Below are 288358 nucleotides of genomic sequence, written 5' to 3'. Positions count from 1 at the left end.
GAGATAGTGAAACCTTTTCTATTGTTGAGATTGAGTTAAATCATAACCTGTAATTTAGCAATGTTCCAACGTTATAGATTTTAGGGATTTATTCACAGTTGTGTCTGAGGCAGCTTTTGTTTCTCCGTTTGAATAAAAATAATTTTTTATATTTTTACAGGAGCTGAAGAAATATGGAGTCACCACGGTTGTTAGAGTTTGTGAGGCCACATACGATGCAACTCTGGTGGTGAAGGAGGGGATCCAGGTTCTGGTAAGTTTACACCTTTAACCTTTCAGACACTGTCGAGACTGGTTGATCTGTTAAACTATAGACCATAATTTGTTTTTTTCTGCTCTGTTGCCTTTCAGAACACTTGTACTACTTCTTAAAAATACTTTGTATTGCTGTGTAATCTTAGAAGTTCTATAAAACATGTCACAGGCATGTTACAGTCAGGATATTGTTCAGTTCTGTAGCTTTTTTTCTGTTATTAACCTATTAAATGTGTTAGATGTAAGACTTTCAATTCCTTAAATGAGAATTAAGTGCTTGTCATGTATATGTACAACTGATCACTTCAGACAAGACCTGAGTTACAATTAAATGAGTCATTATGGACGTTTTCAAGGCTCCAAGTGTTACAGGTTTAAGATATACATAAACAGCAGTTTGACTTAAGTCAGTTCAATATTTACAATTTCACTCGTTCTCTTCCTCCATTTTGTCTTGTCATTCTCTTCTGTATCTGTTGGCAGTGTGTTTAGAGGTACATTACTGTTACAATCCTGCTGTTGTTAGTTTGTGAGGCAGCTAGATTTAGAAGATCACATGAGAATCCTGTTCTGATTGGCTACATAACCTACCTGCATATCAGACCAAGAGACTGGTGGAAACGGTCTCGCCAGATCTCGACTGGTGGTGGTGGTGATCTCGACCCTGTCTTTACACATTGAGCAGCCCAGAGGGAACCATGTTAACCTTTTCATTCTCTCAACACTTGAACACACTAGGCCTGTTCCAACATATATTTGGATTACGGGTTCACCATTTTACTCTGAGTTCCATTTAAAGCTACAGTGAATGATCATTTCATTATCAGTTAACCTGCTAATAATGGTTAAAAAATGAGCCAAGACATTACCTGTGCACTTTCCAAAAACCTTTAAATATACTAAAATGTTTATTGAATTAGATAGAAATGGGATTTCTCTCTTCACTAATAAGTTTTTTGTTAATTATTGCAGTTCTGTTCATAGTGGATTTTTCCTTTGAAAAAGGCAGCTCAACAGTCCTGTTTTTACATGATGGCATAAAACCAAACATTTTGTCTCTTATTAAGTAAATATTTGATTAATTTCTCACCTGTTGTTAAAAAAAATCAACAGAACATCAAAATGAGACACTAGTGCAGGAAAAAAGCCACCAACAGCTCTCCCTTCCCCCTACAAAAACATTTTTCTTTCCCTGCAGCTCGCTCAGCCTTCACACTTCTTTTGTTTTGGTTTCCAAGAAACAGGGCCAATGACATCATTTCCCTCTTTCCCCCCTCTCCTCCTCCAGGATTGGCCGTTTGATGATGGAGCCCCTCCCTCCAACCAGATCGTCGATGATTGGCTGAACCTGCTGAAGCTGAAGTTCAGGGAGGAGCCCGGCTGCTGCATCGCTGTCCACTGTGTGGCAGGACTGGGGCGGTGAGCACATGAATGGATTATGTTCTTAACTCATGTCATATTTGACATGACTGTTAGTGCTGGGATGGAGATAAAATAAAACCATCTCTGGCTTCTAAAACTGGAAGGTTTACTGCTCACTTCTCTTTTACACCATTTTAAAGTTTAACTTAAAGCTTCTGTTCTATGAAAACATGTTGGTTAAAGACAGTTTAGAAAGTTACGACAGAGAATAGCTATGTATTTTATTGCTTTCCTTATATTAAACATCAAATTTCGCTCTGAGCTGCTGTAGTTGCACATCAGTGTTGCTTTTTTGTGATTTATTTCAATATATGTCCTTGAGCAAAAATCTAAGGGTCGGATTTCTAGAGCTACATTAAAAAAACCCTCATTCAAGAGAGCATGAATGTGTTTAGAACGAATGCTGCTGTGTGAATAAAGTCTGTCCTTCTACCTGACGCCCTCATTCTCTTTTCAGAGCTCCTGTTCTGGTTGCACTCGCCTTGATCGAATGTGGGATGAAATACGAAGATGCTGTCCAGTTCATTCGACAGTAAGTTCTTACGTCTACAAATAAAAAATCCATTGAGCAAGTGTGTTTAGTTGAAGGTTATGATTTGTTTGAGAAGCTAATAATGCCTCCTGTTGATGGTTTAAGTCACAGAGAATCAATGACGCTGATGCGATATACAACATGTAGGTTTTTCAGCGACCGTGATTAAAAATGAATGTGACTTGTCATGTTATGAGTAAACTAATGTTCCTTGAGTAGTTCCATTTATACTGTTAATATACATCACAAGTATTTACTGTGATCCAGTTAGAATCTGAATCAAACTCTACTCGACTCTTTTATGGGCTGTTTACCTTTGAAACAAACTGGATAAAAATCAGGAGGGATGAGTCATCACTGAGCACGCACTGAGATAAGAGAATGACTCACTGTATACACATGACTCATTGATGTGATGTTGTCATTACCTGAAACTTTAGTGTGCGGCTTTTTCATTAAAGCTGTCGATTTCCATTAAATTAAAAGATGGCTCAGATTTAATCTGGATTAGTGTATCTCAACACAATCTTAATTTCTGAAATGTGTGATGCTGACAAAGTCATCAAAGCAAATATTTCAATATCAATGAACAAATGATCAAGTTTTCCATGAAATGAAATATTCTAAATATTGTCTGATGCGATTAAGTAGAAGCTACTGCAGTATAGACAGTCAGGTTTGTATCATCTGTTAGTAGTTACACTATCAGAACAAAATCTGAGTCTGTGATAGTGATTAGTTCAAAACAATGCTATTGCACTTTGCTACTGAAGAATATTAATCAATTGTGAATTAAATGGGTCTGTGCTCTTCATGAGACAATTTGAACTGTCCCAAAAAGAACTGATAAGAATACTTATTGAAGTACTGAATCTATAAACAGTAACAGTAAGAGTAGCATCAATGACATCTTGACAATGTCCATACTTAATGATTAAGATAATGAATAGAAATATAGTAAAACAGATTTATTCTAATATTAATTCATAAGAGCACACTTTATTTAAACAAATACTAGAAAATATTGTGTTGTTGCTTTGTAATTATTTCTACACTGTTACTAAAGAGATGAACATACAGTAGAATCATAAATGACTAAGGGTTATACAGGAGTTTTCAAAAAGAAATGGAAATGTGTTAAACAATTCATTGATATATACATATTTATCTGTACTGAAAATAACCCCAGTAAACTATAAGCTTACCTTACATTATTTGTTTTTCAGGAAGCGTCGGGGAGCGTTCAACAGCAAGCAGCTGTTCTATCTGGAGAAATATCGTCCAAAGATGCGCCTGCGCTTCAAAGACTCCAACGGCCATCGCAATAACTGCTGCATCCAGTAGAGCCAAACCCTGAGCCACGCCAAGCCCACACAACGGAGGAGTTCAACCAAACCTTGCTAGCTCATCACCTGGCAGGCTGGTTTTCTTAGTCATTGTGTTGAAGTACTTTCCTTTGGAGAACCATGCTCTATAATTCTACTGTCCCCTTCCCTCTCCAGGTTCAAAGTGTCAAAAAAGGAAAAAGAGTCAAGTGAACTGGAGTCGTTGTTTTCTCTTCATGTGCCCGTTAAAAGAAAAAAATATAAAATTTAAAAAAAAAAAAAAAAAAAAAGAGGAAGGGCAGCGCTGAGTCGTGTATCATTGTAAAATGTTGGATTAATTGTTTTCTGCAAAACGCATCCCAAAGATTTTGATTGGCCAGTGCGTTTACATTGCCTGAGAATGTGCTTAAACAACATTTCTGATTTAACATTATCATGATGTACCCCGTTCAGTTTTCGGGTTCCGTTTCAAGACTGACTAGAAAGAGGTATGCCTGCCTTCAAATCAGATGGTTCTTCCATAAATGCCTTACAATCGAAGTGGAACAAAGGCAATCGAGGCGGGAGTCGACTCCCACCGGCATTTGGAAAAGGTGTTTCATTTTTCTACTCGGAACAAAAACAAATTGTTGCCTTTGTCTCGTGCAGGAAGTCTTACACATTTACGCCCTTTCAGTAACTATTTTTTAATATGAAATGCTTAATTGTTGCTATATTTGTCAATTGAAAGTCTAGGAACTCGTACTGTTTAATTTTCTCCATCACACCTTCTCTTTACTAATTAACTGCCATGTGCAAAATGTGATTTATTTTTATTTCTTGTTTTTACATTTTTTAGTTTTTTTTTTTTTTTTTCCCTTTTTTTGCTTCAAACTGGACTTCCAACGTCTGCGATATTTTGTATGCCTTTTTATTTGATGTCCGTAACTTAAGACTTGGATACTTGATGATTTTATGTATTTGAAAATGTGTACTATTATTATTAGGTTGGCTATTTATACTATCAATGGATGTGTGATTTAGTACCGTGAGCGACAAACTTGTACCTGTTCACCAACTTGTGAGAGTACATTAAAATGATACACTGAAAAACAAATGGTTATGAGTTTTTCTTCTTTATCTCTGGATGTTACTTTTTTCTAATTGTTCCTTACCTAATTATTTGTTATGATAAATACATATTGAACAACCAATACAAAATCCATATAGATTTGAATTCTTATGAATGAAAATCTACCACTTGGCTGTTTACAGTTTAATTAAAAGAAAACTCAGATGTGTCAAAGTTGTTCTGGCAATTTAATGGAGGAAAGTTTTAATTAGAATAATATTGAGAATAATCGAAGTTCTTACTAATTGTATAATCAATTATATAACTTGAAATGTGATTTTCTGATCAGTCAGTCTAATCTGGAAATGCTGCCACCTTGTGTTCATTAGTGAACATACAGCCTACATTACACTGACTACAGTATGACTCAATTATGATAATATGGATTAAGAGCTGTGATAGTTCTACAAAGATATAGAAGTCAGTAATTTTTGTGCTTTTTAAAACTGGCAATGAAGGTGTGACTTTGCAGCAATTAGTTAAAAGATCATTTGACTTAGTTACACAGTTAAGTAACATTTTCAGACATTTTTTTTCTTTTGCAAACATGTCAAATACTGTTGTTTCATGCTGTAAAATGCATAGCTTTGCTTGATTTTTGGGCCCGTATGTGAAATGTTTTGGGTCAGTGTTGGTTTGACACTGATTTACCAGAAAATCACCTTCATACAGTTCTGTTGTATTTAATCACACAACCTATGGCGTTCAATCTCACAGGATAAGAGTTTGGTTTGATTTAACATGGACAAACAAGGATCCAGTTGACAATGGTTCGTCCCAGAACAATAGAGCTTTAAACAACATGGATTTGATGGCATTAATTTAATGACATCTGAATCTCCACTAATCCTCGTGTTTACTGAAATACGTTGCAGATTCTGACAAACGTATTTATGAGACAAAATAGAATGGATAAAAAATACTCTTAAAAGACTTTGTGCACATATGACACCATTTAGAAAAATCTTTTTAACAGTATTGTCTATTCTACTGCAACAACTCTTATATGCATTTACATGTGTGTGTGTGTGTGTGTATATATATATATATATATATATATATACACACACACACACAAACTCATTTCATTACATACAATTTTACTTTTAGTTTTGTGGTTCTGTTTCTCTGTCAGCAAAATTCCACATAATTTGCTTTTATATTTATACACTTTTCACCCTTTGTAGCTGAGATAGGCTCCAAGCGACCCCCGTGACCCTAGTGAGGATAAAGCAGGTTCAGAAAATGTATGAATTTATACACTTTGTACAATGAATAATCCATAAATGATGTAAAAAATTTTAGATATGAAATTGTAATTTATTACTCACAAGAGTCACGTTACATTTTCTTAACAGCCTGACTTATATGTAACTACAAATTATTTGGGGCAAAAACTGGTTTGAATAAAAATGTATGTTTTTTTAACCTTTTCAAATTGAAATTTCTTCTACTTATATATATTCAAAGGACCATAACCTGAGATATCTTTGGCTTTTGTACTGCTGTTTTGGATTTTGCAGTGTGAATTGCAGCCGTACTGAACTATTCCGAAATATCTTGATTTAAGATAAGGTTTAATTGGATTGTTTTACATGTGGTGGTTCTCATTGATTTTATTAATTTTTTTTGTCTTGGTTGTTATTGTCCATACAAAACATGCAAGAGGTTATCAAAATGTGTTTATTTTCCTCCTTTGTACAACTTGAAGATGTCACGTTGTCTCAACCTTGAGATAATAAATAAGAAGTCATAAAAAGCTGCTAGAGAGGTTTTCACACAACGCCACCCTCCATTCACAAAATACAGTTGTCATGACAGAGAAATGATCAAATATATCCTACATTTAGAGGAAAAGACACAGGGGGATTTAAGTGGATAAACAACAAAGATACTCACAAACAGATGTACGTCATCCAGCATTATAATTTGCGTATTGACACATTTACATAAACATACAGAAAATGTTCAGACTTGCCTTGTATTGTTTTGGGGACTAGTAGGTCTGATCATAGTTTACATACAGCTGGGCCTTAATTTCATGGACTACTCCTTTAATTGTACAGTACAGACACGGCAAAACTGAGGTAAAAATGAAGCCTTTTGTGTGAAGGAGTTTCAAACTTTAATCCACCTTTTTGGTGGTTAATAGCCACAAAAATGGCTTAAAGAGACCTTTTTTTTGTTCCAAATGAACTGACATAAAAACAAACATACAAACCAAATGACCAAACCCAAATGGACAAATCTTCCACGAGAGCTGGTTTTATCCTCTAGTCTCTGTTTTCCTCCAGTTCAGCTCCGGCCCCTCCTCACATCTCATTGGGGCCCTTCATGCCGGAGTCCTTTGCTGAAACCGGTGACGCCACCATGGGCAGGACGCATTGTGACGACTCACAGTATCCGTTCAGTCCTGCAGGTCCGGGAGGTCCAGGAACACCAGAAACGCCAGGAACACCACGAGACCCCTTCATTCCATCACGACCATCTCTACCATAAGCTGGTCGTCCGGGTTCACCTGCAAAGAAAGAAAATAGGACCAGTGATCCTGTATCTCACCGACATGTTCTATCAAGAATCAATACCAAGTTGAATTTGTGAGGTTGTCAGGTTCTGCCGCTGTTAGAGTCCTGTGGTCTGGATGCAGGAGATCAAACTCCCAATAGAAGTGGGTGGTCCTTTCACTGGAGGAGAACTCAACTAATTAAATCAAAGTCCATATATGACTTCCTATCAGTGCTCAATAGGAACTATGGTGATAAAATTCATGGGAAGGAATGCTTCTAGGACCAAAAAAAAGTTTGTTCGAGGTGCTCTTTGGAAAAAAGGATTCATAAAGTAGACGACAAACTGGAAGAAAATTCCAAGGCAGTCTCTTTAAGCATTAAAATGCATTTATTACAATGGCATGGTCATATCTAGACCATAAAAAACACTTTGACGCATTTCGGCTTCAAGCCCTGTTTTGACTTCCTGATGAAGGCTTGAAGCTGAAACCCGTAGAAGTGTTTCTTAAGGTCTAGATATGACCATGCCATGGTAATAAAGGTATTTTAATGTTTGAAGAGACTGCCTTGGAGTTTTCTTCCAGTTTGTCAGTAACTGTATTGATATCTCTAACCATTTCCATGTTGTAAGTCATCAAAATAAAATATGGACCATCAAAATATGGATCATTATAAGTAAAAGCAAATTTTTAATATTTAAAAAATTGGTAAAAAATTTAAAAAAACTAAATTTCTCAAAGCTGTGAACAAACTTTGTAGACATTGTCCCAAGGAAGATACATATGAAATTTGAAATGAATCCAACCTGTAGTTTTGTTGGAAAAGAAATTAAAGAAGAAATTGCCAAAGAAGATGACGGACACAGCGCCTTCACAATAGCTCAAAGTCTATCGGTCTGTGAGCTACAAATAGTCAAACATCTCGGACTGTCAGCTGCTGCCTTTAGGAGGCCCCACAGAAAATCATCTGCTTCCGTCCGACCCTGGTTCCTGCATCTTCTGCCTCCATGTCCTCCTTCACCACGTCCATAAACCTCCTCTTTGTTCTTCCTCTTTGCCTCCTGTCTGGCAGCTCCATCATCATCGTTCTACAAATGTCTTCACTGACCCTTCTCTGGACATGTCCCAAACCATCCCATTCTGGACTCTGTCACTTTGTGCCCAAATGTCCAACCTCATCTGTCCCTGTGCTGTGTCCTTCTTAATCCTGTCCTTCCTCCTAAATGACATCTCTACATCTTCAGCTGTGCCTTCTGTCTTTTGGTCAGTGCAGCCTTGTCTAAAGTGTACAACATCACTGGTCTCACTTCTGTCCTCCACACCTTCCCTTTAGATTCACCAAAACAAAGCATGACCTTTGACATCCTTGTTGAGTGCGGAGGATCAAAACATGATGGAAATAAATGTGGCTCCAAACAGCATCACAGTAAATGCATGCTGTTATCCAAATAAGGTGGTCAAAAAAAGATTCAGATTTTAGAGATTCAGACTTTTTTTTTGGCTGGGCTGTGAATATTACCTGTCATTTTTATTTGGAAGATTTAGAGAACTCTCATAAATGTTACAGAAGATAAATTATAAACCTGGGGTGTCAAACATATGGCTCGCAGACCAAAACCAGCCCACCAAAGGGTCCAACCCAGCACATGGGATGAATTTATGAAATGCAAAAATTACATTGAAGATTTTAATAATCAAGGATGTTCAAATAATGTTAGCTCAGGTTCCACATCCAGACCAATGGGATCTCAAGTCAGTCAGAAAAATACCATCATAATAACCTAAAAATAATGACAACTCTAAATGTTTCTGTTTTTTTAGTGTAAAAAAGGAAAATTACATGAAAATGTTAACTAGCCTTTCACAAAGAAATGTGAAAACATGAACAAATATGAACAACATAACATGTCTTAAGAGAAGTAAGTGTAATTTTAACAATATTCTGCTTGTTTCTAAATGTTTTACACATTTGTAGATGAACTGTGATCTGTAAATTGTAATGTACATGTATAAATGATGAACTGAGGCATAATATTGTTAAAAATGAATTTATTTTCCTGAAGAAATTTCAAGTTGTTCGTGGTTTATCCTGTTATTCCAATTTCTTCTAAAGTATAGCTTTTAGATATAAACATTTTCATGATGAAATTTTACTTTTTTCACTCTAAAACATAGAGAAAGGTTTGGAATTGTGGTTATTTATAGATTATGTTATATTATGACCCACCTCAGATCATATTGGGTTGTTTGTGGCTCCTGAACTAAAATGAGTTTGACAGCCTTGTTTTTAACATATGTTTTGGCCAACAGAATGTGGAAGAGGATTATACTTATTTGGCTTCAACATAAAAAAAGGAAAGTCTCCTTTAAACTAACAGGCACTACAGTCTCTTTTGTTTTGTTTGTGCATGTGTACTTTTAAACAAAACACCTAAAAAATGTGTGTAAATGCAGATGTTTATTCTCACACAGTGGTAGTTCATGTACCTGGTAGACCTGGAGCTCCTGGTTCTCCTTTGGCTCCTCTCGCTGTGGCTCCTCGGTCCCCTCTGTCACCCTGGTCACCTGCAGAGATCACTCATACCATTACCACTACAATACATTTAATGGAACTTAGTATATTTAGCTCAAGTTGAAGTTCAGACTTTGCACCTTTTTTTCTACTCAGTCAGTGTACAGAGTAAATTCTCACAACTCTGACTATTTTTACCACCGCCAGGTTATGTTTTTGCCAGCGTTGGTTTGTCTGTCTGTCTGTTTGTCTGTCCATGAGCAAGATAACTCAAAAAGTTATAGACAGATTTGGATGAAATTTTCAGGAAATGTTTATACTGGCACAAGGAACAAATGATTAAATTTTGGTGGTGATTGGGGGTTGGGGGTGTGGGGGGCACGGGGGCCCACTGATCTGCCTTGGCGGAGGTCTGCGCTCTCTGAGTGCTTTTCTAGTCTTATGTGTTGTCTACTTTTTCTTTCAGTGATCCTCTTCATTCCTTGTTTAAATTTTTCATTTAAAGCGACACCAACCATAACATCAGTATATCATGTTGAAGCTGAAACAGTATTAACATAAAGCTGTAAATTCAGAAGAATAATAACACTGGTCTACAAGTTTTTTTTAGAAGTGATCTGCCTCAGAGATTAAATGTGCTAAATGTTACATATTTTAATAAGATTAACTGGAAAACAAATGACAAAAGTGCTGGGTTGCTGATGTTTTCAAGGTATATAATAAAGTGTTATTACACATACATATTGGTTTATGTACATACAACAGACTTATAAATCTTCCTCTGATAGAGCCTGTAAAGTGAATGTATTGTCATGTGCAGACAGTGTTTTGGAGTAGATCTGGTAGCTCTGAGACAAATATTCCCTCTGACTAAAACCCATTTTCTCATTAATTTTCGAATTTCACATTTTGACCCAAGACTGTATCTTGGAAACTGTGACCAACCAGCATTTTTGAATTGATTTTTCTTTATCAGTGAGTCTCACATGTGGTAAAATCTCACTACTTTTATTCTGGAAGCATTTTACTTGTAGACCAGTGTAACAGGAATGAAGATGAAAGATTAGAGTCTCAGTTGCAGGTTTCATTCTATATGGCTTTGCATTTCCATGTTACGTATTGCTCTGTCAATATGTAACTTCATTTATCAAGATTTGGTCCATAAATGATTGGTACAAAGTTACAGCGATGGGGAATCATCATAATCGACTGTAATTCACTACTTCCTACAGCAGTGTTTATCAGCCTTGGGGTCGGGACCCCATGTGGGGTCACCTGGAATTAAATGGGGTGGCCTGAAATTTCTAGTAATTGATTAAAAAATAAATAAATAAACGTACTAATAAAAAATATATGGTGAGTTGAGAGAGACAATCACAATCCATAAAGGACATGACAAACTGTGAAGCTGAAACTGAAGCACTGTGCTACTGTTTATCTTTCAAATGTTCATTGTGGTCAGTTTCAGATGCTGCAGCTCTTTCATAATTCATAGTTTGAGTTATTGTTTGTTCAGTATTAACTGTCAGCCTTGTAAATCCAAGCTGGACTGACTGTACATATTCTGACCAAGGAAAATAAAATTCTCACTTTGTGCAGTAATCTACACCTGGCTTTTCTGCCTCCGTCCATAATAATATTCATTATACAGACTAAATATCGTCTAAAATTAATGTTTATTTGCAACATAGTATAGCAAACTATTACATGATCGAAAAAAAATTAATTTTATTTAAAAAAATCTCTCCATTTTGAATGTCTGGGGTCGCCAGAAATGTATGAGGTTAAAATGGGGTCACAAACCAAAAAAGGTTGTGAACCACTGTCCTATAGTAAACTACTATACAACAAAGCATTACGAAAATGTAATATAAAAAGGATTTCATGAGTTGCTGTCTCTTTCTTTGTTGTTGGTAATTCCCTGGACAGTCTGGGATCCAGTCTAACAGCCATCTTGTCTTAATTATGCTTTTTTTTTTTTTTTTGTATTTAATTTTCAGTTAGACTAAGAAGCGTGCACAAGACCAGCAGGCACCAACAAAAAGCACAACAGACGAGGAAATCCAAAACAACTAAAAGCTGTCGTAGACATGTTAATCTCACCTTTAGGTCCTTTGCGGCCGATCAGCCCAGGAGGACCTTTAAGACCAGGCAGTCCTCTTGATCCGGCGTGTCCGGGGAAACCGTTCTCCCCGACAGGGCCCGGTGGTCCAGGTGGGCCGGGGGGTCCGGGGAGCCCTGAGATGCCTGACTCAGGTCTGCTCAGACTGGCTGCTAGTTGGGCCAGCTGCTCTGTGACACAGGAGGGTCAGGGTTTACTTTAACCCCCAAAAACCTACAACTAGTTATGTGGTCACTTCCAAACCGACTATTCTCTACATTTAACCTTTCCAAAGTGATGTATCATGATTTATTATAAAATTATCCTCTACATTTTGCAGTGAAAATCAGGTATTTTCCTATGTTTAATTCACTGATCATATAGATGTTCATAAAGGCTCAGATTAGGAGTCTGTCCTACTTGAAATTAGAAAAATTCTCAAAACCCACATGGATCTTAATCTGTTATCTCTTCTCCTTGGCTTACCAAATAAGTGTATTAGTAAAAAGCATAATAGAAATTGTATAATATATTTAACATTCCGTGCCCGAAAGAATATACTACTACACTGGACTTCTAATAAACCTCCTACTATTTCTGGATGGAGGAAGCTAATACTGGAGCACATTCCACTTGACTTTTTGACATGTTCGGCACATTCTATGATCGAAATATTGAACCACATTTGGAAACCCTTCTTGGACTATACTGAGGGAAATGTGTCTTCAATTCTGTCTCCAGCGTTCATCTGCTCTTAAATAAACTTCTATCATATTATATAGACATGAATGTGATGGGAATCTGTCTTTATGATGACTGTACATCTGTATTTTTGTTTTGACTGTGGTGCTGAGCTGTTTTGTTTTATTTTGTGTTCTTTTGAAAAGTGAAAATTTAATAAATATATTCTTTTAAAAAAGCTCAGAGTAAATTCAATGATTATTGTATCAAAATTCAGAAAACTGAACAAAAAGTGGAATCTTACAAAAAATCTATTATTAACTGATCATAACCCAAGTGTGTCCATCCATTGTCATTGATCCAACTCTATGAGTTTTACTGGTGAATCAATGTTGTAGAAGATGACAGTGTTTCCATGGTAACTACAGAGCCTCTGAACATCCAAATGGGTTGACAAAGATGACAAACTGTATTTTACCTGAATTATTTCAACATATTGATAGGATTAGTGGTTTAGAACCTATTAAATATTTTATATATGGGTACATGCTTTTGGTTATAGCGGCTGTTTAAGTGTTTAACGGTTAATGTTAATTAGTTCAGAGATGCTTCTGATAATTTAAGAGCATGAATATGAAAGTGTTACAGAATGTGTTACCTCATGTCAAATAATTTACTGTTTGAAATTGTTTTGATAATCTCATACATTCATAAATATTAGAAAGCAAGTATGACTGAAGCAAATTAAAATCAAATTAAATGAAAGTGGAATAGTGACAGTGAAAGTATTGTCTTATTGGTTTGTGGGTGAATTTTGTAATTAAAAAAAACATTCATCTAAAGTCTCTCTTTAATATAAAGACGCTTAAGGAGTCCCCAAAACGGTCTAAATGTATATTCATGTCTTTATCTACTACATTACAATGAAAAAACAACATAAATCATCTTGGAAAGGCTCCACCAGTACTGAAAAGCAGACGATACCTTGAAGAACAAAAGGTTTTTAAGTCTGTTTTTTAGAATTACTACTTAGAATTACTGGAGTTTAGAATGCAATTTAATTGTATTAAAAGCAACATCAAAAACCTCAAGCAAAAAGCAGATTTCTTAAAAAATTATGTTTCTAGGGCATCATCGATATGGAACAAACTCACTTAAAGAATACTGAATTAGCAACAAAATGAACACTTAAGATATTAAACTTCAATTGGATTGATGGTACTGACTGTCTGGATTATTGCTGTTATTGTATTATTGTGTCTGGAAAGTTAATCCTGATGTTAACCCATAAAGACCCAAACAGCTACGAGTAACCAAAACCGTCTACTGATCTACACTGTTTAATACCTGTTGATCCACTAATCCTATCAATACATGTAAATAACTGGTGTAAAATGCAGTTTGTCATCTTTTCATGGTCATCAGATATAAATGGACAGACAGATAGATAGATAGATAGATAGATAGATAGATAGATAGATAGATAGATAGATAGATAGATAGATAGATAGATAGATAGATAGATAGATAGATAGATAGATAGATAGATAGATAGATAGATAGATAGATAGATAGATAGATAGATACTTTATTGATCCTTTGCAAGAAATTATTTGGTTACGATAGCAGTAAAAACACACTGACCCAACCCCACAGACAACCAACAATGGAGATACGAGGTAAGAAGGGATAAAAAAAAGATATATAAAAGATATATAAAATATAATATGACCCATTTGGTTGTTCAGGGGCTTTGTAGTTACCATGGAAACACTGTCATCTTCAACAACATTGATTCACCAGTAAAACTTATGGAGTTGGATCAATGACAGTGGTTGTAGACTCTTGTTTTTACACTCAGTTATTAATATCTTTGCTGAAAAGTCACTTTTTCTTCAGTTTTATCTGTTTCTGATATAATAACCCTCAACTTTAATCTGAGCTTTTATGAACATCTACATAATCAGTCAATTAAATATTGGAAAATACTTGATTTTCACTTTAAAAAAAAAAAAAGCAAAATGCAGCAGAAAATATTATAATAAATGGTGATAAATCATTTAAGAAAAGCTAAAGATAGAGGGAAAAAAGCCCACAAAAGTAGCACTGAGTCTGTATGGGTTAATTATTTAGTAGGCTCCTTTGTGATATATATGCCTGTGTAAATGTACAGAATACAGAGATTTCTATCTATTGCTTCTTTAAATATCTACACGTTTACAGGATGTGTGGGACTAAATGTTATCTTAATAGGATAGGAGAGGTCAAAATGTGAATTGAATTTTTCCACAACAGTAAAAATCTTCATTTTAAGATTCAGATGCAGAATGTAATGTGAAGAAGTTTAGTTAACAAACACTTACCTTGCATTACTCTCATACAGACTTGTTTGATGTGTGTATCCGTTGGTGATTTCCCCTGCACAGACAAAGAATAATAGAAGTTAATGAGGTGTGTTCTTAAGGCAACACCAGAGGTTACTTTAATGTCCAAAACAGTCCTGAAGAGTTGCTTATTTGTAACATCCCTGTTAATGTAGTAGTAGTAGTAGTAGTAGTAGTAGTAGTAGTAGTGTAGTTTTATTTCGAGCACACAGAATCATCAGATAACACAGAACCATACAACATGGTCAAACAAAATTTTTCTGTGCTCGAAAAGGAGTGGGAAGAAGTATAACTTATTGACCCTCACCCCTTCTTACAAACTAATAAGTAAATTAAATCCGCTTCCTTTGCTTTGCTAACACACATTTTCCTCTGTATATCTTTACACTAACACAAAACATCCATACAAACCATTCACATACACTTTTTTGATCACCTCACAAACAATCAGATTTGCATAATCAACTGTTTTTAATATAAACTATAATATTTATACGAACTTTAAATATTTACTCCAAATATAATGATCAATAAATGTGATATCTTCTTATCATGATAATTAACAACAATAATATCTTATTTTATGCGTATAACTAGACATTCACTTATTCAGCTAATGTTCTATATTTTGTTATTACAGTGGATTTATACATCCTTTTAAATGCACAAATTGAAGAGGACACTTTGAAGTTTTGCCCCACATTATTCCACAGATGTACCCCTCTGACAGAGATACACTGCATTTTTATGTTTGTTCTACACTTCATTTTCTTGTAGATTTCAGTTCTCCTTAAATTATAGTTACTTTGCCTGGGCTCAAACATCTCCTTTAGACTGTAGGGGAGCATATGGTCATGGGCTTTATACATTATGATAAGAGTATTAAGGTCGTGTAGTTTTAGAGCATTTAAATTTTATAAATAGGGGATTTGATGAAGCTAAGCATGTCTAGATATGGTTTGTTTTGATCTACTTGTATTTCCTTATGGGACTCAGTTTTAGTCTGTTTTCAACAAAAAATAGAAGCGGACAATATGCTCAGGATTCATGGACAAAATACTCCACCGCTGGTCCTTGTGCGCCCGGCAGGCCTGGTACTCCCATGTCGCCTTGCATACCACGTGGTCCCGGCTGGCCCTCCTTGCCCTCTTTCCCTGACTGTCCTCGGCTTCCTTCAGATCCTTTATTTCCTGTCTCTCCTGGTGGGCCGGTCTGTACATACCAACAGCAAGGAGACATTAAAATGCAAGTAAATTTGATTGTAAACAAAAAAAAAAGGAGAAATCGAAACAGTTAGAGGTGGAAATGTTCACTCATTCGTTTATTTCATTTATTTATTTGTTTTTTCGTGTTTTTCTGTGCTTACACACCTGAACAACTTTGAAGATGACTCCATCATAAACACAGTCTGCTTGTATACATAATAAAACCGAAATGTCACTCGGGCCTTTTCGGAAATTTTGTCGCAAAGTGCATCGTGGGAATGATGACCAAGTGAAATAGATTCTACAAGAAAATGAGTCAGATCGCTCTTTATCCAGTCCACCAGGGTTTTAAAGAATGAGTATAGTCGGTGGATAGAGGTAAAGGTGACATTTGGGTTCAGCTCTCAGGAAGAGAAATTGCTGCTGCGTGGAATTCCCATTCCCACAATGCACTTTGCGACACAATTTCTGAAAAGGCCTGAGGGACGTTTCTGTTTGTTGTGTAACTGTGTTTATGATGGAGTCACCTTCAACGTTGTTCACTGTGAAGGAAGTGATTCAGGTGCATAAAGACTAATGGATTAGTGTTAATTAGGATATCACTGGGGTTTTACCAATCTGAAAAAAAGTTTGTGATGGAAATCATACACTGCTTTAACAGGACTTTTATTTACTTTTAATTACTAACCTATTAAACTTTATCCTTTCTATGATGCCACATAATGTGATTCTATATACAGCTGTGGAAAAAATTATTAGATAATCAAAAGTCATCAAAAACAATGGTTATGCAATCAAGTGCTAACTCCTGTGTGTATCATGTGACTAAAACAGACAGAAACAAAACATGGAATGTCTAAAATCACTGTTTTTGTCAGTACAATGCCATAAATATTGATGAAAGAACTGAAGTGATTTTGCTTATAATCAAGAAAACATGGAAAATGGATAGATATCAGCTCTGAAATTAAACTACTATGAGCTATTTTTGTTGTTATCATTATATTTGTCAAAAAAAAAAGTACCTTTAGTTATAAAATGAACAAGAAATTGAAGAAAACAAGGGTGGTCTAATATTTTTTTCCATAACTGTACATGCAAACATAGATGCATTATGTAACTCTTCATGTTATGATACAATGACAGCTGACAGCATGTAATAAATTGCAATAGGTTATGAAATTCCTGCGTTTTGTAATTTAGCATGAGTGAGTTTTTTCAGGTTTGATATAAAAACACTGATGACAAAAACTCAGTCAGTCACTTGGTAAAACTCATTTAGAGATTGTTTAGCGATGTGGTGAAACTAAATTCTAATATACAATAAACTGATAACATAGTAAATATTACATAAAATTAAAAAAATATAAAACATTGGGGCATTTCCTTTTAATTAAAGGTACAGAAAATGTCCAGAAAATGCATGAATTATCAGTAATGTATAGTATATATAAAATAAAGCATTGGTGGATATATTTAGCTGTAGTGGTGTTTATATATGCAGCAGGTATGTGTGAATCAGCTGACTGAAATAGGTGTAAATATAAAGTGCAGGTTAAGGAGCTAATGCTGTGTTTGTGTGAACGTACCGATCCTTTCTCTCCTTGTTCGCCCTCATCACCCTGAAAGGAAACACATATGTAAATGATAACGCATCGAAAAGAAAACAAATCAACAACAACTTCAGATTTCTGCTCATATACATCCTTAACATTATGTGGTATGAGTTCAGAGTCAGTAGAAGTGGATCACTCACCACGTCTCCTCTCTCTCCTGGAGTTCCCTCTGCACCTGGAGGTCCCTTTAATAAAGACACCAGACAGGGTTTTGGCACACAGTCAGCTACAAATCATCACTTTGTAATAATGTAATGTAATCTGTCTTTACCAACATAACATATGAGACATACCTGCTCTCCTTTTGGACCATCGAGACCGACTGCACCCTAAGAAATATTATCAGAATCATGAATTAAATGAACTTTGAACAGTTTATATTAAGGTGCACATATTTATCATTGTCTTGTTGATTATTTGTGTACTTATTAGTGGCATAACTGCTCTTTATTAGACATTATAAACACATTGTATGTCTTATTCTGCATGAGTCTATTCACAGCTTTTTTACCGCATTTTGCTAATAAGTACAGGAATTGTTGTACATTAATTAATCAGTCTGTAATGTTAGTAGTTAGGCCTTTAACACCTCACAACTAGACAAGGATTCATGAATTTAGGTCATTAATTAAAATATAAACACATCATTCATAAGCAGATATAAAGACATTTTCTATCATTGATTCAGGCTCATTATTTGGCAAGATAGTGTTAGTATTGCAGCACATATAGTCATTAAGTTAGTATTTTAACCCATTATTAATATTTAAGACATAAACCAATAAAAAGCATCACAATACACAACTTCAGTATCTACTGGGGGCATTGATAACCTAATATCTAAGTGTAAAGATAAGAGAGCTTATCTTATCTCATCTCATCTCATCTCATCTCATCTCATCTTATCTTATCTTATCTTATCTTATCTTATCTTATCTTATCTTATCATGCCAAATTAAATATTAAGATATTGTGGCATGTTGGAGGAGCAGCTGGAAGAAGTTTCCCAGCATGCATTGGGACAATGTAGTTTGGGATATTTTTATGTGTTTACAGTGTTCTGAGTGTAAAAGAAGTGTTGTTCTCGTTAGACAGCAGAGTTATGGTGTGTTTTACCCTGTTCATTAGTTGTTTTCTTGTGGAATGATTATTTTTATTGAGTTCATTTTCTTGCACCATGAGCTAATTTGCTCTTTTGTTTCATCAGATGCTGTTGTGGTTAGTATGTAGAACGAGCAAAATCCTCAATGCCTGAAACTATACCTGCATGCCAAAATATGCAAATGCTTATTGAATGATGTGTAAATTAAAAGTTTTCATTTATATTAGAAGTCTTGCCTCTTAAGCTTACGGTTTGATCGAATTGAATTGAACCTTACGGAGTTGAATTTAATCCCTGGTTTATTTACTGAGTTAAATTATCTCTGGTATAGCTTTATTCCGTTTTACTCTATTTGGTATGAATTTTCATTATTTCATAACTGATTTTATTCTATTGCTTCTTTTATTTATTTATTTTTTCTTCTTTGTTCAATTTATTGGTTTAATGTGTTTTTTTCATATTTTATTCTATTTTATCTGATTGATTGATTGATTGATTGATTGATATGTATAAAAGTTACTGATGGTGACAAAAGAAGCACGGGAACCAATGAATTCTGAGGTTAAAGATAACTGTAGGATCATCATTTGTCAATCAGCAGGTCACTGTTGTCCATTTTGTGTGTTAGAACAGCTCATTAATCAGTCACAAAGGTTTACAACCTATTAATAACCTTATTATAAACTGATAACTTCCTTCTACAAGTAGTTAAAGAAGGAAAAGTGTTGATTTAATAGTTGTAGAATATGGTTGTGCAGAATAAAACATAAATAAGTGCTTTAAAATACTAGCCACTAATGCTACTGACATGTATGATAATTAACAACAACGGTCAATATGTGTATTTACACCAAATATAATGTTACTGGATATTATTTTTATTTAAATGAACTGATTTCACTGTTTTTCTTGCACCCTACCCTGTCTCCTTTTTGGCCACGATAGCCGGCAGGTCCAGGAAGTCCTGGAAGTCCTGGGTCCCCTTTGCTTCCCTGTTAAAACACACACATTAAAAAAATAACCTGCTAAATACACACAGTTTAGGCACATGTGCACTTAACAGAGGATCGACTGTGTAGAGTGACTTCCCCCACCTGAACCTGACCACATCTACAGCAAAAAAGAAAAACATTTGCAGTTTAACATCGCCCTGCGGATGAAGTTGGACTCCCCAAAACCTCCTTAATACCCCCATCCACCCCCCCCCCACCCCTCAGATGTTTCTGGGTGTGTGTGGGCACTGATTTCATCCTCTGTGTGTTGACCGGTTTCAGGCATTCCTGGGGAACAGAAGGCTCTTTCAGGGCTTCTCAGCTTCTTTTCCTGCCCTGAATCCCCCCTGATCTGCAGAAACCCCCCTGGGCTTTCAGATTTCTGTAACAAGAGGCCATTCATGCTCTCTCACTGGTGGATTAGAGACTTAACTGCAGGGACAGACGTTCATAAAGACCTGCCACTCTCTAATAACAGCACGGTGAATGTCTGAGCAAGATAGGAGGTTTATCTTAGTGATTGATTCTGGTGTCGAATAATATGTTCAGGGCAGGAGAAAGTATTTATGAACACTGAGTGCCTGCTTTATATTTCAGGAGGTTTGTAGTAATTAATCAGGTTCAGGAGGTTATTGTGCTTTTAATTTTTGGACATTCTTTATATTTCCATTGTGTTTTTACAGTATTTTCATAATCCTATTATTCTTATAAGCAATAATTGCCCCTGACAAAACAATGGTTTACGGACTGTGAATGGATGGACCCAACAACCAATCATTTTCATCTAAATTAGTAATGACAAATTAAAGGAAAAACTTTACAGTAGTGGTCTCAATGTGTCACCTGTAGGACATGATGATCACTGAATGGTTTGATGAATATGATATGAATCAAATGCTAAGGTTTTCACAATCCCCAGATTTCAACCCAACGCAATGCAGGAAATTTTAGACCAATGTGTAAGACAATATCCATCATCAAAATACCCAATAAGGGAATATGGTTTTGAAGAAAGGTGTTCATCCCTTACTAAGACAGTTCAGTTGGTAACACTGTCCCCAGTCTGATAAATTTGAGTTGAATATATTTTAAAGTGTTATTGTGGACAGTTCATAAGCATTTAAGTTCATTTTCAACCCTAATAATGACACCTGAGCCATGACAAAACTCAAACACACTAAAAATGTGTCCCTGAATTGCAGCACAAATACATCACAAAGTGAATCATTTAAAGTTAAATGTAGTTTTAGAATGCGTTTAATTTCATGCTATATCTAACGTATATAATAACACTTTTAGACTTTTAAACACTTTTAAACAGCTACAGAAGGAAAAAAATTATGTTAAAAGGTGATGATGCAATACATAGCTCAAAATGTTAGATACAAATAGGAATAGCTTGACTTATATTTCCAACTTAAAGATCAGTCGACCTGCAGGACAATGGAGTCAAGCGCTACTGCATAAAAGACTGTGAAATACAATCATCATTTTCTGATTTTTTGTTATTTACAGTGGATATCCTCTCACATAAACACAACCACCCTTTTGCAAACCTCTGCAGATAAGTTATAACCATGATAGATAACTATGGAAACACTTTTCAGCTGAATATCACCTGATATTTCACTTTAGTTGGAATAAATGTTCTTTCCATGCTTGTATATGCTCAAAAGGCTAATCATAAACTGCTTTTTTTTGTTTTGTTTGGCTAAACCAAATCTAAAACTACTAAAAAAGTATAGACTCTTCACAGGAGGGAGAATCACTTTGCACATGTTCAAAAAGTTTTATTCTGATTAAAAGCTTTGAGGCCTGTAAACATACCATACATCTCATCAGGTCAGTTATAGTAAAAAGTATATAAAGAGTTCAGTTCTAATCAGAACAAGTGGTGCCAGGCACAGCAGACCCCGCCCCTCACATGTATTTCACCCATTATAAGTAAATGGGGAAAAAAAAAAATCATAAAAAATTTGAACTTTGACCTACCTTTCCCAAAATGTAATAACATCTATTATTGGTCACTTGCAATCTATAAACCCAATTTGGTGTGAATTCAACCAGTAGTTTTGCTGCTAAAGTGTTAATAAATAAAGAAACAAACAAACTGTACCAAACAATACCCCTTGCCTCCCCTACGAGGGGCGGGGTAATATTACATTTTGTTAAAAGACACTGTGTCCAATGCTATACCTGCATGGTGACATAGGGGGAACAGTTTATGGCTGAAGTGAGAGCAGTGAAGGATAACAGTATATAAGTCTTGATTTGCAAAAGTCATTGTCTCATTAATCCAAAGAGACTGGATTGGATACAGACAGATGTAGAAGTTTGTCACCCTGTAGCTGTGCCAGTGGGTTCCTTTAGGTCAGGGGTGTCAAACATAAGGCCCGCGGCCCAAACCGGCTCACCAAAGGGTCCAATCTGGCCCATGGTATGAATTTGTGAAATGTAAAAATATACGCATACTTAAGATATTAACAGTCAAGGATGTTAAAACCACTTTGGTTTAGGTTCCATATTACCAATATGATTTAAAGTGGGTGGGACCAGTAATACTATAATAATAACCTATAAATAATGACAACTCCAAATTTTTGTCTTTGTTTTGTTGTAAAAAAAAAAAACTAAAATTACATGGAAATGGCTACAATTACAAACTGTCCTTTCAGAAAAAATGTGAATAACCTGAACAACCTGAAATGTCTTTAGAAAAAGAAGTGGAATTTTACCAATATTCTGCCTGTTACTAAATGTTTTGTGTATTTGTATTTCCACTGTGATCTGTAAGTTGTAATGTACTGTACATGTGTAAATGATAAACTGAGGCAGAATATTGTTAAAATTGCACTCATTTTTCTTAAGGAATTGGCAGGTTTTTAAAGGATAGCTTGTTGATGTAAACATTTTCTTTAATGTAATTTTACTTTTTTTCACTATAAAACAGAGAGAAAAGTCTTGACTTGACATTATGTATTGGTTATTATGTTATTATTTTACTTTGCTTACCTGTTTTACTTTACTTAACTGTTTGAAATCAAATTGGGCTGAATGTGGCCCCTGAATATAATAAGTTTGACAGCCCTGGTCTAAGTGGAGGCTGATAACAAGCAAAACTAACACCATCTCTAACTAAATGTTAATGTAAACATTAGCCGTTCTGTGTGAAATATAGGTCTGCTTACATTCATTGACCAACATGTTGACTGAAACAGTTCTAATGGTTTTATTTCAGGTCTTACCCTTGGTCCTGGTGATCCTGGAGGTCCATCAGGTCCTCTCTCTCCTCTGTCACCCTGAAATGATAGAGTGAAATGCATTAAAGGCATAGAAGAATGTATCTTAACAGTTAACTATTTTAACTACGGTATCATCCATTATATGTACCTCAGCTAAAAAAGTTATCTGTTTGAATATATTTGATTTTCTAACAGATCTGGATCATTTCTCAGTTTGTACATATTTAATTGCTTTCTTTATTATAAAAACAGAAACATATTTATATCTCATTTTGCAGAACCTGCGCAGAAAGTATAACTGTAGGATTAACCATGAACAGAGAAATAAAAAAAATGCAGTGTTATGAGGAGAGCAGACATGAAAATGGGTTGAAAATGAGCTGATTTCAGAGACTTACTGGTCCTCCTCTGGGTCCAACTGGTCCAACCTCCCCCTGTTCTCCACGTTCACCCTAAAAGAAATACATCGCAGACCTTTATTTTTCTTCTCTACTAAAGAGGTCATTTGCTATCTCTGAAAACACTCCAGACTTGTTAAAAAAAAAAAAAAAAAAAAAAAAAAAGGATACTTTGAGGTTTTACAATTTTCAGTCCTTCATCCATTCATTCAATCAATCTGTATTTAAATTCAGAATATAATGAGTATAATAATTATCACTTTCAGAGTGATAAACAACATCCAGTTAATAGTTTCAGCTGAAACATGCTTCTATAAAATATTTAATTTAACTTTAAAGGACCTGCTTTCCTGGAGACCCCATCAGTCCTACAACTCCTGGATCACCTGTAGAACCCTGAAGAGCAAGAACAGAAGGCAAGGTTTAATGACAGCATTGTATTTAGTAAAAACATCACTTTATATTGTATTATGTTGAGTTTGACAAGTACCGTAGCACCACCATGTCCTTTTGGGCCAAAAGCTCCTGGCAAACCCTAAATTGTGAACATGGTGTTAAACATAAAACTCACAATGTATTGAATAATAGATCGATTGATGGATGTTTTCAGGTCAGAGGTCATACATACAGGAAGTCCTTGAGAGCCAGCGTCACCTGGGGCCCCACTTTTTCCTGGAAGACCCTAAAAAGCAGCAGGAAAACAATGAATTTGTCAGGACAACTTCTAGTTTTTTGGTTATTTAGGAGAAAAACCTGTTTGTGAAACACAGAATTACTTTAGTTTTATATTTCGCCTTACTTCAGTATTGTAGGATGTGCTATAATTTTGCTTATGGGTGTCAGGATGAGAACTCCACACTCATCCACATAAGTTTTAAAGTGTAGATGATTAAAATGCTTTGGTTTGGGTTAAAAATAAACGTCATGGATTGGTAAAATAAGCCCAGGTGTTTCTATTTCCTCCTGAGACCCAGGAAAGTAAAGGTTTGGGTTTTCTACTTTACATAGTTGCCTTGATTGGAAACAGCACGATGCAACATTTTTTTCAGATACATTTATTTATTTATTTATTTCATGGAATGTCATTTGCAATGAACAACATTTTCTTTCTTTTTTTTCTCAACATAAAGCAGTGAAACTCATATCCCCTACAAAGGACGAAAATGCATTGCTGGGTCTCCGGAGGATAAAACCCTAACCAATGATGGTCAGTGTCAAAAATTCACTATAAAAAGTGTCATACTGAAACGAACAATCGGGACTGCAGAGAAGATCATTGGTGCTAAACTGCCCACCATTCAGGACTTATACACATCCTAATTTGCACTATGTAAAAAACTCTGACTATTTGCACTACAATAATACATAAACATATATTTTTACAGACTGCATTCCTGCACATACCCACTCACTGTACAAAAACTCCAATATGCACTTTCTGTAGACATTACAATGTAAATCCCACTGTAAATAATATATACATAAACATAGATTTTTACAGACCATATCCCTGTACATATCTGCTCACTGTATAAAAACTCCAATTTGCACTTTCTGTACATATTACAGTGTAAAACCCACTGTCAATAATATATACATAAACATATATTTTTAATACACCAGATCCACACATTCACTCACTGTATAAAAACTCCAATATGCACTTTCTGTACATATTATAATGTAAAACCCTCTGTAAATCTCAACCCATTGTCATCTCTGTCTCTAGTGGACTGTTTGTCTATATTGTGTCTAGGTCCACATGTTGTCTGGGTTCATGTTGGAACTGTATGTCGTGAGCAATGTAAAAACCGAAGCCAAATTCCTTGTATGTGTTCACATACTTGGCCAATAAAACTGATTCTGATTCTGATTCTAATACATGTAATACTATAATATTGTAAATAAAGTAGGTTGTCATGTGAACATTTTATTCCAGTGAATGCACTGTGGAGGAATTTGTAAGGGGTCAGGTTCTGTTTATGGCAACAAATTCAGACTGAAAAAAAAAAAAACACTTATCAAATGCTACTCCTGTATCAAGCTTTTTTTGTGTGAAAGGGGGGTGGTTTTTACCTTGGATCCTGGCAACCCAGGAATTCCCTCACGACCATCTGGACCAGGAAGACCCTGTTAATGATAAAAGGTTAAAGACTATCACTTATGAGAGGCAAAAATATGAGTTCGTAGAAGTTTAGAGGTTTATGTGAATGAAAGCGAAACTCTGCGTTGGTAGATGAGCAATAAAAAGGTGGATAAGCAGCAGAAAAAATAAAAAATCCAAAAAGGTGTGAAGTTTAATTCGATGCTCACAGGTTCTCCTTTTGGTCCAGGTACTCCTCTGATTCCTTGAGGACCAACATCCCCCTACAAAGAAACACAAACATTTACGATGTTAAAATATAAGACATTAACTAAAGCACTGGAAGGAGAAATAAAGAATGTAAAGGCCAGATACAAAATAACGAACAGATAATGTACATTTTTATGAAGATTAAGTGATTTTATTTCATCTTATTTTTGATGTAACCATGGGTTCAGTGTTTTACCTGGACTCCCCTTGGCCCCGTTTCACCTATGGCTCCTCTTTGGCCTGGATCTCCCTGAAATGTATTTGTTGGATTTTATCAGTATTTTCAGTTCAGTAACAAAGTGAAGCCAGCAGAGAATAATTAACAAATACTCACTGGAGATCCCTGAATTCCTCGAGGACCAACATCACCAGGTTTTCCACGAGGTCCCTGTTGGGGATCAGAGAAATGTACATGTGTCATTTAAGTCTTCTATAGTTATATTGATCAATAAGAACAATCAGTTGAATTAAATATCCATTGTTTCCCTTTGAATCTCATATATTATATTGTATTATATTGACATAATACCTTAAATAATCAGAATTAAAGTTATTTGATTTATTTGAGTATTTTAAAGTCATGTAAGAGAAGTACGTCACAATTCTTTTTGGAGAATTCATTTATCATTTATTTATTTCTCATTACTTTGTACTTTCTGACTGCTTAATTACACTTTTATGATTTGTCGTGATGTATATTGGTCAACTGATGATTTTATCTATTTTGAGTTGTACATGGATACTCTACTAATGGGTCATTTATTGCAGTCCTCATTAAGTCACCAGGTGTTGGCAAACTGTCTTTCATTGTTGAAGACTATTACTGTGTCTTCATAAAAGAAGTAAAAGAAAATAATAGCATACAGAATGAGATCTGCAAAATATTTCTTTTATATGTTGTCTTACCCTGTCGCCTTTGGAGCCCATTATTCCTGGGAGGCCTCTTGGTCCACCTGGACCCTAAAATTACTCAGCGGACAGAGAAGAACACACAGACATGTCGCATGTTAATATGTTTGGCAGCGTTGGATCCATTTGTTGTAATTCTGAGAAAGAATTGTTCTGATGTAGTGTGAAGAAATGGTGAAATATTTTACTGGTAGTCCTTGAGCTCCGACTTCTCCCTGAAGTCCTTGGTCACCTTCCTCTCCCTGAAACAGAGAACAGCAAGTTTTTACATTTACATTTATGCATTTGGCAGATGCTTTTTTCCAAAGCGACTTACAGGGGAAAACCAATCAAATCAATCAATCAAATTTTATTTATATAGCGCCAAATCATAACAAAAGTTATCTCATGACACTTTACATATAGAGTTGGTCAAAGCCAATTTACAGAAACCCAACAGAAGAATTTTTATTTAATAATTAGCTTAGTTTTTATTTATGTCAGTATTGGATTTTGCACAAGCTGTTTAGGTAAATATATATGCAACTAAAGCATTAATTATCTCCCTATTTTCCATATATGATAAAGTTCTTTATCTCCTACCATCAACTCAAATAATGAAAGGATAAGATAATACCTTGTGACCTTGTCTTCCTGGCTCACCAGATTCACCTTTGACCCCTTTGTGGCCCTGCAGGGAAAGACAGAAAGTTCAAATAAGACTCAGTTAATTTCTGAGCAGCTCAAGAAAATATCAGATACATCATTTCATGGCACAGTCAGTGCAAGCACAAGTATTTAGAGCTTTAATGAAAAAAAATCCTGCTGAAGTAAAAGTACAGAAACAGTAGCAGCATGTTGTGGTTGTTTCTGCTTAAGGTGGAGCTACTTTAGATATAGTTTTATTAACTAATATGTAACTCTGAGGCTCCATCCCATGATTAATGGGAGAGGAAAGATGAAAAATGTCCTAGGTTTAGACTTTTTTTCATGTGTGATTTTTGCTGAAATATTGGATGATTTATTGAAATCGATCCATGCAGTAGGTTAAGATGAAGATCATAATTTGTTGGAGCAGCTAGTCACAGATGCCAGGTGACTACACAATGCTTTTTGTTTGATGTCAGAGGGAAAAAGGTTGGAAATGTGTACTATTTTAATAGGTTGTTCTGTCAAATCTTCATCTATGTACGGTGGCTGATAAGGGCCAAACATATTGCAATGGCCCAATGTGTCTCAGTTAGAGAAAACAGCTGCAAGTACAGAAACGATGCAAATTCACAAACTCAAACTCAAGTCTAAATGAGGTACAAAAAGAGGAATGTGGTGCAAATGAAAAAATGCTCCGCAAGACACAAAAACACATGCATTATCATCAAAAGCTCTGCAAATAGAGAAATGATTCAAACCAAGAAAACATCTGCAAACGAAAAACACTGCATAACCAGTCACTGCAACGGAAGTGTTCCAGACCTGCAGGGGGCGCTGTCAGCAGAACAGCTCAATGCAGAGACACACAGGATGGAGAGAGAGATGGAGAACAGCTGACTGACAGTGTTTCAGGGTTTGGAGCACTTCTGTTGTAGTGACTGGTTATGCAGCGCTTTTTGTTACCTCCGCCAGAAGGTATTGTGATCACTTTGCTTTGTGTGTTTGCGTATTTGTTTGTCTGTTAGCAAGATAACTCAAAAAGTTATGGATGGATTTTCAGGAAATTTTCAGGAAATGTTGATACTGGCACAAGGAAGAAATGATAAAATTTTGGTGGTGATGGGAGTGGGGGGGGGGGAGGATTTGTCTTGGTGGAGGTCTGCGCTCTCCGAGTGCTTTACTTGTTTGCAGATGTTTTCTTGGTTTGCATCATTTCTTTATTATTTATTTTTTTATTTGATGATTATGCATTTGTTTTTGTTTCTCGCAGTGCATTTTTTGATTTGCACCACATTCCTCTTTTTGTACCTCGTTTAGACTAGTGTTTGAGTTTGTGAATTTGCTTTGTTTCTGTACTTGCAGCTGTTTTGTCTTAACTGAGACGCATGGGGCCGTTGTAATGTGTTTGGCCCTTGTCAGCCACCGTACATAGATGAAGATTTGACAGAACAATCTATGTGATTCCTTAGGTCAGACAAATATAATGGTGCAAAAAGGACTGTATATTACATGTAATACAGTGTAAAACAGAAATACTCAAGTACAAGTGGTTCTGAAGCCCGGCATCAAAGTCATTAATAATCTAATTCTTATCAAGCAGGAAAAAAAAAATATGCTGTGAACATGTCACTTACTTTCATGCCAGGGAGTCCAGAATGTCCATGTAAACCAGAGGGGCAGGCGTTGGGACACTGGAAAACACAACAGCCTATTTGAGGTCATGGAAAAGCCCTGCCACCGGGGGGCGCCACTGACAGCAGCCCCTAACTCATGATCAGTGACAAACACAGATAAATGTCATGTTTTAATTCCCCTCTGACTATAAATATATACTATCTGCTGTGAAGCTGATGATTTGTAAAAAGCTACATTTTTCAGGGAATGAAATTCACTGAGATTGTGCAAGAATGATTTAGAATGTGTTCCTCTGACTGTTATTGTTCAGACTTTACTGAATTATGTGTTTTCAAGTCAGTATAGTGTATCAGTGCTCAGAGGTTGAATGAATGTTTACTATCCTTCTTTACTCTAAAATCGTTGTAAAGATTAGATGTTTAACTTGTATCCTAATCTTTTTCATATAATTTTGAGTATAATTTTTTTTAACATTTTTGCCTGTAACTATTAAATACTCTGGTGAATAATGAATGAAGGTCTGAAAATGTGTGTATAACAGATTTAGTTTACAGTGGCATTATTATAGTCTAAATGCAGCAGAGATTTTTCAGATTTTATTTAGTTATGTTTGACATGTGGTGTAATGTCTGATGCTGCCTGTAGGGGCGCTAATCCATCTGCACATTCTAATTATTTTGCAAATTCTTCTTCTGTGAGATCAAACTTACCAGGTCCTCGCCTTGGTAGACTCCCGGAGGTCCCTAAAAGAAAGTAATTAAACTTAAATCAACTCCAACTTGTTCAGTCTAAAGTGTGTGAGCTAAAACCATTTCAGTTGTTTCTCTGTTTTGTTCAAATAACTCCAGTGACTCCGTTTATCTGACTCATCACAGTGTTACTTCATCTCTCTGTGAGCTGACCCCTCATACACCCCCCCCTCAAGCACTATTTTAACCTTAATAAACACAAGCTGTGATATTTACCCGAGGCCCAGCAGGACCAGGAAGACCCACTTGACCCCTCTTGCCTCTTGCTCCCTGTGACAAAAGAGTTTTTATTAATATAGACAGGAAGAGCAGCTTCAACATATACAAACACATATTCACATGTCACATTTTACCCTGACATACATTTAATGTCTCACAAGAAACAATATATTTATTAGTGTACTCACAGGGGCACCAACTTTACCAAGTTCCCCCGGCAGCCCGTCTGTACCAGGAATACCCTGTTAGAAATGAAAACAAGTCTTTACCTTTATCATAATGCATTGTGTAGAAACCAAAGAATAACCAATGCATTGCAAATATTGCAACCACAGCCACTGTCAGCTTCTGTATTCTAATACTACTTTAATAATCTGCAGACAGAAAGTGTGGCCTTATCTTTTCAAGCTCCTCCCTTATGTGGCTTCTAAATAAATAACCCTCGCACTGCTCCTACACTTGGCTCCAAACAGAACTGAACATTAAAACCAGCCTCCTGTCTCAAAGTCAAACAAAAGCACAAAACCAACAAAGAATACTCCATCATAACCCACATGTATTCATGACTCGCACGTTGACCCCTGGGGATCCACAGGTTCTAGATGTGGTAGTTTTTATGCTGTTGTGTATTTGTGCATGCTGTACCGCATGTGTCCAACAGTCACCGCCAAAGCGTTCTGGGTATAGTAACATGATTGTAAGGCTGTTGTATTCCAAAATTACTAATATCTCCCAAAATATTGGTCCTATCAACTTGCCATTTTCACTAGTCTGTTCCTTGACCAAAAATACATAAGTATGCTAAACTGCAGCAGTCAACTCTTGCCGGATTTTATTGTTATTCTTGAGACACACACACACACACACACACACACAGAGGCCACTTGGCTTTTATAACATAGATGGTTTGTACTTTGTCAAACTGAACTCACCTAAAAATAAACATAAATATGAAGCATAAGTTTAGTCAGACGCAGCCACTATTCTTGAATCATAATCTGTTTATACAATTCTTAGTTATAGAAATCCACTGCATGGTACCGGCTCGACTCGACTCGATTCCACTTGGCTTGGCCTTTTTGTGTTTCCATTATGAAAATGGACCTGGAATCTGGTACCCGGTACTAGTGTTTTTGGTATCACCTCTGCCAAGGTTCCAAGCGATACTAAACTGCGACGTGTAACACTGCAGACCACTGATTGGTCAGACAGTCATCTCTATGACCCGCCGTTTTACAAAAAACAGATGCGGAAGTTGACAGTAAATATAGCGGTACATTAATCCTCATGATAACAGCCCAAAACTACACCATGGTTGGTCGAGGACATTCAGTCTTTGGTGGCCGACGTAAAAATTCAGACGAGACAACACGCAACGAGTGAGTTTATCAGCAACTCTGAACAGACAACACGGAAATAACGCACCACATCGCTACAACGTCCAGGTACTGTAAAGTCAGTAGTATCCTGTAATGGAAACAGTCTCCAGGAATACCGAGTCAAGCCGAGCCGAGTCAAGCTGGTTCCACGTAGTGGAAACGTGGCATTTGAGGTCACAACAATCTTGACCTTTGACCTTTGGCCACCAAATTCTTCTCAGTTCAGTCCAAAAAAATGTAATAGGATCATTACATTTGAGCTTGACCTTTGACCTGTACTCTTACTAATGTACTGCTTAAAATCTGTTACTATTAAAATCATGCATATAATGACAGAATAGCTTCACACCAGCTTGTTATCTTTTTACTGCCAGCACCTATTGGATACAGATCCAACTGGTGTGGTCAGTGCCCTGTGGTGTCACTGCTGGGTGTGGTTACAGATCACAGGTGGGCATTGAATCAACATTAATCAGTTTAGTAAATTATCTAATAACTAAATAAAAGTGCTTTGGCTGGAGTTAGAAAAGATCACAGTTTGATTTACATATTCATAAATATATTGTCAGTCATGTTTTTTCACAACTGGTTCCTCTGGAATTTTTCATAATGCTAAACTTCAAGCCAAAAGCTTTCATAGAACTATTGTAAATTGATTTAGTATTTAATTTGGTGGAAAGTAGACAAAACAAATCTCAACATATTTTGTCTATGATCATATATTGTTGTTTTTTCCAGTCCAAAATGAGTTAATATGTAAATTGAAAATTTAATTATTACATTGAAACAAAAGCAAAATGTAACTGGATTTGCAAATTACCTCCTTGTAAGATTAATTTCTCAGACACACAGTTACTTCATGGCTGCGACAAACAAACAGATATTGAATCATTTCATCCCAATTTCAGTGTCATCTTTGCAATAATACATAAATAATCTGTCAACATTAAGACACCCAGATCAAGAAGTTCATGAAGCAAGAGAAACACTTGCACTGGCAACAAACAGATTTATATTCATAAACTGGAAACACACTTGTCATAATTTGAGGGTTAAGTATCACATGATGTCCAGATGGAACATACTTTAATCATATAATTGTACATTGTTCACTCTGTTGAATGTGTAATTTCCTGCTGTGTAACAATATCAAACCTGAACTGTGATTTGTGTATAAATGACTCACATCAAGCCCATCAGGTCCGACACCCTGTGAGAAAGAGAAATCAGAGAAATAGCGACACTTAATCAAAATCAACTGAGGAAATACTGGAAAAAGTTGTTTGGTCTATGAAGACAGGCCTGAATTCATCACAAAGTCATTTAAGTCTGAAATGTATATACAGTTTAGAAAAAAGTGTGTAGTTTATAGTAACAGTGCAGCATAAACAACAAATAAAATATATGTGCATAAGAAAAAAAAAATCATGAAACATGTAAAAATATGTTCAATTATGTTTGAAATTATAATTATAATGATAAATATGGATAAAATATAGAATGCTTTCTTATTCTAAATAGCTGCTATACATGTCCAGATTATTTTTTTGCAGATTTATGACATCTGTAGCTCGAAGTGATCAGTTTAATAGTTATTACTGAATGATAAATAATGTTTGTAGTGAATATGAGATTTATATTTGCACTTACAGGCTCCCCAGGGGGTCCACGAGCACCAGGATCCCCCTGAAAAACAACAGTGTTAGTATATTTGTACAGTCATTACAGAAAACCCAAGATTTACTAATATTTAAAGACAAAGACAATATAAACCTACTTTTGGTCCCTGTGGGCCGACTGGACCTGGATCTCCAGGAGGTCCAACTGGTCCCTGAAGAAAACCAGCACAAAATATTCAAAATATCACCAGCACATGTAACAAAACAATGAAAACAAAAGAGCACTGTCGATGAAAAGAACAAATGTAGTAAACTCTTGAAAAGGATCAGAGGCTTTTGTTTCATTATGTTTTTATATTCACTTATGATTATTTGAGGATGAGTGGACATGTGTAGGTCCTTTACATTAAATTATATGTCTAATAATTATATTTGTTTAATCTAAGGGTTGACGTGAAGAGAAGGGAGAAAAAATCAACCTAAACTCCATTTTCTAGACTTTTGGTACCATTAATATCTTTCCAGTCAGAATTATTCTTACTTATATGTTTTGCTGCTATTGTTTTCAATAATTTTTCCATCATTAACATCATAAAGGTTAATTCCAGGAGTCTGACAAGAAAACATGACCAGACATGACAGAAACCAACCCAAAATTTAACTAGAATCTGAGTGCAAACAAAGTCATTTTAATAATCTGTGCTTGCACAAGACAACAACCACATAACAAAAGCAAATTTTCAAAAAAATAAAATAAAATAAAATAGATGTCATATGTTGTTATACCCTTTTAGATTAAAGAAATGAGGCTTCTGTCAAACATATCAAACTTACTTTAATATAATAAGATGACAACAGTCAGGCTTAATGCTTTTATCAAGATTTAATGTTAATTAGTTTGTCTTGAGGAAACAGGGTTGTGTTGATGTGATAATGGTTTATTTTTTATCATTACTTATAAAAAAACAAACAACAAAAAGTTGCTACCATACCACTAACAAAATAATTAACTAATGATCTTTTAGTATTTATTTATTTCTTTATTTTATTTATTAGGATCCCCATTAGCTGATGCAGGACATCAGCTACTCTTCCTGGGGTCCCATGATCTACAAATGTTGGTATTAAAAATGACTATCTTTGGTTTTGTTCCTTTTGGGGGTGAGGCCTTACCTTTTTAAACTCCTCCCCTCATGTGACTTCCACAGAAATAAAACTCACATTGCTCTGACACTTGGCAACAAACATAACTGAACTTTAAAGCCCACCTCGTGCAGATCAGTGATAGATAATTCATCTCTACCCACAGGTAATCTCAGTGGTTTCTAATTTACCAAACTGAATTCATCTTAAAACAAGTGATGCCAGGCACAACTAACCCCACCCCTCGCATGTATTGTAGCTTATTTTGGCATCAATCCAGCTGATGTCATCATGTCTATGTGTGTGCTGATGTCAGCATATCAGTTGCCTCTATATATGTGCCAAGTTTGAAGTAAATTCAAATAAAATTGATGTTTTAAAGACATTTGAAATGTTCACATTGTAAGTAAATGGGGAAAACAAGATTTTGAAAATTCATAAAAAATTGAAACTTTGACCTACTTTTCCCAAAATGTAATGACATCTATTCTGGGTCACTGGCAACATATAAACCCAATTTGGTATGAATTCAACCAATAGTCTTGCTCCTATAGACATTTGAAATTTCACCCATTATAAGTGAATGGGGGGGGGGGGGGGGGGGTTAAAATTCATAAAAAATTTTTTAACTTTGACCTACTTTTCCAGAATTGTCATCAGGTCTATTCTGGGTCACTGGCAATCTATAAACCCAATTTGGTATGAATGCAACCAATAGTTTTGCTGCTAAAGTGTCAACAAACAAACACTCAAACCAAACTAAAAAAATATAAAAGCAAACCATGAGGTCAGTCAGACACTTCCACTACTCCTGAATAGTAATTTATTTATGATGTTTTCTCAGTTCTTAGCAGTTATATCCAAAAATGTGTCTGTCAGGTCACTGCAATATAGAAATTGACCTTTGACCTTTGACCACCAATCTCTTCCCAGTTCATCCATGGGTCCAAATTAAAATACCATCGATGCATCTAAAAAAATCTGGATCCTAACATCAAGCAACAAAACCACAGATACAGTAAAAACCTTCTTCTCTCCTTATGTCATAAACTTGAGTTAGGGTCAAAAATGTATTTTGTGAGGTTACGTTGGGCTTGACCTTTGACCTTTACCCATCAAAGAATAAAGACTCTAGTTTTTGTTCCATCCTGTAGAGCCCTGAGGGACCTTATTTTGGGAGGAAACTATGTTTCAGTCAATAGTGAGAGACTTTTTGATTTACTGGTTGAATTGCGTCATCATTTACACATATGATGTTTTTCAGTTTAACAGATAATTTCACATGTCAACAAATTTGAAGTTTAAAATTTCAAGTTAAAATGTGTAACTAGACTTCACCTAAAAGTCTCAAAAGTGACAACTTCATAACTTTCTCTAACTCTTCAAGATTTGTTCAGAGTGTGAAGACGTCTTTACAGCTTCCATATGGTCAGATTTGGAGTGATTTCCACTTGTTTTAATACTTTTTCACCTCATTATTGAAGGATGTGGTGAAATGTGTCGAGGTAACGGTTGTTTTGGTGTTGTGCTGATCATGTGCATCTCATCTGATGAAAGATGCACTCCACTGAGCTACATATTTGTTTTCTATCTTTACCATAAATTGTGACTTTCTTGACGTGTGAAATGATCTTTTAAACTGACTAAACACCATATGTGTAAATAGTGTCATCACATTGTGTTATGAACATTATATTTCATTTCTGCATTTAGATCTTCCAAAATCTTACAGACTGGCCTTTTCAAATGATTGGCAGCTTCAGTCATGTGTTCTTTTCTCCTCAAATCATTTATTTTACACTCTCTTATCTTTCTGTCTTTTCCATGGGTCACATTTTACTTTTCTCATTTTTCCAAACCATGTTTATTGATACGGAGGCGGGGCTTAGGAAATAATTGTACAGTCCTGCTACCTCTGTACATATTAAATGTCTTCTTTCTTCTTTTACATCTTCTGGTCTGTTCCCTGCATCATCAAAACCACTGACAGCGAACACACTAGAGCCTTTCTGCACCACCTTTCCCAGCATACAGTTCTCTCCTGTCAGCCATCGCCGGGCAGCCGATCCCCCGCTTCATCCCACACAAAAAGAGCCCTGTTTCTGTCAGGAAGCTACCCGAGACTCTCCCCTTAAATAGCCAGATTGATTTATTTAAGAAACATTTTTTCTGGTCCACACTTCTGCACAGGGAGGCCAAGACAAACTGCTCACACAGCAGCAGATCTGGACATACAGATTTCCGAGATTCAATACATCCTCTAATTTTACCGTTTAGAGAATGACTCTTATCCACTGTGTCAAGTCGAAGTTTAACAGCTGCCTTTGTTATTTATACAGATTAAGAAACAGAGAAGGAAAAGTGTCTGCTTGTGGAACAGTAATATGTTCAGTTTCACTTACATCTGCACCTGGAAGACCTGCAGGCCCGTCGGCACCGTCTTTACCGTTGTCACCATCAGGGCCCTGGAAGCAGAAGGTTTAACTCAAACTTTGGTGGAAAGGCAACACTTTTTCATATGAAAGCAGGGTTTTAGTTCACTCACTGGCCCTCCGTCCACTGTGGAGTCCACTCCTCTGTCACCCTGAACACACAGGAATGATGGTTAAATAGTAAAATGACAGTCAACGTTCATTCACATGTAAGCACACAGTTTACTCATCTCATATTAGACCATTTTAATGTGACCACTTGCAGATTTCTTTTTTTTCTTTCTTTCTTTTTTTTTTTTTGACATAAAAGCACAGTCAAAATCATTTCCCTGGCAGCTCTGTCACAGAACATTGAAGAAACAGAAGAACTACAGTTCCAGGGAAGTGAAATACACTTGAATATGATCAATTTGTACAAAAATTCAAGCACCAGAAACAAAATGGTCACGCTTATGGGCATTTGCAGCTTATTTTTGTTTCTTTCTATCCACAGATTTCTGCACAAATTTATGAGAATACCACAGTTCTAAACTAAAAAATACTGAAAAGCTTTTCTACTTTAAAAGCAAAGTCACACAAGTCTTCAAACTGTAACTCTGCTGGTAAAAAAATTAGATTAAATGTAGTTAAGCAAGGATATTTCAGAGTCAAAAGGACTTCTTTGTTAAAGTAGCGGCTGCTGGACTCAGTCTGGTGTAAACCAGTGAAAGCCTGCTTCGCTGCTCACTGAGCTGATTAACCCAGAAATGAACTGAGCCAAGTTTATAAACTGAAAACTCACATCAATGCCGTCCACGCCAGGAACGCCGGCTGCTCCTTCGGGTCCCGGGGGGCCTCTGGGACCAACAGGGCCTCTCTGCAGACAAAAAGCACAAAACTCTGATTTCATTTCTTTTCTATTAATCTAACAGGTACCAAAGTCTTATACATGATTAAATATGCTTTTTTTTTATGTTGTTTTATTCTTCTACTCCACTTCATCTTAGAGGCAAATATTTAACTTTTTACTCCTCTGTTAGTTTGACAGCTTTAGTTACTTTTACAGTTTTTCATCTCCTTCCTGCCCGACACCATATCTCAGAATGCGTTGGATTGTAATGTTCGTGATGAACTGAAGGTTGAAGGGTTTCCTTAAACATTTTTCCTCTAGTGTTGCTTTTAATTTTTTAAATAAATCATCCTTTCAAGCTAAATAAACTCTTCAAGACCACCGTGCATTCACTGGAAAATGCATCATCACAAAGATGAAGACCGACCTGTTTTTCTGAGCTCATGAAATGTAGATTTTTAAGAGATGCATGGTTCTCATAGGACAACATCGCTACAAACATATATGATGATGGTCCTATAGAATTTACAGCAATAAAATGTATCTTAAAATGCATCAGTTAAATAAATCAAAAACATCATATGTTGAAGTAAAACACTGGAAGGTACCATTTTACTGTACGATGAGTTTTTCAAGTACATTTAGCTGATAACGTTGACATACTTTTATGTTAAATCAGGTGTCAAATGCAGAACTTTTTGTTGTATTTACCAGTGGTTTCACAGTGTGAGATTCTTGAATAAAGGGTCTTAATACTTTTCCCTCCACTGGCTGCTGCTGCTGTAAAGGCAGCTCACACAGAGTCACATTGTTTGGGTGATGTGAGGGGAAAGGTCATGAAACTAAACCTGGTTTCCCATTATAGTCCCATTATACCTCCTAAGTAAGTGCATGTGTTCAGATTATGGCTGCTGTCTGGATCTTATTGGTGTCATGTGTGCTTACTGGGATGAATAGACCCCAGTTTCAGGTTAATATTAAAACAAAAAAAACAAAAAAAAAAACAAAAAAAAAAACAAATATATATATATATATATATATATATATATATATATATATATATATATATATATATATATATATATATATATATATATATACGGTAGAAATAGCAATTTTTGAGTGTGCACTTTTATATATGTGTTAACAAAGCATATTATTACAGTTTAACACTTACACTTTCATATCTTATTTACTCATGTAATAATAAAGTGAAATATTTAAAAATATTATATGATGGAATGAAAGTAATAGGTTCTTCTATATTAAAGAGATTTTTTCTTTTTTAAAAAATACGCTTTTAAACAATAAAAATGCAAAGTTGTCAGGAGATAGATCATTTAATTACTCTGTCAAAGACAAGTTTTCACACAAATAAAAAAATGTTAAATTTGAGGTATTCGGTATAAACAATAAAGTTCAATTAATTCAACTCGTGGCTGGAACTACACAGAAACTCAGTTATATAAGAGAATAATTATAGAATACAGTATATTTTAATGTAAGGCACATGCATTATTGGTATGATGTAGTTATCTAGGTAGTCATATAGGCATGTAGGTCTTGATCTCGAGTTTTTGTCTCCATTAGAAGAGGTCAGGAGAGGAAACAAAGAGCTCTTCTGTCTCACCTGAGCAGAGCAAATCAACACGATTTGCAGTAAAAGCACCAGCAAAGACTCCCGATAGATCCTGGACGGAGCCATGGTCTTCCCAGGGCCGAGGAAGGCGCTAAAAGTCCTTTTTTCCCAGATTAGACGGGGCTCAAGGACGGTCCACCTGTTAGTCTCCCCCCTGACTGAAAGCCCTCGGCCTGCTGGAAGGGGACGATGTTAGAAAGTCCTGATTATTCATGAGACGCCGAGGCTCTGCAGGCTGACTGGAGGAGGAGAGGAAGAAAGAGGAGGAGGATTTTCTGCACAAACAGGGTGGGGGGTACCTGCCATTACGTTCATAAAGGAAAGAGTTAAACCTGTAAAAACAGTAGAAATCAAGCATAAAGACTACAGCAAACTACTACAGAATATACACAGCCTATACCGACACACATTTATACATTGTTTGTTTCTAAGTAAGTACACTAGTGGATGTTTTTCTTCATTAAACAAGTAATCAGATCTGACTTTTGGAAATTATGCCACAACCCCCCTTCCATGGAAATACTAAATATCTTTCCTGTTTTCTTTATTGTACTATATAATTTTACAAATGCACATTGCGTTATTGTACTGGGAATGCATGATTAAAATACCAAATGATCAAATGATGGACTGCCACAGAATAGTTAAATATTGGTCAAATGTAGAGGGGGGTTAATTCCAGACTTTTTCTTTTTCGTGTCTTTTGGGTCAGAATTGCTCTTTAGATTGTTTCACCAAGTAAGGTAAGGTAAGGTAAGGTAAGGTAAGGTAAGGTCAGGTACCTTAAAGGACATCTGGATAAACATTAAAGCAAAGGGCTCAAATAATAAAATACATACAAATTTGAAATATAACTATGACAAAGCTCAAAGTACACAAAATAAAGACTTAGGCTGTTAATATATATGTAAAGAAAAAGAGTGTACATGTTTTAGAGCTCAGTCTGCATGGCATGGAAATAGAAATGCTTTAACCTGCATTTAAAAAGTTCTACAGCTGATCAGAATATACAGCTCTGCAAAAATTATCACTTTCTTTGATTTGGTGTTTGAGTAAGATGAACATTTTGGTTTTATTCTCTAAACTACCAACAACATTTCTCCCAAATTCCAAATAAAAATATTATTATTTCGAGCATGTATTTGCAGAACATGACACATGGTCAAATTAAGAAAAAGATGCAGTGTTTTCAGACCTCAAATAATACAAAGAAAACCAGTTCATATTCATTTCTAAACAACACAAACTAATGTTATAACTTGGGAAAAGTTCAGACATTAAAATTTGTTGGAATAATCCTGATTTTCAAATGACAGCTGTCACGTGTCTTGGCTCTCCTCCATTGCTGGTGGATGACTTTATGCAGCTCCTGACATAGAAATTCAAGAAACTCAGCAATGTTTGTTGGCTTGTGACCATCCATTTTCCTCCAGAAGTTTTCAAAGTGGGTTCAGGTCTGGAGATTGGATTGGCCATGACAGGGTCTGCATCTGGTGGTCCGTCATCCACACCTTTATGGACCTAGCGGAGGCCAGGAGCATTGTCCTGATAGAAAAAACAGTCCTCAGAGTTTGGGAACATTGTCAGAGCAGAAGTCCAGTAGTTTTCAAGAATTATTTTTTGATTCCACTTACTTCTGTGGTACTAATAGCACTGTTTTGCATATTGCAAGAAGATAGTGGTGGACACAGTAGTGGTTTTTAAGCTTCTCCTTCTTAAATAAGACATGGATCAAGTGTTTAGTAGAATAAGGTGTGCTTGTGTTGGAATTCAGCAGACACAGGAATGGAATGGCTGTCATACATGTCATACATACATTCGGCTGGACCTCATTAACCATCCATAGACAAAAACACTGGTTTATGTTCATCTATAAAGCTCCCAAAATACTTCAGTAATCTTCTGTCTGTTAGCTCTAGTAGTTTCCATTTACGTTCCTCCAAGTGGTTGCTTTTGACTGTTCCCAAAATTCTGACAGACTTTGGAAAAACAGTATTCTCCTACCATGCACCATGGTCATGGAATAATCTCCAAAAAACTGTAAAACTACATGCATTCATTTCTATTCATGATTTTAAAAGTATCATGGAGAATGCAGTGAAGGAGGAATGTCATTGTTTCTCTTGATGCCATTATGGTTGAATAGTTGTTATTGTGTTTTATTGTTTATTTTGTGTCATGCATGTGTTTTATGTTGTTTGGACTTCCTGCTACTTTGGCCATGTCTCCCTTACAAAAGAGATTCCTTATCTCAGTGGGACTTCCTGGTTAAATAAAGGTAAAATAAATAAAAATAAAACAAAAATGCAGACATGCAGAGGAAATTGCAGTGGTTTCTTATTTTTTTTCCAGAGCTGTATTTGGAAAACCAGTGTTGATACTATAGTACCAGTACCATTGACTGTGAATAAATTTACACTCTAATCCAATAGGGGGCGACAATACGTCTTCCCTTAATAAACCACGAAGAAGAAGACGCCGGAAGTTTGTGACAGACGTAAAGAGGCGTCGTTTTTAAAGCTCGTTAACGGCTGTTGTCTTGGTACTGGGTCTGCCCCTGGAAACAATAATTCAGCAAAATTAACATCAAAGTATAAGGTTGTCGGAAAATTCCATCACTATGAATTTATTGTAACAGGTGACCGGACTGTGTACTGGTGAGAAACAAACCCGTTAAACATATTTTAACGCTGAACATTGTGTTTGTTTGCTGTTTGTTTGGATGCTAATTGTTAGCCTAGCATAGTTTCCGTGTACCAGACTATTGTGACGAATCTAGTATAAATGTTATCAAATTAGTTTTCGTGTAAGAAAATGTTTTTAACTTTTGATTTAGAAATTGTTTTTTGGTACTTTTATACTGTGAACTCGGTGTACAAAATGATAGTAACACAATTTGTGTTTTCCAAAGGATATTGTTTGTTTTTTACTTTATTTGATTGATATTTGCCTTATAAAAAGATGAATATATAAAGAATGCCAAGGGAGCAGAACACGTTCCTATAGATATCATTAATCATGTCCCAAAAATACACAGCTACATAAAATATAATCTTAGTTTTATAGTTTGAAAGATTGATATAAAGGTTTATTTGAGTTAGTTTTCTGTAGAAAACGTAGAAGTAAAATCAAGGTATAGCATTAATTTACTTAAGTAGAAGAACAATTTAAAAGCTAAAGAAAATGAAAACGGGGGGTTTATTAAATAGGAAAATGCATGAACCTATCTTGCCAAAGAATACATGAGTGAGAACAAAACCAAATAAGTACATATTCTGAAACCTTTTGGCAAACTCAGCAGTCCACAGACATCCAATGTGTTCGGGGAAAAAAGTATTTTCAACGTAGATGGATATTAAACTTGCCATATATTAGGACAGTCGATCTTTATTGACATCGTGACATTTCTGCAATGGGTCTTTTAGCAGCCTCCTAGACCTGAAGCTGGATGTATTATGGACAGCCTAGATTTTACTGAAGAGGAAATTCAGGAACAGTTGGAGATACTCGGCTACAAGAATATACCAAAACACAAACTACGAGAGTTTAAGCGAGGTAAAAGGTTTACTCAGCTTCATTTGACAAGCATTTGTCAGTGTGGAAATTACTTTGATGAATAAAGAACAGCAAGTGTTTCATCTTATTCTGTCTGCTGTCAGATCTGGATGATTTGATTCAACGCGGAGAATGGAAAAGCCTGTCCTCGTCAAATCAAGTAAACTCCCAGACAGCCACATCTCACCTGAGTCCTCCTGCCTACACCAAAGAGAAATGTTAGTGCAGTGCAGCATAAGTACATGTGGGTTTTTTTTTTTTTTTTTACCATTTATAGATAAGTGTATATTAACTAGTGAATGTGTCCTTTTCTTTACAGTGAGTCGGCACTGCTTCAGAAATGGTGACGGTTTTTTCTTACATGCACAAAATGGGGATCATGACACACGGGTAAGTGATGACACACTTTTCTTTTTTTTTCTTTTTTTTTTTCTTTTTACGCATTTGGCAGACGCTTTTTTCCAAAGCGACTTACAGGGGAAAACCAATTAAATCACTCAATCAATCAAATTTTATTTATATAGCGCCAGATCACAAAAAAGTGACTTTACGACAGTTCTCTCACTGTTGTGTTAAAAGTCATACACCTCAATATTGTGACAAAACAAGTTTTTAAGGTTGTTGGAACCTACCCATTCTGAAGATGTTAATATCTAGTTTTTATCACTAAAAACATCCTTTAAAAGAAGTGGTTTGAAATGCCTGTATAACTACAGACCCTGGTTAAGACTTTTTCTCTTTTGTTTTTGGGGCATCCTGTACATATATTGTTGCAGTGCAAAAAGGAACTGATTCAGTGTACAAAGCTTTTGATTTGCTCAGTGGCATAGAAAATATAGAAATTGTACTCCCAATGTCAGTGAGAAAGCACTCCTGCTTCTTCTAAAAACCTAAAGGCCCAGTTTCCCAGACATATTAATCCAACCCAAATCTAAACAAATTAAAAGCATGTGAGGCAAGCACTGAGGGATGGAACAGTTTTCTAGACAGAAACATGGAGGTAATACAAATAAAAGTATTTTTTGTTAGAGCCCCTTGGATCGTCAAGCTCTTTATTATTTATTTATTTTTTTTGCTAATTCCACATATTTTTACTAAATATTTTTGGTCATATAAACACACATAAGATTTATTTAATTTCTATTTAAATAGTAAAGTTGGAATCAGTAACTACAGCTGTTGAGTCACCATAAAAAAACTCTTTACAGAGTTGTAGAATATCAGACTAGATGAGATTGGTGCTTTATAGTTGTATCAGTGTGCATATTTGGACAAAAAGAGATGAACTCTATGTTTTTACAGGTACTTACCACCTGTCAGAACCGAGACTATGGGCGGCAGGGGGGATGCTGTGACTCGTACGCTCGGCACTCTGTGGCTTCAAGGCAGCAGCTGGCTCCAGGTGCTCCCAACATGCTGCAGGTGGAGCTGGACCCTGAGGATACGACACTTCACCCACCACAGACTGACAGCTTTATGTCAACCCCTGACAGCCAGGGGAGACACTTCATCAGGAGAAAAGTCCTGAGGTGACTTTTACAGCAAGACTTTCAGTGCTGTAGATGCTTGTTCACTCTGTCATTTATATTTGCATTTACTTGCCATTTGTAATTATTGTAAATACAATTTATGTCAAAAGAAAACTGAACAAAATATAAAAATGTGTATTAATTATTTGTCAGTGCCACAAAATAATGTGTCTTGTTACTGGAACAAATGAACTGGTGATTTATTTTCCGTGTTTTTGGTCATGAACAGGAAACATAATGGCGAGTCTCTTGTCTGCGATGAATCAATCTACAGCGAAGACTCAGGTAATATAACCAATTTCATCATGTGTCTTGACAGGTTTTTTGCTCAAAAAGTAATAATTGAGAGATCAATGAATAAAAATTGGTTTTAAAACATAAACAGATGGGGAGAGTATGTATTTAAAGGCATTAAATAGGAGGTACAGTAGAGTTTCAAATGTACAAACATAACTAGATTGAAACCAGAATTAAGATGCAGTATTATATGTGTAAGGCTTGAACCTATTGTGACAAAACAAAAAAGTTCCCTGCTATAACGTCTCTGAGCCTAGGGTTATAAATTCAAATATCTGTTGTTGTTAGTTTGTTTTTTTTCAACCAGCATATGGAAACTCTAAATTTGATTAATTTATCCTTGGGTATGTGAAGAAAAGTAGCAAAATCTCACTTTCATGAAGCCGAAACATGTTAAAATGAATGAATTAACTCATTTGTGTAGTTCCATACAAATTATTTTAAAAAAAGTTTTAAAAAAATGTTATGTCAACTTTTAGAAATTAACCCTCTCAAATAATTAATAAAATGTCACAATATAAAAACTAGGTCACTGACAGTTTTTGTTTTGCTAGTTGTGTTGAAAAATATGCAATCAATGACCCAAGTAAAATATTCTTTAAAAATCTCTATATTAGGATGAATGAAGTTAACCTGGCAGTAGAACAGAGTTCATGTCACCTCTAATAACATGAATGGAGTGAATACAGTGGAGTCAACTGAATGGAATAAACGCTGAAGCAAAGGCGTAATCCCATTTGCCGCCACCAAGTGGAGCTGTTTACACTGCACTAATGGGCTGTTAATCCTCTTAGCTCCCTCTATCCTTAAGCCATCTGCTCTCAGATCCCACTCTGCACACACCTGAACAGGACAGCAATTTACCACCATGTACAAAATGTACAGCGCTCAGTCGGACAAGGAGAGTGACGATGATAACAACTCACTCAACTCTTCTTTTTGGTCTGATGGTGAGCGTCAGGATGAGGAAGATGAAGAGGAGAGGGTGGAGATTCAGCAACCGGTCGATGAAGAAGAATCTAAACCTGCAGCAAAAGTAGAGGAATCCCTTCAGGAGGATTTAGGGGAGGAAAAGCCTGAGCTGAACAAACTGAACAATGTTACAGAAGAAAATCCAGAGGAGAGAACAACTGATGAGGATGACGACAATGATGACGACAGCGAAGGTGACAGTCAGAATGATGACAGTGATGATGAGGATCACGATGACGATCACGCTGATGATGATGATGAAGACGATGGTGTCAATGATGGCGACCCCAGTGATGGGGAAAGGTGCAGCAGCAGCTCTGGTAGTCCAGCTCCAAGTCTGATGACCTCTGGTTATGGCACCTACAGACCAGAGGAGCAGGAGGCCGGAGACTACAGAGACAACCACACCATTACAGAGTTTGACCAGGACAGTCAGGGAGACCTTTCTGAGGTGAGAGACGACGACGATGATCGGTCACTTTGCAGCTTCGGTGGGTTTGATATTGAACCCACACATGATCTGGACTATGAGTCCGCTCAGCCGTTACAAGACGACAAACTCACCGATGAAGTGGTTTGTTATGAAGATCCACATGAAGAGGTCAACTTCACCAACATGAAGGTGGAACAAGTGAAAAGTGAGGATTCTGAGGAGAAATATGAGGATTTGACAGATACAAAATCAGAAGAACATCACCACCATGTTACTGCAGCTGAAGACAGACTGTTGGATGGAGATCCTTTGGGTAGTGGAAGTGACTATAAACTGAATGAAGAATATGAAACGCCTGAAGCAGAGGAGCAGCAGTTTGAAGAGGAAGACAATTTAGAGGAAGGGGGATCTAAAAGGGAAGATGATCTGGAGAAAGCAGAGTTTGAAGAGGAAAGTAGTGTGGAAAAAATGGAATCGAAAGAGGAAAATAATTTAAAGAAAGTGGAGTCTGAGGGTGAAGATGATTCTTCAAGCAACAAGGACATAAAGTTCATTGACTCCAAAGTGGATCTGAGCTGGTCCACGTACAGGATGTTGGAGGAGTGGGAAGGAAACCTCAGACCAAGGATGGGTAAATACTGCCCTGTTCTGCATCAGTACAAGAACACCGGATAGATTTTAACGCGTGCTGCATTATTGTCGAATTATTTTGACAATTCACCCATTAATCTTTTCTCCCATAAAATTGTAAGAAATAATGGTTAGAATTTCCCACGGTTCAAGATGATTTAGTGACAGAAATCATGGTCTCTGCTCCAACAACCCAAAGATCATCTGTTTATTCTAAAACAGGAAAAGTGTTGAGTCACATTTGAGGAGCTGCATGGTGGAAAAAGAGCTCAAATTAGTTTCAAAATAATATCAACTTATATCTGAAGTTAACTTTTTATATCTGATTAAAATGAGTCTTAAGATTAGAGTGAACCTCAGAGATCTGAATTTGCTATTATCAGCAGATCATTCAGAAATGTTTCATCGCATTCTGGACAATTTTCCATCACCATGTTTTACCTACAACTTTATTTTCTCTAAATCCTTGTTTTCCCTGTGAAATTCAGTCACTAAATACTCCGTAGTTTTTTTGTTTGGATTTTTTTTTTTTTTTATTTAGAAGCTTAACAATATTGTTCATGTAGACCTTATGGATTTCAACAATTGTATTTAATCACAGTTGTTTGTATGTTCTTGCATTTTTCCAAGCTGTGCCAAACATATATGTATATTGTGTTTGTATTAATGAGACCATGGTACCAACAGGAAAACTTTGGCTTTTTCAGTTATTTAACTCCGACCAGAGTTAAAACTAATGGTAATGTTTGTTTTTTGCTACTAATTCTGATTCATCCCAGTTTCAGTCTGGTGACCTCTCTGCTGGATGTGGTTTGTCCTCAGATGCTGCGAGTCGTCTGGAGGAGCGTCTGGCTGACCTGCATTTGTCTCCGTCTGCTCAACATGACTCCGAGAACGAAGACGTAACGAGTCGCAGCGACACCCAGAGCTCCGAGGCCGAGGGGATGTCTCTGACAGCCTTCGAATCCTACATCAGAACCATGGTAGGTCCCGACGAACCTCAGGATGAGCCGTTTAGTTTGTTCAAGCTGCAGATTTGTTGATTTGGAACTGAATCGTTTATTTAATTTGGACAGACTCGAACTCGAAGCGACGGAGACATCAGACCAAAACCCAAATCTTGTAAGTCAACAGCATCTCATTACAACCAGCTACGTTCTATCATCCTGATGTTTTATCCTGTTTCGATGTTATTAACCTGTGTTTCAGTTATCCGGCCAGTGCTGAGTCAGCCGATCATCAAAAAGACAGATCCAGTGGCAAAGTAAGAAAGAACCCCAGTCCTCAGTTGTACCGTGTGCTTTTCATCCTGCTCTTTAAATTAATCCAGGTCGTCTCTGCAGGTACTTCCAGTATAAACAGCTCTGGGAAATGTTCAAACTTCCAGGAGAAAAAGACAGGAGAGATCTTCGCTGGGAAATACGGGTATGAAAACTACATTGATTGAAAAATAAAACTTAATTCTGATTTTATCTTTTCATTTGTCATAAAGTTGTACGTTTTCCTTGTTCTTCTGCCACCAGATACATAATTTAACCACCGCCACTTTCTGTACAGCCTGGTTTTACTGTGTATATGTGACGTTTTCCATATTTTGATCTTGCAATGGTTTCAGTTCTATTTTTATTCATTTTATTGATTTATGAGACTCAATTTCCCACATTGTTGTGATGCAAATGGGTCATCTCTAGTCCTTCATGTGCTTCTACATCTCGATCTTAATCCATTATACAGGGTTCATATGGGTACTTGAAATCCTTGAAAATGCTTGAATTTCACTGTTGTTTTCAAGGTTTGAAAAGTGCTTGAATTTTAGTTTAAGTGCTTGCAATTCTGACACTGTGATGTGATTTATGTATTTATTTTTTGCCCTGTGAGGCAATCTTGTTGTGATATAGGGCTCTACAGATACAACTGAATTGAATTATTTTTAATATCAACTCTGCCAGGTTAGATGGCAAGGCAAAGCTACTTACAGAGAGGTGATACATTTTTTAAAATAAAACTCAAAAGAAAATTGGCAGGTGATCTCAGGTCGACTCCAGGTACATTTGTATCTTAATCCCAGGCTCTGTGTGAGTGTGGCTGAAGAACGCCAAGTGGCTTCCCTTTTCTTGGATAAAACTTTGTTCTCCTTTAATTCCTAAGCTTTTTGCTATTATGAAACAAAATTTTAGATGTTTATAGTATAATACAATGTACATCACTATGATAAAAAGTGAAAAAAATGAGTATATGTATTCCGGTAGTTATGTATTTTACCCCTGTGATAAGATGCTGTGCTGGAAAAATTTGAAAATGACCCTTAAAAGTGCTTGAAATTTACCTTGAAAAATGTGTACAAACCCTGATTGTAGGTAAAATGTAATTATTCAATTATCTACTATGAAACAGCAATGTCTCAAATGAAACACTGGTGCTCCAATGGTTATTTACTGCATCTTTTTTCTGGTTTCTTTCTTAAACAGGAACGACTTGCATACCAGCCTCCACCGGTAAGTGTTCTTTTCAAACAAGGAAATATTTATCTGCTCTGTGTAAATCCTGTTTGTTTAGAACCTTGAATGCACTGTGAACATTTTTATTTCTTCATGCAGTTGAAGCTGCAGGAGACTTTTGTCACCAATTTTTCATCAGATCTGTAAAACCCCAGTCATATCCTCAGTATCACAAATCCATAAGTCTTTCTGTGGTTACTCACCTGAATCACTTCCCTCACGGTGAACAATTTGGAAACGTACTCCACCATAAACAAACCCTTTGTTTACAAACAGAGCCGGTAGGTAACTCATCTTCAGAATTTTGTCGCGAAGTGCATTGTGGGAAGCGGAGGTTCGCGCAGCTGCAAACAAACACGGCATGGAAATGGCTGGAGCTCCAATTCCCTCCAGCCATTTCCACATTGTGTTTGTTGCAACCATATGATATCATATGGTTGTGCTGCCGCTGCCAGGCGGCTGCACGAACCTCTGCTTCCCACAATGCATGTCACGACAAAATCCGAAAATGCCCAAATTACCTCCTGGTTCTGTTTGTAAACAAATGGTTTGTTTATGGTGGATGGCACTCAGAAATTGTTCACCATGAGGGAAGAGATTCAGGTGAGTAATCACAGAAAGACTTATGGATTCGTGATACGGAGGATATGATTGAGGTTTTACAGAACTGATGAAAAATTGGTGACGAAAGTCTCCTGCAGCTTTAAACAAACTCGTACAGTAACACAAACCAGTTGGAGATGTCCAAAAGTAAAGCAGTGAAAATCCTACAGAAGTCCACTCGAACAAATCCAAACTGTCACTTTAACCTTTAGGTATCATCTTTTTTTCATGAATAAATGTTGCACTACGTCCACAAAGTGGACGTAGTGCAACAACACTCCCACCTTCAGTAATAAGTGTGGCCAGCAAATATGTAAAGCTTATACGTTTAACTTCAGTGCTAATGTTTCTTTCTTTTGTCTGTTGCAGCCGAAACCTCGCAGAGTTTTCGTACCGAACACCTACACTGTGCCGACGGAGAAAAAACGTTCAGCGCTCCGGTGGGAGATCAGGAACGATTTGGCCAATGGCCTCCTTCCACACAAGTACAGCTACCGATTTTAGGCCTTAACGTTTACAAATGCCTTTTAGACTATTTGAACCAGACTTTTACTTTTTTAAATCATTGTCACTATTTATTAATGATATTTTTTTGTTAAACATAATAAACGTAATGAAAACATTTGGCTCTTCAGTCAGTGCATATGTTACAGGTCGGAGTAGGGCAGTTTAAATGGGTACAGAGGTGTGTAGCGCTTGTCGTGCCAAAGCAGCTTCTCTTCCAGAAACTGGACCGTTTCCATAGTGAGGACGAGGGCCTCATGTTTCAGCATACTATGGACGTTCAGACCTGATGGAGAAAACATTAGTGTCAAATGGACTGTGGTTCAAAAACAGTGGCTTCTACTCATCCTTAAACACAGTGAAATCAATAATTCAGAGCCAGTCAGTGTCTGTAACTACTGGTTTCTACTGACCAGCAAATATATGGAGTAACAAATGTGCAGAATGTTTTCTAAATTAATTGTTTGGCCTAAAAAAAAAAAAAACAGTCTTACCAAAAGCCATAAAACCAAAAATTCATTCATTATTTGAACCTGCTTCATCCTCACTATTGGTGCGGGGAAAACTAAAAATATTACAATAAAAAAAATGTAGGAGCAGATGAAATAAAGTCAGTATTAAATTCTAAGTCAAATCTATCAAATATTTGAAAGAACACAATATTAACATACCACAGTTGTTGCTATGAAGTGAAATTATTTACAGTAATGTGTAAAGTTTCTGTTACTATAAAATCATCTCCTGACTGTAGAGCTGGATATGAACTCACCGATGGCTGGAATGATGTTCACTGTCTTCATATCTGCTGTGGCCTGAAGGATGTTTTCAGGAAGCTCTTCACCTCTGAAAGCAACAAAGGGCAGAAATAAAAACATGAGTAGACACAATGAATTGTATTGTTTTCAGAGACAGTGACCTGGCTGATAACTTACACATGGACTATTAACACAGACTGTCCCCAGTGTCTGTGTCGGATCAGGTCCAGCAGGTACTGAGGGTCTGGGGTGGGGATGTTCAGGGAGTCCACGATGTGCAGGTAGTCCTGCAGAAGCAAAGCAGCTCAGTGAGTTTAAACATAACATTCTGCACACTAATACCCCTCGGACAGAGTAGACGCGTGGACAGATAGTTGACAAAACGATTACAATACCCCTTTAGCCAGTCGGCTGAGGGGTAAAAATGATAAAAACTAAAAGAATGAGTCAAGTTAAATATTTATGTTTCTTTTTACTTTCCAACAAAAAAATGATTCTTGTTTTTATATTTTTCTACAGTAAGACCAGAAATATTATCCTACAAACTAAATAATTCACTGAGAGCACCTCCTGTCCTAGTACTTTCAAACATTCCATTTTAAATGTATTATGTTTATTCTATTGTTTTTCTTGGTATTTTTTATTTCAGTTTTTAATTGTACAGCTGTTTTATGTCTTTAATCTATTCTTGTATTTTATTCTTTTATTATGTTTTTTTCCCCTGTAAGTAGCTTTGGAAAAAAGCATCTGCCAAATGCATAAATGTGAATTATGGTTTTTAACTTCATTTTCTTGAACTGAAGGGCATGTGAATTTTCCTAAGGAATTAAAAAAAGTTCAGTAGAATCTGTTTTTAACCAGTTTTTGATAAATTTTAGATCATTGTTAAGGCATTAATAAATGCTCTCTGATGTGGTTTAGAATTACCCTACACGTTTCTCAGGTGTTCACCAGTAAGTGTGAACAATAAATGAAACACATCAAATTGAAATCATTTTGACAGATACTGCAATTGTGCACAAGTCAGTGTTGGTGTATAAGGTCATTTTTATAGTGATGTGATTTTTACTGTCATCTGTAACAAATAAGCAGCTGTTCCCTACATCTGGAGAATGTGATTTGTGGGTGAGGTCACTATGAACCATATCTGTATATAAAGATGGACACCACATCCTTTTCCTCCCACTGTGTAATTTGACGGTAATGGAATTGCAGTGTTTCCTGTGTAACACAATTTATTACAGTGACCCACCACACTGACTTAAACACAAATACCTTTGAGAACATTTATTGGACACGCATTTTGACTTCATTTTGGTCAAAGTGAGTGAATACTGTGGAAAGGACAGGATTTGTGACCTATACTGCATTCAGCCACCAGGGGGCGATCAGGAGGATTTGGCTTCACATTTCAAGGGTTCTTTGTATGTGTTTATGGGGTTGGCCAAGCGGTAAGGGATGGACAGCCTTACTACATTTTTGTTTGCCCTTTCACAACTATTTATGGTAGAAAGATGAATGATCCCTCATTTTGCAGGGAATAATCAGCACTTTTAGATGTGCTATTGAACAAAATATTTTTAACTAATTTTTTGGCTTAAAAATAGTAAAAACCCCTTGGTAACTGATGGACAGAAAATTAACATCTGTTTTGACCAGTTTATAAAACCTGCCTTAAAGTGTGGTTTCAACTTTCATAAAACTGTAAAATCTTTACCGCTGGTCCTGTAGGGTGTCTGTCTATTTTGCAAAACAGTAAACAGTTTGTATTTTTTCAATATATAAGGGCATAAAATAGCAAGAGTTTTGCTAAGTGTTTTTGAAACGGATGGACAAAGGAGAATAATTACAAGTTTCGATACCTTATTAAGCATATTTATTAGTATATACATTGCATATAATATCTACAAAGTCAAATACTTTAATAAATTAATACATTTTAATGTATATTTATCTCAGTTTATTAGATATTTGTAACCTGTGTAAAAAGAGTAGCAAAAGGTTTTTAAATTGACCTTTCAGCTTATCAGAAGTATAAAATAGGTCCAATAAAACATTTTTCTAAAGAATAAAACTCGTGATGGACACTAGAAGTAATGTACTTTCAAAATATAAGTCTTCAAATGGTGATTTTAAATTCATTTTTTTAATCTAGATGTTAACCTTCCCTCGGCCATCCTCTACGGTCTGTGGCGTGAAGAATGAAACCTGTTGTAGCTGCTCCAACCATTCCTGTTGCTGATACCGGCCATTCCCACACCCAATTCTAATGTAAGCAACAAAAACACAATCTACAGGCATCTACCAAAATTAACTGAAAAAATTAATTGGCAATAGTCTAAGTTACATCAAAATGATTATCTTTCAAATTTTTTTTTTTGGGGGGGGGGGGGGGGGGGGCGATTTTTGTTGTTTCTGTTTTAAAGCTACAGTAGAGGAGTCAGACAAGGAGTGTAAGTTAAGAAAATACTTCATTTGTTACTTTAGGACAGATTTTTAAAAAACGCAGACTTGACCTGTATCTTTTCATTCCTCATTTCCAGTTACCTGCGTCATCTTGGAGCTCAGTGCCACTTTGAGTCCTTGAACGCGAACTTTCATGGGCAGCATGTAGTAATAACTAGTGGGTCCTCTTGGTCCGTGAGACACCCCACCTGAAACACATCACCTGTCACGAATTCTGCCAATCATTACACATGAACTCATCATGGCTAACTGAGTTTTGGTTTTTCCTTGCTGCTGAAAAGTGTTTGGGCACTTGTAAAAAGCTACGAAATGAGTGTTTTATGATGATGGCCGCCTTTACCTCCTCTCCATATGGGTGATCTGATGCTTCCATGGCGAGCTCTTCCACCTCCTTTCTGATTCCATGGCTTCCTGCCTCCACCTTTGACCTCTGACCTGACCTTTGTGTGGGCGTGGCTCTGAAAAAAAAAAAAAAAAAACATCCGGAAGGAACCATTAGTTTAAAAGATAAAACTGAGTTTATGTTTATTCTTTTACATTTTGTCACATTTATAACTGTATTATTATTTATCATTTTATCAGAAACATGTACTTACTATTCTTTTGAAATTCCTCTGCCATATTTCAACTTGATGGAGAATATCCAACCTGAGAGGAGACAGAACAGTGTAAACCGGGATTCATACAGTTTTCAACAAACCTTTAAGGTGAAATTCTGTTAAAAATCTAGTTTGACCTCGGCTGCACCGCAAACACGTCTGGGTGGAGCTGAGCCACGCCCACTGGCTCACTGTCCTGCCGCTCCAGAGTCTCCACCCACGTCTGGATGGGGCTCAGGTGAGCAGGAATCGCAGCGTCACATGTCCGGAGGACAGGTAAGGAGCAATCTGCAGAAGGAGGCGGACGCTCTGCAGGGAAAAAAAAATCAAAATCTATCAACAACAGGCTTCTCTGGTACGAAGGAGTCATGTCTGATGACAGACTCAGATTATCTGTGCAGAAAAGACTTGAGTTTGGTGTTGAAGGGTTAGTTCACAGCCTTATTCACCTGAACAGTGGGGTCACACTGAAGGTATTAACACGTCTGATGTCATACCATCTACACAGTACAACATATTTTCTGTTCTTCAGGCTGTGCTTTTTCACACTCAATTAGTATAAAATCATGGATAAATCACTTACAAACCAAAACTCAACTTTAATCTGAAAGAGTTTACATGAGTATTTTAGGAACAACGTAGGAGATATTTAATCATAAAAGCTGAAAGCAGCTGCACATTCTGGAGAAAAAAAGTCAAATCAACACTGAAAACGTAAAACTTTTACCTTAGAAAATGATAAGAAAATATACATTAAACACTATTACAGGCAGCATTTAAATATCTAATGATAGGAATACATCCTTGTAAGTAATATGTTTTTTTTATTAATATACCTTATGTTTTGATATCACTTATTATTTATTATTATCAATATGACAAGAAATAGAACAGAAATAAGTGTGCAGAAATATTGTTGATTAAGACTTTTATCAATACTCAATATGCTTATTAAATGAGGGCTTTCAACAGAAGACTATCTCAAGAATACATTCTTCTCTGTGACCATTATTTACAGTCGACATCAGACCTTATGTAGATCTACTCATGTGCAGTTAAAAAGTTAGATGCACGTACTTGTTCTGGATGGATCCACCAGGTTGGTCGGTAACAGTAGGTTGGATGGTACAGCGCTCTCACCAGCAAATGAAGAGGCGAACTGTGGACAAGACATGGGCTTATTTTGACTGAGAACAACACATTTTCTACAAAAAATAATGTAGTGTAATAATCAGAGCTTCACTGTGACCATAGTTTTTGTCTAAATCTGAGTTTTGTACAAATTGTCAAAGGAACCCTCATAACTTGAAACACCTTTGCCAATGCTTTATCAGTTATCTTTACAATTTTGGAACATTTATGAAAACCTCACCAAAATAGCAATTTCCAGACCCCATGAATGAGTGTAAAACATTCCTAAAAATGTGTAAGATAAGGGCAGCAACTGATTATATTATTATCATTAGTTAAATAAAATACATTATTAAATATTTACTGATTAATTGCTTGAAAACCTGCTCGATCACCAACACTTCTTACTTAAAAACAATCATAAATTATCACGTGAGACTAAAGTTAAATTTATATGTTTGGTGATCATAAACAGGATGAACAAATTCAAATGGTTGTAGATTTAGGAGTACTTGACACAACATTTTAATATGGGTTATAATGGACTGTAAACGTGCTGGTCAAATTTTACACAAAATTACTTTAAAAAAAAAAAAAAGAGAGAGAGAGAGAGAGATGAACTCACTAAGTAGTTGAGTAGAGTGAGAAAGTAGTTCAAATCACCAAATTTTATTTTATCATTTTAATAGGCCTATTTGTTTTGTAAAACGTTTCTGGAAATTACATGATATGGTTATGAATATTAAAGGAGGAAAACTGACACATCTGAAATAGTTTTGATGATTAAAAATGAAAAATAATAAATGTTCTCTTTAAATATTGGCCTATTTATCAAACATGTATTTGGTAAACTGTATATTCCTGGTGGACTTTTATGTTGCTGGTTAATCTTTGAATGACATGGTGTTGTGTGCAGTAACAGTCGAATATAAGCGTTTATGCACTTCATCATCACCACCTTCGTCACAGACATCTTTAAGTACAAATATCTGTCACATAAACTCCTGTTATTCTAAGGCTCACTGTTGCAAAAGCTTGTTAAAAAATAACAGTGCATTGTTTCTCCGAACAGTTGACTGGAGGCTACAGGCGCAGGTTAAACTCACCCTTTTAACGGTTCCTCTGCCGAAAACTACTAAAGAAAAACGAAGCATCTCGGGATTTTCTTGTCTTGAATGTCCCGTCAAATCATTTTAAATAAACAAAACATACAAGATAGAAGCCTGTTTCTATCCGTCAGTTCTGCGGCTTGAAAGGTCGTGGCTCTTCTTCTGTGCCGTATGTTGGCGCTGTTTGATGACGTCACAGAACGCGCCGGTGCTACTTGGCGGTGGTTGTGGTGTATTACAGTTTATAAGTCATATTAATTTATTTTATTACCTCCGTTATGTTTTCATCGGGGTTTGTTTGTCTGTTAGCAAGATAACTCAAATAGTTATGGACGGATTTTGATTAAATTTTCAGGAAATGTTGATACTGGCACAAGGAACAAATGATTACATTTTGGTAGTGATGGGGGAGACAGATCTGCCTTGGCGGAGGTCTGCGTTCTCCAAGTACTTTTCTAGGTTATTATGGTTTATGATCGGTATCTTTTAAAATGATTGTTTTATTACAAATTTCTTTTTTACCTAATTTGAAAAACTGAAAAAGAAAATAACATCATAGGGAGACTGTATGATTTGGACAAATATTCTCTTAATATGGAAATGTAAACTTGACTGATGTAAAAAGCCTGTAGCCCTCTACACAGGCTAAATAAAGCTGCAAAATACAAATAAAGATACATATTTGTACAGTAATTTGAATTTTAATAAAATAACAACTTACATGTATGGGATCCATTACGGACAGGCTGTATGGTCAACTGCAAAAAAGTCTGTTTGTTTATATTTGTAAGCATATCAGTGGTGAAAACATACAGGAGAAACCCTGAATGGAGTGAAAAATGTAAATATCTAAATGTAAATTCTTTATTAAACTCAACTGGATACATCCTCAGTGAAAAAATACCATTATTTTTGAAAATTAGTATAAAAACATGATAACTTCACACTGTGTTTCAGAATGTGACAAATTTTTGGGCCAGAGCCGGGGTGCCTCTGTAGAAGATCCGTTTCACGGAGCCGTACCACTTTTGGCCCGATGTGCGTTTGGACACTGGGCCAGATCCGCCAAACGGTTTCAGGCCGACTTGGTCAGCGGTTCTGTTCCAGATCCGTCCCAGTGTCTCTTTGCTATCTGGGTGTAGTGTAGTAGTGTCCAGTAATCTTCAATCTACAGTTTTCTACCTTGACCTGTGTGTAAAACCTGAATGTGGGGCTAATGGGTACAATGAAACAAGTGGTGCTTCAATTGTAATATACAAAATCATAATATCTTTATTTCAAACAATATCATGCAGTGAAAACAGTTATATTTACAAAAAGTGCAAAAGCATATTACATTGTATTGTAGGTGTGCATATTTACAGGGTTATAGGGTTGTCTTTACGTACAAAAAGTCCTTTAGCAATGCAAAACTTCAATAAAAAATACAAAACAACAACAACAATACCTTAATATACAATCGAATAGGTATTAATAAATAAACCAGTTTAAAAAGGCAGTTTAAGAGACAATTAGTTCTTGGTATTGAAACATAAATGGTTTGAATCCTAGATAAGGCTGGAGAAAAAGAAGGTTGACCCTTTAAGATCTGGAACTGGAACTTCAAGATCCACATCTCCTGGATGAAAGTCGAGCCTCCCAAGTGTGTTAGATTTGCGGTTTGGCAGTTTTTGACTCTCTGCTTGGTTGGGAAAAACAGTGACGTAGTATCCATCTGGACTCCGAGGTGTTCTGTGTTTTGAGTCCAGAGTAGCACTACCAGCTGGGATGGCTTTGGTGTGTTTGGAGTCTCTCACGTCAATATTAACACCTGATGTGGAGATTTCCTGTTTATGTGAAGCATGGAGGTCTAGTTTGGAACCTCTGGCTTTGAGCACATGATCCTTTCCTGTGAAATCATCGATGTTGAGATCTGAACGGGTGAAATCAATGTCAGTATTCAACATCGGATAGCTGGACCTCATTCTGGCTTTTGGTTGTTTTCTATCAGTGTGACGAATATGGATATCATCGACATTCAAATCAGGCATTCTCACGCTTGCACCTGGCATTTCTGATCTGCGAGTCTTACGAGATGGTGCTTTGAGGTATGGTGAAGGATCATCAACATCAAGATCTGGAGATTTTACATGCAGCTGTGGATTCTGGACAGTAGCTTTGGGCATGGTGAGGTTAACGTTTGGAGATCTAACCTTTGGATCTGTGATAATCCCACTTACTTCTGGAGGTTTCATATTCAGTTTTGCATTTGGAGGAGAAATGTCCAGATTTCTCGGAGATACACCAAAGTCAATGTCAGAACCTGCCGTAGTTACATCTGGTTCTCCAAACTGAGGCAGTTTGAAAGATGGTAGTTTGAATTTTCTGTCTGCCAAATCCAGATCAGCCTGAGGTTTCTGGATCTTTCCAGAGGGGGCATTAATATCAAAGTCTGGACCTTTAATTCCCCCTTCCACTTGAGGGGCTGTTAAGTTCATGTTGCGGTGTCCTATGTCTCCCTTTATTCCAAGATCTGGACATTTTGCCTTCAAGTCTACCTTTGGGCCTTTGAGATTTGCATCAGGCAAATCTATATTTGGCAAACTTAGATCTGGGCCTTTCAGTTTAGGCCCTGACAGATTCATGTCTGGTGTTTTGACCTTTGGCCCAGAGAAACCTAAATCGGGCATTTTAAACTTTGGTCCATCAATATCTACATTTGGCATACTTGCATCAAGCCCTTCAACACTGGGGCCTTTTGGCATCTTAATTTTGGGCATTTTCAATTTAGCATCAGGAGAACCTATGTTAACATCTGGAGTGTTGACATCTAATTTGGGAGCCCTAAGGTCCATGTTTGGTATGTCTGCCTTAGGACCTTTAAGACTCAAATCTGGAGTTTTGAGGTCTGAATTTATGCGCAAATTTGGTCCTTTTGGGAATTTGGCATCAAAATCTGGTGAATCCATGTCAAAGTTTGGGGCTTTTAACTTTGGACCAGAAAACCCAATGTCAGGCACTTTTACATTTGGCTTTTTAAGTTTTACAGATGGGCTGCCAAAACCAACATCTGGCATCTCAAAGTCAGTTTTGGCCCCTTTGAGGTTGACATTAGGGGCATTGATGTCAATATCTGGGCCATCAAAATCAGCATCAATTTCAGGTCCTTTTAGGCCTGGAAGGTTAAATTTAGGCATTTTCAATTTGGGCATTTTAAACTTTGCTTTAGGTGACCCGAAGTTGACATCTGGAGTGTCAACGTCTAATTTTGGAGCTTTAATGTCCATATTTGGTAAGTCCAAGTCAGGGGTGTCTATTCCACCTTTCATCTTTGGAGCCTTCAGATTGAAATCTGGTGATTTCAGATCTGCATTTACATCCATGTTGGGTCCTTTTGGCAGTGTACCTGACAGATTCAATTTAGGCATTTTCACTTTTCCTGAGGGAGCTTTAACATCCCAGTCTGGAGTCTGAAGCTCTGGCATCTTAAGTTTGCCTGAAGGCATGTCTACATTGAAATCTGGAGAATTGACATCCAGTTTGGGACTTTTTATGTCAATGTTAGGCATCTTAAGGTCTGGTGTTTTAATTCCACCACTGAAGTTGGGACCAGAAATATCAAAGTCTGGTGATTTGAGGTCCAACTTAGGGCCTTCTAATTTTGGTCCTGACAGCCCAAAACGTGGCAGATTCAAGTTTGGTGTTTTCAATTCTCCAGATGGTCCAGCTATATCAACATCTGGCATTTCTAAATCAGTGTTAGGGCCTTTGACTTTAACATTTGGTACATTTATATCAACATCTGGGCCATCCAGTTTTCCGTCAATCTCAGGACCTTTTAGGCTTGGGAAACTAAATTTAGGCATTTTCAATTTGGGCATTTTAAATTTAGTTTTGGGTGAGCCAATGTTGATATCTGGAGTGTTCACATCCAACTTAGGAGCTTTAATGTCCATATTTGGTAAGTCCAAGTCAGGGGTGTCTATTCCACCTTTCACCTTTGGAGCCTTCAGACTGAAATCTGGTGATTTCAGATCTGCAGTTACATCCATGTTGGGTCCTTTTGGCAGTGTACCTGACAGATTAAATTTAGGCATTTTCACTTTTCCTGAGGGAGCTTTAACATCCCAGTCTGGAGTCTGAAGTTCTGGCATCTTAAGTTTACCTGAAGGCATGTCTACATTGAAATCTGGAGAATTGACATCCAGTTTGGGACTTTTTATGTCAATGTTAGGCATCTTAAGGTTTGGTGTTTTAATTCCACCACCAACATTAGGACCAGAAATATCAAAGTCTGGTGATTTGAGGTCCAAGTTAGGCCCTTCCAACTTTGGTCCAGAAAGCCCCAAATCTGGCATTTCAAAACTTGCTTTAGGACCTTTAATATTGGGTAGATTCACATCCATGTCAGGACCATCTATGTTTCCATCTATTTCAGGTCCTTTTAGGCCTGGGAAGTTAAATTTAGGCATTTTCAATTTGGGCATTTTTAGTTTCATTTTGGGTGAGCCAATGTTGATATCTGGGGTGTTCCCATCCAACTTGGGACCTTTAATGTCCATATTTGGTAAGTCCAAGTCAGGGGTGTCTATTCCACCTTTCACCTTTGGAGCCTTCAGACTGAAATCTGGTGATTTCAGATCTGCATTTACATCCATGTTGGGTCCTTTTGGCAGTGTACCTGACAGATTAAATTTAGGCATTTTCACTTTTCCTGAGGGAGCTTTAACATCCCAGTCTGGAGTCTGAAGCTCTGGCATCTTAAGTTTGCCTGAAGGCATGTCTACATTGAAATCTGGAGAATTGACATCCAGTTTGGGACTTTTTATGTTAATGTTAGGCATCTTAAGGTTTGGTGTTTTAATTCCACCACCAACATTAGGACCAGAAATATCAAAGTCTGGTGATTTGAGGTCCAAGTTAGGCCCTTCCAACTTTGGTCCAGAAAGCCCCAAATCTGGCATTTCAAAACCTGCTTTAGGACCTTTAATATTGGGTAGATTCACATCCATGTCAGGACCATCTATGTTTCCATCTATTTCAGGTCCTTTTAGGCTTGGGAAACTAAATTTAGGCATTTTCAATTTGGGCATTTTCAGTTTCATTTTGGGTGAACCAATACTGGCATCCGGAGTGTCCACATTTAATTTTGGAGCTTTAATGTCCATATTTGGTAAGTCCAAGTCAGGGGTGTCTATTCCACCTTTCACCTTTGGAGCCTTCAGATTGAAATCTGGTGATTTCAGATCTGCATTTACATCCATGTTGGGTCCTTTTGGCAGTGTACCTGACAGATTAAATTTAGGCATTTTCACTTTTCCTGAGGGAGCTTTAACATCCCAGTCTGGAGTCTGAAGTTCTGGCATCTTAAGTTTACCTGAAGGCATGTCTACATTGAAATCTGGAGAATTGACATCCAGTTTGGGACTTTTTATGTCAATGTTAGGCATCTTAAGGTTTGGTGTTTTAATTCCACCACCAACATTAGGACCAGAAATATCAAAGTCTGGAGATTTGAGGTCCAAGTTAGGCCCTTCCAACTTTGGTCCAGAAAGCCCCAAATCTGGCATTTCAAAACCTGCTTTAGGACCTTTAATATTGGGTAGATTCACATCCATGTCAGGACCACCTATGTTTCCATCTATTTCAGGTCCTTTTAGGCTTGGGAAACCAAATTTAGGCATTTTCAATTTGGGCATTTTTAGTTTCATTTTGGGTGAGCCAATACTGACATCTGGAGTGTCCACATCTAATTTTGGAGCTTTAATGTCCATATTTGGTAAGTCCAAGTCAGGGGTGTCTATTCCACCTTTCACCTTTGGAGCCTTCAGATTGAAATCTGGTGATTTCAGATCTGCATTTACATCCATGTTGGGTCCTTTTGGCAGTGTACCTGACAGATTAAATTTAGGCATTTTCACTTTTCCTGAGGGAGTTTTAACATCCCAGTCTGGAGTCTGAAGTTCTGGCATCTTAAGTTTACCTGAAGGCATGTCTACATTGAAATCTGGAGAACTGACATCCAGTTTGGGACTTTTTATGTCAATGTTAGGCATCTTAAGGTTTGGTGTTTTAATTCCACCACCAACATTAGGACCAGAAATATCAAAGTCTGGTGATTTGAGGTCCAAGTTAGGACCTTCCAACTTTGGTCCAGAAAGCCCCAAATCTGGCATTTCAAAACTTGCTTTAGGACCTTTAATATTGGGTAGATTCACATCCATGTCTGGAACATCTATGTTTCCATCTATTTTAGGTCCTTTTAGGCTTGGGAGGTCAAATGTAGGCATTTTCAGTTTGGGCATTCTCATTTTGGCTTTAGGTGAATCAATACTGATATCTGGAGTGTCCACGTCTAATTTTGGAGCTTTAATGTCCATATTTGGTAAGTCTAAGTGAGGGGTGTCTATTCCACCTTTCACCTTTGGAGTCTTCAGATTGAAATCTGGTGATTTCAGATCTGCATTTACATCCATGTTGGGTCCTTTTGGCAGTGTACCTGATAGATTAAATTTAGGCATTTTCACTTTTCCTGAGGGAGCTTTAACATCCCAGTCTGGAGTCTGAAGCTCTGGCATCTTAAGTTTACCTGAAGGCATGTCTACATTGAAATCTGGAGAATTGACATCCAGTTTGGGACTTTTTATGTCAATGTTAGGCATCTTAAGGTTTGGTGTTTTAATTCCACCACCGACATTTGGACCAGAAATATCAAAGTCTGGCGATTTGAGGTCCAAGTTAGGGCCTTTTAATTTTGGTCCAGAAATCCCCAAATCTGGCATTTCAAAACCTGCTTTAGGACCTTTAATATTGGGTAGATTCACATCCACATCTGGACCTTCTAAGTTTCCATCTATTTCAGTTCCTTTTAGGCCTGGGAGGTCCAATGTAGGCATTTTAAATTTGGGCATTCTCATTTTGGTTTTAGGTGAACCAATGTTGACTTCTGGTGAGTTCACGTCTAACTTAGGACCTTTAAGACTTGGTAAATCCAAATCAAGGGTTCCATTCTTTAAATGTGGACTGTCAAGACTAAGATCTGGTGATGTAAACTCTGTGTCTAAATTCGGTCCCTTTGGCAGTGTTCCTGAAAGATTCAGTTTGGGCATGTTCAGTTTGCCTGAGGGTGCATCAATATGCATGCCAGGAGCATTCAAGTCCTCATCTGGTTTCTTAAGGGCATCATCAAAACTGGGAATTTTCAGTTTTGGCATTGTGAATCTTCCTTTGGGAGAATCAATGTTTAAATCTGGAGACTGGAGATCCACATTTGGCACTCTCACATCAGGAGCATCTGTACCTTTTATCCTTGGGGATTTCAATTTCAGTTCTGGTGTTTTTAGTCCTGCATTGATATCCACATCTTTTTTCTTTGGTAATGTGCCAAAGAGCTTAAATTTTGGCTTTTTAAGCTTACCAGAGGGAGCAGAATCAATCTCCACATTTCCAGAAGGGAAATTAATACCAGTATGTGGACTTTTAAGTGTTAGGTTTGGGTTTTTGAGATCAACCTCAGGCAAATTAACAGCTCCTTTCAGCTTGGGAGCTGATAAATTCAAGCCAGCATCAGGTCCTTCTATACCTCCATTCATATCCGGAACTTCGATGTCTGGCAAATCAAACTTGGGCATTTTGAACTTAGGGGCCTTGTATTGTCCAGATGGACCTTTAATGTCAAGTGGTGGAGCATCAGTGGCTAAACTGGGCCCTTTTAGGTTAGCTTTTGGTAGATTTACATCTGGTTCATGAATTTTACCTTTTAGTTTTGGTATTTTGACTGTCAAGTCAGGTGTTTTTAAATCAGGATCAGTTTTACCAGAGAGACTAATTTTGGGCATGGCAAGTTTACCAGCTGGGGTATCCACATCTAAATCTGGAGCTTTAAGACTGATTCGAGATTTCTTAAGTGGAACTTTGACTTTGTCTGAAGGCATGTTGATACCCGGGGCTTTTACATCAACACCTGGCATTTGTAGGTCTAAATCAGGTGATTCAAGATTCACATAACTAGAAGGATCATCTAAGTTTAGTGCTGGTTTTTTCAGTTTCTTAGAATACTTGAGACTTGTTTTACCAGAGGGAAGATCTGGAGCATCTACATCTGGTGTACTGACTTCAAGCTCTGGACCAGTCAAAGATGGTCCAGAGAGGCCCAAGTCTGGTATTTTGAAATTTGGCAGTTTGTTCACACCTTGAATATCCACTTTGGGAGCATCAATGTCAAAGGATGGTTGAGCAGATTTGCTCCCATTGAGGTTTATCCCCATGTCAGGAGTGGTAACATCTGAACCTTCTAAGTCCAGTCCTATTTCTGGTGTTTTCAAATCTCCATTGCTTTTCACTCCAATTTGAGGTCCTTCAAGATTTGGCTGTGATGGACTGTCCCCTCTTGGCAGTTGTACACCACCTCTGGTCCTAAAGTCTGCACCTTCTGGTAAAGCCCCAGAAATATTTACATCTGGTGCATTCAGCTGCGGACTTGTAGCATTAACACTGAGTCCAGGAATGTGAATTCCACTTTGATCTGTTCCACCCAGGCCAAGACCCATTGGTGGAAGGTTCAGATTGCTGCCATTTGCTAGTTCTCCAGCTGCTGCTTCTAGGGATGCTGCTGAATCTGCATTTATGTCAGTGCTTCTGGTTTTCAGAAGTCCAAAGTCAACGCCAAGTCGAGGCAACTCTGCGTCTGGTTTTAGGTTGACCTTGGCTGAACTTGCACTGCCTGTAACCTCCCCATTCAAACAGTCCTCAGCATCAAGTGAGCCATCCTTCATAAACTTCTTGATTTTAGTATTGTAGAGTTTATTGTAGGAATCTTTCAGCATCTGGAGAGATAAGACAAAACTTGGTGATTGGAATGTAAACGGAATATGATTTTCTGTGGCTGCAGGTGGAGGGTAGGGTTGGGCAATATGGACCAAGAATCACATCTAGTAATGGAGACATGTGTTAAATATCTTGATATTTGTCATGAAGTGGCCTAAATGTTCAGTTTTGTAGCCAAGGCCCCATGTCAGACGTCACAGTCCCTTTTATCAAGTCATCAAAATAAAATGAAAAAGACATTTTCTTCGCTGATTAATAAACAGCTACAGAACAGGTGGATTAGAAAAAAAATAAGAAAAACAATCTATATGGGATCATAGTGGTATAAAATAAATACACAAGAGCACTGTCCACATGTGTACTCTATTAAAGTTCCTTTTAAAACCCCCAAGCACCTGTGTAAATATACACAGTATTTTCCAGAGGGTGTTGCATCACAGGAAGTTTTCATCATTAATATTGCTAGGCTAGCAAGTAAGTCTGTGGTGATTCTTCACATGGTGATGGTGTCAGCACTAAAAGTTTTCACTAATTCCACTTCAACCTGAAGGAGTTTATGTAACATTTTTCTCCTGCCAAGGATCACCTCATGGCAATAACTCAGAAGCCGTCACTGCAAATATCAGACTGTACAGTAAGTCTGGTTTCACAATTGAAATTGCACAAAACTCAACATATTTTGTATTGTTTTGCATGTAATATGTATTAAGTTACAATGACAAATGTTAAAATATTTTCAGTCAAATATGGAACTGTGGAAACTGAGAAACAGGGAGAGAGCAGGATGTAAACACTGAGGGATTTATGGAAGAAACAGATTTGCTACATGAAACTTTATTTCTAGAAGCTGTATTGTTTGACTATTACTTCATTCAAAATAGAATGTTATACTTTCAGAAGTCCATATGCCCCCCCCCCCCAGCCCTAATGGAACATGACAATCAATGTGATGCAGATAGCAAAGTTAAAACAGACACTACTTTAACATAAAAATACTGTGATAAATAATCCATTTCCACTTGATAATATCTGTATTCCACCCACCATCTCTGGAGTCTTGCCCAACTGGTCCAAATTTCCAAGGCTCTTGCCCAGGTTGTTTTTGGTGAGGACCTGGATCCGATCATTAAACGGCTCCATCAGCTTCAGGACGTTTAACACCTCATCTTTCGAAAGCTGATCAAAATTAATTGCTGCCCCCAAAATTTCATCCCCTGAAAGACAGAGAGTAAAAACTGTAGAAATACTATTGACCTAGAGTTTGTGAGGATTTTTCCTGTTTGAAAGCATCAAAAACATGCAGAAGAAGGATCTATTGCGCTCTGAGGACCTTACCTTCCTTCAGTTCCTGATTAGCTGTGATGTCATCGATGCTGGATATGACGAGTCCTCCCTCTGCTGACTGCTCCAGGGTCAAGGCCTCCGACAGGCTCCTCCCCCTGCGATGTGACGGCTGCAAGCAAACACATCATGTTCATTCGCTCATTATTAAAAGAACATTTAAAAAGAAACATGGAGCAGTTCATCTTCAAAGAACATTTGAGAATTTATGAAAGAACTCAATCAGTCAGAGGTGTGTTTCATACCATGATGTTTGTGTTTCTGTCGCGCCTGCACTTACAAATCCTACAGGAAAGAATCATACGTTTAGATGATAGGTTCAACATTTACAACACATTCCAGTACATATCTGTGTCTTTCATGTTTAGAAACATGTCAAAGTTTTCTATACAAATAAGTAGGAATACTTTGTGTCACCTTATGAAAGTGATGCATGATGAGCTAAATAGAAAAAACTAATAAAAATGGTATTATCTTGACAAGTTTGACAACAAGACTGAGTGAGAACATTAGCTGCTTCAGTTTTTTTTAAAACTTTTTTAAAATGGAATTACGCATTTTAAAACATTTCCCTGTGGTCTACATAAACTGTAAATGCTATGCTTGGGTCTGAATTCTTCATTAATTCAACTCCACAGGTCCATCTTCAACCCTATTTCTGAGTAATGACGCCAGAAAGGTCGTTTTGGCCCTTTAAATGCAAATGAGCAACTTCAGGCCCCACCCCCTCCAGGTTGTTGGCTGTGCTGCTCTGTCCCGTTCAACCAGCAACTGAACATTTTAGGTAATCAGCTCGAAGTTTGGACATATTTTCAGTATGGACTACAACCGCTGCTGCTGACAAACAATTATGGGGTACTCAGAGAAATGTTCGTCTGAAGTCTTGACCTTATATGTGCAAATGTTGTGATGTAACTAGTTAAAGACGTAACAAATTAAGCAGGAATTAAAACAGGTTGTAGAAATCCACTACATCTTTGCCAAAATAAATATAAAGATAGCTTTGCAGCACCTGGAGGGTTCAAATTCAAACTTTACAAACTATTAGGGTCCAAATATATAAATAAATGAACCAAAGACTAATAAAAGTGGGTTTAGCAAAATATGATTATGACTAAAATATGATTTAACTTGTCAATCAAATCTGAGGCAAACTTAATCCCAAAAGTCACACAAAAAATGTGCATTTCCATAAAATGGTTTAGAAGAAATAAACTAGACTGCAGCTACAATATTCATGGTTCTAATCAACAAACTAGAAGGAAAAGAACATTCTGTTCTTTTTTGTCATCTAAAATTTCTGTGATTATTTTTTCATGGATGTAACAGAGGAATAATTCAGTGTCCTCACCGGACCAGACATGTTTTACACTTTATCTGAATATTTGGGAAGACGCAGCAAACAGCTGATCAGTCATGTGAGTTGGGTGTTTTCATTTCTTCAATAGGTACTTATTCTTTTGCACAAAACAGAAAAAAACACCTCAAAAGGCTTTATATAATTTAAAAAAAAAAAAATTTATTTTACTGTTTCCATAAATAGCCTCTAGTGTGAAACATCCAAATGTGTATCAAATACAGTCGCAGAAAAAATTATTAGCTCAAAAGTCATCAGAAACAATGGTTATGCAATCAAGTATTAACTCCTGTGTGTATCATGTGACTAAAACAGACAGAAAAGAAAACATGGAATGCCTAAAAGCATTGTTTTTGTCAGTGCAGTGCCATAGATATTGATGTAAGAACTGAAGTGATTCTGGTTATTAACAAGAAAACATGGAAAATGGATAGATATCAGCTCTGAAATTAAACTCTTATGAGCTATTTTTGTTGTTATCATGATATTTGTCCAAACAAATGTACCTTTAGTTGTACAAGGCATTAAAATGAACAAGAAATTAAAGAAAACAAGGAGTGGTCTAATTAATTTTTTCATTCTGTATATAGACAGTGTAAATAAAAAATAAAGAGGATAAAGCAGGAAAAACAACTTAAAATCATCCCAAATTATAAAATGAAGGAATAAAAAATGTACATTTGAGCAGCTGCACATAATAAATGACAGATACAAAATAAACTGCTGCTGCTATTAAGGACATAGACAGAAGAAACAAAAGGTTTACCGTCTTAGAAGAATCAGCATTTACAAGTTGTGTATTGAAAACATGTTTGATGAAAAAGAATTGTTAATAAATATTTTACTGTATGCTGCAATGCTCTTTTATATTCAACCATCAAATCTTATCATGAGGTAAATACGCTCAAACTCTCTTATCTGCACCAGCCCAGTGTTGGTCCCACAATATTTTATGGATAAGGAAAAATGTAAAAAAAAAAAAAAAAAAATTAAACCAAATAAATTTCAGGTAGAAGCATAAAAGCCTTTGTCTCAACATATGTAGATGGACAACAATACCCGGTGCCTGCATCTCTCAGGTATTTGAGTTATGGCCTCAGGACTTTGTGGTTGTTAATGGAAAAAAAGGAACAGGTTTATCGAGACAGCTGCGAACAAGTGTTCTGTTGTTGGGGCGTTTCCTTTTTTGTAAGTACACAAAGTCAAAGTATCCACACCCACTGCTTTCTAGTATCAAAATCCCAGCAGAGTTCTGGCCGATGTCCAACCAGAAACAACAGCATCATGTGATCTGATGAGCAAAGGCATCACCAGCGAACTGTGATTTTTACAATAAGAAGCAATTCAATTTAGGCAGAAAACTGAGCACCAGAATCTTGAATTCAGATGACTTGAAATAGGAAAATACTAAATATTTCATGTGTTCATACAATATGTTTGTGCCATCAGTAAATAAATCACAGAATAATATATTTTTCACCTTTAGCCATAAATTCAACATTAAACAGTAGGATGTTACAGTAAAATTAGAGAGAACACACAGCAAATTCAGAATATTATATACTGTATAATTTGGGTTGTTGAGACAGACTCTCATTTTAAGAATTTTTCTCCAGCAAAATATCAGTTTTCATCTAGACTGTTTTGTCGTTGTTAATGGTTACGTTTTTTATACATTAATGAAAGCAGTGCAGATATTTGTGTTTAAGCCTTATCTATTTAAAACGACAGGGTTCCAGACAATAACATACAATAATAAGGTAATGATAATAATAATGGATTATAATAATAATAATGGATTATATTTATATAGTGCTTTTTTGGTCACTTAAAGCACTTTACATTATTGACCCAGTATTCATTCGCTCTCACATTCCCTCTCTGGTGGTGGTAAACTACATCTGTATCCACAGCTGACAGGAGCGTGGCTGCCAATTTGCACCTCCGACCACCACCAGACGTCTTGATAAACCAAACAGTCATACACATTCACACACCAGTGTGAGTGACACTGGGGGCAAGGAGGATGAGGTGTCTTGCCCTAGGACACAACGGACTGACTAGGACAGAGTGGGAATTGAACTGTCAACCCTTCGGTTATTGGATGACCTGCTCTACCATCTGAGCCATGGCCACCTGTTTTTTATAAATGAATGAAAGCAGTGTAGATATTTGTGTTTAAGCCTTATCTATTTAAAACAACAGGGTTGCAGACAATAACATACAATTATAAGGTACAATATTTCACACTAGATAAAAATATAATAAAGATCGATTCATAAAATATCAAACTAATAAACAGGTATCCCTAACAATTCATCAGCCTTTATATGAATATCAACTTTAAATGCATCTAATCAGAAACAGCTCATAGATAATATCTGTATAATTTTGTAGCTGTTTCAATCTTAGTTAGTTTAAGTATGCACTGTTTCTAAGCATCAAATTTTCATGTGCAGATGTATGTAAGTGTCAGTGTAGAGTAAATGTTCTTTAAGGTTGGCTTTTAATCTCTTTGTACTGTTGTGCAATGACAAATAAATTCTGATTCAGATTTTTTCAGTACATTTTTCACTTGCTGGGTTTTATGTGAAATAATCTATGATGTAATACTGTGAATGGAAACAAAGAAGATAAATACAATTCAACACACAACACTTTTACTTTTACTTTTACTATTATGTGTGTCCGGAGTGAACAACAAAAATCTACCTGACATCTTCAAAACAAATCTCTCAAATAACAGCATAATTCTGATGCATGAGGTTTCATTGATACTACACTGTTCTCCAAATGACAGCTGAGTGATGCAAGCCACTTTACAGCTTAGACGGTTAAATATTAAACATTTTACAGATCGCAAAGTGCACATGCGTCCAGTTGTAAAAAGCAACATGTTCAGAGGAAGCAAAGTGGAGCAAGAAAAAAAAAATACTCTGTAGGTTTTCCAGTAAAAATGGAGGAGGACCAGTTTGGCTGGAAAAGAGGCCGCATGAATCTTATATATAGGATATATGATATTAAGGTGAAGAACAAACAAGTTACATATGTTTTACTCAGTGGTTTTTACACTTAGATCTATTTTTTTCATCTGTTGTACTATTTTTAAGTTGGTTTAATATCTTCAGATATACAACAGTGAAAAAAGTATGAGTATTTATAGGCTCCAGTCCCAGCATTTACTCTTATTATCTGATCCAAAAGCCTGAACAGGGATAAGGGCGTTTGACTTTGCTGCTCCATTTACTTGGAATCAGTTGCAAAAATGACCTGAAATTTAAGGAGCTGATCTCATTAGATTCCTTCAGAGTGGCTTAAATGACTCTGAGGCAGAAACATCTGGCTGTAGAGGTTCTGCCTCATTCATTTATACATCAACGTTAACAGTGTATGGAGAAAATTTGTTGACTTTTCTTATAATTCAGCTGTTTATTTCTATTGTTTTGTACATTGCATGTGGACCTGCATATGGCAACAACCCATATGAAGCTAAGTTTGGGGCCTCTTGCCCAAGATGCTGTTTTTTATGTCCTCCTGAGACCCAGCAATGCTTTTTTGTCCTCTGTAGTGGACAAGAGTTTCACAGCTGTACTTTTTAAAAAAAGAAAAAAAAGTCCACTGAAAAGGGACATTATATTTAAAAAAAAAAAAAAAAAAAAAAAAAGTATCTGACAGAACTGTTGCAACATGCTGTTTCCAATTAAGGCAATTATTTAATGTAAAATTGTGAAAATGTTTACTTATTGGGTCTCAGGAGGATATCCCTGCTGTAATACTGAGGAATAATAATAATAATGATAATAATAATAATAATAATAATAATAATAATAATAATAATAATAATAATAATAATAATAGGTAATGGATTAGATTTCTATATCGCTTTTCAAGGTACCCAAAGCACTTTACATTATTGTTATTATTATCTGTAGATATGATAAGCTTTATGAATCTTCTAATGTGAAATTTAATGTAGATCAATGAACAATAACCTAAAATATGTAACAAACACATTATGAACAAGTAACTAGTTTTTAGCTGTAAATGCTAATAATAGAATGAACACAGCAGCTGGGGTCTGACAGAAACCACTGCAGTGACAACACCTGAAACAGCAACTGTCACCCAAACCCCACCACCTTAAAGACCAGGCTAAGAAGCAGATAAGTAAATGACACCGACCTCGTCCATTCCACAGGCAGTTGGTGGTTTCAGGTCTCTGCTGGTGTGGAAGTCATTAGAGGGTTTGATCAGAGAATCCACTCCATGCTGTTTACTCTGAAGTTTGAGACTGATGACAAGGACCAAATACTTGACTTGAAGTAGACAAACAGGTTCCACCTTAAATGCCCCGCCTCCTTTACCTGTCAGCACACAAAAACACACACACACACATATATGCAGTCACGTCACACACCCTCATGCAAACACGCCTTGACAACCACACGCCTGCAGTTTGTATGTACACAAACACTGGCATGCAAGTGACACTGGACTCTGTGCTTTTGCTTTTCCTCATACTTCTGCTCGTCTGCAGCCGAAACCCAGACTGTTAGGAACCAGATCGGTGGAAACACACAAACCAAACACTCCCCGTGAACATGACAAGTGTGTTAACATGTGAAAAATGCTGGCCTGCACCAGGGGAGCGGCAGGCGTTCACTAACTGAGTCACTCCAACTGAACTCACAAAGACTGAGTCTGAAAATAAAGAAAAGACAGCATGTATGGCATCATTATATAATCTGACCTGAACGGAAGAGCAGTTGTTTCTGTTGTGACCAGTGAGGTTATGTAATCACAGCTGAGACAAAACAGCAACAATACGCACATGTAGACTAGACCAGGGATGTCAAACCCATTCTAGTTAGTTCCAATGTGACCTGAAGTGGATCTGACCAGTAAAATCCAAATAAAATAACCCGTAAATTATATCAACGCCAAACTTTTTTCTTTTAGTGTGAAAAAAGTAAAATTACATGAAAATGTCTAAATTTAAAATGATCCTTTCACAATTCAAAGTGAATATGATATGAACATGAAGGAGAAAAATACACAAGTACATTTTCCACAATGTTATGTCTCAGTTTATCATTTATACCAGTGTTTTTCAACCTTGGGGTCACCTGAAATATCTAGTATTTGATAAAAATACAAAAAATGACTAATAAAAAATATATGGTGAGTTGAGAGAGACAATCCTAATCCATAAAAGACATGACAAACTGTGAAGCTGAAACTGAAGCACTGTGGTACTGTTTATCTTTCAAATGTTCATTGTGGTCAGTTTCAGATGCTGCAGCTCTTTCATAATTCATAGTTTGAGTTCTTGTTTGTTCAGTATTAATTGTCAGCCTTGTAAATCCAAGCTGGACTGACTGTACATATCCTGACCAAGGAAAATAAAATTCTCACTTTGTGCAGTAATCTACACCTGGCTTTTCTGCCTCCGTCCATAATAATATATATTATATAGACTAAATGTCGTCTAAAATTAACATTAATTTGCAGCATAGTATAGCAAACTATTACATGATCAAAAACAAATTAATTTTAGCAAAAAAATGTCTCCATTTTGAATGTCTGGGGTCGCCAGAAATTTGTGATGTTAAAATGGGGTCAAGAGCCAAAAAAAGGTTGGAAACCACTGATTTACACATTACAACTTACAGATCACAGTGGATCTACAAATACACAAAACATTTAGTAACAGGATATTTGTTCAGTTTATTCATTTTTTTGTCCTAGTTTGGAAAAGTGAGTATTTTCATAATGCAATTTTACTTTTTCACATATAACCAAGGAGAAACTTTGGAGTTGTCATAATTACAGGTTATTAGGTCTTTACTTCACTGGTCTGACATTCTTGACAAATTCCTCCTGGGGGGCAGATTGGACCCTTTGGTGGGTCGGTTTTGGCCCATGAGCTGTATGTTTGACATCCCTGGCCTATACAATGTTTTTTTTTTTTTTCCAATAAAATGACTGAAAATGTAAAATAGCTGTTTGTAATACCTCCGGCTAAAACACAAAAAAACACATAATTTTCAAAAATTTCAAAGTGAGTAAGATCAGCATCATGGGTGCATAGTTCTTCTACAAGTTGTTTAATTTATAAAAAAAAGCAAGAAGCAGTGACAGTAGTACATAAAAAAAGATGATTTTCTCTTTTTCTGATTTTAACTGAAACAGTTCATGTGAATAATGTTCACTGTTGAATCTGAATCAACTCATGCTGCAGTTTTAACCAAAATGTGATTATTTATTGAAAATTGACTCACTAATTGACTTCTTTCCCTCATGGAATCAAGATTTAAAAGTTATTTTTAAACACTTTGACCCAATAAAAGTCTGAGAAAATATGTAAATAACATGTAACATGTAAATAAATTTGACAGCAAAGCTCCAAATTATAAAAAAACAGCAGAAGAGGATGAACACATGGAGCTGACAGTTTGAATCCTCCTCGTGACAAAATGTGAAGCCCTTAATTAGAAAAATATTCCCTTATTCAAAAAAGTCTCTTTCTCCATTACAAAATGCTCACAAAAATCCTTCTATTCTGATTAAAAACACAGACAATGAAAACACAAAGTTCAACGAGTAACACAAATTCAGAAGTAAAAAACTATTCAGGAACAAGTGACCATGAGAATTATCGACAAACTTCATCTCATTAAACAGAAAACAATTAAACAAGTACATTCAATTAAAAATACACATATTTGTAACCTGTAATGATTTCTGAACTGGTTTATTGCATTTAAATTAAAGGTTACCCTGACCCTAAATATTGGCTCAAACTTATTTTCCTTTCTCATTCTTTTATCTTGCTGCATGTGGTCATTAAAAATCTGAAATTATTCATCTATAAATCAGTGCTATCTTTGAGTTTCAGCCCTGACCTTGTAATTTCTTTAAAACAAGCAGAGGTAGATTAAGGTGTTTGCCTCATTTTGTCCAAATGCAAATGTTGAGAGTTTCTACAGAAATTGCATTTTTTTTGTACAAAACTGTACGAAGGAAATATGTTCTTCACAGTCAAAACAGAAACGATCATAGTGATACAATGAGTGACGTTTTCCACTGAACCATCATCTAAAGGGATAATAAATACCAGATCAGTATTAAAATCAGCAAGCAGAAAGAAACTGAGGTCTCTGTGTCATCACTTTAGAGTCCAAGGCAGCGCCCTTGAGCAAGGCACTCCCCGTCTCTTTGCTCCACATACGTACGTCTTCAAACGTGATGAATCTGTTGTGTTCAAGTGTGACAAAAGCAGCAGGAAATAAGATCAGAGATTTATGGAGCTCAGCCTCCTCAAGAGCCTTAAAATAATACTTAAAACATGTGTCCATCAATACTTATATACTTATCAATAATACTTATCAATACAGTTTAACAGTGATGAACAAGAAAGAGGATCCATATTTAGTAGGTTTTTCTATTTTACTTATTTAATCTTTGTTTTGCTGCCTTTTCTTGATGGATAATGAATTTTCTTCTGTAGATTAATGAAGTTTTTCTGAATATCTAGCATGATAAAGAAATTGGATTAATAAAGCAATTTGACAGTTCCAAAAAAAGACTTTTTTGTACATTTGTGCAAATTCATCAGTAAGGAATATTTTTAGTTTGATTCTAATATGACTGGACTCAAGCGAAGGATCAGCAGTGATTGCTGATGAGCCTCTTCCTCCAAAAAAGTGACAAAAGAAGTTGAAAATGATTAAAAGGAACTGCTTTACATCCAACATATTTGTGACATACATGCAAGTGCATTCCTCAAACCCAGATTTTACATCAAAAGATAAAATTCTGAGTGAACATCAACATGTGCAAATTCACAGAGAGCCAAAAGATCGAAACCTAAGGGAACTTTAATCTAAATAAACTCTGATTAAATAATAATGTCGGGAAAATGCATTTGATCCTGCATCATATAAACTTATGGTAAACTCCCATTTTCTCCACAACCTGCTGCTCGCGTCACAGTTTGAGCTTCGTTCAACTGATGCACAGTGACCTCAAAACATAAAATATCTTCAGATTTCCCATAATTCCCCCCTCCAGTGTCTTTAGGCATCTGTTTCTTCTCTGCCTCTAACCAGTCTGTGGAAGATGGAGTTGTCGGTTTGACAGAGAGAGGCTGGGGTGTCGAACTCCACCACCTTCCCAGCATGCATCACCAGCACCCGGTCACAGTCCATGATGGTGTTAATCCTGGAAAAATCAAAAGAGTCCACAGAAATATGAAGATAATAGTCAACGCTTTAATAATAATATAGTTCATTTGTATTGTATTTCACAAACACAAACCTAGTGTTTGAGTTTTATTACTATTATTAGTTCTGTTAGTATTTTATATATATATATATATATATCATTATTATTATTATTATTATTATTATTATTATTATTATTATTATTATTATTACACTATTATCCATTTCTACTAGTACTTTCTAATATTCTAATGTGCAAACGTCTGTTTTTCCACTACTGCTTTTGTAGTTATTGTCATTACTATTTTCTTTCCTTTTGTCCTAAATTATTTTTTATATGTGTACATTAGTTGTGCTGCTGCTGGAACCTTAATTCTCTGAGGGCTCTGTCCAAGGGATCAGTAAAGTTCAAACTAATCTAACCCATCCTAATCAAACCTAATCTAATCTAACCTACCCTAATTTAACCTAACCTAATCTAATCTAACCTACCCTAACCTAATCTAATACTCATTAAATACACCAATCTAATGAAGCTATGTATGGGAATAAAAAACAGGTATAAACTGTAAAAAATGATTAAATTGAGTGATAAAAACACAAAATGCCAAGAATGAAATGCAAACAGAGGATGACTTAAAATTAAAAATCAATACAAGTGCATTGTACTTTAATAATTAAAAATAAAAATAATGTAAAGGTTCACAAGAAAAAATATGTTTAAAAAAGAATTCCAAAACACATAAGCCTTCATATGTGCTTTTCTTAAACATTTGACCTGTGTGCGATGGTGAGGACCGTCTTATCCTGAAATGTTTCTCTGATGGTCTGCTGCAGCAGTTGGTCCGTCTTCTGATCCACACTGGCTGTGGCTTCGTCGATACATAAAATCTACAGGATGGAAAAAAAAACAGCTGACGTCAGTGCAGGTGCTTTAGAGCAGTAGGAAACACTGAGGGAGGTGCCTTTAAAAGCAGTTAAGATGACCAATAACCAGTTTACTTATTGTCAACATATCCAGGGGAGAGGAAAACCTACAGCACTAGTTTTTAACAAATCAGATCCAAAGTCTGATAAATGACACATAAAATAAGACAAATAAAAATAGTGATTTAATTCAGCATTTCTTAGTGCAGGTGTGTGTGTGTGTGACAGAGATAATGTTATGGTGTTTACTGTACTTCAGTGAGATCAGTATGACAGCTGTCCTCTTCTGTAATGTAGTTGTAGTGGGAACATCTAAATCTTACCGGGATACAGCAATGCTATTTTTTGATTGTTGGTTCGGTAGAGATTTTCTTTTTATTTGATTAGCTGGTGCATGCAGGTGTCATCTGAACCCACTTGATTCCTACCTGTTCCACTGTTTTAAAAAATAGTGGCACAATTTGGTGGGCGTTATCCTGGTAATTTCTCTGCGTGAGAAATACAAGGTGTGGTGTGTGAATGGGTTGAAATGCGTGTATCTCACGCCCAATGCGTGACACTTCAGAGCCCTGCTTTCTACAACCTGAATAGTGTAACAACTTTTGTGGCCTCCCTTGTTGTGACAAGTTGTAAGTCCAGGGAAGGGGTTGGGGGATGTTGGTCATTAAAATATGTGCTTTTAAATGTTTGTATTTCTTTGTGTGTACTTTTGGATTGTTTGCTCTGTTTTTAATTTTCAAAACGAGGACATATTGTAATAACGGACATTTTTCTGATTAATTCCTCAATAAAAAGATTGACAAAGAAAGTGCAAAAGACAGAGACAGAATTTTCCTTCAGGGATAATACAGTGAGTTAATCGTAACCTTAAACAAAAAATATTAGATAACCCGTAAAAAGTTAATAAATTAAAATAGACTCTAATAAATAACAGTGGTGATAATAAATGCATTACGTAGAAACAATAACCATAAAATTATTTTAAGAAAAAACAACAATAAAACCAGACTAGATGGTCAGATTCAGAGTTTGCATTTTCAGCTCTTCCACTACATGTTTTTGTCTTTCTTTCTGGAACAGATAAAGGACAGGAGCCTCGGTACTGGTTTGATAGTCTTACCTTGGCTTGAGTCAGCAGAGCTCTGGCCAGACAGAGCAGCTGTCTCTGACCCATGGAGAAGGTTTTTCCTCTCTCTCCCACCTCAGCATCCAGACCACCTGATGCACAAACACACAAAATCACACTGAAGTCATCACAGGCACACAATGAAAAAAACCTAATCACTGATTCTGGGATGAAGGTGTCTAGTGCTTTTCATCCTGAAAAACAGGACCAGTGGCCTTGTATCTCACCGGCATGTTCTATCAAGAATTAATAGGTATTTGAATGTGCCAGGTTGTCGGCTCTGCCACTACATTAGAGTCCTGTGGTGTTGATGCAGGAGATCAATCTCCCAATAGAAGTGGGTGGTACTTTCACTGAAGGAGAACTCAACTAATTAGATGAAAGTCCATATATGGCTTCCTATCAGTGCTCAATAGTAACTATATTGATATCTCTAACCATTTCCATGTTATAAGCCATCAAAATATGGAATATTATAAGTAAAGACAATTTTTTTATATTTCAGAAAGTCGTCAAAAATTCAAAAATCTAAATTTCTCAAAACTGTGAAGAAACTTTGCTGACATAGTCCCAAGGAAACTACATATAACTTTTGAAATGAACCCAACCAGTAGTTTTGTTAGAGAAGATGATTGAAGAAATTGCTAATGAAGATGACAACAGACACAGCGCCTTCACAATACCTCATTGGCCACTGAGCTAAAAATAGCAGAACCCACATTTCTTACTTTATTTCAAACATGCAAAGAAACAAAATAAAACAACAAAAAAAACCATTTAAATGAACAGAATCTGTCTTTCAGTACGAACAAGTCTGAATTTACATGGTCAAAAAGGAGTATAAACTTATTTAATCCCACCCCTCAAGTAGTTTTACATCTTTATCAATAATTACATTCATGAATCAAACAATAAGTTTACTTAATTTAACATTCAACCCACAACTAATACTAACACAACTAATACATAATATAGTATATTTACATGTGAACAGACTTTTACAACAAATATCTTGACAGTATGAACCAGTGATGAATGCAGCATCTACGTCTGTATATCTAGGGTCAATCCTTCACTTTTCCAGTGTTTATTGAGAGACAATTCAGCACCAAGAGCAAACCCATCTGATTTACTGTTGGTGAGAGGCAGAATTGAACTAAGTACTTTTACTCTAAACCTACAAATTTGAGGTACTTATACTTTACAAATCTCAATTTTCTGCAGCCTTTTATCTCCAAATAATACACTTTTTATGTCACTACGTTTGTCTGAACACTTTCACACAAACTGATTTTGTGATAAACGAAGGGATTATATTTTCCTTCTTTGGTTCAGTAAATTCTCCTGCATGGTTTTGTCATCTATATCAGGCTCAGGATGAATTTCATTATCCCATACAGGAAATTTGTTTTGGACTTTGCATTCACATTCGGAAACATACAAAAACAAAACACACTCAGTCATATCTCCTAGAGCATGGAATAATCAAATATACTTCAAACACCGAAAACAAGATTCTTCCAACAAGTAGTTTCCTGTGCCTGAGCAATTTTGTTCATGTTTTTACACGATCACAATTAGTGTTGAAATATTTATGATGTTGTAAATCCTGTTCCTAAGTGCACACCTTAAAATTTTATTTTATATGAAAAATAAAGATCAAACTCTGTATGAACTCACAAATTAAAACCCACAAAAATATTTGGACTGAAAGGGAACTTTTATAAAATAAATAAATAAATAAATAAACTCTTGGATTTGTGGAAAATGCATGGTCATAAACCTGAAAACTGGCTTTTTTTTTTAAACTCAAGGTTGACTTTTTAGTAATATGCTGTTCTCAGAGGATGAAGCTACAAACACATGATTTTTCAAATATGATGCTTTGCTGTGGATTAAATCACGAACAAAGTAGTTCTTCCACCTCTGCTGTAGGCTAATAAAACCATCAGATGGATCTAATCACTTTAATTTCAGGCATCTGACTAACAGGAACATTGTGTCACCTTTACTAATATCGTGAACAGTGAAGGGTGGAGTAAAGTTGCATAAATAGACTGTGAGTGTGAAGTGGTTTAATTCAAATAGACACACCTCAGCTTCAAAAGCATCAGTCTGCCAGTCCACTAAACCTGAACCACCACATCTGATAATGTCACTAATGACGACTTCATTACAGATTTTCAACATCTCTTTCTTAGGAGAAAACTGTCAAAATGATCACCAATGTATATTACATGAACTATAAGACAAGATTTACATTATTATTGTTGTTGTTGTGTTTTATTATGATGTTTCAATCTACCAAAAAATAAACAATCTGAGCATGCGTACAATAATTTAAATGCACACATCAGAAGTTGTGACTTGGCAAAAATACTTAACCTACACATTCTTAGCATCAGTGTGAAATTCCTAAAAAATATAGTCGGTTAATGTATGTCCTCATTTCAAAGAATGAGAAGCTATTCTTTCTGTTTACAAAAATGTCTTGTACCACTTTGAGATTACACATGAATCCACTGAAAGCACAGATGTCCCAGTTTTCCACCGGTACTTAAATGCAGCATGTATTTGTGGATCTGTGTGGAGTTAAGACTACGAAGTGTCCAAACTCTGCACAAATGGAGCCTGGTCTGTGCACATACAGTAATCTGCAAAAGTCTTAGGACACCTTAAGCTTTGTTGTTTTTTTCAGGGTTGAAATGTTCATACATTTTTATTTATCATTCTCTTTTCTTCAGCTACAACAAAAAAATATAGGGAATATGTGCAAAGCCTTAAAAGACACACAAAAAAAATTAACTAAATGGGTTCTAAAGGTTAAAGTCACTATTTAGTGTGACCTCTGACCCCATGACAAGAAACAGCACAAACAATTAGAACCATCTGACGCGTTGAATGGAACCTGGTATAAAACATCAGAAAATTAATGCCATAAAACTCATACTGTCTAAACAAAAGGGATAAAGACATGGTAAATGCAAAGGAAGGTCACACTGAATAGGACCACTGTGGTTTACAGAAGCTGTTTTTCCCCTGAAACTTCAGTTTTTCCTGCAGCACATCCTTACATATATACATAAATCCAGATTGGATCTAAATACAGAGACTGACAAATGTATGTGTGAACATTAGAACTGTAATAAACTAACAAACAGAATGTTGAACAAAAACTGATGCACAGGACTGTATATTTGCATTTTGAAAGTGAAAATGCTAAAAATCTTTTCTTTTTCTTATCATTACTGTAAATCTTGTTCTTCAGCTGCAGATCATGTATCTCACATAAGTGAGACACCCCCACCCCCCACCCCCGGTTTCTCACCCATCCTGTTGACCACAGAGCTCAGATGGCACTGGTCCAGGACTTCCAGCAGCTCCTGGTCTTGGTGTCGCCCACAGGGGTCCAGATTCTCCCTGATGGTCCCGCTGAACAGGAAAGGGTCCTGAGGAATAATTGCCAACCTGGACCTGCAGAGGGCACCGTCAGCATGGACACATTAGTGGCAGCTAGTTACTCAACCGACTCTTTTTTTTTTTTTTTTCTTTCTAAGCATCATGAGTTTTGTTTAGGAGCTGATGGTTTCCATTTACATTCCTGATTTGTTGCTCAAATGTAAAGCAAACTGCCACAAGAACCAAGACTTGAATCAGTACTGATCACTTTTAAATCAAAGTAAAGACCTTCAGTACAATTGCTTTTGTTTTCTGTCAGTTTATCTGATGGTGTACGTTATTGTTTTGAAAGCTGGTGCAGTACCAAAAAAGATAAAAAACAAAACTTGTTATGGAAATCCACAGAAGATGAGATGAGATCTTGGAAAAGTCAGTCAGCCTTGATGCTCTTCTCTACATTACTTTTTCTATAATTCACCTTTAGGAGCTGCCTAAAATGGCTTTGCTCATAATGCATCTTCACAACATATTTTCAATGTCTTCACATTATCAGACCAGAATTTAATTTTTATTTTTTTTTACTTTTTATGTTGTCATAAACTACTAATGTATGTATACTATAGACTAATATTTGTGTGTGTTCTTTGACTCTATTGCAGATAAAACACAAATAAAATATTTGTTTAAGCCATTGCAGCATTTACCTACAATAACTACATCCATAAGGTGTTACCAAATTAGCCAGAAAACGTGAATGGATGAAAAAAAATCTAAACTGTGACGAGAAATGTGAATGAAGAAAGGACAATCTCCTTCTGTAGCTTAATGACAATAGAATAAAATAAATAGAGATACAAGCCGCACATGTTTTGTTGCACAATTATCAGAGCATCAGAAGATCAGAATCCATAACTCTTAAACTGTGGTTGTTTGGTCGTGTCAGTTCAGAATCAGTCATCTGAGCATCTGAGCCCCTACCGGAGCTGAGCCAGGCCCACGGTGCTGATGTCCAACCCATCCAGGAGAATCTGACCCTGGTTCAGCTCCACCATACGAAACAAGGCCAGAAACAGGGTGGATTTCCCGGAGCCTGTGCGTCCCACGATGCCTACCTTCTCACCGGGCCGCACTACCAGACTCACCCCGTCCAGGGCGTTAGGGAGACTGGCCCTGTACGCCAAAACCACATCTCTGAACTCCAGCCAGCCCTGCTCGGGCCACACAGAGGACAGCTAATACCAAAACAGAGAGGACAGAGAGGAAACACATGTAAGTACAGAAAATACTTTGTAAACTTTGACAAAGGAACTAAACTAAAAAAAAATGCCTGAAAAAGTTGATTTTCAGAAATTGGACTTTTGGATCTTTGTATTAGGGCTCCATTATACTGAATAAACTCACAATGAAATATTTTTTTCTGCCAGAAAGTACACTGAGCAAAAATATAAATGCACCATGTACAATATCTGTGTAACACAAGACGCGCAACCCAAAATGAGCTTGTGACGTCTTATAATTGTAAAACATGGTTAATTCTCTTGATTTGTAAACAAACTTTGTGTCCATCGCTGTGAGTGAGCACTTGCTCAGTGATCTAGTGATTCCACCCACAACACAGCTGTGGCATGTCCAGATGCTGCTCAAACAGTGTTAACAGTGTTCAGACACTCCTTATACTGGGGATAATAGAAGGACACCTCAAAATGTCACATTTCCTCAGATGTCACCATGCCACAGATGTTGTAAATCATGCGAGAACGCTTCCAGATAACATCCCATACCTCCGTGCAGCCCTCAAAGAGGAGTGGAATAACATTCCACGGGCCACAATTGACAATATTGTCAACTTGATGAATAGATGATGTGTTGCTCTACGGGAAGCCAATGGTGGACACACAAGATATGGAGTTGGAATTTGTTTCAACCGACCCCCACCGTGTCCACATTTATGTCCCTGAATGCCAGATGCCAGTATCATGTTCTAATGGACAGTAATCTGTAACACACTGATCAAAAAAAAAATGTGTGCGATTTAATATATTGTGCAACACCTAATGCTATTAAAATGTAAAGGGTCACATGGTGCGTTTATATATTTGTTAAGTGTACAAGAATTTCTACCTGTTAACTTAACAGCTCTATTTAGAAACCATAAATATTGGTATAATTATTAGGGAGATTTTGTAGGAGAGTGCGTCAAGTGCAAAAGGCGCTAAGTCATGTTATATTACACAAATGTATGAACTGTGTATGTGGTTGTTTTGTATGAAGCAACAAAAAAAGTGGTAGCATAGTGTTTTTTACTTGATACACTTCCTGTGATATGGGTGTTGAATAAACATCACAATATTCATGCTGAATCACTACTGTGTGGCACTAAAATGTACAGCTAAATTAAACAATACTAATGTAATCTGTTCTCACTAAATATTATTTAATGGAAGTTTGGGTTTTTAGAATCAAGAATCAATTTGCATTAAAAATGTAAATGTAAAATCCACCAGATGGGTCGAAGCAGTGATAGCTCTGTGAGTGTTAAGGTTGGTCTGTTCTGTAGCTGGTCTGACCTGTGCGTTGTGGTGCTGAGGCTCAGTGGGCAGATCTGTCGAGTACTCCTCAGTTCGCTCCACGCTCACCAGCTGCATCTCTGTCTGAGTGAAGGTGAATATGAGGCCAGACAGCAGCATGGTGATGGAGAGAGCGTAGGACAGGGACAAACCCACCAGACCTGACAGGGACGACACGGACAAACATCATTTAACAGCTACAAACAGCATACAGAGGCAAACCTAGGTGGAAGGCTGGGCAATGACCATAAACTTAATGCACAGATTAAATCAAAGGTGAAGTCCAGCTTTTTTCAACTGAGACAGCAGCTAAAGTTAAACCATTTCTTTCTTTCTGTGTATCATTTTGAGGTTTTAACCCATGCTTTTATCACAACTGGTTTAGACTATTGCAATGCACTTTATGTTGGGCTTAGCCAGAAGTTATTTACTCGACTGTGGCTGCTCGACTTTTGCCAGAAAATAAGACACTATCACCCCAAATTCAGCGTCAATTCATTGGCACTGAGTTTGTTTCTGAATTTATTTTAAAATTCTTTTATTAGTTTTTAAATGCCTCAATGGCCTTGCCCTACAGTACCTGACTGACCTGCTCCAGACGTACAGATCAGTCATTTTTATTCATCCCAAAAACAAAGAGGAAGCTGAGAGGTGACAAGGCCTTTTCAGACGCTGCCCCAAACTGTGGAATGAAATACCTTTGCATATCAGACAGACCGACTCAATGTCTGTTTTTAAATGCTCCCTTAAAACATATTTTTTCTTTTAACTCAGTTTGAGAGGTTGGCTTTTATTGTTTCATTACTTTTGTTTTTAATAATTCTTTTCTGCATTTTATTTGTTCTTATGTTTGTGTACAGCACTTTGGCCAACTGTGTTGTTTTTAAAGTGCTTTATGAATAAAGTTGAGTTGAGTTACTACAGACAGTAAAACAGTTTAAGAAAGACCTAAAGTCAACGCACGCACCTGGATCGACAGAGTTAAACTGGTGCTGGATGACAGCGATCACCCCAAGCCCCGTCACTACGGCAACACCAATCAGCTGAAGGCGAATGTTCAGCCATTGACTGGCAGCGTTACTAAGAAACAGGCAGCGCTGGTTCTGCTCCAGTCGCCTGGCACTCTCCTCCTTGAACCTAAAAGTGAATAGAAAGTATTTCACAAACAAACATCTGTCACTTTTCTCATCAATTAATTATTTCAGTGATTTTTTTCTAAAATCTGAAATGTATCGATTTATGCAATGTTCTAGTGTCTTTCAACAACATCAGAGGCATTAATTAAAACATCTTTAGAGTTTGGAGAGTAGTTAACTTCTAACTTTTATAAAAGAAACCACTCATCCAGAAAACAATCTGCACATTAACACAGAATAATATGAATGATCAGCTGTAGCACAAAAAAAATACTGGTGCTTTTATATTTGTCTAACACTATTATAAGTAGAGTTTATATGATAACTGCAGGACTTTGGGGTTTAATTTACTGTAATATAAAAACACAAGTAAATTAAGATTTTTCATTGGATCAAAAAGTCATTTATAAATCTGAAGGACAAAAAATCTTGTTTGAGAATCTGAGAATTTAGCTGAGGCTGATAGTGTAATAATACAGAAAATAGGATTTTCAATTAAGAATAATAGGTTTTTGTTTAATTTGTACATATTTTTTTCTCTTTTCCCTCCTTTTGTTATCAGTATTTACCACCTTAATTTTTAATAGGAGCGGTAATAAGAGAATATCCCTAAAGCCTGGTGTGATTGCTTATTTAAGATTTGCTGGAAAAAAAACTGACTTTAACTGGAATATAAAGTATTATTTTTGACTTTGTATGCAATGTGAACACGTCACTCAGGCTTTTGGAAAACTATGATTGTAAACTTGTATTTTATGGAGAAAATTACTGTAACTGATTGAATTCAGCAAGTTGGAAAAAAACAGAAAAGGTGAAAATTTAAGAGTTTGGTTTCGACCAGCTCTATATGTGAAGTGTCATGAAATAACTTTTATGATTTGGCGCTATATAAAAACAATTTGACTGACTGACTGATTGAATGAAAATAATAGTTCACTGCAGAGATATTAAAGATGTCCGTCACCTGGTGGAGTTGCTACTGGCCCGGATGGTTCCCAGTCCGGTCAGTGTTTCAGAAAAGTGCGAGTAAACTGGTGACAGGGTGAGGCTGTACAGGCGCTTCAGTTCCCTGGAGGTGTGTCGGTAAAACTGCTGAATCCTGTAGTAGAGCACAGCCAGAGGAAGTAGGGGCACTAGGACCCAGGGCAGGCCATAACTGATCACCACCAGCATTCCCAGGAGGCCAAAAATGTTGGCCAGCAGGATGTTCAGGATGAACGGCAGGCTGTCGTCCACACTGTACAGGTCTGAGGAAAAACGGTTGAGGATCCGACCCAGTGGCGTGGTGTCGAAGAAACTCACTGTAGCCTAAGGAATAAACAGAAACAGAATCACAAACTTTATTATTATTAATCTAGTCTTTATTCAAACTAAACAAGAAGTCAAGGTTGGGATTAAATACATTTTTTGTTTTACAGCTGCTGACAAAGGCACATGTAAAGAATACGTGTGAAATCATTAATCCATAATTAATGACTGAAAAAAACACCACAGCAATGGATAATAAAACCAGCTGCTGATGATGGTTCTACTCTTTCCAGCACTGTTCAGAATTTCAGTGGTCAGTTTATCCATCAGAGGATTTTTAAAGCTGGCAGGGTGTTTTGTTTTTTAGGAACAGAAGAAGTCCAGTGGTTTGAGCAGTAAATATGTTGGTAATGCACTTTTAACCTGGTTTGCCAACTGCCTATCAATAAAAAGACTTTGTTCACATTGAATGAAAATATCTTTTGATGCTGAGATGAGTCATCAGACAGCAGCCTTTCTGACACCAGTCTGCTTCTCTAACCTTCAGCTGCTGCCAAACATGACAAATACTCTGCTCAGCTCAGATCCGACTGCTGGTCTAAGGAACCCACAGTTGTTTCAGGGCTCAGAGCTCAGATGACGCACCTTGAAGACCCGGTCCAGAAGTCTGTTGTGGATGATGGTGGCGGCGCAGATGGTCCCGTAGGCGAAGAGGAAGGCTCGGAGCGCGGTGAAGATAGTGTTGGCGACAGCAATGGAGCCGTACACCATCAGGTAAAACCTGACATCTGAACTCTTGTTGTTTAATGGAGATGTTTGCAGAGAGGACAGAGGAGACCTGGACAGAGAGTTTTCTTAACATTATAAAAAAGGATTAAAATTTCAAGGTTAAAATACTTTCTTCTGTTTTGATGTACTTCATTTCCATCACAACAGACTTCAAGTTATGCAGTGTGTCTCAATTTGAATTCATCCATACTTATTCAAATAGAGATGATGTGAAATTCATGCACCAACCAGATAAATACTTAGTATACTACAATTTGTGAAGCAAGTAATCTGACAAGAGACACAATGAGGGTTTCTGTCTTTTTCCTTTTTTGATTGAAATCGTTTTTATAACTTTCTTCACAGGCTGTTTTTTTTTTTAAAGATTTTTAGTTGTTTTTTTTTTTTTTTTAAGATTAAGGTCCTTTTTGTCAGTATACAGTACATGCACCACACACTGAAATTTAACTTCTTTTAACCCATCACTAGAACACACAGGAACACACCACAGACTAGGAGCAGCAAGCTTGCCATATCAGGAGCCCGGGAGCAAATGGGGGGGGGGGGGGTTAAGTACCTTACACATCAGCCAACAACTTTCTGCCAGTCTGTAGAATCAAACCACAAGTGGTCACAAACCAGTCACAAGCTGACCCTCCAGCCCTCTAGGCCACGGCTGCCCCCCAAAAAGTGTTGGAGTGGGATTTGATTTCACGATCTTGGAAACTATAGTAAGGGTGTGACTTATGCCCCATACTTAGACCACTGAACTAGACTTCAGGTAGTACAAGATGACAAATAGCACATCATAATATGCTACATCTTTATAGTTTAGTCTACCTCATTTGTAAAACCTGACAAGCTGTATATTTTAAAACATCAATATAACTATTTTATACAATAGTACAGAAATATTGCAGTTATTTAATATAGCATAATATATATAGTATTATTTTCAGAATAAAACAACCTGGACATTTTATTGCAGAACACATTTCTAGACTGTGCTGCATGTTTTTAGATTAGATTAGATTAGACAAGCAAACATTCACTTACACAAACTCAGTTCATGTGCAGATGAGTGATGTCTCTAATGAGTGTATTACACATCACTCTATACTTCACACTCACATGACAGGAAAAGAACTTTACAGTGTCTTCAACTAGGGTACAACTGTGCCATGAGAGTCCCAGTGAAGACACTGAGTAGATGTAGATCAAGTGCAGCAACAAATGTCATGTCACATATTAAATCATCTTGGATTCATAGGGAACTAATTTATATTCTTGCATTTTGCTTTTTGTACTGCATTTATTCTTTGTACTCTTTATGGCTTTTATACTCTGTAATGAAGTTTACTTCAAGTCTCTGGTTTTCATTGCCATCAGAATCAGTCAAACACTTTCCACACATTTTTACTGTGTTTACTTGTATTGTGAAAATGTCCTGTTCACTTTTTGTGACCATCAGCCTGAGTGTATCTTGTTATGCATCAATATACATTTCACTGATTCTTCCACTCACATCAATCCTCCAGGTGAGAAGAGAAGCAGGTGAGGTGAACTGAAGACACCTGATGAGGAACCGTTGGTGACAGAGGAGCCGTTGTTTTTAAGCTCTGAAACCCAGTGGGACAGCCACCAGTCGGACAGGTTCTTAGTGGCTGACAAAAATAAAATACACATACACTGCATAAATACATAAAAAATACAACTAATGCAACACTGAATGACCAGTTTTCTGTCTTTATAGAGCATGGACTCTATAATGTAATTTTTTTTCCAAAATGTTTTTTTTTTTAATTAAAATTTTACTGATAATATACAAAATAATATCAGCAACATAGCTTCTCTCTTACAATATACAAAACAATAAGTAATGTATTACAATGTACAATGAAAGTACAGTGAAGTAAAATATCAAGATTTCAATTATGGAATTATCTTGACAAAATGGACAGACAGACAAACAGACAGCTAGATAAAAAAACCCTCAATAATAATAAAGTTAAAAAATTATAAGAATAATAAAATAAAGTTAAATAAATAAATAATCCACAGGCCTGGTAACTACATGGTCTGTAAACATCAATGAAATCAATGAAAGATATCCATATATCTTCAAACTTTTGGTTTTTCGATTTCAGTAGACGTTATTCTTTTGAGAGGAAGGTTTTTTAACACCTGTCCCAATCAATGAGTCACATCTGGTCTTTGAGTCTTTTTTCCCCAGTAGTGCAATACTGAGGTTTTTGAATATTCTGTCTTTTTTGCTGAAATTGTGTTTTTCCAAATACAAACCAAACAGAAACAGTTTAGGATTCTTATCACGTATTTTTAGAATCAAAGTCCTTGTCACCACTTTTCTTCTGTTTTTGATGCTACTACTATAGTTCTATGATTTTTATTACCTCCGCCAAGGAGGTTATGTTTTTGCCAGGGTTTGTTTGTTTGTTTGTTTGTTTGTTTGTCTGTCCGTTAGTGTGCAACATAACTCAAAAAGTTATGGACAGATTTGGATGAAATTTTCAGGGTTTGTTGGAAATGGGATAAGGAAGAAATGATTCAATTTTGGTGGTGATCGGGGGTGGGGGGGCCCACGGGGGGGGCCACTGATCAGCCTTGGCGGAGGTCTGCGCTCTCCGAGTGCTTCTAGTTTATAAATGCTTTGAAAAAGAAAATTACCAAGAACAGAAGCCTTTCAAAGCTTATTTCAATCATTATATGGGCATGTGATTTGATGCTTATTGCGTTCTAAAGAATGTGTTCTTATCGTTGTAGCATTACACATGAGAATCTGAATATTTTCATTCAATGTGAACAAAGCCTTGATCATTTGGATTATAACCTATATCGTCAGTGGTCAATCCAAACCTTGCATGAGGAGCAGAGACATCAGGATGGAGGGAGCCAGCACTCGACCCACAGAAACCCAGTAGGTCTGGTAAACTTTCCACGCCAACCCACCCACTTGCTTCTGCTCTGCCCCCGAAGGGCCGCCATCCTCATTCACACACAGGTCAGTCAGTGATCCCTGCTCAGCCCCTTCCTCCAGCTCCACACCATCTGTTTAAAAACAACAAAATGTTTACACTTTACCCTGAAAAGTAAAAATAACTGATTTTAAAACACAATGTCTCACGGTTATTTGTGGACCTGCAGTTTCTAGGACTCAGTACAAAAGCTTCTTTGGTTTGATGTTTTGCCATATTTGACTTTATTATTAAGAAGACTGGGTGGATCGAAGGAAACAAGAAAGAAAAGTGACAAATGTCCCACTCTGCATTCTTTACAGGGGCCATTTATAGCATCAAATATTAAAAAAAAAACCTAAAATGATCATTAAGGTGTTCAGACTACAGAGCAATGGAATTCTGCCAAAGATGCCAATGTATTAGATTGTACAGATATGAACTGAATTTATTATTATTTAGACCAAACGTCTAAATAATAAGTGTCTATGAGATTTAGTTTGAAGAAGAAAACTTGATGATACCGTAACACAGATGTGTGTAAACAATCCTTTATTCAGTGACTGATACAGTCTGTGGATACACAGCACTGATTTGTTGATTTTGGCAGGCACCTAAGTGTGTTCTGGTACCAGACTTTCCACTGTTCTTGACAGTTTGGAATATCAGTATTTTATAGTCAAATCCATAGAGACTTCACCTTTCTCTCTCCTGTTGTCGTCATTCTTCCGTTTCTTTGGTGATACTTCAACCAAAGGAAGGATTTCTGCTGGTGTGCCTGTTAACCATACAATGACATCACAGTTACCCTACAAGAATATGGAAACATTCACAAAGCTTCACTGTGAGTGTAGAGTCCATCATCTAATTTCAGAAACACCGTGCAAGTATATGATCTCCTTTAATTTCTGTGTTATTGTTTGTACAGATGAATGTGGTGTCTGTGTTTAAAAACTTATCTGCTGATGAGATGATCGTATAAATAAAACCTGAAGTATTATTCAGAGATTTTATATCTTTGTAAATGTAGAATAACTGGGCACAGAGAATATAAATTCAAAACCAGTATGTGTATTTCTACCTGTTCTGATGATTGTCCCGTTCTCCATGAGCACAACCATGTCTGCTTTGTTCACAAACTCTATGCGGTGAGTGCAAAGGATTCTGGTCTTTTCCTTGAGGAGTTCCATAATGCATTTCTGCATGAGGTGTTCAGCCACGTCAGTATCAACAGCTGCCAGTGGGTCATCGAGGAGGTAGATGTCTTTATCCTGAGGTGATTTAGTCCGGAGGGAATAGAGAAGAGATGCTAGGTTAGAAATGCAAAACTGAATCATTATGCGTTTGGAAAAAGAGTCATAAATCTATGTTGCAGCACATTTGTCTATTGATTTGCGTTGTGAGGTTTTGTAGCACATTTTGCCACTTGATAACATTTTGTTATGTTGCAGTTCAATGAGCTTCCCCAGGCCTCCAAATGATTAACTGAAGTTGTTTTGGAGGCATGTGGTGGTGGGAATTATGGTAAAAACTAGTTACAAACTCAAAAATTGCTCATGAATGCCCCCTCATGTTGTATTTTCCACTGGAGAATTGGGAAAAAATTTAGATACACGAGCTGCCAAGTTGAAAATAATCTTGGAACTTTTAAACATGGTGGAGACCAACAAGGGATTAATCGCAAATGATAAACGATGCTTTTATTAACGTTCTGCTGCTGTTAGTTGTTGATTTTGCACATTTATAGCATACACAATTTGCAAAAAATTTTTTAAAAAATACAAAAGCAAACCAAAAAAATGTTGTAGCAGATGAATGAACTAGGGCTGTCAAAATGAACGTGTTAACGCAGATGAATCCATCATCATGATTAATCTGATTAAAAATGTTAATGCAATTAACCAATCTAAAGCACAGAATGACTCTGAACGTCTCTGCCAACGCATTTGGGGCAGTTTGTCCAAGTAGAGTTTGTATCACGCATGCAAAAATGGGCAGTTGATCTGGTAGTGACAGGCAGCAGAACCAACGCATAAAGATGGAAGACACTAAACAGCACGCTGGCCCCCTGGATCGAAATATGAGGACAAAAAAAGACTAAGATGGAACAGTTGTTTCAAGTTGTTTTGTTGAAACTGCTGAAGGTGTTTAATAAACACGTTAAGTGCATACATATTCTCTTTTTTGAGTCTGTTTGCTCATACAAAATTAAACATAATTAATATAGATTAAAAAATGAATAATATTTAATCGTGATTAATCAAAATTAATCTACAGCAACCCTGTGATTAATCTGATTAAAATTTTTTATCATTTGACAGCACTAGAATGAACACATCCAAAACTCTTTTATCCAAGTACCAGGTCACAATAAATTGTGTCAGCCATTTCCATTTCACTACAACAACAAAAGCACTTGGACACAATGCACTCATAATTTCAAATTCACCCGTGGAAAGGATCATCTTCCCGAAAGCACGTGAAGGCAGCATAAGACACTATGTTGTTTATTTCTTTAATGTCTAACCAATTTGTGTATGTCCACATTAACAAAAGTATAGAAAAGGATTTTTCTGCATATTGGTCTCAAACTCTGAGATTCTTTTATCCATGTTTGTCTGCTGATGTTGTTGCAGAAAGCGTACTGACCATGTAAACAGCTCTGGCCAGAGCGAGCCGAGCCTTCTGACCTCCACTCAGAGTCACTCCATTCTCTCCCACTTCTGTCTTATCACCATTTGGCAAAACCTGCAGATGAATTATGAATGTAATCAAATACACTGTACATAGCACATATCCTTCTGCTATTAACACAATTTTCTGTTGTTGTGCTAATTTAACATTTTCATCATCCCGAGATCAGCCTAGGAGAAAATTTCTCCAAGTACCCAAACCACAGGAAGAACAAAGTGAAATGTAGGTTATTTCACTAAACCTGGAAATTTTGATCTAAATATGTCCATCTGAAATAGAGGAACAGCAAAAGACACAACTCAGACATAGAGGTTGTGAAAAACTTACATTTAGATCATCTAGTAGAGCACAGGCTTCGATCACAGCCTGGTAGAAGGTGGGATCGTAGTCTTTGCCAAACAGGATGTTGTCCCGTACTGAAGCGTGTTGGATCCACGGCTCCTGAGAGGCCAGGCCAAAACCGGCTTCTCTGTCTGCAACAAACACAAGCCCACCCTGTCTGCAGAGGAGCAAGAGGAATTAGAACTAGTGTTTATGTGACTGTCATGATACCCAGATACAACACAAAACATCATTTTAAATGTTCATGACCTCCATGACCCTGTATCTCACTGGCATGTTCTATCAAGAATCAGTAAGTTGAATTTGTGAGGTTGTTAGGTTCTGTTCTGTGTTAAGAGTCCTGTGGTCTTGATGCAGGAGATCAATCTCCCAATAGAAGTGGGTGGAATTTTCACTGGAGGAGAACTCAGCTAATTCAATTAAAGTCCATAATTGACTTCCTATCAGTGATCAATAGTAACTATATTGATATCTGTAAAAAATATCTCTCAAAATATGGCCTATTATACATAAAGGCAAATTATTAATATAAAAAAATTCGTCAAAAATTAAAAAATCTAAATTTCTCAAAACTGTGAAGCTACATATAAAATGTGAAATGAATCCAGCCAGTAGTTTCATCAGAGAGCACATTTTTAAAAAAATTGCTAAAAACTATAAGAGGATAGAAACACTAACTATTCATGAAAGTAAGATTTACATTAGTCACAGTTTTTTGTTTTTTTTTTTATCAGTGAGGTGCAGTACCTGTTGAGTTCTCCGGTGAGAGCAGCCAGTAAAGAGCTCTTTCCACAGCCAACCTTCCCCACTACGACAACCAGGGAGCCCTGTTCAAACCCCAAATCCAGATTAAACTTCATGTTTTCAGTTACAGTAAAATGTGTCCGTGCATTACTTCACTACATCATTATGTACTGATAAATCTGGCTTTTATTCATCAGTCAGTTTATAAAATTCTCAGTGTCATGTTTGTAAACAAAACATCTAAATGTTTAGTGGCTTCTTAAATATCCTTAAGGCAGGGGTGTCAAACTCATTTTAGCTCAGGGGCCACATTCAACTAAATGTGATCTGTAGTGGGCTGAACCAGTAAAATAATAACATAATAATATAGAAATAATGTCAACTCCAAACTTTTCTCTTTATTTTAGAGTGAAAAAAGTAAAATTAAACAATGAAAATGTTTATATCTACATACTGTGCTTTCAAACAATGTGAATAACTTGAACAAACTAAAAGAATAAGTGTAATTTTAACAATATTATGCCTCAGTTTATCATTTCCACATGTTCATTATAACTTACAGATCGCAGTGGCTCTACAAGTAAACACAACATTTAATATCAGGCAGAATGTTGTTAAAATTGCTCTTACTTTTCTTAAGACGTTTCAGGTTGTTCATATTTGTTCAGATTATTCACATTTTTTGTGAAATTATACTTTTAGTGTAAATACATGAAAATATTTACATTTACAAAGAGACAAATTTGGAGTTGTGAGTATTTATAGGTTATTATGATAGCATTTTACTGGTCTGACCTACTTGAGATTGTATTGGTCTGAATGTGGAACCTGAACTAAAATGATCGTTAATATCTTCATATCTATTTTTGCATTTCACAAATTCATCCCAGGGGCCAGACTGGAACCTTTGACGGGTCAGATTTGGCCCCCGGGCCGCATGTTTGACACCTGTGCCTTAAGGTAATTAGTAAAAGCTAACTCAAAACATAATATTTAGACATTCACAGTATTGTCAAAAAAACTGTTTTATCCTATAAAGATCCAGTGCTACTTTTGTGGCGGTTCCCAAATGAATTTCTCTCTATATTTAACCTTTTTATTATTATTTATTACCATTGATTGTAATGCTATCTTCCTTATTTTGCATTTTTTCAGTGTAACTCATGTATTTTCCTGTATCTAATTCACTGATCATGTAGATGTTCATTAAAGATCAGAGTTACGGTGAAGGTTATTATATCAAAAAATAGAGAAAACTCAAGAAATAGTGATGTTTTCCAGCAAAGATATCAATAACTGAACATAAAAACAAGTGTGTCCATCCACTGTCATTGATCCAACTCCATGAATTTTACTGGTGAATCAAGGTTGTAGAAGATGACAGTGTTTCCACGGTAACTACGGAGCCTCTGAACATCCATATGGGTCATATCTGATGACCATGAAAAGATGACAAACTGCATTTTACACCAATTATTTACATGTATTGACAGGATTAGTGGATCAACAGGTACTAAATATTTTAGATCAGTAGATGGCTTTGGTCGGCGCTGGATGTTTGGGTCTTTATGGGTTAATAACTCAATTTTATGACTCTTTCATATATCCACTTACAAATCTAAATCTGTGAATTACATGATGTATGTGACACTACTGTTTATAATAATTAAACTCTAAATGTTCTGATCTCATTCTTGGTGTAACTTGTTAAAATAAAGGATAAAATACATTAATGATTAGATTAGATTAGATTAGATTAGATTAGATTAGATTAGATTAGACTTTATGATCACTTGGGCAAAGCCTTCAGAAAATTAAGAATCCAGTAACACCAAGTGTACACATATAATAAATATTGCAAGAAAAAGGTCATAATAACAATAAAAACAGTAGTGAAAAACTGGTGATTGCACATTAGGAAGTACTAGTAGAAATAATAACCAACAAATAAAGTAGTAATAATAAAGTAATAATAAATAACCGGGTTTATACCTTTGTTATGTGTAGATTCAGACTGTGGATGAGCAGACTGCCTCTGGCCTGTCCTCTTTCAGTTTCTCTGTCTTCGCATTGGTCGGGTCTCTGCCAGGAAAACGTTGCCTGGTTCAATAGGATGGATGTTTGACTGTCTTCAGGAGACACTGTGGATGGAGATCAGGGATGAATTCTATAAACCAAACATGTGACATAAACACAGCTCTCTTCACTTGAATGGAGAAAGTGTCTTGGCTTCTGTTTTTAACTTTTAAATGTGAATCATTAAAATATTTCATTATATTGTAAGTTTCTACTCATTTCATTATTTTATTGGAAACCAGTCATCCAGTAATCCATAACTATTCCCTTATTCCCAAAAGAGCCTAGTATGCAAACTTCAAAAGAGAGCTATAAGGAAAATAAACAGTGCAAGATATCTGGAATATACCAATAAACTATTCTTACTGCCACAGAAATTTAAATGAAGGGATCTGGTGGATTTAACAGAGCACAAGTATTATACAAAGAAATTAATTACTTCCAAGTAACATTCAGAAATTATTCACAGATAAAGAGGGTGGTTATGAGTACAGACAGAAACTAAATATGAAGCAACATTTTACTAGAACAAATCTCTAAAACATGTGCATTTCATATTGTGGAGCGGTTTTGTAGAACAGAATGGAACTAAATATAAACAGTGTGAAAACATCATACAATTTAAAATGATGTACAAATACCTTATTTTCCACACATATGCTAACAATGAATGGGAGTACAACAGTAATGTTATAATTTGTTCTCTTTTTCAATAATTTAATAACTGACCTATTCTTTTTTATGGACTGTATACATTAGTCATACAAATTTGGAGTCGAACAATATAAACTCGCCTTCTTCCTACTGCATTTCAGATATAAAGTGTTTAAGAGCCACAATAATATATAGTAGTATAGTTGTAAACTGTGTGACAAATTTTTTTTCTTTCCTTTTTTGGTTAACTTATTACCTTTAACATTCTGGAGTGTTTCACTTAAATTTGTAATTTAATTTTGCCTTTTGTTCACCTTTATATTTTATTCCTGCTTATGTTTGAAATGTCATGTCATTAAAACTGCATTATTGTGGTAAAATTAAATACCAACCCAAATCTCATCTGGAAATTCTGATAAAAAGTGGATAAAATAAACCTGAGACGATATGTTTAAAACCATCTGTAAACTAGCACCGTTACACATCATGTTGTCTTGTCTTCAGTCCTCAACTTTACATGTGTACAGAATCATCCAACCGTCAGCCTACCCAGGGCGTAGTAAGCCTGCAGATCCTGGTTGCTCAGTTTGAAGAAGCGCTGGATTCGTTCCAGAGACACTTTGGCCTCCAGGATGCCATTGAGGACCCAGGGGAAAGAATTAAGTGGGATAATCAACATTCCCACTAGAGCCAGTGTGGTGAAAACCTGCAGAGGAGGAGAATGAACTTAACTGAGTCATGACCCAAACTATGAAAACCAATCAACAGTTTGTTCTTAGGAGAGCTCCAGTGCTGTTCACAAGAGATGAAATGGCTACCTTGGCTGCAGTCAGCTGATGTCCCAGAAGCACATATGTGACGAAGGTGAGGATGGAGATGACCACAGGCAGAGCCGCCCAGGTGTACACGCACAGGGCATCCAGGTACTTGATGGCTTTGAGGTGGGACAGCTCTTGTTTTCGGGAGTGAGCGACCTTCTGAGTGAAGTGAGACTCCCAGTTGTAGAATTTGATGACGCGAATACCAAAGAGGATCTCTGTCATGAGCTGTGAGACAAGAGATACAGAGGGCGTCTGAATCTGAACAACTGACTTTGTACCAGTCTTTTAAATGTACACTTATTATCTGGAAGATTTCTGTTCATATAAAAAAAGGCATATTCAGTCTGTGTCGCATAGAACATTCCGTCAAGGCAAGAACATTTCAGTTATTACAATGACATTTGTGATCCACCCATCTATCCATTCACCCATCCATCCATTTACCCATCCGTCCATCCATCCACCCATCCACTCACCCACCTATCCATCCAATTACAGTACGCATCACTGACTAATCTGCCAGTCTTAAACAAAAAAAAAAAAAACATATCAAAATGTCCTAGGGACATTAAAAGTCATTTTTTCTCATCCCAAAGTCAAAACTACAAACATTTTATAGAAAGGACCACAAAATTAGGAAAAAAGCTCAAAGTTAAGGTAAAGGTACAGGAGGAAAAATCTAACTAAGTTCTGGACACTACACTTTCTAAGGAACACAAGTAGGTATCTGAAAAACATACAAGTGCAGTAAACATACTTTAAATTTCAAAAATGGATCAAAATTATCTCTGAAAAGTATATGTCCTTCTAGCAATGCTGTAAATAATCAATTAACCATTGGAAAATTTTACTCAAAATGTCTCACATTTGCTTCTAAAACATATAACAGTGTGCTGAAATATCTTTAGGACTGTCTATTGGAGTAAATGCAAAAAAAATATGTTCTCTGAAGAGGAATTTTCACTTTTTTTTCCCCAATCAGAAAATAATCTGTATATTAAATCGACAGTGAATATAACTGTTATTTGAATCCTGTTATCTACCACTAGTTCACACAGGTCTCACCTTTACACGGCTGTCCTTGTGCAGTAGCATCAGTTTGTTGTTGCTAAGGATACGGGAAGCAAGGAACTTGTTGAATGGCACCAGCAGCAGTGCCACACCCAGCCCTCCCAGGAAAGCCACGCCTACCTGCAGATAAAGCAGGTAAAGGGTGACAGAAAACCTGAAGGGCATGCTCCACAGCTCATGGAAACTGTTGAAGAAGTTGACCACGCGGTCGGTGTCCGTGCTCATCAGGTTCACCACTTCTCCCAGAGCGCAGCTGGACAGGCTGCAGCCGCTGACCCGCAGGGCTTTACTGTAGATGGCTGAGATAAGGGCGGCGCGTGCTGACAGCGACACCTTGGACACCTGGAAGAAGAGGTGTGACAAAACACTGATATATTTATACATCACAATATTATGTTCAGCAATACTGCATTGATTAACATGCAAAGATTTGTGTCTGACAGTTACATTATGTTTGTGTATTTATTTAATTATACTTTTGTATTTGGGATAATCCAATGAGATACAAGATTTTAAGACAAGACAAGACAAGACAAGACAAGACAAGACAAGACAAGACAAGATAAGATAAGATAAGATAAGATAAGATAAGATAAGATAAGATAAGATAAGATAAGATAAAATAAGATAAGATAAGATATTAGCACTAGAAGGTAAAAGCCTCAACAGTAAGAATGATTTTTACCAATAAAACAAGCGTGTTGTGCCTATTATTGCACCAATATTATCTTTGAACCAATATCTTCTATTACGATTCGATTACTTTCAGTCAATGAGCCTGTATACATGACCATAAAAATCCAGTAACTCAGAGTAATCAGATAATTGTAATAATCAGATCTGACGCGTTACATGCACTTCAGAAACCTGAATAATAAGCCCTGGTTTAGACATTTTAGTCCATTGTTGGATTTCTTTCAGAGAATGTACTACATAGTGATGGTAGACTCAAAATTTCTATTATTGTCTTGCGCTCATGTTTGACTACATCACCTCTGTTTTCTACGATTTAATTGTTTTTTAGATATGCGCAAATATAAAAGAATGACATAAATCAGATTAACCTGTATACATGCATGAAGACACTGGAGTATTGGGGAGAAATCCAGATGTGTTAATCCGATTTCTCATAATTAGGTAACTGATGTTATCTGTTACAATAGATCAGATTATGCTGTTTACATGATCACTTGAATAATCTGATAACTCCAGAAATTGGATGATGATTGGAATATTAGTGTGGATGTAAATAGGCTCAGTGATTAGATGGAGCAATCAGGCCACCATTTCAAAGCTAAACCTCTGACTGAAATTCAGCTTTAGACTGGTCACTTTGGAATTTATGGATGAATACGGACTGGGCAAGTCTTTTGTTTCTTGAAGCTGTTAAAATCAATTATTACGCATAAATTCTGCCAAATTGAATCCAAATACAAATGGAAAGTCAAAATCACCCTCTTTTAAAGTATAAAAATGGTGTTAACATGATTCAGATTGAACCAAAAAACAGGTCTGAAGTATTTAGGTTGCAAAATTTTTGGAATTTAATTAGTTGTAATAACATCTAAGCATAAAAACTGTGACAACAAACTGCTGTGATCGGCTAATGATCATTAGAGGATTTTGATTAGTGTACTCCTTTGGAAGGGGTTAGTCGAAAAGGATTGATAACCCTTGTTGTAAATCAGGACAATTTTTTCTAGTATTTGATTCAAAAAATAGAAACACACTATACGAGGGAGAGTCAAAAAGTTCTCACACAAATGTCAAAGACAAAGCCTGTGTCAAAGACAGTTCCAGCAATTCTACAAAGAAGGAATCTACCGACGGAAACATAGATTGCAAAAGAGTTTAGACTCTGAAGGTGCTTATGTAGAAAGATTATTTTATTTTGAGAAATAAACTTTTTATTCCCTTTGTCTAAGAACTTTTTATCTCTCCCTCGTATCTAGTCTTAACCCCTGAATCAAAGTTCTACCTGGAAGATGAAGATGTTCCTGAGGACAGCAGTGAGAAGGGTGGTGGCAAACAGTCCAAAGGCGCACCACGCCCCCCAACTGACAGGAGCCCCCTCCTCCTCCATAAAGTTCACCAGACTGCTGAGAAGGAGTGGACCCGCAAAGCTCAACAGGTTGACCGACACTTTCAACAGGCCGAGCATATAATACCATAACCCGAAGGCCTTGTGCAGGACCCTCAGGAGACCCACGTCCCCCTCCAGCTCCAGCATGTCTTCCTGATAGTGTGAGCTCCATGTGCCATTCAGGAGGTTTCTACTGACCGGCCTGGGCCACTGGTCCTCCCTGGTTCTGACCCCCGGTCCACCTCGACACGATTCCCAGCACTGGCTGAAGTACCGGCAGATGACACTAGTGCGCAGCTTCCAGGGAAGATGATAAACGTCACTTGGTTTGTCGAGCTCTCCTCGCTGCCCTCGTCTGAGCAGAGGAGTCAGCCACAGGTAGAAAAGACGAGAGACGCAGCCGCTGCCGTCTTCAGCCACCATCTCACCTGCAACATTATTATCAGTGGACAAAACTAATAAAATTAAAAATAAAAAAAACCATCATCTTTATCTACAATAAAAATAATGACTCACAGGTATCATAATACTTTCTAAGATCTGTGTGAAAAAACTTTACTCTTTAATCAACTTCTGGGACAAACCTTTTTCATACCTAAGCAGGTAAATAGTTCACCGCCTGGTCATTATTGAACCACCTTTACCTTTGATTACGATGCACATCGTGTGCCACCTTTTCTCTGAGTCTTATGCAATGTCGCTGAATTTATCTGTGTCATTTTTGGACAAATAATGTAGCTAAACCTAGACCTGACCAACTGAATGAACCCCAAATCATAACGCTGCCCCCACAGGCTTGTACTGTAGACACTAGGCATGATGGGTAATCACTTCATCCACCTCTTTCCTCACAGTGATAGACCATCACTCTGGAACAAGGTCAATGTGAACTCATCAGATCACATGACCTTTACCCATTAAAACACAACCCAATCTTTATGCTTTTATCAAACTGTATGGTTGTTTAAGAAATGAGAAGCTATTCACTGCATCGGTTAAAGGGTTAAGGAACTTTTTGTGACTGAAACACATTAATTGCTGCAGTAATTATCCAATGGAAAGCTGTTATGTATTTAGTTAAACACAGGTGGGGGCTCTTTTATACCAGGCTGTATTATATGTGAGGTAAGTTTAATGTATGAATAGGGTTATTGGAGGGGCAGACAGTAATCTACATTTTGCTAACAGGTAAATGAAAGGATAAGAGGTGTGGACTTAAACACATTAAGAGGTTGACTCTTAATAAATTAAAAGATAAATGAAAAAATGAATACACTGAAATCAAAAATGAAAGAGAAACAGAAATAACAAGAAAAATAAATAAACAAATCATGAATCCTTAATATCTGAAAACTGAATTCAAGATTTTGCAAACACGTGCAGACAATCTGTACTGAACTGAAACTGCAGTGTGTCAAATATAACTGATACTATAAATTAATATTACAGTAACTCTGCTTTTATTATATCATACGATATATCTTTTTTAATGGATAAAAAAAATGTGTCCTCCAATAGTTCACACCAGCAGGTGGCAACATTTAATGCATCTGTGTTCAGTCTGTTAATGTGTGGAATCAAGTCAGGAATGTCATTACTTTGAATATGACTGTAGATGTCAAAATTTGTAGAGCATATGTAGAAAAATCAAACATATGCTTGGCTAACCAAGCTGACCTTGGCCAGGGAACTGAGAATAAGCAGCCAAAATCTGGTGCCAAATGTTTACATACAGCATTTGTAAATATATCTACATTTTTATCTGCACAGGTTGTTGTTTTTGTGTGAACTGTGTGATGTTTGTTTGTGAATCAAACAAAGTACAACAAGTACCACAACACCACCACTGACAAGTACCACAACACCACAAATAAAAAGATGACCATGGAAACAAACAAAAATTAAGCAAAAACCTTAAGTATCAAACCAGTTTAAAAAGCTAAGTAAAACTGGACTGTATTTGAAAACAAAAAGTATAAATAATAAAAATGCAGAACTATGCGGACCTGTATCAGGCTGTGAGCTCCCTGGAATCAGTGAGGATCCATCCACAGCATTTACATACAAGGTGTACCCAGCATCACTGATACACGGAAATATAAATGCAAAAAGGTAAATTAGAAGAGGGAGGGTCCTAGCGGAGGCGAGCGCAAACCGTGTGACTTTGAGAGGCTCTGTAAGGTCCAAATATCCTTCAGTGTTACAGTAAACCATCAGGGTGATGACCAGGTTTGGGACAGACAGGAGAACCAGCAGCAGCAGCAGCAGAGGTCCTCTGGTCCTCCTGAACGCTGTCCTCTGCAACACAGCAATGGCGCTAAAGTGAACTATCCAGGCCAGAATGGCACAGCCGTCAGCCAGGACGTCCAGGTACATGTCAGCCTGCCGGAGGAGGCTCACCACGATGACATCTGCGGTGAAGAACAGCACTGCCAGCAGAGCCGACACCAGCCGGAGCGTCCAACCACAGGGAGGAGATGAGTGGAAGTGACTGAACCTGCAGAAGAGAAACAATGAGCAGCTGCAGCCAAGAAAGTGATAAGAGTATGATAAAGGCATGAAAAGCAAAAAAAATGCAAGACGTTAAGGCCCAATCCCAATTCATCCCTTGGCCCTCCCCCTTACCCCTGCCCCTTGGCCCTTGCACTTAGCACTACCCCTTGAAGTGGAGCTGCAAAGGGTAGGGGTTGAAACATTCTCCTATGAAATGAGACAACCCTTTGCGACCTGTTACATCATCGGCAGTCGTTGATACCGCTTTTAACAGATGCGAAAACTTTGTTTCCAAAAGTATTCACCATGCCGTCAGCAGCTGTTACCATCTCTGTTCCATGGGTTTGGTCATCTTTTTGTGTTGTCATTGTCGATCAAATGATTAAGTTGTTTACTAAGAAGATATGTACATTTGTGTGTTTCTTTCATCACACTGCTGCACTTTTTTGCTGTGTTCACCTCCATCTTGCCAATGATGGGATGAGAGATGGTTACAGTTACTGACAGCATGGTGAATTCTTTCAGAAACAAAGTTTTCGTATCTGTTAATAGTGGCATTGATGACTGATGATAACCCAACAGGTTGTGAAGGGTTGTCCCATTTCATAGGAGAATGTTTCAACCCCTACCCTTTGCAGCAGCATTTCAAGGGGTAGTGCCAAGTGCAAGGGCCAAAGGGTAGGGGTAAGGGTTAGGGCTAAGGGGTGAATCTGGGATTCAGCCTAAATGTACCAAACACTAATGAAAGTGAGTTTAGCAAAATATGACCCCTTTAAGAGTATGATTATCTGTGACCTACCTTGCCATGCCCAGGTAGCAGGCACTGAAAACAGCCATCCCAGCATGTGGTAGTGCTCCAAGTACGAGCTGGTTGAAACAGGGGCTGATCTGCCCATTCTGCCACACAGGAAACGGGTCCAGCTCATCTGTGTGACAGAGGCCAGTGACCAGCTCTGCTGGCCCAAAGTCCCTCATCACTCCACCTATTTTACTGCCATTCTTCTAGAAAAAAAAAGCATCAACAGGTTTAATTCATCTTATAACATCCATCTATTTTATCTGGCATTTCCACTCTTAATTTCCAGTGGTACTGACAGGAAAAACAGGGGACAGAGAGAGCTCATTTCTTAACATGTTCATTAGTTCTTAGTGCCCTCAACTCAAGATGAGCACTAAGTTCCAGCCTTACGTCTTTATTGAGAAAATAATTAATGCAATCTTATCTTAATTTGGTTGCTTTCTATTTGTTTCCCCTCTGTATTTAATATTTCTGCTGTCGTTTATTTGGGATTTTTTCCCCTACAATCTGGAAGATGGATGGCTCCTTTATTTCTCTCCTTGTGATTTTTCTGTCATTTTCCCCGTTTAAGGTTTTTGGGCAGTTTAACTTCTGGCACACTCAGGTACTTAGTAAAAGCTCAAACACACAAGGTTACAACTTAAACAACACCCTCAGAATATACAGTTTGTAAATACCAGTATTCAAGGTTTTCTTGTTAACCTCTGTCAAAAAAAGCACTGAAAAAAATCTATGCAACGTCAGACGTGACTGAAACAATGTAAACAAACGCAGCTAGCTAACTAGCTTATGTTGCGACAGTCCTGAAAACACAAACACTGAATCCTTAAAACACAGCTAAGATGTTCCAATGCCAGCTGCACTGAAGTGACATCACAAATTTAGTGAAATTAAGAGAAGCATCTCCAAAACTTACCGGCTTTGATGCAGCAAAGAGACGAGGCTGTCGAGCTTTGATGACGCACAAGACTTTCAAAATAAAAGTACAAACACAGGGACACGTATGTAAACTCGAAATGAAACTGCCTGGATTTTATTTATTTATCACTTGACCAGAGAGAGAGAGTCACATAGAACCGGAGTGCCCTTTCACATTCTGTCATCCATGAAAGTACAGCAAAATCATGATTATTTTCCATTAAAAAAAAAAAAAAAAAGTTTATATTTATACATTTTTTTATTCACTGGTACATGTCATCTCTGGCCAGGAGTGGGTTCATTGTTATTTTTGTAGTATCAGGAGAAAACAAAGAGAGACACTCAAAACTATGGTTAACCAATAAAGACACAAAGAGCAACAGGCGACCAAAATCATCTACTGATATAACATGTTTAACAAGCTCTGATCCACTAATTCTACCAAAACATGTAAATAATTGGTGTAAAATGCTGTTTTTCATCATTTCATGGTCATCACCAGATGTGACCCATAGGGACATTCAGAGGGTCTGTAATGAACATGAAAACACTTCATCTTCTACAACATCGATTCAACCGTAAAACCCATGGAGTTTGACAAATGAAAGTGGTCTTAGATGCTTAGTTTTGTGGTCCATTATTGATATCTTCATTTAAAAAGTCACTTTTTTCAGTTTTCTTTGTTTTTTAACATAATAACCCTCAACTTTAGTCTGAACTTCCATGAACATCTACATGACCAGTAAATTAAGCACAGGAAACTGCATGATTTTCACTGAAAAAACGAAAATAACTGAGGATAATATTATAATAAATGGTGATAGATCATTTAAGAAAGGTAAAATCTGAAGGGAAATTCATTTGGGAACTGCCATAAAAGTTGCACTGGGTCTTTAAGGGGTTAAAGGTAATATAAAGATTAAACAAATCAGTCCATGCATTCACCAAAGGTATGAGCAGTCTTCATTCAATTTCTAACACAAAAAGATTACATTGGTGAAAAACAGGATTTAACTTAAAAATCTGCACGTTCGTCTCAACTCTTACTGCTTTGATGCTTTAAGTAACTTGAGTAACATGGCAGCATTAAGTTAATTCAAAATAACATCTATGTAAATGTCTCTCATTTATACATTGAATTCATTTCTTAATTAATTAGCATTAGTACTGTCAACATAAAAACATTTTCTGAAACATACTGTATATGAATGTAATGTTCTATTGTATTGCAGCAAAATGAAAAAAAATGCTCTGAGTTAAATTCATCAAGAGTACAAGTAGTTAAAAATGAAATACACATTCGAAATGGTTTGACTTCTTTATTGAGGGGGGAGACTGTAGAAAAGGAGCAAACTATCTTTTAGCACCTTCATACAAGTTATAAAATTAATTGCTGGTTCTGTGGGTTCTCCTGATAAATACAATAACTGGGTGCAGAACATTAAATGACATCTGAGTTTTGGGGAAAGCGAAGCATTAAATTCACAGAAACCAAGTAATAGAGGAGTGCTATTTCAGAAAGGCTCATTATATTTAATTACCATGAAGATAAAATTTACAAATTTGGAACCTGGGAACTTCATCAGTGCACATGACATTAGCATGTAACATAAGTTAAAACACAAAATTAATTTTACAAATGTTGTTACCTGGAATTAGACAGAAAAAAACATCTTTAAATACTGGGTGCAGCTGTCTAAGGCATCTTTAATTCAATAGAAAAAAGATCTAGAAGTCTTATACAAAGCAAGAGTGAAGCTATACAATGTCACATTATATTTTATTACTTACACACTGTACAGAGTCCATTTCCTTCAGGGCTGACGAGGCCAACCACAGCACTAGGCAGCTTAACTTTTTTAATATCCTACATTTACTGTGTCTACCAGACACACACTGTATGTACATTTTCAGACATGAAATACAAACATAAATATGAGCAGGTTCTTTCATTTCACCCCAATGGCATCGTACGTCCTTAGACAGGTTCTTGAAAAATACACCAAATATTGGCCACCTAAGATAAACGTTATTTGTCCCTCCTGTGAAGCACTGTGAGGAAAACGATCTCAAAGTGCTTATAACAAAGCTCTCACCAGCCGTTAAAGAATTTTAAAAACCTTTTAAAACATGCCACAGTTAAAACCTTCAACATGGCATCTCCCAAATTTGACCAAATAAATCAGTGTACGTCTTCAGAGAGCAACAATATGATGATACTAAGAGCATTGACTGTACAACAGGCCTAATGTTAGTCATCTGAACAGCAAGAAAACCAAAACTTTCTCAAGTGTTTAATCGAAATTAAAGCCATCACAGAGCTGGAAAGATGAATGTTCAATGTAACTGATAAAAGGCCAGAGAAAGCTCTTTTTTGCATCTCATGACATTGATTGTCAAGTCAGGCCACAACTTACTAATCAGTGATATATACAGCAGTGCATAGGCTGCAAGCACCAAATTAAAACTCTAAAGAATAACAGTTACCCCGGAAACTAATCTTGTCTTCTGTTTGTTATCAAAATATTAATAGGGGTGGTTATTTTCTGAAATGGTGGGACTTAAAATACCACAACCAAAACACTTTCAACAGACTTGGGGTGAAAGAAAAAGTTCTCAAAACTGATTTGCCATTTCAGTTTTTCCAATTTTGTGATCAGAGAACAAGTAACCAAGAGTATAAACCAGATGAAACATTCAAAACTAACTCTAACCACAATGAATTTTACACTCATTATCACTTTTCAGTACCAAAGATCTGGTCTGGTCTGGTCAAGCGTACCTGTCATAGTATCCAAGAATAATAAATTCTGCAGAATCCCAAAAAGAGTCATGGGATGATTTATGAATAAGGTGCTCAACACCTCTTTTTACAGGTATTTCAGTGCATTTTATCCTAAGATGGATAAAATGCAATTGTTCCACTCCTAGTAACAGGAAAAAAATTTGGTTTTATCCACAAAGAAAACACTGTAATATGTCTGCCCACATTGGGTATAATCCTGACAAACCTGCACGGTTTAGAATATTCAACAAACTTAAACTTTCTCCATTTTTGACCAAGTTGCTTCTGGCGTCCCACAAAGTTCATCCTTGGGGCCTCTCTTATTTGCCAATGGCTCCTTGCACTTTTTGACATAAAGATCTGCTCTCTAATACTCTACTGTCATTGAACTTTATACATTAGAGACTTTGAGATCCAGTTTGAGTGTAACTGGTTTTAGATTCAAATTTTAAAGGATTTTCAGTTTCGTTTCCCACAGTATACCTAAGAAAAGGTATGTTTACATTTGACCACACTTTGCAGTATTCACACCACTGTACAAAAGGCTCAGATTTAAAGCTGTGGGAAGAAAAAAACAGAATGAGGGAATTAAAAAAAAAAAAAAGATTAGAATGTGTAAATGCACACCTTTCTTCTGCAGCTCTCTCTGTTCAGTCGAATTCAAGACTAAATATAATGACAGATGACCTGAGGCCATTTCATGTCACTAAAGAGAGCAGCAGTGTCGTGTCTGACAGAAATTAAAGCTCTCAATCACATGTTTAATTTCTTTCTCTGAACACATCTGTGATTGGACAAACTCAAGCAGAGTAGATTTTCTACTGCCTGCAAGAAGAGTATAGAGGAAGTGCAGAAGTCTTGTGTCCTGTCAGACCACATGAAATTTTATGGAAACTGAAAAGAGGCTTTGAGGCTTTGTAAGTTCTGGCCTCAAACCTCTTTAAGAAATTATATCACTTTATGGTTCTGCAGGCCACCTGGTTATTTTAAGGATTTTTGTTGCTGCTGATTTTAAAATGTTTTGTACCCTCTCTGAATCTGTACTGTAAGTCTGATTAATTCCACTTTGTAACGATTATATGGAAAATTATAATAAATAGTTTATTTTTTATTAACAATAAGTATAATCCTAAGCATATACACAGTTTTAAAAGAGCTGTAAACTTCTAAAGTTTTGCAAGGGGAGGTTTGTGTAATGGTCCCCGTCTTTTTGGGTAAACAGACTTTACAACAGCGGGGTTCATATGAAACACAAATAAAATTGCCATTTCAGTAAAAGTAAAAGAAAATTCCTTAAAAAATAAAATGAAATAAAAAAACTGCATTGAATTTTTTTTTTTCTTTATGAGGGATTTTTGATGGCCTATTTCTGGGAGCTCATGTTCCACAACAAAGAAGAAAAGTATGTGCAAGTAAAACCAATCAGGAGTTGGGAGAAAAAAAAAAAAATTCAAAAACATAAAGAGGAACATATGACTGTAGTCCTGCGGTACTGGGAGCTGGTGTCTGAATAATTCTGAATACGTTTCTTCCCAAGAGAAATTTATAAATAAGCAAACCAAGTCAAGTGTCTGAAGCCTCGCCAACTCAATTCGCTATTCGCTCAGTTCAAGCTGGCGATAGCCCCTGCTCAGACCAGATAAAAACAAAAAAATAAACTATTATTAATATATTTGTTGGATCAATTTGAAGCTGGTCAGGAAGGTTTTCTTTGTACATGACGCTACACAGTGTCCTAGAGGAGTGAGAGGGGACACAAGGCCTTTTTTTGGAGTATTTCCCATTATGGGACAAGTCAGACACTCCCTTCCTCTGCTCTTCTTCCTCAAACACAGTTCATGAGGGTTTGTCTGCATATACACTCAGTACACAGTCTGCTCACAGGTTCTTGGTGTTTATGTGAGTCTTGTAATGCTTCGTCAGGTGGTCGCTCCGCATGAAACGTTTTTGACACTGGCTGCACTCGAACCGTTTGTCTCCTGTGGGAGAAAAAAAACAAATATTTTACATCATACAGTGAGGAAAAAGGCGTGGGATAGCAAAACTTTAAGACCGCAGGGAGGTGAGTTATGTCAGGTGCTTGTATTTCCTGTTCTTCATTTTTTACTGATACTGAGGTTTCCCCCTCAGATACACTTGAGCCATCTATTCTTCGTCAAGTTACACTGCCGTTCACGGTGCCCCTATAGAGCTTTCAGTCCACACAAACCTCCTTAAACAGCAAATTCTTTTACTTCCAACACTCAACCATTCTGGTTCTTTCAGTAAAATTGCTACCACAGAGTGAAAATACTCCAGTACTAAGGATCTAAGTTTTTCGTATGGCAGTATTAGGGCTGCACGATTCTGGCAAAAATGTGAATCACGATTTTTTTGCTTAGATTTGAGATCACGATTCTCTGGCATGATTTTTTTTCACAAAATGTTTATTGCACCGCTGTCAAGGAAAATGGGCTCTTTTACCTCTGATTTGCGTCTTTCATATCACGCCGCAAGTAGTCCGGTCACTTATGGTCCCGGTTACTAAGCGACGTCAGCTGATCTGTGAAAGTTTGTAGCGCAAAGAAACTTCCCAGCCAGCACAATGGAATTTTTTTAATGCAAAATTTTTGGAGAAGGTGAGACTTTTGATTCTTAGTTAAAGGCCGAGTTATCCTCACCGGAAAAGAAAAGAAAAGAAAAGAAAAGAAAAGAAAAGAAAAGAAAAGAAAAGAAAAGAAAAGAAAAGAAAAGAAGAACAGTGCAGAAGTCAGAGAAGTGAAAGTGAAAAGACATTTGGATCTGGACGACAGAAAAGAAGACTGACATGAGATTAACTCCACCGAATGCAAACCTTAATTGGGCAGCAGTTCAGGTGGGTGAAACTGGCCACTTTCACTGGGGTTCTCATCCATTTCACTCTCTTTATCGCAGACATTCCTCCGCTGTAATTCACTCTTTCCTCACTCAACTGCAGCTGACAGCAGCAGGCTCACGTGTTGTAAAGACACTTTACCATTGGTTGAGGGAGGTGGTTGTGGCAGTTCTGTGTTTGTGGGCATTTGTTTGTAATGCAGCCCATGAAATAAAATGCTTAAGAATCGCCCATGTTTAGACATGAGATTGCGTACATGTGTGAATCGAGATAGTGATCTTTTAACAATTAATTGTGCCGCCTTAGGCAGTATTATGAACAAAATGTATGTAGAGTCCAGTATGAAAAGTCATACTGCAGTAAAATGGTCCCTGTAAGTGTTTAACATTTCATTTGATGTTTTTAATTCGTTTTATGGCAGCTTTCATGTGCTGTATTTCACTGCTGTATATGTTTCAGGTTGAGGTCATTTTAAGTACTTGATATACTTTTGGAGTTTCATTGACAACAATTCATCCATCCATTTTCTACCACCTATCTGGGGCCAGGTCATGGAGCAAACAGTCTAAGCAGGGATGCCCAGACTTCCCTGACAACCCTGATCCACTGCAGACCAACTCCCCTGGCTGTCAGGACAACATTAGAAAAGGCTGTTCTACTGTCTAGTTCAAACATAATTTAGCAAATTTCAATTATCTTGTTTGACTCTAAACAAAACTGGTGAAATAGGTTCAACTTTAAAACTAATTATTGACTTGTGTGTTTATGAGTGGTTCTTGGAGTCTGCCATAGACGTACCCGTGTGCGTTCTGGCGTGCCGCTGCAGCTCGTCACTGCGTGTGAAGCGTTTCCCACAGAAGACCCAGCTACAGGCGAAGGGCCTCTCACCAGTGTGCAGTCGGACGTGAGCTCTGAGCAGTGATGTTTTCCTGAATGTCTTCTCGCAGCCAGGGACGTGGCAGATGTGCTTCCTCTTCCCCACCTCCCCAGGCCTGCAGAGTGTGACACATGTATTATGACAGATGGCCTCCAGAGCAGAGCCAAGCTTCAGCAGTAACACACTCACCTCTTATCAGCGTCTTTACAGTTGGGGCAGGTGCAAGCCATGCGCCTCTTCTTCTCTCCTGGCTGACCAGGCAGCTCGAGTGTGAGGGTCTGGTCTACCTGGACGGCTGGTTGGCCCTGCAGCGCTGCAAGTTGGAGCCCTCCACCCTGCATGGTTTGCACTGTTAGGTGCTGTTGGCCTGGAAAACAAAGCAATACACTGTAGAAGATACAGTAAACCTTCTGCAGCAATGGGTAAGTTACTGCAAAAATCCAACTAAAAAGCTGACAATACAATAGAACCTCATAGTACAAGTGCACCATCATATGAGTCATTCATACAAATAGAAATCTGCTGTACAAACAAGCTTCATACTAGCCACTGCTAGTCTGCGCTGAGCTCACACATGCTCCCTCCAACAAGAGCAGCCTCCACTCGCTCAGTTCACGTGTTCATGTCGTTGAGAATTTCACTTGAGAATTAAGTGATGTGAGAGAATAATTGTTCCACCTGATGTTTTAATGAAAGGAGATTCTCCCTTCAAACACCAATCCTGCTCTCCGCTCCATCATCCTCCTCGTGCACAGATTGTCTCATCTTTAAGGCAAGTAAGTTAATAAAACCAGTTTATTTAATTTCTATTCTCTTTTATTATGTTTTAAAAATTGTTAATTTCTTTCTAACTGCAGTTTTTCTGTTTTACAAACCCTTATAAAAGGATTTTGGGTGGTTTTTGGGGGCTGGAATGCATTAAATACATTTCAATAAATTTCAATAGAAAAAACTGATTTGTGAAAAAAAGTAAATCGCAAAAGGAGCACAGTCATGGAACTAAAATTGTTTTGCGAGGCTCTACTGTAAACAGCTGAGCAACAGAGAAATGAATAAATGCCAAATGTGACCCACAGCCAACATCCTTTGGGGACCAAGTCAAATTATCAAACAAACCCTGGAAACACAGACGTCATCATGAATTTTTTGTTTATCTTTAGCACTAAAAATGAAGGAATGCTCTTTTTTAAAAAGACTTGAATTACTCTTATCTATTTCAATTAATTTGTTGTATTAATTAATTGTATTAATTCTATTCATTTTACCTTGGAGAGGAAGGTGCAATATGTAGATTAGGTGTAATATATAATTGTGATTATGCTGACTTCAAATCTTGTGACCGAGTGTTTTGTGTTTACTATATGTGTCCGAAAGTGAATGCAGGAATGTGTAGCATTGTCCAAAACAAATTTCCCACGCGGGAAAATAAAGTTTATCCTGATCCACTCACCCCCGGCGTTGGTGATGGTGACAGGAACTCCCTGAACTTGGACCCCATTGATGCTGATCGTCTGGACTGCTTGTGGTGCTGAGGACATCTGTGATGTATTCAGAGCAATCATTCCCCCTGCAGGAGCGATTTTGGCCAGAGTCCGCTCCTTCCGTCCCCCAACTAGCGTCTTTTTGGTACTGGCTGCAGGTGAGGAGGCTGTGGTGGTGGTGGTTGTTACTGAAGGCGTGGGGGGAGCTGTTGAGGAGACCGTCTCCTGGAGCTGGACAGTCTGCCACTCACCTGATGGTGTTTTGAAAAAAATCTGTGGAGAGAAAGCACCTGTTTTTATAAGATTATGGATTTTTTTTTTTTTTTCTTTTGTTAAGCGTAGAGAACTGATAATAATTTTGCTGCCTGCTACCGAGAGTTGTTTGTCTATTTTGTAAATTTTTTTTATTTATAAAAAGCCACATGTGGCTCTTTCATCCCTCTGCTGTGGCTCCCTGTGGCTTTGGGGCCATGAATAATGAGTATTTCATTTAAATTCATTTTATTTAGTTCATTAATTTTTTTAAATGTCATTCTAAGTTTGAAGATTATGGTGATCTTGTAACATTAAAATAAACCGTGTTTAATTTTTTGTCACTCAATAAAATAATGGCAAAATGTTTAAACCATCAGTTCCATTTGTTAGTGGACGAGGTTTAAGCCTGTATTCTGACTAGTGATGTGTTGGTCGTGAACGTAACAGCTCTTAGAGCCGGCTCTGTCAAGTGAATGATAGGAGCAGGACTTTTTTCTATTTTTTTCTTTTCAGGCTGCACATATTTGCTCTATTGCTTTGTGTCTATTGTATTGAACAGAGCTGTCTTGTTGCTGTCCAGTGCTGAACCTGTTAAAAAGGCACAGGTGACCATAGCGCTGTCCAGTGCTGAACCTAATAGAAGTTTTTTTTTTTTTTTTAAATTATATATAGCAGAGTCCTGCAAGGGTCCACTTTTCCAAACCCCCACCTGCCCATACCTGCAAAGCTGGGTACTGCAACCTGACCCGCTGTGTGCATTTTTTTTTCATGTCCAGTGTACGCTAGGGCTGGGTAAAAAAAAATCGATTTAATCGATCTTAGCTCGATCTCATTTTAATTTTGCGTAATCGATTAATAGTGGAGGAGATCGATTTTTCAGAGCAGGACCGGGAGTGCGCGGAACCGCGGGCGGCTCCATCTTGCGAACCCCTGGGGAAGACTTGGTCTCACTCACGACGGCTCTGACGTGGAAAAGATGCAGTGGAAGGATGAGGAAAACCCCTCCTCCCCCTCCACCCGGCCTCAAACTCGAACCCGCAGTGTGAAGGAAGTGGCCGCCCGGCAAGTCGTGGAAGCCGGTAATTCTTGGAATAATAACTTGGATCCATACTGTCACCTATGGCTAAGTATGGAGTTAGAGGAATAGTAAAGCGACAATGTCCAACCGCTACACCCCCCCACCCCACCGTGCCCCAACCAACATTCACAGAGCGCGCACACCCCCCAGCCCCGCTCCGCTCCGACCAACAATCACGGAGCACCCCCCCAGTGAGTAGAAACCTCCAGCCATAAAACAGAATAAAGATGATGAAGAAGTCCGTTCTGAGCCGCTGTACAAACATGGCAATGTTTCTGTCCCATTCATTATTTAAGAGCACATTCAGCTACTTCCTGCTGAAATGTCATATTTATTTCCTTTCTAATATCAATATTGACACCAGTATTGATGTGTTGCATGACTGCAGTACTCAAATAATCAGGTTACAACTCAAAATTGTACTTTGGTATCACTAAATTACTCTGAATCAGTCAGTTAATACTGAATCGAATCGATATCGAATCGAATCGTGATTAATCGATTCAGAACCTTATGAATCGAAATCGAATCGATTATGGAAATTGGCCATGATACCCAGCCCTAATGTACGCACCCGCGCACATTAGACCCATAACCTGCAACCCGACCTAACCCGTGATTAAACACACTGTCTACACAGTAACTGACTTTGAAGGGCTTTATTTTTGGCTAAACAGCACGCCATCAATAAATCTCTAATATGTGCTGCTCAATGATGTTGGCCGGATGTAAACAGAGGTGAAGCTCACTTCCCAATAAAACAAACCGGCTGTGGATCAACCACGGTGAAATTAGATGATCATCATCATTAAATGTCCTGCAAATTATTTTCATCCATGAACCTTCTTTTATTTTTTCACTTCCTTGCCTGCTACCCACCCGCATTTCGTTTAATTTTACCCATGCCCACAAAAATTTGTCTTCTTTTTTTTTTTATCTGTCCCCACATGTTTTTGCGGGTACCTGACCCGGTGCAGGACTCTGATGCATAGCATGAAGGTAAAACATAACATGCGCACACTCGAAAACCCTTGGCCTGACTTATCAGGCGCACTATGGCCCCCAGTGGCCTGACTTATCAATGGCAAAGTTTTTGGACCAACGGACGACCAATTGATGACAATACCCTGTGGTCAGTGTGGCCGAAGGTAAAAACGATATATGCAGTCTTACGTTCATTTTAGCTGTCAAAAGGATTTTGTGGCTCCCAGTGTTTTCTTCTCTGTGGGAAACGGGTCCAAATGGCTCTAAGTATTTCAGGTTGCCGACCCCTGGCGTAAAGTGTACGTACATCATCAGGTTTACTTGATTCTGACATTTGCATTCTCACTTACAGCACCTCTAGGTATGTTTACAAAAGTGTTGCAGTCCTTGTATGAAAGGGACTCTTAGTAGCACATTTAATTAATCCAGGCAGTTTTCTCAACAATATACAACTAAAAACCTGACTTGATTTTTGCCTGAATGAGGGCCAGTAATAAACCCAATGTGTAGACATGTTTTAAAAGACAAGTAAAAGACCAATCAAAAAAGGTTTACAAATAAAAGTATCTTGACCCCCCCCCCTGTTTCAGTTTAAAAAAAAAAAAAAAAAAAATCAATATTAACATAACCAAGAAGTAATTTTTAAGATCCAAGGTATTGGCATCTTCATAAACCCATTTTTGTTTTTTTAAACTCTCAACTGCATAATATTAGTACATTTTACTGCTTTTTATAATGTTTTTAGATGAATGCCTACCTGTGTGGGTGAAGGATCTGTCGGGGTGACCTGCAGGTTTGATGGTGGTGTCTGTCTCTGTGGAACTGGTGGCAGTGTAGCTGAGGCGGCTTGCACCACCTTCAGGGCCTGCTGTGGGATCTGAACCACCTGAGACTCCGGTTTAGACTGGACCAGCTGCACCTGCTGCACCACAGCCGGCTGCCCGGGACTCTGCACAATCAACAGGTTGTTGCCTGCCTGCAGACACAGACAATAAGGTTATCCACTAATGCTCTGGTTTAAATGGGACTGTGTATTGGATGTGTTGGGCTACCACAAAAACTCAGAGTTCAGTGTTAGTCTGTGATAAAGGAGGGAATATATTGTATTCTCAGGAACTGTCACTTATCCTGGCTGTGCACTGCCTACTGATTAGGTCTGGGGACACAATGATGGAACAGGTGCACTCACTAACTTGGTCTGAAGCTTTAAACCATGAGAACAGAGACATTTATTCATTTTCTCAATGTGGCAAGAACAAGACCAAAGTTTATTCTGGCCAAGGACATGTCATTCTTCACAAGAAGCTCAAATGCCAAACTCATGGGAGGTCCTGCGCTTTTCCATATTAGCCACACCCACTTCAAATTTCTGACCAATTGCGCAATAGTTCTCGGACACTGCATGAGAAAAAAAATTCTACTCAGATGGTATGTCAAGAACAAGTTGCAAGAACAAAATGATGTCATTTTGGTCTCGCTGCCCCAGTCCTGGGAGCAGAGATGTAATAATATGAAAATTTTATATCATGGTCATTGTGACCAAAATTATCACGATATCGTAATTATCGTGGTATTGTTGAAATGTGCTCAAAATGTTCAAAAAATACTCATACACACTGAAATAATTCAACCAAGTTGTATCTTGAAAAAACAAAAAACAAAAACAAAAACACAAATAAAATAACACACACAATGTACTTTCTGCTGGCAGAAACATTAAAATATTAACATGTAAACATCAAACACACAAATGTGAATTAAGGATGGTACCTTATGGCCATAAGAGATATCTGCACTAGGGGTGGTAATTGATAGGATTTTATCAATATCAATGCCATTGTCAACTCTGCTTACCAATCCAATTCCTTATAAATTCTCCTATCGATTCCTTAGTGGCTTTTTGAGTGGGAAAAAAAATTGTTGGACAGGTCACAGCAGAACTTCTTTCAACATTTTCCACATTAAATCATTCACAACGTCACAATGAGCGGACTGGGTCTGTGCACTCGGACCAGGTCCGTGTGGGAGCCCGCTATCCCTGGATCTCTGGAGCACTGCTCGTGTGGCTGTGTTCAGCCATGTTTCCAGAGGCCAAACATTGGAAACTGCGCATGCGTGCCTGGAGTTGCTGCTGCTTCTCCAGGGAATGAGCAGTATCACCAAAGTTTTCAAAGTGCAGTAATCAAACACTGTTTTAATGATAATTACAATTTAAACGGTAATACTAACCATCGGGCCCTGAAAGCCCAGACAGTGAAATTATGACAATGTGCAATAATATTTATTTACTTTTAACTTATTAACTGAAATATGCAAGTTTTTTAGACTTTTAAATGACCAACTACTAAATTAATTGTGCCTTGTGCGTAATATGTTGCGTGCTACATGTTGTATGGTTTTTAGAGTATCTTTCTTGGAGAAGCACCCACATTTCATTGCATGGAAATGACATAAAAGTCTTTTATCTTTTAAATGAAGACACTGCCAATAAATTGCACGAATATTTAACTGGTGGCTGAATTCATGTCTTTTAAGTAAGTACTTTAGAGCACTTGATCACATATATTATTTCTTTTCAAGGTCAAGTATGAACCTTGTGCTGAAATAATAGCACAACTGTCGAGTTAAATATTATGCTTCAGCTGCAGAGACATGTACCTGTATGATGTTGTCTCCAGCTTCTATCAGGATGGTCTCCATCTGCTCTGGTGGTGGTGATGCAGCCTGCGCAGGTGGAGGAGGAGGAGGCTGAGTAGCTATGACTTTCTTCTTCCTCCCTCGTCTTCCCTTCCCAGGAGTGGGTGGGGCAGCTGCTGTCTCTGTGACTATTGGAGTCCCACCCACCTCTCCTGTTGCCACATTAAGTGGCAGTGTCAGCCCACCAGGAAGCTGCACCATGTTTGTGGTGGCATTGTTTGGCTTCCGTGGCTTGGTGGAGGGCTTAATGGCGACACTTTTCTGTGGAGTGACCGGTGTAGCAGCAGCTGCTGGGGCAGGGACTGTCATGGGTGTGGTGATGATTGCCTGGTTGGTTCCAGGTATGAGCTGGATTTGGCCTCCCTGTGGCATCACCTGGATAGTCTGAGGACCCTGGATCTGCGGCATCACCTGATACTGGATGTTGGCGGGGGCAGAGGTGTTGGTGCGAGCTGGACTCTGCTGGATGGTGAGCACAATAGGGCTGCCAGGGGCTGTGGACCCCAGACCAGCAGGCAGCTGGATCACATTGCCCTTGGTTGACAGGAAACCCAGGTTTTTGGGTGGAGCAGGTGCAATTGGGGCTGGTTTTATAGGAAGAAGCCTGCGAGGCTGAGGCTGCGCTGGAGGGGCGGTGACTGGAGCCTGAGCAGCAGGAGGGCCAATTTTACTACAGGTAGCAGCCAGAAGGGCCAAAGGAGAGGGCTGGGTGTCCTACACACATAAACAGTCAAACACAACAAACACACTTGCATTAACACTCAAATGTTACACAATAACTCTGATCTTCTAATTTTTTATTTAAAATGGATGAAAAGCACTGAATTTATGTGCAAAAGTGAATGTATCTCTCAGCTGCAGATAAGCGTCCCAGTTTAAATCTTAGCTTTACAGCCAAATCATGAACACTGCGAGTGTTTTGTTAGGTAGAGTGCTGAGGTGGGCATATGACCTGACATTTTAATATGGAAGCTTTGGAAAATACTGTTAAATATAACAAAGAATAAAATGTGCCTGTAGGTGTTGGGAAACAAAGATGGACAAGGATGGGAAAAAAAAAAAGTAAAATCACTGGGATGCTCATTACACTTCATTACAAACAGAGAGTGTTCTCTAGGCCTTTTGCCACAGACACTACTCTAAGTTAAACTAAGCTAAATTCAATGTTTGCAGAGAAAGATTTTAAAAGACAGAATCTAAAGGTTGGAATAAACCAACAGACTCTGGACAAATATCTCAGAGAAAATCCTTAAACCATATGTGAAGAGTCATAAACAGTGTCGATCAACTGGTGTCGTAGTTGGGAGTTTCCACCTGCAAAGCTTTAGTGCCCCTCTGTGGTCCACATGTGTGATCCTCAAGCTGTAGGACAAGGAAGCATTCTACATAAATGTCATCTTTAGCTGCTGTTTCAATGCACTGTATATAGGATAAAGGCCATTTAAACAAATAGGCTAGTTGCAGATTGAACATGTAGATAGTGACATTTTTTTCACAGTTATGACAGAAAATACAGCTAAGAAAAGGAATGAAGGACATTTGAGCCTGAAGGCAACCATATCTCTCAGGAACGGCAAGATCTCTGACTTTACTAACACCGCATCTAACACAGTACCTTGTCAGACAAAAAACTGCTGTCACCACTAAGATGTCAAATACCCAGCCTATTCAAGCACAAAATAATTTTAGTCTGCAGTAAGCTTAATGAATATAAAATCATCATTTGGAATTTTAATGTTATACTGAAACGTGATCTTCTCCCTCATGTCTGCATGATGAATCATTGCAGTTGTGACAATTTTATATAACTTAGAGTGTTTTTCAAAGATGCTAGTGAGCACATGGTTAGCTGGCAAAATTTTAGACAGATTAACACACACGAAAGTTACTTTCTTACATCCAAAAAATTTACTTTATCACAGAACACAGATGCAGGGAGGTTTGCTGATTTTCAGACTTAACATATTTACTTCATCACTCTCTATCAATCTCTGTTAACATAAATATGATAATGTTGTTGAAAAAGAACTAATATCATGCAGGATACTCTTGGTATTTGCCTTTGTTGGTCGCCTAAAGATATGTGACATTTCTATCTATTTTACAAATAATACAAAGAAAAATATTACATCTTTTCAACCTGGCATCTTATTTAAATCCCATGGTAAATCAGTGCAATCCTGACACAAATGCCCAGCGTACGGTCAATATTTCAGTGGTTGTATGATATAACTGGTAGAATAACCAGTTGTCACTCACTTGTGTGGAGGCGGTGGAGGGCTGAAGGTACTCGCTGGGACTGACAGCAACAGTGGTGGCCATACTGTCCTGTTGTTCTAAAAAAAAAAAAAAAAAAAAAAAAAAAAAAAGGGGGGGGGGGGGCGGTTAGAAGTGTCAGACTGTCTGTAGTATTCATTTTCTTTAACACAACACAAACTAGGGGCTCCTTAGGTTTCTGTAGGGCTTTGGATGCTGTGAACACGTGGTTTGTTGGGGTTTGATATTATTTGACTAAAATTACATTTTAGAGTAAAATTTAACTTTTATCATTAAATTATTTATCAAAAACACACATAGGCAGTAGATTTTCACAGTGAAAAAATATGCACATTGATGAGATGAGCACTATGTCCTGAGGTAATCCTGTACATTTTTGTGTCATGAAAAATAATAAACACAAAATAGGACTGGTTAAACATTAGTGAAGGTATTAGTCTGCCATTCGGCGCAACCAAATTATAGCAAAACACTTTTTTTATTTGATTGAAAAAAAAATTTTAAAAATCCTTAATTATGATCTCTAACACTGGATGTTCTAATACATTTCTGACAGATACACAAGACAGTTCAGTTTTATTTATCTATAAACAAATCTATAACAGAGAAATCAATCATTTGAACATTTGCTCAATGTTTTCTTTGCAAAAAATGGACATAATGTGGTGTAACAAGACTGTAAAGCAAGGTTTGCATGTTTTAGTCCCTTTTGCCAGTAATGGATGTCACAAATTACATTTATTGCAAAGTACCTGTACTTTTTATATACTGTACAAAATATTCTATTTGTAACTTAGACACTTAAGTTCACTTGAAAATGTGTTAACATAAGCATTTCCATTTGCCTATGCAATAAACTAATGGAAGCCCTACTATGTGCAACCTAAAATATCACTTCAAAGTTTTCAGCGTCTCAAAAAGTAATGTGAATCAATAAATGGCAAAGTGTATGACAAACATTTACAAAGTATACAAGAATCAGCCAGCCTTTATACAAAGTTTTAAGGAAGTTGGTTTGTATGAAACTCATTGACTGCCTATTGGGAAGCAATGCCTGGCTCTCGAGAAGTAAAAACGCACACATCTTTCACAAACATCCAGCTACTGGCAAACATTGTGTGAGCACAGAAATGCACTTTTGGGCTGCAATCAAAAACATTAACCAAACCCAATTTATAGCGAACCTTATATTTTTATATGGATGGGGAGCATAAGTACATTTAGGGCAGGCTGCCCAATAGATTAAAGAGCAGAGTACATCTAAGCAGCAGCTGCTTAATGGCCAAAACCAGTGACGCTGTTATTACCAAACAGAACAGCTGCAACTGAAGAGGTGCACTTTAACATCTGGCCACAATTTAATAAACATATATCTCAAACAACTTCACTGAAAAATAAAGATCAGGTGCATCTGTTTTTGTGATGCCACCTGCAGAATCTCTGACAGATGCACAGATTTATCAACCAAATATCAGAAACAGCCAATAAGCAAATAAATGGCATTTCAACAATAGCACTGGCTGCTGTTTATCTGCTGCTTTATTGAAGGCTGTTGCATACATTTGTTTTATTTGGTTGTGTATTCAAAAATTGATTGATTAAAACCTAAAAGACAAGAAAAATTCCGTTAATTTTAAATAATGAGGACAAAATGTTTTCATGGCACAAAAGGGTCAATAAATACCAGGAAAACTGAACAAAACGAAAATAACATCAGCTGCCAGCTAAACTGTTGTTTTAGAAATCTATACTGGCCTTATCTCTAACAGATTTTATTTCTGGTTTTGTGTAGCAGAAAAGCATGTGGGACAGTATTATGCCTCTGCATCTACCACCACTTATCATGGACAAAACACTGCATTCATGGTGTCGCTAGTATCTGTGTACATCAGCTCAATGTACTTAGCTGGTAAACAAAGCACTTACAACTAAACAGCAGGTGACACATAACCACATGACAAGCACAGAGCTGTGTCATAGCAACCAGCAAAACTGGAGAGAAGTGCACAAGCTGCTGGGAAAGAACTACTCTGCTCTAGCAAAAGATGCTGATTTCATGCCTGAAAAGACGGACACTAAAGAAAGCAAACCCAGCGCATGCATACTATGTATCCCAGTCCATTAAATAAATAAATCAGTCTTAAGAAGAAACATTTTCAGCAGTTCTGAAACATTTTTTTCCAGTGAGATGTAAATGAAAGTTATGCTTTCTGATAACATGCGACAAAAACATAGAACGCCATTCATATGATAATGACAACAAAGTCAGCCAGTACAGATAGCTGAAAATTAATATCACTCTTTCTTCAGGATGTGGTTTGCAGATTAACTATCTAGTAAATATCTTTAAAGGATGGAACTTCCTACAGAACAGTGGTAAGTATTGTGAGTGTTGATAAATGACGGCCCTCATTTCTTTTTCAGCAACATTGCAGCAAACTTAAGCACTATTATGGTGAGCACTATTATGGATAATTAAAGCCTCCATTCCATGCCAAGTTACTAAGGATGTTTCCCAGTTTATGTCACGGATTTTCTCAAAACAATTAATGTAAAAACTTGTACTAAGTTCATGGGACTGAAAAATCCAAAAAGCTTTACTCCAAATACATTTTACCTGTTTATTTTTTTTCACCCATAGAAAAACATTTCATTATTGCTATGTGTATTCTGAGCTTCAGTAATTGCTCATTTCCCACCAGACTGAGCTGAAATGTGTACTGAACATCCAAGAAATTTGCATAGGTTGCATTGCAAATTTATATGTGTATAAATCTACAATCAATATTAACATACCCTTATAAAAATTTTTAAAGTAATCGAAAATGTAATCAAAAATGATTTAAGCTCTAGCCTATAGTAGTAAATTTTGACTATAGAAAAACATCACTAGATAGTATTACAGACTATATTAACAAAATCAAACTTCATACAATTGAGACTATGGAAAGGATTTGAGTAAAACTAAGCTTTTGAGAGGTCCAATGAACTTACTAGAAGTTTTTACATGATTTTTTTTCCAAACAAATCCATGACAGTACTTAGGGCAGGGGTCACCAACCCTGGTCCTCAAGAGCTACTATCCTGCATGTTTTGAGATGTTTCCCTCTTCCAGCACACCTGATGGTTGTTTTCAGGCTTCTGCATAGCTTGATGATAGACTTATCAATCAAATCAGGTGTGGTGGAAGAGGGATACATCTAAAACATGCAGGGTAGTAGCTCTTGAGGACCAGGGGCTCCTAGGGGTGTTGGTGTGCAGTGACCCAAATGATAATTATATTATGAAGTGTCTTCTCCACAACAAGAACTACTTAATTCTGCCATTCATTTGTCCACAATCAGTCTTACATTGTCAAACACTTGAACTCAGTTTTGTGACAAACAGGAACTACTCTGTTGCTGTGTCATCAAGTGACAGTTCTACAAATGCAGCTGTGGATCAATTAAATTTCACCTCATCCTGCTGAGCCGCTCATCTGTGCTGGCTAAGGTTGTTGTGTTGGCATCAGTCTCCACATTACTCAACACTGTTTCAGTACAATCTCTTACAGGGGTGTGTCTTTAAGCTCTGTTTGTAATGCACAAATATGAAAAAAGCATTGCGGCCTCAAAATAGCGCCGCCATCAAACATACACTGTTGGTTTGGTTTGTGGACAACCAGCTAGCTGTTAGCTAAAAGCAACACTGAATAACCGGGCAGACTAAGGCAGCTAGCGGGTATCTTAAGCTGATTTGTGGAGCTTAATTCACACTCAAACAATCAATGCGTTACTTGCTGCGACTACATAACTTTATTTTTACGTGGGGCAAACGAGTGATGGAAAAACTGAATGATATTAAAAAGTTAACACATTACTGGCAGCTTGTACTAGCACATATGGCTAGCTGACGCGTAGCTAGCAAGTCAAACTCTCTTTGATAACGTTACAGAAAAAGGCAGCCCTTTTCCGGAAGTGCATTGCTTTTTTTTGGTTCACACAATAGCCCGAGTCGCATTAAAACATCTTTATATTACCACATAATGTGCAGTGCGTTTCTGGCCATACTAAATAAAATGTTTTACGAAGTAGATAGTAATATAAACACCAATGTTTTAATTCCTACCCACCGCTCATGACGACATTCGCTCTCCGCTCGCCTTCAAGACCGAGCCCATAGAGGAGTCCGCCCGCGCTGCTGCACCAATCCACGGACAATGGAGTGTTGAAGGACGGCCAAGACAGCTATTCAGCGTGAGCTGTCTTAGTGATTGAAATTCAAGGCAACCAATCGTAATATTACATTTTCTCACGTAGATCGACGGATGACAGGTTAGCCAATGGGATGTCGAGATTACTGGCAAAAGAGGCGGGTTTAACGGATAAACCCCAGACAGGCGTTTGTCCTATTACAACAGGAATAAGGTTTCACTGACGTCCCTCGCGGCCAATGTGATGTTTTAGGGGCAGTTCGGTCAAAATAAGAATGACATCCCTGCTGATCAATGAGGTTTAAGTCAGTGCAGTCTGACCTGTTTAAATTGCGCCGTGCGGTATCAGTCCGTGATGACCGCAGAGAAGTTAATCTGGCGCTGAATGCTCCACAAACACTCACATGAAAGTCGTCTCAGTGTTGTGATCCCTTACCCTCAAACTGAATGTAGGCGTTTAAGTCTTTTGTTTTACTTTTTTAAACAACAAATCAGCCTTCGTATTCAGATACATTAAAAGCAGAATCCAATCTACTAAGTTATTTATTTAATTAATCTATTTTAAAAACACTAAACTTCACGTCTTATAAGGGTCCCTCCTCTTTAAGATAAGATAAGATAAGATAAGATAAGATAAGATAAGATAAGATAAGATAAGATAAGATAAGCAGCAGAATGATATAGCAGGGGTGTCAAATGTACGGCCTGTGGGCCAAAACTGGCCTGTCAAAGGTTCCAATCTGGCTTTAGGGATGAATGTGCGAAATCCAAAAATAACACTGTAGGTGTTAACAGTCAAGGGTGTTAAACTAAGTTTTGATCAGGGGCCATATACAGACTAATTTGATTGGACCAATGGCATAATAACTTATTAGAAATGAAAACTCCAAACTTTAACATTTTACCAACAATAAGCCTGTTACTAAATGTTTTGTCCCCTTGTAGATCCACTGTGATCTGTAAAAAGCATATATAAATGATAAGTTGAGGCATAATATTGTTAAAATTGCACTTATTTTTGTGAAGAAATTTCAGGTTGTTCATGTTATTCTTTTTTTTTTTTTTTTTTTTTTTTTGCAGAAGGATAGTTTGTAAATGTAAACATTTTCAGGATTTAATTTTACTTTTGTGAATGTAAACAAAGAGGGAAAAAATGTGGCTCTCATTATTTACAGGCTGTTATGTTATTATTTTATTGGTCTGGTCCATATGAGATCATATTGGGTTGAATGTGGCTCCTGAATTAAAATTAGTCTGACACCCCTGATATAGAGGGTAGAATAGAAAAGGGGTAAAACATAGCAAAGGGCAAAACTAAAACTATAAAACTCTACATACTGTGTACATAGAACTATAAACATAAATAAAAATTCCATAATAAAAACACATAGCCAAAAGTCTAAAGTATGTTACATGAGTATATGTTAATATGAAAAACAAAATACTACTAATATGTGCAGAAGTGGGTATGGTGATCTAAAGAAGCCAAAATAATGAAAATGAATGTTAAAACTGTGCAAAAATATCAGGCTCATATAAATGATATTAACACTGTCAATTTACTATAATAATTTTTCTGAAATATTACAGTCTTTTCGCTATATCTTCTAATCTATGCGACTTTACTGGTTTAAAAAAAAATCTACTCTGACATGTGTAATGCTGGGCTCTGATAACACTAATCACCCTGTTCATGTCCTGATCCAGCAGAAGCAGGACATTGCTGACTATTGATTGACTGAAGCTATGCATAAGCCTGTTACTAGCTGATTATTTCAATTTCCTCCTCTTTTGTAGTCTGATTGCTATTATTTAAAGTCTGTGTGGCGACATGAAACAACAACAACCTCAGCAACAGAAAAAAATGCAAGAAAAAATGTGCATGCATAAAAATAGTGCGAAAGGCAACCATTATAAAATAATAATAATAATAAGAAGTAATAAAACTCTATTAACTATGTACATATATAAACTATGTACATATTTACAACAAAGCAGCAGAATCCATTTCGATATTCTGCCTTTGGCCTTTTCTCTAAATGGAGTATTTTCCAGTAAAACATGTGGCATATGCTGATTATTCTGGTTTTGTGAGAATTCATATTCAGAAAATGAATCCAGTTTGCATGTTTTACAGCCGGTTGTGATCCACCATCCCTGTTTACAGTGAAGTAAAGACAAAGAAGGGTGAAGATGGATCCAATCCAAAGAACAATCTACATTTCTGGTCAGAAAGAAAAACATGTCCGCTGTTCTGCATTATGACAGAAGATAGCATCAGCAAAAAATGAAAAGCTGACCTTTTCCAGAAGGTGTTTGAAGGAACAAAAGGGCAAGGCTTAGTTCACACAATGGAACATCTGTCACCAGTGAAAAAATAAGGAAAAAACCAAACATTATATTTAATTGGGTACGTACAATGTTCATTTTCATTAATCATGTACACAGTTTATTATTAGGAATTTCGTCTTTTTTATAATAAAGGCAAAAACCAGATTTGTGCACACATACATAGCTTTTGTTCACATTCTTCTTCTTCTTTGAAATCAGTCTCCTTCCAGATGCTGTACAATATAACTGATCAGAAATGAACATGCAGAGAATAAATGACTCTAGAATCAGATAATCTGACACAGTGACCATTGAATTAAAATTCCATGTTGTCTGAATCCCATATAAGACTAACCCTGTAGATTACATCCCTCTTTATATGGGATATTAATATTGTATCAGTGTATTAATAATATTTCCTTATAAATATGCAAATATATGTATTTTCAGTAAATAGCTTTCAAGATAATGTCAATAATAAACTGACAAAGTACTGGACTAATGTACCAAGAGGTGAGCAGGTCATGTGGGTTAGAGAATATTGACAAGATATGTCAGTTTAATTGTTATTAAAAACAATTGTAAATTTTTCAGTGTTGACAGTGACAGCACATTGGCTGCCATCGTCTCTGTCTGTTGAATATCCACTGACAAAGAAACTTCATATAGCTGTATGGGAGAACACAGTCTGCTATGAGCTACTGTAAAGGGATAAGTTTATTGTAAAGCCTCTACATCCATATCTTTATCTTTTTTACTTGAGTAGTTTTAGCTGTGTGTTTCAGATAGACTCACGAGGCTGTTTTTTAAAAGCATCATTTCATAGACACCTAGCTCAAATATGCATGGTATGCAAGCTGTTGTACTGAGTCCCATTGTATGTGCTGAAAACTGAACAACTGTCCAAGCCTGGCCTTTAAAACCCTGTTTGCATCTTGTGGAAGTGGTTAAACAACTGACCCAGAGGTGGAAGATAGCTTTGGAATGATTTAGTTTGTTTAAGCAGTAATTAACATCATTATTATTTTTGCTGCTAAAATAATATTCCATATCTTACTATTCAGTTTCATGTTGTTTTTATATTTACTGAAATCACAGCATAAAGATCTGTAAAAGTTTCTTCATGGACAACATGATTTGGTTTTTTTATTTGTCTTTAGAGAAAAGAGAGTCTTTAGCTTGTAATGTCATAACATGTGCCCTTACCTCCATCTTTTCTTATAATTTAAACTTTATTTAACCACGTTGGTCCCATTGAGATGGGGCATCTGTTTTTCAAGGGAGACCTGGCCAAGATGGCAGCAATACAGTCACATAATTGCAATTTACAATAATAAAAGCATTTGCAAACGCAGAAAAAACATATATTCAATCAGTCCAAACATTTACAGACCAACAACCTTGATTTTCTGAGTTTTAATGCTCTCTTTAAAATCAGTCAAAAGAATCAGTGTTTGTAGGTGGAGCTCAGACTGAGGCTTGTTCCAGGCATCAGGAGCTGAAAACTTGAAAGTTTCTTTTTTTTTTTCCCAAATTCAGTCCTTATGTATCTTTGGAACAAACAGTTTCAAAGTGTCCACTGAGTAGAGATTGTAACCTCCATGATTCCAGGGTTACAGTGAATATAAATAAGAAGCAAGTCAAACCAAAACTGCTTTGTAAATTAGACTAAAACAGTGACTGAGCCAACAAGCAGATACGATGACCAGTTTACTTTTCTGTAGAAACACAGCGATGAGTGAGAGAAGCCCAGTTTGTAATGAATGTCAGAGCCCAGTGATAAACACTGTCCAACAGGTGAAGAGAATGGGCAGGTGCATTCATATAAAGTACATCTCCATAGTCCAATACAAGTAAAAATGTTGAGTCCACCAATTTCTGTTTTACATTAAAAGAGAAACACATCTTGTTTCTATAATAAAATCCATAAAGCAGCATCAGTTTTTTGTCAACATACAGAATGTGGTCCTTCAAGTGGTCATCAATTAGGAACCCTAGATATTTAAACCAGCTCTATTGGATGACCCCTTTATGTTACCATAACGTCTGAGTGAGCTTGTCTTATTGTGTTTGAGATAGAGAAAAACAGTACTGTTACCCCGCCCCCTGAAGGGGAGGCAAGGGGTAATGTTTTTGGTTTGATCTGGTCTGGTCTGATCTGGTCTGGTTTGTTTGTTTGTTTGTTTGTTAACACTCTAGTAGCAAAACTGTTGGTTGAATTCATATCAAATTTGGTTTACAGATTGCCAGTGACCCAGAATAGATCTCATTACATTTTGGGAAACATAGGTCAAAGTTACAATTTTTTAAGAATTTTTTAACCCCCCCCCCCCCCCCCCCCCACCACCCACCCATTTACTTATAATGGACATAATTTCAAATGTCTGTAGCAGCAAAACTACTGGTTGAATTCATACCAAATTTACTTTACAGATTGCCAGTGATCCAGAATGGATTTCATTACATTTTGGGAACAGTTGGCCAAAGTCAAAATTTTTGACGAATTTTTAAAATCTTCCCATTTATAATACGTGTGAAGGGCAGGGTTTGTTGTGCCTGGCACCACTTGTTTTCTGTGCGTTTAGAACAAGTTGTAGATGATCAAGTTGTTCCCGTGTTCTATTGAAAGCATGCTGAATCCTTTCAAAAGCCTTGGAATGGGAGCAGATGATAGATGGTAGATGACCTCCATGCTTACTGGCTTGGCATGCTCTTGACTGTGCGTCACTTGTGTGATTGTTTTAATTAGAGCACAGAACAAAAGAAGGAGAACACCAATGTACACGTGCATTCAGCCTGATTTAACCCAGTAAGAGACATCAATGGGTGTCAGGTGTTTGGTGAGATAAAACCACCTCCGTCTGCAACTGAAAGATAAGGGATGCACCTTTACATAGTCATGTCAAGCCAAATTGTTATAATAATTAACAGCTTAGATGTGCCATTTTGAGTGAATAAGCGTATTCACGTGGGAGTTTATGGTAAAATGCTGTGTACAATGAAAACAAACTTCTCACCTTGAGTGAAGTATAGAGGAACCACGGCAGAGGAAGCTGCAGCACAGCCATCCTCACCTCTGTTATTACTAAACTACTACAGCAATGGTATGACACAAGAAAGAAAAAATGAAAATCATGCTAACATCAATCAAAGTTTAATGATGTTGAATTGAAGTTAATTGAGAAAACAAGGCAGCTGATCCATTAGTGGCAACATTCAGAGTCAAATGTTGGTGATAATGCTTCTCCTGGATGGAATTCAATTCAGCAGATGCTTTCAATTTGGGATAAATCTACCCTGTGAAATATATATCATCCAAGTAAGTATTATGTGCACTGTGTACGACATAGAAGCACTGGGTAATGTATTAGATATACTCGATGTATATTGGAATTTAGTGAATGGATTCTAAGTACAAATTGTCACTTTTTTTTTCTTTACAGCATGATGTGACTTGATATTTTGCTTTTCTTTTCTTGCTGTTTTTACTCACTCCCCCTCAGACACACATTTTAAATAATCCAAGTGCCAAGTGAATACTTTAACTCTACTCTTTACACAAAATGTTGCATAATAGATTTTTGAGTAGCATTAATGTTGCTAGAGTAGTAAGTGTGCGTGAGTCTGCTTATAATGATTTTCTTTAGAGGTCGCTAGCTCTTGAAATGTTTTATTAGTGCACTGTAACTCATAGGAGCTTGTGGAATGTGCTTTGCTCCCACTAGAAATTCATCTTACAGCTGAAAACGTAACTTGCTTAAAAAATATTGAAATATCAGTAGTATTGATCTTTTACATTGGGAAAAAAAAAATGAAATGTATAAATGAAATGTATAGTGAAATAAATGAAATGTATGTATGTATGTATGTAATGTCATGAAATATTTGCAGAAAAATCTTTTCAGTGTTTCAGAACAAATGCAAATGATTTTTTTTGTCTATTGTTAACAAGAAAAAATGTAAATAAATAAATAAATTCTTGGCAGTTTCAATGTGTCATGGCCAGGATGTAGAGTCAAACTTTGCATTAATGTCTTCCACTATGTCACTTCTGTTCTGTACATTTACATTTTTTATACATGCACAGATGTACAAGATTGAAATAAATCAGATTAACAGGTATACATGCATGAAGACAGAGTATTGGGGACAAATCCAGGTGTGTTCATCTGATTCTCATAGTCAGATTTATGCCATAATTTGATAAAACTAGGGCTGTCAAAATTAACACATTAACACAGATTAATCCATAATTATGATTAATTTGATTAAAAATGTTAACGCATTTAACCCATCTACAGCGCAGAATGACTCTGAACATCTCTGACAATGCATTTGGGGCAGTTTATCCAAGTAGAGTTATCGTCACGCATGTGCAAATGGGCAGTTGATCTGATAGTGACAGGCAGCAGAACAAACTAATGAAGATGGAGGACACTAAACAGCACATTGGCCCTCTGGATGGAAATATGAGGACCAAAAAATCCAAGATGGAACAGTTGTGTCAAGTTGTTTTGGTGAAACTGTTGAAGGTGTTTAATAAACACATTAAGTGAATATACTAAGTATATATATATATATATATATATATATATATATATATATATATATATATATATATATATATATATATATATATATATATATATATATATATATATATATATATATACATCCCTTCTTTCTTGAGTCTGTTTGTCCATGTAAAATGAAATGCGATTAACATAGATTCAAAATGAATGATATTTAATCGTAATTAATCAAAATTAATCCACAGCAACCCTGTGATTAATCTGATTAAAAATGTTAATCATTTAACAGCACTAGATAAAACATATCACATTATGGTATTTATATGATCACTTGATTAATATGATAACTCCAGAAATCGGATAATGATTGTAGTTTCAGTGTGCATACAAAAAGTGCTCATTGAGTCCATTTACATACACACTAATACTCCAATCATTGTCTGATTTCTGGAGTTATCAGATTATTCTAGTGATCATAAGATAACAAGGTGAACTTTGGCCTGAATACAATTTAAGTATTTCCATCTGTCATTCCCCTCACCTCCTGTCATTTCATAAAAATGGCCAATGAAGGTGACATCTATGTACTGTCATTTACACTGAAACTCTTCTTCACAACAGAGCTGTGATGTTTTGAGATGCGAAGTGATGGGACATGGATTCTAGGGTTTGAACGGTGAGGATTTGGGACTTTTTGGTTTGGTGTTAGTCACAAACCACTGTGAAAAAGGCTGACAAGATCCCAGTTCTGCCAGTGCGGCCTTTCACCCTGTGGAGAAAATGTCCCAGTCGGTGCTGTCAGTCCCATCTGTCGTCAGCATCGGTTGAGTTGGCCTCCAGCACTTTCAGACCATGATGAGCAGCCCCTTTTTCCTATTGGATCACTCTGTATGACTCTATTCATGGCCACAATGCACTCCTTTTCACATAGGTTTCTCCCAAAGAGTGCACTTGACCTTATTCACATACAGTGGCCTGTATCTCCAGTGCATGTCTCCTCTTTGCTTCGCAGCATGGGTTATTAAAGTGCTTAGAAAACAAGAGTCCTGCTTTTAGCTGAAGTACTTTCTCCCTCTTCACCTCGAGTGTGCTGCAGTTGGCGTTGGAGATGCAGATACTGTCTATCACCCTCTCCCCAGGCACCTCTGTGGAGAGCCTCAAAGAGTAAGAGCTGCATAATTTAACCAGGATATCTCACTTTTTCTCTACTTAACGGGCTGGCTGAGCGAGCTGGAGCATTAGCAAGAGAGTTTTCAGCCCTAAACATTTCAAAGGGAATAGGTTGAAGTTAAAAAATGAATCACTTTTACGCTGAAGCTGTTTTGTAACTTGGTGGTGTTCAGTTATAAAGATGGATGACAAAGCTGCATTCATGGGCTGCAGGGACAGTCCATAATGTCAATGCACAAGCTGTTGCACAAAATAATAACAGTGTTTATACCAGCTCATTTAACACATTTCAGTTCCAGACATATTGGTGACTAATGTAGCTGTGTGTGTGTGTGTGTGTGTGTGTGTGTGTGTGTGTGTGTGTGTGTGTGTGTGTGTGTGTGTGTATGTGCCTAAAATAAACAACTTGATATTTTATAATCAGATCTACTATCTAAATCACTATTTAGATATTGGTAAGTTTTAGCACAATTAAGTTAATGCTAAGTTATCACAAAAAATATATGCTTTGGAAATATGGAAGACATATACAGATCCTTAAATTAAAGGACTATCATCCTAGAAATACATCACCTTACACTACCTGTTTTTCTGTTTTATCTGCCTACTATGCTGCCTCTTGGCCAGTTCACCATTGTACATGAGAACTGGTTTTCAATTGACCTACCTGCTAAAATAAAGGTTAAACAAGTGGTTCCAGGCACAACAAACCCCGCCCCTCGCTTGTATTATAGCTTATTTTGGCATTGATCCAGCTGATGTCATCATGTCTGTGCATGTGCTGATGTTGGCATATCAATTGCCTCTATATATGCGCCAAGTTTGGAGTAAATTGATACAAAATCGATGCTTTTATAGATATTTGAAATTTCACCCATTATAAGTTAATGGGAGAAGAAAAAAGATTTTAAAAATTCATAAAAGATTTGAGCTTTGACCTACTTTTCCTGAAATGTAATCACATCTATTCTGGGTCACTGGCAATCTATAAACCCAATTTGGTATGAATTCAACCAGTAGTTTTGCTGCTAGAGTGTTAACAATCAAACAAACAAGGAAACAAAGAAAGATACAAACAAACTGAACCAAAAACAATACCCCTTGCCTCCCCTTCGGGGGGGTGGGGTAATAAATTAAGTAAAGCTTCTGCATTCAAAGCTTTAAGTCAGTAAAAATGTTTAACAGTTATCAACAAAACGTGTCTAAAGTATGAAAAGTCAATGTTGTAACTGGGCAGTAGAAGGGTCCGCATTACATATGGTATTTTTTATTTATTTTACTACCGTACATGTATAAACCTTTGCAGAAATCTGCAAAATCTACAGAAATTTGCCACAGAGTAAAAGGTCATCATATTTTTATAAGATCTAAGCTCTGTGAGGATCATGTACCTAAAAATGTTTTCAGTTTTTGCGAGGATGCATTTTCCTGCCATTCCACAAAGGATTTCAAAGAGTTTATGTTGGCTGAGGAGAAGAATTTTAATCTCAGCCCATAAAGGAAGCGCTTCATCCTTCAGTTTGTCACAAAATCAACAAATTTAAGATGCACTGTTTTCACTGGAACATGACGGGAATGAAAAACTATCTGAAGCTGAAACTGAAGCAGCCAGACAAATTAGTAAAGCAAAGTAGTAAAATGTCCTCTGATTGGTAATAAAGTATATGTTTAAAGCTGCATAAAATGGAAATATCCAAGTCAAATGCAAAAACCTCAGATATGTACTTAAGAACATGTGAGTCAATAAATGTGCATCATTAGGCCAATAAAAATACTTTCCACTTCTTTTACTCCTGAAAATACTTATATGGTACATGTGCAGCCTTTGTCCTGTACAGATTTTGTGATTTTGATTGTTTATGTGTTAATTCTAGGCTAAACAATCTCCTCTGAGTGTCTGAAATTATCCAAGAACCCTTGCTTTTCTTGGCTCTTGCTGTTGGGCTTTGTGAAGAAGCACACTGACCAGCCAAAAAAAAGTCACACAATGCTTATGTGATATCACAATAAATGACATAATTGTTATTTCCAGATCATAACACTGCCCCCACAGGCTTGTACCATAGGCACTAGGCATGATGGGTAATCACTTTATCCCCTTCTCTTCTCACCCTGATGCACCCATCACTGGAACAGGGTCAATCTGGACTCATCAGACCACATGACCTTTATCCATTGAAACACAATCTAATTTTTATGCTCACTATGATCTGATGGTTGTTTAATAAACAAAAAGCTTCTCAATGCATCAGTTAATGCAGAGATGTCCAACATGTGGCCTGTTGGCCAAAAATAGCCCACCAAAGGGTCCAATCTGTCCCATGGGATGAATTTGTGATGTGAAGAAATGACAAAGACTACATATTGAATGCTACATTTTTCAGTTCCAGATGCTTGCTGCCAAATATTTTGTGACCTTGTAAATCAGCTGTGGTCTGTAATGTGTAATGCACATGTGTAAACGATAAGCTGAGGGATAATATTGTTAAAATTCACTTATTTTTTAGAAGGAATTTCAGGTTGTTCATAGTTGTTCATGTAATTCACATATTTTCTGGAAGGGTAGTTTGTAAATGTAAACATTTTCATAATGTAATTTTATTTTATTTTTTTCTGCCCTAAAGCAAAGAAAGAAATTTGGATAAATTGAAAAAGTTGTGTCATAATTTATAGATTATTATGCTATTATTTTGTTGGTCTGGCCCATTTGGGATCATATTGGGATCCTTGTGGCCCCTGAACTAAAATGAGTTTGACATCCATGAGTCAAAGGGTAAAGAACTTGTTGCAGCTGAAACATGTTTATTTCTGCAGTAATGATCCAATGGACAGTTCTTCCCATTTGTTTAGTCTATTCAACTCTGTTTAACTTAAAACTACATATTTCTGTTTCTTGCTGTTTGCATGTTTGCAGTCATGCACTGAAATACTTTTGGACTTTGAATGACTTGAAAGAAACATATATACAATTTGTGAAAAATGACAACAGCAACAGAATTTATTTTTCTTCTCTTTTACTGAAAGTGCTGAGCCACAGCCAGCCTCAGGGTACAGAGAATCCAAATGAGCAAAATACACCTGGACGTTCAACAAATAAAACTGACAGGCAGAGATCAGTCACGGTAGATATACACACTGGAAGGCAGGGCATGATGGGAAATATGTGGGATTTCATAACCAGCTAGAATCCAGAGACAAGCTTTAGTTCATTCAGGTAAACTCAAGAATAAAAATCCAATATTGTTACTCTTCTGCGACCTCTCAGCATAATGTGAATGCATTCATCTCAGACACCATGAAGATCAGACCTTTTCATTTTCAGCTTTAAGACCTCAGTGTTCAAAGAAAAATTCCCTTCCATCAGTGTAAAAACTGGAAAATCATCTGTTTTACCTAAAAGTCAATGAGGATTAGTTTTTCTTTGGTGTGTTTGCATTCTTCCTGTGAATATATTTGGCCTGATGTAAACACCTATTTGTGGTGAAATCTATCAAATGGCAGCCACAAATACTGGATTATACCAACATGAGCCGTAATAGACCAGGATTGTTTGTGCTATTGTGTGTGTGAGAAATGCAACTTTGATCATACACATCCCTCCAGTCTTGTAAAGTTCATGAACCTTTTTTTTTTTTAACCTCTGATTGAAAGCAATAAGTATTTTCTATTTGGTGTCTATATCCCATTGAGACTGATATCAGCCGTTCTGGACAAACAGTATCACAAAGCTGGACAAATACTCAGCTCAGGGTGTGTTCACGTGAAAAACACATCATTAGAATCAAGAATTACGGCATTAATGAGAGTTGGAATGAAATGGTGATGCCAGCAGCTGAAATTTGCTTTTAGAGACTAAAAATGAAAACAAAAAAAAACATAAACAAAAACATATGACTAGATTTAAAGGGCTACTGTATGAGATCCAGGCGTTGAGCAGACGCTTACGTTCACACCTGCAGAGTGGCGTTTTAACCATCTGGAAACACAGCTGACTATGTATTATTTTGCAAAACTCTGGGTTGTGTCATAAAGTCAACTGAGAACAAATGTTCAGAGAATGCAAACCTCCGCCAAGCACCCTGCATGGCGTGCATGTGTGGATCGACTATTTCTTTTTAAATTAAACAGTTTCAAAGTTGTTCCATACAGCAGAAACAGCTGAAGCTTGGTACCAGTCATGTGTATGTCAAATTATATTAAATTCCAATCAATATTTGTTGAGTTATAATGAAAAAATGTGTCATAAATGGGATTTTCAATGTTAAATTGAAATGTCCAGAGTCCACATTTCACAGTGGATGTGGACGATTTTGTGCCAGATACAAGATATTGTTATAAGCTACGGGTGGATCAAATTGGAGGCTAATCGGAGTCGTTTTGAATTTTTTATGAATTTTCGAAAATTGCTCAATGATGAGAGATAGGAAAATTTGAGATTGTGTGACCTTGCTGTGACCTTGAACTTTGGCCTACTTGGCCCAAAATTCAATGGATTGGTCCTAGGGCCTAGGCCTATCTGTGGGTAAAATTTGGTAAAGATGGTTGGAATAGTTTTCCCATAAAGTTGCTAACAAACAAACAAACAAACAAACACGCAAACAAACAAACACACCAAGTAAAGTGATCACAATACCTCCTGGCAGAGGTAAAAATGCAGATGTTTGGGGATGATAGCATTCACATCTGCATTCAGTCACTACATTCTCCTCCCTAATTTGTCAAACCCCCATCATCTGACCATTTGCAGAAAAAAAGCAAGATGTCAACCTTTATAACCAGCTATTAATTGAACTTTTTTTTTTTTTAGAATTATGGGCCATTCTGTCTTTGTTGTCTTTGTTAGCAGGTAAATTCTGCATTTTATGATACTACTGACTACATTTGGGGCAGGCAAACTGTCAGCTCTCAGCTCCTCTGTATTCATGTGATATGTGCCTCAGGGATCTTAGAAAGTTCTCACATTATTTCTGAAATTTTACCAAATTGCATTTAAAACTACCTTGACCAGATCTATAAACAGAAGTAGAAAATCAGAATTATGCTTTCATTAGTGTGTAATATCCCATAATTACAAACCATTGCTTTAAAAAAAAAATCTTAGAATAAGTCATTTTCTTTTAATTATCATATTGATAATATATTATCTGGTACATATTGTACAAATTGCTGTTCTTTTCCTGCTAGAATGGAGCAACTTTAACCTACAATTTCCCCATGGGATTAATAAAATATTCTGATTCTGATTATATCTTCCCGCTATTATGCAGCAACTTGTTTCAACAGTAGCTGACACTAGACAAACCAAACTGAGGTTCTAGAAAGAACCTCGTAAACCCTGTCAAAAGATTCACAAGAGACAACCTGGTACTTTCATGTGTCTAAAATGTCAGACAAAAGTGCTGAATGTTAGTCAGTTTACACCAATAGAAAAGTAAAGTCCTGCCCCAGAGAGACTCTTGACTTTGGGAGAAACACAGTATGACCTCAGTAATGACAGAAATAATTTTTTGATCTAATTGGAAGTATTCCATTAGTTAGACTTATATGTTTCTGTGATGTAATATTGACATTGTAGCATTTTGGAATTAAAGTGGTCAGGGATGACATGAGACCCTGACTGTAACCATATGATTCTGTCCAATCACAGGCCTTTCTAGTCAGATAGGGAGGTTCAATACATGACTATCCTCTTTTCCACCACAGGAACTTCACCAGGAAATGTAATTTACATGGGATTTTGAAAAACCTTCCCATTACGCTGGGGAACAAAATTTCCTTCGACCCCAAACATTCCTTGAAAAAAGTTCGTGGTAGGGGGGTGGGACTTCTCAAATTGGTGGAACACACTTGCAGCGCACTTACATTCACTCACAATGTTGAATCCAATGGCGGCTGCAAACTTGTTTATCCTATTTCTTCACTTTGAGTTTTGAGTATATTGAGCTCACTCCTACAAGTGCGTTTCAATAATCTGTCTGTACATCTGAATACCCTCTGGATAATAAACTTGGACCTTGTCAAACCTTTTTGCTGAATACACTCAAAAGAAATAGAGTTGGAGAGTTCGAGCAGGCGTATTGAAATGACTTACAATAGAAACACAAACCACACAGGTTATCAGGAATTAATTTACCAGGTAAATAAATTCCAGGTAATGAAAGTTCCTGGGAATGTTGGTGGAAAAGGGTCTATTGATTGACAGCTATAATCACCAATCACTGTCCAGATTTTGTCAGATGCAAAGACGATTCACTTTACCATAACAGCAGGAAACGTCAGGTTCATCTGCATTTGGATTTGGACTGAGAGGAGAGAGCTGCAGACAAAATACTCTCAAATTATGGTGTTTTATGTGTTTTTCCCCACTGATTTCAGCTCCTGTAGCTTGAAAAGATCATTTTATAAGAGCAAGAAAGATGTCTTTTGTATCATTTACTTCTGTGTGACACAACTCAGGGAACTGTATTTTCACCAAAACAACCATCACCTCCTTCTTCAAGAACGATAAAAAAGTATAGAAAAGGTGAAAATCATTACAAGCCTGGTCCTGTTGAAGCTGCAGAAACATATTTAGCAACACTGAACAGCTTATGGAGACACAATGTTAGGACAGCATTGTTTATGAGACTTTTAGCTGTTGAGTATTTCTAATTAGTGTGACAGTTTTAAAATAAACTGTGAAGAATTATGTTTTAAATTGAAAAACAGATGTGTAATTGATGGCATGATTCATTATTGTCCTCTTGAATACTTTGACTAATGCACATATTTTTTCAATGTAGCGTCCCATTAGGTTGCGTGAGGAAGGGCAGGACATCACCTCTGTATATACTTAGCTTTTCAGGCCGTTTTGTTGCTGCTTAGGATTTTTAACAAAAAACAACATTTTTTAAAATAAAATATGAATGAGGACAGAGAGAGTTAGATACTTGCTACAGTTGCAGCTAACACTGGTGAAACAGCAATCTTTAGGGTAACAAATGATAATGTCAGACTATTTGTATTGCCTGACAACAGAGGAGTGGAGTCTGATCCTAAACTCTGCCTTTATGCTTATGGGTAAAATGAAACTGCATGGATTATTTTTCTGATGAAAACAACCGAGTACTGATTTTTCACTTCCATTTGTCATTGTAAATTGCTTTATGTTGTTTTGCAGCCATCAAAGAAGGAAATAAAAATGGTCAGATATTGATGAATGCATTCAGTGGCAGCTATACCCTCTATTTTGTATATAATGTTGTAAACCATCACACCATTAATTGAGGATGACTCTGTTTTTACAGTTCTGCTGAGTCACTGAAGTTTGAAATGAGTCGAGTATTGATTTCCTCTGTTACAGCTGAGCCAGCTTTGTGATACTGGGAAACCAGAGCTAGGATAACCAACCTAACAACTGAAAAAAAACACCACAATAACCACTGTCGCACTGCCTCCGTGAGTTTATCTACCCCGACAATGTCTTTTAATCAACAACCCTCATTTTGACAGAATGGGAGGAAAAACAAGGAGACGGCAGCAAATGACAGAAGTTGTACAAATCAACCAGTGCATTGTGTTTTAAAAGTCCAGGTCAGCAGGTTCGGGAAACTCTCCAAATGAGTTCACATTGTAATCCACATCTGCAGGTGCAGTATCTCTGCAGACCCCCCTCAGACCAGGCTGAGTCCTCTGCATCTGCACCCCTCGTCTTGTTTGACAGTTTCATCCAACTTCATCAACTTCATATATTCCTCGTTTATTAGTCCAAATCAACAGGAAGCAGATCCGTCCCAATCCAACTGGACATAGAGATTTCCAGGGACTCTGATTGGCTGATGCTGGAGGCCTGGCAGACCACTAGAGATCAGTCCTCCATACAGAAACCTGAAGAGGACGGAAGCTCAGAGTCACTGGCTGCAGATACATGGACAATATGTCAATAACCGGACAGAAATCATTCTACGTCTAAAGGATTTCATCAATTTTTGACATGAGCAAAGTGGTTCCATCTTATGTGAAGAAACTGCTTTGGTTTTGCTGTAGAATGAATGACTGTAGGATGAATCAACGGTTCAGACGAAATTCCATTGAAAATGAATGCAGGTTATTTTGACCCACCTATGGAAGGCTGGGGTAGTAATACAAAAACTACAATTTCATAAAATCTATGAAAAGTAAGTTAAAATTTTTCATAGTGTGATGTCAGTAACATGTTTTTTGAGGAATACCTGAAATAATAACAACTTTTCACTACAAAGACATTGCAAGAAAACAACCTCACCAGGTTATTTTGGACCCACTTATGTTTCTAAGGCTTAAATGACCACTTTCACTGAACATTCAGTCAGGTCTCAGGTTCACATGATAAGGTGACCTTATCGCCAGGTCAGCCCTTCAAACATGACATAAATTACACTTAATATATAATCTTTGCGCACTTAAAAATCACATTAAACCCTTTAAGGCTCCACTACTGTCAGATCAAATACCAGGTTGATGACTCACTGGAGTTAGGAGGATCTCTGGTGCTACGTCTGTGACTCCGCCTCCTGCTCTGGTCCCACCACCGCCCGTATGCGCTTGACTGACAGGTACATCTCCTCCTCGGGGTCATAGTAATAAAACTTACTCAGGTAAGAGATCAGCGGTCTGAGAGTGATGAGGGCAGACACAGAAAGAAGAATCATTAATGGATAAAGCCTGAATCTCAGAATAAGAAGATATTTTTCTGGCAACCCGTTGATAGTTGTCCATATAGTTTCAGGGTGGTGTTAAACCATCAGGTGTTTGCATATGATGGGGGTCGAGTACCTGGGCAGTGGAAGCTCCTGGATGTGGTCAATGCGGACTATTTGTCGGATGCAGAAGCGACAGAGATGCTGCAGTGACTTGACGTTGCTGAAGCGCGATACAGGATACAGCAGCTGAACCGGGGTCGGAGGCAGCCCTGCGATAAAAACCACAAAAATATTAAAATCTAGCAAAGTCCAAGTTTGACCAAATACTATGAACGTATTCTTTGGTGTGGAACTCTTCAGACAAAATGTTAAAAACCCTTCATGCAAATGACTTTTTCAAGACAAAATCTACTATAGTGTCCCTCCTTCCTGAAAGAGGAATCCCTCATTTGTGGCTCTTTCTGAATTTCTACCATTTTTACCTCCGCCAAGGAGGTTATGTTTTTGCCAGGGTTTGTTTGTTTGTTTGTCTGTTTGTTTGTTTGTCTGTTTGTTTGTTTGTTTGTCTGTCCGTTAGTGTGCAACATAACTCAAAAAGTTATGGACAGATTTGGATGAAATTTTCAGGGTTTGTTGGAAATGGGATAAGGAAGAAATGATTAAATTTTGGTGGTGATCGGGGGTAGGGGGGCCCACGGGGGGGGCCACTGATCAGCCTTGGCGGAGGTCTGCGCTCTCCGAGTGCTTCTAGTTTCCCCATCAAATGTTTTTCAAGGAGTTTTTCTCCACTCCAGCTGAGGGTGAAACGACAGAGCATGTTGTATTTTGTACAGCCCTTAATGGAAGAGCTCTGATTTGTGAGAGTGGGTTTTAAATATACACAATGCACTAAAAAACTGAAGCTGAATTGCAGCTCACAGGTCAGGGTTTTGGTGGATTTGTGCCAGTACATATCAGCTCAGTTTAGGGTTACTGACACTCCTGTTATCAAAAATTAGACCCTTGTTACAAGGAGGTTTTAACATATTAATAACATATTTCATGTACGATAACTTCCATACTAGCGACGCTCATGGAGGCATTAATACATGCTTTGTAAGAACTAATAAAATGATTCTAAAATGTATGTGAATAAGCAACTTGTTAATTATGTATGTGTGAATCTTTATATAAAGCAGTATTTTATCTTCTATTTAACCTGATAAATTCCTCATTCATATAAAAATCTGTTTTCCAAACATGTTACTGATGCTGTGTTCAGACAAACAGTAGTGTTGATACTGAAAACCTGTTTAGATCTGCCTATTGATCAGTAATCAATAACAGAGGCAATGAAGAATCGGACCAATGAGCAGAATGATTGATAATGACATTGGCAGCAATAAGATCATAACAGTTCCAACCCTAACAAATGAACTGATTCAATATGGTTAAACCAGATTTAAAGAAATAAAAATATATAAGCAAAAAATATATGAATTTTGTTTTTATACAGTTGTGTGTATATAATTCTTTATTTTTGGTATCTATTTCTCTTTCATTTATTCAGTTATTTTAAATCATTTTGGTATTTGAGGTCATTTAAAATCTGTGGACACCTTTAAATAGCAGCTTAAGATTTATTTATTTAAGTTAAAACTAGAACTAACTTTTGATTCCCTCCCTGCTCACTAGTTTAACAATTAAAATCTTTAAAGTCTGTTGTTGGGTTAATCTGTAAAAAGCATTAAGAAATAAATCTTGCTTTTATTTATTTATTGACATTTAAGGTTTTACTCGTCCTCCATATGTGGTGTCGCATTGGTAAAGATGACTCATTTATTTTGCATGTTTCTGTGCACTGAACTCTCCAGGCCACTGTACACTGAATATATAGACTCCCTCCCAGAACCATGAATCATTTACAGGCTGGATGCAGACGTACAGACGGTCAAAAACACTCGTTCTGTCGTGGCGCCTCTCACTAAGTGGCAGCTCACATCCATTTTTGATCGGCACGGTTTGCGTGCAGATCTATGACCTATATTTTACCTGGGACTCTGGAGCGCAGGAAGTAGAGGAATTTGCCGTTCTTGGAGTGCATGATGGCTCGCTCGATGAACTCGACCACCGAATGGCAGCGGTCCTCAAATTTGGGGTGACACCATAAGCTGAATGTCCCTGGAGAAGCAGAGAAATGCAGATGTGTTACATGTAGTATTTCATCATGCATGCCGTGGCCTAGAAGGCTTGGAGAGTCTGCTGGAAAGTCGGCTTGTGACGGTTCAATTCCCCGGACTAGCAGAGAGTTGTTGGGTGATGTGTCCTTGAGCAAGGCACTTTGCTCCCTGGGTGCACTGCTCCTACACTGCAAAAATCAAAATCTTACCAAGTGTACTTTTCTCATTTCTAGTCAAAATATCTCATCACACTTTAAATAAGACATAATCACCTAAAAAGTAACTTGTAAGTGTAACTTTTTTTTTATATTCTATTTTTATTTTCACTTGTTCCATTGGCAGATTTTGTTGCTTAATTCAAGCAAAAAAATCTGCCAATGGAACAAGTGCAAATTATCTTGGTAAGATTTCTTGAAATAAGATTTTCAAGATCTTTTGTCTAAAAATAAGTTCTTATATCTCACTTACAAGTTACTCTTTAGGTGGTTATGTCTTTATTTTAAGTGTGATGAGATATTTTGACAAGAAATGAGAAAAATACACTTGGTAAGATTTTGATTTTTGTAGTGTAGTCTGCAGTGTATGGTGTGTTCCTGCACGTTGTAGTCATGGGTTAAAAGCAGAAGGTCAGTTTTGGTATGTGGTGCATGTCTACATGTGTGAGCTACATACAGACAAACAACAAAATCTCCACATTGCCTTTTAAACAGTACAATGGGTTGGGTTGGGTTATGTCATATGGTTTGTGAGTGATGTGCTGTATTCTCATGGCTGTACAGTTTGTGAAGACAATTTTCCTGTGAAGGACAAATCTGTCTGTCTGTCTGTCTGTCTGTCTGTCTGTCTGTCTGTCTGTCTGTCTATCTATCTATCTATCTATCTATCTATCTATCTATCTATCTATCTATCTATCTATCTATCTATCTATCTATCTATCTATCTATCTATCATTATTATAAATCCTCAAACATTCTCTAGGAGCAGATGCATGAATCAGCCCACAGATTTACAATGTAACCTGTAATATTTGTAAAGTTTCTTTTCTTTCATGTACTGCTGTGTCCTTAGGCAAGACACTTCACCCACCTTACCTCTAGTGTCACTCACACTGTGGTGGTCGGAGAGGCTGTTTGGTCCATCAGTCTGCCCCAGGGCAGCTGTGGATACAGATGTAGCTGACCACCAAAAGTGTGTGAAGGAATAATGCAATCAATGTAAGCCTTTTGAGTTCAGAATAAAGAAAAGGACTATCTATCTATCTATCTATCTATCTATCTATCTATCTATCTATCTATCTATCTATCTATCTATCTATCTATCTATCTATCTATCTATCTATCTATCTATCTATCTATCTATCTATCTATCTATCTATCTATCTATCTATCTATCTATCTATCTATCTATCTATCTATCTATCTATCTATCTATCTATCTATCTCCTACTTGTCTGGGTTTTAAAAAAAGCAACATTTTATAGTAATCAGGAGACCGCACCTTAGCCGAGGCCCTGTCCTTCAAAAGAAAAGCAAGAGGATACACCCTGTTTTATAGATCTGCTCAATAATTTAACTCAACACGACTTCATAATTGGGTATTTTTCTTCTATTTAATCCATGGGTCATGTAGACGTTCATAAAAGTTCAGAGTAAATTCAAAGGTTATATATCAAAACGGAGAAAACTGAAGAAAAAGTCTTTTTTTTTCAACAAAATATATCATTAACTGAACATAAACCAAGTGTCTCCGTCCGCCACCATTAATCAAACTCCATGGGTTTTACTGGTGAATCAATGTTGTAGAAGATGACAGTGTTTCCATGTTCACTATGGAGCATCCAAATGGGTGAAATCTGATAACCATGAAAAGATGACAGTAAACATTTTGAATCAGTGGATGATTTTTATTGTTTGTGTTTGTTCAGGTCTTTGAGAGTTGAGGGCTTCGTCCTTGGCCCATATTCTACCACTCAACAAGTAAAAATATCACTGTAATAGATTTTGTATAACTGCATCGATAAGCAAACAACTAGAGATTCCTTGGTGGAGGTCATACCGACAGAAAAATAAATAAAGAAAATAAAACATAGCTTGAAGAAGAATTAAACATAACCTGGTTTATTTTTCAGGAAGAGTTCATTTACAATGTGATAAAACCTTCTCTCTGGCACAGTCTTACTATCGCCTGAGGGATGTTTTCCAGAACCTGTCCATGCTTGTATCTTCATTAGGGTTGACTAATATTATGGTGCATTCACAGGTCTCGCTAAAATCATCAAATCTCTCTGTCAAATTGATTTTAAAGCACTACTATTCATAAAACCCCAATGGCCCCAATGGTCTGCCTGTACAGCACCAGATTTCAGAATCAAACCTCTAATGTGACCAGTGTGTTATCACCTACAGCCACACAGAGCACAGAGAACACAAACATCTGAGTAAGTCGCCAAGTCGCTGTGTTTGACTCAACTTCCTGTTGACCGCTCAGGGGTTGTTTATCTGAGAGCCCTCCTGCCCTCGATTCATGTGAGGCTGCGATGCGTTCATGCACACATGATCGTGCTGATGTGAATGTGTTGTGTCAGTCGGAGCAGCACATCTGAATAATGAACGTGTTGCCAGGCATGACTCTATCGCTTTATAATAGTGATTCATTAATGTGGAGCCCCATTCATGGATGCTGATATGTGCTTTTATGTGCCAATGCCCGGTTAAATATGTGTTTTTCATGACTCACCTTGTTAGTGTCGCACATGGGACAGTTGTGGCGTTATTCAGGTCTTATTGAGTCTGCAGACGTGTTTGTGTTTGATTCTAATTTATTTGTGCTGTTATTTCATCCTATTATGTTTCTTTTTTTTGTGCAACTTAAGTATATTGTTTAACTATAAGAAAATTAAATTCATAATATTTTGAATACATTTTATTATTACGATGTTTAGAGAAAAATGAGTCCAGATTTTAAAATCTCTGAAACCTTTAAAGAATTTTTTGTTGAAACACTCCTGTTTGTCATATCAGTACCTGGACTCTTGTATGTTTTGTCTGTCTTGTGTGTCATTTCCTGTTTTATTTTGTTAATCCTCCTCTTGTGTCATGTCTGGTGTCTTTGCTTCCTCTCCCTGATTGTTTCACCTGTGTTGATTACCTGTCTCCGCCCTGATTTGTTCCACCTGTGTCTCATTGTCTTCCCTCCCTTCTGTGTATATAAGCCCTGTGTTTTCCCCTGTCCTGTGCCAGTTCGTATTCCTTCCTAGTGTTGTGATACCTACCAGCGATTCTCTGAACCTGTTCGTCTGCCTGTCTGTTCGTTCCTGACCCGGTTTGTTTCCTCGTTTCCTGAGCCTGCCTGATCCCCTCCTGATACCTCTGCCTGATTCTGCCTCACTGGTTTCGACCTTTTGCCTGGACTCTCGGTTAGTACTGTGTCTTTCCCCCATGTACCGTTGCCTGTTTTTTGGACCCTCTGTGTATGACCTGGTTTGTCCCCTGACTCTTCTCTGCTTTATTCTAGTCGGGTTCCCCTCGTGTGCTCCCGACCCGGGCAGAGAGATTCCCTTGCTGGTTTGACGTCGTGACGAATTCACACAGTCTAACCTGCGAAGACTCCTTAAGGAAACCTTTTTGTGAACTGTTAATTCTGTCCGTGTTTAATAAACACCCTTTAACTTTATTCCTGTTTGTTGGTTGTGCATTTGGGTCCAAGTCTTGTGTCTCTGGTTCTAACACTGTTACATTCAGCTTCAATAAAAAGTAATAAAGTTCCGATATAGCGAGAGATAAATGTTTATCTTTACTTAATCAATAGTAATTTAATTACTCATTCATATTTTATCAATTTTTGCTTTTTTGTAACAATTTACAACAATTTTCTGGCAAAAAATTAAATATTCATCACAATTCTTTCAACACCTTCTTATATTTAGCTTTTTTTCATTAGGGTTCATTAGGTTTTTTTTGAAATAGTTTCTGTTATGGGGCATAAACACATTATTTAAGATTATACAAGAACAGGATGAAATGTTCATAGATTAATGATGAAGGACACGATTTAGCTTGGATTTAACTCATCACTGCAAGTAATTAAATGCACTGTTTTCAGGTAAGGTTGATAAACAAAGGGGATCTGGTTTCATCAGCTCAGAAGTCAGCGTTACCATGGCAGCTGTGTGTGACCGTGGACTGATCGACCACCCACAGTACTCACCTGATTCATTCACCATCTGACTTCCACCTGTTTCCAAACATGACAAAACCTTATTTTTTTTATTTAGTTGCACTTTTTTTTTTTTTACTAAATTTGATTGATTGTGTGTGATAAGGCTGAACAAAATGTCAGCTAGTTAGTTATACTGGGTTGTTAATCTACTTAAAAGGGTCATTTTTTGTAAACTAAGTAATGAGTAGTCGTATGTCTATATCTATTTCTTTATCTATATCTTATTCTTCAAATCACAGCATTCAAAGATGCGCTTTAATCTTTTGTAAGTGTTAAAGTGTATGGAATCTTTTTGTAAATCACTAACTGATCAACTATATATATATGTATATGTATAATTTACAGGTTGAATAAAATAAATTAAAGCAATACTTGATGATAAACTCCTTAAATCCCAGTTTGCACATTGGATCAGAATAATCAGTGCATGTCATAGAGTATGTTTTCCTATGCATGTACACATATGCATGTAAGCTGGTACATGGTCAGCTCACATGTGCATGAATATCTTGTGTGACTCATCATGGTCATGCCTGAAGTGAATGACCAGCACATGGATGCATATGTTTCAGCATGCATCATGTGTGTGAGTTTGCTCTGAGCATCAATTATGCTTTGATATTTGCACATGTATGCACACATATACATGGAATTAATGCATATGGCTGCATTTTTCTGGATTTATATCTTAGAGAGGACATTAGGAACACGTTTTTATTATTTATGGCTGTAATGGTTTACCACTTTCATTATTTCTGTGATGTGATATTATTTCTTTTATAATTTATCCTACTTATTAAGATAAAATACAGCTTCACCACCAGCAACCAAAAGCATATACTACTTTAATAGCTTTTGATCCACTAATCCTATTGATACATGTAAATAATTTGTAAAATGCAGTTTGTCATCTTGTCATGGTCATCAGATTTCACCCATTTGGACGTTCAGAGGCTCCGTAGTAAATGTGGAAACACTGTCATCTTCTACATTGATTCACCAGTAAAACCCATGGAGTTTAACAAATGACAGTGGATGGAGACATTTGGTTTATTTTAGACTTCTGTTTTTACGTTCATTTAATGATATTTTGCAGAAATAGTGACTTTTGCTTCAGTTTTCTCTGTTTTGATATAATAACCTTTCAATTAACTCTGAACTTTTATGAACGTCTACGTGATCAGTGAATTAAACATAGAAAAATAGCAGATTTTTACTGAAAAATGCAAAATAAAAAGGATAATAAATGTAATAAATGGTGATTGTAATAAATGGTGAGGAAAAATCGTTTTGGAAGTTGCCACAAAATGTCTAAGTCTGTAAGAGTCAGTGTTTGATGTTACAGGGACTGTAACAAATATAAGTACAGATCCCAGAGACATACATGGTGGTATGTTGTTCATAGTTTTCTTCACATTTAACTTATTAAAAAAATCTTTAACCACTGTATCATATCAGATTCTTGCCAATCCACAGCTATAGTGCAAGTAGATCTATATGTAAGTCTGCTGTCTTGTTATTCTTTTCTAGTATGTGTCAGTGTTTTGTGTGTGGTTTGGTGTATGTGTGTAGTTTTTGGTTCATGTGGGTGTTTGTGACTCACCACGGTAGTGTTCCATCCGTGTGTGATGTGTGACTCCCTGCGACCTGAAGCTGAGGCTCAGGATGTATCGAGGGTCTGAACTGTCCCGGACCAGGAAGGATCCATCTGGTTTCCCCTTCAGTTTCATTTCTGCATCCTCCCAGTTCATCGGACCCCAGTACCATCCACACTGCAGGTACAGACACAGGATCAACCTTTAGGGGGCGCTCTAAGGAGCTGTAAATGGATCCTGCTGCATTTATTCCTGTTATATTTGTACTAGCGCATTGATCCATGGGGTTCTAGATGCGGTAGTTTTTATGCTGTTGTGTATTGGAGCATTTGTCCAGCAGTCACCGCCAAAGCTTTTTGGTTATAGCAACATGATTGTAAGGCTATTACATTCCAATCCCAAAATATTGGTCCTATCAATTTGCTGTGTTCACTAATCTCTTCCTTGACCAAAAATATATAAGTATGCTAAACTGCAGCAGTCAGCTCTTTCCGGATTTTGTGTGAATCTCCACACACACATACACACACACACACACACACTGAGGCCACTTGGCTTTTATAATACAGATTGTGTCTGATAAAGACACAAAAAACCTCAAAGAATAGTTAAAAAAGGTTTAATTTGTACTTTTTTTTAATTTCCACAGCATTTTGGGCAAATGAAATTTTTTTTTTTTTTTTTGCTTCATAACTGTTTGGAAACTGCTGTATGGAAACTATATTTCCCACTGAAAGAATAAATGCAGATTATATGAGTTTAAAGATAAAGTATTGATGTCCTTTAAAGCAAACAATACTGGTGATGATAATAATAATAATAATACTAATAAAGACATTATTGATATTGAAAGGAAGAGCTACTGGAAGTATATTTTATATAATGCACCAGAACAGCCAAAAACCAAAAATCATATGGTTAAACTGCGATAAATCATTAAAATGGGATAAAACTGTTATAAAACTAAAGAGGTATAAGTCAACACAAAGCAATTTATGAAATTATATGATGAAGGAATTGTATTGGTTATTTTACACTAATAAATATGTAAAAATATCAGCATACCTTATAACTGATAGAGTGATAATTACTCTCTTTTTTTGTTATTTTCAGTGTGATAGTAAACATTAAAAAGAAATGAACGCTTGTAAACTTGTGGAATGGCTGTGATAAGGAACTGAGGATGTGTGATTCAATAAATGTATATTAAAAAAGTTTAACAAATATAAAGTGATATATGATCAAGTACATATTTTTTTGTATAAAACACTAGGAAAGCTTATTTTTGTTTCTTTTATTTATGTTTAATTTCCTATAGATAACTAGCTAACCATTTATTAAACTGTACAGAGAAATAATAACTAAAAGAGCTGCTTGCTTGAATATGTACAAAGGGTCGATTTAATAAACTACAGCTTAAGATGAATCTTTTCAGCCCATATTGTGATGTGTTTACATGCAATTTAGTGTGTTATTGTTGATTACTGTTTGTATTTATTCTGAAAAATTTTCAACAGAGACTGAAATAGACTAACTGAACTCTTTAACAACCTTATATAGAATACTAAACAGTTATTAGTTTGGCCTATTATCTGTGTTTCAGTTGATTATGACAAGCATACATATCACCACACAAGTTCACCTTCTCCAGTTCTCTCAGACTGGCTGTGAAGTTTGAGGCTTCAGATCTCCGCAGGGCGCACAGCATGGGGGGCGGAGCCTGTCTGATGGGGGGTGGAGCATCAGCTGGCGAAGGGTTTGAATGAGGAAGGGCTCGAAGGAAGGCGTCTAGAGAGAAGTTAAAAAAAAAACGTGACGCATGTTGGAAAGCAGCATGTTACCATTATACAAGAAATAAGAAAATGATGAGATTTCCCATCAGGCACTCCTCCGGCACATCTTACCATTGAGGCTGAGACTGTGCTGGATGGTGACGTGGGAGGGGGGAGGAGGAGGAGGGAGAGGCAGGGGGAGGGACTGCAGGGAGGCTCCCATGACACTCACTAGGAAAGGCCCAGGCTGAGGCCCGGCTATGTCATCTGGAAGGAGGAGAGAGGAGGAGGGAGGAAGGGGAGGAGGAAGAGGAGACAAGGAAAGAAGGATGAAGAGAGGGAGAGATGAAAGAGAGAGGGAGGAAAAAGGAAAGAGGGAAAGGAGAGAAATAAACAGGCATGAGAGAATGAAACAAGGATGAAAGGAGGGTAAAACCAGAAAAAGAGGAAGGAAGAATATGAGGAGGAGGAAAGAGTAGGGATGTAAGGAAGAAAGAGGAGGGAAGGAAGGAAGGAAGGATGAAGGGAAGCAAGGAGGAAGAGGAAGATAAAGAAAAGGAGGGAAATAAACAAGGATGAAGACAAAGGGAATGGGGAAAGTAAATAAATATAAAAGGAGGTGGAAAAGGTGAAGAGAGAGGGAGGATGAGGAGGAAAGAGGAGGAAAGGAAGGATGAAGTGAGGAGAAAGAAAGAACAAGGAGGAAGCGGGAAGGGGAAGGAGTGATGATGAGAAGGAGGGAAATGAGGATGAAGAGAAGGGAAAAAGGGAAATGGGAAGGAAGCAAGAATAAAGGGGAAGGGAAAGGAAATGAAAGGATGAAGAGAGGGAAAGAGAGGCAAGAAAATAAAGAAATGAGGAAAAAGCAAAGAAAGAGAGAGAGGAAGAGGAAGAGATAAAAGAGTGATGGCATAGGGAAGGAGGAGGAAAGGAGAGAAGATGAAGGGAGGAGAAAGAAAGAACAACAAGGAAGTAGGAAGGGGAAGAAGAGGAAGAAAAAATTCAGAGATGAAAAAGAAGGAGAGGGGGGAGGAAAAGGGGTAAAGGAAACATGGATGAAAGGAGGAAAGAATGGACAAAAATGTGGATGTAAAGAGAGGAGGAAACAAGGATGAAGGAAGAGAAAAGAATGGATGGAAATGAGGATGAAGGTAAGAAAAGGAAAGAAATTTTAAAAAATGATGGAGGGATTAATAGCAAACAGAAAGGAAGGAAATAAGGATTAGAAGAGGAAGATGAAGGATGGAAATAAACACATTGATGAGAATGAAAAGAAGGTAGGAAATAATAAAGAAAAGGAAGGAAGGAAGGAAAGAGGACAAGAAGGAAAAATATAGGAAGCACAGACCGTTTCTTAACCTCAGTTCAACAGATTTTTCTATTTTGTGTCGAGTTAATTAAAATAAAACAGATAAGATGCATTTACTTTAGAGGCAAAATTCCAGTTTGAGAGGTGTTTAATTAAACTAAAACATTAAAGCCAAACAAAGTGGTGCTGAATCGTGAACATACTGTACAGTATGTGGGTCAAAAAATAACAAAAGGCTTGGAGCAAGAAATGCACTGGAAAGGCTGGAGAATGGAGGAAATATTCAGCTAACAGAGAAATTTTAACAGCTGCAACAACAACAAAAGGAGCATCTGTGTAAAATAACTGAATACATTTATTCTATTCTATTAAACTATTCAAACATACGCGATTCTGATGGAACAGACATATGAGGATCTTATGGAACGTGACGGATCGCTGTAAATTAAAGGGGCTATGAGTCATGTTTCTTTTTTCAAATATTAATAAAATGACTTAAAATAGAGAGTTTAGAATAAAAAGCTGTGAAGTTCTGCCCACGATGCCAATGTATTGGATTATAGAAATATGAACTGAATTTATTTCCACCAATAGGCCAATAGGAGGATTTATGTGACCACTAGAGGGAGTAGTGAGTCACGGTTCAAGGTTCAAGGTTACTTTATTTACACCCGTGGGTAGATTTGTTTTGCAGACAGAGGGAACTGCATTTGGCATTACCACAAAACACACATTGAAACTGTTAGGCAGGCACTTGATCGAGTGCCAAGACAAAAAGTGCTCAGTGTTCCACCATTCATCAGTATAGCAGCATGGATAAGTAAAAGGATGAAATAAATAAGATCAAATAAATAAAAACAAGATGCAATAAAACACAATAAAAACCTCAAGAAGATAAAAACAATCTCTGGGATAAAAACCAGAATAAGAACATAAAATTTAAAAATTAGACATCACAATAATAATAAAAAGAGCTAAGAAATAGGATAAAAAACTAAATAAATAAATAAAGTGCAATGTCACTGTTTCTTATTGAGCTCAGTGATGGCGACAGGAACAAAGCTGTTTCTATAACTCTGTGTCCTGCACACTGTCACTCTGTCGGTCTCCCATAGTAAGAAAAACTAACATTGCGAGGGCTTTGACCAAAGCATCAGAAAGTGACCAGATGGAATGAGAACCATTAAGACACAACTTTTAGATTCAAAGAAAAGAAGTGATAAAAATAAAGGCTGATGTTTTCTCCACTGGACACAGCTGTAAATGAAAGGAATGGAGTTTGATGCTGAATTTTCAGTGCTGCTTCTACACTAGTAAATTATCATTTGTAGATCCGCAGTTCAGATCTTTGGTTCAGCTATTGACAACACAAACCGTACAGAAAAAAGAGCTGATTTGTGGTTTTCCTGTGGCTGTTTTCTGTCTAAAAACAGAGCTAAGCTAACAGAGCTATAATGTAAACTATCAGCTGATGCAGCAAGTTAACATGATAAGACACAGTGTTATTTTGAGCGACTGTCATTATAAGTGTCTATGAGTTTTATCAGTCCTAAGTGTGTTCTAATACGAGACTTGATGAGAGTTTGGAATATCATTACCACATACAACCACTTTAAATAAAGGATGCAAATACTTACTCTACCACTTAACTGCAAAAAATGCTCTGCAAGAAATATGTCTAATATTCCTAAATATGGTCAAATTGGTGTATATTGATAAAAAAAAATGTGCCAATGAGGTAAGAAAAAAATTCTTGGCAAGAATTCTTAAAACAAGCAAGAAAGTCTATCAACTAATAACCATAATGTGCCTTAAAACTAGACAAAAATACTAGAATTTTAGCAAATGGTGCTTAGTACAAGAAATAAAATCACACTCATTTAAGACAGAATTACTTTAAATGAGGAATTTTAGTCTGACTGAGCTGGCTATAAGAATTTAAATCTTAAAATAAGTATTTGATCTCTTGATTGAGCTGAAAATGAACACTTCAATCGATCCAGAGTCTTCCACATTGGAGATTTAATTCTACTGAATTAAACACCCACTGTGCGGTCAAGGACCAATTCTACGTCCATGTTAAAGAAACCACCTCTCAAACAAACTGCTATTAATCCATAACTGTACATCCTATCTCACATATTCTTGCTTATGAGACTTTTGGTGAGTCTTGTGAATGCATTGATGTATAATATGTGGAAAAAAGTCAGAAAGGAATAAGCAGTATTTGTGGGAAGGTGGAGTTTGTCAAACATGTTGGTGACAGAAATTTAACATGGGAGTGAATGAGAGAAAATTCAGCTTTTGTTTCATGTCTCTACGACATTCCTACTGGCCGTAAGCATTTTGAGTCAAGGGTCATGTTAAACTGTGTTATTATTTTTGTCATGTTCTAAGCCTGAAAATAAAAATAAACACTTCAAAAAAAGTTAGTTGCTGTCAGTTCTTAAGATTCTTAAATTGAGAGGTTGTGCAAGTGGTTTCAGTTTTAAAATAAGGAAAATAATGTGGATCCTTTGCTGAGATAATTAGCAAAATATTGCCATACTTTGTTACTAGTAAAATCTGGTTTGATAAAAGCTGGAAAATCTTATTAAGAATAAGTTAGATTTTTTTTTGAATAAGAATATTTTTCTTATGTAAAAATTTCTTGGCAAGCTTTTTTTTCTATTTAGATGAAAAATAAGAAAAATATTCTACAAGTAAGGCTTTTTTCACTTTCTTCGAAATAATTTTTTGTAGTGTACGCTTGTCAATGCTGGGATATTTCCATTTCACACATCATAAATCTACGTTAACAGTTGTTCAGTTTGAATGCTTTTCAACAGTGTGATTACATTTGTAGTCGATATCAAAACAGATGAGTGATGAGATTAGATCTTCATCAAAACTCCCTGTTTATGAAACTAAAATAATATGCCAAAACACATATCTGAAACCTTTTCCTGGATAATGATGCATCAGGTTTATTCAGTAATGCTGTTTGTATGATTGTATTTAGTGTTTTTTTTATGACAAAATAGAAATCTGAACCTCTCAATCATCGTCGAAGCATTAAAAACCTGTCATCTGTCATTCAAAGCTGCTTCTTGGTCAAACAACAGCAGATTTCATGAAGATGCTTCAAAAATATAATCATGAAAACAAAATGGGTTTTGTTCCCATTGGTGCAGATTGTATTAGAGTGAGAAAGAGGAACACAGTTTTCCTTTGAGTCACTGCACTGAGATTTGAAATTAAATCTGCAGTTTCCAGCTGACCTTTCAAAGCTCTTTGAATCAGATTATAGCAGATTACAAAAAATCGCCTGTGTCTGTTTCCAGACATGTGAGACAGAAAAGAAAACGGGGAAGTAAGTATCTGACAGACACAGAAATGGTCATAGAATGTACCAGGCTTTTCTTTTCTTTACAGCTTCAACAGGCTGAGTGAATAGTCTGCAACAATAGGAGGGTTCGACAGGAGGAAACAATGATCTGGATCATTTTAGATGAATTTACAGGTGGGTCTGATGATACTTTGAATATGACACTCAGCCTGTTTAAGCTGTAAAGAAAAGAAAAGCCTGGTACATTCTATGACCATTCCTGTATCTGTCAGACACTTAGTTCCTCGTTTTCTTTTCTGTCTTACTTTATAAATCCAGTATACTGCAGCAGTAAATGCAAGTGGTTAAATTTACATGCACACCAATATTCCACTATTACTCCAAATTTGACTGCTTTCTGATTTTGGTATGATTATGCCATTTGTGACACTAAACCTTTTGTCTTTTTAGAGTCACCACTGTACATTAGACACAAATCAACAATCCAACAGTTTTTCAGACTTGAGATTTGTGTCCAAGAAAGACCTACATTTTTCATTTCCATATTAAGCACAATGAACAATTTGGATAGGAGTAGGTTTTTTAATCTAAGATCTATCTATTTAAAAAACTATTGCAATGTAAGGTGGGTGACCGAAATTCTGACTTCAGATTTGGAGTCACAGTCCCTGATTTAGATGTGAGGTATCATTGACCAGTGCATTCTAAGCTGTACTCGCAACACAATCTGGATGGTTTTTATTATGTTTATGTGTCACCCAGATAGTGACACTGAAAAGAGTTCATGACTGTTTATATTAAAACTGCAGGAGCTCAAATCAGGAGGAAAAGATCAAAGATTGTGAAAATGTACACCTTCCTTCTGCTGTTCTCTCCTCTCAGTCCAAACAAAAAGACTAAATATGAAAATAGATGGATTTGACTCTGTTTCATGACTTCATGGAAAATTGAGAAAGCACTAGAGTTACATCAGGCAGAATCTGAACAGCGACAGGTAATGGGCTCTACGCACAACTCCACTACTTCCTGAACTTCAGGTGGCTCCTTTATTTCCTGTCTTTCATTATTGGACACACTGATTAATCCAGGTGTGTCTGCTACTTCTTGTTGTGACTACTGATTATTCAGGCACACCTGGATTAATCAGTGTGTCCAATAATGAAAGACAGGAAATAAAGGACCCACCTGAAGTTCAGGAAGTACTCTGGCTGTGCATAGAGTCCACTGCAGCTGTTAATTATAGATTTAACCCTCCTATTTGTCTGAAGCACCTGTGATTCAACAAAATCTGGGCATCAGAGGTATAGAGTAGATGCAGAAGTCTTATTTCATCTCACATCAATTGCCTGAGAACTGCAGCTTTTGCTGATGACTCAGGATGTGATACATAGAGGTGCATCAGGAATCAATGACCTTTATTATTGTTGACAGATAAATTAGAATTAAATTGAATCATGATGCCAACAAAGATCCACACTTCACACTAAACTCAAAGAGCTTAGCGAGAATGTTGGGGTTTTTTTTTCAGAATAGTGGTACAACCGGAATATTTTTTGCATGTTAAAGGATCAGTCCAGGACTATTTCTTTTGATATTGTTTGTTGTTTTCTGTTACATTCGTCTGTACTGAGTTGTGTAAAAGGACTTCAGTCCACTCTGCAGAAAGACCTGAAACTGAGTTCATTTCAAGTCCAAACTGATTGTGATGGAGACCAGCTCCATAATATGCAGTTGTTTTTCATAATCTGCCTGTAAATTTAGTCCTGCCCCCTGAAGGGGAGGTAAGGGGTATTGTTTTTGGTTCGATTTGTTTGTTTGTTTGTTAACACTCCAGCAGTAAAACTGTTGGTTGAATTCATACCAAACTGGGTTCATAGATTTCCAGTGACCCAGAATAGATCTGACTACATTTTGGGGAAAGTAGGTCAAAGTTCAAATTTTTCATTAATTTTTTAAATCTTTTTTTCCCCAATTTACTTATAAAGGGCGAAATTTCAAATGTCTATAAAAGCATCAATTTTGTTTCAATTTATTTAAACTTGGCATATATGTGTATGTATATATATATATATATATATATACACATATAGGCAATTGATATGCTGACATCAGCACAGGCATAGACATGATGACATCAGCTGGATCGATGCCAAAATGAGATACAATACGTGCGAGGGGCGGGGTTTGTTGTGCCTGGCACCACTTGTTTATTCATAATAATAATCTTAATAGGATGTTCCTGGTTTAATAAAGGTTAGATAAAATTTCAAGAAATAATTAACAAACTGACATCTCCACAGCATCCAGTGAGTACTTGAGTTTAAAAACATCGTGTCCTCATTTGTTTCATAAAAACACATCATGTCACCCAGGTAACACCAAGGATCAGAGATATGATTTTAGGAACATGTAAAAGAGAAAATGACCAGACTCATCCTTTAATAATGTGGCGCATGAAAATATGAAAATGAGAAAGGTTTAAAAAAATGTTTTAACAACCTCTCGTTATTCTAGCTCTAAATATTATGGGCAATACATGCTGATGTCAGAGAATGAGCAGGGAAAAAAAAACAAAAAAAAATGTGTCGCTTAAACTGAAATAATGTAAAATGACTTTGAAAAGAGTCAAGTGACTTATATAATTCTTCAGAAATTGCAGAATAGTTTAACTGAGGCATTAGAGCTGAGTGAAAGACATTCAATTCAACATTTCCTCCATTCACTTGTAGGAAAATGTATTACAGGTTGGATTTTTCAGATATTATGAGAGACACCTGAACAAAAAATGGCAGCTATTAGAGGCAGATGGAAAGGAGACAGAAGTACCTAACAGACTGAGACTTCGACGTGGAGGAGGGGGAGGCGTGGGAGGGTGGGGCGTGTTTGTCCCTCGCCGTGAAATATCCACATCCACCAGCGAAACAGTCTCACCTGAAAAGACACAGGAAAAAACAGATGAAAAGAGGTGATATACACATGCAGACATTAGAGAGAAGAAGATGGAAGAACTGGATTGTGGTTGTTTTGCCTGTTGTGCACAATGCCATCAGAGCTGCACCAGGCAGGATGTTTATGGAAAATTACACCCAGCTAATCAGCCTGATCACTGCAATAAAGAAGAACATCCCATCCCCGCTAATTGAGACGCTGCAGATTCACTGTTCACCAAAGTGAAATTCTGCAGTTAATGGCAGGAAAAGAAAGTGTTTCAAACATAAAAGGCAAAATCCCTCCGTGTCCTAAACAGCAGACATTAGAAGTCTTTCCCAGTCATCTCTTTAGCTTCCATTCGGTTGTGGAACATCACAGAATGACCGGTTTGTAAACACAAGCACATGAGCGGCACTCAGGCTGTGAGCTTTCAAACAACTCCACCAACCTTAAATCATCGCCTGGTGCAGCTTTAATGTTTCGCTCTAATTGGAGGTTAGCCCTGTGTGAAACATGTGTTCATTAAACTACAAATAAAAACCTTTGTATATGATGTGAAGCAAATTTAGCAAGAACTAAAACCTCAGAGCAATGCAGGACACCAGAATGCACTTTCCAGCCCTGCGGAGGTGTTGTGTACTGGTTTTTATAAAGTCAGCGGAATGTTTTAGCAAACCAAACTATAGACCTCATCAACCTTCTCACCCACAGGCCATTTGTGTCTGATCATATCTGGAAACCTCATTTACAGTGAGAAAAAAAAAATAGTAAAGAGAAAAGAGTAAAGGCTGCAACATCTTAAACTCAACTCCTACATTGTTCAAATGTCTTGACACTCTTTTCATTGGGGGTTTATAGAACATATAGAAATGCACAGCCCAGCCAAAAAAAGAAAAGTCCCCACCTGGATTAACCCTTTCATGGATGAGTTATGAGAACCTTAATCAAGATTTTTTTCCTGAGTGTTTTAATTCCTCTTTAGGCATGAAAAAAACAATGTCATTGAAATTTTTTTTATGAACCTATTTTTCATGGAGTTGCAAAAATGTCCACTCAGCTGGACACCATGCATTTAATTTTTGAAGCAAAGAAACATGTATTTATGGACATACGGTGTGAAAACTATTGAATATATATATATATATGTATATATATATATATATATATATATATATATATATATATATATATATATATATATATATATATATTTATATATACATATGTTTGTTTTTTGTTTTTTTTAACCTGTCTTGTCCAGCATCATAACAGCAGAATGGTAGTCTGGCTGCCTTTTTGTGCTGAACAAATTTGCTTTGCCAAGGAAAACTTCAATAAGACTCCCCTTGATATTCTACTGTCTTGATTATGAGTTTTGTTGAATCACATTTCGATGCCGGACCTGACAACGAAACATGTATTTACTGACATACTGTGTGAAAACTATCTTTTTTTTTAATGCTGCTAATCTGATGTTTTGTTATTTTAACATACTCTAATACTATTATTATTACTTACTTTATGGAGATAATATGCCAAAAAAATGTTTAAAAAAAAATGTTAATTACAGTCTAATAATAATAATAAACAATTGATTTACACTCAAACATGTTACTGCAGATCAGGTTTATCAAGAACAGCAAAGTTACAGTAATGGTATGAATGTCAGTGTATGGGATGATCCATTGTGTTGGCTGATTTGGAACTAAAACAATAAAACCCATTAATATACAAGACAACAGCTGTAGAATAGCTGTCCACTGTAGTGACCACTATGCATGAAAGGGTTAAACAAAGCATATAGTTCAGATCCTTCTATTGGATAAATACTGCAGTGATTAATGCATTTCAGCTGCAACAAACCTAACTGATGTAGTAAGTAGCTTCTCATTTCTTAAACATTCATCAGTACGTACAGAGCATAAAGACTGGACAATGCCAGGATTCATCAGGATCAGATTGTTAAAGAAGCATGGGACATCCTTTTCACACATACACACACATATACATACATATACATACATACTCCACTTTTACAGCCAAATTAAAAACATGGTATGCAGACAACTATACCTGTACACATTAAAGGTGGGGTGCGACATGTTTTCCTGGAGCATTTTTTACTATATTGCTTAAAATCCCCTTCACACCCCGATTACAACCAATTAATTAAATGCTTTAACACAAAAATAAAAAAAATAAAAAAATGTAGTCACCTGTGGAACAGACAGAGCTGAAAAAACACCATCCAATCATTTTGAGCACCCAGTTGAAATGATTGAACAGTGATATGTCTATCAAACTTAACTGCCATTTGTCCCTCCCCCCTCTGCACGTACCCCTCTTCATGCATGCATTGTGCATTCTCAGAGGTTTAGAGCACTTGTTCAGGAAATGAAGCCAGAGCCAGAGCTTGTCTATATTAACTATATTAGGATGGAAAGTTCATCAGCAAACTGTTTTGTCACTAACATAAATCACTAGGAAATGTAACATTAGTCAGATAGGTATGAACTGGGGCTGTTCTGTAAGAGCGGGGGTGTTGGAGGAGACTGAATGAGGTATGCATGGATCAGGGCCATATCCGGACCTGGAGCCGGAGCCGGAGCTGGGGTCGAAGCCAGAGCCAGTGGCCGGGGCCGGAGCCGGGGCCGGGGCCGGGGCCGGGGCCGGGGCCGGGGCCGGGGCCGGCGAATTGTTGCTGTGCAGCACTCATGAACCCTCAGGAACAAGCATTGCACGTGCCAGTACTCTGGAGGCGTGGCTTCAGGGGGATGTCTGAAGAAAGGGTTTGGACTTTTGAATTGAGTATTTTCAAAATGCAGCTTGCTCGAACCATTTTTCAAAGATCTTGTACCCCAACCTTTAACATATGGCTCTGTGTTATCTGTGTCATGATCATGGATGCTGTCTGTCCATATGTGATGTCTGTTTACATCAGCTGATGTATTGTGTGTGATTATTTTGTATGTGCTGCTTTTGTATGTTTGAATTATATCTCTGTCTTATTTAATTATATCTAATTATTTAATTATATCTAATTATGTCTCTGTGTGATTGCACTGATATTTCACTTTTATCTTTTTTTATCTTTATCGATTTATCTTGTCTCTTAGTTGTCTTAACTCTCTCTTTTTAATTAATGTGCTGTAATATGTTGTTTTTTTATGGGTGCCTAATGTCATCAGGCCGGGGACTACAGGATATTAGCCATGTTGGCTAAAGCTGCCCCTTTTTACTGTTATTGATACAGTTCATTAATTTGGATTGTCCACGATACAATAAACTAATAAACTAAACTAAACACACAGATTGGACATCACAGAGTCCAGACCTGAACCACAGAGTCCAGACTTGAAAGCACTGGTCCAACTCTCCATCATCAACACACAAAATTTAAGTTATGCCATTTCTTGTGACATTACATAAGCACTGTGTGACTTTTTTTTACTGGTTGGACCGTGTGTTTCTCCACAGAGTCCAATAGCAGAAACCAAGACAAGAAACAGTTCATGGATAATTTCAGATACTCAGAGGAGTTTATTTAGCCTAGAACTAACACGTAACAATCAAAATCACAAAATCTGTGCAGGACAAAGGCTGTACATGTAGCTACGGTGTATAGTTTATCAGTGTAGGGGTCATGTAGAGCCACTTTCATACCAAATAAAGCGCTAACTGGGTCTAGATTGAGTTGTTTCTGTAAGACGTATAAGGGTCAAAACACAGTAATGTCCCGTCAGAGAGTGAACTTTAATTGATTGCCATTCCAACATTTATTTCAATATTGAGGAGCTCCTTGTTTTGGATAATCCCTTATGGTCCAACTAAAGCAAAAATGAATTTAAAAGTAAAAATGGGGGTAATTTAGCAACACTAATCTGTCAAACTGTCTCTAAAATGTCCCGTCACAGAGATTTTGAATACTGTGTTTTGACCCATAAGATGAAGTGGTTAGAAATGTCCGGACTGTTCCAGAACATGTGAGATAATGATGCTGGTGTTTGATCACAGGTTGAATCTACTGTCAGAAACAATACAGTCTCAATTTAGTGTAATTACTGTATTCTGGGCAAGGTGTTGAAATCTCTAAGACTTCCATTCCCAAATCGTTTGATTGTTCATTATAAATTTCTGCTGCAGGAGTGAGCTAAAACAGTGCATAGAAATGTTCTTTTTCTAAAATTACAAACTTCTAAATACCTGAAAAAAGCTGTAGGTTATTTTTTTTTCCATTAAATTGGCAAAGCATTGGAAAAATATTGTCAATAATAAGTCATGTGTGAAGTTCATGCCCTTAAAATATCATTGATGAAATGCATAAAGTTTATTATTAGTATTATTACCTCTGGCAAGGAACAGTTATGTTTTCATCTAGGTTTGTTTGTTTGTCTGTTTGTTTGTCTGTTAGCAAGATAACTCAAAAAGTTATGGACGGATTTGGATGAAATTTTCAGGAAATGTTGATACTGGCACAAGGAAAAAAAAATAATTACATTTTGGTGGTGATTCGGGGGAGGGGAGACTGATTGGCCTTAGCGGAAGTCTGCACTCTCCTAGTGCTTTTCTAGTTCGTATTATTATAAGAAGTCTGATGAGAAATACTGCTTTCATTGTTTTTCTGTTGAACTCAAACAGTATCGAACTTTAATCTGCAGGATAATGATGTGGAAAATAAAAAGCTAGAAACACTCAAGAATAATCATACAAATTCAGTCTACACTGTTTTGTCAGAAGACAGAAGTTTCCCTACAGCCTTAAAAATGTGGTTTTGCTGAACTGGATTTAGAAATCTGTTGTCATCTTAGACAAAATGCAAAACTATTTGAGTTTACTTGTTTAATATTGATGCATTATTTTCTGTTTACATTGTCTTACTGAAGGAATTGTGTTTATGAGGCAGCTGCAGGTAAATGAGTTAGTTTAGAGGTAGACATTGTCGAAGAACGTTCCCCTGAGAATGTCCTCCTTAAGTTCCCATTTTTAATAATTCCTTTAAACTACAAGACAGAAGTGGTTCTGCAAAGGTTTAGCTCTCTAATAAAAAACTACAATTGTATGTGTGGAACTAACTACTTTAGTCAAAAGCCTAGAAAGTTGAAATAAGTAAGTTAACAATAGCAGCATGAATATTACATGAACATTATTTATTCAACTCATCTGAAATCATCCTGGCTTGTAATAAAATGTGTGTATACATGCATTTGTACAATAATGAATAAAAGCTAAATACATCTATTTAGATTCTTAGCATTCTATGAGGCTGTCTTCAAACTCCTAACTCTTTAAATTGTTTGTTGATGTCTGACTTTGCCCAATTTTCCATCAGATTTTATCAATTTCACACTGGGTAATTATTCAGGTTATTTGTGCAACAATGTCCATGTTACATTGCTAAAGAAAGATGAGTTCCATTACAGTTCCATATAAGCAGGCCTGCAAAAATGAAGTCGTACACCTTTTAAATATGAACCATTATTAGAATTAATGTTTTCTAATAAGCTGAGAATGTGCCAAGCAGCTGTAGCTTCTTTATATCAAACTTTAAAGCCTGTAGAAAAAGACAAAATGCTATTTACATTTTCAACAGATCATTATTTTTTTCAGTGTGGGGTTTTGTGCATGCATTTAACTCGCAAAAACCTAAAATACATATTACCATACAGTCGCAGGAAAAAATATTAGACTATCAAAAACCGTGGTTATGCAATCAAGTACTAACTCCTGTGTGTATCACGTGACTAAAACAGACAGAAACGAAAATACGGAATGCCTAAAAGTACTGTTTTTGGCAGTACAGCCATAGCTATTGATGTAGGAACTTAAGTGATTTTAGTTATTATCAAGAAAATTAATCACTTAATTAATACTTTTTAAACTGTAAAATGTAGACTCTCAACTTTTTAGTCATCACACAAATATAGTTTGGACTTCCAGAGTGAGTAGTGAATGCACTTACACCATGTTTTGTAGCATCAAGGAAGACAATTATGAGTGTCCACCTCTGGGCTTAAAAATGCCTGAAATAGGTTAGATATAGACAAAAATTTATCAAATCTGTGTTCCTCAAACTTAGGGTTAAGACCCAAAATGGATGATGGTGATCACCAGTTGGAGGAATAAAATACATAGAAATAATATAAGTGTATTTATTAATAAAATGAATTCAAGTGTTCCTTGTGAATGTTGATCTCACCAAAGCTGTGTGAAATGCAGAACTCAGAAGTAACAAGACAAAAAAGATGCAAAAGATGCAACGAAATGAAAACCACGTGAAGGACAAAATGCACGTAATAATAATAATAATAATAATAATAATAATAATAATAATAATACATTGGGTTTATATAGCGCTTTTCTAGGTACTCAACGCTTTACAATAAACAGCCAAGGTACGAACACACATTAAACATAAAAGTTATAAATGATTAAAATCATGTACAAGACACAACAAGACAAACATAATGTGGAAGACTCAAAAGAAATGAGACAAAAATGGTGTAAAAGATGTAAAACACGCAAACTAGGTTAATAAAAAAAAGAGTGAGTCAATTAGTTCTTGAAGACACATTCTTCTTCATGTCTCAAGATAGAAAAAAAAAAGTTTGGTAACAACTGATCTAAAACATTGTACAGTTTTAAAAAGTTCATGTCTGAGTTCAGAGTAAAAAAATATCCAATTTCAATCACAGGTAAATTCATCCATTTCTAGACAAAGCAAGTGTAAAATTGACATTTTAACTGACTTAAGTTTTATTTATGATATTAGCGACTAGAATAAGTGCGAAAATCAAATAAATATTGTGGTGAAAAACACTTTTTTGGTTAAACATTGTGTAAACTGCTATCACACTATGAAAAAAAAACATTTGAGAGCATCAAGCTGAAGCATCCAGCAGAGCTTACCAGCGAAAGCAGAGAGGGAGGCAGAGAGGGAGGCAGGGGAGAAGGCACTGTGGGCCCTGGTCAGTCTGGCCTGGCTGTGGCTGCAGGAAAAACCAAGAAGAAGAAGAAGAAGAAGAAGAAGAAGAAGAAGAAGAAGAAGAAGACAGAAACAGTGTGAGCATGCAGAGAAGAAGTATTAGTAGCTGCAGAAGTTAAGGAATTTGACTTTTCAGTATGTGTCTTTGTGCAGTATTTGGTCCTGTAGCTTTATGCTTTTAGCTCAATCAAGACTTCTGAAGCCATGTTTTTTAATCCCAGTCTCAGAGAGCTGCTGTGAAAAATGACTAAGCATTGAGTGGGATAAGGAATGACAAGCCATAGAAGTTTAAGAATTCCCTGCATCTAATGACGTGCAGATATTATTGGATGTTTTGGAGAAGCTGCCATGTTGAAATTCAAGACATTAAAGAATACTGACAGATGCAGAGAGGAGAGTCAGAAAAAAGACCTAGAACACACGGCTTCATCCAGATGACAAAAAACCACTGTGACAGAGTTTCTCGCATCCATTTGTTTAAACTTGGGCTTTATTTACAACTTCTGAACTTATCATTTCCAATGTTGAGGACATTTAGAACGTCTAAACACAACAGGTAGCCAAAGACACAACAGAACTATTGATTAATGAGTCAGCTGTAGATGCATGTCACAGCTGTCATTCAATCACTGAAGATAACATTTCTTTTGCTTTGTACTGTGGAAATGTCATCTTTTATCCAGAACATTAAATGCATCAGTAAATGTTACGTAATCAGTTATAGTTGTGTTAATATAACTTATTCAAATGAAAACAAGTGCATTCAGCAATGCAGGAAATGCAGCCTTTAGTAAAGTTGTAATGCATGCATACAGGGTGCATTACTTGTGAATTTTTGCAAGTCCTCACAATACATAGGCCTATTTATTGTACTTGTAAAGAAGGTAATTTCAATAATCATAATAGCCTTATACTTAAAGGCACTTAAAGTTGTGCCACCTAATCTCAAAATGGCCTAAATAGTGACTGTGCAATTGTATTTGATTGTTTAATTAAAACTAAATTGTTTAGTATTCCAGTAATACTGTAAGTCAAGTTAAGTAATCATTAACACACTAATACTGATCAGTTTTCTGGATAGAATTAAGTAGACTATACCAAGGTTTAACCATCATGTACTTTTTCACCAACGAGGTTAAGAGATGAAGCTTTCACTTTCTGGTTAATAGTTTGGTCAGTTCAGTTCACACCTTATGACTGACTTTCCTCTGAGCCTGTTGGTCTACCTGACTGTGGGTGTGTTTGGAGGTGTGTGTGTGTGTGTGTGTGTGTGTGTGTGTGTGTGTGTGTGTGTGTGTGTGTGTGTGTGTGTTTGGGGGTGGTTGTGTGTGTGTTTGGGTGTGGTTGTGTGTGCTTGGGGGTGGTGCTGCTCACCTGTCCGCGTCCTGCTCAGCTCCGCCAGTGCTCGCCATGTCCACCAGACTCCCGGCAGAAGATACCGAGTAGGTCACTGAGGGCCTTTTGTCCAGGAGGTGATTGGAGCCGCTGCAGCTTTTAGTCCGGAACAGTTTACTCAGACGGATCTTTAACGAGCCCTTTTTCGACTTCCCTGGAACTTTGAGGGTCTTATCCGCCCCCCGGCCTGTGGGAGTCCGCGGCGCACTGGCGCACCGCTCCGGCCGCCTCCTGGGCGTCGACGCCAGGCTCAGGTTCGGGCTGGTGGCCCAAGGTGAGTTCTGCACCGGAGTAGGTGACGGGGACATGGCTGAGGCGACGACCTGTGCCTCCCCAGAGCCGTGCAGGCTGCATACCTGTGCGTCAAGGTGAGCCGCCGCAGCAGCCTCGGTGGGCGTCGGGGCCATGCCCTCCACCTGCCTCCTCAGCTCCGCCTGGAAACTGCTGATGGAGAAAGCACCGGACATCTTCTGAACTATTTCCCTTTTCCTCTTCAGTAAAAACTCCTGTCTTCCGTTCTCATCATCCGTCTCAGTTTCCGGGCACTCGTCCATACCCAGGCCGTCCACGTCCCCGCTCCCCAGCCCCTCCAGCACCAGCAGAGCGTCGCTGGTCTCTGTCGGGTCATCCCCGGGCTCCACTCCCCCTCCCACGGGCCCGTGTGCACCCTGACACGAACACCGCGGGAGCTCCCCGGCTTTAAGCAACATTTTGGGCACCGCACCGACCCCCAGCTCCCCGAACCGCCGGGCCAGCTCGAACACGGCTCCGTCTCTGTCCCTGGTGGCGCATCCCCATGTGGGGTCCATCAGAGGGTTGGACCTCTCCGACAACAAGGGCCACTCGGGCGGGGTGGAAATGAGTCGGTGTCGGCGGCAGAGCTCCGCCGCTCCCTGCATGTCTGCGGACACGGACACCGGTGAATGTCCCCAGGTCTGGTCCAGGAGGTTCTGCTGCTGACCGTCTCCTGGACTCAGGGTGTTGTTATTGACAGCCGGGCCGGAGCATCCGGAGCCCGGGCTCTGGTCCAACCCCAGAGCATCCCTCGGCTGATTCCGACGGTCTAAGTCTAAAATCCCCTCTCCGTTCCGCATTATATTTGAAAAGACCAGCAGCTGAGGCCGTAGGCCGGGGCTGGGGGCGAACTCAAAGCCCGGGGCCTCCATGGGGTTCTGCGGCGGAGGAGCGGCGGACAGCGGGGCTCGGCTCTCCGCCACCCCGGCGTCAGGTGCAGCCAGGCCGTCACCGCTCGGCGGGGCTTTGTTCAGGCGGCTGCTGGGATGCTCGAGGCCTACCGACGGATCTCGACTTATATCCAACCCCGGTTTGACGCCGCTGTGAGCCAGGACCTCCTTCCCCAGCCCTGCCACCACTCCTCCCGGCGGTAGATTCCCGTTTTCTGCGTCCAAGCGGTCATCCTCGGCCGCGGAAACCAGGCGCATCAACACGAAATCGGGCGACATATCTTGCGCGTTGTTCATAATTATTCCTCAGGATCGCGAAATGAGAAATATTCGGCGATCTGCTCTTCACATAGCTAACCGCGGAGATCGCTTCCCTATAATAAAGAAAGGGCCAAGCCGCTGATGCCTCTCATAAATAGGCTATGAGCGAAACTGGCAAAAAAAAAAAATATGAGGCGTTTTTTCATCCTCCTCCCCTCCGACAGGATGCATCCATCTGTCAGATCTCTGGGAAATGGGTGCAGTTGTCTCCCGGCAGCAGGCGGACCCGTGGGTCAGACATGCGGTCTGATTTGAGCGGAATAAAGCGGTGGAGTCTCCGGTCAGTGACCAGCGTCTGCCTCCGTTCAGCCCCACCCGCTCCTCCTCCACCTCCTCCTCTTCCTCCTCCTCCTCCTCCTCAGCCCATAATGCACTTTATGAGCACCGATGATGACAACTGTAAATTAGTCTGTGGCATTTTAATATCACAGGGCGAAGCCGATGTAAACAGCTGATTTCTGTTTTGATTCCTTATAAACAGACAAAGGTTAAAGGGAAAAGAAAACACTATTAATGCTGCACTGCCTCCTTTCACTGTGACAGCTCATTCATTCAGGAATTCACGACACTAGTGTTTCTGTGGACGCTCTGCAGGCTGACATCTTATTCATTTATTCCATTATTTTGACATGTAAATGCTGGACTGATGCTCTTTGTTTTCTTTTTTTCTCTGAATGTTTGAATGTGTTTATGTAATGTAATGTGAATAGGCTTGATATTCCATTTTTAAATTATTGTTGTATTGTTGATTCCATTTTTATATTATTGTTGTTTTTTTATATTGTTGATTCCATTTTTATATTATTGCTGTCATATATTTCTGTGTTGAAAAGCCCAAACAGAGGCAGGAGCTGCAAGCTCAGTCCTATATTATATACTCTTGCAGAACATCTGATGTTCTTTATGTCCACTATGTTTCACTGCATTATCTCTGATGAATAGATGAATGAATGCATTGAATGAATAGGTTATTTTATAATGTTATTGAGCTAATACACACAAGTCAGTGCAAAGGTAACCTAATGTTTCCACAGCCAGTCTTCAAAATGCATCACAGAATTAAGTTTTACAGATTTTGTAGTTTCACACTCTGCTTTTTTGACAGAATGATCTACAGTGACAACGCAGAACAGATGTTTTAACGTTTTGTTAATTTATTAAAAATAAAAGACAGACATATCTATGAATGAAACACCTTTGTCAACAATGATTCATGTTGTTACAAGTAAAAGTATTTGTTGCACGAAAAGTCTTCAAATCAATTTCTTATGTAAATGCAGACTGAGAAAATATTCAAATACAGTTTAAAATTTTTGCATTAAAGCCTCGTCCAATATAATCATTATCAACACATTATCAATCATAAAATGGTGCTTGACTCTGTTTTACTATTATATATGATGTTTTGGTTCATTTTGAGATTAGGCTCATTTTATCTACATTATAATCTACAGTAATGCATCACATTCTATAAGTCACTGTTGTAACTCACTGATCTATGTGGCTCTAAAAAGTCGACTCTGCTCAGAAAAATTTATGTTTTCATCTTTGTGATGTTGCATTTTCCAGTCAATCCAAGTGGTTTACAAAATTGTCATAAGTATAACATTAGTCTCTGAGGTGTAATGGAATAATTTAGTAAATATAAGTAAATACAGAAGAAATGTGTTGATGGTCCTACAGCTGTGGCCTTCTACTCAGTCTTGTCTGTGATGAGACTGAGTAAAACGTAACTCGATACCCGGGACTTCATAATTATATCCAATGAGTTTGATTAGGCCCAAGTGTAAAAGCATCTCAAGGACTGTTGACAGAAACTGGATGAACCAGAGCTCAGTTCTGTCACCACAAATCATCTGAATACTTATACAAATGGAATATTTTAGTCTTTTAGTATAGGTTAGGTTGAAATTTCTCATCCATAAAGTGGACCTTGAGAAGCAGGATACATAGACAGAAACATAATTTACACAAAAACCATGATCGATAATACAAAAAGACAAAAAAAAAAGAGAGACCTTGGATTCAGTTACAGATAATCCATCCAGTTCAACATTTAAACTCCTTATTAGAGGGAAGGGGCATGGTTTTTGGTTCAGTTTGTTTGTTTGTTTGTTTCTTTATTTGTTAAACTCTAGCAGCAAAACCATTCTTCAATTCATACTAAATTGTGTTTATAGATTGCCAGTGACCCAGAATAGATCTGACTAAATTTTGGGAACAGTAGGTCAAAGTTCAAATTTTTTATGAATTAAAAAAAAAAAAAAAAAAAGTTTTCCCCATTTACTTATAATGGGCAAAATTTCAAATGTCTGCAGCAGCAAAGCTATTGGTTGAATTCATACCAAATTGGGTTTATCAACTGTCAGTGACCCAGAATAGATGTCATTACATTTTGGGAAAAGAGGTCAAAGTTCAAATTTTTATGAATTTTTGGAAAAAAAAAAAAAAAATCTCCCATTTTCTTATAATGGGCAAAATTTCATATCCCTATAAAAAATAAACTTTGTTTCAATTTACTTCAAACTTGGCTCATATACGGAGGCAATTGATATGCTGGCATCAGCACACACATAGACATGATGACATCAGTTGGATCAATGCCAAAATAAGGTGCAATATGTGCAAGGGGTGGGGTTTGTTGTGTGTGGCACTACATTTGGTGCAAATTATTTTAGTAGATACTTTTCATTATTTTTTACATAGAAGTCATAGAAGTCTGAAACATCCTGAGGTAAACAACTTAAACTGGGAGGTCGTTGGATGAGATAGATCATTTATCATGTCGAGTGCTTTCTTTGCTGTATTTACCTATCTAGACAGTCTATCTTTACGTTTGACATCCAGATGTCTGTACCGAACTACCATGTAGAAAACACATTGCATTCTACTAGATTATTATCCATTATCTCCCAAATTTGTTTAATTTTTCAATTTTATTTCATAAATTAATAAAACACTCCAAGGCCCTTTTTGCTTTGTGCCAGTGGAGTATAGATTTGTAGTTTCCATATTTTTTCCACTCCACTCTGAAATCTTATGAAAATATGTCATAAATAAAGTATATTTTATTTTATTTTATTTTATTTTTTAATTTAATTTAATTTTATCTTATTCTATTTTATTTGTCAATTTTACATAACTTTCCATCTAGTTACTTTTTTATCTAATGTCTGTCTTGTTTTGTCATTTTTGTCTTGTTGCTGTTTTCCCTTACTTTTCCTTTGTTGCATCTTTTACAGCATTTGTTTTTGTTTGTTTTGTTTTATTTTGCTTTTTGCATTTCACATTGATTTCAGTTTTCATTAGGACAATGAATCCACATATCATATTATAGTTATTTATTATCTTCTGTTGGTGATCCAATAAATTGAGCTCTACATGAAGTTTGGAACACATAACGTACCCTGATGAGGAGAAAATGTACTGAAGTGAATCCAGTCTGAAAAAAAAAATATGACAAACATGAACTGGTCTGAAAACTTGACATTAATGTTGTTATTGTATTAACGTGGAGTAAAACGCATTGGACTGATCGAGAAACATATTAACTGTCAATTAATTCACAAATCTACATGTGAGGAAATGTTTGTATTGTTTTGATCTACATCTTTCTCCTGATGCTAACATAGATATTAATATTTTTAAGACATATCATCAAACAGGATTAAAAATATCTGCTTCTTCTGTTAATCGTTGGTCGTTTCCGAGAAAAATCTTAATCTGTTAAGTAACTCAAGTAAATACTGTGCAGATATTGTACAAATTATTTTCCTGCTATTTTTTATTATACCTGGATGGAGTGACTGTAATGTACAATTTCCCACTGGAATTAATAATGGATTCTGATTCTGATTCTGAACTACAGCTAACAGAATATACAGAGTAGGGAGGAAATCTAAAGTTTGCACTTGTATAAAGAAGTCATTACAGGAAAATTTGAGGATTCCAGTCAGATTTAAACACTATAGTTATAAGCAACGGAGTTATAAATAACATTTTATGAGGTCACGGAAGTATTTTTTCACAGCAAAACACTCAATAAAATTGAAACAAGAAAGCAAAACAGAACCAATATCTGTTCAGTTCTGATGTTTCTGTCACGTTTTTATTTATTTGGATTTATTTTGATGGTCTAACATCTGTAAAGTGAGAAATAATTTTTTTGTTTGTTGTTTTGTTCCACTGGATTTCAAAATACCTTTAAAATGCACACAGACAAAAGAAAGAACATTTCTGTATTTCATGTCACTAGTAAAATCAGTCATCTCTCCAACATTAACCCTTTTTTCCACTTCCAGGTCCATTTTAACTTGATATCATCTCTTTAATTAGCTCTGAGTTGTTTTATAGCTCACATTTAATGAGATGCTGGGACTGAAAGAGACTCTGTCTGGCTTTCTCCCAGATGTGGATGAGTTTATTAAGTCCTCTGTCAGCGGTTTGTCACTATTTCACTGTGCACTGTGCTGTAGCTCAAATCCACTGCCTGGTGCACGCAGGTTTTTATTTAACAATAATATAATAGTAACATCTTTTAAACCAACCAGGGTCAAAGAGTTATTATTTACTTATCAAACATGCTTATATTTAATATTATTTGCAGCTATGACAGGCACAAATAAACCAGTTTATGGCCTCTGGTTCAAAACCAGTTTTTGCTTGAAAACAATAAAATGTTAAAAAGCAAAAAACACACTTTGACAAAAGTACATTAAAATCTTTTTTGCAGTCTTCTAATCTCCAGAAATTCCTTCCAGTTGCTGCTGTTGGATCCATTTTATACCAGAGTTTGTACAAGATCACAAGGGAGCTTCAAGTGAGGTTGTAAATTATTGAGTGTGAGGGGTGGAGACTGAATTTAACCTATATTATGATCAACTACACCAAGAACATGTAAAATCACACTACTAATGAGAAATCCAACAGGACCAGGTTTAAACCTCAGTGTGTTGAGTGTACAGAGCAATGCAGCAGTCATTCAGGTTAGGTTTGTTTTTGGAGAATACATATGCATTTCTCAATCTCTGTATCAATATATATACACATGGAACATATAGGAAATATGTAAACAGCATCAAAAACAAAAATGAAAAACAAAACTAGAATCAGAGTCAGAATCCTTTGTTAATCTCAGGGGGAATTATTTTGTTTTACATTTGCTCCATGCAAGTATAATAAAAGCAGCAAGCAACTAGAACTAGAACAGACAAGATAATTGAAACAGTAATTTGTACAATATGTGCAAAATTAATATTATTAGGAGAAATGTGGATAAATAAGTGTGCAATTAAAAGGCATGTAGATAAATGAAACATAATGTAGTATTCCATAAGATTAGTTTAAAAAAAAACTTAGAGACGTGTCAACCTGTGAGAATCTAGATACAAATACAGGTCACACTAAACACTAACCTTCACCTTCAGAAGCCATTTAGTCCAGAGTTTTGTGTGTTTTAATACTGCGCACAATTTTATTGCCTTTTCTTGTTGTATTAAAGCCCCCAGGAACCTAGAACTATTTTTGTGTCACCTTCCAAGTTATCTTTTCTCTACACCAAATAGGTCCAAACCTGATCCTTGAGGGCCAAGTACCCCCAACTCTCGCTTCAGCATTTTTCATTGAAAAAGATTTGGCAAAATTTGTTCCTGTGCCAGTTTATATTTTCAAAACTTTGTAAACAAACAACATATATTTAACTGTAATATATAAAAAAGAAAAAATAGAAATTAAGTACATTTTGCAAAATATAAACTGAAAAGTGCCTTCTTTCACTGATAAGAAAAATAAATAAACTGGTCATTAATTAATAAATGAACCTTTCATCAACAAAAAAGTAAATACTTAGCCCCTCAAATAAAGTCATTTTGAATAATGTAAAATAGAAATGTTCTTAGAATGTTACCAACAATTAAACAAGATGAGTTTTATATTTCAGCATTAATTCTCAGTATTACCTCCGCCAGGAGGTATTGTGATCACTTTGCTTTGTGTGTTTGCGTGTTTGCATGTTTGTTTGTTAGCAAGATAACTCAAAAATTTAAGGACGGATTTTCAGGAAATTTTCAGGAAATGTTGATACTGGCACAAGGAAGAAATGATTAAATTTTGGTGGTGATCGGGGTGGGGGGTGGGGGGCAGATCTGTCTTGGCGGAGGTCTGTGCTCTCCGAGTGCTTTTCTTGTTTATTTTGTATTCAGTGCATGATGACTTATGTAACGTATTTTTCCCAAAAGATTTCAAAAACCCCTGGGGGTACGTGTACCCCACTTTGGGAACCCCTGGTTTAATATATTCTATTACAATGTTGTTTGTCTGTTCTGTTTTTCTGTTATTTGTTGAAAATTATTGGTAGTAAAAATCTAACGTAAAAGTAAATTATAAACAAAATTTTAAAATTGGACTTCAATTTAAAAAGTTGTAGGTTGTTATAGAGGAAAAAAATATATTTAAAATCATTTGAACACTTTTTTTTTTTTAGCATTTCAGTTCAGTTTTATTCACAAATAAATAAAATGCAAAGATTATGATGAAGACACAAAGGGGATTTGCAAAACTGGACACCCTAAAAAGCTGAATGGTAATTATTATACTTTCAATCCACAGGGCAATTTAAATGAACCAAAATCCAATAAAGGCACACACTATCTTAAACTGAACTTAAACCACACATAACCTAAAGTGAAACCTAAAATGAATAAATGATCCAGGGATATTTTAATTCATCAGTCAAACTGTCAGTTCAGTAAGATGCATGTGATAAATGGAGATAAATGTAAATAACAGGACATTTACAGGATTATTATACACAGTAAAAGTCCCTGGTCACATCATGATAAATGGAAGAATTGGACTATTTTCGTTTCAGCATCACACTACTAAAACAATTGTTAGTCACAAGGTTTATTATGGTCAATGTATCCCAAATGTCCCCTATGTTTGTCTTGTTTTGCAATGTACAGAAAATAAACAATAAAAATAAAATAAAATAAAAAAAATTTTAAAAAAAAGTCCCCGGTCACTTGTGTAAATGTGCTCCTCTGAGACTGCAAGCTCACAAATGAATTAATGAAAGAAATGAACGTGTAGATTTAATGTACAAGTGTTTGTGTAGTAAAAGTGAAACAAAAACTACCTGCACTGCTCTGACGTTTTGCAGGGGGGTTGTATTGACACCATGTGACCGCCAGGATGCGCTGTAGGCATTTCAACAGTGATGGATGACTCCGCTGATTCAGATCATGATGGGAGAGTGGATAGAAAACCGTAAATCCTCACTCTTTGTGTGTGCGTGCGTGTGCGCGCGTGTGTGCGTGCGCGTGTGTTAATATCTGAGCTTTTTGTGGAGTAATCAAACTAACAACCTGCAGAGCTGAATGATGATGTAATGCACCAGAGGTCAGAGGTCAGCACCATTCAATGTTAGGTGTTAGGTGTTAGGGTTAGGGTTAATATTAGACTATTATCCTGTAAATACCAGGTGTCCAGAGCACGAGTCATGGATGGGTTATGATGACATATTTTGCAAGAATGCCCGGACATATCCACTCAGGATATGTCTACCATTTCTTTGCTATCTGCTTGTTTTGTTCCAGTTTGGGACCAAAGAGTACTTGTTGTCCATCCAGTTTGGGACCAGAGCGAGCTGCTGCCCTTGAAGAGATCAGGCCATAGTGTAGGTGGGAGAAGAGTACAAACGTGGTCACTGAACCCATGCATCACCGTGTTTTGAATACCTAAGCCAATGGTGAACTGGATCAGCGTCATTATATTTGTACACTTGGTCCAATGGTTGTAATATTCATGTTCTTTCGAAAGATCTTAAACTTCCTGTTGTTTGTCAACTGCTGCATCTCACTGTATGTACTTGACTCCTTGCAAGTAAAATCTTCTGATTCCAGAATCCAGTGACTCCGTCTTTTGTCTCAGCGTGTATCACAGAATTTTTCTATCATTAGGCAACATCACTATCTCACCTTATGTGTCTCATCCTGTGGCGTAAATGGTGTCATTTTGTGTTGATATCCAACCTATTTAGTCTAATCTGGTTTTTATTTAGTCTAGTCTTTTAGTAGATACACTTATATATGACAGATGCTTTTTGGTAGTAGTAGCAGCAGCAGTAGTAGTTTATTTGGTCGTCATTTACTTTAAACAACAAACAAAAACAACAAATCCATTGTTCCATATGTAACCGGTGGTGTCGGACTCTGCGTTGTGTTCTTTTTCTCTTTTAATGATGAGACCCGCACGTGTGTGTCTTTGGAGATAGTCTCCGTTTATTGATCTGACAAAATGATAAAACAAAGACCTCCGGTCAGTACCCCATGTAAAGCGCATTCCTGCACAAACCAAATAATAAAGAAACATGTTTAAATACATTATAAGTGCCTAATACAGCCTAAACTAGCTGGTTCATGTAAAAAAAATTAAATTAACAAAGGTTAAACCAAAAATTTCTACGAACTACATGGCTGCTTACCTCTCCCATAGAAAACCGGAACAAAAGGGAGGAGGCAAAGGCGCGAAAACTCAAGTTATAGTGCGCAGCGTTACACTGTAAACGGTTCGATGGGGAACAGACCAAAACAAAAAGTTCCACACACACTGATCCGGAGGCCCACAATGTCAGGTACTAAACCAAAAGAAATTAAAATAAAATGCACAGATTTTGTGTAATTATAACAATACACAATATAATGTACCCACATTGCTGCTAGATTATTGACCCTGTTACACATATACAATGCAAAGGGTTTGGGCTGAAGTAAAGACTTATTTTATCCAAACCCTATTTACAATTAACACAATGTTTCCACAAGAAAACAAAAAAACCCCAAAAACAAACAAACAAAAACAAACAAACAAAAATAATAATAATAATAATAATAATAATAATAATAATAATAATAATAATAATAATTTCAATGTAGTCATTACTAAATATACAACAGAAGAGAATACATATTTAATTTTGATGGCAAAATCCACACTATCTCAGGAATTTCTAGTGACTTGTTATGAACACCAAACATTTTTCTATATCCATCTTGTGTACACGTTACAGGATGGATAGCATATGTGTACACTGAACCCTCCTCTGTGGCTCTTCCTAAAGTGTCTTGCAATTTTCCCCCTCTTATAGGTATCTTTTCAGGGGCGTTTTTCCCTCCTTGAGCCAAGGCTTGAACAGCAGTGTTGTTCAATATGTATTGTACACATTGTAAAGCCCCTTGAGGCACATCTGTGATATTGTGCTATGAATACAATTGACTTGATATGACATTAAGGACATTGCCAGACGTTGTTGGCGACAGAAACTCAGGATGAGACACGATATAATTTCACATGGCTGTTATTACCTCCACCAAGGAGGTTATGTTTTCATCGGGGTTTGTCTGTCTGTCTGTCTGTCTGTCTGTCTGTCTGTCTGTCTGTCTGTCTGTCTGTCTGTTTGTTTGTTAGCAAGACAACTAAAAATGTTATGGGTGGATTATGATGAAATTTTCTGGGAATGTTGATACTGGCACAAGGAACAAATGGTTAAATTTTGGTGGTGATGGGGGGACTGCTCTGCCTTGGCGGAGGTCTCCGCTTTTCTAGTTTAAAGATAAATTATTCTGTGGCAGTTTTATATAGGATTATGTAAAAGTACCACTGGCACAAATAGGACGTAGCTTAGCCAGTGTTTCAAAATATACTTCTTTAAAATCGCTGACATCCTGTATGTATTTTTTCCCCCGCTGACCACACTTCTGTATGCTTGGTCTGCATTCAGATTCTTCCTTACCTCATCTGCTTTGTTTCATCATCTTTGTGACAACAGGTTATTTGAACCACATTTTGTGTTGTGCATCTGATTCAATGTAATCATGACTAAAAGATTTCCAAGCAAAACATAATGGAGCTATTGTGTTGTACCATGCACATGCAAGGAACAAATATAAAATATTACAAACCTTAAGTGCAGAGGACACTTGTTGCTCAGATCACTTCCTTTGACAAATTCCTGATTTTCAACATTGTGTAGCTCAGCACTGAAGATACTGAGCTACCACTAAAAGTGTGAAATGTGCGGTAAAATGGTTCCAGTCAGTGATTCAATGTTTTAAATTATTTTTTACTGCTGCATTTTATCGCTGTATGCTCATTTCAACTACTTAATAAACTAATTCTAGTTTCTAGTTTAATTTACAACCATGCATCATATCCTGTAAAATAATCCCAGTGTTGCTGTCTATAAGAACCATATGACTCTAGAGAGCTAACTTGTCATGATCTGAGATTCAGCTTTGAAGCAAAGTATTTTCCAGCAAATCAAAGAGAGTTTTAAAAGGGTATATTCATCTTAAGAAAGGGAAGAAAGTCCTCATTCTTACATTTATCACAAATGTTTATATCATCTTATTTGAAGACATGTTCTTTTCACTGGACAGGAAAGGGATGAAGCACTGTAGTCTGGAATAAGAATTAGAACTGTAAAACAAATAATAAAGTTGAGTGAAAAGTACAATATTTACATGTGTGGGAGCATAAAGCTGTACAAAATAGAAATCTAAGTTGGTGACTTGTTCATTTTTTAATTCAAATTTAAAACCAAAAACAACAAAGAAATACTAAGACAGAAGAAAATGTTCAAAATGGAGCAGGATGGAGTGCAATTTATGTACTCCCATCCCCTTACCCCATCTTTTTTTAAGTCCTATGCCAGGTCCAAAAAACAACTCCAAAATATTACACCTATCAAAAATAAACTCTGTCCAAGCCTATATACGATATACATTGTATATCACAACACATTATTTATAATCTTATAATATAATATCCATGATATACATTGTATAACACTCCATTACATATTAATACGATACAATGATATAAACAACATTATAAAATAATTATGTATACATTGTATAATAATAAGTAATAATAAGTAAATTCAAGTACTCAGATTTGTACTGAAGTTCAACATCTGATTTTTAAAAAAGCATTTGAATACATTCCACCACTGTAAAATAACAGAAATGTTGCACCTCAGGCAAAATATGATGATGCTATCAAGAATAGTCTTTTGTGTGAATGGTTTATAATATGCAAGTACTTAATGCAAAGAAAGTGGGAGGAATCAATTTCAGGGAGCCCTGAACAGACTGGCCTGCAGGACAAATACACGGTTTTTATACATTATAGGCGCTTGACCTTAACCCATAAAGACCTCCACTGTCTACCAAAAGCACCTACTGATCTAAACTGTTTAATACCTGTTGATCTGCTAATCCTATCAATACATGTAAATAATTGGTGTAAAATGCAGTTTGTCATCTTTTCATGGTCATCAGATATGACCCATTTGGACGTTCAGAGGCTCCGTAGTGAATGTGGAAACACCATCATCATCATTTTCGGCAACACAAATTCACCAGTAAAACCCATGGAGTTGGATCAATGACAGTGGATGGACACACTTGTTTTTACTTTCAGTTACGGACAACTTTGCTGAAAAAGTAACTTTTTCTTCAATTTTCTCTGTTTCTGATATAATAGTCATTAATTTTAATCTGAGTTTTTATGAACATCTACATGATCAGTGAATTACATATAGGCAAATACCTGTTTTCACTGAAAAAAAAACACAGAGGATGATAAACAACTTAAGTAACGATAAATAGAGAGAAAAATCCATTTGAGAAGGACCACAGAAGTAACTCTGGGTCTTTATGGGTTCAATTGGGTCACAAGGAGACGAAAAAGTCAAATGAAACAACGACTTTAAAGTGTATCTTGGCAAAAACAAAGGAGGAATAGACATGGAAAGTGCCTTAGACACTTGTTGTTCAGGTCTTCATTGCGCAGACGCAGTAGGACATGATCTGAGAACCCCTCTTATTATTGTCTTCCCCTTTGACTGCAGCACCTTTGCTGCTCTGCAGTGAAGTCCCAGGGTGGGAGGTGGGAGTGGTGCCTTTATGTGGACCTGAGCATGAGGGGGTGGTTCTCAGACACCGGTTGCCATGGCCACCAAAACAAGGATTCTTGCCTGCATCACTCCTCTTAGTAAGCAAGCTTCATTTCCACCTTCTCTCTCTCTCTTTCTCTCATGCTGTTGCTATCTCTCCCTGAGTTCAGTCCGCATACACACGAACATACTCAAACGGAGGCTGCGCGTGCACGTGTGCGCAAGCACAGGAACACATGTATGAGGGGAATCCCCCAACTGAACTGAGAGAAATCCAGTATTTTTCCTATTCACATTTCATGTATTCTATGTGTGTGTGTGTGTGTGTGTGTGTGTGTGTGTGTGTGTGTGTGTGTGTGTGTGCGCGCGCGCTCTCTCTCTCTCTGCAAAGGAGCATCCTCATCTCCATCCATTCCATATATGAGGGGTTAATCCATCCATCCCTCCATCCATCAGCAGCTTCTTCATAGATGCTCAAATGCAGCACAGCTTAACCCTCATCCCCACCTGACTGCATCATCCGCTGCCTGTGCACGCTTGTGCACACATGCACACACACACACACACACACACACACACACACACACACGCGCGCGCACAAACACTCACAAACACAACAGATGTCCCACTCTCATCACCTTTCAACTGTGAGCATTTCTGTCGATAAGGAGGAGGGGATGCAGAGTGAATGAAGAGGAGGAGGGACCGATGGGAGGGAGGCGGATGAAGGTGGGGGGGGGGGGGGGGCGGGGGGGGTGCACGAGCATCACAAGCCGTCACCGTCAGATGAGCTGGAAGCTCTTTGGAGCAACAGATAGCAGAGCGGGGAAAAGAAGGAGAAGAAGAGGAAAAACAGAAAAGAAGAGGAGGAAATCTGCAGTTTTCTCACATCTTTCCTCTTCTACAACCACACTCTGCTCCCCTCTTCCCTCTGCCCACCTGACATGGGGATCCCCCAACTTTGAGGCTTTTCCTTCCCCCTGCCCTTCCACGCCTCCTGCGACTGTAAACAGCAGCAGCACACGGAGACGGAGCGGAAACATCACGGACGCACTGCGGAGATGCGGGAATTACTTCATGCGCACATCTTTTGCTCCCCACCACCAACCAGGACCCGCAGATTTACTGGTAGCTTCATGCGTGAGCGAGAAGAGCGTGTGCGTGTTTCGGTGCGGCACACAGATGGAGCTGTGCGCGCGGAGTGACGGACCCCAGACCCGCACACCTGCTGCTGCAGCACCACGCTGACATGAAGACCAAGAAATCCCCTCAGGAAGTCCAAACCTGTGCCAGCATGTGACCTTTCTTATTCTTAAAAACAGTTTAAAGGGGTCAAAGAGCCACAAAGGTGTAGGTGTGTGATCCCCCTCCTCCCCCTTCTCCTCTTCTTCTACTTCAGATGAAATCCACAATGGGTCCTGTTTGGCTTCTTCTGTTGGCGCTGTGTTCAGTCCTCAGAGCGCAGCTGACTCCAACCCCCCCATCAGTATTTACACAGGAGATGGACAACAGCACTGACTCTGGAACAAACACTTCAGAAGCTTCGGACATCAGCACCACCTCCACCGTGTCCAGACCCACAAAGCCTCCACCAACCCCCTCAGAAGCTCCCACAGAGAAGGTGGAGGACTGGTCACCAGCCCAGACCTTCCTGTACAGTGGGGACTCCTCTGCTCTGAAAACGGCCAGCTGCACACGGGCGTACAGCCCCCCGGGCCAGACCGGGCCCCTGCCCTACAGTTTTGACATCCCTTTGAGACCAGCGCTGGACGCACTCGCCCACACCGCCAACTTCCTCAACATGATCTTCCAGGCCAGTGATCTGCGAGAGAGCACTGTGCAGGAGGACATGGAGTGGTACCACGCTCTGGTCCGGGCCCTCCTGGATGCAGACGTGCTCATCCAGCAGGCGATGCTCACTTTTGATGCCGACCCGACTGCCCAGGCGCCACAACTGGTACTTCGTGCCATCCGTAACCCGGCCACCAAGGTCCAGACCATTGTGCTCCAAGACATGTCCAAAGCTTGGGAGAGTCTTCACCCACCCGCCCCCTCACCTGACGACAGATGGTTCAGACGGTTTAAATTCCCAGAATCCAACCAGCCAATGGCGGCCCTGTCCAAGCGGGTGCTCCTCAATGACCTCAGCACATTGGACACCCCAAAGTGGAGGCAGGGCGACAGCTACGTGACCAATCGCAGCGGGGTGCGGTGGGCCAACGCCCCCTTCCTGGATTGTCAGGATGGACGCTTTGTTCCAAGGTGGATGCTCACCCTATCCACGTCCTACTATGGCCTCAAACCTGACCTGACACCTGAGTTCAGGTTAGACACACACACACACACACACACACACACACACACACACACACACACACACACACACGCATGCATGCACAAAATATCACTAACACAACCAGGCTAATATTGATGTTTTCATTACATTCAGTTGTACTGTCATCAGTGGCCTCCTGTAAAGAAAGTATAAAGGATGAACTGGTCTGTTTCACAGGTCTGCAGCTGTGGTGTCACTTAGCACATTTAGTCACATTAACCAAAGTATGAATTTGAGGTACATGTACTTAGCATGGATATTTCTGTTCTCTACATTTTTATATTTATATTTCACTACATCACAGGGACAAATATTATACTTTTTACTTCACTACATTTGTCTGACAGTTTCAGGTCCTTTCATACTTTTTTTTTTTTTATCCCTTTTCTGTCCACTGAAAACCACATGACCACATATCTCCAATTGTGTTTTTATATATTTCTTTTGAACTGAAGGATGATGTCTTTCCTTCATTGGCTGAGTGCCAAATTCTTCTCCTTCTAACACCAAATAACTTTAAAATCTCTCTTGGATTCACTGGAAAAAGCATCAGCACAAAGCTGAAACTGTTTTTCTTGGCTCATTAAAGTTGACTTTTTAGAAACACCTGTTTTTTGCGGGACAGCAGTACTGCATTCAAATGATGACCTTACAGAGTATAATCATTGCTGTAACTGTAACTGTTATATAAAGATATCCAAATGAGCTCATCCTTAAACATGTACAGCAGTAAAATGTAACATACACATAAAACAGCAGCAAAATTAACCAAACCCCTCATATAAGTAAATAATAATCAAATGCTGACAAAGACCACTTTACTCTGCATTACATTAGTTATCATACTTAAAGTTAATTTGCCTCATAATAAGGTTTTAAATACAGAAGTTTTACTTGCAGTGAAATATTTTCCCAGTGTCAGATCTAAGTATTTCTTCCACCACTTGTCATCAGTTACAGGTAAAAGAAACATGCTTTACATAATTCATACATGAATACACATTGAGGTTGCCAACATGCTGAAGAGGTTATAAATGCACAGAAATAACAAATAAAGTCATAAAATCTCAATTCTGCTCGAACACTTGTTGGACACTGCCAATGTAGAAACAGTGCAGTGCATTTTAGTGCTATAAAGCAGAATGTGACAAGATAATAGTGATATGTTTATGATCTATAGCTGGAAATGTGTGATGTGTCACACATCAATTTTCATCACAGCTTTTCATTTTTACTGTTTGATACATTGGAGTTATATGTTTGTGTTATATGTTTGTCCTAATGTGTTGTATGTTTGTCCTAATAGACTTCATCATGTTTTTACCTCTGCCAGGGGGTATTGTGATCACTTTGCTTTGTGTTTGTTTGCGTGTTTGTTTGTTTGTTTGTTTGTTTGTTTGTTAGCAATTTTATGGGAAAACTATTCCAACCATCTTTACCAAATTTTACCCACAGATAGGCCTAGGCCCTGGGACAAACCCATTAAATTTTGGGCCAAGTAGGCCAAAGTTCAAGGTCACAGCAAGATCACAAAATCTCAAATTTTCCTATCTCTCATCATTGAGCAATTTTCGAAAATTCATTAAAAATTCAAAACGACTCCGATTAGCCTCCAATTTGATACACCTGTAGCTTATAACAATATCTTGTATCTGGCACAAAATTGTCCACATCCACTGTGGAATGCGAACTCTGGACATTTCAATTTAACATTGAAAATCCCATTTACGACAAATGTTTCATTATAACTCAACAAATGTTGATTGGAATTTAATATAATTTGACATACACATGACTGGTACCAAGCTTCAACTGTTTCTGATGTATGGAACAACCTTGAAACTGTTCAATTTAAAAAGAAATAGTCGATCCACACATGCACACCGTTCGGGGTGCTTGGCGGAGGTTTGCGTTCTCTGAACACTTGTTATGATTTGTTGTAACTTTGCTTGTGGCTCACACTTAAAACACATTTTGCTGAAAAAAAATCAAGTTTGGCTTCTCACCTTCTGCCTTTAAAACATGTTCAAAACCAGAATATTGTCTCTTGGTTGAGAATCTGAAGTTAAGAGAGAATCTCTGAAAAGGATACAAGGCCTTTTTATGTCTGTTTCACCCTCATTTGTGGCTCCATGTCGGCCTTTATGACATTTTCTGTAGCTATCTGGAAAAAAAGTTTGAAATGTGTTTGAAAATGTCAGATAAATTAATCTGAAATTTAAAAATTAATACACTTAACCCTTTAACCCCTGAGAAATTATTCTGGGTAAACGTGCTGCTGTGAATTTGCTTCTGTTTCAGTGTCATAAAAGCTACTGTGAGTATGTGCTTGTGTTCCTTTTCTTCAGTGGTTTTGCTTTACTGTGTGTTTTAGGGTCAAAACAGGTGGAATAACAGAAAAAAAGAAAGAGAGGAATTGAAGTTTTACAGGTTTTTTATTAAATAAGGCATTCAGAATATACGTCAATAAGAGATTTAACATGTTGAACATGAACTGTGAACTGGAACACACTGAATAACTTTTGGCCCAGTAGTTTTTGTTTTAGGTCTCTTTTTTTCTAAATCACTCCTGGTTCTTTTTGGCACCTGTTTGAACTCCAAAGAGCAGTTACACAGTCAAAACTTGGTAACCCCCCCCCACACACACACACACACACACACACACACACACACACATACACACACACACACACACACACACAAAGAAAATCATGACAACACTGCAAACAACAGTAAAAACCAAACATCAAAAGGAAAAGGAAAACAGTCTATTTTTATAGCGAGTCAGTCTCACTCACTGATCTGTGTTTTGCCCCCATTACACAGGTGGTGGGGGTGCACTGAGCATGCTCAGATGTCTATGGAAAGGACAAGATCTATTCTATCAGCACGTTTTGAAATGTTTCCTATCGTGCAAGCAGTTAAATTTTTATGAATATTTGAAATAAATCATATGTTCAGAACATTCACCACAGACATGTTAGGGGCTAAAGGGTTAAAGTCCACAATGATTCGTGCAGATGGAAAAGAGGGGCTGCAGGAAAATAAAAGTTATTATTCTGGTGAGTCTAATGATATTTGCAGACACACCTGTTTTTACACACTGACACATGTTCCTGTGTGTTTCCTTGTTCAGAGGTGTGATCCGTGTGGATGTCAACATTCAGGATATCGATGTGGATCAGTGTGCAACGGGAAACAACTGGTTCGCTGATACACACCAGTGCAACCGAACCAGCATGGAGGTAAATAACATTAAACAAGAGCAAGAGAAATTTAAGCCACCTTGAGTCAAAAATGTGATTTTGAGTTTCACTGTGCCATTTCTACATTTGTTGTACATGTTTCACTGTCAAAAATCTCAGTTTGTCCATTCAGTTCTGTAAGATCTTTTAAAGTCTTTGTCAATCAGGAATGTGTGTACAGATTTTACAGGTTTAATGTTGAAACTCAAAGCCATCACTGCTCAGACACTGAAAATAGGAACATCTGGTGACCAACAGACCAACACATTAATTATATTTACACATTCATATATAGCTGGTTTTAAACATGAATGAGGAGATGCAATGCAATTATTTATCAACTAACCATGTTATTGGGTAGATGTGTTTGGAGTGGAAAACACAGGAAAAACACCCTTAAGAAGGTCCTAGATGTGTTCAAAGAACATTGACCTGGGTGATCCAAAAGGACGTCGCAGTACAGCTGTGAAAACACCAAAGACACACTGTTAACAAATTCAGATCAGATCAGTCTGACCATGTTCTAAGAGGCCAAACTGTTATCAGAGTAAGATCATCAATCTCCGCACTGAAAGGCTGCCTTTGTATTATTGGAGGTATAAACTTGTGCACTTGTGGGTCATCAGAGTATGACAACATGCACAGCCCAGCCAAAAAAAATGGATTAAATAGAAAAATAGGTTAGAGCTTTCCATTGGATAATTACTGCGGTGATTAATAGGTTTCAGCTGGAACAGGTTCATTAACCCAAACTGATGCAGTGAGGAGCTTCTCATTTCTTCAACAACATAAAGACTGGACTGTGTTTCAATGGATAAAGGTCATGTGGTCTGGTGAGTCCACACTGACCCTGTTCTAGAGTGATGGTCCATCAAGGTGTGAATAGAGGTGAATGAAATAATTACCCATCATGCCTAGTGCCTACAGTACAAGCCTGTAGGGGCAGTGTTATGATCTGGGGTTGATTCACTTGGTCAGGTCTGGGTTCAGTAATGCTATGTGTCCATAAAATGCTGAAAATACTAAATATGTGACATTTCATAAGCTTATTTAATCAATACCATGGTGAAGGTGTGCTGTAATCAAAGCTAAATGTGGTTCAATGATCTACAGGAGTGTAGACTGTGTATGAACAAGGTACGGCACTGGTTTCCAACCTTTGCTTGTGACCCCATTTTAACATCACAAATTTCTGGCGACCCCAGACATCCAAAACATATACTTTTTTTTGCTAAAATTAATTTGTTTGTGATCATGTAATAGTTTGCTATACTATGTTGCAAATAAACGTTAATTTTAGATGACATTTAGTCTATATAATGTATATAATTATGGATGGAGGCAGAAAAGCCAGGTGTAGATTACTGCACAAAGTGAGAATTTGATTTTCCTTGGTCAGGATATGTACAGTCAGTCCAGCTTGGATTTACAAGGCTGACAAATAATACTGAACAAACAATAACTCAAACTATGAATTATGAAAGAGCTGCAGCATCTGAAACTGACCACAATAAACATTTGAAAGATAAACAGTACCACAGTGCTTCAGTTTCAGCTTCACAGTTTGTCATGTCTTTTATGGATTGGGATTGTCTCTCTCAACTCACCATATGTTTTTTATAGGTTAGGTTTTTTTTTAAATCAATTACTAGAAATTTCAGGCGACCCCATTTGAATTCCAGGCGACCCCACGTGGGGTCCCAACCCCAAGGTTGAAAAACACTGAGGTACAGTGTGGCTACAGAAAAATGAGACAGCAGGAAAAGGTGGTTATTTGTGATTTTCAACTATTCTTTGTGGTCAGAACATGACAAACACGTCTGAACATTTCAGAAGTCTAGAGGCCGAACATTCACAACTATTCAAATTCTTTTCCGCCAGAATATATGAGGCTAAAATTAAATAATAAAACAAAGCATTGAAACATTTCCAGGGTGTTTTATGTCATAATATAAACAAAATAAACTGTAAAGACAAAAACACTGAATAATAGCTGCTGATCTCCAAGGAAAAGGATCATAATATAATATAAAAATCTTTTAGTAATATATAACACCATATTAATCATCGTTTTATCACCTAGCTCCACTCCAAGGATTTCATTAGGCTCACATCTGCAGTTCACTGTGAAATATCACTTCAACTAGATGACTAGAGTCATTATTTAAAAGGCACATATTATATATATTTATATATCATATACATTTCAGTCACAGTTTGTTCACATCAGAGGCCACTGAGGATGAAGGCAAGGCACTTTTACTACTCCTCAGACAGCAGGACTTTCATGCATCAACATAAACATTGGCCACTGCCATCAGGGAATGTCAGCGTAGTTGTTGAGTGGCCGAGGAAGTTTAAAAAAAAGAAATATGGTAGATACCAGTTTGGAGCATCCACAGTGGACAATGTTTCCAAAGCTTCGAAAATATACTATTGTTATGTAAAATCAAATTGATAAATGAGCGTGTCAACACCTTAGTACATTGGGTTTGCTTTGAAACCACTAAGAAATAGACTTGATTTTTTTCTGTGTCTTTTAATTTCCAGTAAATTTTGCTGCCTTCAGCTAGTTAAAAACAACACATCAGGTCTTTGCAAACACAAATTATGTATGCATTTATTTACATATAGAGCTATGAACAGGTGAAATCCAAGTACAATGACAGCTGAACAGGCTTTTTAGTTGGCTTCTCTCTATAGATGATTTCTTCTGTATTGCCACCAGTCTACAGGAACCATTTAACCCATGTTTTTAGGCAGGAGTATCAAATGGTCCAAAACCAGTCTGCCAAAAGTTCCAATCTGGCCTTCAGGAGGAATTTATAAAATGCAAAAATTATGCTGAAGAATGTCAAACTCATTTCAGTTCCAAACTCCAAAATTTTTTACCAATATTCTGCCTGTCACTAAATGTAGATATGATGATATGATATGATATGATATGATATGATATGATATGATATGATATGATATGATATGATACGATAGGATACGATAGGATACGATAGGATAGGATAGGATAAATTTTATTTCAAATATAAGTAGGAACAAAATACAAAGATGAACAAAAGGCAGAGAAACCATACATTTAAACAGAACACTCCAGAGAATCGAAGGCAACACGCCAACCAAAACAGTGTTTTTGTTTTTATTCAAAATCTGCTATTTTTAATGATAACATTAAGTGGAAATTAGCACTAGTGACAATAATCTAATAGAAAGTAAAGGCATTGTATTCTATTCTATTCTATTCTATTCTACACTACATCTCTCCTTTTTAAGGTTAATGTATATTGTGCATTGTCCTTGTCTTTAAAAAAAAAAAGTCACACAATGTACAACCACCTCATTGTGGCTCCTCAACAGTGTGAGGATTACTATTGCAACAACACATCATCAGTATAAGGTAAAGTTAACCTGTCTCACGATGGTCTAAACCCAGCTCAACGTTCTATTGTGATCTGTAATGCAAACATATAAATAATAACTTTGGGCATGAAGTAGTTAAAATTACACTTATTTTTCTTAAGAAATTTCAGGGTTTTTTTTTTTGTTTTTTTTTTTGTGAAAGGATAGTCTGTAGATCCTTTTGAGAATCAGTGATGCATTTTCCCTCTGTAGTGCATAAGAGTGTCACAGCTTTACTTCTTATTATCCACTGCAAAGGACATTCCATAAAAAAATTGTATCTGTAAAAACTGTCACATCATGCTGTGTCTAATCAAGGCAATTATTTAATGTATAAAAAAAAAAAAAAATCTTTTACTTTCCAGGGTCGTAGGAGGAAATGTAAGTGATTTTATACATTAATTTTACATTTTAAGAACTACAACAAAGAGACAAATTTGGTATTAATAATAATAATTTATGGGTTATTCTGTTTTTATTTTGCTGGTCCAGCCCACTGGAGATCATATGTGGAACCTGAACTAAAATGAGTTTGACACCCCTGATTGAAGGCATCATTAATGTAGATACAGCAGGATTTAAACTACTCCCTCTAGCTGTAAATACTGTCTAAACTGTGGAAAAGCTGTTTAAACTAACTCATATTACTGACTTAGTTACATCACATAAATACACTCAAAACTATCTGCGACCTCTAAAATGTTTTAAGCCCCTCTGTCTGTGCTCATTAGTTTGCTTTTTGTCTTTTCTACTTTGCTTTCATTGACACTTGCCATCATCTGTCTGCTCCGCCGTCCCCTCCTCCACCTCATCTTTGTCAGTCAGTCTCTCTTTTCCCTGCCGGCCGGCCTGTACCATACTCAAACCCAATCCCCTACCTCTCATCTCAGCTGTCTATTTAAAGATGGCTGTGCTGGGTGGCGGGCTGCAGGATGATCTGATGGATTATGGCGATAATCCAGAGCGCTGACATACTTCCCTTTTATGCAGCACACTCAGAGAGGCCTGAAACACAAGAGAAGAACAGTACTAAAAATCCCAAAATCCACCCTTTGTCCCATCCTGTCCTACCTGGCTTAGAGGATTCGGCTGAGCAGAGTGTGTACTGGGTCACCCACTTTCTTCTGCACTGTTTGACTCTGCTGCCTGTCATTTCATAACATGATTTGCCTTTCTTGAAGAACAACCTGAGAAGCAAGTTCTCCATGTAGATGGTCCCTAAACTATATGGCCCATTCGACAGGAAAAAATATTGCAGTTGTATGTTTCTATAAATCATGGATACATACAATATCATAGGTGTGTCAAACGTATGGCCTGTGGGACGAAATTGTGAAATCTTGAAATTACACTGAATATACAGGGTGGGGAAGCAAAATTTACAATATTTTGAGGCAGGGATTGAAAGACAGTGTATGACCAATTAGTTTATTGAAAGTCATGAGAATTTATTTGACACAAGAAAATTGACATAATAGAAAATGTTTTTATTCTATGTGTCCTCCTTCTTTCTCAATAACTGCCTTCACACACTTCCTGAAACTTGCGCAAGTGTTCCTCAAATATTCGGGTGACAACTTCTCCCATTCTTCTTTAATAGTATCTTCCAGACTTTGTCGTAATAGTTTTGCTCATAGTCATTCTCTTCTTTACATTATAAACAGTCTTTATGGACACTCCAACTATTTTTGAAATCTCCTTTGGTGTGACGAGTGCATTCAGCAAATCACACACTCTTGGATGTTTGCTTTCCTGATTACTCATATGGGCAAAAGTTTCTGAAAAGGTATGGATAATAGTGTTAGATATGATTATGACATCAATATATGTTTGGTTTCAAAACAATTGACGTAGTGCCTGCTGAGAAAAAACAACTAAATGTTCATTGTAAATTTTGCTTCCCCACCCTGTATTAACAGTCAGGGATGTTAAAATCATTTTAGTTCAGTTTCCACATACAGACCAATATGATCTCAAGTGGGTCAGACCAGTAAAATAATGACATAATACCTTATAAATAATGACAATACATTTTTCTCTTTGTTTTAGTGTAAAAAAAAGGGACATTACATTCAAATGTTTCCATTTATAAACTAGCCTTTAACAAAAAAAAAGGGAGTAACACGTCCAGGCTGACATGTCTTCAGTGAAATTTGAACAATGTTCTAACTATAACTAAATATTTTGTGTATTTGTAGATCCACTGTGATCTGTAAATTGCATTGCATACATGTCAATGTTGAAACATATTGTTATTAAAATTGTGATTCTTTTTCTTACTAAATTTCAAGTTGTTCATGTTATTCACATGTCTTTTAAAGGATAGTTTGTACATGTAAACATTTTCATAATACAATTACCCCTCCCCCCGAAAGGGGAGGCAAGGGGTATTATTTTTTGGTTCAATTTGTTTGTTTGTTTCTTTGTTTGTTAACACTCTAGCAGCAAAACTATTGGTTGAATTCATACCAAATTGGGTTTATAGATTGCCAGTGACCCAGAATAGATGTCATTACATTTTGGGAAGCGTAGGTCATAGTTTTAATTTTTTATGAATTTTTAAACCCCCCCCCCATTTACTTATAATGAGCAAAAATGCACATGTCTGTAGCAACAAATCTATTTGTTAAATTCATACAAAATTGGGTTTATAGATTGCCAGTGACAAAAAATGCATATGGTTACATTTTGGGATAAGTATGTCAAAGTTCAAATATTTTTATGAATTTTTAAAATCTTTTTTCTTCTCCCGTTTACTTAAAATGGGCAATATTTCAAATGTCTATAAAACATCGATTTTGTTTCAATTTACTTCAAACTTGCCATATATATTTAAGCAATTGATATGCTGACATCACCACACACATAGACATGATGACAACAGCGGATCAATGCTAAAATAAGCTACAATATGTGGGAGGGGCGGGGTTTGCTGTGCCTGGTACCGCTTGCTTAACTTTCTTTTTCACTTTAAAACAAAGACAAAGTTTGGAGTTGTCATTTTTTAAAGGATTATTTATATGTGTTATTATTGTACCGGTGTCACCCATTTGAAATCATTGGGCTGAATGTGGCCCCTGAACTAAAATGAGTTTGAAACCCCTGCAATATAATAGTAATGTTTGAGAGTGAGAAATATATTTCATATCAATATTTCTGCAGATGTTGAATATCCATGTTTTGCTCTGCACCTTTTTTGACTTTCAATGGACAGAAGGAGGTTGAGATAGATGATATGAGGCAGAGATACAAAATTTACCAGGAAAAGACTATGGGATGACATAATCCACTTGTTAAGTCTCATGTTGTGATGCTGTAAAACTGATTTCTAGGTCCAGGTGGCGTCTGCATGTTGATTTGCAATGACTTCTTTCTTTAATATGATGCCAGTGAAGGTTCAGAAGGGGCTTAATTCATTAATTTAACTCAAATACAGTGATTGGTGCAATCTTCCATTGCCAGTGTTTTACCCGCAGCAGACTGTGAAGTGTCTGATATACAGTTTAAGATGCTGGTCCACTCACAGCAGTGCAGTGCTGTAAATCAACTATTTTTTGATAAACTGTAAATCATGACTTTATTTACTTTCTGCTGAACTGGACAGCATGGATAAAGGGCTGACAAATTGTACATGAAGTGTGAACATGTGAAACTCATCATAAAACTTTATTTTGTATAAGGGGAATCCATAAATATCCAATTTGTCAGGTGTACTTGGAAAAAAAGTCATGATCCAGAACACCAGGACCAAAACCACCAGCGAAACAACCCTATGTATCCATAGACTGTATCAGTCACTGAATAAAGTATAAAGCTCATTGGTTACACACATCTGGATTATGCTATCTTCAAGTTTTGTTCAAAAACTAAAACTCTCAGACGCTTATTTTAACAGTTGGTCAAAATATCAGTGTCTTATAATGTTGACATGCTGCATCAGCTGATAGTTTACATTATAGCTCTGTTAGCTTAGCTCTGCTTTCAGACAGAAAACAGCCACAGTAAAACCACAAATCACCTGTTTTCTGCATGGTTTGTGTTGTCAACAGCTGAACTAAAGATCTGTTTGGAATCCAACACACAAGGTCAGAACTGTCACAGTTTAGTCCGAATCAACAAATCAACAAAATGGATCAACAAATGGCAACCGAGCAAAGATAAGAACATCCCATAATAACTTTATACCTTCATAAACCTCAGAATCAAACTCACCCATGTTGAACAAAGGCTGACATTTCACCATCAAACTCCATTCTTTACATTAACAGCTGTGTCCAGTGGAGAAAACAACAACAGTGATACAGCTTTTATCCCTTTGTCAGTTTCACAGTCTCTAAAAGTTGTTTCTTTGTGGTTCTCATGCCATTTCGGCACTTTCGGATGTTTTGGTGGTGATAGTTTTCCTCCCCATGCGACACCCACAGAGTGACTCTCTACTCCCTCTAGTGGTCATATATATTGACAGTGACATGTCAGGCTGTGAATAAATTCAGTCCATACATATTACAACACAATACGCTAACATCTTTGACATTCTTCTGTGTACTGCACCTTGTATCATGTACTTGTTTAGCTTGAGAAATTTTTGATGAAGTCTTTTTTGTGCTGGGAACTGGATGTTTATTGACACTATTTCTACTGTAAGTTTATCACTTCCTGACATCCATGATAGCAATTGGTACACTGATAGTAGAGGGGTTGGTGTGTTGTTTTTAGTCATGTTTTACTCTGAGTGTGTTCTGTGGTTTTACTGTGTTATTGAATAATTGTTGGTAATATATTTTATGTATTCTGCCTTAATTCTTTGGACTACGATATTAAACAACAGGCTTTCATGTACACATAAAGCGGGTTGATGTGGCCTGTGAGATGGCCTGTGAATTCACTGATATACTACAACTCTCTGTTGAACTGTGACATGGACGTGAAGAGAGTTACTGTAAGACATCCAACATGTATAATCCATATCACATTAATGTTTCGCCCATGCCATTAGGTCTTTGAGCATCTGATAAGGGGTTTGTGAGTTTGTATGTACATACAGGAGGCAGTGTGTGTGTGTTGTGTGTCCACATGGGAACAGGATTTCTCTAGAAAAGGATAATGCTCTCAGTAGAGGCATTATGTATCCATTTAGCTTTTAACTTAGATTAACACACACATCGTCCGAGTGTGTGTGTGTCTGTTTGTGTATGTGTCTCTGTTCTGACTGAAATGAACACCACAGAGAAATAAGGTGAAAAAGGGTAATGTGAGCCCATTTTTGACCTTTATTAATTCAGTTACTTTTAGCTTCATGGTGCCGGCATAAAAGCAGTGAAGCTTTATATGTTTGTATTTCATTTAAAGTTGACTCTTCTGCCTCAGGTTGTGCTTACACTGCAGAAAAGGATTTGAAGAAAGCAAAGAGCCTTGTGTCTGGAAAATTAATCTTGTTTTTTTTTTTTTCTCAGAAAAGAAAAGTAACCTTACAAAATATGTTGTTCATTAAAAAGTAATGTAATTTTAAGACAATATAGCTAACATTGTCTTAATAAGACATTCTTGCTAATACTGAGCTAGATTTAAGCAGTAACAATGGTTTGTATAACATCCCAGCTGATTAACAAGATAGTTTTCCTCATTTTATAATAATGGATTGGATTTCTAAAGCACTTTTCAAGACACTCAAAGCACTTTACATTGGAAACGTATTGTAGGAAACATGGCGGAACAGCTAAGAAGTCAAGATCAGCTAAAGTGAGACCAGAAAGCATCAAGACCAGGCCAAACTAAAACCAGAGTCTAGTCTAGACCAAGACATAACCAGCAGGTTTGGCATTGACTTTGCTTTGTTTGCTGCTTCAAATGTTTTTTCCCCCCACATTTTTTGGAAGAATTCGCAACACATTTTATAAGTTTAAGAGACTATTATAAAGGAATAAATCACACTGATGCAAGGAGTTAACCTGTGGCTATGACAACGAAGGCATTACAGCAAATGGATTTTTAAGTAATGATAATTATAATAGTAATAACAGTAATGTATTGTGTGTGTGTGTGTGTGTGTGTGTATAGATAGATAGATAGATAGATAGATAGATAGATAGATAGATAGATAGATAGATAGATAGATAGATAGATAGATAGATAGATAGATAGATAGATAGATAGATAGTCCTTTTTTTTATTCTGAACTCAAAAGGCTTACATTGATTGCATTATTCCTTCACACACTTTTGGTGGTCAGCTACATCTGTATCCACAGCTGCCCTGGGGCAGACTGATGGACCAAACAGCCCCTCCGACCACCACAGTGTGAGTGACACTAGAGGTAAGGTGGGTGAAGTGTCTTGCCTAAGGACACAGCAGTACATGAAAGAGCAGGATTCGAAACATCAATCCTCTGGTTATTGGATGACCCATGCTACCTCCTGAGCCACATCTGCACTTAAGAATGTTAAATAAGAGCAGGTTTAATTTTATTGTAATTTTTCTCAGTCCTGGTAATTAGTCTTTTTCCCCCTAGAGACAAGAAATCAAGTCTGAATCTGTCAAATTTCACTTGGAGGCAGTAGACAAACTGAGGGGGCCAAAGGTCACTTCAAAAAACACAAAACAAACAACATTTTGGCCATAATTTATGTATTCATTCATTAATATATATATTTTTTATTTTATATGATATATAACCCTTAGTATGGTTTGTTACATGCAGTACATGAAATGGAAAATGGAAATTTGCCTTGGCTATAATCTTGTGTATCGGCACACATTGTGTTTATTAATATGCATTGTCCCTTAGAAAAAAAACTAAACTTCAAGGTCAAATAGAAGCATATGCATTCATTCATTCATGCATTTATTCTTCTTCTTATTTTTGCTACTGCGGTCAGTATTTTTATGTCGCCAACAGATGAAATGACTCTGTATAGTTCACGACAAAGGAGCCATAAGTCACAAACAAACAGAATTATCCTTTAAGCAGCTTTTAACAACAATTAAACCAGAGTACTCCTGTTGTTTTGTGTTGCAGTGCTTGGCAATTCGAGGCCGGGGCTTCCAACTAGGCCAGTACTGCTGCCACTGCAAAGAGGGATACTATAACCCTGACATTCCCTCTGAGGACCTGGGTAAGTCCAACACTAGCACAGGTTGCACATGGGAAACAAGATTTTAGAGTATTCTTTAGAAAAGTCTTAAAGTCTGTCTAATGTTATCATTCAGCTCCTCTCAGCTCAGTTCAATTCACCAGAAAACCTTTACTCTGTGGAGGAATTTTGCTTAAGTTTTAATGGAAATTGATTTTTTATTTATTTTTTTTACTCAGTTCAGAAAAATAATGGAACCAGTCAAGTTAAGAATTGCAAGCTTTGACTCAAGGGCAAACAGTCTTCTCTTCCCTGTGTATTTCAGGTTGCTGCATTTATAAAAACTTTCATTATTTCTCATCCACAAAATTGTGAAACTTTCAATTATGAGCCTTGTTTTTCATCCTTTCTGGCAGCTGGAGCTACTGATCAGTTACTGCAGGGATAGAGGGGATTCCCTCCCTCTGGTCTCTTTCTGCTGCGTTATTTTTATCCCTAGTGGAGACAAAATGTGTCCCCTCCTCATAGTGATTAACGCTTCGTCACCAAAATACCTGAAATACCAAGAGTCTAAACTGCAAACACTGTAACTACAGAGAAGATACAAAGATCCTGGTTCCACTGGTCTTGATCAATTCTGATGTTAACATTTCTTCATGGCCAACATAATCTCCTATGATGGTATGGCATTAGAAAACAGTGTTTTATATATTGACTTCATAAATAGTTCAAAATAACCATATCATACTTAATTATTTACAACCAGTATACAAACTATTCCTGTTCAGTTTATTTGTGTTGTCTTCATACAGTGTTATTACCTGCAATTGCACCATGTCAAGAATGCACCTAAATAACAGGAAATATTGCTGTTACAAGTGAAAATGCAAGTGAAAATTATTCACATAAAACCACTGGAATTGTGAAACTTTAGCGTCTTTTTATGTTTTATGTATTTATTAAATCACTGAGTTGCATGAATGTAAAATATACATTATTATTATTATTATTATTATTATTATTATTATTATTATTATTATTATTATTATTATTATTATTATTATTGTTGTTGTTGTTGTTGTTGTTGTTGTTGATGTTGTCATCTCCTACACTGTCAGTAGGGGTCTGGACATAATTAATATCTTATGTTGCTTTTTTCATTCCTTTTTAATGGCTGTATTTAAGTTATTACAGTATATTACAAATGTTGATGTCAGTCAATACTGATAAATGCAGTCTTTCAACCTCACAGGCAGATTTTTTTTATCCAAGGTGAAGAAAAAACTTGCTAGTTTGTGGTTTTAATGTCTTATTATGTACAGAACATGACAAACATTAATCAAGCATCAAAACATTTTGCAGATCTGGATGTAGGACATAAAAAAAACAATTATAATGCTGAAAAGTCTCTGTAACATCAAAATACGCATGAGAAAAATTAAGTAAAAGTGCAAAAACAATAATAAAACAATCCCTGAAGACAAAAGAAGAATATACTGTAGTAATATGTATAATGATATAGATCATAGTGTGATAATAAATGCTATTGTGTTCCCATATCGACTCAAATAATTATACATTTGGGAGAAAAGCGTATAGACTAAACATTTCAATGTTCTGTCAGTGACAGTGCTGTGAAAGTGTTGCTGTGTGAGTCTTCTCTTGAGTTTGCGTAGGTGTTGATGCATGTGTCTGTTTGTGTTGCAGATGGCGGCCCAGTGAACGGCAGTGATGGCGATGCTGTGTGTTACCCGAACATGCCCATCTGTCTGCCGTGCTGGCCCGGCTGTAAGAGCTGCCAGGACGGGACCCCCTGTTGGGTACAAGAGGACTGGCTCCTGAGGGCCGGCGTGTTGGCCGTCCAGGGTGTCTTCATGCTCCTCATCTTCGTCAGCATGCTGGTGGCCTACAGACATCGCAGGAACCGGGTGAGTCGGGTCGTTTGGCTCAGCGGGGCCACCGTATGGATGGGATGAGTTGACAACAGAGCTTCTGTTCACTGACAGATTAGGTTATGAAATCAGCTCTGTGTATGTGTTCAACAGGAGCATTTTTGTCTGAGTCTAATACTTTAACAACTTGGATTAACCCATAAAGACCCAGTCTCCAGATTTAACCATTCAAAAGTGATCTGTCTACATTCATTATAATATCATCCTCTGTAGTTTACATTTTTTTAAGTGAACATCATGTATTTTCCTATATTTAATTCACTGATCATGTAGATGTTCACAAAAGCTCAGATTGAAGTTGAAGGTTAGTATATCAGAAATAGAGAAAACTGAAGGAAAAGTGACTCTTTCAGTAAGATATATTATTATAACTGAACATAAACCAAGCATCTCCATCCACTGTCATTGATCCAACTCCATGGGTTTTACTGGTGAATCAATGTTGTAGATGATGGTGTTTCCACGCTCACTACGGAGCCTCTGAACGTCCAAATGGGTCATATCTGATGACCATATAAAGATGACAAACTGCATTTTACACCAATTATTTACATGTATTGATAGGATTTGTGGATCAACAGGTATTAAACATATTAGATAAGTAGATGGTTTTGGTCACCGGTGGCTGTTTGGGTCTTTATGGGTTAAAGCTGCAGGATCTGGACTGTAGAGGGGGAAAAATGGTGATAATTCAAAGATTCTTTAATATCAATTCATTAGATGCACAGAACATACAGAGACTGGAGATACTGTTTTTCTCTCATCATGTTAAATGTCAGGCATTAAAAAAAGAGAAGTAAAACTAGAATAAGAATAAATAAGCGGTAGAAAGAATAAACTATAGCAGAATATAAACTGTGCATGTCGATGTATTTACAGTTTACAGTTCATTTAATGGCAATGTCTACTGCCACTGTACTGTGGCATGAAATATCGTTTTTTTTTATTGCCACAGAGCCAATCAAATGTTAGCATTTGTACTAGAACTAATCATGGATACTGTTACATGAACTCATTCACCTCTTGTTGTCACAGTACTGTGGTGATATATGGCATATACTTATGTGTATTCTTTTGTGCATTTTGCTACCACTGTACCGTGGCAATTGATGGAAGAAATGACAAATTAGTGATAATATATAGTACAGAAAAGGAATTATTGTTCTAAATAGTCTATATGCTGTTTTATGGTGTTCTTTGCTCTGTGCAGTCAGTGAGGCTGGAAAATGTGGGAGGAGCTACATGTTAGATGTGCCATGTGACTTCTCAGTTCTGTGTCAGTTGTGTATTGAGTGCTGTGAATTCTGCACTCTGAATGTTGTCCCAGTGGCTGATTTATGTGAATGTCGGATTTACCAGCACCCTTGGCGCCTTTCTGTCCAAATCAAAAGACTGAAAATGAAGCCAAAATATCAGGGCTATGAAAGCTGCTGAGTTACATCTGTGTGAAGCCACAGAGCTGAGCATTAGAGTCATGTCTGGCAGTGACTGCTAATTAAAACTGTCAATCACATTTTAAATCTCCAACCTTTCTAAAATCACGTGATCCCTGTCCTGCATCACAGGGTACATTTTCTACAGCCTGCAAACAGAAGGAGTCAGAAGGAGGTGCAGAATGTCATTTCTTATCAGATCATTTGATTTACAATATACTCTGGCTTTCTCCCACCATCCAAAAACATACACCAATATGATAACTGATCAATCTAAATTGCCTGTATGTATGAGTGTGAGTGAAAGGTTGTTTGTGGGTATATGTCAGCCCTGATTTTTAAAAAAAAAATTTTTATTATTATTTACCTCCGCCATTCCTTGGCGGAGGTTATGTTTTCATCAGGGTCTGTCTGTCTGTTTGTTTGTTTGTTTGTTAGCAAGATAACTCAAAAAGTTATGGATGGATTTTCAGGAAATTTTCAGGAAATGTTGATACTGGCACAAGGAACAAATGATTACATTTTGGTGGTGATGGGCCGGGGGGTTGACCTGCCTTGTGCCTTGGCGGAGGTCTGCGTTCTCTGAGTGCTTTTCTAGTTTTACCTTTATTTAACTAAGAAGTCCTATTAAGATTAGGAATCTCTTTTGCAAGGGAGACCTGGCCAAGGTAGCAGCCATACAAAGTCAAAACAATATAAAAAACATACATGATACACAATGAACAATAAAACAGAAAAACAATTATTCAACTATAATGGCATCAAGAAAACAGTAATATTCCTCCTACACAGCATTCTCCATTATACTTTTAAAATCATTAACAGAAATTGACTGAAAATGAATACAAAATTAACAACATAAGTGCCATGAACAAAATAAGGCTGTAGACACTTGTTTTTATGTTCATTTAATGATATATTTTAGTGAAAATATCACTTTTTCTCCAGTTTTTTTATTTTGATTGAAAAACCTTTGAATTTACTCTGAGATTTAATGAGCATCTACATGATCAGTGAATGAAATGTAGGGAAAAATACAAGATTTATACCAAACAATGCAAAATACAGAGGATAATGTAAATATAAATATAAAATATGAATGGTGATGAATTACTTGAGAAAGGTTAAATAGAGAGAAAAAAACTGCCACAAAAGGAGCACTAGGTCTTTATGAGTTAAGATGCAAAAGTTAAGATGCTCTGTGGTGTTTATGCTGTTTTGTCCGTCTCCTCCCTCTCAGAGGATCCGGGCGTCGGGCCTCCTGCTACTGGAGACCATCCTGTTCGGCTCCCTGCTCCTCTACTTCCCGGTGAGTCTGACAGCGTGGCAGATTAGAGCTCTTTACAGATCACTGCGCACGGATTATATCATAATGGACGATTTGTGGTAGGGTGGAATGGGGTGAGGGTGTGTCAACTGGAAATGGGGTGGGCAGGAAGGTTTTCATAACGTCTCTCCTCCCTAGTGACAGATTATCGATCAATCTGTAGATTCATTTTACCAATTACAGAGCCATTAACTGAAGGCGGCCATAACTTTTTATCCATCCATGTGAAAGTGCTGATCAATATGTCCCTGCGGACGTTGAGTGTGATTCATTGTTCTGTAGGTCACTGATCATTAATTCAGCTAAATGTGATGTATGAACATGTTAATGGGTTCATCTTATGGCTGCCCTGCTTCTCTTACTGCACCCTGACAGCATGATTTCATAACAACGGCGGATTTATCTACTGGTACCCTCCTGTTTGAAAACGTGCAGAAAAAAAATTGCCACTCTTGACAGGAATCGAATCCCATTTCTTCCACATTGCAGTCCAAAGCCTTACCCATTGAGCTACATGTTAGTCATGCTCTGCTCTGACCTGTTTGCTTGATTCCTCTTTGGTTGTAATGTTTATTCCTGCAGGTGGTGTTACACATTTTCCTGTATGAACTACTAGTAGGCCAACTACCAAGCAGAAAAAGTCTCAGGGTTAGTTAAATTAAAGTGTATATTGTGTTGTGAAATGTGACTGCATTGTATAGTAAGCAAGCAGTCCTGTTGAGTAGGAATATGACAATTTGGAGAAGGATATTACATATGTATATACAGTGGCGGCTGCTCATCTTTCAGAGAGGGGAAGCTCATTGTCGACTTACATCAAAAAAATTGTCAAGTTATTTAAACATAAATTTTGCCCTCCGTTCCCTGTGATTTGTATATTTGTGTATTTACAGTGTAAGAAATGAACAAATAATTTCGTAGCGGTTTCTCTCTCGATTTCACAAGCAGAATGTGCGACGGTATTAAACTGAACTCTGTCAAGTGAAGGAGTAGATCTCAAAATACCTGTCAATCAAACAGGATTCAGCCTTTCGACTGATCCTCCAATCAGCACGTGGAAGCCTGGCGTCCAGCCCAGCCGAGGTCCACCCACAGCTCCATTCACCCCCAGAGATGCTGAGCATCCGGGGGTGGGACAACATTTATCCAGTGGCATTTATCCAATTACCGTCCAGTTTTGAGGCAATGAAAAAAACTGTTCCACTCAGTCCCATAGAAGTGCATGGACGCCAAGCGTCTACGGGCAAATACACTGACCAGAGATCATATGAGAAAACAGCGCAACGGGAATGTATGAGAAGTGAACAACATCGAGTCCATTGATTTGTGATAAAGCTGATTCTGAACGAACTCATCTTTGAGATGAACGTGTTCTAACACATTTGTAGTCAATGAAATGTCAACACAAACGTACATATTTAACCATTTCATTTTCATAATTTTAGGGGAAGCCAAGCTTCCCTTGCAGTCTTTGAGAAATCGCCTCTGGTGTGTATATATATATCTATATATCTATATATATCTACATATCTATATCTATATCTATCTATCTATCTATCTATCTATCTATCTATCTATCTATCTATCTATCTATCTATCTATCTATCTATCTATCTATCTATATCTATATCTATATATATACATCTATCCATCCATCCATCCATCCATCTATCTATCTATCTATCTATCTATCTATCTATCTATCTATCTATCTATCTATCTATCTATCTATCTATCTATCTATCTATCTATCTATCTATCTATCTATCTATCTATCTATCTATCTATCTATCTATCTATCTATCTATGTGTGTGTATATATATATATATATATATAGATATATATAGATATAGATATATAGCCCCTTCCCCTTCCATTTTTTCTGGATCCACCATTGCATAAGATTATTCAGTTTCTTTTTTCTTTTTTAATATGCAACAAAACAAACAAAATAATCTTACCTTAGTGCCTAGAAATAAAACTGATTTCAAGAAAACACGAAAATGTATGCATGAAAATGACATATAATGACTTCTTGTACATGTTTGAAAAGGAGTGGGAGAAAGTGTAATTTATTTAATCCCACCCTTTCTCCATACAAGAGTCTATCATTTAGTTTCCTATCAACATAAGGCTGCAGGAAAAATCAATTCCCTCTGATCTTTTTGTAAATTGTTAACCCCAATTGTTATTTTCACAAAATACACATACATACATATATATCTACTAGGGATGTAACGGTGTACTCGTTTGTACCGAACTGTTTATCTACTCTCTTATCTTTGATTTGCATGAATATATACAAATATTTAATATCAAGTAACATCATATAATTAAACACTGCTTTTTACATTTATTATGTGTGCTCTAGTGCACTCCACTGTGTCAGTCATCCATATTCTGACTGTTTGAGGCCTGGATCCAGTTTTTTCTTTTGCTGCCTTGCTTCTTTAGCTGTTACATCAGACAGTCGTAACTCATTTGCCTGAATTAGGATTTTTTAGGATTAAAATTAGGAAGGATGCCATCTGAGGTGATCTGAATATGAAGCATCAGTCAGACATAAACTCAGACTAGTGCTGTCTAACATGTCACAGTGGGATCTATTAGAATAATTTGCTGGTTTTACTGGTGTGATGCAGAACGTTGAAGTTGAAGTTCAAACACAGGGAAGAATGGGAAACTATAATTAGTAGAAGGTGACTCAAGTGGATTTTTAACGGATGATACAGTAATGATAGTCTTTCACAGAAAAACACAACTGATTATATCAGATAATGGTAAATAGTTCAATAAGTCAAAAAATTTAACTGCCATAAGCAGTGCGCTTGCCTGAGGCCTTTGAAGCAAAACCTTGGCCTATACCTCAGCTGTACTTTGGCCTACTCATTTCCTACTTTTTCACACTTTATAATGTGGTACAGTCACTATTCTCTATCTGCAAAACTGAGAGAGATATGGGTGAAAATTGAATATCTTGAAGACCATGACATTGTGTTTGATCTTTCTAGGTCATCCAAGGTCAACAAAATTGGAACCAAATGAAAGTTCATATCCAACTTCCTTTAAGTTGATAATACAAAGTTAGTCAATATCCGTCTTAGTTTTCAAGATAGAAGCCATTTTCTGAAAATGCAAATTAGGCACTTGACCCCATCTCTGGCTTATATCACAGCTGTACTTTGCCCTACTATTGCCAAAAACTAATCAAGTTGACTAGAGACCATGACAAATCATTTGGTCATGGTTTGATATCAAAAATGCTTGAAATGAGACCACTAGAGTGCATACAGACCAATGCCCTCCAGCAAGCAATACATTTCGATCATTAAACATCAAACTCAAATGAACTGATCAATCAATTTTGAATTAAACATCAAACTATCTGTCAAAAACCTAAGTGATTCTGTGTATAATTTGTACATGTTTTTGGCTATTATCTTCCCATAGTCAGTCAGCGATTCCATCTAAAGCCTATTATTATTATTATTATTATTATTATTATTATTATTATTATTATTATTATTATTATTATTATTATCATCATCATCATCATTATCATCATCAAAGTCTAGTCTAATCTAATCTAATCTAATCAATAAATGTCAGGGAATCTTTCTGTGATGTGTTATAGAAAGACACTGAAACCTGAGGAAACACTGCAAAGATTCTCTGAAAGTGTTACGCATGAAACATTTTTGGAACAAGCTTGTGAGAACAGATTATTCAATACAGGAGGCTGAATAATCTAGTTCTGAATGTATTTCCCATTGTACAACTTTAGTACAAATAAGTCCAAATATCAGATGGAGAGAATGTGTCTCCATTATTGACCATGTAATGTAAATACACCTATAATCTAGTTTTGTGCCAAACCTTAAGGAAAACACAGTGACTAACACATGTATGCACATTCTTTAAGGAGACAGAAGTAGATCATTTATAGAGGAATATATCCATGAACCTTAGGCTTTAGACAGCTCGTCTTCAGATTCAGAAGGAGGATAGACTAGTGTTCAGACAGAAACACACCATGACCTGCAGCCTGACATGGATAAACCCACAAGTTCTATTAGAATTTCTTTAACACTAATATTACCAATATTATACCAAAAATCAATCAATCAATCAATCAATCAAAATTTGTTTATATAGCACTTTACAAAAACATAAAGAAGACCAAAGTGCTTTATATCTAAAAGCATGATTAAATTATGAGGTAGCAACAGTTTAATCCAAATACTATAAATATGCATAAAACAATAACACACAACACACACTGATAAAAAATGACATACTGGCATCGATTAATCTACCAAAATGATTAATCTTTCGTTATTTACACTCATAATTATCAGGAGGATATCTTTAAATAAAGCTGTAACAAGTCTTGACTTAAAGTGCCTTAAGATAATCATTATTCTGTTTAGCACTGTCAAAAAAAAAAAAATTGAAAATTGAACTAAATTCAACCAGTATCTCTGCAGCCTTTGTATGTTTAAAACTATATTTCACAAAGGGATAAATCCTTAAATTATAGCTATGCAGTTATGATGTTATTCCACTTGTAAGAGCTTTTCTGCAGAGCTTAAAAGTTTTGTCTGCTGCAATCCAAAGGTTGACTACCTGACTGTACTTCTGATAAAAGGTCACTGGTCACCTTCTCATCTTAGTATCTATTTGATCTACAAAATGCCACCTGCCACAGGGCTCAGTGTTTGATGTGCACATGGGCGGCGATCACAGCGCTGAAACACCTGCCATGTGCACTGTTTCTTAAATCAAGAACGTTCAAAGTATTGACTGACAGAATCAAAGCTGGGTGTTTTCTGACACAGAACTGCACAGACTGCAAATTTGTATTAGTACACAGCAACACTAACCCTTTTTGTTTCAACACCTACCGACAAAGTCCATGTTTTCATGTTTCACCTGGTAATTCATCCCTATATTCAAGCGTCAGTGTTAAGTTGTTATGGCTGAACATTTGCACATGGAGAAGGAAGTTGTGGTATTAAAATGAATAAATCCCTATAAAAATGTGCACGTCTTTGTCAAAAGTTGCCATTTTCAGCATGAAACTGCAGATTATTGCAACTTCAAGCACAGATACTGGAATGGAGGAAGACGCCTGGTGGTAGGATTACTCCAGCAGAGTGTGTCCTGTGAACCAGACATTAAAATCACACATACACACCTCATAACAAGTGCATTATGAATTTATCAAGACACCTGGCACAGTAAAAAACAAAATCATGAATAACACAGTAGAATGTAGATGTAAATCAGGAACATAAGTGAGATAAGACATTCACAAAAAGTAAATAAGTATATAAGTACTAAGAAATTGTGCAAAATCATTTACATGAAACAGTTGTGCACAGATTCTCATGCTTTTTTGACATTATGAATACATTTGTAAAATAAAATGTTTCATCATTAACACATTCTATTACAGATCCTGTTAAGATGATTGTGTTATTAATTAGGGCCTTAATTAGGGCATGTTCAGTATTACAACAAATTGTTGACAGAGACAAAATCCTTATTTATGGATTTTTGGCTAAAAATTTCAGATCACAGTTGTAAAACAGACGCTCTATTGTTTCTATGTTAGTGACGCATAGGACTCAATTATCTACATCTATTCCAAGTCTTGTACTGATTTATTAATTGGACAAATAAACTTTATTTGCAGGTTTAAAATTCATTTCTTTATGTTTCGGTAGAATTGGACATTTCATTGCTTTTGTTGTTGTAGTCAGTATTTCAGTTTTTTGTCATTTATGATATCAAGTATTCTCCTCATTAACCAGGATGTGGATTATTGAGATTTTTACATAACACAGCCACATAGTTTTCTTTTGTATTAACTGAATAAGTACCATTTGCTTTACGGCAACCTGCATTTAGGCTTCACCCACTCAGTAAACTCTAGGTCATCAGCTCCAGTCCATTTCTGTTGATTAAAACTGGTATCCTGCAATGTTTACAGTGCATTGTCTCTGATTCTACTGTATATGTATTTACTTTGAGTAGTTTATCCTGTATGAGTGGTCTGAGCACAGTGATGTAAATTTAGCTGATGCTCTTATCCAGAGTGACTGACGCTAACTGATGAGCTTTAATTCCTGGATTACAGTCATCCACTCTTCAATCACTGTTTCATAGTTCACAGAGACAGACGAACCTGCATTTGGATGTGATGGAATAAAGCTAAAAACAATTAAAGTATAAGCACCACTTTACAATAAGGGTTCAAACCATGTGTAGCGCCTGTAAAAAAAAAAAAAAAAAAAGTATTCACCCCACATGGATGGTCAATATAATGCGGTCTTTTTCATAAAAATTTACACAAAAACAGGTGAAAAAAAATCCCAGATGAAAACAAATTTCATAATACTAATGTCAATAAAATAAGTTATTGCATAAATATTCACTCCCTGCAAGTCACTATTAAGTAAATGAATAGAATAGAATAGAATAGAATAGAATAGAATAGAATAGAATAGAATAGAATAGAATAGAATAGAATAGAATAGAATAGAATAGAATAGAATGCCTTTATTGTCATTATATATATGTACAACAAAATTAAAATTAAAATTAAAATTAAAAGAGACAACTCTCTAGTGGTGCATAGTGCAAAACAATTTAAAAGAAAAGAAAAGTATAAATATATATAGAGAATAAAAATAAGCATGTCACCAACCAAGAAACAGTAGAGATAAATCTATATTGCACTTTGACCCTGGCTGAACACTAAGGACATATGTTAAATATCTATCCTTATATGAGGTATTGTCACTGCAATGTGTTCAGTACCCATATTGCACTTGGGTAAAACGTGCTGCTAAATCTGGAGGTGCGGGCCTGGGTAGATACGTATCTCTTCCCTGAGGGCAACAGTGAGAACAGGCTGTGTCCGGGATGTAAACCATCAAGGGTGTTGCTTCTGGCCCTGTGCAGACACCAGGTGTTATACAGTGTGTCCCATAAGTCTCCATACATAGGAAAAATAAACGTTTCTTGACATAAACCATTTTTATTTATATAATATGCTCTATATGACTGCCATTTTGTTGGGAACACATTTCAATGCGTGTCCTCCACTGCTGAAGAACTATAAAGAAGAAATATAAAGAAATACATGTTAGAACCATATATGTATGGAATGTATTATGTCTCCTATGTATGGAGACTTATGGGACACCCTGTAGATGTCTGACAGGGAGGACAGCTGGACTCCTATGATGCTCTGGGCTGACTTCCTGACTCTTTCCAGAGCCTTCTTGTCAGCCTGAGAGCTACTCCTGTACCACACTGAGATGTTGTGGGTAAGGATGCTCTCTACAGAACATCTATAGAAGGACCGCAGCAGTTCCTAGGACAGGTTGACCCTTCCCAGTGACCTTAAAAAGTACAGATGCTGCTGGGCACTGGTGTTAGTGTCCCATGTGACGTCCTAAGAAATGTATGTACCCAGGAATCTGAAGTCACTGACCCTCTCCATGATGTCCCCTCGGATGAGAAGAGGGGGGAGAATCCTCCCTCTTTTGAGAGAGTGAGCTGAGAGAGACAATCCCAATACATAAAAGACATAAACAAACTGTGAAGCTGAAACTGAAGCACTGTGGTACTGTTTATCTGTCAAATGTTCATTGTGGTCGGTTTCAGATGCTGCAGCTCTTTCATAATTCATAGTTTGAGTTCTTGTTTGTTCAGTATTAATTGTCAGCCTTGTAAATCCAAGCTGGACTGACTGTACATATCCTGACCAAGGAAAATCAAATTCTCACTTTGTGCAGTAATCTACACCTGGCTTTTCTGCCTCCGTCCATAATAATATACATTATATAGACTAAATGTTGTCTAAAATTAATGTTTATTTAAAACATAGTATAGCAAAGTATTACATGATCACAAACAAATTAATTTTAGCCAAAAAAAAAAAAAAAAAAAAGCTCAGTTTTGAATGTCTGGGGTCGCCAGAAATTTGTGATGTTAAAATGGGATCATAAGCAAAAAAAAGTTGGGAACCCCTGACCTACATGGTATAATTACAGCCAGTAACACTGATGAAGCACTTACTGGACCTTCCTGACACTGGTGTCTTTACCAGTTGTGACACCACTAGCATCAGTTGGTTAGTTGATCAGTCACTTTCACGTGGTTGGGTATTTATTCAACATTTATTCTGTATTATATATTATTAATTAATTGACAATATTTTATGGGAATTTGTTTTCATTTTGACAATAAAGAGTAAACCAAAACCCCAAATTATATTGACTATGATTTCACTTATAAACACAAGGTAAAGGGAAAACATTCAAGAGAGTGAATAATTTTTATGGACATTGTATGTATAATGATTTGATGCTTCAATAGAAATATATTATTATGTAATATGTGTAACATGTGTCATGACCTCCTGCTTCTCCCATCAACAACTGGTCAAGTTGCTATTTGATTAATTATTTGTTATTGAACAATTGTTACCTAATCTTAACTCAGTTGCTTCATACGTTAGTTACCAAATTACTTGAAAACTCTTTTCAGATCGAGGCATTTGATCAGCTTCTGAAGATGACCAGTACATATTTTGATACTTATACTAAAACATTTAAAGCTTTTTTCCAAACAGGTCATCAGAAGCACATGTTTACATATTACTGTACGAGTTAGTGATCAGGGGGAAACACCACAGACATACACAAAATGAAAAACATAGAATTATAAAGTGAAATTATAAAGTTATAAAGTTGCCTTATCATAAAGTATTATACTTACTTTTGACTGTGATTATTTTGGATATTTTTCATATTTCCTGATTTTATTACATTTTTGTTGTACATATAACATAGATAAGTAAGTAAAGTGTAAAATTAGCAACTGGATTAACATTAGTAGTAGCAATAGTGGCAGTGGTAAAAAATATTAGCAGTAATTACATTATAGCTCCTGGAGTTGCACTATTACCATTAATAATAGCAACAGTCACAGATGCAGTAGATCTTTTACACTGTGCACTGACCCCTCTTTGCAGGTCTTCATCCTCTACTTCAGGCCCAGCACTTTCAGGTGCATCCTGCTCCGCTGGGTCCGGATGCTGGGCTTCTCCATTGTCTATGGCACAGTAACACTGAAAATGTACCGGTCAGTGAATGTTTTAACTTACAACCATCATGTTACTGCAGCAAAACAATGTACAAATGCCTCTTGGAAATAAGAATAATGTGAAAAAGGTAAAAATAAATAAATAAATACAAATAGCTTCGTTGTCATACACAAAGATAATGGAGTACATGTGCTTTAACCAAAAACATACACAATATGGACAAAAGTATTTGGACACGTTGAATTCAGGTGTTTCTTTTCTAACAAGTCTGGACTACATTTATTATCATTTTAAATAATAATTTTCTACCACAACTAACCATCTACTTTCTTCACATCTTACTTAAGAAGAAAAAAACTCCCATTAAACTTTAAGGAAATATTGATGTTTATAAACTATAAGGACAAAAATATTGGGACACATCAGATGTCCTGCTCATGCTGATTTGAGAAATAAACATCAATATTTTGTTAAAATTTAATGGGAATTTTTTCTTCTTAAGTGAGATGTGAAGAAATTAAATGGTTAGCTGTAGTAGAAAATTATTATTTACAGTCAGAGCACTAAAAATATTTTGGAAATTTAGAGGTAGAACATTTAAAATCATAGTCATAGATTTAAAAAAAAAAAAAAACAGAATCAATGTTGAAAGAAATTAACTAAAAAACATTTCTGAGGCATTTTGGAAGCAAATATAACAACTTAAACAAACTAACTAATGCAATGACATTTATCACAATATGAAACTGACATTTATCAATAATCAATATTGTTTTGTAGCACAGACCCCTGTTCGAAAAGAAACACCTCAATTCACCGTGTCTGAGTACTCTTGTCCATATAGTATACTTCATTATGGCATCCTGTTGCATCAGTAGGTCATTATTTAAAGAGCTGTGAGAACAAAGCTTCATCAGTGTCTGTAGCAATATATTTCACTTTAAAAACCTTATATTAAATCAAGGATCCTAAAAATAAGCCTTACTTGTGTTATTGAATATTTTCAGAAGGTACTTTATGAATTTTGTAATGTTTACACATTTGCTGTTTCAACATTCTGGAAATCAGTGACTATAGTCGCTTTTCCATTGGACATCAGCGCAAAACTTTACCAATATTTACTAAATGTCAAAAAACAAAAGTGTGTAATGTTGGTTTTTCCATTAAATCTCAAATGCGATGATTTGTTTATTTATTGCGAGATGACACAAGAAATCATTCTATAAACATGGCGACGAACATAAATATGGTGTTGATTTACAGATATATTCATTATTATTATATATTACCCCTCTTTCCTGTTCTAAATTAAAAAATGATTGGGTTTCCTGGTGTGTCCACACATACCGCGACATGTTTCTTCGTCTTCTGCACTTGTTGTACCGTATGTCAACATCTGTTTTTTTAATTCACCTGACTCTAGTTGTGAAAAAAGGTCTTTCCATTGCAGTTTTGCGTGATATACCATTTGCGCGACGCCCAAAAAACCACCTCTTGCCAGTGCAAAAACTTTTAATCGAAAAATGAAGCTTCTGGCGAAATTGTCGTTTTCCCATTAGGTAATTTTTTATGAGCAAGTTATATTTGCGCAATTTGAGGGTCAATGGAAAAGTGACTTATGTTTACAGAATAAACTAAAGCACTGAATTAACTCACTCTTGTCTTCTCCTTAATTGTCACATATATACTGTTAAAAATGTAGATAAATATTTGCATTCCTTTGTCTCCACAGGGTGCTGAAGGTGTTTCTGTCTCGTACAGCCCAGAGGGTGCCCTACATGTCCAGCCTCCGCCTGATGAGGATTTTGGGAGTGATGCTGATGACTGTCTTCTGGTTTCTGTGTGCGTGGACAGTCGGCGTCCTGCAGAACCGGGACAGAAACATCCCGGTTTTTGTCACAACCACCACGTCAGATGGCCAGGGGTTCAATCTTTGTTACCTGGACCGTTGGGACTATATGATGGCAGTGGGTGAGTTATAGGAGTTCAACAGTTCAGAGCAGTTAGTACAGGATATTTTTATGGAAGTAAATCTGTGCCATCAAATACGGAACAGTTGTATTTTGCAAGATTTTTTATTTATTTATTTATTTTTTGGATAGTTGTATTTCGTAGTTTGAATTTTTATTGTTGAATTTTTATTTTTTTTTGGGGGGGGGGGGGTTGTTTACAAAATACAACTATTCAAAAAAATTATTGCGAAACAAAACTATTCAATATCTTATGGCACAGATTTGCTTCCATATTTTTTCTGTTTTTGTTTGGTTATTATAATCAAATAGAATAAAGACATGCAGTGCAATCCTGTAGTGCAATTTGCTGTGTACTGGATAAAAAATCCACCTGAACGGAAGAAAAGTCAACATGCTGACATAGCTCCTGTTTTAAGGATTTTTATTAAAGTCATGATGTTTTGAGCATGATCACTCCTCTTCAGACAGACTACAATTATACTGATCTGACTGCAGACTTTTCTTCTACCCTGGTTATAATAATCCATAAAAAATATATAACTGTGTCAAAGATTTTTGAACATTTAAAAGTCTTGGTTTGAATTATGCTTCAGTAATTATTAATTTATTACAGCACAATTTAATGTTAAAACAGGAACACTTGAAAATTAGAGATGAAGTGATTAGTCAATCCAAAAACCCACACCCTGCGCATATGCAGTTTGGATGGCTGTAACTCTTTCACTGTCTGTGCAATTGGAAAAATTCCAACAGTTTCTGAAACCTGAGATGTTGTGCTTTATAGGCTTTATTGGGTCATTACAGTAATTTCACTCATGTCTGTACTAGACGCTGAAGAAGATGCAGTAAATTGTAAATGATTGCTAGATATGGAAAGATCTGAGGGAAAAAGTGCTCTGGAAAAATGGGCAAATGACTCACTCACAGCATATTTTCCAACCTTTTGGTAGTCAAAATAAGAAAAAAAAAGTCCAGGCAGACTATTTTAGGCTTAGGGTTTAAAGGGTTAATTAAACAAAAATTATATGGGGAATAAATTCATCAAAATGGCAAAATAATGAAATTTGCAGATGTAGATTTTCTCTGGAGGCTTTTGTGAAATTATACAACAAAACAATAAACAAATATTCTGAAGGTCTGCAGGAGAAATGCATTTCTACTTTGCATATTTATTTTGATTTGATCATAAATCCTATTAGGAACAATAATTCTCTGTGCATCAGCATATATTACTGAGATCTGCGAACACAGATACCGATACAGCTGTGTCTGAAAAGGCAAATTTAAGGGGGTGAAATCAGAGAGATTGACAACAAAATATGCATTTGACTGCATGTAGATCTTGACACCTTTGTCTGAAGCACCTGGAATATTAGCACAAAAACATTCACATGAAAAGTGTGTTAACTGTTGAGTCTTGTAAGTAATAGTTGGAAAACTAAATCAAATCAAAATAAAGCTGTATTTGTACCATATAAATAATGTTTTTATTGTTGACATGACCTGTAATTTAACTTTTCATTGGTGTCCATGTATTTAACCAGAAATACTTTATTAATCCCAGGAGGGGGAAATTGTTGGTTAGAGCATACACAGAACAAAAGAGACAAACGGCAAGAAAATAGCTATATGCAGTAATATAATATAACATACAGTAATATAATACAATAAACAATGTCTTCGAAGAAAGAAGAAATAAATTAACTGATAATAAAGTGCAGAGATATATTGGGAAATCAATCTTGAGTCCAGGAAATTCCAGGAGTCTTCCGGCACACAGAGGAGAAGAGTCAGTGTTTGCACACAAATGTATGAGGCTAATAAGAAGTGATTACATCTGTAGTTCTTAGTCTTTGTCCTTCACATCAAACATCACCTTCTGGTCTTCATGCCCCTGATCCAGCTGAGCTTCTGTTCCTGTGCTGGGGCAGCTCCCTGTGGACCGCTGTCAGGCCCGTCCCCTCAGCTTTCCACGAGCCTCGCTACATGGGCATCGCCATCCACAATGAGCTGCTTCTCTCCTCCATGTTCCACCTGCTCAGGTAAATGTCACTTAATAGGAGGTGTGTTTTTCTACTTCGTGGTTCAAACTGAGCTCGCTGATGTGGGAGGATGTGTTCTCTGCTTCCCTCAGGTTTACCTTTCCTTCTCTGCATCCTGATTGGATGTTGCTGCTTTCCTTCACACACACCCATGTCACCATCACCGTGACACTCGCCCTGCTCTTCATCCCTAAGGTAATCAGTGTTTTTATGTGTCATGTTCACTCTGTTCAAGTGTAAAAAGCTCAAAGAAATCAAACACGATCAGTCAGGAAATTGTGCAGTATGGAGATTGCTTTTGTTCCAAGATGTTAGTATTTTGTGTCTCTAAGTATAGTGTCATTTTAGATTAAATATAAAGACTACTGATGCAATGATACACTGTATATATGCAATAAATTGGCAAGTTGACGTCATGTAAAAGGTTAATTTTTTTGTACAGTGCTGTGCTTATAATGTCTTACAACAAGCTGCATCTAAGCTGCAAAGTATTTACTTCAATTAGCATTTAACAAATTTAATGAAAATTTGATGTTATGTAAAGTTGACACAATAAGCAAATATGAGTTAGTGTAATATACAGATAATTGAAATGTTGTCATGCTGAGATGTGCATGTACAAATTATTTGAAGAATATCTGTGCAGACTCTAATGGAAATTCATCTTGTGGTTATGAAGACACTTAATTTTACACCAAAGTTTACAAATCCATTGTTTATTGATATCATAAAGTTTTTATATATTTTTCTACATATATTTTGTCACTTTTATTCTTGTGCATTGGTGGAAAATAAAGCTGCAATTCTAATATATTTTATTTTAATCTGTGTTGCATTGGTCATTGTTTTTTTCTGTAAACATTCTTTTTATTACTAGTCTTCATTTTAGTCTTTCTGATAATAATCCTTCAGTGCACTAACCCTCCTGATTTTTAAGATATGTATTGTTTGCTTGTGCTTATTCCACAGTTTATCTATGTGTCTAAACCTGGGAGGGCAGAGATTGCAGCAGAGGTGTATGAAGATGAAGTGGACTTGCGGCGCTCTTGTTCATACCTCAACAGCAGCTTTCATTCTGCTTGGAGTGAACACAATGTGGATCCGGATGACTTTAGGGTAAACCCTCTTGTCCCCTCAGAACGATGTTACCACTTTTCATTAGGACATAACTTACCAAAAGCAGAAGAAATTCCAAAAGTCACATTTAAATAAGGAAAATAAATGTCCCTTAATTTCAGTCTTGGCCACATACACTTAAATGTGTTAAATCACAATTTTAAATGATTATAATTATAACATAAACAGTTAATCCAATCAATGGTAGAATAAACATATCTTGTATCACCTTTTTTCTCCACCCTTTATCCCTTCCTTACTCTGACCTGTGATCTTACTTGAAATGTGTCTTTTACTTTCCTCTGACTTGTTACTCTTAATGTCTTTTCCTTTTCCCAATCATTCCAACCAAACCCTTCTTCAACTCCTTCCCTTCTTTATATATACCAGGAGGAATTGAAGAAGCTATATGCCCAGTTAGAAGTCCACAAGACCAAGAAGATGGCAGCAAACAACCCTCATCTACAGAAGAAGCGAAGTTCTGCATGTGCAATAGGAAGATCCATTATAAGACGCATCGCTGAGATCCCAGAATCCATGAGTCGGCAGTATAGTCGTGAGGAGAGAGATGGATCCTTTCACAGCAGAAGTAATCAGTCTGATTCATTTAGGAGGACCCCAGATACTGTCAGTATCAGTTACAGAAGTTCAATAAGAACACCATCACCATCTCTGCGGAAATCTCAAAGTGATCACCACTACGTCAGGGAGAGAGACTCTTCCTTGCGAGACTCCACGTTAAGGACAGACACTGTGAAAAGATGCTCTCAGCGATCTGAGACGGACTCTTTGGACATTCCACCAGGAGTCTGTAAGTCAGCCAGTGCTCAAAACCTGACCATCGATACCAATCTCCTGCATCCTGACCACACAAAGCTTCATAAGTCCTGGAGTCTGACCTCCACGACCACCCATTCTATGGAAAACATACCCAAAGTGAACAGATCCAGCACAGTATTGGCAAAGTCAAGAGACAGTATATCCATTGGTGAGCAGACCAGGAGTGCCCTTCTGTCAGAGTCATTTGATAAGGCTGAAATCTGTCCTTGGGATGTAGAACAGGAACCATCAACAGACAAGAGCCATAAACATGTGACCTATGCAAACTCTGAGGGTAGTGTACAAAATGACCCAAAATCCCCACAGACACTCATTTGTCCTTGGGACTTTGCACCACCTGTGGAAAAGAAACCATCTGAGGATAAAAGTGAAAGTGAATCCCCAAAACCAGGGGCGTCTGTGTCTGCAAGTGCACCAGGCTCTCCAAGACCCAAGGTCACAAAAGATCAGCGTGTCCTCTCCTTACGCACCAGCACAAACAGATGGCTCTCTGTGAAATCATTTATGGGATCTATAGATGGATCGAGCAAGACCAGTTTAAACAGAGAAGATTCTGTGTCACAGAAAAGTCAGGAAAGCGTGTCCACAACACCAAGATCAGGAACATCTAGTCGACGTCCAAGCATGGAAAAGAGGTCACTGCAAAAAAGAAGTCTGACAGCAGTAGATGGAAAACCATGCCTTGTGAAGCAGAACGCAGTCAGACTGTCCTCTGGAGATTCTTCTGACAGAAGCCCAAGAAGGCTTGTGGTAGTCAGGTCTGTTGTCTACCCTTCAGATGTGGATGATATGCAAAAAGATGGCACATATGAAAATGTGTTTTTATCTAGACAAAACAGCAAACGAAGCAGTGTAAGTTCTTGGGAAACTGTTAGCAGTTCAAGAACTCCCTCAACGCACAGGAAAGGCAGTAACCGTATTACACCAGCTCGCAATGTTTCTCACTCAGATGTGTGTCCGTGGGATCTAACTAGTACCTCCCAGCAAGGAGAAGGACTAAAGCAACAGCAGAGTATTAAAGCAGATGTATGTCCATGGGAGTCACAGGTATCTGAAAGATCTAATGTTTGTCCATGGGACTCTCATGAGCAAGGGAATGTGAAAAGACAAGTAAGTGGTCGAGGTGACGTGTGTCCTTGGGAATCTCATGATATCCCTATTATCTCTTATAGAACCCCATCCAAAGATTCACTGAGGCAAGACTCTTTGAAACATTCAACAGACGTATGTCCCTGGGAGTCTGCAGAATCACCACAACCTTTAATAAGACAAGATAATGAATATGCCAATGTTTGTCCTTGGGACACTCAGAACAAGGCTGAAGTTGTATATGAAAATCTAAATCCTTTGAACACCAAAGGATCCCTGACAGTGCCATTTCAACAAGAAGTTATGAAAGCTGCTGTTTATCCTGGTGCTCCAAGAGAAAGTTTTGGTGTTCAGCAACATTACCAAGCAAAATTATCTGCCTTTCATGCAGGATCACAAGTGTCCAAGACATCAGAAAGCTGTCCTTGGGATTTCCCTGAACCTCCCAAAGTCTTGGAAACTATTTGCCCATGGGAAGAAGGGAACACAGAGACATCCACAACAAAAACAAATACAAACACAAACCTAACCTCACAAATGACTGTTAAGGCAGATATCTGTCCCTGGGAAAGTGAACATCAGGATAAACCAGAAGCCTCCAAAAAAAGTGGTCCTGTCTTGGAAGCCACTTCAGTGCAAACAGAGAGCAAAGACAGAGTAAATATATGCCCCTGGGAAACAGAGCACCCTGAAAAACCTGCTGCTGCAAAAATGATTTCATTAGGACAAGATAAAGTGGCAGATGTTTGTCCATGGGACACTGAAGGCCCAAACTCAGGAAAGACAGAGCCAACCAAAATATTACAGAGTCAAGATGCAGCTCGGGCAAGTGTTTGTCCATGGGAGACAGGGGGAACAGAGACAATCAAAACTGAAGTTCCAGAAACATCAGGGAACCTACAAAGACAGGGTAATTTGCCAGAAAATGTTTGCCCATGGGAGACAGAAGAACCAAAAGTTGTTAAAACACAAGACAGCGGTCGGACAAATGTTTGTCCATGGGAGACAGAACAACCAAAAGTTCTCCCAAAACAAGACAGTAGTCGGACAGATGTTTGCCCATGGGAGACGGAACAACCAAAAGTTCTCACAAAACAAGACAGCAGTCAGACAGATGTTTGCCCATGGGAGACAGAACAACCAAAAGTTCTCCAAAAGCAAGACAGCACTCGAGCAGATGTTTGCCCATGGGAAACAGAACAACCAAAAGTTCTTCAGAAGCAAGATAGCGCTCGAGCTGATGTCTGCCCATGGGAAACAGAACAACCAAAAGTTCTCCAGAAGCAAGATAGCGCTCGAGCTGATGTCTGCCCATGGGAAACAGAACAACCAAAAGTTCTCCAAAAGCAAGATAGCGCCCGCGCAGACGTTTGCCCGTGGGAAACAGAACAACCAAAAGTTCTCCAAAAGCAAGATAGCGCCCGTGCAGACGTTTGCCCATGGGAAACAGAACAACCAAAAGTTCTCCAAAAGCAAGATAGCGCCCGCGCAGACGTTTGCCCATGGGAAACAGGACAACCAAAAGCTCTCCAAAAGGAAGATAGCACTCGCACAGACGTTTGCCCATGGGAGACAGAAGGACCAGATGTAGTCAAAAAGCAAGACGATACCGGAACAGAGATATGTTCAATACCCAAAACTGAAAGCAAGACTGATATTCCCAACAGTGTCAATGAGGATTCTTTACAGAACCTGGGGCCACCAAGTATAGAAGAGACTCCACCAGGAATCTCCACAGCAGAGTTAGATGATTCTAAAACAAACCTAGCCCTTGGTCGGCGTGATGCTTTGTGTCCTTGGGAGATGGTACGAACCAGTTCGGGTTCATTCACAGACAATACCTCAGATGTGTTTACATGGGAACCAGAGAACATTCCTGAGGAAGATGAAGAGGATGATGCAGAATGTGCAGCTGAAGCCCTTGTATTTCCACCTGACCTGTAAACTAAATTGAACCAGCACTAACTTTAACTTGACCATTCCTACTAAATTAGTGGGGCGGTTCTCTCTTAAACAATTTTGCTGATAACGTTTTGATGGTTAATACGAAGATCTTTGTTTTGTCAGAGAGCAGGGTCTGTTACAAAATAGTTTCCCTCCAGCTTGCAAAGCTGATAGCCTTTTTACTGGATATGTACTTGTCAAGTAATAAAGACTGGACTGTCTACTTTGAACACTCCACTGCCACACTATGCCTGAGGGCACTGGACACTAAAAGTTGTGCTACAAACAAGTTTTGTAATATTGAGGCACATATCTGAGACTCAAGAGACCCTTGTTGATCCAGCAGTGCAGCGATGATTCTTAGTTGACTGAAGGGCATCTAAAGCATTTAGATGAATTCCCTTTTCTTCCTTCTTTATCCCATTTTGAATATGTTTTTTTTGTCCTTGTTTGTTTTACGTGACAAATCAGATATTCACAATGTATGTACAGTATGCTGGACCCATGGCAAATCCTGGACAGTCTAACATTCTAATTATCTTGATTTGTTGAAACTACTTTTCTACTCTTATGTAGTATAGTTCAGACTACAATGATTGTTAAAAAAAAAAAAAAAAATCTCAATTAAGTATTAATGATCAATAAAACTATGCATACATATTATCTCAAGTGACTGGACCAAATGACAGTGATTAATATCACTTTTATTAAGACTACATTTAAACAAAAATTACTTTTACTTTTTACTAACACATGTAGAAAAATGCAAAACGGAAATTAAGCAAATGGAATAATTTACCATAAAACCAAACATTTCAGTGCTAAAAAAAATCCTCTGTCAAATTTAAGTGGAAACTGCATCACCATTTTTATGTCTGAAGAAATGGGTGTTGTGTATTTTATGTGGATACAATGTACAGGAAATGAATCCCACATTTGTTTTTTTGGCATCTGGAACTATAACATTAACATAGGATTAATGGTCTGAAAACCGATTTTTTCACTGTGAATTGAGAAATTCACACCGGATGCTGTACCTGCACTTGGAAGGATGGAAGCTAGCTTACCCTTAAATGTCAATATGTAATGCAAACAATGAATGAATTTTACTGCAAATGAAAGTAATTCTTTGAAAAATTATTCTTTCCATTGAAAAAATAGTCATCTCTGACATGACAATATCCACAAATATTAGCAGTTAAAAATGTGCCAGGCAAATAGAACTGAAGATTATTGGCAATTATTCATTTATTTAGCAGAATTCAAAAGTTCTGTTAAATAGTTGCCAATAATATGTTGATTTTTTTTCTTTGAAGAACCTTGTAATTGGGTACTAATCACAGTGAACATCAGTTCATCAAAAATTGTCAGACATTTGCTGTAGTTAAAATAATAGTGTTGGGGGGGGGGGCAAAAAGAGAAAGCATAATAATTTTATTCTATTTTTGAAGGACTGACAGAAAGTGAAACTCTGTCTATGCAAGCTTTTTTAAATTCAATTTTAATTCAAGATAAAGAGAACACTGATAATAAAGAAAATTAAATAGTTTTAAATAATAACACCGCACAAACTACATTGTTTTCAGAAAAATGTTCATCTACGTGAACCCACATAAATCGGGGTTAGGATAAACAAAGGTTGCCCACATGACATTGATGCATTGTCATGTACTGTGACATTCAGGGCCCTAAAACTCCCCCTAAAACTTCCCCTTGAACATATTCAAGGAGTTTTCCAAAATTTCCATTTAATTCCTCAGTGACCTAATCCTGAGTTTTCATTTGGATATAGGGCAAAAAGGCATGAGAAAACATCCGTTTGCCACATAATGTGGCATGAATTTACTAATTCTTGAAAAAAATACAATCTCATTTTAATCAATATTTCTTACCACCATATTATTCATATATTCACATCCTCTAGTGAACAAATGTGATATGTTTCATGTTCCCGTCCTGTATGTTTTGTTAGCTTAACAGCTAAATTAGCTTAGCAGTGATGTTAGCTGAGCACTTAGGCAACCACCAAAGTGTACCAACTAACCATTACACTATAATTATTCAGTCTGTTAAGTCTATAAATATCAAATTACAGTATTCTACTCAGGAAAATATATGGACATATTTAAAAGTTTTGGACATAAAATACTGAGGTTCTGATTTAATTCTGAAGCAAAGGGATTGCAATATTAGGAAAAAAACATGTTCTATTTCTATGCACCACAGATGTATAGATCAAGTACAGTTAATTATGAATTATAACAGTAATAAATACCATAGTAAATACTGCCACTCAAACCAGAATTTACTTCAGTTACTATGCCTTGTCGACCATTTTAAATGTATCATTAACCGACTTCAAAACAGAGTTTACAAAATGTTGGAACTAAAAGGTGGATAACACATGAAATGCTATATGTATTGTATGTTGACGTATATAACTAATAGTTCCATGCCATCAACCATCACTTTTGCTGCGACTGAAAGTCTCAAATAACTCCAAGCTTTAATCCAGTAATCTACAAGTTGGTATTGCAGCAAGTTTTGTTCATGGAGTGACCTAGTGTTGTGAGTATCTTTGCATGTTTGTTTGTCTTTTGAATGAACATGGTGTAATTTACTGTCATGTTAAAAAAGAAAAAAAAAAAAAAAAGAAAAAAGAAAAAAAAAAAACATTGTGGTAAGACATTCCCTGATTTGCAGAAAAAACAGGCTGTGTTCTATTTTTAGTTTTATTTGGTATCTTCTATAAAAAATTATTCTGGTGACAAAATGCACTGATATTTACGTGTGTGAAAAGAGACTGATGGGACACTATTTTTGTATTTTATGAGGTTAACATTCAGTGTATTCAGAGAAATAAACCTTACATTTTGTGGACATCTGTACACTTACACAATTATACTTGTATGATTATTTCCATTTTTCCATTATTTTTACAATCACATTAAGAAAATAATTCATCCAGTGATATGAGGTAATGAACAGAACTTTATTTCACATTGTGTGATCATTTGTTCAGTCTGTATACAAAGATTATTATTATAGTACTACTTCATATACAGTGTAGAGACTCCAGCAGGTTTTCCCGCCTCAGGACAGTCATTCATTAAGTCTCACCTGTCACGTCCACTGCTTTTCCATCCAATAGGAGACAGACTCATTTTCTGCGGAAGTGAACTACTTAGCCACATTTTACACAGTATGTCAACTATGAATGCAGGAAATGTCCAGCTGTGGTCTGCTGAAGAGAATGGCACCTCCTGCTGGCTTATTTATGCCACTGTACAGCTTTAGGTTTGGGAACTTCATAGTTAAGAGCATCAAATTCTTCTCCTGGTTTCAGGTCCGGACCGGGAATCCTAACAGTCTGAAGAATAAAAAAAGAAAATATTTGTAAGTCAACTAATAATAGATATAGACAGAGAAAGAGATGAATAAAACTAGGACAAAGATGTGCAACTACACTGGTAATCTAGACATTATTTCAGTGGCTCTTCAAGCAACAAATACTTATACTGTATGTGCTTCTGAAATGTTCTTATTTGCCCGATGTTCTGCTCTTTTTGACTTTCAGAACAAAAGGTAGAACAGGCAGATGGTTACTGAATAATGCTCTCTGGAGATGTCATTTAAGGCTGTAGGAAATTATCTTTTTTCAAGCAACCCATTAACCTACAAATTATAATCACAATCAGTAAAATAATTTTAAACAAGTTTCATCAGATATGTTGAATAGTCTCAGCTAAGGAGAATTAATTTTCACTGTAAACAAAAAAAAAGACATTAGGAAAGTTGCTAATGTATTTTTGAGGCAACAGTGAGATCTATAGCACAGACGAATAAGATGATAAGATTACAGAATACAGATGTTTGTATGAGTTAATATAAAAAGGGGGATTGTGGAGAAGAGAGAGTAAAGAGGGCTTTTTTCAGTCATGGTCTTATACATCTGTTTCTGTTTTTACTTTGTTTCCAATTTAAGTCTGTTTTTATAATAGGGAGAAAAGGAATTAGAGAAGAGATATACACTCGATGTGTGGTGGTCTTTTCAGTTGTGGTTCAGGACCTTTTCCTGTCTACTCTGACCAGGAATGGGAAGGAGCTTCTTTTCGAAACACAAGGAAATTTGTGACAGTGTCAGTGCCAGAATAGTATTTGGGCTGTAACCAAACCTTTTGCTTTATGTTAGAATATACAAATAATTTACCCAGATCCACTGGTCTTTTTCATTTGGTAATGAAAGTTAAGTAAGAAGTGGCCATTTAATGAAGGCTGCTTCTATTTCATTCTAACAAAGCCTTTGCCTTTTCCTGCTAAAAGATAGATGTAGACAAAACAGGACGTCACCTTAATAATTGGATCTTTGGCAGGAGCCCAGGATGGCACTATTTTTCCGTGCAACCTCCATCGGCCATAGGGGTTGACGAGGTGTCGTTCTATGACAATGTATTCCAACACATCCTTCGGCTGGTCCTCGCTGCCCAGCATCAGCCTGCCGAAGCGGTCATAGATGGCCAGAGTCTGCAGAACAACCCCACGTAGGGAGACATTCATTGATTTTTCAAACCTGACATTATGCTTTGAATTTCAGCTCCGGCTCTTAATTTCCTGAGAATGGAAAATTAGGCCAATATATAACAGAATAAAAGCTATTTCTTACTTATTCTTATTTTTAATCCAATGGTACATAAAGGAACATATTTCACATTAATGTTCCAGTTTGTTGGCATTCATGCAATGTCAATGGCACTCAAAATTCTGATGCAAGAAAAGCAGACTGAAGATGAAGGAACGATTGTACTGTGGTAGTTTAGACAATACTACCTGAAAGTTACAAAGTCAGAGCGTATTTTTAGTGTGACCTAGATGTTATGAGGAAGATCCATTTTTCAATTCAACTTATCTTGCCTGCTCTCATGCTGCTCATAACTATAATGTATTTCCTCCAATAAATACTGAGAGTTGGTTACAATCCTGGTCCTCTATTAAAGGCTGGGAGTTGACAGAAACACATAAAGGCCAGTCCCCAAATATAAGCCAGGTTAAAAACTAGACTAGATAAACTTTTAGTGCCTGTCACGCAACGTTTTTTCCATTTTAATACAATGCACATACAAAGTAAGTTTCAGCAACGTGGCTTGAATACCTAAGGAGATATAGCCCCTCAAATTTGGCCGAAAAGCAAATTTGCAAAATTAAAAAAAACAAAACAAAACATTAATTTTCAAAGGGCTGTATCTCCTAAACTATTACAGATATGACATTAAAATTTTGGATATGTTCGTTTATCTGGTAGGTGAACAAGTGTGATTTTTTTCAGAATTTTCTGAGGGGGTCATGTGGGGACCATTGGTTGAATTGCCATGGAATGACCCCATTGTAAAAGTGCCAAAAGGACTGGATATAAATAAGGTTTTTATTAAATTTGCTCATTTCTACTTGTTACCTATGGGAAAAAATACAAAAAATACAGTAGTCAACTAAATCCAGATATAATAATTAAGAAAAGAAATCAGAGACAAACTTTTTTTGAGCATGTGGGCACTGAATCTTGGTACCAAGGTGCTCCAGAGTGAAAATTTAGTTTTCAGCAGGGTGAATGGGTTTTATGGTTCTGTGATTTAACTAAGGAACAAAGATTATGTCTTTTATCTAACTGATAAGGCTATTGTTGCTATCAATTAAATCTATAATAACTGTACACAAGTTTTTGAGTCAAATACTTCCATTTTCTCCCCTACGAACACAAACTTTTGGTACCTGATATAAGCCTCTCCTTGTTTCTTGGTTTGATCAACTTGGGCAACCACAAACCACACAAACCAGTAGGATTTAAACAGAATTAAGTATTGTAAACAGAAAGTCACATTCTACTATCAATCTGCAGATATGCTGTAACATGACATCATATGCAAGCAATTACTTCCAATTTTTTCTGCTAAATTGTTCAAAGTGGAGGAAACAGTAGCTGTATTAATTCTATTTGGGAAGGGCAAGGCACACATATTGTCTTTTTCTGAGGTGTGTATTTACCTGTCTGGAGTGCATGCGGATTGTCACCTGACCGTACAGGTTGCCTTTGGTCACCATATCGGGGCAGCGTGCATGGACAACCCTGGGAGGCTCCAGGGACTCGACAAACCTCCATCGGATGGTCTTGTAGCGGTTCCCCCTCGTCATTTCCTGAGGACAAGACAAAGAAAAGATGTCAGGAACACGTGAAATAAAGAAACAGAACTCTTGACTTGGTTCTCAAGAAACATTTAAGAGAATAAATAACTTACAGGGTAACACCTTTCTGTCACCAAAGAATGAAGCTTCTCTCTGTTAAACCTGCAAAACAAACATTCAAAGCCAAATGCCTTTTAATGGAGCATTAGCATGAGTTTGGTGAATTTTGTATCTTTTAATCATTTGTCAAATCGAAACATGAAAATGTCCAGAATAATTTTTGTTTAGACAGAGACAGCAAATCTCAGGCACAGATCAATTATAATGTTTTGTTTTACAATAAAGGAGACTGAGGCCTATTAAAATGTTATACAGGACATGCAGCATGTTACAAAACTAAAGAATATTAGCTCTACATGAAATGTACAGATTTTTTTTTCTTTGAAAAATGGTTTTACTAATAAAAATATGCAAAATAGAAACTGCACAATGCTGTTTTATTTCCAATTCTTCTTTAATTGTAAACAAATAGTCTTCACCAGGTAAAAGTGAAGAACACATTTATAATCTAAATGTCTAAGTATTTTATCTAGAATGTGCAAAAAAAGTTGCTAGTGTCACACTAAAAAACAGTTAAAGTTTTAGATATTCTGAGGAATGAGCATTGTTTCTGTTCTAAATATTAAACACAGTGGATCCTGGTTAATATGAGTAAAATAAAAGTGTGTTTTCTTACTGTGTCAAGGCGTTGTGAGCCTCAATAAAGAGTTCTTGAGCTCGATCTGCAAACTCCTTCGTTGTGAACTCTGAGTCATGCTCTTTAATCTTACGAATTCTGTGAAGGCAATGTGAAAAAATATTTTGTGCCTCTCTTCCTCCATGAAGACAATCTTCTTACATAAACACTATGTGGAAAATAACAGCCTTACGCTAGCTGTGAGGAAGCGCTCTGTCGTATCTGCTCTGTTCGTTGTTTCAGTCCTTCTTTGGAAAGAGAGGAAAGACGGGCATCTCCTTCCGGAGGGATGTAGGCATCAAAGATTCCCGCTGAAAAAAAAGCAGACTGGATCGGTGTTTGGTCAGCAAATAGAACAAAAGATCAACAGATGCACATGCACAACTTCTGCCTGAGCGATGAAGATCAAGTCCATATGAAGCCTCATCTTTGAGTTGTAAGCTGTCACTAATTTAAGGTCCTATTCAGCCATATTTTACGACATGAAAAAAATCCTCTGTATTGACACATAATTTGTGTTTCTTACATTAATCAGATCTATAACCTCATGGCAAATGCATTGTCCACCCACCTCATGGATGCATTTATAAGAACTTCATTTGAGCCATAACATGTTACATTGTTCTCTGCAATTCAGCTGCATTTTAATATGATTAAATTGATAAATATAATATAGTGAATAAAGTATTTAATATTTAGAAATTTAATTATAGTGTCCTTAAAATCTTTCTTCTAAAATAAGTAAAAGTCCAAAAACTAAAAAAAATTTCAAGCACAAAAAAAGAAAATAAAAAGCAGGGATCTTTATATTTGGACAACCAAATAAAAAAGTTCAGAAACATTTGTTTGAAAAAGAAAATCTAATAAATGATTCATCAGTTGTCAAAGTTTACCTGAATACTCACTGTTATAATGGTTACAGTCAGTCAAACAAAATTTGTTTCCCTCTCTATGCTTGAAACTAAATAAAGACCAATACCAGTGCAGGAGATGTTGATGGGCCTCTCTAAGTACTGCTGTCTGAAAACGATGCCTGCTGCTCGGTTATGGCCTTCAATGTTCTCCGCCTTCTTCCCCTTCATCCCCACCGCCGGAGGGATGAAATACCGCTTCTTGGTCCGGAAGGGCAGGTACAAAGGGATGGGTTGTCGAATGTCCAGACATGTCTCAGTGCTCTAAGAAAAAAATAAATGTATTTTACACTCAAATGGTAGATTTAAAAAGAACTCTCCACAACATTTTTATAAAAAGAGGACACAAAACAAGTAGTCAGCTGAAATACTGTCACCTAAACTACATCCTTTACTTTCAAATTCAGTCATATACTTAGTTCCTGTACGTGTTGTTTGTTTTCATTGTTTACCTTTCTGTTTATCTGCATCTCTATGTACATGTAACACATGTAATTTGAATAAACACTTTTTTATTCAAATTTATATGACTGTTTGTTTTACGTGTATGTGTATGTTTATGTGTATGTTTTATGCTGCTGATAACACTGTGAATTTCCCCATTGTGGGATCAATAAAGGAATATCTTATCTTATCTTATGTACACCTGTACATATATTGGTTTGTATAGTTTTAATAGACAACAGCATGTTTTGTGACTAGTGATTACCATTATATTAACTGTAAACAACCTTTATTGATTGAACTTTCAGCATTTCAGATGATATTGGTATTTCTTCACTTAATTCTTGAGTTTGAACAACCGCTGAATTTCTTAATGAAATGTTTGAAAAAAGTTGAGAGGCAGCAAACGTCTACAAGTAAAAACCTGATACTAGCTTGTTATGAAAATGCATATTATGCTAATTTATAAATTATTCGCTACAGCTCTATTTTATATAGTGTAACATAAATGAGTGTATATCTCCACTTTATTTTTTTTTTAATTATTTAGTATTTAGTCTTATCTGTCTGTGCTGATGCTAAAGTCGTTAGCTCTGCTAGCCCCTGCTCAGACAAAATGAAGAGAAACACGGCAATAACAAGCAAAGTAAAATTCGCGGTGCTTTCTCCATATCATATAGATGTGTGCTTTGATGCTGTAGGACATTATTAAATGTCTTAATACCTTCAAAGTGCTGCATGCTGTCCGCTGAACGGCCACCAACGTCCTCCTCATGTGCATCGCCATCTTGCTTCAATAAATCGGAAACACTTCCGGTTATCATGCGCTTTCAAAATAAAATCTTAAAGCGATCCATTTATCGTTTTTTCTGTTACTTTAGACACTCTACTACGCATTTGAATGAGAATATTTACTCTGTAATTAATTATTAGATATCATTTACAACTATAGTAATAGTAGACTTACAACACAAAGTAATTCCGTACCTCAATAACAAATTTTGTTGACATAAAGATTTAATGACACATAATTCGTGACTGCCACGTTCTATTCAAAGAACCAAGTTATTAACAATAACAAAAACCAGTGGGACGACTTTCAAATAAATAGTCAACACCTATGCATTGATCATTTTAAGATGGGATTGTTTTATAGCACGGTTTGCTTTCCCTGCACAACAAACATAAGGACTGAAGGATAGCCGATTTAGTTAATTATGTACTTTCATTGTTTTAATAATATACATTCGTATATAGAATGTAGGCATTCTAAATGCTTTACCAAAAGTATAGTTAAAAGAAAATGTCCCAGTATGTTTTGTAATAAATTTTGTGAGCCTGTGTGGACTTTTGTGTGATACTAAATGGTTCAAACTATACATCACAATACAAGAGGTATAATAAAATAATTTGTGTATTTGACCTATTTAGATAGTTATGTACATTTCTTCTTTCCTAAAAATTTTCTTTAAAAAAAGAGGGGGGTATGTGGGTAAAATGAATGTTGTAAATAGTTCAAAAACATATAAATAACCTCTTACTGTAATTAAATAGACAAATAAAATAGTAATACATTTTAAAAGCTCATATTTAAAAAGTTAAAATACATGTTTTGAATTGTACGCGCACGTTTAGTGCGTAGTGGTAAAACGTAATTACGTCGAGTGTCTGTACGCGTACGCTCGTTAAGTTCAGTTGTTTGGCAGTGAACGACCAGAGAGGTGTTGCTGGCAGTGCAGGGAGGGTTTCAGTCGATGTTGCTGTTCCTGGGCCGCAGGGTTCCGCTGTCATTCGTACACAGAGTCACTACCTGCTGTCCATCCTCACTATCGAAGCCCATTTGGCTCATAAAACTTAGATCTCTAACTAGCACCACACACCGCACCGTCTTCGTTAGCGCAGCCAGCCAAAACACAAGAATCATGCCCGAAAGGAGGCCCTTCGTACGGTTACCAACTGACGTTTACCCCGTCAACTACGGCTTGAGTCTGAAGCCTGACCTAATCGACTTCACTTTCGAAGGGAAGCTGGAGGCTGTGGTGGAGGTATGTTGTACCAGAGCTGAAGCTGGGTTTACGGATGGATTTGTACGAGCATGGTGGAGATCTTGTTATGTAATCCGACCAGCTAACATTTACCAGCGGCTAGCCAGTCCGCTTGCCTAGTACGACCGATAACTGTTAATTGTTAGCCGCTAGCTCAGCGGCTAACTGACAGACTGTGTTAATGGAAGCACTAGCTGATAGTTACCCGTTTCTGACAGCAGTGTTTACGCACTCGCAGCAGACTGTGAAGCGAATTAATTCATGAATGAAAAATTAATTGTTGTTTATTTCCGTTTCTAGCCTTGTGCTAATTCAAGCTAGCTAGCAAAACAGTGCCTTACACACTTGCCCTCTCACGTTAGCTTAGCCGACTGAATCACACCGTGGACGTTAGCCTGCTAGTAGAGCACGCTAATGTTATTATTGTATTTCAGTCAGCTGTGTACTAAAAACGCGAGCTCCTTAGAAGAGTAATGCACTTTGTCATCAATCAATGTGGTTATTGTAAACTGAAGTTTCATAAAACTACATAGTATCTAGCCAGCATTTACTAATGTTTGCTAAATCATGGCAACATCGTGTCGCCCCCTCCCACCTCATGTTTCACTCCCCACTTTGCGTAAGTTACAGGTTTTGTACGAGGGCTGAGCATGTTGTCGAAATGTTATCGAAAGCACAGTGTGGCCAGTATCTAAATCACAAAGCTGCACTTGTTGATAAAAATCATTCTGCCTACCGTGGAAGATGTCCATTGTTTTCAATGACAAGATTAAACTTATCTGAAATTGTGCCCTGTAACAATCACAATATCTGTCAAAATTGATAAGATGTAATGTTTTCACTTTGTTCTTCAGCTCAGGTTTGCACTAGCTAAATGCTAGTACCCCTCAAATGTCAAATAACTAGTGGGTGAGTTTGCTCTATTACTTTTTTGTACTATTTAAGCTGTTTTTGATGAGTTTGATGGAAGGCCGTAGCTTTAGTTTTGACTTGGTGGACCCACAACTCCAAATTGGATTTATGTAAACATGGTCAACATGATATTGTGTTTTTGGAGAATAATTTTAAAAATACAGTTTACAGGACGTTAAGAAATCAATGTCCCATAACACATTATTTTTTCAAAATGAACTTAAGGCCGAATGTTTTAATTTTCAATACAGTGCTGCTATGTAAATCACAAACTAGGCTGTATTTCATATTTTCAGTTTTCCTAAACCCCTGGATATGCACCTGTTTACTCAGTAGTCTGCTATACTTATCTGATGTGGTGGTGTGTTCATACAAAATGTCATTAATGGTGACATTTTCATGTGATTTATTGACTGTAATCCATCTTAAAAACTGATGCATCCACCCATAAATTGTTAATTTGTGTTGCTAAATTGTTAGCATACAGATGACAGAGGCCAGGTGTACTTTGTGGTCATGGACAGAATAATGGCTCCTAATATGTTTGCATATCCATGGAAATCAATGTGCAACACCTAGTTGTTAGCTAAAACTGAGCTGTTGTAACTTTGGATTACTTTTCTCAGCCTGTCAGAAATGAAGTGTCGTCATCAATGCTTCAATTTATATCAGTGGAGTTGCTTTTTAATACCACAGCTCTGGTGTTCTTTTTGCACCTGCTCTGACATACAAAACAACAGCTACAGATCCCAGAGTGTAACAAAATCACTACATAACAATAGGAAGAAAAGAAAAACCACCCACATTAATTAATGAAAACATTACCATCATTAGTTGGCCACAGTGACTGTACTAGATAAACTGTGTAAATGGTAGATATAAACAGTGACAACTTCATTGATAACAAGAGCCAAGAGTCATTCTCTAAATAAGCATACTGGACATACCTAAAGCTTATCAAGTGATAACATGAATCTGATATCAACAGGTAACTTATTCTAGCCTGCTGTGGCTTTGAATATAAAAAATTTTTCAGCAGTTGTTTTCTTTACGCAACTGACAGAGGAATAGAGCAGGGTGGAGTTTCTAACTAGTATAAGTTGAAGCTGCAAGATACTGTTCTAAATGAGGAGGTGCACATGGTTTGAATATATTCAAACATCCTGCCTTCATTCGAGTGTTTGAGGTTGTTAATTTACCCAGAGGCGAAGATTCTTTATTAAAGAGAGACATTGGTTTAGAGAAACCTGTGAACCTGAGGTTTGTACAAAGTCTGTGTAAATTACAGTAGACTGTAAGAAATTCAGGCAAAGTGGCAGCGTGCCATTAGCTTGGCATGTTTGATAATTACTGCTTCTGAGTCATTGTGTTAGCCTTCAAGGATCTCAAACAGCATCAGCCTCCAACCAGCAATGCCACAAACTGTGAATGTCACTATTGCTGCCCTTGCAAAAAACAACCTCCATGCCATCCAAGTACCACTGTGCTGGGCAGTAAGATGCCGTCCGCTTACATCACAGCACAGTTCAGAAGCCACACAGTTAGTTTGTCCTCTTTTCTTTGCTTTCATGACTTTCTTTCTTACTCTTTATGTACAGTTGTTTTTTCCCTGTTTTACCCTTCAGCCTCTGATGATTTCTTCACAGCTATTTCAGTCACTACACCAGTGCATTTAAATCAAACAAAACTTTGACTTGTTTACCATGTGAGATGTGCAGTCATTGTAACTTAATCTTTCCCAGAATGATTGGTTTTAGAAATCATGGTACAGAGAAGATTATCAACAGGTACTTTTTGCTGTTTTATGTCAATGTTTACAGGTGACACAAGCCACAAATCAGATTGTGATGAACTGCGCTGACATCGACATCATCACAGCTTCTTTTGCGCCACAAGGAGGAGAAGGTGAGTACCAAGCTCTTATAATTTGTTTTTTTTTTGTTACATCAACAGTGAAAGCAAAATGTAAAATGTGTAGCTGTATAAACTGGAATTTCTTATTGTGGTTTTTGACAAATGGTGTTTAAGAAAATACATATGCTAGGGCATCAGGTTGTATATAATTTTGCTTTGATTTTCCTTATTTTATTTCTTTTTGTCTTTTTAGAAATTAATGCCACAGGATTCAACTATCAAAATGAAGATGAGAAAGTCACTCTGTCATTTCCTAGTGCTCTACAGAAAGGTAAGGTGCAGTTTCATTATTGTTGCTGTTGTGAAGTAATAGATGGCTGATTCAATAATGCAATTCTCTATGTGCACACTTCCTCAGGCTCCGGCTCACTGAAGATAGACTTTGTTGGGGAACTGAATGACAAAATGAAAGGATTCTACAGAAGTAAATATACAGCTCCTTCTGGAGAGATCCGCTACGCGGCTGTCACACAGTTTGAGGTAAGGTCAAGACTGAGTGGAAATCTTCTGTTTTCTTTTGTGAAAGTTGTGGGTATTGCTTAATTCAGTCATTGCTGGTGTTGCAACATTTGCTTTCGGAGGTTGCAATGGTCTTGTGACTCCTGTTTTTTTCCCATAATTAGCCCAAAGATGATGCAACATTTCATATTTCACTGTGTGTTTATGTTTATTTGTAGGAAAACAAGTTCAACTAGGTCAGTGTTGTCTGAACAGCTCACTTTAATCCAAATTGAAGCTGTGTCATTGACAGGAAATAAACATGCATAGTATTAGTTTTGTCTACAACACTGAATGCATAGTGCAGCCAAAACTCATGAGTTTTAAATGCATGTTCATGAACATTTCTTTGACTATAATAGCAGTCGTGTAAACTGTGAATATATAGATAATGATGGTCCAAAATATAATTAACACACATCATGAATACATCAGAGGAGTTGCTGTTGCTCAGATTGGCTGCTTGACTCTCCTCCTACACATCTCTGATGTCAGTGGAGATTGTGAATGAAGAAAATATTGAGGAAGTTTTTGAAAAATACTTCTTCTTTTTGGCAACAAACAATCCCTCTGTAGACGTAATGTTCCCTCTTTCTCTTTGTAGGAATGAATAAACAGTGACTGTACAGGCATGCTCTAAAGAGATGCAAAGAAAAATATTTATTATGCAAATGTAGATTACCTTGTTTGATATTTTTGTGTAGCCTTTTATTGCCCTGAATCACAGACTAAATGAAAGAAAAATCAATAATTTGTTTGGAGAGTGACAAAGATTCCTGCACCAAGTTAAGTGAAGTTATCTCACACAGAGACTGTTAAGTTAAATCGTTTTTATTTACACAGCTTTGCACCTGATACCAGTAGTTAGTGGTGTGGTTCTGGACCATTTATCTACAGAATGTGTTGTAATGAGTGGTCTGTGCCAGCTAGTCAATAACTGTGGAGAATGAGCCTTTAATCGTAGAGGTTTTGGATAATCAGGAAAGAAATCACATGTAGAGCCAAGACTTCATACCAAAGCTGTGTAGAAGATAGGCGATTCTCAGTTGTTATCTCAGCACTGTTTAGTCAATAGGGAAAACTGCAGCTAAATTGGAAGCTTTCAATGTTTCAGCTTAGAAACCACTTGTTAGCTTTACCCAGCAAAGATGAATTTGCTCAACTCTAGCACAACCTGCTCTTACAGCAAAGTTACCCTTTGTATCAATTTGACTGAGGAGAGGAGATTTCTTTCCTCGATCAGGCCTTAGAAGGCCTTAAAAAGCCTTTTAGGTTTGCCCAAATCCGCTACACAGTGGTGTAAACAGTTATGAAAAAGAGACTGAATCTGCAGCACAAGTTTTGACAGTCTTGAATTGCATTTCTTTGACTGTTTGACTGATCTTAGGACTGTTTTTATTATTTATCAGTTTTCTCAGAATTATATCATGTTATTTTTGCTTTAGCCTTTATGACTGAGAGATAAAAACTCAGTAGGTCTCTGTCCATGTGTGGTTCAGTGCAAGTATGTGTTTATGTTTACAGAATTCTACTCCTCACAGATCAAATCATGCACGCAGCGAAATCTGTTCACAACTGGTCAAGGCACATAACAGATACATTTTAATGATTGTATGTGAACTGTAGGCAACCACAGCAGGTTCTGAACACAGTCTGGACACATGTGGATGTAACACACAGGGCCTCATTTTGTGTCCTTTTGTCTTTCTGTCCCTCTCTAGGCCACGGACGCTCGCAGAGCTTTCCCCTGTTGGGATGAGCCAGCTATCAAAGCCACCTTTGACATCACTCTGATAGTTCCCAAGGATCGAGTAGCCTTGTCAAATATGGTACGTGTCATATGTTCACTCCTCCCTCTGAGAAACAGCAGACCCAGACAGCCTGAGTCACACTCTGCTGCCAACTTTCTTCTGTGTGTGTGTGTGTGTGTTTCCTCTTCTTTCTAGTGCAGCTTACATAACAGAGGGCAGACAGTCACAACACTACCCCTAGCAAATGTTATCCTTAACTACATGTGAAATATAACTACTGTACATGTACTGTGGCCTTGATCATTGTAGGAAGAGGCAACATTGATGGTTGGTCAAATGTCTCCATCTTCAAGGTGCTTGCAGCAAATTGCATCAGAAAACATCACTGGCTTAATAACACCCCCTGGCTGAATATGGTTCATATGTGCGGTGATGAGGCTAAATTTGGTCCCATCTTGTTGTTCTGTAACATTCTGTGTTTTCATATTTTTTGATGTGCTATTGAGTCATTCATGGATCATTCTCAGGACACCAAGACTAGGTCTTTTATGAGTGCACATTATTATGGACACAATTTGGACAATTTAGCTTAAAAGTAGAGTTGATAAATTCTCTGTTTTGTTGGCCCACATCAGACAGCTGTGACAGTGGTGTTATGTCTGTAATAATTTTTTTTTTTTTCCCATTAGTAGTAAGTAGTATTTGATGTGATTTACCAGCCATCCACAATTAAAATGTCAATAGAGATAGGTAGATAGATGGAGGGGTGCATGTCTGTTTCCTGCAAAGTTCATGTACACCAAGAGGTCAATTCCACAGGAAACACTGCTGTTTATATCAATATAGTTTGGTTTTGCTCTATTTATATTGTTTTGTTTTCTTGGATAGCTGTGTATTTTAGTATGTCTTCTCTTTGTTGACAACAATAGATGTCTCTCTAAGAGATAGGTATGTTTTTATTTAATGTAGGCATAGTTTGAATATGATCTTTCCTGATTTAGTAAAAGTGTTTTTAAAGTGTTTGTTAACTAAGCGTTTAGCCCACACAAGAGAAAACAAAGATATCAATATCATGTATTGTCAATTATCATAAATGAACAGGTCTATATTTGTTTCATATTATGTTTATGTTTATGTTTACGCATTTGGCAGACGCTTTTTTCCAAAGCGACTTACAGGGGAAAACCAATTAAATCACTCAATAAAATTTTATTTATATAGCGCCAGATCACAAAAAAAGTTATCTCTTGACATTTTATATATAAAGTTGGTCAAAACCAGACTCTAAGCCAATTTACAGAAACCCAACAGAATCCTCCAGGAGCAAACACTTGTGGCTGGTGACAGTGGCGAGGAAAAACTTCCCTTTAACAGCAGAAACCTCGAGCAGACCCAGACTCCTGGAGGATGGCCGTCTGCCTTGACCAGTTGGGGTTAAAGAGAGAGGGTAGAGAGGGAGAAAAAGAGAGAGCGATAGAGATAGAGACTGGGGGAGAGGGGGAGTAGGGGGAGACACATGGAGGCGGTTGAGGATAAGTGAGTGGTGATGATGAGGGCAGGGAAGAGGCTGGGTTAGGGTTAGGGATTACCCATATGGTATCCTAATATGCTATCATAGTTCAAAAAGCAGCTCATTTTACTCTTTGGACATTTTTCTCAGGACTTGCCTAGGCATAGCAGAACATGTTTTGATCACATTTTTGTCTGACATTTCCCTCAACGTAGTATAGTGTAATTCTAACATTAGCTGGTACAAATCACTGGAACTAAATGTTGTGAACATCTTATTATACACTAATACACACAAATAAATACATGAAGTTGTATGTTATCTGTAACTGACATACACTGAACGAAAATATAAATGCAACCCTTTTGTTTTTGCTCCCATTTCTCTGTGCTCTAAAATGTGCAGTTTTACTGTATTGGGGGGGCGGGGGGGTGAGAAACCAGTCAGTATCTGGTGTGACCACCATTTGCTTCACACAGTGCAACACATCTCCTTCGCACAAAGTTGATCAGGTTGTTGATTGTGGCCTGTGGAATGTTGGTCCACTCCTCTTCAATGGCTGTGTGAAGTTGCTGGATATTGGCAAGATCTGGAACACGCTGTTGTATACGCCGATCCAGAGCATCCCAAATATGCTCAGTGGGTTACATGTCCAGTGAGTATGCTGGCCATGCAAGAATTGGGATATTTTCAGCTTTCAGGAATTTTGTTCAGATCCTTCAACACGTGCATTATCATGCTGCAACATGAGGTGATGGTCTTGGATGAATGACACAACAATGGGCCTCAGGATCTCATCCTGGTATCTCTGTGCATTCAAAATGCCATCAATAAAAAATGCACCTGTTTTGGTTGTCCATAACATATGCCTGCCCATACCATAACCCTACCACCACCATAGGCCACTCCATTCACAATGTTGACATCACCAAACCGCTCACCCACACCACGCCATACACTCTGTCTGCCATCTGCCTTGTACAGTGAAAACCGGGATTCATCCATGAAGGGAACACCTCTCCAAAGTGCCAGACAACATCGAATGTGTGCATTTGTCCACTCAAGTCAGTTACGGCGACGAGCTGCAGTCAGGTTGAGACCCCGATGAGGACGACAAGCATCCAGATGAGCTCCCCTGAGATGGTTTCTGACAGTTTGTGCAGAAATTCTTTGGTTATGCAAACCGATAATTGCAGCAGCTGTCTGGGAGGCTGTTCTCAGACAATCTTGGAGGTGAAGATGCTGGATGTGGAGGTCCTGGGCTGGTGTGGTTACACATGGTCTGCAGTTGTGAGGCCGGTTGGATGTACTGCCAAATTCTCTGAAATGCCTTTGGAGACAGTTTATGGTATAGAAATTAACATTCAATTCATGGGCAACAGCTCTGGTGCACATTCCTGCAGTCAACATGCCAATTGCATCCTCTCTCAAAAGTTGCGACATCCGTGGCATTGTGCTATGTGATAAAACTCCACATTTTAGAGTGGCCTTTTATTGTGGCCAGCCTAACACACACCTGTGCAATAATCATGCTGTCTAATCAGCACCTTGATATTCCACACCTGTGAGGCGGATGGATTATCTCGGCAAAGTAGAAGTGCTCACTAACACAGATTTAGACAGATTTGTGAGCAATATTTGAGAGCAGTAGGCCTTTTGTGTACATAGAAAAAGTCTTACATCTTTGAGTTCAGCTCATAAAAAATGGGAGCAAAAACAAAAGTGTTGCATTTATATTTTTGTACAGTGTATGCCAGTTCTAGGTAACATACAGCTTCATGTATTTATGCTTAGCACCTGTGTTTGGGATGTCAGAGATGTGATGTCTGGAGAGGAAGCTTTGAAATAGATGCATAAGACCCTCATTTACATTGTGAAAAGCTTTGTGGATTTGGGTTTCCAGTGGCTTCAAAAGAGACAATTTCTTTTTCTTAACCAAATTTCATTCTTTCATGCCTCAGGATGTAAATCTAGAGACTGTGCATAATGGGTTCTGGTTGTGTTCCTGACCTTTTTTGTGAACATATCTGCTGAAATTTATTTTTAAAGTCAGTATACTGTGACCTTTAAAGTCCTGTACAGGATAATACAATGTGTAGGTTTACTGTGTCTGTGCACTGATGCCATTCAGTGAATATTTTGCAGTAACATGAGTGTTTACAATTTGGTACAGATGGTGAAAGATGCTTTAACGTTTACTGGCCAGATCTTGATAGATGTCAGCATTGATATTAAAGGATACAGCTGGAGATGTATTATCTTTTTGTTATTGTCGACAAAACCCAAGCCAGCGCTCAATGGATCCTCTTATGAGCACTACCTGTATATGTATCTGTCTGACAGAGCTCTACTGTGTCCAGAAACAATTAAAATCATATCACTGGCCACACCGGTGCACTGGGTCACATGAGCCTTCATTACCAACAACACACGCTGTAGTTTATTTTAGCACAGTGCCATATACTGCTCTGCTACCTCAAACATTGATTAATCTGTCTTTGAAAATAGTGCCCAACAAATGCATTCGTTATTGCTGTGTTTGAAGAAAACTTTATTGTAATAGGTTTTAAAAGATAATTGCCTTTTTTTATGAAGTGTAGCGAATGCCCAAAGTATGATGATTGTGTAAACTTTTCCCTTTTCACAATGACAAAAATGCTCCCTTAAACAAACATCCTGCCCCCTCAAATTCAAGTTTCTGAAGGTAGGGAAAAAGAAAATGAGCAGCACAACAGTGGGAGACAGAGGAATTAGTAAAGCGTCTTAAGTTTCACTTTTACTTTGTACGGTTGTATGGTCTGTGTGTACTTGTGAGGTTCAGCATGGATTTTTTCTGATCACATTTCTTCCTCAAAGATGTTGGTTCTCTATGATCCTTCCAGTTTTTAATAACAGTTCTTGGCCCAATTTTAGTAGTTTCGTCAATCTCATTAGATATTTTCTTTGATGCATGCCAATAATTTCACCCTTGTGACATAGATTAACATCTTTTCTAGAACTACAGAATGTGTTTTCAGATATGGTTGTTTAAGAAATGAGAAGCTACTCGCTGCATTAGTTAGGGTTAAATAACTTGTTACTAGCTAAAACATAATCACGCATGCTGTAATTATCTAATGGGAGGTATTTACCTAATTCTTTAGTTAAAGCCAGGTGGTGACTTTATTTTTTCTTTTTTTAGCTGGGCAGTGTATGAAGGCTTCCATCTTCACACGAGAGTTCATTCATAGATATTTCTCATTTATGAGTATCATCTGAAGTCAGTAGAAAGAATGCTCATCAGTGTTTTTCTTGGGCAGTACTTGATCCTGAAAGGATGAACCGGTTTAACATTCCAGCACATTTCAGCCCTATATTCAGTTGGCTTTTATAAAAGCAAATTCACCCATGCTCTGTTCTTGTATCAGACACCACATTTGGTATGTATTAAATATTTTATCCTCCGGCAGCTGTCAACTGAGTTTTAGACTTTATTTTACTTCAGGTCATGGACGTTCACTTTTTAATTTGTAATCTGTTTCATTCTGATTTCTGCATATTAGCCCCTTTCACTGAATCTCCTCTTTCCCAGAATGTCATCGATCGAAAGCCATATCCAGAGGATGAAAACCTTGTGGAAATAAAGTTTGCCACCACACCCATCATGTCCACTTACCTTGTAGCTTTTGTCATTGGTGAATATGACTTTGTGGAGGGCCAGTCATCAGATGGTGTAACCGTACGTGTCTACACACCTGTTGGGAAAGCAGAACAAGGGAAATTTGCACTGGAGGTGAGTAAACATCTGCAGCACATTAACTAAATATTTTCATGTAGTTAAGAAGAGAACAATGCACAATGCAGTGAACAGCCCCATTTATTTACAGGTCACATATTGACATCCTTTTTTTGCAGGTTGCAACCAAGACCTTACCTTTCTACAAAGACTACTTCAGTGTTCCTTATCCATTGCCTAAAATTGATCTCATAGCTATTGCTGATTTTGCTGCTGGTTAGTAATTTTCCACACTCTTCAAATACTTGAAAGACTTTCCCATGAAATTCACTCGACAAAAGTGAAACTCTTGCTTTCTTGTTTAGGTGCCATGGAAAACTGGGGCCTTGTTACCTACAGGTGAGTTTTGGTCCCTTATCTTCAAAACATCAGATCTGGTTTTGGAAAATTTCAGCTGAATTGAAAAATTTAAATGAACATTCATGTCACTCTGCTTAGACTCAAATACAGTCTTTCACAATCGGCTGAATCTAACTGCACACTGGGCCTGATGTTGTAATACTGACATATTAGTTATTAGGTAAAATGTGTGTTCTTTCTCAAGGTAGTATTTGAAGTATTGTAGCTTTTCTTTACCAAAGAAATCCTTTCAGAGTGGAAACATAAAATACAGATTGAAACAGAGACTTACACTGTAAAATATGAAAAATAACCCAATTAGGCACTGCAGTTATTCCAATGGGATATTGTTTGCCTTTTGTAGAATTATAATGTAGGGATTGTGTTTGGACTGTTGTTATTGTTGAAAATGTTCCCTTGTTGGCAGTTTTTGCTTCTTTTTCTAAATGATTTAGTTGTAGATATTCTAGATTAAATGATGAATGATGAGGAATATTGCTTGTCACAGGACCTGGCTGTAGATCTGGAGCTCAGGTCGTGTTGAGAAAGTGAGAATTTTCCATTCATTTTCGGAAAATGCACCCTGCAGATGTTCCCTTTGGTTAGCAGCGCTGATGACTTTTTAATTGATCTGTGGTTCGTTGATGCACTGCCACCTGTTAGGTTTTCACTTGGCATGTGATTAGCATACAGCAGCAGGTTCTACACTTCTGCCATCTGCACGCAGGTTTTCTTAATAAACATCACAGCAGCTCATGTGTTTTCTGAAGTGTCTGTCTTCAACTGTCTTTGTGTTGACCTCGACCTTCTGCTACTTTTCAGGGAGACGGCGCTGCTAATTGACCCGAAGAACTCTTGCGCATCGTCCAGGCAGTGGGTGGCACTGGTGGTGGGACACGAACTCGCCCACCAGTGGTTTGGAAATCTGGTCACCATGGTAACCACTCATAACCCTCCCTCTAATAGAGAATACATGCAGACAGCCTGATACACAGAAACAAAATAAAACTTGATCATATTCAAATATGTCAGTTGAAAGGAATCAGTCGTAGTGATGAATCTTCACAGAATGATCATCAAATCTGATGCTCTTCTCAAATATATGGAGCTTGAGAACAGCTTGTTTTTCCAGCCAGTTAGAATTAATTAATTTGTGCATTTACGTTGAACATTTTTATGCCTGGCTAGGTGGGGATATTTTTATTTTAAAAAATTATCATGAAAATGAATATTGTAAATAAATCACAAACATAGGGCATGAATAAGAATGGGAGCAGATGAAAACATTTCATAAAGCAAAAAACAAGAATCTCCAATGTTGGCTGCTCCAAATATTTACTCCGTTATGCTCCGTGTCACCAAGTGGCTGGGAGAATAGGAGCTCCACGTTTGGAAATAAAAGAACAAAAATCCTGAAAACACTGTTATTAACGTGATCTCATTGCCCTTTAATATTTTTCTGCATTCGATTATTGCACCATTCTTATATAAAGGATCTGCTTGTTTTCTAACTGTTCACAATTCAAGGAGTGCTGTAGTTTCTTCCAACAATCAGTCAATAGCACATCCTTGATGCTGCTGTGTGTGTGTGTGTGTGTGTGTGTGTGTGTGTGTGTGTGTTTTACAGGAATGGTGGACCCATCTGTGGCTTAATGAGGGCTTTGCATCCTGGATTGAGTATCTGTGTGTGGACCACTGCTTTCCAGAATATGACATCTGGACCCAGTTTGTCTCAGCCGACTACACCCGTGCTCTGGACCTTGATGCACTGGACAGCAGCCATCCCATAGAGGTGAGCGTAGATTCACTTTATCAAACTTACAGGTTTATTTAGAGCCAGACTCTGTATCCAGAAGTATGTGGACCCCATTGTTGATTCACTGTTTGTACATTGTGTGAAGCTGTACTCTCTGGTTTAGCTCGTAAGTATAATTCAAGGGAAATATGAATGAATGAATGTCTTCATTTTAATTCCAACAGTTGATAAAAAATATTGTCCTGCTTCAACATAGTGTGTTCATACACTAAGCTATATCCATAAAGGAATTATTTTCCCAGTTGGTGAGGAAATACTGAACTTTTTTCCATTTTCCAAAACCAAGCCATGCCAAAGTCAAACCCTTTTCAATCACAGGTTTTTCTCCCTCATCTCAGGATGGTCGCATTGTCTCCTGCTCTTTATTCAAAAATGTTTTCTTCGGGTTAGAACGTACAGTGCCACCACCAACTGTCACTGTCACATCATGTGAGAATGTGTAAAAACAGTCCTACTGCCTGCAGCTGGGTTCACATGATCACAATGAGAATTCAGCCCTGATTATTTTGTTTACCTATGATGTAAAGGCATAGACTAAAGGATAGCTCTCAAAGTAGAAATACTATTGACAAATGTGCTTGTGGACTTATTTTGTTAGATTTGAAGATCACATTTAGTGTCACATATCATTGTTTTTCAGCTGTCCTCATACTTCTGGTCATGTATTGTATTTGTAATGCATGCCGTGTTGTTTATTACACATGGGTTTGCTGTGACGCTGCTCTGGTGCATGTTGTGTCGTCCAGGTGAATGTGGGCCATCCATCAGAGGTGGATGAAATCTTTGACGCTATCTCCTACAGCAAAGGAGCATCTGTGATCCGCATGTTGCACAACTACATAGGAGACGAGGTAGGAAACTGTCCAAATATCAGTGATGCTATTTTGATTTTGTAATTTAATTTTTATCAAGATGAAACATCACCTTTTCTTTGTAGGACTTTAGGAAAGGAATGAACGCCTATCTTTTGAAGTTCCAGCATAAAAACGCATCGACAGGTAGAGTGATATTTTTTTTAAATGCAGCTGTGTATTCATTTTCTTGGATTGTTGCTCATGTTCCACTGCTGTCTCTCACAGAGGACCTGTGGGACTGTCTGGAACAGGCCAGTGGGAAACCCATTGCTGCAGTGATGGGATCATGGACCAAGCAGATGGGCTTCCCCATTATCGTAGTGGACCAGGAACAGGTAAGCTTCCCTGGATGTAAGCGCTCAAATAAGCCACCAGACTGAGGCATTTATTCACTGTCAGACATTTTGTTTATGCCTGTGTTCAAGAGCCAGAGAACTACTATTAATCATCAGCAAAGTAAATTATCAACAGACTGTGTGTGATTCTAATCTACAGTGTAGAATATGGAGAATCTACATTTTACTTTCTGATGTGTTTACAGCAAGGCGATGACCGTATCCTCAAGATATCTCAGAAGAAGTTTTGTGCCAGTGGTCCACATAATGGTGAGTGACAGATGATAATGGGAAACTGCTTTATTTGGACAGCAACTTTCGTATAATAAATAAGTACAGCTCAGTACTTTACCCAAAAAAGTTTTGCATCAATTGGTTTACATGATGTGGACATAGAATGAAAATGAAAACAGGGATAAAGTGCTATGATAAGTGTAATTTACAACTGAAAGAATGATACATTTTCCAAGAGTCTGAAAATAGTTTAAAGATGTATTGGTCAAAACAAAGTGTGTTTTGCTTTGTATGTGGACTATAATTGATACCTTAATTTTATGCAGCCTGCTATTGATTTCTAATTTTTTTTTTTTTTTCCGAGACCACCAGACATATGGATAATACTGTTGTTTAGGTTGCTGTCCAGCAGTCAGAGGTTGATTTCTTCTCACTGGCTCTCCTGCTTTGTCTGTTGCAGGTGAGGAGTGTCCCAACTGGATGGTTCCCATTAGTATTTGTACCAGTGAGGACCCCAAATGCACCAAGCTCAAGGTTCTGCTGGACAGACCCGAGACCACCATCACCCTGAGCGGCATCAACACAGATCAGTGGATCAAGGTAAAACCATGATACTATAACATACTGTAACTCCGAACACCAGAAACTCCAGCAGCAACTGTTGAATTAAATTGGATACATATTTCAAGGCAGGGAAGCACATTGAGTGTCAGTTTTTACTTCCTCATCACCTTGAACTGAGCACATTTGTACAAGCACAGCGCTGAAGACGCGCGTGCATCATCCCTTCACATGTTTTCTCGTCATCCTCTGTTGTCTGACCCAGCTCAGTGCTCCAGCTCTCACCTACAAAACCTGATAATGATGACAGATGGTTATTATTTTAGAATCCTTGTAGGAGCTCCTCTTCTTCTAAGTGTTTCCTCACAGATCCAAGAGTAATTGCAAGTGATATTACATTTTTAGGTCACCGGCCAATAGTCCATGAGCTATTGTGAAGGCGCTGTGTCCGGCGTCGTCATCATTGTCTTCGTTACCAATTTATTCAACAATCTCTGACGAAACTACTGGTTGGATGTATTTCTAATTTTGTATGTAGCTTCCTTGGGACAATGTCTACAAAATTTGTTCACAGTTTTGCCAAATTTAGATTTTTTGCAAATGTTTTGAAATATTAAAAATTTGCCTGTACTTATTACTTAATGGTCCATATTTTGATGGCTTATGACAAGGAAATGGTTAGAGATATCAATATGGTTACTATTGAGCACTGATAGGAAGTCATAGATGGACTTTGGTTTAATTAGTTGCACTATCCTGAAGTGAAAGTACCACCCACTTCTAGTGGGAGATTGATCTCCTAAATCAAGACCACAGGACTCTAACATAGGAGCAGAATCTGACAACCTTACAAATTCAACTTGGTATTAATTCTTGATAGAACATGTTAGAGAGTTACAGGGACATTGGTCCTATTTTTATTAATTGATGCTTCCTTACTGTTCTGTGAAATTATAAAAAATGCTGGTTATATTTTTTCTCTTGTAGAAGGTGTTATGTTTTATTCAACCATGAAATACCATTGAAGATCTATCTTTATGCATATATACTTTTCTTCTTGCACTTTATTCTGTTGCTGCATTAACCATTGAATCTCCCCGTTGTGGGATCAATAAAGCCTAATCTAATTTAAGTTATACAATACCATCTAATCCTCAATTGTAAGAAATGTGAATTCTGTCAGATTTGCTTGAGAGATGTCTTAAGTAAGTAATCAATAATTAAATGTTACTGATTACATTTTCTTTGGGTTAGTCAAATAAGTTACTAAGTGCTGAAGGTCTACCTCTAGATCTAAGTGAATAAGTGTTTATTATAATCTTCCTGTTCCTCTCCTTGAAATGGACTTACTCATTGAAATTTAATGGAAGAGTGTTGTGGAGTATAGGAGCATTTTGTCTAAAAGCAGTAATGATGTGATCATTTACATCTCACTTGTCTTAACAAGTAGCTGTGAACAGTGCTCTGAGCAGAGGTGTAATATTATTTCCAAAAAAACTTATCTTAAACTTATCATTATGGACATGGCATGGAAATTATAGTGTTGTAAGAGTCAATTAAAGGTCAAATAAAGTTTGCAGGCTGGACTTTGTACTGGCCTCATCCAGCATACGAAGAGATTACTCAGTTGCAGAACTTTCCAGTCATCTGAGTATTGATCTAAGTCAGTGTTTCTCAGTGGGGGCGGTACTGCTCCCCCGGGGTTGTTGGGACACCGTTGGGGGGCGTTTGGAATGAGAAATCTGAGAGGGGGGTGCTGAGACAGAAATGGGGGGCGTTAGTTTGTATAAGTATCAATATCAACCAGTATGTCATGTCAGTGGTGAATTTCCGTCAACAACCTCTCAAATTTAAGCTGTTATTGATTCTTGATAGAACATGACGGTGAGATACAGGGTCGTATTTTTAATAATCATACCTACAGTACAGAAGGTTTACAGAAGAAACCTACTTCACCTTCATGGAAATTCAGTACATGTTTACAATCAGGGTATACAGTAGTTGGCCTTGCAGTTGTCTCTTCCTGTTCATGTTATTCAACTACTTTAGTATAATTCTAATAATATATATACATATGCAGCATGAAGGAGAAAAGCCATTTATTGTTGTTGAACATTGGAATCCAAATGTGGCAGAAAGAACTTAAATTTCCAAAACCTTTATTGGACTGTATAGAGAAATTCCTGTTACTGACAGATATTAATAGCGAAGCACCTCAAGAAGCAGGAAAGCAACAAGATGTATAAAAATATATATAAAAAAAAACATCTGTCAGACCTCACATTTGATGGTGTAAATAGTGATAAAGTATGACATTTTTGTCATGTGGGATGCAGCTGTTTTTGTACTGCTGAATGAAGACAATAATGTCATTGTGACAGGCTCCATATCTTTGTGGAAAACCGTGTTCTGTTTATTTTGGGCTTCATTATAAAAGTGTAAATGTGTGTTTTGACAGATCTTTTCAAACTTGAATGGACTTGTTTGATACCTCGTGGGTGTTACTTGTGAATTAGTGCAATTGTTGATGAGTTCTCACGAGGAAAACAGTATAAACAAAATTGACGAAGACTGACAATAATAAGTCTATTGAGATTACTTCCCTGGTATGATGCATTTCTATTCACATGAACCTCTACTGGTTAAGAGACTCAGAGATGTAAAAATGGAAACCCTACATTTCCCACACAGTCTGACCTGGTTGTGTGTCTGCTGCTTTACTGTTTGCAGATCAACCCCGGTACTGTGGGCTTCTATCGTATCCAGTACAGCTCCTCTATGCTGGAGAGTCTGCTCCCAGGCATCAGAGACCTGAGCCTGCAGCCTGTGGACCGGCTCGGCCTGCAGAACGACCTCTTCTCCCTGGTGAGACTCCTAGGCACACACAGCTTTACCTGCCACGGGAAATAAAATGAGCTGTGTGGAAATGAAGTTCACTTACTAATAGTGTAAACAAAAAGATGGTACCAAATAGACACAGACAGGAAGACTAAAAAGGAGAGCTGAGAAATGAAAACTGGTTTGGGGCATGTGGAAAAAACATAGTAGGTCAAATGAAAGAAAATCTAATGTGAGGCACTGAAAAAGTAAAAGTTTTAGATTTATTTCCAAAAATCTCTATTAACTGCTGGTGTAAAACAAAAGAGGTTGTTGCAAGACAAAGGGTCTACGTACAGCACTGTTCAAAAGGCTGTGATGAATTGTTTTACAGGGTTGAAATGACCATACACAGCTGTTTCTCATTTTATTGATTATTTTGTTTTTTCTCTGTCTTTTTTTTGTTCATTTTGTTTGTTTTCAATGAGGGAAACTCAAAGGCTAAGTACAGACGCAGAGTGGAGTGTGTGTGTGTGTGTATTACCCGATACCACTGTCTATAGCAACATGGCTAATTCTGATTGGCTGGTTACACTGATATTTTTTTTCAACAGTTTATATCTCTGTAAATTCCCATGTGGCTCAGGAGGTAGGATAGGTTGTACAATAACCAGAGGGTTGGCAGTTCGAATCTGTCCCAGTCATGTGTTGTTGTGTCCTTGGGCAAGACACTTCACCCACCTTAGGTTTTATAAAAGTACAATGATGGAAGAACACGTGCACCATCTCTTCACTCAGCACAGCCTCCTGCTGCGCATAACTGGTCAATCATGTGATGTGCAGTTGAGCATACAAATATGAAGTCATTGTTGAGCTTTGTGAAAACTGATTTTTTTGTGTGTGTGTTTGACTTCAGTCTCGTGCAGGGATGATTAGCACAGTCGAAGTGCTCAAACTGATGGAAGCATTCGTCAATGAGCCAAACTACACAGTGTGGAGCGACCTGAGTTGTAACCTCGGGGTGCTGTCCTCGCTACTGTCCCACACCGACTTCCATGAGGAGATTCAGGAGTTCATCCGGGACCTGTTCACCCCCATCGGGCTTGAGCTGGGATGGGACAGCAAACCAGGGGAAGGTGAAGAGAAGCTGAAGGGGAATAAAAATGACCATTAAAATCAAGTTTATCAGTGTAGATGTACTATTGTGAAATCATGAAATATGAAATTCTATATCACTGTACACAATTTAATAGGTTCTTCTTTTCAAGGTATTAAAATATTTAAATAGGTGCCTACTAGTCTTACATTTTGAAAACTACTTCAACCACCTGACTGCCTTCTGTCTGGTTTTATCTGCCTGTTGACAATGTCATCCCTGTGTAAAAAGACACACACAGTGACCAGAGTATGATGTTCTGTTTTTCGGCAGGTCACCTTGATGCTTTGTTGCGAAGTTTGGTTTTAGGGAAGCTGGGGAAGGCGGGACACAAACCCACATTGGAGGAGGCCAGACGGAGATTCAAGGACCACGTGGAGGGAAAGCAAATTCTGCCTGCAGATCTCAGGAGCCCGGTAAGTCTTCATCAGGAGTCACTGATACTGAAACTTAAGATATGTTGCTGTGGTTACTAGGGGTGCAACTGTACAGGGAACCCACGGTATGGTCTATACCGCGGTTTTTGAACCACGGTTTCGGTTTGGTTTCAGTACGTGTTTTTTTGCATAAAGAGAACAGTTTCTTTTTCTCCCAAAATTAGATTTTTATTTTGCTTGAGAGCAAAAACTGAATTTCACCGGGTCGAGTACCAGGCACCGGGTCGGGTACCTGCAGGTACTGAAAAGTGAGTTACTGTGTAGATAATGTGTTTAATCATGGTTCAGGTTGCGGGTAGGGATGGGAATTGAGAACCGGATCCCAGTAGCTCAATTCCTTGGAATCATTTGCCTGCCTGCTTAACGATTCTGCTTATCGATTCCGCCTTTGTTGCACATGCGTGATGACATCACGCGTACGCTGCATTGTTTTGCTCAGAATGTAGTCAACATGGCGTTGAGGCAGAAACAGTCTAAAAAGATGACATCAGGTCTACTGGAACACTGTCAAAGCTTCCATTTCTTCAAAAGGGTGGAATCCCTCCAGTAAACTCAAACATTTGTGCACAGCATGTGATTCATTTACAGGAATGTCAAGAATTTGATACGATACTTAGCAGCACTTGTGAATCTAGCGGCAGCGTGAACACCAGGCCGTCATCCAGGCCCAATTCCGGTTCCGGTGCAGGCAACAAACGTCGTACCCCCTCAAATACAAGTTCCGAAAATAGGGGAAAGGAAATGAGGTGCACAACAACGGGAGACAGGCCGAGTCGAACCAGTTCCACGTAGTGGAAATGCGGCAATAGAGGAATTAGTAAAGCGTCTTTAGTTTCACTTTCAATGAACATCATCTGTTAATATTATTTGTGCATACTGTATCTGTTATATTTTCTGTGCAGAGATGGAAATATAAAAGACAATGATGAGAATCAATAAGAGAATCGATAAGGAATCGGATCGATAAGCAAAATCGATTATGGAATTGGAATCGTTAAATTCTTATCGTTTCGCATCCCTAGTTGTGGGTCTACAGTACGCGGGACATAAAAAAAAAAAAATGTGGGTCGGGTTGCGGGGCTATGGTGGGTTCAGTGTTTCCCCGATAATTGTATAAGGGGGGTGCCCTTGATGCAGACCCCAAGTGCAGTGTGGGCACACCTACTGGTGGGAGCCTTTTATGAATGAACAAAATGAACAATGTACCCACCCAGCCCCCCTAAGGATGCAAGACTAAGTGAAACACTGGGGTTTGGAAAAGTGTACCTGTGGACTCTGATGTGTGTTGAGTCTACAGCCACCTCTCTGTCCACTGTCTCTCACTGAGGGATGGGGCTTCTTTGTGCTGCATGCTCACATGCATGTCCAGAGAGAGAGGTATAAGCCCCGGCTGTAGACTGCATGTGTACTTACTGCACAAATGAGACGTGACAGTGGAATGACTTAAACCTTCATGAGTTATAAAACCAGTCCCCCTCAATCACTGTTGTGGAGGCACAACAGTGATTGGACATTAACTTGCGGGGGCGGGCTTTCGCCTGCCTGAACAGGCACACACACAGTGTTCTGTAAAGCAGTATGTAAAGCGGCAACGCAAAATCAATTGTAAAACTGAAAAAACACGGTCCATAAGGGTGGATTGTCCCATGCAGGGCGGACTGAATGGTACATGGTTTTCCTGAGTACCGTTGCATCCCTAATGGTTATAAGTTAATAATAATTGGTGGGAGTCTCCAAGTTACCTTTTGTTGCTGGCCCTGATCTGGATTTGGGCTTGGATGCGCTATATGGACCAAAGTATTTGGACACACCTCCAAATCTGAAGCCCTTCTTAATCACATCCTGGTATATTTTTTAAAATACTCCCTCCTTCTGCTTCTGTGTTCTCTCTTTTCAACCAAAGAATACCAATGGAAAGACCTGACCCAAGCATCTGTATTTAGCCACAGAGTAAACCAGTAGGGTTATGTTGGACTGAACCTTAACAACACTGTGTAGTTACAGATGTCAGTCATGTATTTCACCCTCCCAACAGTTAAGACGGTCACAGAATAGCTGTTGTCAGGCAGGTTGGGTTGGTTTGAAGAGAACGTCAGTGCTTCAGTTCCCTGTGGGAAGGACTGTATGATGAAACCTGAACATTTAGCCCCCCCCCCCCCCCCCCCCCCTCTGCTGACTTTCTAACACTTTACAAAATCATGTGACAGCATGGTGGAATAAAGGCACAACATGTAGAGTAGTGTATAAGTAGTGTACCAACATCTCATAGACTTGTCCTCCTCATGGCTGTTATGACCACAGAGGAGGGCCAGCTCCATGTTAATGCATTTGGAACAAAGGTGGTGGAGGTGTAGTGGTCAGATGTTTCTCTGTTTTTGTCAATATGGTGTTAAACAATAGGCCTATATATAGTACTGATTAAATGTGTTATTTGTATATTGATAGGGACACAGTGAGTTAAAGAAAGAGCATAATGTATACTACTAAGTGGCTTTGATTTTAATGTTCTGATCAGAAAACCTGACTCACATGACCCATCCAGATATGTTTTAGTTTGTTTTGATTAATATTACAAACAACAGAACTGATCCGTTTTACCACTTGTCCACTGACTAATTACAGGTTCAGAGGCCTGATTAAAAACAGATTTGGCATAACTACATAGATACATAACACTGCACCAACACCAATATTCTAGATTTGACAAACACAGGATTGCAGAAATGTAAGGTGTTATTTTCTGTAAGGCTAAGGAATTATCTTGACTTTCTTTACAGGTGTATTTAACAGTGTTGAAACATGGAGACAGTACCACATTGGACACGATGCTGAAGGTAAGACTGTAGTGTCTACTTGTTCTGTTAAGTTAACCTCACTTCATCATCTGAGAAGAAGTGATTTGTACAAAGTAACTATTAAATCTCATGTTTGTGTGGTGGCTTTTCTGTTAACTTTATTTCTATACTTTCTCTGTTAAATTTTGTGCCTGCCTCTCTCTCCCGTCAGCTTCACAAACAGGCAGACATGCAGGAGGAGAAGAACCGTATAGAACGAGTGCTGGGTGCCATCTCTGCTCCCGACCTCATCCAGAAAGTCCTCAACTTCGCCATCTCGGTTCGTATGACCACAATTACTCCATGTCTCAAGTTTGGCTGTTTTCTCAGAGGAAGTGAAACAAATGTCAGTTCTTTTACCCAGCGTGCTTATAATCATGTGCTAATAAAAGAAATGATGCCCAGGTTTTTTTATGCTGTAAAGTTGATTCAAGGAATTTTGACTGGGCTTGTAGCTTTTCCCCATTCATGGTATGTGATTGATTACCGCATGTAGATAATTTACCATTTAAATACGTATTTAAATCCCCCTTGTTATTTAACCAGCTGGTATTCACTTTACATTGAGAGATATTAAAGAAACTTGTCATAGGGATATTTAAGAAGCTCCAGTCTGTGAACCTTCTGGTGTTGTTTGGAGATTGTTTTCCAAGTATGTTATTGATGAATGGATGCAGCTGTAAATATATTCATAAAGAGGATAATCAACAGATTAGTTGATAATTTAAATAATCGTTATTCATAGTAAAAGTGTAAATGTGCTTTCTGTTGCAATATGGCTATTCAGTGATTTAAGTCTCGGAAAGATTAATTACAGTATTGCTGTTTGGTTCAGGTCACCTGTCTCATCTCTGTGTCTTTGCCCGACAGGAAGAGGTTCGTCCTCAGGACACAGTGGCAGCAATTGGGGGTGTGGCAGGAAGCAGTAAACAAGGCCGGAAAGCTGCCTGGAAATTTGTCAAAGACAACTGGGAGGAGCTTTACAATCGCTACCAGGGCGGTTTCCTCATATCACGGCTCATCAAGGTAAACCACTCCCACAGAATCATGAAGTCCTGCGTTGATGTGTGTGCACAGAATCTGTTTAGAAACCTGTTGCGCAGTGCAACGACAACAGTCAGTGAGTCGCTATAACAAAGACCAGTGACATAAATCAGGTTACATATACACAGACCACCACCATACAAGTACATAACAGTAAGTGCAGAAAATCAGTGTAGATTTTATTCAAAAAATAAAAAGCAACAAATCTCAACTTTTCAGGTTGCAGTAATACAGTAAATGTTTCCAGACTTTTCTCAGATAGTGAGTGGATTTTATTCTTTCTGTCCTGCTCATGTGTTTCCTGTTGATGTGTTTCTGCAGCTCACAGTTGATGGATTTGCTATTGACAAAATGGCTGCAGAAGTCAAGGTAAAGACCCTCCACAAACACGTCATCTTCATTTCATTTCTTTTTAGAGACAGTTATTCCTTGAAGTAGTTCTTCTTGCAGAGACAATAATATATATTGTGTAATATTGTAATAATTGTCACACAACGTTCCATCATTAAAATATAATGCCAAAGGAATAAAAATTTGGCCATACAATTTTGTTAAAGAAGCGTATGACTTTCATCACTAATTTTTCTTCAAATTAGTAAAACCCTAGTGATAGCCTAATTATCACTAATTTATTAGTCTTTCCATGCTTACGTACCTAAATCACTTTCCTCATAATGAACAACTTCGAAGCTGACTCCATCACAAGCAGTCCGTTTGTTCACATACCAAACCGATACGTCACTCGGGCCTTGTCGGAAATTTTGCCACAAAGTGCATTGTGGGAATGGGAATTCCACGCAGCTGCAGCAGCAACAAACAACAAGCAATGAAACCATGTCCAATACCAGGTCAGAAGAAATGGAAGGAATTACTATAAGTCCATTGTCATCTTATAATTCGGGGTGTGGGATAGTTAAAAACAATACTTAGACGACAAAGTATCATGACACAAAGTGTTGGAGATTATGTGGGGCTGATAAAGCTGACCATTTCCATGTATTCTGGAGTTGTCCTTTCATTGGTAGTTACTGGCAGGAGCTTAAGAATTGTATGGAAAAAGTACTGAAGGTGGACCTTCCATGTACATTTGAGGTACTATATCTGGGGAAACTGGACATAAACTTTTCTAGATCTGGGGACAAACATATTTATAGAATAATGCTGATTGCAAGCAAAAAAGCAATTACCAGAAAGTGGATGAAGAATGAGGTACCTAAGGCTGAGGACTGGGTTGAGGTAATACACAATATTTATGTGATGGAAAAGCTAACTTTTTCTCTGAGACTGGAAGTGGATAGATTTAAAAGAATATGGGAAAACTGGTTAGAGTACATAAAACCAATTAGGTCTGATTTTATCTGAGATGTATATTGTGGGGAAAAAAAAAAAACCCTAGTTCAAGCTACAGAGGTTTAGTTTTTTCTTGTTAATTATATTTGTATATTTGTTTTGGTTTAATATATTCCCTGCACTGGTAACATAGTAAAACCCTGTTAGTGTAATCGGGCAAAATGTATGGTGGAAGGTATAGAACCACGAAGTCCCGGGCACAATTTTATTTTTGTACTTGGAAAGGAATGGTAATTCCCAAATTTGATTTAAAGTAAAAGAATGAGGATGTTTTTATATATGTATGTATGTATGTGTATGTGTGTATATGTATGTGTATGTGTGTATGTATGTGTATGTATATATATATATATATGTGTATATGTGTATATATGTGTGTGTGTATGTATGTGTATATATGTATATATGTGTGTGTGTATGTATGTGTATATATGTATGTGTATATGTGTGTGTGTGTATATATATATATATATATTTATTTATTTATTTATTTATTTATTTATATTTATTTATTTATTTATTTTTTTGTTTTTTTTGTTTTTGTTTGTTTGTCCTATATTTTCTATTTTTTGATTGTCATGATTAATTTAAAGATATTACATTTGGAGGAGAGTGGAAAGAGATGGAAAAAACAAAAAACTCAGCCATTGTGTACCAGCTGTATGTGGAATTTATTTTATAATGTTCAATAAAAAGATAATTAAAAAAAAAAACAAAACAATACTTAGACATCAGTTTTGTGGCATTTTCGGATTATGTCATTGTGTAGGCTTATCATACACGCCTCGCTTGTGATAGAGTCATCTTCAAAGTTGTTCACCGTGAGGGAAGGGATTCAGGTGCGTAAACACGGAAAGACTAATAGATTAGTGATAATTAGTGGTTTTGCAAATTTGAAGAAAATTTAGTGACGGAAGTCATATGCTGGGGCGACACGGGGGTGCAGTGGTTAGCACTCGTGCCTCACAGCAAGAAGGTCCTGGGTTCGATTCCAACACCAGTCGACGGGGGGTGGGACCTTTCTGTGTGGAGTTTGTATGTTCTCCCCGTGTCTGCGTGGGTTCTCTCTGGGTACTCCGGCTTCCTCCCACCATCCAAAGACATGCACTGATAGGTTAATTGGTTAATCTAAATTGCCCATAGGTGTGAATGTGAGAGTGATTGTTTGTCTCTATGTGTTCAGCCCTGTGATGAATTGGTAACTTGTCCAGGGTGTACCCCGCCTTTGCCCCTATGTAGCTGGGATAGGCTCCAAGCGACCCCCGTGACCCTAGTGAGGATAAAGCGGGTTCAGAAAATGAATGAATGAAAGTCATATGCTGCTTTAAATAATGACTTGTATTTGCAACCTCTCATTACTGTCTAATGCTGCACTTCGACCACTAGAGGGCACAACACAGAACTGTCATGACGTTTTTATCAGCCTCTTTAGATTACATTTACATATAATGTCTTCGCTCAAAAAATGATGATGATGGTGATAATAAACTTAATTAGTAATGGGTTTCTCACAATAAATGTAGCTCGAAATACCTTACCAAAATATATTACATCCACTGACTTCTTCATTAGGGCTCACTAACATAAAAAAAAAATTGTGTTAATGTTGATACCTTAGCTCTGATACAGGTTCCAAAATAATACCAGTTTTCCTTTTTGACCAAAAGAAAATTACAGGACATACTCAGTTCATTTGCATTTTTATGTACAGGGTGGGGAAGCAAAATTTACAATGGACATTTAGTTGTTTTTTCTCAGCAGGCACTACGTCAATTGTTTTGAAACCAAACATACACTGATGTCATAATCATACCTAACACTATTATCCATACCTTTTCAGAAACTTTTGCCCATATGAGTAATCAGGAAAGCAAACGTCAAAGAGTGTGTGATTTGCTGAATGCACTCGTCACACCAAAGGAGATTTCAAAAATAGTTGGAGTGTCCATAAAGACTGTTTATAATGTAAAGAAGAGAATGACTATGAGCAAAACTATTACGAGAAAGTCTGGAAGATACTATTAAAGAAGAATGGGAGAAGTTGTCACCTGAATATTTGAGGAACACTTGCGCAAGTTTCAGGAAGCGTGTGAAGGCAGTTATTGAGAAAGAAGGAGGACACATAGAATAAAAACTTTTTCTATTATGTCAATTTTCTTGTGGCAAATAAATTCTCATGACTTTCAATAAACTAATTAGTCATACACTGTCTTTCAGTCCCTGCCTCAAAATATTGTAAATTTTGCTTCCCCACCCTGTACTTTAAAATGAATCTATTTACCGTAACTTGAAGTTACTTACCTTAGGTGTCAGATGGTTAGGTAAAAATTTAGCATCACATGATACTGGGTATTTTTCAATACGCAATAATGTCGAAGGAATTCAGTCTATGTTATATAAATATCATTAGTGTAATACCCACCCTAATGTGACATAGAAGATAGGAAGAGATAATATATGGAGCAATTTGCTGTTACAAATATAGTGAAGTTCTTTTATCTGATACATGAACTGTGTGTGTGTGTTGTTTTTTTTTTTCACAGAGTTTCTTTGAGAGCCACCCGGCACCGGCGGCCGAGCGTACGGTGCAGCAGTGCTGTGAGAATATCCTCCTGAACGCAGCCTGGCTGAAACGCGACGCAGACGACATCCAACAGTATCTACTGCAGCGCAAAGCGCCTCCTGTCTGAGCCACCGCCCTCACCACCTCTTCAAGCCCCCTCCCCCCTCCCTCCAGCGCGGACCTCCCAGCATCATAGCTGCCTCGGCCCCCCCTCAGTGCAGACCAGAGCGGGAGAGCAGAGCGTACTTTCAGCAGGCTTCATTTCTCTAAAGAAACAGTACGAAACAAGACTAAGTCAAGAATTTAACAAGGTGTTGGAAACACAGAGAGACTCTTTCTACGTTAACGAAGCAAATCCATCTTAGTGAGACCAGGAATGTAGTTTTACCCCCACTCTGCCCATGAACAGGTACCGTTTAATCAGCGATCAGCGCGTCCATGAAACGCACTCAAAATGGCCGCAGCCCCCTGCATCACACACCTTCACCCACCTCCACATCAACGCTGACAAAACTGTGAATCCCCAGACTCCCCTTTCCCACTCCTTTGTCCCACTGCCTCTAAAAGAATGCATGAAGTCGCTGCTTTTGTTTCTTTTCCGTTTGCCTTCTTCTCTCTCCCCTTTTCCTTTCAGGCGTTATTGGGTGAAATCATACTTGGGCAGAATGGGGTTAACAACAGTAGTGTGTGTTGTAGTTTCAAGCAGCACTGATTTTTCCATTGCTAATAAACGGTTAGGATGAGGCGAGCAGCGCTAGCATGGTACTACATTGTAAACTGTAAAATGCAAGCAGTTTTGCAGACGATGTTCCTTAAAAGAGAAGTTCATGGCTACCCGTTTCCACCTCCTTCCCCTCAAAACCCCATCGAACTCTGTTCACTCAGAGTTTGTATAGTTTGAATCAGTATCAAACATATTTAAAAATTTCTTTATCTGCCACCCTCAATGAAATGAAGATATTGGCGTGTTTTTATAAGACATCAGATGCAGTGATTTATTTAAATGTTGATGAGATAATCTTATATTCATAGGAGAGAAAAAAGATCACAACACTACTTTTCGGGGGCCTTTTCATTCCAATGTAACATCAGGAAATGCCTCCTTTGTCGAGTTGAGAGTCCGCTAAGGCCCAGTCTGGACTTTGAAGACGGATTGACTCGACTCCGCTGTCGAACTTGGAAGCCTTAAATTGGTCGGCTGGTTTGCAGTAAATATTAAAAGCTGAAGTGGTGATAATAAAAAGTCAATTGTATCTAATGTGACGGATTATGCAGACTTGTTGAACGAGTATATCTATATAGAATTTACAATTTGATGTGGTTTTTGAAAACATACCAACCGAAGTCATTCAACCTGTTGTTGAGACTCTTCCCCCTCCCCCGATCATTTGTTGTTTGTTTTTTTTTTTTCTTTTTTGTTTAAAACTACAGTTGGTGTTCATTAAAAGGAAAAACAATTTATGTGCAAATTATGTGACATTAGTACACTTTTCTCTAATGATTGAAATGTGTGTGCTGAGAAACAGCCCAGCGAACGATTTTCCACCAAGGTTCAATGAAGGGTTGAAGAACATTTGGGAGACATTTATTTTAGGTATTCTGTATGTTTTGTTTTGGTCAAGTTAAAAAACAAGTTAAGACAAATGTCTGGGAACGCTCATGAAACCTTGGAACCTTTAAAGGCGCAATATGTAACAGTTTCCAGTGGGGCCAAAAAACCCAAACTAAAAATCCATACAATATTAATCCTCTCAATAATCACCTCTGATTCTCAGATCAACCCAGGTCTCATTCAGTCCATCGCTAGTTTAACCTCCCCGCTGAGGAGGAGCTGAGTTTCACCAGTTAGTTTACAAACACTAGCAATGTTACATAGGTTACATTAAGGACTAATGTAATTAAAGGTTCCAAAGGGTTTTGAAGTGTAGACATCCATGACCCTCCAGTGAGCATTCCATTAGAGTTCTTAAAGGTTATACAAAAATAATTTTCCACAAAGATGTTAAAAAGTTTAATTTTTAGGCAATGTGAGGTTTGTTTCAGACATTCCATGTGCTCTACAATGTTCCCTAAAGGTTCTCTCCAGGTTTTTCAAAAATAGTTTTCTGTTCGTTTGGTTTTTTTTTTAACAAGCAGGTGTGGCAAACCAAAAATCTGTTAAAGGGGGTTTGCAAGACTAACCTCCAAGGAAACAGTGAATATTTTTTGAAGTATTTTTAAAGCTTTCATCAAAAGAACCTTCTGAGAACCTTAATGGAATGTTTGTCAGAGGTACCGAGACACAAAATCAACTTCCCAGGAGCGTTTGTAGAGCCAACACATCTTTAATGAACCTTCTTGTAACTTTTTTTCAGGTTCAGGATCTTAGTTTGCTGGGAGATGTGTAATTTAATCAGCACTGATGATATGAAATGATTCTGATTTTGATGATGGATTATGAATCACACCACCACAGAAACTGATCAATACTGGAAATACAATGTCTGATTTGACCAAACTGGTTACAGTTGGACACAGTGACATGTTTCATAAAATGTCTGTTGTGAAATTTTTGACACTTTGATTTTGCAAAGACATTTAATGTTTTTTTTCTAATGAAAATGAATTTAGTTGAATATGTGGAAAATCTCAGTGGTGCTGAGGAAAAGCTGCTTTAGTGTTGCCAAGGTGAACGTAAATATGAAGTCTAATAAAATTAAACACTAAACAAAACACAATCTGTCACTGCAAGACTACGAGATTTCTCAGGTGAACTACTCTGATGATCAAATACTGCTCTTTCCTTTATTTCCCCTTGTTGTGCTTTTCCTACTTTGCCACTTAAAAACTGATAAGTAGAGATTTAATTGGTCTGTCCTGGAGTTTTTATGTAACTTTACGCAAGGTGTCTTTTATAATTCCAACTTTACAAAATACAGGAACCAGTCAAAATGTCATGGATATCTACAGTTGGTATAGATACTAATAAGAATGTAGTTGCAGATATCAACAAATCTGTGGGTCTGTCACTACATTATGGATTTTTGGAATCATTTTTCATTTTAAGTATCTGATGTTAAAATTATGGCTAGTATTGTGTCTCCAACTGAACTGTAGATACCTGGGATGAAATAAAAGTAATCCCAGTATGTGTTTGAATAGAATCCAAAATACAATTGTGGATATTTGAAATTGTAATGGCCTGTACACGTGAAGGGCAAACATAAATGTCAACAGAAGTAAATATCATTATTGACATCTGAAGAATTGAACTACAAACATCTCCAATATTCTGTTTCTTCAGTCTAACTATTGGGCTTGGCTGGTAAAAACTAAATATCTTGAAATACAGTTTCTACAAGTAATTGTTAATAGATATATGTTTATAGATTAGATGTCATTAACTGCCTTCTTAACTACTAAAACACTTCACAAGTAGATTTACTAAATGGATGTATAAACTGCAGTATTAAAATGTTTATTTATTTATTTATTTATTTACTTTAATTAAACAATGAACTAAAAAAACAGAAAATAAGCCACCAGATACAATGACGATATTGGTGAGTAATCCAAGTATCAAAACTGTGTGAAAGAACAAAATACAGTACAAGAGAAAATGTATAAAAAATGAGAAGCTATGTGTGGTTCTAATTTTATTTCGGCAGGTGGCGACGCTGAGTAGCGTTTGTCATTAACCATTCAACGGAAAAGGAAGTGAAGAAGTGAACTTAGTTTCCAGTCGGTAGCCGCTCTGACTGGTCGAAGATGCAGATTCCAAGGAAATGACAGCTCTGTAAGCGTTATCCACCTTGTGTAATCATCCACCTATGACCTCACTGATAAATCAGCAGATGAGTTTTTGTCCAAATTCACTTTGAGCTTATTTATCTCGGACGGAACTAGCCAGCAGCGGCTGCGTGTGGCTAAATGTTAAGAAGCTAGTTAAGTAGTTAAACTAAGTAAGTAGCTAGCTAAGGCAAACGCCTATCTAATTTTAACTAAGACGCCGTCGGGCTATCACATAAATAATTAGTCGTACATTTTATCGAGGTAATACATTCTTTCTGTATTTCGACACTGTCAGTGTTGGTTTATGCAGCTGCTGTTGACAGGTGACGCGTTAGCATTAAGGTGTTAGCATTTTATTGAAAACACAAATGTGTAGCTAACCAACAGTCGGTGAAACGCACTGGAGCAGTCATGTATTATTATTTGTTCAGTCTTACTGGTGAACATAACGTTAAATGCCGAAGCTGGTCTGGAATATGTCTAAGTTTCAGTTAAAAAGTGGTTAGGACTTAGCCGTTTAAATCTGCCTCTTTACGATCAAAGGTCAGTTGAGTTTATTTTTAGTCCGCCACGGTTTGTTTTAGAGTCAGCTTTTCTCTGTAATGAGAGAAAACAGCCCGTCTTTTTACTCCTGGGTAGTTGGTAGAGCTCAGCAGAGAGTCTGTGTATTGAAGTAGGTTAGTAGGAAGTCACTTGAAAAGCATTTCTTTATTCGGAACGCCATTATTTCGGTACTGTTGACAGATATAAATATGAGGCTACAGAAGTAATTAGCGTAAGTCCCCTCATTTGGATGTTTGCACTGCACAAGAATAACATTAGTTCCGTAGTTGTGGTCCAACTTTAACCCATAAACACCCTGTGCTACTTTTATGTCAGCTCTCAAATGAATATTTTTCTCTATTTGACCTTTCTTAAGTGTTTTTTCGCCATTTATTACATTATTGTCCTTTGTATTTTGCATGTTTTCAGTGAAAATCGTGTATTTTCCTGTATTTAATTATATAATGGTCTTGTAGATGGTCATCAAAGCTCAAGCTATGTGGTTATTATATCAGAAACAGAGAAAACAGAAGAAAAGGTGTCTTTTTCCGTAAAAGATATCAATAACTGAACATAAACCAAATGTCTCCATCCACTGTCATTGATCAAACTCCATTGGTTCTAATGGTGAATCAATATTGCTGAAAATGACAGTGTTTTGTTGTTCACAACGTAGCCTCTAAATGTCCAAATGGATCATATCTGATGACCATGAAAAGATGAAAAACTGCATTTTACCTGAAATATTTACATATATTGATAGGATTCGTGGTTCTAAAGTTCTTAAACATTTTAGATCAGCATATGCTTTTGGTCAGCGGTGGATGTTTGGGTCTTATAAACTTGGAAGGATCTTTATTATTGAAGAGGATTGTGACTTTGTTCTGTTTTGTATTTGCGCTTATTTTTAAACATGTGTTTAACTGAATCATCATTAAGTAATGAGGGTTTGTGCTTGTAAGGAGCAGGTCCAATGTATTGTACTTCAGTCTGTACTGGCATAACAGGCAAGCCATGTTAGGGATGATCAGACTGATACTGACATGAAACTATGAATTCGTTACATAATTCATCCACTCAAAGAGACCACCAGAGGCCTCTTATCACAGTACAAATTTAAGCTGACATCTGTAATTAGCATTATAAATGTCAAATGATATTTTTTAAAATTTGAAGGCTGAAATGTGCTCATAATTTGGAGAAAATAGATGGATATTTATGGTTTTAAATGGCTCTTTACAGTCAGAACATGATTAATAAGGGGAAAAATTGAGATGCAGTTAAATAGAACAACGAAATGTTGATGATTAAATTTGTGTTTTAAACTAAGTGTAAACAGCTTAAATCCCAAAGGCAAAAAAAAGCCTCAGTGATTTTTTTTATTTTATTTATTTATTTTTTTAAAGGTGTCATGGAGCAAACATTCCATAATTTCCTTTAAGAATATTGTAACGTAAATGGTTTTAGTGGAAATAAAACATATGCACCTTCTGTGAAGTCTGTCTACATGCTGCAGAAAAGTTACCTTGTTACTTGTCTCCATGTCTGTTTTTAGATAAGGTTATAGGGTTAAATACCTTAACTAGCGGGTTGACCCTGGGGGATCCATGGGTTCTAGATGTGGTAGTTTTTATGCTGTTGTGTATTCATGCATGCTGTGCTGCATTTCTCCAGCAGTCACCACCAAAGCGTTCTGGGTATAGCAACATGATTGTAAGGCTATAGTATTCCAAAATTACTATTATCTTCCAAAATACTGGTCCTATCAACTTGCTGTTTTTGCTAGCCTGTTCTTTGACCAAAAATACATAAGTATGCCAAACTGCAGCTGTCCGCTCTTTCTGGATTTTGTGTGAATTCTGAGACATACATACACACATGCACGCAGACAAGGCCATTTGGCTTTTGAGATTTCATCAGATTTGACTGTATTGCTCTATTTTATGACTGAAGCAACTTAGCAAGTCCTGCAACAGCAATATTTTAGCTTCACTTTTCTATAATGGCATACAGCATCATCTATCTTTATAGGAGTCTTTTGATTTGGACAGAGAGGGAAGAGCAGCAGAAGGAAGGCTGTATTTTATTCTGGTGTTTTCTCCTATATTTCCACCTTCTGCAGCTTTAGTTATAATTTTCATGAATTAACATTATGTATATTGTAGTAATAATCTTTTTTTTTTTTTTTTATTGCCCATCTCATTTTATAGCTGTGTTTACACTGCAGTCCACTGTAATCTTTCAATTTAGAGATTCCTACTTTGTAAGGATGCAAATGAAGTGATCTGATGTGTGTTTAAATACCTGAAAGCATTTAATTTTTGACATGCAAAGCTGTTCCACCTGCTTTGAAAAGTCTAATCTGCTAGAAATAATGACCATTTTGTCTTTTAGCCTGGGGTTTTGGTTTTGGTCGATGGTTCAGTGAATTCCGGCTTCATTCATGTTTAGAACAATTTGTTTGTTTGGAGCCATTCAACCTTTAAGGCATCTATTTGGAAAAACCTACTGCACCCTAACATGGATGTAATTCTGCAAGTGCCATTACAAAATGGCAGAAATTCACATATGATACTCTAAAGACAACATAATGAGCAGTTATTTATCTGTCAGAATGTATTCCCGTCTGTCCATCAATCCATCTATCTCTGGAGTGTTAATCATTCAGTTTTTGTTGCATCAAATTTGTTAAATTTGTTTAATGCAGAAGTGGTACCTTCTACTGATTTGCCTGTCATCTTTCCATGTACCATACATCAATTAGTCGCTGGTGCATAAATAGAAATCCATTTGATATTTTTCCCTTTCCCATTTACTTTACTGCTTTCGCTGGAAAAAGTCAATGAAACAGAGCAAACATCACTAACAAGTACCACTCGGACTTTGTGGGGCCGAGGGGGATACGCCGTCCTCTGAAATAAAAAGTTATTTGATAAGTGCTAACTGAAGTCTTCCTCTGTCTGGGTGTTTGGCTATTGTGTTTACAGGCTGTCTGGTGTCGTCACTGATCAACAGATGCCTTCACCATGATGCTGAGCTGCAGTGCCCTGGTCGTCGCCTTCCTGCTGTCCCAGGCTGGCGGCTTCTTGAACCCCTCGGAGGACGACGGTGTCCCTGATGATTGGGTGCTGCTTCATGTGGTTCAGGGCCACATCGGGGCTGGAAATTACAGCTACCTACGCCTCAACCACGATGGCAGAATCATCCTGCACATGCACACCATCAAAGGGGACGCCGACTTGTATGTGTCGGACAAAACCCTGCGGCCGAGTTTTGATACATACAAGCTGCAGTCAGTCACCTGTGGTCAAGACGTTGTGGTGGTGCCGGGGGACTTTTCAAGGCCCGTGGGCATTGGCATTTATGGCCACCCATCTCACCAAGAGAGTGAGTTTGAAATGCGGGTGTTCTACGATCAGATGGTGCCTCAGGACCCGTTTGATAAGGGCTCGTACCCCTCAGAAGATGGACAGAAGCATAAAAAATCCCCGCAGGCTCCAGAGGAGGACTTTCAAGAAGAGGAGTCGATCTTTTGGACAATTCTGATTGGACTTTTGAAGATTATAGTTGAAATTTTGTTTTGAAAATTGTTTCACTTTTGCTGCGTTATCAGAAGGAAAAGCTTCAGCCTGAACACATTATAAAATATGTTGCAGGGTTAGTGGTTGGGATTAACCAATTCTAGGATTTCAATAACTAAGAATTAAGAAAAAATGCAAAACCTTTGCTGAAGGTCATACTACTGAAGCCTCATTATATAGATGTGTTAAATGTTTGGGATAACTTGTCAGATTTAGGATGTTCTTTTACTTTATCTCATAAACACAGAGACTGGTGTTTTTAAGATGAATCACTTGTTCATCATTTAGTCTTTGGTTAGAGTCAACCAGTTTCTGCAGTCTTAAACAATAGTTCAAGAAGTTTTCCAGCAAAACTGAAAATAATATCACATCCTATTTATTTTGAAAGAGATACTGGTCACTGTATTAACTTCTTCTGGCCTGCAAACAACATTAGCCTCCTTTCCACCACAGGAACTATTATCATTTGCCTGTGATTTTGAAAAATCTCAGTGCGTTACCATCTAAATTACTTACCGACAAAACTTTCCCTCAACCCCCAAACGTTCCCTGAAAAAAGCACCTAGAATGGGGTTAGGACTTTACAGATACCTTGGAATTCTTGAGGAGTGCAGCTATGTGCTGAACAATGCTGATTTATGAAACACACTTGCAGCATTCCACACTTCTATTTCAAATTTCTTTCAGCTATTTTATAGGGGTGTAACAGTGCACTCGTTTGTACTGAACCGTTTTGGATCGGGGCTTTCAATACAATACGGAGGTATACCAAACAAATACATGTAGCCTATGTGAAGAACGCAAACACTCGGGAAGCAGGGTGGCCGCAAGCAAAACCTATGCGCGGGATTTCCCCTATATGCTTAGAAAACCACTTTATGTTGAGGCTTTGGTGCCAATAAGGGGGGGCGATAAACAAGAAAACAGAGAATATGACAGAGGCACAGAAGCTGAGTCAGATGTTCGAAGCTGTTGAGTTTAAGTCTGATTGATGTTACAGAACACCCCCCCACTAGTCTCCTTCACTGTATCGAACCGAATACCCCTGTACCAAAAATATACCGAACCGAAATTTTTCTGTACTGTTACACCCTTGCTATTTTAGAAATATTGTAATAGTATAACTCCAATAGTGCGTAAAAATGTATTGTTTTTTTCTGAAATGGAAACAAAAAGGCATAGCTCTTAAGCTCTCCACAAATCTGGGGGAAACCCCTGATGTGTGGATCGCCAATAGGTCATTTTCCACCTAAACCAGTTATAGTTGTTTATTTGCCATTTACACATTGATAATGGACTTCCTTGCTCCAATTGAAGCTCTGAAATCTCAAACCAAATCATCTGGGACCTCAATGATTGCATTAAAAAACCATTCGATGCACCATTGGGTAGTAGATAATATCTCTTCAAAAACATTTAACAGTGCTGAATTTGAGAAGTCGAATAATTAGCGTAAAATATCACAGTCTGGGAGACACTGCTAAAGCATTACTGTGATATATTTTTGGCTTCTCCTAGATTGCATCAGAGTTGGTCTTTACATGCCTTTACATTATCATCACAAAGCACATCATTTAAATTTCTTACACATCTTAGAGTGGGAGTGTCAAACATGCAGCCCGTGGGCCAAAACCAGCCCGCCAAATGGTCCAATTTGGCCCCAAATGCAAAAATTACACTTAGATATTAACAGTCAATGACATAAAAATCATTTTAATGTAGAGGCTACATTCAGCCTAATTCAATCTAAAGTGGATCAGACCAGTAAATTACTATCCTAATAATCTAAAAAATAATGACAACTACAAATGTTTTCTTTGTTTTAGTGTAAAAAAGTAAAATTGCATGAAAATGTTTATATTTACAAACTATCTTACAAAACAGTGTGAAGAACCTGAAGAAATATGAATAACCTGAAATGTTTTAAGAAAAGTGCAGTTTTAACAATATTCTCCGTTACTAAATTTTTTGTGTATTTGTAGATCCACTGTGATCTGTGAGTTGTAATGTACATGTAAATGATAAACTGAGAAACAATAGTGTTAAAATTACAAATATTTTTTAAAAAGAGATTTCAGGTTGTACATGTTCACATTTCTTTTGGAGGATAGTTTGTAGATGTTAACATTTTCCTTAATACGTTTTTACTTTTTTCACTCTAAAACAAAGATAAACATTTGAAGTTTAGATTATTTATAAGTTATGTTATTTTACTGGTCTGGCTCACTTGAGATCATATTGGGCTGAATGTGGAACCTGAACTAAAATGAGTTTGACAGCCCTGATGTAGATATGTCCTTCCCCAGCCTGGCCAGCCATCCTTGTTTCTCAATGAGAAATCCGTCTGGAATTGCAGGGCCTTGAATCCAAATATGAAGGCGGGACTAACAGGCGCTGAGTAAACCAATCACAGATAAGACGGATGTGACGCTTTTGTCAGGGAAATATAAGAATCCAGGGTGTGATCTGTAATTCAAGTCTTATTTTTGAATCAAGTAAACAACCGACAACAGTTGTAGAGATTTGTGGACTTGGAACTGACTTTGACTCATGACAAAAAGAAGTCTACGCATATGACGCACTACGAAACACCTGCCCTCAGACTTGTGATTGGTTCAGTATAGAATAGACTGCATATTTCACAGCAACTGGCCCAATTCCAGACTGTTCTCTCAGTATTGAATACACTGAGAAAACCGGATAGCTGGCCAGGCTGCCCCCCCCACCCACTGCTTGCATGTCTTATCAGCTGAAGTTCAATTTGTGGTTGTTTTTCCGCATTTCTTTTGATACTGTCATTACCTCCGCCAAGGAGGTTATGTTTTTGCCAGCGTTGGTTTGTCTGTCTGTCTGTCCGTGTGCAGGATAACTCAAAAAGTTATAGATGGATTTGGATGAAAATTTCAGGAAATGTTGATACTGGCACAAGGAACAAATGATTACATTTTGGTGGTGATCGGGGGGGGCACCGATCTGCCTTGGCGGAGGTCTGTGCTCTCTGAGTGCTTTTCTAGTTATTTATTTCACATCCAGGAAGGAGAATTGAACATAAAATTGACCAGCAACTCTTTCAGTGCATATGTGATCACTTCAGTATTTTTTAAAATACTGTCCTCTAACTTGATTAATCTTGATGTGATTTTACATGGAACAGAGGTCATGGCTGATGTTCACTTGAGTCTGTGAGGGAATCAAACCGCTTGTCTTAATTCTGCATATCAGCATCACACAGGATCTGTGTGCATTTTAATTTTTTTTAAAAATCTTTGCAATAGGTTCATTGTTAGCTGTTCCTAGAGAAAACATGAGGCTTCTCGAGGACGTAAACATGCCAAATCAGTGGTTTATTTACTTAATGTTAAATATCATCAGAGGTCAGTGCAAGCTGCAACTCTGCTCATGTGTCTGCGCTATTCTGGATTCACTGTTTTCATCTGCTACACATGGGTATTTCTTCAGCTCAGACTCCGAATGGGAAGCAATGTATCGCCTTGTTTTCACCTGTTGGGCATGCTCCTGATTTAAACATCGCTGTTGGGGTTCAGTTTTTAGTCCATTTTTACCACTGAGCAGAAATGTTCAACAGTGCCTTCGGATCAGTCCTCTGCAGGGTGAACAACCGCAGTGTTTCAGGTTTCTTAATAAAGCAGTTTTTTGCAGACTGTTATAACTGTCTTTTTTCTTCTTTTGTTTTAAATGTCTTAAAATGGTTTTAATAAGTTGACTACAGTAGGGAACATGGGGAAAATGGTCACATCCCAAATACTGTTCAGAATCTATTAAACTGCTAATGAAGTTCCCATACTTTAAGTACGTACAGTGATAAAACTTTTTTACGATAGACATCTTCCACCACTGGTGATTTGACAAAAATTTGAGGAATTAGTGGTAAATCTGCCTCACAAATGTTCAATTTAGTCCTATTACTGTTTAGCCTCAGCAAAAGGAGGGACTTTGTTTAAAACGGTTGTAATTCCTAAATGGTTGATGCCGTATTTTTGTTAAACCACTTGAAATAATGCTGCAAGTTCACTCTTCAGTCACACAGTTTCATTTCAATCCACTGCAGTGGTGTACAGTGGCAAAATTACAAAATACATGTCCAAATCCTTACGTTCCTGACTGTATGTAGTTACTGATATTTTTAAATGAAAGGAACAACAGCCTGACAGGAGTTGTTTAACTGAAAACAATGTCAACAAATTTCAGTTTTTCAGAATTTAAATGTCATTGTATAATTTTGTTGACAATGTTATCTCTAAATCATTATGAATTTTTTACTACCATTTGATAATATTAAAAGGCTTATAAAGTGCGGTATTATCTTAAATAAGTGAACCAGCATAGTGAAGAGACATTAAAATACCTGAGATCATGTCAGCACATTTAGGGGTTAACAGACTACCTCCTTTTCCCCTCTCATACACACTTTTAATACCATAAACCCTTTTGTGTAGATTGAGATGGATCTGACATGCTTCTTGCTTATTTTTAAATTCTTGGAATGTTCCACCTATGGGTCATGACCTCATCTTTTAGAATGGACAGTCACGGTGTAGAAAACATTCAGAAATCTACAGGTTTAACCAGTTTTCAGTTCCACACCTCGGTAGTGGCTTGTTGTGTCAGACCTGAGTCACTGAAATAAAAATCTGAGTCACCGAAATAAAAATGATCTGTTTTTACCCTTTAAATAAGTTATATTTAACAGAAATTAGAAAGTGACCAAAGCTCTCACCTTTCGAGAAAACCAACACATTTATTGTAATTCAGTCAAATCTCTGCAGAAAGGGGAAATTTATGTACAGAAGAAAACCCACTGGACAGTCACAGGAGTCCAGAGTTTTGGTTGGCTGCTTTGTTAAAGCAGTACTGACCACAAACACAACCATGACCAGGTTCATTTACGTCCACACGTTGTTTCAGTGTGTCTGTGGTCATCTGGGTCTCATTAACTCCATGTCTGTGTGGTCTCCATCACCATCATGAGAGTGCAGGGGCCAGCTCGATCCTGTTGATCCTCAAAACCGTCTGAGGCTGAATGATGATCTTCTTTCTCTGGTATCGGTGTCTCTTCCTGAACCGCATATGGACTTTAGGCCAGGACTCAGTCTTTTCGATCACGGTAGCTTCGACCCTGACAAGGTCCTTGCCCAGCAGAGGCCTCCCGACCAGGGTGAAATCCTGCGCCCCGATCAGCAGCACCTTCTCCATCCGGATCCGGTCACCGCACTCCGCCTCGATGTGGTTCTCAACCAGGATCAGGTCTTCGTCGGTGACTTTCCACTGGCGGCCCGCGAAGTGCACCACGGCGAACAGGCGGCCGAAGTTCTGCTGTGCGACGAGCCGGTTCACGGTGCCCACCACGGCGGCGTGTCGAATCCGTTCCTCCTCAGCAGACACCGGGCTCGGCTGGTCCGACCACGGCGGCTGCGTTAGGGAGGTACGGGGTACCAAGGGGCCGGTGACAGAGCTCTGTGCCCGGAGTGCAGCTGGGAACAAGAGGGGCAGACGAGGTGACAACAAACTGCATGCCCTCCAGAGCCGTGCACATCCACTACCCAGCGCCATCTTGACAGGAAGTACAGTTCACAGAGCATGCGCACAGCTCACCGCTATAGTCACGTGATTCCACAACGTTAACGTTTCCTAAAATTCTATCTATCTATCTATCTATCTATCTATCTATCTATCTATCTATCTATCTATCTATCTATCTATCTATCTATCTATCTATCTATCTATCTATCAAACACTGCTACTAGTTTACTTTTATTTAACGTTTTCACATAGAAACTTTATAAATGAGTTGAATGGCCTGGTGTCTTGGTGTACTTGATTTTTAGCTTTATTTTCTATTTTTATAGGAATATAGTTGATATGTATTAAAAAGTACAATATTTGCCTCTGAGATGGAAATAACAAGCAGAGGGAAAGTAGTTACTTACATTTAATGTCACCAGATCTCAACAAACCAAATGTGGGGAAAAGAGTATGCTTGAGTGACTAAAATGTTGTACACTACTGATGCTGACAGATGGATATAATTTCCATCCAATCTAAACATTTTATTTATTAAGTTGGCTAGTTATTTAGTAAGTTAGTTAGTCATAAAATATAAATAACAAACCCAGATCTGTTCATCTGTCATTCTGCTCATAGAAAATGATATAAACAATGTGTAGTTTCTCTAATCTCCTTCAAACAACTTGTTGTTTTCTCCGCCTGCGAGTGAAGAATTAAAATTGCACCTGTTTAGTTTATTTTGATTTACTGTTGAAAAATAAATCAAAATTAACAAAACAAATAAAATTACCTACATTAATTACGAATCACAAACGTTGTCCTTCTGAAACCAAAAAAAACCTACTGTACACTATTGATTTAATTATTTTTAATGTTTCACCTTGCTAGAAGAGTGATCCAATATAACGAGTTACATTCGGTCAGTATTAGTTTCTTTGCCTTCTATAAATTCTCCCTTTCCTTCAAAAATCATAAAGTGGGACAGTATTTCAGTATAGGGGACAATGAGATTTGAGACAATGGATACTAATTCTTTGCTGTAACTCATACAGTGATACATACATCACCTTACCTATATTACACATGACTTACTTAATTACATTCCACCACTGGAATCTACGGCGGCCCATGAACGCAGCGCTCCTCTGCCTCCATTTTGTGATCGTCGGTCCGTTTCCGGGTTTCTGAGAAGGGACCGATAAAACGGTGTCAGCGGGGAGTATGGCTCCGCTTGCAGGTCAAGAGTGCGGTTAAAGTTTTCCGTGGCCACCCGAAACTGTCAAAAAGTGTCTCTTGAACTTATTCGGCGTTTTGCCCTCCCCGCTGCTTTTCCTTAAGGGGGTGTTGTTGGTGTAGTTCGCAGCGCTGACACTGACAGCTGGAAAGTAAACAGCCCTATGCTAACGGGTTAGCTAACGGCTAACTAGCTTAGCTGGTTAACCGTCGAGAGCGAGCTAACGTTAGCCGAGAACGGTGGTGTTTTCGGCGGCGTTGAGTTACACCACCAGGTCCTGTCAGCACTCTCCTTATATAGTCTTTGTCAAACATCTCCGGCGAAGATTTTCCACTCGCCATTCATGTTGTTTTGGAACAGGCATCTTAAAAATCTCCGCTTCTTCGAGTCAGGGTAAGTAAGTTATAGCTAACTTTATTCGACCGAAGTTCAAGCTAATGTTAGCCCAATTTGTCTCTACCTGGGAGCGGTTAGAGCTACAAACACACCTGCCCAGGCCTGATAAGAACCATTTCACCCAACAGTAGGACTTACAACGCATACAGTCAGATTTCATAGTTTCATATACAACTTTTCTGTGTTTCTAAGTGCCTACCTGAGGTCTGGAATTTAATGTTTTTATTACCAAAGTACATCCCTGCTCCATTTAATCGATCGGTCAGTCGAGAAAAATCGAATTCGGTTTTCAGTTAATTGTCAGAAGTGTCATTAGTTAAGGAGTTAAGGTAGTTATGCTTGTTTTATAATTTAGGTTTGACAAATTTAATAGCAATTATTTGTATAAACATTTAACAATCTGTGTATTTATGGTATATTGTTTATTTTTTATTTTGTGTGCGTATGTGTACATTTCCTTGTAACTACACTTAAAATTAGTTTAGGCTGTGGGATTATTTTTAAACAACTGGCTGAGAAAATAGTCTCCACATCAAATTATAATGAAGATAAAATGAAGATGCTAGAATGCAGAAATCGGTTGTTTCAGGGGCTTAGTGCACACTCCATGCCTTTTTGCCTTTTTCGGGTTTTTTTTAATGGTGCCTGTGTCAGTGTCTCAAAAACCTGAAAACACTTGTATAGCCACAGCCTCAGTGCACTTCCTCAACCACAAAAGCATCGAACTTCCTCATCCACCCCCACTCAGGTTGCACAGTGTCACCCTGTTGGTGTGGGGAAAGTTTTTCCAAGTAATATTTGTTCCTGGAGTGTTGGGATGAGCAGCTCAAAGGAAACCAAACATCGGCGATCATGACCTACTTAGGATCGCACATTAGTTTGATCTTGAATGGAAAGGATTAGTCAGATTATAGGGGTCAAGGGTCAGGACCTGTAATGAGTGTATAGCTTGCAGTTGTATGTTCATGTGAGTGGATGTCCACTGCAAGATTACATTTAGTTGTTGTTTTCATATATATATATATATATATATATATATATATATATATATATATACTCAAACTAATAGCCACAAGATCCAAACAGCTCAATATTTGTCTCCTTTTTAGTTTACCAAATTATTTCCAGTACACCGAGCCAGTTACAGCCATCAACTCATTGTTTTCTTTGTTGATTAATCTGTCATCAAGTGGTCAGACTAGAGTATCAAAAATAAGGCCAATGCCTGCTGCAGTTTCACACAACCTGAAGTGAAGACCTTGAAGTCATTGTTTTGTCCAGTAATCACAGAAAAATGTGATATTTACAACTATAGCCTATATCTCAGTGAAAACACAGTTGAGTATTTATAAAAAAAAAAAAAAAAAAAAAGAATTAATTTATGAGAGGAATGACATTAACAGCTGTAATTTCTTAAAATATTGCATAGTGATAATATTTATATTTAATAAGCTGTGTATATATGTTGTTTTGGTTTGTTTGTACTCATTAAGAGTATATGTCTTGGTTTTGTGGACTGAAAAAGAATAAATAAAATCATATTGAAAAAAAAAGATGTGTCTATAATAACACTGCCAGGGTAATAATAGAGAATTGCTTTTTAATTCAGAAGGGGCCTGTAAACATCTTAAAGGATTGCATCAAGCTCTTTTAGGATCTGGTATTGCTTCGGCGCTGGTTTTATAATTGCTTATAGATTAATTAAACAACAAATAAGCCTTAAAACAGCAAACTGTTTGAAATTGGCTCTAAATCAGAATAAAGCTTGTCAGTGAACTTTTCTTAAATGTCTTTGCAGCACAATCGTTAAATGGGAGGGGAAATATATCATGGGAGGTCTAGTTAACGTCTAGCTTTACATTTCTGTACACAGCTTACATTTTTAAAGAAAGCAGTTGGTTAAACTGTTATGATAAAACAGCTTAACTGTTTGATTGCTTGTTGGTAAAAATAGGTTCACTGAGGATGTATTGCTTAAGGCTCTTGGAAATTGATTACATCTTTTATACGTTTTTCCACACTTTACATGAAATAATTTGTAAGTAATGGTAAGAGTTATTGATAATTTTATTAGTCATCGGTTGCAGAATGAATTTTGTCACAGTCTGCTGATGAGTCATATAGGATAGTTTCATGTCCATCCAAACCATGTAGGTGTTGGTTACAAAGTGACTTATTATTTAACTTATTATAACTTATTATTTCTGCTGACTGGACAGATAATACTATCAAATTACATGGATTTAAAGTGATTGTAAATCCTGAAATGCACTTTCATTGTTGTTGCACTAAATGTCATCCTAAATATTTCTATCATGTATTCAACAGGCGGTTTCAGTTGAATGAAGCATGTATTGTGTGGTTGGATGATTATTCTGATGGTTAGTTTAATTGTATGTCGTTGAAGCCAGGTTCTTTGTGTCTGTGGCTTTAGTCCTTATGCAGTCAGCAGATCCTAAAGCATTTTCCCTCCAGTGGAGAGATAACCCCCCACTCTCAGTTTCTGTGCTTTTCCGTTTTAACCACGTTAGTGACTGACTGGCAAGCTTGCTTGGTGAGATTCCTTTGGTTTCCCTCGGTGAAAACCTGCATTAACACTGGGCCAGGCTGCCTGTGGAATGGAGCAGCGGAGGACGAGGGTGAGGGTGGGGTGAGGAGCCAACAATGAGCCCAGACAGCTAACTGGTTTGGGGAGATCTAGTGACCTTAGTCATTGTATGCTGCTCTGACACAGTTAGTTTCAGGTAGAAAAATGTCGCAGGTATGTTTCCTATACAACAGTATCAGTTGGGATGTGTTTTCTGTGAATGAACATATACTTTTACAGAAGTAGAGGTGACAAATACTTTAAGTTCCGGTCATGTGTTTTTTTTAAAATTATTATTTAAGGTGAAATTAACTTTATTTAGGATTTAACATGAATATCATCAATATGTAAACATCATTTTCCACAATTTGAGATTGGTGTATATTTAAGTTATTTATGTTGAATCTGCATTGTGCCAAAATGCATTTTTTTAATGCTCAGTGCTCAAGGCCAATGAATGGCTTCTCTTTAGATATATGTGTATTGTCCTGTAAATAAACTGCTACACTAGTGGCACAGAATAAAGACAAAAACAACGAAATTGTTACTTGTGCAATTATTTCTGGCAACTAAAATATGATAACTGGTTGGTATAATTTTGTCCACTTTGGGACCAGTTTTGGATTTTATTTTTTGCTATAGATGTATGTTTGGATTGTGTAACGCATCTCCAAGGATGTTTTGCTTTTAGTCAAAGACTGAGGGTTAAATACATCAAAGCAGAATATTAAATATTTTCACATCTCTGCATTCTGCCATTGGGTTTCTAAATGAGTTTTTAGATGTACAAAGTGAATATTAATTTTTTGTGCATGCACATACACTTAATGGAAATGGCTTTAAAATTTTAATAAAACATGCAAGAACACATCATCATTTTTACTCTATAGAAATAGTATAAAGAAAATAATTAAATAAAAGCTGCATTGAAGCTATAAGTTATAAAATATGCATTAACTGACTCATACGGTGTGTGTTTTGATTTTCAGGAGTCACTGTTTGTCATCCCAGCTGAGACTGTGAATTCAGAGGCCATTATTCCACACAGAGAGGTGCCAAAAGAGGGACAGGATGCCCATTCCTCCCCCTCCTCCTCCTCCCCCAGGACCCCCACCTCCACCCACCTTCAATGAGGTCAGTGACCATCCTGAACTATCTAGCAGATCTCACAGTAGAGTGTAAAGACCAGTCAGGAGTACATTATCTGCTTATTTGAGTTGGATCAAATGCCAACTTTATTTTTTTTGTTTGGGTCGGATCGTATTCTCATTGCACTTTTTGCAAGTGGACCAAAATTTGTAAACAGAAGCACACATATGACAAACTGTGCTGGCATTGGGCAGCAAAGTCGGGGGCGGGGTGAATCAGAGACAGCAGGTGTTGATGAAAACAAACATGGAGGTCATATGTGCAGTTATTGTTTTCAGAATATGTATTCTATTTTTACAGACACAAATTTGCGAAAATAATGACAACTGTCAAGAACTGCTCATTCGGAGCCAGTTTTGTAATATGGGCATCCGACCAAATGTCAGTGAGACATTCAGTCTCCTCATTGCTCCATGTTTGTCCATGGCTCATGGCTGCTGTTCTTAGCTCTGTCTACCCGTGCAGCTCGGCTACTTCCAGCAGCTATGGTGGCTCGTCATGCACAAAAAGGTGCACGGTTCCTTGGTTTGTTCTGGCTTTAGGCCAGTTATATTCACACCAGAAGTGAACCGGCCCAGAGTCCATTTGGAAGCAGACCGAGACCACTTCATCTAGGTGGTCTCGGTCCGCTTACTTGATTCGAATCAGAGTTTGCATGTTTGTATTCACACCTAAAAAAAAAAAGTCCGGACTTTCTGGGGAAACAAACTCTGGTCTGTTTTAAAGAAACCAAAGTAGGTCTGAGTACATCCTAAAGTTTTAGTTTTGTCTGATCCTGTGCTGAGCAAACTGCAGACATTTACAATACTGTCTCTGGCTCATATTTCTTGGAGAGTGATCAGAGAGCAAATAGACATCTCATTAAATCAAAATGGAAGATCCACAACATTGTCATTTGACAAAAGCTGCAAAACAAGATGGTGTATCTATGTTCACCATGAAACCTCTTTGTATCAAAGTGAGACATGATATACCAGGCTGTGGCTTCAGTGCTTAAAGGGTTAATAATATAATTCATTTGGAGAAAGGCTCTTTTAAATTCAGAGAGGCTTGGTATTTTGTGTACACACATACACACTGTATGAACATGAAGACATATAGACAGTAATGCACTTATGTAACACTTTCATGTGTTTGGACAAGGCAAACAACAAGTCACTTAACTTTGTTTGAGAAATTTGGAGTGCAGTCACTTGTGCAGAAGAAAACAACCTAAATCTATCTCAGCTGATAATCATATATCCATTTCTTTGTTTTTTCACCTGGCACAAATGCAAGTGTGGTCAAAATCTGCCAATATACCTGTCAGATTAGGTTCTCAACTGACAGGAAGACACAAAGGCTGTTACGTAAACTGGCATTCGAGCCATGTGACTCTTATAGACTTACAAGCTCTGGTTGTCTTTTAAAATGGGACAGAGTTGATTTTACTCTTTTAACGGTTTTAGAGAGTAATACTATATATTCATCTTAAGCAGGAGCTGAACAGGCTAAATGTTGTTCAAAAAGATTTAGTATCAATACTGTGGTTTCAGTGCTACCTCGTAAACAGTACTTTTACTTTACAGATTTTCTATTTTACGAAAAAGAAATTACAATACATGTTATGGTATAAATCCTTACAATGCAAAAATTGTAAAATTGCTTTTGTCCCTTCTTGATATTGTGTGTTAACAGATTATCATTATTTAAAATGTAATCAATGACTGTTGTGTGTTGCATGCTCTAACAGTGTTCATTTACTCATCAGTTCATATTAAAATGATGCATAACGGTGCAAAATGAATGTTGATGAACTGAAGTTTTAACACTGTTATTGTTTTTAAATTCTTTGATTTGCATGATCCTTCTGAAAAGGAGATCATATGACAAATTAAGAATGATCATGATCTAACATCATGAGATTACCCAGCTATACATGACAGAAGTAACATTCCAATGTTGTATCCTTTATTTATCCTTTGTCTATTCATTATTTGTTTATTTATCCATTGTTGACTCTTTCTTTTTAAATCTCCAGGCGAACACGACCCCTCCAAAGTTGTCCTCCTCAGAGGCTAAAGGTAGAGGAGCGCTACTGTCAGACATCTGTAAAGGCGCTAAGCTGAAGAAGACCACTGGGGTCAATGACCGGAGTGCACCCATTTTAGAGAGTGAGTTTGTTTCATATAATCTACACTAACCTCAACTGATGAACAGCCTTGGTACTGACTAAGAAACTCAGTCCTTCCAATATGATATAGTGATTATTGCAATGTTGAGCTGTAAAAAATGGGACAGACAGACAATTGAGTAAACTGTCGAATTTTTGTTTATTTTTTGTGATTTTATGCCTTTTTAACTGGCTTTTTAATTCTTTATTCAACAACACAGTAGAAATAAACCTTCCTAGTTACATAAATAATTAAGAGGAATTTTATGTACAGTTTGCTACGATTGATAACTTTATACTCTACAGTACAATATATTCATTTACTAAGACCATAAATCACTCAGGTTGGCCCTCACGGGCTGTCAGTTTTGTTCCGAAAACACTATCAGTGCCTCTGAACATTCAGTAAAAGACTTTTTTTTTAATTCTCTGTACATGTAGAATACATAATGACAATTTTCCAGTCATTTTCTGATTTTTGTAAAACATTTTCAAAGCAGCTTCAGGTTCACTCTTGACTTACAAGTTTTCAGCTGTTTAATACACACCTCAGACCGAATGTAGATACAGTATGTTTACTTAAAAAAAGTGACTGATGACTCATCTCTATGAAAACTTCTATTATCTCCAAATATTTGAATATTAAAATCTCCTGTGAAATGTTTGTGTTAAATTTGTCTTTACATCTTTTCACTAGAATCCGGAGGTGGAGGTGGAGGCGGTGGGGGAGGAGGTTTTGGCGGAGGAGGACCAATGGGAATGGGAGGCCTTTTCCAAGGCGGTGTTCCCAAATTACGCCCAGTTGGAGGTAAATTTAAAAAAAGCATATGGTGCTCATCTTGCCTTTCTAAATTTTCTCTTTTTTCACTTGAATGTGTGTTGTTATAGGCCTGCGCAATTCATCAAATCATAATTGCCATATCAGCCTGTACTGTTATCATTGCAAAAGGCTGCAAAAAAGGACCAGATTTCAGAGGTTTCTGGGTGATCTAATTGCAGAATGGGGTAAAAAATAAAAAAAATAAAAAAAATACACATAACCCCCATCTGGCATTAGTCTCAGTAGTTCTAAATGGAGAAAATTTAATGATTTCTAAATGCCATTGTGCATGTTTATTAATTCTTAAGTGAACAATGGTCTTGCTCTGTTTTATAATTGTGACAAACTGCAGGTTAAACAGAGGAGCAAGTAAAGATGTTAAGATGTATCTACTTAGGCTAGACTGGATTAGCTGGAGGGCTACCCTGTTAGCTGTATTTCATTTTTTTTATTATTGTTTTCTTCTTCTTCTTCTTTGTGGTGGTAGTAGTAGTAGTATATAGATATACTAAGAATTCCTTTGGATTTTTTTTACTTATTTTTGAAAATTTCAACGTAGAAAATTTGTCCCACTTATTCCTCAAACACTATTCACCCAGTTCTTTTAAACGCATGCTCTTTACATATGCCTTTCTCTCAATGTTGGCATTGTTTAGAAATTTTTGAGAAGTTTTTTGACTCCTTTGGTAGGCAGGGTATCAGTGATCAGGAGGGGCAAAGGGCGGGCAGGGATATTAGTAAGCTTCGCTTACTTTTTCACTTGTTATCTATTAATATTCTTTTCATTGTACCTGAATGCGCACACTTTTGTACATACAGCACTATGTGGTCCACAACTTTCTGTTGATTCTGTTGGGTTTCTGTAAATTGGCTTAGAGTCTGGTTTTGACCAACTCTATATATAAAGTGTCATGAGATAACTTTTTTTTTGTGATCTGGCATTATATAAATAAAATTTGATTGATTGAGTGATTTAATTGGTTTTCCCCTGTAAGTCGCTTTGGAAAAAAGCGTCTGCCAAATGCATAAACATAAACTTACCTGTGTAGTTCACTGTGTCGATGTTTACTGTCTAACTAACCACGTCTAATGCTAAGAGCGTAATTAGTTACCAACATGTTGTTATGACAACATAACAATCAGTACCAACTCAAACCACAGCAGCAGGAGAACCACAGAAAAGCATCCATCTAACTTATTCAGTCACCGATATCTGTCCAGTATTGTTCAGAGTATTTTTTTTTCTTGCTATGTCCTGAACCCCACCTCCGTCTTCTCATTAGATGGTTCTGCAGGGGGATCAGTGGGCAGATCTGCTCTTCGGCCCCCAGGAGCCCGGCCCGCAGCCCCTCGACCCCCTACAGGCCGTTCCACCTCTCCCTCCCCGGCCAACAAACCCTCTCCACCTGAGCACCAGCGTTCCCACCGCCCATCGCTGCCTGACATCTCCCGCCCCAGCAGTGGGTCCTCCACAAGCAGTGGGATGAAGCACAGCACCTCTGCCCCACCCCCTCCTCCACCCTTCAACAGGGGCAGCCGTGGCAATGCTCCACCTACACCCAATCAAAAAGCCTCTGCTCCACAATCTTCATCCTCTCACAGCAGAGAGAAGCCCCTCCCACCGACCCCCAACCGAGGCCCCACCCCTCCAAGCTCTGTGAAGCCACCATCATCTTCCAACAGACCCCCTACTGGCGGTTCCTCTGCTCCACCACCTCCTCCACCTTACAGGCCACACACATCAGTCTCCAACGGGCCATCACATGTAGATGGGGGTGGGGCTCCAGAGCTGCCACAGAGGCACAACTCCCTGCACAAAAAACCTACGTCTGGAAGTGGTAGCCAGGGACGCAGCCATGCTCCACCTCCACCTCCATCACCCTCCCCACCATCCCAGCAGGCCAGCAGACCTCCACCACCTGCCAGAGAGCCACCAGGACGCAGAACAGGTAAAACCGTCACCAGCCAAACATCTGTCACCGTATGGGGGTCTGGTGGGCATCCATTGATTTACCTCATTAATGATACTTCACTGGAAATCAGACTAAACTGAATGTCAACTTCAAATGAGTTGTTGAGTCTGAAACTGAACATTTAAATCATTCCTCTTTTTATAACCACACAGTAAACTGTCATACCATGCAGCCATAGTACCAAACATTAACCGCATAATCTGTGCATTGAATGACACCATCAGCTCTGTAAAAACACAAGTGAAAATGTGAATGTATCTCACTTTATTTTGAATAAGAATGATCAGTTAATGATTCAGCTTTAAAACATCCCAGATATGGAGACATGTCCATTCTCTGTTAGAGGAATGTTCATATGGAGGGCAATGCAAGTTTTGACTTGTTATCTCGGTGCAATTCAGCTGCACATTATGTGGATGGATTCGCTTCACGTGGATGACACCGACTGCAGGTTGAATGTGGAGGTAGAGCACAGGGCAGTGGTGTGGTTTGCTTGCCTTGTGCTCTTGCTGTAGTTTGTAAGCCAGGTGTCTGCACAGACACTTAACAGGCCGTAGTTTAAATGCTATCTACAGCTGTTCCTGTGTTTTGAGAAATCACTTGTCCCTGTGGTGGATTTACACTCATGTTGCAGTATTTCAAAATGTGGAGCAGATCTGTGTGTTTAGGCCTGGATGGATCTATGCTATGTGGACATGTAAACGTTTTGGATGCCTGAATCTGTACCTTTAATGACTTTAAAGGCTTTTACATGTAGTAACGTAGGTTTAATGCCACTGCCTTAAAAAAAACAGTGTTTATGGTTTTATAAATCGTGTCTTGTATAATGTACACATTCGGAATGAAACACTTTGAGCCAATGATCCTGAGTGAGGGGCACACATTCATTATTTGAAGTTGGACTGAACACACCAAACAGGAAGGCGCTTGTTAGCTCGAGTTCTGTGTTGTGATTGGATGATGGAGCACATCTCCACAAGGCCTCCTGGTTTCTCTGCATTCCTGTAGCCCTGTGGAATATTCCAGCATTCCTCTTCACATTTAGTCTCTCTACTTTTCCCTACTTCATACATTAACTCACAGAACATCACTAATATTCTCTTATCTCCCTACTTTCTGCTCCTCATTGCACTAGTTTTTGACTTATCTTCAGGGGATGAAAGTACTGGTTTTAAGTAAAATATGAAACAAATTTGAGTGTTTCTGTTTTTATGCCAATTTAGTCTACTACACTACATCTTTGAGGCAAATATTCAACTATTCTCTCTACTATATATGTCTGACAGTCTTAATTCCTTTCAAGATGATATCATGCAATGGATCATATAATAACCTTTTAGAATATAACACACACTGCTAAAGAAAACCACTAGTTTCGATTATTTTATCTTGTAATGTCTTACAAAAATCTGTTTATGAAATAATGATTGTTCCCTTTAAAATGGGTTTACTTTCAGTAAATTTTTAAATCATCCAGTATGACACCAAAAATCAATGATTAGAGAAAGAGTCCAGAAACTCAAAACGGATAAATACATATATAGAGGAGTTTTTCCTTTCCTCTGCCATTAATCATGTGATGAGGCCTCATGAGTGCCCGGTATAAAAATGGACAAACAGGAGTTTAACCTCTTGCAGATCCAACAGCAACATGCTATGACAACACTGATGTTTCACCTCTAGTTACATATTGGTCTCCCCAGACCAGTCGTAATACTATGTTAATTGAGTTACATTTTGCTGCTTATATAAATTTACTTACTACAATAAGATTTCTCAGGACTTTTACTTGCAATGATGTCCCTTTTTATGTATTTTATAGTTTTACTTAAGTAAAGCACAAATATTTCTTCCATCACAGTTGAAGAGAAAAGGTATTAAAGTGCATCAGAAACTTCATGAAAATCTGAGCATCTGATTGGTCTCCAGATTCATTGTTGTCATCATCGTCATTGTGTGTTTGTGTGTCGTCCACACAGCTCCTCAAGTGCCCTCTTCTGGATCCCGTAATGGTGGCCGGGATGCACCTCCTCCCCCACCCCCGTACCGAGGCCATAGCTCTGCTGCCTCAGAGCCTCAGAGCCGGATGGGCAAACCACCTCCACCTCCCTCCTCTTCCTCCTCCTCCTCATTATCCTCTTCCTCCTCCCGCACCCCAGCTGGACCCCCTCCACCACCTCCGCCCATCCGGAACGGTCACTCTTCCATCTCCTCCTCCAAGTCCATCATAGGTGAGTAGGAAGAGACACAGTAACCAAACCCACTAGACCAGACCACGTTAAACCTTCAGGGTTAAAGTTCTATGAAATGAGATGTTTGGCCTTCGAACCTTATCTCTCTGCTCTTGAACCAGGATGTCACAATAGTTTTGTGTCCTTGCAAGATATTTCACTTCCATTCCCATGTTTTGCTTTTAATGCAGTTTCGTTTATGATCTAAATCTGATGCAAGTGGCACATAGGTGTGACTGTAGGTAGTCAAATATTCAATAGCAGTCATGCAAATGAACCTTTCCTCTTCCTGTACTAAAACAAATCTACAGTTCCTAGATTACTGACATCAGATTCAGGCCCCATTTTCACGACAACGGCTTTAGAATAAAATGCAAAGGTTTTTTTGCATTTTGGCCTCCTGTTTACACAGGAACTTTTTAATACAGCCTCCAGAGTGGAATTTTTCTCAAACTTAACAGCCATATTTGGGTAAGCTGGGGATTTCAGTGAAAATGCTGCTGTCACTCTGTTTTGTGCATCCACATTTCACTATCATTCAAATTGCCATGCATGCCTCTGGACGGCAACAATAACAGCTGATCGTACTTCTGCCGATCTGTGGAGGAACAGCACTACAAAGTTAAATCACCTACTACTGGCCTGGCATGCAAACTACAGCATTTTCAGTCCTCTCGGCGTCCCAATTTCAACAGGGGTCGTTTTCATTTTGTTGTTGTGTAAACCCAGCAAGGAAAAGGAAATACTTAGGAGGAAATACTCTTTTCAGGTGAAAAATTGTCATATAAGTGGGGGCTTGGGCAGACATCAGAAACATTTCACACAATATGTGACATGTTTATGTGAAATGTAACTCATTTTTGGGCATAATTTTTTTTCCCCTCAGTTGAGGAATTATTAGCTATTATTAAGGGTTCACCACATCTCCACCAAAAGGCCCAATAGCTTCTTTATACTTGGTTTAAGACCCATTTTATTGATTAATATTTAAAGTTTTTAGTTTTTTTTTTTATGTTTGTCTCACTATATATTCTATAAGATATGTGGAGTTTTACTGGATGGACTGGGAGGGTTCCAATATTGTAGTACATATCAGTTTTGGTATTCCTGAATTTATTTATACTAGAAGTAATAATATGCTATACATTGAATTCATCATATGAGTTATTTATTTGACAAAAACTTCATTTTAAAAGATCCAAAAATGTGCCAATTGGTTGTTTTTTATTTGCATTGACATTATAGTACATTTGTTTTAATCAAGTTTAACACAGACATTTACATTTGTTTTTAAAAGATCAAACAATCGGATAATTTAGAAATAACTCCTTTTCTGTTCAAGAGATGGACATTGATATTTTTATTTTGTTCACTGTAAAGTGATTTTGAAGATTTTATTGAATGTGAACAGCTTTTCAGTATTTACGAACTAGAAGTGAATGGACATAAAGTATATATGTATAAGAGTAAAATTACGCTAGAGTAGAAACAGCAGTATGGTTGCAGTTTCTAGCTTTCCGTTTTTACTTCAAAACCATTATCTGGAAGTAAAATGGGAGGCTAGAATCTGTGACCATTCCTCTGTCGTTTTTGCAGCAGCGTCGTCCATATGTGTTGAGGATCAGTGGAATTCATAGTACATATAACTGACACTAAAGTGACTGCTATAACACGCCGGATGTACCTTATTTGTTACCGTTTCAGATGCAGGCTACATATTAAACTGATGTGGTACAATCATTTCTAAAGAAGAGGTGTCACATCAGAGTCCTTAAATGAACCACAGAGACACAGCAGATTGGCTGCTCTGTCTCCCAGTGTTAGAAATGCACCGCACTGCTTTGAGAAAGGCATTAACCAGATGAATATACATAACTGATTAGAAACAAATCTATCATGTTGATATCAGTCCATTTAATATGTCAAAGTTAAGATCAGAAATAAGGAGGTGCTCTGTCAAGGTTTCCTCCGGTCTTTGCAAATGACCTTTTCTCTCTTTGGCTTTTTTCCCCTCTCCTCTTAGATGATTTTGAATCCAAGTTCAACTTCCACCCTATTGAAGATCTTCCACCTCCAGAGGAGTACAGGCATTTCAACAAGGTCTACCCCAGCAAAAACAACAAAGGTAATAGGCTGTTGTTTGACTATTTTCACCTCGGTATGGTCTGCCTTATAAATATCACACACAGACATCTTCTCTTCACTGCTGTTAAACAAGTCTTAAAACTGAAGTCAAACAACAAAGACAGAAGATAATGTGTTCCTCATTAACTCAGATTAAAATTTGTCATTTACAAGCCAGGTCTCACATAAAGTAGATTGTAGTGTTTGGAGTATAATAATAGTAATATATAGTGACATATGTGATGTTTGGACGGATGTGACTCTGACAAATCACAGTATGGTAACATCGCAACAGAAACCTGAAACTGACACCTGCCTCTGATCATCTTTTTTTCTGTCTGTGTTATAAATTTTCACTATTTTCAGAAACTGTATATGTAGCTTTAGATATTTGTTTCCAGGTTCTTGACAGCTTTTTGATTTGCAAGGAGCCTTCTGGTTTATTTACAATTAACCCCTTTGTGTTTCCACCTACCAGTGTTAGTTGTTTCTGAGTCAGTTTGATGTATAACCATAATCCTACCAGTTTGTTTACTATACAAAGACCTACCGACTGCTAGTACTGTCACAATGAAATGTTGAAGATTAATTATCAGAAAAATAATTGCTAATAATGATTTGTGCATTTTATGCCACCAATTTTACACATACTAGACACATACACACACAAACTACAGATAAATATATATGGAAAAAAGTATTTTGTGAAAATGTGTAAAATCACCATATGCTCCTGTAGTGTGAGATCTGACCTGTAGTAACCCCTGTCCCTCCTCCCGCCCTCAGCCATGATGAGAGGAGCTCCTCCAGCACCACCGGTGGGCAGGTGAACCAACCTCAGCTCAGGACTTGAACTCTGTCAGTCGACTCGATGGACAGTCGGGGGGGAAGAAGACTCACACACTAACACTAAACCACCAGCTGGAAGCACAAAGTCAACACTACACTGCTCGGCGCTCACCTTCTGTCTTTGCACGAGAGAACGAAACCACTTGGAGGTGAGGAACCAGCATGATTTCCTCTGCAGACTGGACGTAGAAGCTTCATATCAGGACCAAACTCTGAAAACTTCCAAATCTGTGCATTCCATCTTTATTTTTTACCATATTCATAATGGTGATGATGATTTTCATAATTCTGAATGACATTTTTTATTTTATTGTTTTTGGGGAACAAAATCAATGCTATGATTGAAAACTGAGTTTTCAGTAGTAAAATTCCACGGACACCACAGATGTTTTAATTTTAGTTTTTGTCTTAAATAGCCATTCCTGCAGTGCCAGGTGACGGTGCGCTCAACTCTACTCTCTACATCGGTGTGCCAAAGGTGTGTGGACTCTAACAAGCTGCACAAAGTCGGGACAGTTTCCATAGATGTCTGATACATGTTTGACATTTTTCAAGTCTCTCCTCGGATAAAGTGCATGCCAAGTGACGACAGGAGCCTTGCCTGATTATTTTTACAGTTGGAAAGAGGCACTGTTTTTTGCCGAATTTTCCAATTCTTTGTATTTGGGTGTTTCACTTTTCCATCTTAAAATGTTAGTTTGGATTATTTTAAGTGTCGTTGAATGAGATACTTTTCAGTGGTCAGTTCATCACCTGCAGTCGATGATGATCAGCACATCACCATTTCAGAAGCAGACAGGAGAGCTAAAACTAAATGTACTGCTTTAGATAAAGGCTTCAGTAAAATGTATTTTGGACAAAGAGTCTATCTCACTTTAAGAGTGTGCTTTATTTAGAATATTAAATAATATTATATAACCAGATCTCCATGACAAAATCCATAATTTTACCTCACGGCACATGGGAGTCGCTGGTCGACAGCTGCCCTAATTTTTGTGTCTGGTGCAGAATGTCATTCAGAAATTCTTAATTCTAGTATTTAACAGTAACTATACATTTATTTAGCATTTCTATACACAAAAAATTATTTTATTGCATTTAAAATCTAACCTGTAGTTAAACCATAATTGAAATGGACTGTTAACATATCAGTAAGTGAACATATATAAAACCAGTGCGCACCTTGACCAGATATAAAGTTCCAGTGCTTCACATAGTCAGCTGTGCACCAACTTTCCTGCGCTAGAGTATGATTAGGCCCCACTACAGCGATTCTGTAGGCTGTTAGTGCTAAAATTATTAGAGATTACGAATGTGAAGTGTTGAACTTGGGTAATATGTTTTGCTGCCACAGTAGAATTAAAGCAGTGACTGAAAATGAGACTGCAATTTTCTTGGTTTTGCACAGATGGTTTGCTGAAGCAACTGTACAAAAGACAGCTTTGAAGATCTTATATATGTTATTATAAGAACTGTGAAATTGTACAATGGTCATACAAAATGAAAATATTCATATTCATGGAGTGAAAATATTGTAAAAAACAAAACGAACGTTGCACAAATACGTTTTGTTGCTGCTATAGATTGTTTAGTTTTAATTCTCCTGCTTCTCCAAACAGGTTTTGTGCTGATTACAGAAGGTGATAAATACATTGACAGTTGATAAATACATCATAAAACCCCACTTAAAAAATGCAGACTATACCTTTAAGGGGATGTTGCCGGGCAGTTTAACTGCTAAACCGAGACACTGTGCATGATTGATATATTTGCACCCTGCGATCAGGATTTACATTCATGATGTGACAAAAATCTGTGTCTGATCAAATGTAGTTCACATAGCCAGCATCTTTGTAAAAACACTGTGTTTTCCATGTGGGCTACAGCACAGGCCAACACTTCATCATTAACGGCATGTTTACTGGATGTATAGATCATTTAGCTGCAGGTTTGTAGAGCAGAATTTCAGTGGAATTTATAAGGGATCACATGTGTCCAGGGAAACTTGTTCAACTCTGTTTTGAAATGATGGTTTTCCTGTTGCTGCTGCTCATGGCCCTTTGTAAAAGGACTGTAGGCCTGAGAAAGACGATATCTTGTTGATTAATTCCTATGCAAGGAGCAGTTTGTACAGTCTGTAGTTGGTAGCAGCTAACCAAAAACAAGGAACACTTAAGTGCCAGAGAAAATGGAGGTCCTTTACTTTGTATTTGTTCTTTTAAACATTAAGCTTGATGTTCAAACACTAATTATGTGATACTCAAACTAAGATGCCATGCGGGACAAGAAAATCAAACAGAAATGTTCGGGTGTTCATTTTCAGTGACACAGCACCCTCTGCTGATCAATGCCTTACACAAAACTGTTGTCTCTCCAAGGTACCAGTGCTTTTATTTTTATTTTTAGGGGAAAGATGACAAAGTAAATAAGAAACAATTCTATTTGAAAATGCAATAAATATTGTATATTTACATTAAGGAATATGGTAATCATAGTTATTGATCTATTTTTATGTTGTAAAAAGCTTGTAATATAGGAAAGAGAAATGATTAAGAAATATAACAATGTTCCAGTTGGTGAGCTTTGGTCCTTTAGAGTGGACTCTGTAGCACTTCTCTGGATGTTTGGCCATAAGGGTGAATGAGCTGAATGGATGCAGGACAGGTTTTACCAACAGCCAACATTTTGGGATCCATTTTGTGAAAATCCAGTTTGCTGGAAAACAGTGAAGGAGGCAGATGACGGTGACCATTAATAACACATCAAATGGACCTGGACATCCTGTCCTGGATGGATGTGCACCCTGTCACTTTGTCTCCTAATGTTCTCACCTTGTTCACTCAAAGAGAAAAAACCCTGTGGTCATTTCATGTTAATCAATCATGTTTTTATCATTTGAATTAATTTCAAATAAATATATTCCTGTGGGGAAAAGGGTACCTCACTCTGTGTTGTTTTCTGTTGGAGTCTGGTCTGTATCTGTGTTTTTTCAGATTAATTGAATGAATCCCTTAGGATGTATTTGTCTGAGTGTAGAACATAATACAATGTTTTAATAGAGAAAAACTGGCTTTAGTGTTTTGTAAAATGAAAACTTATAAAGCTTGTTAGGATTATTTGAATAGTGTTTTGGATTACATTAACATGACAACACAAGGTTATGGTAAATCTATAATGTCCTCCAAAGGAGTGTTTACTGATTTATCAGATTATTTTTCTTCAAGATCTTTTATCTGCATTTACTGTTGTGTACCATTTATTTGTACATTATCAATATTAAGAAATATTATCATATGACCATAGGTCCATAAAGTGAAACTCCTTAAAGATAAGTACCATCATGTACATAAACAGACCTAAAATACCTGTAGTCACATATTTAAACTGAAAAACCGTTAACGCATGCAAGCTTTCAAACAAACCTGCTTCTTTAAAAACCTGTGTTTTTCTGTTTTACACTGAAAATGTCAGAGTGGACAGAAGGAGTTTATATTGTATGATATGTGAGGACCATTCGGTGTATTTTGTCAAACTCGTCTTTCATTACAACACTGAAGCCCATTTAACAAACTGGCGGGAAAAGTGGTCATAACAGCGGGAAAAAAGAGTTAAAGGGGAGGAGT

The 288358-nt window shown here is 37.4% G+C and overlaps 14 protein-coding genes across 25 annotated transcripts in view; 6 read left to right on the top strand and 8 right to left on the bottom strand.

Annotated features, from left to right (window-relative positions):
• ptp4a1 (protein tyrosine phosphatase 4A1) overlaps positions 1–4630 on the top strand; it is an 8249-nt gene extending 3619 nt beyond the window's left edge. For both annotated transcript variants that reach the window (XM_030132984.1, XM_030132991.1), the window contains exons 3-6: positions 161–253; positions 1544–1674; positions 2135–2209; positions 3436–4630. In XM_030132984.1, coding sequence (XP_029988844.1) covers positions 161–253; positions 1544–1674; positions 2135–2209; positions 3436–3553 — 417 coding nt within the window. In that variant the 3' untranslated portion in view covers positions 3554–4630. The remainder of the gene's footprint in view (positions 1–160; positions 254–1543; positions 1675–2134; positions 2210–3435) is intronic.
• A 1647-nt stretch (positions 4631–6277) lies between these two features.
• col9a1a (collagen, type IX, alpha 1a) lies at positions 6278–39144 on the bottom strand. Its single transcript, XM_030132638.1, has 32 exons — positions 38912–39144; positions 37234–37308; positions 36566–36604; positions 36423–36485; positions 33036–33089; positions 32909–32944; positions 32445–32468; positions 30068–30121; positions 29877–29930; positions 29622–29654; positions 28911–28967; positions 27263–27316; positions 26835–26888; positions 26644–26697; positions 26072–26125; positions 25934–25987; positions 25698–25751; positions 25461–25514; positions 24013–24066; positions 23875–23919; positions 23727–23780; positions 23385–23438; positions 22990–23043; positions 19673–19744; positions 17944–17979; positions 17791–17835; positions 17624–17656; positions 15895–16041; positions 14809–14863; positions 11767–11955; positions 9639–9716; positions 6278–7163 (listed from the first exon to the last, which is right to left on the bottom strand). The coding sequence occupies exons 1-32, from the start codon at positions 38984–38986 to the stop codon at positions 6958–6960; spliced, it is 2064 nt and encodes a 687-aa protein (XP_029988498.1). The 5' UTR covers positions 38987–39144; the 3' UTR covers positions 6278–6957.
• Positions 39145–41431: 2287 nt separating this feature from the next.
• On the top strand, positions 41432–50059 carry hyls1 (HYLS1 centriolar and ciliogenesis associated). 3 transcript variants are annotated; one of them, XM_030132749.1, is made up of 12 exons: positions 41432–41577; positions 42349–42475; positions 42580–42693; positions 42795–42865; positions 43778–44004; positions 44234–44289; positions 47159–47319; positions 47413–47458; positions 47546–47600; positions 47680–47761; positions 48805–48831; positions 49807–50059. In XM_030132749.1, the coding sequence occupies exons 2-12, from the start codon at positions 42376–42378 to the stop codon at positions 49939–49941; spliced, it is 1074 nt and encodes a 357-aa protein (XP_029988609.1). In that variant the 5' UTR covers positions 41432–41577; positions 42349–42375; the 3' UTR covers positions 49942–50059. The 3 variants fall into 3 exon arrangements, with proteins under 3 accessions (XP_029988609.1, XP_029988603.1, XP_029988596.1); XM_030132743.1 differs by having other exon boundaries at positions 42346–42475; XM_030132736.1 differs by lacking the exons at positions 41432–41577; positions 42349–42475; positions 42580–42693; ... (1 more) ...; positions 43778–44004; positions 44234–44289 and adding an exon at positions 44985–46337.
• Positions 49985–56184, bottom strand: mrpl4 (mitochondrial ribosomal protein L4). The gene is made up of 9 exons (XM_030132895.1): positions 55999–56184; positions 54839–54920; positions 53899–54070; positions 53759–53810; positions 53503–53620; positions 53244–53350; positions 50874–50983; positions 50711–50784; positions 49985–50227 (listed from the first exon to the last, which is right to left on the bottom strand). The coding sequence occupies exons 1-9, from the start codon at positions 56044–56046 to the stop codon at positions 50085–50087; spliced, it is 906 nt and encodes a 301-aa protein (XP_029988755.1). The 5' UTR covers positions 56047–56184; the 3' UTR covers positions 49985–50084.
• Positions 56185–57144: 960 nt separating this feature from the next.
• Positions 57145–72366, bottom strand: LOC115417584 (neuroblast differentiation-associated protein AHNAK). Its single transcript, XM_030131607.1, has 7 exons — positions 72363–72366; positions 72146–72205; positions 71687–71868; positions 66142–66259; positions 65851–66020; positions 63101–64805; positions 57145–63067 (listed from the first exon to the last, which is right to left on the bottom strand). The coding sequence occupies exons 1-7, from the start codon at positions 72364–72366 to the stop codon at positions 57549–57551; spliced, it is 7758 nt and encodes a 2585-aa protein (XP_029987467.1). The 3' UTR covers positions 57145–57548.
• A 1319-nt stretch (positions 72367–73685) lies between these two features.
• On the bottom strand, positions 73686–104606 carry abcc10 (ATP-binding cassette, sub-family C (CFTR/MRP), member 10). 2 transcript variants are annotated; one of them, XM_030132472.1, is made up of 24 exons: positions 104566–104606; positions 103650–103852; positions 102364–102854; positions 100253–100785; positions 98269–98616; positions 97201–97428; positions 96932–97088; positions 95645–95793; positions 93656–93735; positions 92894–93065; positions 92522–92620; positions 90954–91143; positions 90573–90650; positions 89775–89969; positions 88426–88564; positions 86778–86970; positions 85849–86192; positions 84716–84885; positions 83749–83909; positions 82160–82413; positions 81111–81256; positions 77777–77874; positions 76508–76620; positions 73686–75727 (listed from the first exon to the last, which is right to left on the bottom strand). In XM_030132472.1, the coding sequence occupies exons 2-24, from the start codon at positions 103823–103825 to the stop codon at positions 75583–75585; spliced, it is 4659 nt and encodes a 1552-aa protein (XP_029988332.1). In that variant the 5' UTR covers positions 103826–103852; positions 104566–104606; the 3' UTR covers positions 73686–75582. The 2 variants fall into 2 exon arrangements, with proteins under 2 accessions (XP_029988332.1, XP_029988340.1); XM_030132480.1 differs by having other exon boundaries at positions 89775–89966.
• Positions 104607–105872: 1266 nt separating this feature from the next.
• On the bottom strand, positions 105873–124036 carry sp2 (sp2 transcription factor). 4 transcript variants are annotated; one of them, XM_030132676.1, is made up of 9 exons: positions 123967–124036; positions 119838–119914; positions 118893–118940; positions 117540–118292; positions 115639–115857; positions 112534–112837; positions 111273–111450; positions 111005–111198; positions 105873–109331 (listed from the first exon to the last, which is right to left on the bottom strand). In XM_030132676.1, the coding sequence occupies exons 1-9, from the start codon at positions 123971–123973 to the stop codon at positions 109231–109233; spliced, it is 1881 nt and encodes a 626-aa protein (XP_029988536.1). In that variant the 5' UTR covers positions 123974–124036; the 3' UTR covers positions 105873–109230. The 4 variants fall into 4 exon arrangements, with proteins under 4 accessions (XP_029988536.1, XP_029988541.1, XP_029988549.1 ...); XM_030132681.1 differs by lacking the exon at positions 123967–124036 and adding an exon at positions 123874–123889; XM_030132689.1 differs by lacking the exon at positions 118893–118940.
• A 12697-nt stretch (positions 124037–136733) lies between these two features.
• On the bottom strand, positions 136734–168237 carry socs7 (suppressor of cytokine signaling 7). 2 transcript variants are annotated; one of them, XM_030132597.1, is made up of 10 exons: positions 166409–168237; positions 164959–165038; positions 157948–158052; positions 150617–150751; positions 150355–150500; positions 148721–148889; positions 142772–142900; positions 140874–141009; positions 140568–140711; positions 136734–139946 (listed from the first exon to the last, which is right to left on the bottom strand). In XM_030132597.1, exons 1-9 carry the CDS (start codon positions 167908–167910, stop codon positions 140591–140593), a joined length of 2523 nt encoding a protein of 840 aa, XP_029988457.1. In that variant the 5' UTR covers positions 167911–168237; the 3' UTR covers positions 136734–139946; positions 140568–140590. The 2 variants fall into 2 exon arrangements, with proteins under 2 accessions (XP_029988457.1, XP_029988466.1); XM_030132606.1 differs by lacking the exon at positions 150617–150751.
• A 12459-nt stretch (positions 168238–180696) lies between these two features.
• Positions 180697–221419, top strand: gpr179 (G protein-coupled receptor 179). 2 transcript variants are annotated; one of them, XM_030132435.1, is made up of 12 exons: positions 180697–182215; positions 185362–185470; positions 195897–195993; positions 197659–197879; positions 200577–200645; positions 209714–209823; positions 211518–211756; positions 213662–213800; positions 213893–213995; positions 214770–214916; positions 215307–218322; positions 218386–221419. In XM_030132435.1, exons 1-12 carry the CDS (start codon positions 181290–181292, stop codon positions 218787–218789), a joined length of 5580 nt encoding a protein of 1859 aa, XP_029988295.1. In that variant the 5' UTR covers positions 180697–181289; the 3' UTR covers positions 218790–221419. The 2 variants fall into 2 exon arrangements, with proteins under 2 accessions (XP_029988295.1, XP_029988287.1); XM_030132427.1 differs by having other exon boundaries at positions 215307–221419.
• A 159-nt stretch (positions 221420–221578) lies between these two features.
• On the bottom strand, positions 221579–227845 carry mrpl45 (mitochondrial ribosomal protein L45). Its single transcript, XM_030132884.1, has 8 exons — positions 227779–227845; positions 226679–226874; positions 225893–226010; positions 225700–225798; positions 225077–225125; positions 224826–224975; positions 223140–223313; positions 221579–222159 (listed from the first exon to the last, which is right to left on the bottom strand). Exons 1-8 carry the CDS (start codon positions 227839–227841, stop codon positions 222061–222063), a joined length of 948 nt encoding a protein of 315 aa, XP_029988744.1. The 5' UTR covers positions 227842–227845; the 3' UTR covers positions 221579–222060.
• A 901-nt stretch (positions 227846–228746) lies between these two features.
• On the top strand, positions 228747–257777 carry npepps (aminopeptidase puromycin sensitive). Its single transcript, XM_030132564.1, has 23 exons — positions 228747–229099; positions 231832–231916; positions 232119–232196; positions 232284–232405; positions 234145–234252; positions 239256–239456; positions 239579–239675; positions 239765–239798; positions 240621–240735; positions 241426–241590; positions 242361–242465; positions 242552–242612; positions 242694–242803; positions 243010–243073; positions 243498–243637; positions 246329–246463; positions 247332–247551; positions 247845–247987; positions 250786–250842; positions 251015–251122; positions 251713–251868; positions 252208–252255; positions 255780–257777. Exons 1-23 carry the CDS (start codon positions 228809–228811, stop codon positions 255924–255926), a joined length of 2790 nt encoding a protein of 929 aa, XP_029988424.1. The 5' UTR covers positions 228747–228808; the 3' UTR covers positions 255927–257777.
• A 1668-nt stretch (positions 257778–259445) lies between these two features.
• On the top strand, positions 259446–265417 carry c1h6orf120 (chromosome 1 C6orf120 homolog). 3 transcript variants are annotated; one of them, XM_030132954.1, is made up of 2 exons: positions 259446–259574; positions 263101–265417. In XM_030132954.1, the coding sequence occupies exon 2, from the start codon at positions 263140–263142 to the stop codon at positions 263695–263697; it is 558 nt and encodes a 185-aa protein (XP_029988814.1). In that variant the 5' UTR covers positions 259446–259574; positions 263101–263139; the 3' UTR covers positions 263698–265417. The 3 variants fall into 3 exon arrangements, with proteins under 3 accessions (XP_029988814.1, XP_029988830.1, XP_029988821.1); XM_030132970.1 differs by lacking the exon at positions 259446–259574 and adding an exon at positions 259587–259740; XM_030132961.1 differs by lacking the exon at positions 259446–259574 and adding an exon at positions 259814–259831.
• Positions 265418–268428: 3011 nt separating this feature from the next.
• Positions 268429–269327, bottom strand: mrpl21 (mitochondrial ribosomal protein L21). The gene has a single exon (XM_030132946.1). The coding sequence runs from the start codon at positions 269263–269265 to the stop codon at positions 268678–268680; it is 588 nt and encodes a 195-aa protein (XP_029988806.1). The 5' UTR covers positions 269266–269327; the 3' UTR covers positions 268429–268677.
• Positions 269328–270381: 1054 nt separating this feature from the next.
• On the top strand, positions 270382–287674 carry wipf2a (WAS/WASL interacting protein family, member 2a). Its single transcript, XM_030132781.1, has 8 exons — positions 270382–270847; positions 274427–274571; positions 276607–276739; positions 277436–277546; positions 278842–279507; positions 281511–281762; positions 283786–283887; positions 284673–287674. Exons 2-8 carry the CDS (start codon positions 274509–274511, stop codon positions 284714–284716), a joined length of 1371 nt encoding a protein of 456 aa, XP_029988641.1. The 5' UTR covers positions 270382–270847; positions 274427–274508; the 3' UTR covers positions 284717–287674.
• The last annotated feature ends 684 nt before the right edge of the window (positions 287675–288358 follow it).

This window comes from Sphaeramia orbicularis, chromosome 1 (genome assembly GCF_902148855.1).
Source record: "Sphaeramia orbicularis chromosome 1, fSphaOr1.1, whole genome shotgun sequence".
NCBI lineage: Eukaryota > Metazoa > Chordata > Actinopteri > Kurtiformes > Apogonidae > Sphaeramia > Sphaeramia orbicularis.
Note: the sequence above shows the minus strand (reverse complement) of the source record. Positions and strands in the feature narration are given on the sequence as shown.

Bases quoted from the DNA above. Each gene is read 5' to 3' on its own strand.
- col9a1a (XM_030132638.1), bottom strand. From the start codon at position 38,986: ATGGCTCCGTCCAGGATCTATCGGGAGTCTTTGCTGGTGCTTTTACTG. The intron at 32,945-33,035 runs GTAGGTTTATAT...GTTGTTTTTCAG, and splicing joins TCGGCCCACAGGGACCAAAA to GGGGATCCTGGTGCTCGTGG. The intron at 23,920-24,012 runs GTATGTATGACC...TTCACAATTTAG, and splicing joins CTGGCTCTCAAGGACTTCCT to GGTTTGCCAGGAGCTTTTGG.
- hyls1 (XM_030132736.1), top strand. From the start codon at position 45,170: ATGTACAAAATGTACAGCGCTCAGTCGGACAAGGAGAGTGACGATGAT. The intron at 47,459-47,545 runs GTAAGTCAACAG...CCTGTGTTTCAG, and splicing joins CAGACCAAAACCCAAATCTT to TTATCCGGCCAGTGCTGAGT. The intron at 48,832-49,806 runs GTAAGTGTTCTT...TGTCTGTTGCAG, and splicing joins TTGCATACCAGCCTCCACCG to CCGAAACCTCGCAGAGTTTT.
- mrpl4 (XM_030132895.1), bottom strand. From the start codon at position 56,046: ATGCTTCGTTTTTCTTTAGTAGTTTTCGGCAGAGGAACCGTTAAAAGG. The intron at 54,071-54,838 runs GTACGTGCATCT...TTTTCCCTGCAG, and splicing joins GGTGGATCCATCCAGAACAA to AGCGTCCGCCTCCTTCTGCA. The intron at 53,621-53,758 runs GTAAGTACATGT...TTTTTTTTTCAG, and splicing joins AGAGGAATTTCAAAAGAATA to AGCCACGCCCACACAAAGGT.
- LOC115417584 (XM_030131607.1), bottom strand. The intron at 66,021-66,141 runs GTAAGGTCCTCA...TCTGTCTTTCAG, and splicing joins TAATCAGGAACTGAAGGAAG to GGGATGAAATTTTGGGGGCA. The intron at 64,806-65,850 runs GTGGGTGGAATA...TTATCTCTCCAG, and splicing joins TGGGCAAGACTCCAGAGATG to ATGCTGAAAGATTCCTACAA.
- abcc10 (XM_030132472.1), bottom strand. From the start codon at position 103,825: ATGAGGGACTTTGGGCCAGCAGAGCTGGTCACTGGCCTCTGTCACACA. The intron at 97,429-98,268 runs GTGAGACCTGTG...CTTGTCTCACAG, and splicing joins ACAAGGACAGCCGTGTAAAG to CTCATGACAGAGATCCTCTT. The intron at 76,621-77,776 runs GTAAGACTATCA...TCCATCCTGTAG, and splicing joins CTCTGCTGACTCAAGCCAAG to ATTTTATGTATCGACGAAGC.
- sp2 (XM_030132676.1), bottom strand. The intron at 118,941-119,837 runs GTGAGTGACAAC...CTTGTCCTACAG, and splicing joins CCTCCACCGCCTCCACACAA to CTTGAGGATCACACATGTGG. The intron at 115,858-117,539 runs GTACATGTCTCT...CTGTGTCTGCAG, and splicing joins CTGGAGACAACATCATACAG to GCAGGCAACAACCTGTTGAT.
- socs7 (XM_030132597.1), bottom strand. From the start codon at position 167,910: ATGAACAACGCGCAAGATATGTCGCCCGATTTCGTGTTGATGCGCCTG. The intron at 158,053-164,958 runs GTAAGCTCTGCT...GTGTCTTTTCAG, and splicing joins CTCCCTCTCTGCTTTCGCTG to GTGAGACTGTTTCGCTGGTG. The intron at 150,501-150,616 runs GTAAGATGTGCC...ACTTCTCTCTAG, and splicing joins GCACAGTCTCAGCCTCAATG to ACGCCTTCCTTCGAGCCCTT.
- gpr179 (XM_030132427.1), top strand. From the start codon at position 181,290: ATGAAATCCACAATGGGTCCTGTTTGGCTTCTTCTGTTGGCGCTGTGT. The intron at 197,880-200,576 runs GTGAGTCGGGTC...CCTCCCTCTCAG, and splicing joins ACAGACATCGCAGGAACCGG to AGGATCCGGGCGTCGGGCCT. The intron at 213,996-214,769 runs GTAATCAGTGTT...CTTATTCCACAG, and splicing joins CCCTGCTCTTCATCCCTAAG to TTTATCTATGTGTCTAAACC.
- mrpl45 (XM_030132884.1), bottom strand. From the start codon at position 227,841: ATGGCGATGCACATGAGGAGGACGTTGGTGGCCGTTCAGCGGACAGCA. The intron at 226,011-226,678 runs GTATTGGTCTTT...CTTTTTTTTCAG, and splicing joins CATCAACATCTCCTGCACTG to CGGGAATCTTTGATGCCTAC. The intron at 223,314-224,825 runs GTAAATACACAC...GTTGTTCTGCAG, and splicing joins TCCGCATGCACTCCAGACAG to ACTCTGGCCATCTATGACCG.
- npepps (XM_030132564.1), top strand. From the start codon at position 228,809: ATGTTGCTGTTCCTGGGCCGCAGGGTTCCGCTGTCATTCGTACACAGA. The intron at 239,457-239,578 runs GTGAGTAAACAT...CTTTTTTTGCAG, and splicing joins AAGGGAAATTTGCACTGGAG to GTTGCAACCAAGACCTTACC. The intron at 252,256-255,779 runs GTAAAGACCCTC...TTTTTTTCACAG, and splicing joins AAATGGCTGCAGAAGTCAAG to AGTTTCTTTGAGAGCCACCC.
- c1h6orf120 (XM_030132954.1), top strand. From the start codon at position 263,140: ATGATGCTGAGCTGCAGTGCCCTGGTCGTCGCCTTCCTGCTGTCCCAG.
- mrpl21 (XM_030132946.1), bottom strand. From the start codon at position 269,265: ATGGCGCTGGGTAGTGGATGTGCACGGCTCTGGAGGGCATGCAGTTTG.
- wipf2a (XM_030132781.1), top strand. From the start codon at position 274,509: ATGCCCATTCCTCCCCCTCCTCCTCCTCCCCCAGGACCCCCACCTCCA. The intron at 274,572-276,606 runs GTCAGTGACCAT...TTAAATCTCCAG, and splicing joins CTCCACCCACCTTCAATGAG to GCGAACACGACCCCTCCAAA. The intron at 277,547-278,841 runs GTAAATTTAAAA...TCTTCTCATTAG, and splicing joins CAAATTACGCCCAGTTGGAG to ATGGTTCTGCAGGGGGATCA.